Raw genomic sequence first — 273,515 nt, 5'->3', positions numbered from 1 at the left:
ATAAAAAACCTAAAACTAAACTTTTCACTAAGCAGCTCAGGAGAGCCACCTAGTGTGCGCCCTTCTCGTTCGGGCACAAAAATCTAACTGAGGCTTGGAGGAGGGTCATAGGGGGAGGAGCCAGTGCACACCAGGTAGTTCTAAAGCTTTACTTTTGTGCCCAGTCTCCTGCGGAGCCGCTATTCCCCATGGTCCTTACGGAGTCCCCAGCATCCACTTAGGACGTTAGAGAAAAAGGGGTTATTAATATTTAATCCAAATAATTTTCACAGGGTTTGCCCAGTGTGGTGTAGAGGTACGCTTTCCTGTAGCGCATATTGTTATATAACTCCAGAAAAAAAATGGAGAACCAAAATTTGGAGGATAAAATAGGGAAAGATCAAGAACAACTTCCTCCTAGTGCTGAAGCTGCTGCACTAGTCATGACATAGACAATGAAATGCCATCAACGTCGTCTGCCAAGGCCGATGCCCAATGTGATAGTAGAGGGCATGTAAAATCCAAAAAGCCAAAGTTCAGTAAAAAGACCCAAAAAAATTAATTAAAATGGTCTGAGGAGAAATGTAAACTTGCCAATATGCCATTTACGACACGGTCTGGCAAGGAATGGCTAAGGCCCTGGCTTATGTTCATGACTAGTGGTTCAGCTTCACATGACGATGGAAGCCCTCATCCTCCCGCTAGAAAAATTATAAGAGTGAAGGTGGAAAAAGCACAGAAAAGAACTGTGCGTTCTAAGATGGTATCACAAATCCCCAAGGAGAGTCCAAGTGTGTCGGCGGTTGTGATGCCTGACCTTCCCAACACTGAATGGTAGAGGTGGCTCCTTCCACCACTTGCATGCCCACTGCAAGTGCTGGAAGGAGCACCAACAGTCCAGTTCCTGATATTCAAATTGAAGATGTCACTGTTGAAGTACACCAGGATGAAGATATGGGTGTTGCTGGCGCTGAGGAGGAAATTGACAATGAGGATTCTGATGGTGATGTGGTTTGTTTAAATGAGGCACTGGGGAAGACACCTGTTGTCCATGGGATGAAGAAGCCCATTGTGATGCCTGGGCAAAATACCAAAAAGCCACCTCTTTGGTGTGGAATTATTTCTCCACAAATCAGGTGTCAAGCCGTGTGTTGCCTCTGTCAATCTGTAATAAGTGTCTGTAAGGATGTTAACCACCTAGGAACATCCTCCCTTATACGTCACCTGCAGTGTATTCATCAGAAGTCAGTGTCAAGTTGTGAAACTTTGGGTAAGAGCATATGCAGTCTACTGACACCTAAATCCCTTCTTCCTCTTGTATTCAAGCTCCTGCAAGCCTTACAACCAACTCCCTCAACGTCAACTTCCTCCTCAGTCAAGAACGTCAGTAGTCCTGCAGGCCATGTCACTGGCAAGAATGAGGAGTCCTCTCCTAACCAGGATTCCTCCGGAGGATCCTTGAGTGGTACGCCTACTGCTGCTGTCACTGCTGTTGTTGCTGCTGGGAGTCGATCGTCATCCCAGAGGGGAAGTCGGAAGACCACTTGTACTACTTCCAGTAAGCAGTTGATTGTCCAACAGTCCTTTGTGAGGAAGATGAAATATGACAGCAGTCATCCTTTTGCAAAGCGGATAACTGAGGCCTTGACAACTATGTTGGTGTTAGACGAGCGTCCGGGATCCGCCAATAGTTCAGTGGGACTTAGAGAATTGATGGAGGTACTTTGTCCATGGTATCAAATACCATCTAGGTTCGACTTCAATAGGCAGGCTATACCGAGAATGTACAGAGACATCAGAAAAAGTGTCCTCAGTGTCCTACAAAATGCAGTTGGACCCACTGTCCACTTAACCACGGACATATGGACAAGTGGAACAGGGCAGACTAAGGACTATATGACACTGACAGCCCACTGGGTAGAAGTATGACCTCCTGCAGCAGTGACGTGCGGTGAGGTCACTGGTTGGGGAGGCACTGGCAGCTAACAAGCCCTCCCCCCCGAAAAAAAAAAAAAGTGTGGTCCCCCAACACATCAGTAAAACCAGCACTAGGCAGAACCAGCCAGGGGGAGTAATGCCATAGCAGGGGAGACACTCAGTGTGGTGTCCCCCTGCCATAACATTAATCTGCCCCCCCCAGCCAGTCAGCCCAGGGTTGGAATTCCTCGGAAAGTGGGAACCCCAAAAAATAAAAATGGGGTCCCCCCTCCCGAGCAATAACCAGCACTGGGCTGATAGCCCAGTGCTATGCCCCGCACCCCTGGTGGCGGTGGGTGCGGGGTTCATTGTGTGTTAATATTGTTCTTTACAGGTGGCCTACAGGTCCCAGCAAGCCTGCCCCAGCATGCTGGCACTTGGAGAACCACAAGTGCCAGCATGCCCGACATAAAGGGCCTGCTGGCACCTGTAGTCCACCTGCAAAGAATAGTAATATTGTTCTTTACAGGTAGCCTACAAGTCCCAGCAAGCCTGCCCCAGCATGCTGGCACTTGGAGAACCACAAGTGCCAGCATGCCCGGACATAAAGGGCCCGCTGGCACCTGTAGTCCACCTGTAAAGAAAATATAAAAATAAAACACCACACAAAAATAAGCTTTATTAAACTGGGTCTTCACCTGGGGGCGGCGGCCTTTAAGCTCTTTTGCGTGGCCGCCGCCTTCCCAGGGCTTCCGGCGTCTTCACCTGGGGGGCGACACCCCCCCCAGGGCTTCCAGCGTCTTCACCTGGTGGGCGGCGGCTGCTAAGCTCTTTTGCATAGCCGCCGCCCAGCCAGGACTTCCGGCGTCCTCTTTCTTCAGGAGCTCTTCACTGCTCCTCCTCCGCCGTCGGACTGAGCTGATTCTCCTCCGCCTCGCGCTGACTTATATAAGTCAGCCGGAGGGGGCGGGGTGATGACGCGGCGAGCCGTGATTGGCTCGCGGCGGCCATCTTGAATTTAAAAAATGACGCAGAGGCGCCATTTTTGAAACTGGAACCGCTCCGCTGCCAAACTCTGCAGATAAAGGTACATTTCCACCGCCGCCGCAACCCGCCACCCGCACCGCCGCCGCCCGCACCACCGCCGCATCCCGCCGCCCGCACCGTCGCCGCATCCAGCCGCCCGCACCTCCTCCGCCAGCGTCGCCGACACAGTGATTGACAGCGGATCCAGTGACGGATCCGCTGACCAATCACTGTGGCCTCACTGACAGGGACGTGCTTTCATAGGTTGAAAGCACGTCCCTGTAGGAAAGCGGCACCTCTAATGGTGCCGCTTTCCCATATATTTTCAATGGGCTTTTACAGCCCATGGCTAGTCCCCGCCCGTGCCCGCCCCTCGCTCCCCATACTTTCCCCAGTGACAACGGGAGGCACCACGATCGGTGCCTCCCAAACACATACAGAGGGGAGCAATGTAAAGAATAATATTAAGAAGATACATATGACACAGAATATGTGTCATATGCATCTTCTTTGTATTAACTTAATCATTAATGACAGGGGAGGCACTGCCTCCCCTGCCTCCCCTGACTGCACGTCCCTGTCCTGCAGCAAGAACAGCAGCAGCACCAGTAGCAGCATCTCACAAACGCCAACTCGTTCCTAGGCAGGCTACGCTATGTATCACCGCTTTCCGTAAGAGGCACACTGCTGACAACCTCTTACGGAAACTGAGGGACATCATTGCACAATGGCTTACCCCAATTAGACTCTCCTGGGGATTTGTGATATTGGACAATCCCACCAATATTGTGCGTGCATTACATCTGGGCAAATTCCAGCACGTCCCATGTTTTGCACATACAATTAATTTGGTGGTGCAGAAATTTTTGAAAATGACAGGGGCATGCAGTAAGATGCTGCTGGTGGCCCGAAAAATTGCAGGCCGCTTTCAGCATTCAGCCACCGCATGCCGAAGACTGGAGCGCCATCAAACACACCTGAACCTGCCCTGCCATCACCTTAAGCAAGAGGTGGTAACGAGGTGGAATTCAACACTCTATATGCTTCAGAGGATGGAGGTGCAGCAAAAGGCCATTCAAGCTTATACATCCACCTATGATATAGGCAAAGGAGGGGTAATGCACCTGACTCAAGCGCAGTGGAGAATGATTTCCATCTTGTGCAAGGTTCTCCAACCCTTCGAACTTGCCACACATGAAATCAGTTCAGACACTGCCAGCTTGAGTCAGGTCATTCCCCTCATCAGGCTTTTGCAGAAGCAGCTAGAGAAATTGAAGGAGGAGCTAAGATGGAGCGATTCCGCTAAGTGTGTGGGACTTGTGGATGGAGCCCTTCATTCGCTTTGCCAGGATTCAAGGGCGGTCAATCTGTTGAATTCAGAGCACTACATTTTGGCCACCGTGCTCGATCCTAGGTTTAAAGCCTATGTTATATCTCTCTTTCCTGCAGCGGTTCAAAGACCTGCTGGTGAGAAAATTGTCAACTTAAGCGGAACGTGACCCGTCAACAGCTCCTCCTTCACTTTCTCTCGTAACTGGGGCTGCGAGGAAAAGGATAAGATAAGACTACCTAGTCCACCTGCTGGCGGTGATGCAGGGCAGTCAGGAGCGATTGCTGACATCTGGTTCAGACTGAAGGACCTGACAACGATTACTGACATGTCTACTGTCACTGCATATGGTTCTGTCACCATTGAAAAAATGGTGGCCGTTTATATGAGTGACAGCATCCAAGTAGGCATGTCAAACAATCCGTATGTATACTGGCAGGAAAAAGAGGCAATTTGGATGCCCTTGCACAAACTGGCTTTATTTTACCTAAGTTGCCTCCCCTCCAGTGTGTACTCCGAAAGAGTGTTTAGTGCAGCGATCGGCGTAGGAGGTTACTTCCACAAAATGTGGAGAAGATGATGTTCATCAAAATGAATTATAAATTTCTCCGGGAAGACCTTGACCAGCAACTGCCTCCAGAAAGTACACAGGGACCTGTGATGGTGGATTCCAGTGGGGACGAATTAATACTCTGTGAGGAAGAGGATGTACACACTGAAAGGGGTGAGGAATGGGAGGATGAGGTCGACATCTTGCCTCTGTACAGCCAGTTTGTGCAAGGAGAGATTGATTACTTCTTTTTTGGTGGGGGCTAGAGATGTGCACTTGAAATTTTTCGGGTTTTGTGTTTTGGTTTTGGGTTCGGTTCCGCGGCCGTGTTTTGGGTTCGACCGCGTTTTGGCAAAACCTCACCGAATTTTTTTTGTCGGATTCGGGTGTGTTTTGGATTCGGGTGTTTTTTTCAAAAAACACTAAAAAACAGCTTAAATCGTAGAATTTGGGGGTCATTTTGATCCCAAAGTATTATTAACCTCAAAAACCATAATTTCCACTCATTTTCAGTCTATTCTGAATACCTCACACCTCACAATATTATTTTTAGTCCTAAAATTTGCACCGAGGTCGCTGGATGACTAAGCTAAGCGACCCTAGTGGCCGACACAAACACCTGGCCCATCTAGGAGTGGCACTGCAGTGTCACGCAGGATGGCCCTTCCAAAAAACACTCCCCAAACAGCACATGACGCAAAGAAGAAAAAAAGAGGCGCAATGAGGTAGCTGTGTGAGTAAGATAAGCGACCCTAGTGGCCGACACAAACACCTGGCCCATCTAGGAGTGGCACTGCAGTGTCACGCAGGATGGCCCTTCCAAAAAACACTTCCCAAACAGCACATGACGCAAAGAAGAAAAAAAGAGGCGCAATGAGGTAGCTGTGTGAGTAAGATAAGCGACCCTAGTGGCCGACACAAACACCTGGCCCATCTAGGAGTGGCACTGCAGTGGCACGCAGGATGGCCCTTCCAAAAAACACTCCCCAAACAGCACATGACGCAAAGAAAAAAAGAGGCGCAATGAGGTAGCTGTGTGAGTAAGATAAGCGACCCTAGTGGCCGACACAAACACCTGGCCCATCTAGGAGTGGCACTGCAGTGTCACGCTGGATGGCCCTTCCAAAAAACACTCCCCAAACAGCACATGACGCAAAGAAGAAAGAAAGAGGCGCAATGAGGTAGCTGTGTGAGTAAGATAAGCGACCCTAGTGGCCGACACAAACACCTGGCCCATCTAGGAGTGTCACTGCAGTGTCACGCAGGATGGCCCTTCCAAAAAACACTCCCCAAACAGCACATGACGCAAAGAAGAAAAAAAGAGGCGCAATGAGGTAGCTGTGTGAGTAAGATAAGCGACCCTAGTGGCCGACACAAACACCTGGCCCATCTAGGAGTGGCACTGCAGTGGCACGCAGGATGGCCCTTCCAAAAAACACTCCCCAAACAGCACATGACGCAAAGGAAAAAAAGAGGCGCAATGAGGTAGCTGTGTGAGTAAGATAAGTGAACCTGTGGCCGACACAAACACCTGGCCCATCTAGGAGTGGCACTGCAGTGGCACGCAGGATGGCCCTTCCAAAAAACACTCCCCAAACAGCACATGACGCAAAGAAGAAAAAAAGAGGCGCAATGAGGTAGCTGTGTGAGTAAGATAAGCGACCCTAGTGGCCGACACAAACACCTGGCCCATCTAGGAGTGGCACTGCAGTGGCACGCAGGATGGCCCTTCCAAAAAACACTCCCCAAACAGCACATGACGCAAATAAAAATGAAAGAAAAAAGAGGTGCAAGATGGAATTGTCCTTGGGCCCTCCCACCCACCCTTATGTTGTATAAACAGGACATGCACACTTTAACCAACCCATCATTTCAGTGACAGGGTCTGCCACACGACTGTGACTGAAATGACGGGTTGGTTTGGACCCCCACCGAAAAAGAAGCAATTAATCTCTCCTTGCACAAACTGGCTCTACAGAGGCAAGATGTCCACCTCATCATCATCCTCCGATATATCACCGTGTACATCCCGCTCCTCACAGATTATCAATTCGTCCCCACTGGAATCCACCATCTCAGCTCCCTGTGTACTACTTTGTGGAGGCAATTGCTGCTGGTCAATGTCTCCACGGAGGAATTGATTATAATTCATTTTAATGAACATCATCTTCTCCACATTTTCTGGAAGTAACCTCGTACGCCGATTGCTGACAAGGTGAGCGGCGGCACTAAACACTCTTTCGGAGTACACACTTGTGGGAGGGCAACTTAGGTAGAATAAAGCCAGTTTGTGCAAGGGCCTCCAAATTGCCTCTTTTTCCTGCCAGTATAAGTACGGACTGTCTGACGTGCCTACTTGGATGCGGTCACTCATATAATCCTCCACCATTCTTTCAATGGGGAGAGAATCATATGCAGTGACAGTAGACGACATGTCCGTAATCGTTGTCAGGTCCTTCAGTCCGGACCAGATGTCAGCATCAGCAGTCGCTTCAGACTGCCCTGCATCACCGCCAGCGGGTGGGCTCGGAATTCTGAGCCTTTTCCTCGCACCCCCAGTTGCGGGAGAATGTGAAGGAGGAGATGTTGACAGGTGGCGTTCCGCTTGACTTGACAATTTTGTCACCAGCAGGTCTTTGAACCCCAGCAGACTTGTGTCTGCCGGAAAGAGAGATCCAAGGTAGGTTTTAAATCTAGGATCGAGCACGGTGGCCAAAATGTAGTGCTCTGATTTCAACAGATTGACCACCCGTGAATCCTTGTTAAGCGAATTAAGGGCTCCATCCACAAGTCCCACATGCCTAGCGGAATCGCTCCCTTTTAGCTCCTCCTTCAATGCCTCCAGCTTCTTCTGCAAAAGCCTGATGAGGGGAATGACCTGACTCAGGCTGGCAGTGTCTGAACTGACTTCACGTGTGGCAAGTTCAAAAGGTTGCAGAACCTTGCACAACGTTGAAATCATTCTCCACTGCGCTTGAGACAGGTACATTCCACCTCCTATATCGTGCTCAATTGTATAGGCTTGAATGGCCTTTTGCTGCTCCTCCAACCTCTGAAGCATATATAGGGTTGAATTCCACCTCGTTACCACTTCTTGCTTCAGATGATGGCAGGGCAGGTTCAGGCGTTTTTGGTGGTGCTCCAGTCTTCTGTACGTGGTGCCTGTCCTCCGAAAGTGTCCCGCAATTCTTCTGGCCACCGACAGCATCTCTTGCACGCCCCTGTCGTTTTTAAAAAAATTCTGCACCACCAAATTCAAGGTATGTGCAAAACATGGGACGTGCTGGAATTTGCCCATATTTAATGCACACACAATATTGCTGGCGTTGTCCGATGCCACAAATCCACAGGAGAGTCCAATTGGGGTAAGCCATTCCGCGATGATCTTCCTCAGTTGCCGTAAGAGGTTTTCAGCTGTGTGCGTATTCTGGAAACCGGTGATACAAAGCGTAGCCTGCCTAGGAAAGAGTTGGCGTTTGCGAGATGCTGCTACTGGTGCCGCCGCTGCTGTTCTTGCGGCGGGCGTCCATACATCTACCCAGTGGGCTGTCACAGTCATATAGTCCTGACCCTGCCCTGCTCCACTTGTCCACATGTCCGTGGTTAAGTGGACATTGGGTACAACTGCATTTTTTAGGACACTGGTGAGTCTTTTTCTGACGTCCGTGTACATTCTCGGTATCGCCTGCCTAGAGAAGTGGAACCTAGATGGTATTTGGTAACGGGGGCACACTACCTCAACAAATTGTCTAGTTCCCTGTGAACTAACGGCGGATACCGGACGCACGTCTAACACCAACATAGTTGTCAAGGCCTCAGTTATCCGCTTTGCAACAGGATGACTGCTGTCATATTTCATCTTCCTCGCAAAGGACTGTTGGACAGTCAATTGTTGGTGGAAGTAGTAATGACTGCTGTCATATTTCATCTTCCTCGCAAAGGACTGTTGGACAGTCAATTGCTTGGTGGAAGTAGTAAAAGTGGGCTTACGACTTCCCCTCTGGGATGACCATCGACTCCCAGCAGCAACAACAGCAGCGCCAGCAGCAGTAGGCGTTACACGCAAGGATGCATCGGAGGAATCCCAGGCAGGAGAGGACTCGTCAGAATTGCCAGTGACATGGCCTGCAGGACTATTGGCATTCCTGGGGAAGGAGGAAATTGACACTGAGGGAGTTGGTGGGGTGGTTTGCGTGAGCTTGGTTACAAGAGGAAGGGATTTACTGGTCAGTGGACTGCTTCCGCTGTCGCCCAAAGTTTTTGAACTTGTCACTGACTTATTATGAATGCGCTGCAGGTGACGTATAAGGGAGGATGTTCCGAGGTGGTTAACGTCCTTACCCCTACTTATTACAGCTTGACAAAGGCAACACACGGCTTGACAAATGTTGTCCGCATTTCTGTTGAAATACTTCCACACCGAAGAGCTGATTTTTTTGGTATTTTCACCAGGCATGTCAACGGCCCTATTCCTCCCACGGACAACAGGTGTCTCCCCGGGTGCCTGACTTAAACAAACCACCTCACCATCAGAATCCTCCTTGTCAATTTCCTCCCCAGCGCCAGCAACACCCATATCCTCCTCATCCTGGTGTACTTCAACACTGACATCTTCAATCTGACTATCAGGAACTGGACTGCGGGTGCTCCTTCCAGCACTTGCAGGGGGCGTGCAAATGGTGGAAGGCGCATGCTCTTCACGTCCAGTGTTGGGAAGGTCAGGCATCGCAACCGACACAATTGGACTCTCCTTGTGGATTTGGGATTTGGAAGAACGCACAGTTCTTTGCGGTGCTTTTGCCAGCTTGAGTCTTTTCATTTTTCTAGCGAGAGGCTGAGTGCTTCCATCCTCATGTGAAGCTGAACCACTAGCCATGAACATAGGCCAGGGCCTCAGCCGTTCCTTGCCACTCCGTGTGGAAAATGGCATATTGGCAAGTTTACGCTTCTCCTCCGACAATTTTATTTTAGATTTTGGAGTCCTTTTTTTACTGATATTTGGTGTTTTGGATTTTACATGCTCTGTACTATGACATTGGGCATCGGCCTTGGCAGACGACGTTGCTGGCATTTCATCGTCTCGGCCATGACTAGTGGCAGCAGCTTCAGCACGAGGTGGAAGTGGATCTTGATCTTTCCCTGATTTTGGAACCTCAACATTTTTGTTCTCCATATTTTAATAGGCACAACTAAAAGGCACCTCAGGTAAACAATGGAGATGGATGGATACTAGTATACTTATGGATGGACCAGCGACTGCCGACACAGAGGTAGCTACAGCCGTGGACTACCGTACTGTGTCTGCTGCTAATATAGACTGGATGATAATGAGATTAAATTAATATATATATATTATATCACTAGTACTGCAGCCGGACAGGTATATATATTTATTATGTAATGACTGATGACGGACCTGCTGGACACTGTCAGCTCAGCAGCACCGCAGACTGCTACAGTAAGCTACTATAGTAGTATGTATCAAGAAGAAAGAAAAAAAAAAAAAACACGGGTAGGTGGTATACAATTATGGATGGACCAGCGACTGCCGACACAGAGGTAGCTACAGCCGTGGACTACCGTACTGTGTCTGCTGCTAATATAGACTGGATGATAATGAGATGAAATTAATATATATATATATATAATATCACTAGTACTGCAGCCGGACAGGTATATATATTTATTATGTAATGACTGATGACGGACCTGCTGGACACTGTCAGCTCAGCAGCACCGCAGACTGCTACAGTAAGCTACTATAGTAGTATGTATCAAGAAGAAAGAAAAGAAAAAAAAACACGGGTAGGTGGTATACAATTATGGATGGACCAGCGACTGCCGACACAGAGGTAGCTACAGCCGTGGACTACCGTACTGTGTCTGCTGCTAATATAGACTGGATGATAATGAGATGAAATTAATATATATATATATATAATATCACTAGTACTGCAGCCGGACAGGTATATATATTTATTATGTAATGACTGATGACGGACCTGCTGGACACTGTCAGCTCAGCAGCACCGCAGACTGCTACAGTAAGCTACTATAGTAGTATGTATCAAGAAGAAAGAAAAAAAAAAAAAACACGGGTAGGTGGTATACAATTATGGATGGACCAGCGACTGCCGACACAGAGGTAGCTACAGCCGTGGACTACCGTACTGTGTCTGCTGCTAATATAGACTGGATGATAATGAGATGAAATTAATATATATATATATATATATAATATCACCAGTACTGCAGCCGGACAGGTATATATATTTATTATGTAATGACTGATGACGGACCTGCTGGACACTGTCAGCTCAGCAGCACCGCAGACTGCTACAGTAAGCTACTATAGTAGTATGTATCAAGAAGAAAGAAAAAAAAAAAAACACGGGTAGGTGGTATACAATTATGGATGGACCAGCGACTGCCGACACAGAGGTAGCTACAGCCGTGGACTACCGTACTGTGTCTGCTGCTAATATAGACTGGATGATAATGAGATGAAATTAATATATATATATATATATATAATATCACTAGTACTGCAGCCGGACAGGTATATATATTTATTATGTAATGACTGATGACGGACCTGCTGGACACTGTCAGCTCAGCAGCACCGCAGACTGCTACAGTAAGCTACTATAGTAGTATGTATCAAGAAGAAAGAAAGAAAAAAAAACACGGGTAGGTGGTATACAATTATGGATGGACCAGCGACTGCCGACACAGAGGTAGCTACAGCCGTGGACTACCGTACTGTGTCTGCTGCTAATATAGACTGGATGATAATGAGATGAAATTAATATATATATATATATATATATAATATCACTAGTACTGCAGCCGGACAGGTATATATATTTATTATGTAATGACTGATGACGGACCTGCTGGACACTGTCAGCTCAGCAGCACCGCAGACTGCTACAGTAAGCTACTATAGTAGTATGTATAAAGAAGAAGAAAGAAAAGAAAAAAAACGGGTAGGTGGTATACAATATTATATATATATTATATACAATTATATATATATATATATATATATATATATATTAAACTGGTGGTGATTATTAAACTGGTGGTCAGGTCACTGGTCACACTATCAGCAACTTGCAAGTAGTACTCCTAAGCAGACAATCACAATATATATTATACTGGTGGTCAGTGTGGTCACAATGGCAGTGTGGCACTCTGGCAGCAAAAGTGTGCACTGTACGTTATATGTACTCCTGAGTCCTGCTCTCAGACTCTAACTGCTCCCCACTGTCAGTGTCTCCCCCACAAGTCAGATATACATTATACAGTCACACTATCTATCTATCACTTCAGCAAGTAGTAGTACTCCTCCTAATGCTCCCCAAAATTACTACTGTGTCTCTCTCTACTCTAGTCTCACTCTCTTCTTCTCTTCTCTATAAACGGAGATGACGCCAGCCACGTCCTCTCCCTATGAATCTCAATGCACGTGTGAAAATGGCGGCGACGCGCGGCTCCTTATATAGAATCCGAGTCTCGCGATAGAATCCGAGCCTCGCGAGAATCCGACAGCGGGATGATGACGTTCGGGCGCGCTCGGGTTAACCGAGCAAGGCGGGAAGATCCGAGTCGCTCGGACCCGTGTAAAAAAACATTAAGTTCGGGCGGGTTCGGTTTCCGAGGAACCGAACCCGCTCATCTCTAGTGGGGGCCCAAACAAACCAGCCATTTCAGCCACAGTTGCGTGGCAGACCCTGTCTCTGAAATTATTGGTTTGTTAAAGTGTGCATGTCCTGTTTATACAACATAAGGGTGGGTGGGAGGGCCCAAGGACAATTCCATCTTGCACCTCTTTTTCTTCTTTGCATCATGTGCTGTTTGGGGCCTAGTTTTTTTTAAGTGCCATCCTGTCTGCCACTGCAGTGCCACTCCTATATGGGCTAGGTGTTTGTGCCGCACACTTGTGTCGCTTAGCTTAGTCATACAGCTACCTCATTGCACCTCTTTTTCTTTCCTTGCATCATGTGCTGTTTGCAGCCAAGATTTTTTAAGTGCCATCCTGTCTGCCACTTCATGTGCTGTTTGCAGCCAAGATTTTTTAAGTGCCATCCTGTCTGCCACTTCAGTGCCACTCCTAGATGGGCCAAGTGTTTGTGCTTAGCTTATTCATACAGCCACCTCGGTGCAACCTATTGGCCTAAAAATAATATTGTGATGTGTTCAGAATAGACTGGAAATGAGTGGAAATGAATGTTATTGAGGTTAATAATACTGTACAATCAAAATTACCCCCAAATTCTGTGATTTTAGCTGTTTTTATGTTTTTTCAAAAACCATCCAGATCCAAAACCAAAACATGCCTGTGTCCCGCCACCATCTATGTGATAGACGGGGAGCCGGCATTTGGTGTTACATGTGGTAGTAGTGAAAGTACTGCTGTCTGGCGGCGCCTGTGTCCCGCCGCCTATGTGAGGGACGGGGAGCCAGCATTTTGTGTTACATGTGGTAGTAGTGAAAGTACTGCTGTCTAGCGGTGCCTGCATCCCACCACCGCCTAGGTGAGGGATGGGGAGCTGGCATTAGGTGTTACATGTGGTTGTAGTGAAAGTACCACTGTCAGTCGGTGCCTGCATCCCGCCACCGCCTATCATCATGTGGTGTTACACAGGGCCGAGTGGTAATTCTGCCTGTGAGACCCGCTGCCTCTGCTATGGAGAGGGAGCACTACTGTATGTGCCAGCTCCAGTCTATGAGCAGCCGCTGCCACTGTGGATCCTGCCGGCGCCTGAGCAATGGCGAGGGACTGGGAGTGCTCGTATGTGAGTGTCTATATGTGGATAATCCCCACAGGTGAGAAAACACACACACACACACACACACACACACACACACACACACACACACACACTCTCCCTCTCTCTCTCTCTCTCTCTCTCTCTGCCTGCCTGCCTAATGTGTAGAAAAAAGGGGGCTCTGTTGCTGTAATATGTAACAAAGGGGGACTCTGCTGCCTAATGTGTAAAAATGGGGGACTCTGCCTGCCAAATGTGTAAAAAGGGGGACTCTTCTACCATAATTTGTAAAAGGGAGACTCTACCTGCCTAATGTGTGAAAGGGGACTCTACCTGATGAACTGTGTAAAAGGGGGACTCTGCCTGCTGTAATGTATAAAATGGGACTCTACCTGCCGTACTGTGTAAAAGGGGGACTCTACGTGCCGTACTGTGTAAAGGATAGACTCTGCCTGCCGTACTGTGTAAAAGGGGGACTCTGCCTAATGTGTAATAGGGAACTCTACCTGTCATACTGTGTAAAAGGGATCTATGTGGCCATGCCTCTTCCCCATGAAGCCAAGCCCCTATATTTTTGCAGTGCGCCTACGGCACGCATTGGCCCTTTTGTGTGTTTTTTGTGGTGGGGAGCGCCAATGCTGTTTCTTGCACGTAGCGCTAAAATGCCTAGTTACGGCACTGTGTGCAGTTAGTACCTGATCACCCGCTGTGCGAAAACAGCAGCAATCAGATCTGAATGACCCGCTATGTTACTATGAGCTAATTTCCAGCGCTATTCAGCAGTCTTCTAATTGAATCGTGCCCATTGACTCTTTTTATTGGCGTTTGTGGATGGGTCTAGTTATTGTAAGGCTTGTTGTTAAGTATTTGTTGCAAGTTTTTCAAATAAAAAATCCACAGATTTTCATACTAAGGGGGTCATTCCGAGTTGATCGCTAGATAAAAATGTTCGCAGCGCAGCAATTAAGTGAAAAAGCGGCACTTCTGCGCATGCGTATGCGGTGCAATGCGCATGTGCAACTTTCTTTCACAACAGCTGATGTAGTTTTACACAAGGTTTAGCGAAGCTTTTCAATCGCAATGGCCGCCGCAGAGTGATTGACATGAAGTGGGCGTTTCTGGGTGTCAACTGACCGTTTTCAGGGAGTGTTCAGAAAAACGCAGGCATGCCAGTAAAAATGCAGGCATGGCTGGACGAATGCAGGGTGTGTTCGTGACGTCAAAACAGGAACTTAACAGTCTGAAGTGATTGCAAGCGCTGAGTAGGTCTGGAGCTACTCTGAAACTGCACAATTTTTTTTTGTAGCTGCTCTGCGATCCTTTCGTTCGCACTTCTGCTAAGCTAAAATACACTCCCAGAGGGCGGCGGCTTAGCGTTTGCACGACTGCTAAAAACTGCTAGCGAGCGATCAATTCGAAATGACCCCCTAAGTCTGCTGTGTGTGTGTGGATCTGAGAGCGCAATCATCGCAACGGTGACAGAATCTGGTAAGTGGCTTACCATGATCATTGCCCCTGCATATACCTGAAGTACGGTATTACATAAACTGCACTTTGCTGGGGGTAGACTATAGCTTGTTATATGCTAATTACGTATACTTCATTGGCTGGTGACAAGCGCTCTAAAATCAAATATTCGCCCCCCTTTCAGAAATTCTGCATTTACTCGTGCCCAGAGCCGGCCCTAACCAATATGATGCCCTAAGCAAGATTTTGGCTGGTGCCCCCTAGCACCGCCGCCTGTGACCCTGCACCCCTTTCCCAGCACCATTACCCCCCACCCATAGCAGTCCTTTTTTTTTATTTCCTATCCCCTGTAATTTAAATAAGAACAGTGTGCACATTCGGCGCACAGCCCAAAAAGGTATGTGTTTTTGCTGGCAAGGGGCATGGCCATACAATAGTACCCCCAATTCAACTTATGCCTCACAGTAGTGCAACTTTATTCACAATTTATAATGCGATAGTGTCCCTTATTCACATTACATCACACAGTAGTACCACTTTACCTTATATACGTTACTCCTCACAGTAGTGCCCCTCATTCACATAACATCATACTGAATTGCTCCTTATTTACATTACACCACACCATATTGCTCTTTATTATCATTACACCACACCATATTGCACCTTATTCACATTACACCATACCATATTGCTCTTTATTCACATTTGACCACACAGTAGTGCCCTTTCTATACGTTACGCCACACAGTAGAGCAACTTATACACATAATGCCACACATTGGTAATGCATTTATACACATAATACCACACAGTAATACCCCTTACACATATGACACACATTATTAATGTCCTTATAAACATAATGCGCCTTACACATTATGCCAACCCTTATTAATGCCCTTATACACATAATGTCCCTTACACATATGCCACACATTGTTAATGCCCTTATACACATAATGACACACATAATGTCCCTTACACACATGCCGCACATTATTGGTGCCCTTATACACATAATGGCACACATAGTGCCCCTTACACATATGTTACACATTATTAATGACACATATAGTTCCTGGCGTGAGTCAACTGGCAGCTCTGCTAACATCGGGTGCCTATTTTTTATGAAAATGCATCTTATTTGCATTGCATGTGGCTAGGATGCACAAGCAGCTTCTGCTGATTAAAATGATATGCGGCTAGCCTAGATACTGTGTGCGACTGTGGCTGTATATGCATACGAAATGCTACACACAGAATATAGGCATGCCGCATATGATTTTAATCAGCAGAAGCTGCTTGTGCCCCTAGGCATACCAGATGCCCTAGGCAATTGCCTAGTTTGCCTATGCCTATGGCCGGCTCTGCTCGTGCCTGACTAGTTACTTCACTACCCACTCCAGCTGCTGTGAAACTACACACCCCAGCATGCCCTGCCACAGTTTTGATGTTAGGGAATTCTAAAACTGTGACAGGACATACAGGGATGTGTAGTTCCACAGCAGCTGGAGTGAAACTGATTGACTATCCCTAACCCACTTGTAACTTCACTACCCAGTTTATTTTGATATCTATAATTTATTATTAGTCAAATCCAGGTGCATCAATAAAATTAATACATTTTTTTTACCTCAAACTGTAATAGTTTATAAATAGGCTAAACAATACTTATGTTTATTAAATTTTAATCACCTTTGATATAGAAGCTTTTTGTGGTTTTATGCTGAGACCATTATTTGATTTTTTACTTTTCGCTGAAAATACACTTTTCAAATTTTAATTCTCTTTGATGGCATCAGGTGAATAGCATATCTCTCAAGTGTCCCGATTTTCGCGAGACAGTCCCTTTTTTTGGGACTGTCCCGCTGTCCCACCCGTGGGCCACAGTGTCCCGCAGTGGGGGGCAGTTGGGATGCTCCTGTCATGCGTCTATTCACTGGAGACAGAGGGCAAAGGGGGTCATTCCGAGTTGATTGCACGCTGCAACTTTTGCAGCCCGTACGATCAACTAGACACCGCCTATTGGGGAGTGTATTTTTGCATAGCAAGGCTGCGATCGCTTGTGCAGCCCTGCTATGCTAAAAAAGTTTTGTGTAGAACAAGACCAGGGTAAGAGTTACTAATACCCCTTTCACACCGCACAAATAACCCGGTATCGACCCGGCAATATGCGGGTCGGCGTGCGGTGTGAAAGGGGCATAGCCGAAATCGCCTGACCCAGCAATTCAACCCAGGTAAGCAGTGTCATACCCAGGTTGAATACCGGGTCAGTGGCTGCTTAAACGGGCTCCCGGGTCGATGCGACCCAGGACCAGTTTACTAGATAGGGAGAGGCGGCACGGAGATGAGCTCATCTCCAAGCGCCACTTCCACCTCCACCCCCGCCGGCTCCCCCCCCCCCCCCGCTGCTATGGTAACACGCCCGGCATAGTGCCGGGTCGGGGAAGCCTGCCGCAGCTGCCAATGCCGGCTCCCGCCCGGGAAGGACCCGGGTGGGATCCGGAATTGGTGATGCCCCTTTCACACCGTAAACCCGGGTCCGACACAGTATTTTGAACCTGGGTCCGACCCGGGTAGGACACGGATCAGACCCTTTCACACTACACTTTCATCCCGGGTTATTGCAGGGTTGGCTCCATTTAACTCAACCCGGGTCAGCAATTAAAACACCATGGATGTTATTTTAAATGGACTTTTTTTGGCTCAGAAAGATGAGGTGTCAGAAGGGGACAAAAGGAGAGGGTGGGGACAGCTCACAGCATTGCAGGAATCATGGCTGACCGAGCTATGTTTTTATACACAATTGCATCTTTAACTGTTCCAGTAACTTACCTCCCAACTGTCCCGATTTTCGCGGGATATTCACTTTTTTAGGGGACTGTCCTGCTGTCCCACCCACGAGCTGCATTGTCCCACAGTGGGGCTGGGGGGGTAGTTGGGAGGCTCCTGACACTGCTGCACTGCTTAGCAAAGCAGCGGTGAGAAGACGCTGTGCGCATGCACAGGTGACAGAGGGAGAAGAGGGGCATGCCAGCAGCTCAGAGAGTGCTGGGCATGCCCCCTCAGTGACAGTACAAGGGGGCGTGACTCGCGATTAAGGCTCAGCCACGAGGCCACGTCCCTTTCATATAGGTCACTCACCCTTTTTGGGCGCATTTAGCGCTCGCCAAGGTCCCTCTTTGTACTTTTAATAAGTTGGGAGGTATGCAGTAAGCTGCCAAGCAATCTCTGCCTCACCCCTAATTCCTAATAGCTCTTATTCTTAATGCTCTATGCTCTCTCCTGTGTAGCAGGGCTCAGGCTGCTGACATCATTGAGGCACACAAAGAACAGCCAATCAGCACGTTTACATGAATGCAGGGTTGAATAACCCAGGTTGGACACTTTATACCCCTTTCACACCGCACAAATAACCCGGTATCGACAAAGGTCGGCGTGCGATGTGAAAGGGGCATAGCCGAAATCCCGGGTCGCCTGACCCGGCAATTCAACCCGGGTATAAAGCAGTGTTATAAACGGGCTCCCGGGTCGATTACTAGATAGGGAGAGGCGGCGCGGAGATGAGCTCATCTCCCAGCGCCGCCTCCACCTCCGCCCCCGCAGGCGGCTCTGCCCCCCCGCTGCTATGGCAACCCACCCGGCATATTGACGGGTCGGGAAAGCCTGCAGCAGCTGCCAATGCCGGATCCCACCCAGAAGGACCCGTTTCCAATTCCCGGGTGGGATCCAGCATTGGCAGTGTGAAAGAGGTATTAGAGTGCACATTGACCAGGGTCCAACCTGTGTTTAACACTGCTTTTATACCGGGTTGAAATGCAGGGTTACTCGACCCGGGATATTCAAAAGTGCTGCTTTTAGACTGCACCTCGACCCGGGTCGAGCAATATCCCGGGATATATTTGCGGTGTGAAAGGGGTATTACCCTGTGCGATCAATCCAGCGTTGCAGGTCCCGGAACTGACATCAGACATTTGCCCTCCAAACGCCTCGACACACCTGCGCAGGCCCGGCGCATACCGCTCAGCAAAGGGATGCAGTGCAGGTAGGCACCAGGGGGGAGAGGCGCTCTCCCTGCTGCTCTGCATCCCTGTGCTGAGTTCACCTGCCCTGCTGATGGCTGCTGCGCCTGCCAAACTCTATGACAGGCAGCGGCTCCGGCATCATGAAGCCTCTTCTCCTCCTCCCCTGTCACAGACTCACAGTGTGCTGGGCGGGGTGTGTGGCCTGGCTGGCAAAGAAGGCGGCTGTGTGCTCGGTGTTGCTGGACTTGGAAACAGTCTTCCGTAGTGCCTCACAATTGCTTTTCTCCCCCTTCTACGCCCCCTCTACCTCCACAGTGTGCTGGGCCGATCTAAAAGGGGCGGAGCCTAACGGAATAAGGGGCGGAGCTACACGGGACCAGGCTGCAGCCTGCATCACAGGAGGACAAGATTCCAGACTTTTTTTTATGTAAGTGGCTGGAAAGAGTGTGAGTGTGTGTGTGTGTGTGTGTATTTGTGTGTGTGACTGTATGTATGTACAGTGTGGGTCATTCCGACCCGATCGCATGCTGCACTTCTTCAAAGCCGTGCGATCGGGTCGGAACTGCGCATGCGCGGCGGTTGCATTGCACAGGCTGTCACCGGGCAGTGATGCCTCGACCGAAGAAAGCGGTCGCAGCGGTCACCGCAAGAAGATTGACAGGAGGAAGGCGTTCTGGGCCGTCAACTGACCGGTTTCTGGGAGTGGTTCGGCGAACGCAGGCGTGTCCAGGCATTTGGAGGGTGGATGTCTGACGTCAATTCCGGGACCTGCATCACTGGATCGATCGCACAGGGTAAGTAACTATTACCCTGGTCTAGTTCTACACAAAACTTTTTTTGCATAGTAGGGCTGCACAAGCGATCGCAGCCTTGCTATGCAAAAAAGCCCTCCCCCATAGGCGGCGTCGAGTTGATCACACGGGCAGCAAAAAGTTGCTACGTGCGATCAACTCGGAATGACCCCCATTATGTACATGTGTGTGTGTGTGTATGTATGTGTATGTGGTCTATGTGTGACTGTGCAGTATAATGTGTGTAAGCGTTACTGCTTCAGGGGGCGTTGCGTCTTGTATAAGCGTCACTGGTACAGGGGGCGTTACGTGTGCAAGTGTTACTGGTACAGGGGGCGTTACGCGTGTAAGCATCACTGGTACAGGTGGCGTTACGTGTGTAAGTGTCAATGCTACAGGGTGCGTTACGCGTGTAAGCGTTACTGCTGCAGGGGGCGTTACGTGTGTAAGCGTCAATGCTACAGGGTGCGTTACGCGTGTAAGCGTCACTGCTACAGGGTACGTTACGTGTGTAAGCGTCAATGCTACAGGGTGCATTACGTGTGTAAGCGTCACTGCTGCAGGGGGCATTACGCGTGTAAGTGTCACTGCGTCTTGTATAAGTGTCACTGGTACAGGGGGTGTTACGTGTGTAAGCGTCACTGCGTCTTGTATAAGTGTCACTGGTACAGGGGGTGTTACGTGTGTAAGCGTCACTGTGCCTTTTATAAGTGTCACTGGCACAGGGGGCGTTACGTGTGTAAGCGTCACTACTGCAGGGGGCGTCGTTACATGTGGAAGTCCCACTACTACAGGGAACATTATGTGTATAAGCATTATGTGCGCTGTCCCTTTGTAAAGTACGGGAGGGCGCAAATTTATAGTTTGCAGGGGGGTGCCGAACACCCTAGCACCGCCCCTGCGCCTGCATTTGGATCTCCATGCCCAGAAAATGGTGAGTTGATGCCCGGTTCCGCCTTCCTCCTGTCAATCTTCTTGCGGTCGCCGCTGTGACCGCTTTCTTCGTTAGCCGCGTCGCTGCCCGACGACGGCCGTAGCGCATGCGCAGTTCTAACCCGATTGCACGGCTGCGAAGAAGCACAGCGTGCGATCGGGTCGGAATGACCCCGATAGAACGCTGGGCATGCCCCCTCACTGACAATAGTGATAGCCAACACCCCTTTTTGACACGCACGCGCAGAAGTCACTCTCCGTCTATTTCAAATGTTGGGAGGTATGGAATAGTGATAAATGGTGTATGACAAATGTGAATAATAATACATTTTTCCCTAAATGTTTAGCTTTATACTACAGCCTCTACAATTACACTTTTAGACTGTGGATATCTTCTAGGAACATCAAGCAGTGTGGTTAGTTACCCTCACAGCTCTTGGTCAACTTCCTGCATATGGCTTATATGAATAACAAAACACAACAGAAGCAAGGGGAAGGAATTTCTTGTCAGTTATTACACACAAAACTACAACAGAACTGCTAGTAATTCTGTTCTGGTACTGTGCGGTCATCCTAATTATTACGATGGCTTTTACATTACTTCAGACACAATATAGTACTGATAATCTGAGAAATTATATTTTATCAGCAAGTATAATTGTAACTATTGAGAATCGCAAAAGCATAACAGGTTATAGAGATAATAGCTATCACATGCATACTGATATGTATATATCATATAAAGAAGAATGTAAGATGTTTACAGTTTTACAACCTACAGTACAGGTAGAAGAAATATAGACGGAACATGACTGCTTTTTATCTGGAAAAAGCAAACAAACATTAAAGTGTCACAAACTCAAATGCAAGGTCAATAGACTACAGACAACAATAACATCTACATTTCTCTATAAAATAACACATGCCAAAATAGTGATAGATTAATCATACTTGCCTACTCTCCCGTAATGACCGGGAGGCTCACGAAAATCGAATGGAACTCCCGGTGACCAGAAAAGTGTGCAAGTCTCCCACATAATGTTTACACCCCTGCACCCTCAACACTGTCCTGCTCTCACCCCCGAGCCGCCCGTTGCTGGAGTGAAAATGGCTGCCCCTGCTTTATAATGCTAGTAATGTGGGCATTGTACAGCTGAGATCACGGTTGGTTCTATATCGGAGGGGCTGAAGGGACCTTGTGACGTATTGAGAGGAGGAGCTACGTCACCAGGGGGAGGAGCTACGGGCGAACAGGGTACCCGAAAAGTACCCTCGCGGGCTCGCTTCGCTCGCCACGCTTCGGGCACGGTGGCTCGCTCCGCTCCGCTTCGCTCACCACCTAATTACTAAAGGTAATAGTTGGTGGCGTGGATAGTAGAGGAACTATCCCGCTGGCCTAGCTCCTCCCCCTTGCGTCGTAACTCCTCCCCCTTACGGAAAAGGTCCCTTAGCCCACTTGATTCTAGCATCTACCCTGAGATCACGTCTCAACGCTCCCCGGACCGCCCCCTTTTTGGAGCAACTTTCCTAATTAACCCGACCTGACTGCTTCCTCCCGGAGCAGCCAGGTTGAATGTAGGGAAGTTTGAGATTAATTAAAGCTAAATTATCACAGCAGAAGTTTCTAGCTCAGATGGAATCAGGATTGTGAATTTGTTTCCAAACTAATCAATAACATTGATCTGTTTAAAATAATTATCAGATTTGGAATGTTTATGTTATTTGTTTATCATTTTGTTGCTTTCTTTTTAGTGCTAACCTATGGTTCAGAGACAAGGGGGTAAATTTATCAAAGCTTGGAGAGAGATCAAATACCAACCAATCAGCTTCTGACATTTTACAGACTGTGTTTGAAAATGACAGTTAGGAGCTGATTGGTTGGTACTTTATCTCTATTCACGCTACTTTTCTTCTGTTTTAAAATTTGTGCCCTTTTCACAATCCCTATTGCCAAAAAGGTTTGATTTAATCGGGCTTCGAAGCAGGGCCGTTTCTACCAGCGGCCAAGTCGTTTGCCCGCCGCTATTACTTGCTCTCTCTCTTCCCAACCATAGTACTCCGCTCACTGGACGGAGCTTCACAAAATGATGCGATTGCAACGTGACATTGTGAACTCATGAAGGGAGTGCACAGAGGAGTCTCAGACTAAGAAACACATTAGGAGCTGGATTCTCAGTCCGCTATGACATTTATAAAACAGATCAGTTGTAGTTGTACTACAATGTTCTGGAATGTGTTGTTTTGCCTGCATTACTTTGTCATGAAACCTGGGGATGAATTCCACTGTGTATTGATAAATGTTGTTTCATTTACCAGCAAGATGCAACAAAAGTTTGGCTATATAAAAATATTTTTTTAAATATGGGGGTAAACTATGGTGCAGGGGCATTATAGTTTGGGGCATAATATGGTGCAGGGGACATTCCTGTGTGGGGTATAATATGGTGCAGGGGGCATTACTGTGTGGGGTATAATTTTTACTGTTTGCACTGGGAGCCAAATTGTCTACAAACATCCCTGCTTCAAAGTACCTGATATATAAGTGAAAATGTTGGGTATGGGTCGTTGGGTCGACAGTCATTAGGTCGACCACTATTGGTCGACATGCATTAGGTTTACAGGTTCATTAGGTTGACATGGTCATAAGGTCGACATGTACTAGGTCAACAGGTCAAAAGGTTGACATGAGTTTTTTTTTTTTACTTTTTTTGGTGTTGTTCTCTTCGTAAAGTGACGGGGAACCCCAATTAGTGCACTGTGTCCCCTCGCAAGGCTCGCTTTGCTCGCCAGATTACTATTCCCAATCATAGTCCATGTGGAACGTAAAGAATGAAAAAGTCCAAAAATTTTAAAAAATGTGAAAAACTCATGTCGACCTTTTGAAGTTAGTGTCTACACAATGAATGTTAACACAGTCAATGTTGACATTAGAACCATGTCGTCATTCTTATGTCATCATTATGAATGTCAACATTATGAATCCTATCCCATTGATAATCAGTGACCTTTTGTGCAGATATTGATGGTATCACAGAAGTGATGACAATGACAGACCACTATATTACTTTAGTGTTTTTGTTTGTAGCAGGCTATTAATTAAAATATCTTATATGCCTCAGAAAAATAAAATTTCTTTATGCCACATATCGCAGCAATAATGAACACTTTTTTGGGTTTACTGTATATTCCACTAAAAGGTCAGCGGGACATGGGCTCCAATAGTTACCCATTCCCATGACAAATAAGAAGTGAAGTTATAGTTTACTTTATCACTGTACTTGCGAGTATTGACCCATTTCCAAATACTGCACAACTATCCGATGTTGCATGTGCTGTAAGGAAGACTTGTGATGGTCACCTCAGTTACTCAAGCCCTCCAAAGAGGGATCTCAAAATCCCACTCCAGCTGGGCTTCCCACATAAAATTAGCATGCAGGGACAGAGGGCCTGATTCAGACCTGATTGCTGCTGTGTGTTTTCGCTCAGCGGGCGATCAGGTCAGTGGCGGAACTAGCGAGCGGTGGGCCCAGGTGCGACAAAATGCTTTGCCCCCCCCATCCCATCCAAGTCCACCCCCTCACCCCTGGAGAGGATCTAGTGAGGGGGACCTGCTCAGGGCCAGGGAAATGGATACCTAGCAACTGTGCCGTAACTAGACATTTTAGCGCTGTGTGCAAGAAATGGCATTGGAGCCCCCCTATATGTAAAACAGGGGCAGTGCACACCGTAGGCGCACGCAAAAAATATAGGCGCGTGGCCACAAAATAATATCAATTCATGTAACGGTGCACGGTAGTCTCTATAATTCAAATTACGCCTCACAGTAGCACCAGTTAGAGTCCCTTTTACACATTACGGCGGACAGCGTCCCCTTTTTTACACATTACGGCAGACAGCGTCCCCTTTTTTTACACATTACGGCAGACAGCATCCCCTTTTTTACACATTACGGCAGACAGCATCCCCCTTAGTTACGCATTACGGCAGACAGCGTCCCCCTTTTTACACATTACGGCAGACAACGTTCCCTTTTTACACATTACGGCAGGCAGCGTCCCCTTTTTACATATTACGGCAGACAGCGTCCCCTTTTTTACACATTATGGCAGACAGCGTCCCCTTTTTTACACATTATGGCAGACAGGGTCCCCCTTTTTTACACATTACGGCAGACAGCGTCCCCATTTTTACACATTACGGCAGACAGCGTCCCCTTTTTACTTATGACGGCAGACAGCTTCCCCTTTGTACATATTATGGCAGATAGTGTCCCCTTTTTAACATATTACGGAAGACAGCATCCCCTTTTTACACATTGTTGTAGACAGCGTCCCCTTTTTACACATTACGGCAGACAGCGTCCCCTTTTTACACATTACAGCATACAGCGTCCCCTTTTTACATATTACGGCAGACAGCATCCCCCTTTTTACACATTGCTGTAGACAGCGTCCCCTTTTTACACATTACGGCAGACAGCATCCCCTTCTTACACATTACAGCAGACAGCGTCCCCCTTTTTACACATTACGGCAGACAGTGTCCCCTTTTTACACATTGCTGTAGACAGCAATCCCTTTTTACACATTACGGCAGACAGCGTCCCCCTTTTTACACATTACGGCAGACAGCGTCCCCCTTTTTACACATTAAGGCAGACAGCATCCCCTTTTTACACATTACAGCAGACAGCGTCCCCTTTTTTACACATTGCCCCATATTACTATATATATATATATTACCACATATTACTACAGCTCTGTCCCTTATGCCACCCGGGTAACATCCTGATATACCACCTCTAGCAATTAATTATTTTATCCCCCCTTCCCGTGCACCTTGTATTATGATGCCTGGTGGTGCTGCCATGAGGGTGTGCCCATCACACAGTGACTTCTCCACATGGAAAGGGCCAGGGGACGGGAGCCGGGCGCGGAAAATACAGTGAGTGACACACTGCCCCAGCCCGGCCCCGACCCAGCGCCTTACAAGTTCAGATACTCAGCGGCGGTGGCGGGCTGTCAGCGGGCTGCCTGCAGCTGCCGCAGATCATGATCACCGCGCTAACACACTCGGCCGCCGGCGCTGCACCTTCCAAGTTCAGACTTTCAGTGGCAGCGGGCCGTCAGTGCTCACTGCGGCTGGCTGCCGCAGATCATGATCATCGCGGCCACTGCGAGCGCAGGGCGGAAGTACTGTACGGGTCCCGGCGCCGGCTTCTCAAATGTGCGGGGGCATGTTTAGGGAGCGCAATCACCCTTTCCATACCTGTCTGGATCTGGCGCAGCGCTCCTCTCCTCGGCCGGCGGTGGACAGCGGCAGTTTGACTCATTACATGCCGCGCTGGCTTTGGGCCCCTGGACAGTGGCGGGTCCCAGTGCAAGGAACTGCTTGCACTGGCGGTAGTTCCGCCACTGGATCAGGTCATAACTGCGCATGCATGTACACCGCAATGTGCACACATATCTGCCAATACCAACAGGCATTGCCGGTCAGCGACAGGATGGTGCAAAAATTGTATTTACTTGGCATTCGCAAGGTGATTGACAGGAAGAGGCCATTTGTGGGTGGTAACTGACAGTTTACTGGGAGTGTCCAGAAAAACGCATGTATTCCCAAGCGTTTACAGGGAGGGTGTCTGATGTCAGCTTCAGCCCTGATCAGCCTGTTGTGATCGCACTGTAAGAGTAAGTCCTGGGATGTGCAGAGACTACACACACTGGATTTTTGCAGCTTGGCATGCACATCGGATCGCACTCCTGCATGGCGAATTTACACTCCCCCTGGGGCAGCTACTATCTGAACGCAGGACAGCAAAGTTAGCAGCCCAGGGATCCGGTCTGAATCTCCCCCAGAGCTTGTGAGAAAGCTATGTCCCTGCTAATTCCTTCCCTGCACTATTCAGGGTTGGAGTGTGACTACATATGCGAAGGATACCCCTCCACTGCACTCCTGCCCTCGCTGTGTCTGTCACAGTTCCCTGCTCCTGCCTGACTCCCTGCCCCTCTCCCTTGTTATAATAGAAAATAAAAAAAATTAAGCTTACCTGCACTATGATTGGTGATGGACTCCTTCTCTGTGACCTGGTCAGCTGATCTGTGTGGTCAGCAGCAGTGCCGTGAAAGTAGACACTTTCATTGCACCTCAGCTGACTGCATAGATCACTTATCCTGGGTTCAGGTAAGTTTTATTTTATTTATTTTTATTATAAGGTTTTTTTTAAATGATTCTGAAGCAGTATATTTTCTCTGTGATCAGTCTGTGGTCTATTTGACACAGAGGGGTATATTTACTAAGGTCCCGATTTTGACCGAGATGCCGTTTTTTCTTCAAAGTGTCATCTCTGTAATTTACTAAGCAAAAATCACGGCAGTGATGAGGGCATTCGTAATATTTTGGAAGTCCTTGGAAAAAATCACGAATCAATACACCATCGGTCAAATACGCCTGCAATTTGGTAGAAATCGGGAATTTACTAGAGATGAGCGGGTTCGGTTTCTCTGAAACCGAACCCGCACGAACTTCATGTTTTTTTCACGGGTCCGAGCAGACTCGGATCCTCCCGCCTTGCTCGGTTAACCCGAGCGCGCCCGAACGTCATCATGACGCTGTCGGATTCTCGCGAGACTCGGATTCTATATAAGGAGCCGCGCGTCGCCGCCATTTTCACACGTGCATTGAGATTGATAGGGAGAGGACGTGGCTGGCGTCCTCTCCATTAGAAATTAGATTAGAAGAGAGAGAGAGATTGTGCAGAGTCAGACAGAGTTTACCACAGTGACCAGTGCAGTTGTTGTTAGTTAACTTTTATTTATTTTAATATAATATATCCGTTCTCTGCTATATCCGTTCTCTGCCTGAAAAAAAACGATACACAGCAGCAGCCAGTCACACAGTGTGACTCAGTCTGTGTGCACTCAGCTCAGCCCAGTGTGCTGCACATCAATGTATAAAAGGCAAAGCTTATAATAATTGTGGGGGAGACTGGGGAGCACTGCAGGTTGTTATAGCAGGAGCCCCCAGGAGTACATAATATTATATTAATTTAAAATTAAACAGTGCACACTTTTGCTGCAGGAGTGCCACTGCCAGTGTGACTAGTGGTGACCAGTGCCTGACCACCAGTATAGTAGTATATTGTTGTATGTATTGTATACTATCTCTTTATCAACCAGTCTATATTAGCAGCAGACACAGTACAGTGCGGTAGTTCACGGCTGTGGCTACCTCTGTGTCGGCAGTCGGAACTCGGCAGGCAGTCCGTCCATCCATAATTGTATTACAATATATACCACCTAACCGTGGTATTTTTTTTTCTTTCTTTATACCGTCGTCATAGTGTCATACTAGTTGTTACGAGTATACTACTATCTCTTTATCAACCAGTGTACAGTGCGGTAGTTCACGGCTGTGGCTACCTCTGTGTCGGCAGTCGGCAGGCAGTCCGTCCATCCATAATTGTATTATTATTATAATATATACCACCTAACCGTGGTTTTTTTTTCATTCTTTATACCGTCATAGTGTCATACTAGTTGTTACGAGTATACTACTATCTCTTTATCAACCAGTGTACAGTGCGGTAGTTCACGGCTGTGGCTACCTCTGTGTCGGCAGTCGGCAGGCAGTCCGTCCATCCATAATTGTATTATTATTATAATATATACCACCTAACCGTGGTTTTTTTTCCATTCTTTATACCGTCGTCATAGTGTCATACTAGTTGTTACGAGTATACTACTATCTCTTTATCAACCAGTGTACAGTGCGGTAGTTCACGGCTGTGGCTACCTCTGTGTCGGCAGTCGGCAGGCAGTCCGTCCATCCATAATTGTATTATTATTATAATATATACCACCTAACCGTGGTTTTTTTATACCACCTAACCGTGGCAGTCCGTCCATAATTGTATACTAGTATCCAATCCATCCATCTCCATTGTTTACCTGAGGTGCCTTTTAGTTCTGCCTATAAAATATGGAGAACAAAAAAGTTGAGGTTCCAAAATTAGGGAAAGATCAAGATCCACTTCCACCTCGTGCTGAAGCTGCTGCCACTAGTCATGGCCGAGACGATGAAATGCCAGCAACGTCGTCTGCCAAGGCCGATGCCCAATGTCATAGTACAGAGCATGTCAAATCCAAAACACCAAATATCAGAAAAAAAAGGACTCCAAAACCTAAAATAAAATTGTCGGAGGAGAAGCGTAAACTTGCCAATATGCCATTTACCACACGGAGTGGCAAGAAACGGCTGAGGCCCTGGCCTATGTTCATGGCTAGTGGTTCAGCTTCACATGAGGATGGAAGCACTCAGCCTCTCGCTAGAAAACTGAAAAGACTCAAGCTGGCAAAAGCACCGCAAAGAACTGTGCGTTCTTTGAAATCCCAAATCCACAAGGAGAGTCCAATTGTGTCGTTTGCGATGCCTGACCTTCCCAACACTGGACGTGAAGAGCATGCGCCTTCCACTATTTGCATGCCCCCTGCAAGTGCTGGAAGGAGCACCCGCAGTCCAGTTCCTGATAGTCAGATTGAAGATGTCAGTGTTGAAGTACACCAGGATGAGGAGGATATGGGTGTTGCTGGCGCTGGGGAGGAAATTGACCAGGAGGATTCTGATGGTGAGGTGGTTTGTTTAAGTCAGGCACCCGGGGAGACACCTGTTGTCCGTGGGAGGAATATGGCCGTTGACATGCCAGGTGAAAATACCAAAAAAATCAGCTCTTCGGTGTGGAGGTATTTCACCAGAAATGCGGACAACAGGTGTCAAGCCGTGTGTTCCCTTTGTCAAGCTGTAATAAGTAGGGGTAAGGACGTTAACCACCTCGGAACATCCTCCCTTATACGTCACCTGCAGCGCATTCATAATAAGTCAGTGACAAGTTCAAAAACTTTGGGTGACAGCGGAAGCAGTCCACTGACCAGTAAATCCCTTCCTCTTGTAACCAAGCTCACGCAAACCACCCCACCAACTCCCTCAGTGTCAATTTCCTCCTTCCCCAGGAATGCCAATAGTCCTGCAGGCCATGTCACTGGCAAGTCTGACGAGTCCTCTCCTGCCTGGGATTCCTCCGATGCATCCTTGCGTGTAACGCCTACTGCTGCTGGCGCTGCTGTTGTTGCCGCTGGGAGTCGATGGTCATCCCAGAGGGGAAGTCGTAAGCCCACTTGTACTACTTCCAGTAAGCAATTGACTGTTCAACAGTCCTTTGCGAGGAAGATGAAATATCACAGCAGTCATCCTACTGCAAAGCGGATAACTGAGTCCTTGACAACTATGTTGGTGTTAGACGTGCGTCCGGTATCCGCCGTTAGTTCACAGGGAACTAGACAATTTATTGAGGCAGTGTGCCCCCGTTACCAAATACCATCTAGGTTCCACTTCTCTAGGCAGGCGATACCGAGAATGTACACGGACGTCAGAAAAAGACTCACCAGTGTCCTAAAAAATGCAGTTGTACCCAATGTCCACTTAACCACGGACATGTGGACAAGTGGAGCAGGGCAGGGTCAGGACTATATGACTGTGACAGCCCACTGGGTAGATGTATGGACTCCCGCCGCAAGAACAGCAGCGGCGGCACCAGTAGCAGCATCTCGCAAACGCCAACTCTTTCCTAGGCAGGCTACGCTTTGTATCACCGCTTTCCAGAATACGCACACAGCTGAAAACCTCTTACGGCAACTGAGGAAGATCATCGCGGAATGGCTTACCCCAATTGGACTCTCCTGTGGATTTGTGGCATCGGACAACGCCAGCAATATTGTGTGTGCATTAAATATGGGCAAATTCCAGCACGTCCCATGTTTTGCACATACCTTGAATTTGGTGGTGCAGAATTTTTTAAAAAACGACAGGGGCGTGCAAGAGATGCTGTCGGTGGCCAGAAAAATTGCGGGACACTTTCGGCGTACAGGCACCACGTACAGAAGACTGGAGCACCACCAAAAACTACTGAACCTGCCCTGCCATCATCTGAAGCAAGAAGTGGTAACGAGGTGGAATTTAACCCTCTATATGCTTCAGAGGTTGGAGGAGCAGCAAAAGGCCATTCAAGCCTATACAATTGAGCACGATATAGGAGATGGAATGCACCTGTCTCAAGTGCAGTGGAGAATGATTTCAACGTTGTGCAAGGTTCTGATGCCCTTTGAACTTGCCACACGTGAAGTCAGTTCAGACACTGCCAGCCTGAGTCAGGTCATTCCCCTCATCAGGCTTTTGCAGAAGAAGCTGGAGGCATTGAAGAAGGAGCTAACACGGAGCGATTCCGCTAGGCATGTGGGACTTGTGGATGCAGCCCTTAATTCGCTTAACAAGGATTCACGGGTGGTCAATCTGTTGAAATCAGAGCACTACATTTTGGCCACCGTGCTCGATCCTAGATTTAAAGCCTACCTTGGATCTCTCTTTCCGGCAGACACAGGTCTGCTGGGGTTGAAAGACCTGCTGGTGACAAAATTGTCAAGTCAAGCGGAACGCGACCTGTCAACATCTCCTCCTTCACATTCTCCCGCAACTGGGGGTGCGAGGAAAAGGCTCAGAATTCCGAGCCCACCCGCTGGCGGTGATGCAGGGCAGTCTGGAGCGACTGCTGATGCTGACATCTGGTCCGGACTGAAGGACCTGAGAACGATTACGGACATGTCGTCTACTGTCACTGCATATGATTCTCTCAACATTGATAGAATGGTGGAGGATTATATGAGTGACCGCATCCAAGTAGGCACGTCACACAGTCCGTACTTATACTGGCAGGAAAAAGAGGCAATTTGGAGGCCCTTGCACAAACTGGCTTTATTCTACCTAAGTTGCCCTCCCACAAGTGTGTACTCCGAAAGAGTGTTTAGTGCCGCCGCTCACCTTGTCAGCAATCGGCGTACGAGGTTACATCCAGAAAATGTGGAGAAGATGATGTTCATTAAAATGAATTATAATCAATTCCTCCGCGGAGACATTGACCAGCAGCAATTGCCTCCACAAAGTACACAGGGAGCTGAGATGGTGGATTCCAGTGGGGACGAATTGATAATCTGTGAGGAGGGGGATGTACACGGTGATATATCGGAGGGTGAAGATGAGGTGGACATCTTGCCTCTGTAGAGCCAGTTTGTGCAAGGAGAGATTAATTGCTTCTTTTTTGGGGGGGGTCCAAACCAACCCGTCATATCAGTCACAGTCGTGTGGCAGACCCTGTCACTGAAATGATGGGTTGGTTAAAGTGTGCATGTCCTGTTTATACAACATAAGGGTGGGTGGGAGGGCCCAAGGATAATTCCATCTTGCACCTCTTTTTTCTTTTCTTTTTCTTTGCATCATGTGCTGATTGGGGAGGGTTTTTTGGAAGGGACATCCTGCGTGACACTGCAGTGCCACTCCTAGATGGGCCCGGTGTTTGTGTCGGCCACTAGGGTCGCTAATCTTACTCACACAGCTACCTCATTGCGCCTCTTTTTTTCTTTGCGTCATGTGCTGTTTGGGGAGGGTTTTTTGGAAGGGACATCCTGCGTGACACTGCAGTGCCACTCCTAGATGTGCCCGGTGTTTGTGTCGGCCACTAGGGTCGCTAATCTTACTCACACAGTCAGCTACCTCATTGCGCCTCTTTTTTTCTTTGCGTCATGTGCTGTTTGGGGAGGGTTTTTTGGAAGGGCCATCCTGCGTGACACTGCAGTGCCACTCCTAGATGGGCCCGGTGTTTGTGTCGGCCACTAGGGTCGCTAATCTTACTCACACAGCTACCTCATTGCGCCTCTTTTTTTCTTTGCGTCATGTGCTGTTTGGGGAGGGTTTTTTGGAAGGGACATCCTGCGTGACACTGCAGTGCCACTCCTAGATGGGCCCGGTGTTTGTGTCGGCCACTAGGGTCGCTTATCTTTCTCACACAGCTACCTCATTGCGCCTCTTTTTTTCTTTGCGTCATGTGCTGTTTGGGGAGGGTTTTTTGGAAGGGACATCCTGCGTGACACTGCAGTGCCACTCCTAGATGGGCCCGGTGTTTGTGTCGGCCACTAGGGTCGCTTATCTTTCTCACACAGTCAGCTACCTCATTGCGCCTCTTTTTTTCTTTGCGTCATGTGCTGTTTGGGGAGGGTTTTTTGGAAGGGACATCCTGCGTGACACTGCAGTGCCACTCCTAGATGGGCCCGGTGTTTGTGTCGACCACTAGGGTCGCTTATCTTTCTCACACAGTCAGCTACCTCATTGCGCCTCTTTTTTTCTTTGCGTCATGTGCTGTTTGGGGAGGGTTTTTTGGAAGGGACATCCTGCGTGACACTGCAGTGCCACTCCTAGATGGGCCCGGTGTTTGTGTCGGCCACTAGGGTCGCTTATCTTTCTCACACAGTCAGCTACCTCATTGCGCCTCTTTTTTTCTTTGCGTCATGTGCTGTTTGGGGAGGGTTTTTTGGAAGGGACATCCTGCGTGACACTGCAGTGCCACTCCTAGATGGGCCCGGTGTTTGTGTCGGCCACTAGGGTCGCTAATCTTACTCACACAGCTACCTCATTGCGCCTCTTTTTTTCTTTGCGTCATGTGCTGTTTGGGGAGGGTTTTTTGGAAGGGACATCCTGCGTGACACTGCAGTGCCACTCCTAGATGGGCCCGGTGTTTGTGTCGGCCACTAGGGTCGCTTATCTTACTCACACAGCGACCTCGGTGCAAATTTTAGGACTAAAAATAATATTGTGAGGTGTGATGTGTTCAGAATAGGCTGAAAATGAGTGTAAATTATGTTTTTTGAGGTTAATAATACTTTGGGATCAAAATTACCCCCAAATTCTATGATTTAAGCTGTTTTTTAGGGTTTTTTGAAAAAAACACCCGAATCCAAAACACACCCGAATCCGACAAAAAAAATTCGGTGAGGTTTTGCCAAAACGCGGTCGAACCCAAAACACGGCCGCGGAACCGAACCCAAAACCAAAACACAAAACCCGAAAAATTTCCGGCGCTCATCTCTAGAATTTACTAAAAAGTGCAAAACACAAACACTGCCGACAATAGCCAAACACTGCCGTGATAAAATACAAATCGTGAAAAAGTGCTAAAAAAACCAGACCTGCTTTTTTATCCCGTGTTTGTATAGGCATGCACGGATTATAGGTGTGCGCAGGGGGGGTGCCTGGTGCGCACAGGCACCCCCTAATGTCTGGCACCCGGATCTCACATGCCTGAGGCATCGATCGCCGAGCAGGCTGATTACTGTCCCCTCTGCGCTGCACCCTGTCAGGACTGCATTATTGACCGGACGCCTGGGTTAATCAAGGGTACCACTACCACAGGGGCTTTCAAACTCCCGGCTCCACCTCAATGTACAAAAACAGTGTGATGTGACGTGATGACATCATGCTTGCATGCCCACCCGTCACACCCGCCACATACACACCTCTTTCATTCTATGCTATGCCAACACCAGCCACTGATGAGGAGCAGCATGCAGCCAGCGTTCCTCTTAGGAAGACAAATTCAATACTGGCGGATGGCTGGCAGCAGCATTGACACGTCACTTGTTTTTCCAGCAGCGGCAGCAGCAGTACTAGTCTGCGACTGTCAGTGTCAGTTAGTGACTGACTTGTAAGTAAGCTGCTGCCGTTTGCAGGGGAAAGACAGGGGGAGCCAGACCAGGCAGAGGAGGAGCAGTGTAATTGCAGTGAGTGCCATCAGGGGTGTTTGTTTGGTGCACACCACAACATCTGACAATGTATCTGCTTTATTAGGATTGGTACAAAGGTGGATATTTTATATGCATTGACCATCAATAGATGGTGCTAGACACACCCCTCCGACGGTGCACCCCCTAATAAAATGTGCTGCGCACGCCAGTGGCACGGATCCATGAGATCCGTGCATGTTTTTCAGTGGGAAGGGGGGGGAAATGTTATAAATTTTCAAAACAAAAAAATGCGTGGGGTCCCCCCTCCTAAACCAAACCAGCCTCGGGCTCTTTGAGCCGGCCCTGGTTGCAAAAATATGGGGGGAAAATTGACAGGGGTTCCCCCATATTTAAGCAACCAGCACCGGGCTCTGCGCCTGGTCCTGGTTCCAAAAATACGGGGGACAAAAAGCGTAGGGGTCCCCCGTATTTTTGAAACCAGCACCGGGCTCCACTAGCTGGACAGATAATGCCACAGCCGGGGGTCACTTTTATACAGTGCCTTGCGGCCGTGGCATCAAATATCCAACTAGTCACCCCTGGCCGGGGTACCCTGGGGGAGTGGGGACCCCTTCAATCAAGGGGTCCCACCCCAGCCACCCAAGGGCCAGGGGTGAAGCCCGAGGCTGTCCCCCCCATCCAATGGGCTGCGGATGGGGGGCTGATAGCCTTTGTGAAAAGTGTTTGATATTGTTTTTAGTAGCAGTACTACAAGGCCCAGCAAGCCTCCCCCGCAAGCTGGTACTTGGAGAACCACAAGTACCAGCATGCGGCGGAAAAACGGGCCCGCTGGTACCTCTAGTACTACTACTAAAAAAATACCCCAATAAAGACATCACACACACACACCTTGAAAGTATAACTTTAATACATCCATCCACACCTCCATATACACATACTTACCTTATGTTCCCACGCAGGTCGGTCCTCTTCTCCAGTAGAATCCATGGTGTACCTGTAGAAAAAATTATACTCACATAATCCATGGTTGTGGCACCCTCCTGATCGGCTGTGTGCTCCTGTACTGTATGACAGGCGGCACACGGCAGTGTTACAATGTAGCGCCTATGCGCTCCATTGTAACCAATGGTGGGAACTTTCAGGTCAGCGGTGAGGTCACTTTCGGTCAACCACTGACCTGAAAGTTCCCACCATTGGTTACAATGGAGCGCATAGGCGCTACATTGTAACACTGCCGTGTGCCGCCTGTCAGACAGTACAGGAGCACACAGCCGATCAGGAGGGTGCCACAACGTGGCGCTCCCTGATTGGCTGAAGAAACCCACTTAGACATCAGTCAGAGTGGGTTTCTGGCATTCGGGGAAAGGGGGCCCATGTGAAAACATGGGTCCCCTTTCAGTTCGTGGTCGGGTATCCGTTTTTTTATTTTTTCAAGTACGTGGATTACAAAAGGATTACAAGCAGAGGAGCCTTCAACCATGGATTATGTGAGTATAATTTTTTCTACAGGTACACCATGGATTCTACTGGAGAAGAGGACCGACCTGCGTGGGAACATAAGGTAAGTATGTGTATATGGAGGTGTGGATGGATGTATTAAAGTTATACTTTCAAGGTGTGTGTGTGTTGTCTTTATTGGGGTATTTTTTTAGTAGTAGTACTACAGGTACCAGCGGACCCATTTTTCCGCTGCATGCTGGTACTTGTGGTTCTCCAAGTACCAGCTTGCGGGGGAGGCTTGCTGGGACTTGTAGTACTGCTACTAAAAACAATATCAATCACTTTGAACAAAGGCTATCAGCCCCCCATCCGCAGCCCATTGGATGGGGGGGACAGCCTCGGGCTTCACCCCTGGCCCTTGGGTGGCTGGGGGGGGACCCCTTGATTGAAGGGGTCCCCACTCCCCCAGGGTACCCTGGCCAGGGGTGACTAGTTGGATATTTGATGCCACGGCCGCAAGGCACTGTATAAAAGTGACCCCTGGCTGTGGCATTATCTGTCCAGCTAGTGGAGCCCGGTGCTGGTTTAAAAAATACGGGGGACCCCTACTCTTTTTGTTCCCCGTATTTTTGGAACCAGGACTAGGCGCAGAGCCCGATGCTGGTTGCTTAAATATGGGGGAACCCCTGTCCATTTTTTCCCCATATTTCTGCAACCAGGATCGGCTCAAAGAGCCCGAGGCTGGTTTGCCTTAGGAGGGGGGACCCCACGCAATTTTTTTTAAACATTTAAACTTTTTTTTTTTTACAAGCTGCACAATGAAGCCCAGCACGGATCTCTCAGATCCGGCCGAGATTCATTGTATTAAAGTCGGCAGTGTTTTACAAGTCACTCACGTAAAACACTGCCAAAAAAAACGAATGACATCGACATCGGAAAACCCGAAAATGCAGAATACGGCAGCTTAGTAAATTAGTCGTAATCAATTCAAAAAGTTGCATATTTACACTTTCGATGTCATTCGTGATTGAACTTTGACCTCAAACGGGAAAATACGAATCTTAGTAAATTTACCCCAGAGACTGATCACAGAAGCCAGCTACAGTATATGCTCTACACTTGCTGTCAACATACAGGAAGGGTAGAGCAGGAGTAGAGGACACGGAAGGAAGCCTGCATCTGCAGATGGCGTTATTATCGCAAGGCTCCCTCTGGTACTTTTTATAATTTACTTTTAATAAATCTGAAACAGATTGTATTTCTCATTACAAGTATGGGAAATATGTTTTACTAGCTAAATTAATGCAAGTTTAACATTGTTTTTTTTTAATGAAAACTACTCCAGAAGTCCTTTGATATTGTATATTTGAGTGATAATGAAATAATATGAAAAGTGTGAAAACATCCATTTTCACTTTATTATAGTAAAGAAAAAGTTGCCCCTAAGTACTGTATACATCTCACTTCACAATAAATAAAATGTCTATCGTAGACTGTTCTTCATCCATACGCATACACCAACATCCATAAAGAAATAACTGACACTGACACAAGAATAATGTTTGCCAATAAAATTGTCAGCTTTTATTAAATAAATGGTATGGTGGCAAGGAAGGATGGCCTATTAAATAAAGTCCCTATTTATTCTAATCTTTTAAAACCTTTTAACTGTGGCTGACCAAAACACAAGAGGAGGCAAGGGCCCAACTTCAGCATGGCCTCCCTCGCATAACAAGGGGTCTTTAAGGGCCCAATTTCAGCCCAGCCCCATCACATCACAAGGGGAGGCTTTAAGGGGCCCAATTTCAGCCCAGCCCCCCACACATCACAATGGGAGGCTATTAAGGGCCCAATTTAAGCCCAGCCCCCCTCACATCACAAGGGGCCATAATGGGCCATTTGCCACCCCTTGTGTTACTTGCTCTTTATCGGGAATACCGTGACCAACTCTCCACTCAAGGTATTCCCCAACTCAAAACCAAAAGGTGCTCAGGTGTGTACCAACTCCACCAGAGACCGAAGCCCACCTGGTCCAATGGAACTCCGGCCCCATAATGTATCAAACTCCACCACCTTCACATCTCCTGAGCACCTATAAAACTCGTTAAATTACAGCCACAATTTCAGGCCGTCCCAACCCGCCAGTTTCAACGAAACCCCCGCCACCATACCTCAACCTCAAAACTCCTCTTACTACTCCTAAACTCCTCCTACCTATCTATAAAATTCCTGACTACATACAGCGAACAACAGATCCTCCATAAAAAATTTCATACCCATCAAATTTAGATGGACACCATCGGCCATGTAAAGATGAGGGGCAGAAACTAAAATTGAGGGATGTGGGACCACAAACCCCCAATTTTCACTAACAACCCTGCCCACCACAGAATTGATCCGGCGCTGGACCAACTCTATGGCAGCCGGTCTGTCCGCATCTCTCCAAGTCCAAACCAAACGTGGGATAATGTCCGACCACCCCACACTCAAAAAACACAACCTGTTCTGCAAGCTAACTAAGTCCCTGACTATAATTGTGCGAAGATCCAGACCCGTCCTTCTCGTCAAATCATTTCCGCAGCATGGAACACCACCCTCAGCGGGTATCCCGACCTCTCCGACTGTTGCCAAAATAGGGGCATGACTTGCTCCCAGAGAAGTCCCCTCACACCGATCCATCTGATAAGATTAGCTTCAGGGGACTGAAGGCATTCCACACCAGACCTCTCACCATAGTAAACATATGAGTGCCCAATAATCCATATCGGACACTCGTCCAAGCGCAAATCTGAAAGTACAAAAACCATATTCACAGAACCTTAACATACAAAAAAACCCTAACACAAAAATTTTTAAACAACATTACCCAAAAACATCCCATTATAAACTTACTAAAATAGGTTTTTTTTTAACTAGTTTAATTTGGCTTCTAAGGTGAGAATTTTTTTGAAGCGGGGATGAAAAGGGGGGATGGGTATGAGGGATCAGACTTGACGAGAGGCGAAAAACACACCTGCCAAGCGGGTATGAACCCCAAGGCTTAAGGCACTTGACAAGATAAAAAAATTCCTCAAAACCCCCAAATATGGCGAGTAGCTGAAACCTCAAGTCTGATTTTTAATCCACCAGGTCAAAACCTGATATATTTCTGAAATACATAAGACTTCCACCTCCCCAGAGCTCTAATTTGCCCGCTCGAACTGCCTTCGGCGGCTGCTGTTGTCGCTGCACCTATACGAAATGAATGGGTACCGTATCTCGATACTGACAAACCCATCGTGCAAATACAACGTTCCGGCACCCATCTAAATTGAGTAACTGGCATACCATCCATATGCTGAAACCATGGACCTGGCATATCAGCCCTTGTTCTCAAATAAACCTAACCAAGGACACTGCACAAATCTCCTTGTCGTCCACACATCTCAAAACAACCCAACAACCTTTACCTAATTGGTCCATTTTGGAACGTTGTACTTTGCACCATAAGCCTCCATCTTCCAGTGACACATGTCTACGAAGCATAGGTGACTTTGCTGTTTTTGAAGCTGGCACCAGTTCACTGACTCTAAAGGCCCCGAAAAAGGCCATGGCAAAACACAGTTTAAATAAGAGTGCTTCGTAATCAGATACACAGACCTCATGCAACATGACCGCCATGCGCCGCAATATTGAAATGGTTATTGGCCTTCGTGCATCTTGTACAGGGGGCATCACTCAAGCCCACCCTTTAAGAATCCTTGCTAGAAGGAAAGATTTAGTAAAATCATGCCGACCTTCAAGTCTCAAGAAATAAGAAACCCTCTTGACCTGCCTGCGCTAAAACATTCCCAAACATACAGTAATTCAATAACATTGCATAATCAGTCTTACCTTGGTCCTGATGTAAACGGACATATCTCTCCCACTTTCCCATAGCGTTTCTGTACCCTCGAAGGGTAGAAGGTGCCAAGGATCGTAGAGCTAAGCCCTCCAATCCGGGCGTATCACCTGCCAGGCATAAGATGGGCAAGGGTCACCAGAAACATTCGCATCCGGAGCTAGCACCCTAAACCTGTGCCACTCAAAACGTGAAAGCGCATCTGCCACACCATTTTTAATGCCTGGAACATGCCTAGCGCGAAAACTTATATTCGATTGAAGGCAACACAAAACCATCTGACCCAACAATCGCCGCACAGGAAGGCCAGCAGCTTTCTGACTGTTAAACTCATGAATCACACCCAAATTGTCACACCAAAAAACTACTAACAGATTGGCCAAGACCTCATGCCATAACTTCAGAGCTACCATGATGGGGAATGATTCTAATAATAACATATTACTAGTGAGTCCCTCATCAAACTAGGTTTTTGGCCATGGGGAGACACACCACCTACCCTCAAGGTATGCTCCAAAAACCCGTAGAATCTGCTGCATCAGTGAATAATTGCAACTCTACATTGGATCTGGGTATAGCCTGCCAAATGCGAACACCATTGAAAGTCGTCAAAAAATTCATCCCAAATGTGCAGATCCCCATGAAATTCTTTAGATAATCTCCTAAAAATGACAAAGTTTTTTGTTTTTTTTATTAACACCCGCTGTGGCTCTCTCCAACTTCCTGATGAAGGCCTTACCCATAGGTATAACTCGGCAAGCAAAATTGAGAGACCCCAATAGTGATTGAGCTTGTCTCAACATCAACTTGCCATTTGCCAATGCCACGATTATATCTACTTTTTATTTATCTATTTTTTCCCTGGGTAAACGACAAAAACCCTAAATAGTATCAATTTTGATTCCCAAAAAAGTAAACACCGATATAGGACCTGCCGTCTTCTCCTCAGCTACAGGGATCTCTATTTGGATAATAATCCAACCAATACAATAATTTGTACAATTTAACTGGAGTAGGGGCCCTACTTAGCGCCAGCAGCTGCCGGGACGGGACTCGTTGCTGCTGTGTGTGCAAACCCTCTCTACCACCGGCAGTCTCTTGGCAGTTTTTGATGGGGTGGGATCCCTCACAGTGAATACAAACATGCCGAAAACGACACCTGAACCCCAGGGTACATTGACCATTATTAAAGGCATAGCATCTGCCTGATCTATTCTTACCCGCTAACCATCTGTTACTGATATTGCCTAGTTTCTCGGCCAAACCCTCTGAACCACTTTTTAGAGTTTGAGTAACATCTACAAAAATCTCTACATCTTTTTTAACAAAATCGATGATTTCCTTGCCATTCTGTTTTCTGCGAAACTCCTCATCATAGGACCTCCATGCTGTTCCGCGCCCAGCTCTGGCCAATTCGTGAAGCAAATACATTATATTCATGTGCTCCTGAGGTCTGGACTCCAAATAACAAGCCGCAAAAATAAGCATGCCCTTCTGCCAATTAGAGTAAGACTTATAAGCCTCCTTACCTATACCCAGGGGCGGACTGGGAACAAAAAGCGGCCCTGGAAAAATTTGTACTAGTGGCCTCACATGGGCAGCACCAGAGCTGTAAGGTCTAGCCATGGGCCATGGCAGCAGCACCCTCCCCCAACACTTTCCAGATAGTGGGCATGTCCAGCATCAAGGGGGAAGTTAAAAAGAAATACAATTAAATATTATGAGCACATTATATGATACACCTTCAGAATTTAGGAAACTATATCATTCTGTAGAAAGATATATTTTCTTGCTTATTACACCAACCGTATCCCAATTACTATTCACTCAATCTTATATGTCAGCCAAGCAGGCAGACAGAGCATACACTAAAAATATATACAGAGAATTGGCGCTCCACAATACACACACACCTGATAAGACTCAGACGGCCGCTCACCGGTTGTGAGCGGGCAGCCCCAACAATGAATCAAAAATATGATAATGGAAAGAAATGGGAGCGCTGAATGAGTCTAATGAATGATTTTATTGACAGGATGGATAAAACAGTGTTTCATTAAACACATTAATAAAGATAAAAATGAAAATGTACAAACATAAAATTACCTAGTAATAAATTGATACAGTGTATTAAAAAAATTGTGGAAAATCACATGATTTCATGATAATGAATATGACTGCAATAAAGCCCTGAAAAGACATTGGCCCTCATTCCGAGTTGATCGGTCGCAAGGCGAATTTAGCAGAGTTACACACGCTAAGCCGCCGCCTACTGGGAGTGTATCTTAGCATCTTAAAATTGCGACCGATGTATTCGCAATATTGCGATCACAAACTACTTAGCAGTTTTAGAGTAGCTCCACACTTACTCTGCCTGTGCGATCAGTTCAGTGCTTGTCGTTCCTGGTTTGACGTCACAAACACACCCAGCGTTCGCCCAACCACTCCCCCGTTTCTCCGGCCACTCCTGCGTTTTTTCCGGAAACGGTAGCGTTTTCAGCCACACGCCCATAAAACGGCCTGTTTCCGCCCAGTAACACCCATTTCCTGTCAATCACATTACGATCGCCGGAGCGATGAAAAAGCCGTGAGTAAAAATACTATCTTCATAGCAAAGATACTTGGCGCAGTCGCAGTGCGAATATTGCGCATGCGCACTAAGCGGAATTTCACTGCGATGCGATGAAAAATACCGAGCGAACGACTCGGAATGAGGGCCATAGATGGAAAAAGTCTTTGTAAACCTTATTGAAAAAGTGCAATGATGCTTCGTGATTTCTCAGCTGTGCGTCCACGTACTGAAATATAATGTAAGTGGGAGACTATTAAGAGGTACCTCTAATATGAATCACTGTTGCAAAATGTAGTCTCACCTCTCCTTATGCACATACAAGCCGCATTATAGTGTTAGGGACGGCTCAATTGGGCCGGGCAAGCAGTGTCCCAATGTTGGAAGTGCGGACACCGGCACTATGCTGATATCTTAGTTTTGGATGGTAATGATAGGGAAAACCCAATTTCTCCTGTGGTGTGTCATCCGATGAAGGAAAACTTCTTCGTTGTGAGTGCTGTACTGAGCCGGGTGTGCAGCGGCTCGATGCAGTCGAAGTACAGAGTGTCACGCCGCTGGTAGAATGTCCATGTATTGCGGCTAAGCTCTAATCGGTCCACACAACTCAAGGGAAAGTGGAATTAATAAGATGATTGATTAATTAATTAATTATATGTTTTAGAAAATTATATCTGAATGTATAATCTATTAAATCAATAAGAATGTTTATATTGTGATAGCCCTCATATATTTATATTTTATTTAGCATCAATTGTTCTTTTTCTTTTTTATATGTATCTTGGTGGCACACTATATTGGTTTAACTTATTTCAGCAGAGACCTGTGTTTGGCATCAATTAATTAGCACAGCAGATTACGATTTTTTAATCAACATGGTATATATACCCTGGCAAGTCTTCATTTGCTTATTCATTCCCTTCTGATGAAACGGCCAGTGCTACAGGCCGAGAAACGCGTTAAGGCACCCCAGTAAAGGATTCAGTTTGACTGCGATATTTCCCTGACACCCTTGAGTTGTATGGACCGATTAGAGCTTAGCCGCAATACATGGACATTCTACCAGCGGCGTGACACTCTGTACTTCGACTGCATCGAGCCGCTGCACACCCGGCTCAGTACAGCGCTCACAACGAAGAAGTTTTCCTTCATCGGATGACACACCACAGGAGAAATTGGGTTTTCCCTATCATTACCATCTAAAACTAAGATATCAGCATAGTGCCGGTGTCCGCACTTCCAACATTGGGACACTGCTTGCCCGGCCCAATTGAGCCGTCCCTAACACTATAATGCGGCTTGTATGTGCATAAGGAGAGGTGAGACTACATTTTGCAACAGTGATTCATATTAGAGGCACCTCTTAATAGTCTCCCACTTACATTATATTTCAGTCCGTGGACGCACGGCTGAAAAATCACGAAGCATCATTGCACTTTTTCAATAAGGTTTACAAAGACTTTTTCCATCTGTCTTTTCAGGTGCTTTATTGCAGTCATATTCATTATCATGTATTCATGTGATTTTCCACAATTTTTTTAATACACTGTATCAATTTATTACTAGGTAATTTTATGTTTGGACATTTTCATTTTTATCTTTATTAATGTGTTTAATGAAACACTGTTTTATCCATCCTGTCAATAAATTCATTCATTAGACTCATTCAGCGCTCCCATTTCTTTCCAAGAGCATACACTAGATCATCTGCAATCACAGGCTAAGTTTCAAAGTCATTTTCATATATCGAAATTATTTTGCATCTTATTCATTATGTCTATAAAAAGGACCACATGTCCTCAAACAAAACAGGCCCCACGGGTACGTCGGCCCACCGGGAATCTTCCCTGTAAGCCCTATGGCCAATCCGCCTCTGCCTATACCCGATTTCTTTCTAGCCGCCACTAATGCTTTTCTCGCTTTACTAGTTAAAGCAAACATATTCACAAATTTGCCCTGTCGAATACGCTTCCTAATTCTGGGCCGTACGCCTCTCAAAACAGCAGTATTTGCACATTGCAAAGAATCTTCGGGACCCTCCTCCGAGGACATGCTAGAGCTGCTGTGTGTGCGCCTTCTTTTATGTCTTTTCTTGCAACCACTGCAGCTGCTGTCAGCTGAAGATGAGGACTCAGAGGAAGAAGTGGATAAACCCCTGTAACTTCTGCGCCTATGCTTACGTTTTTGCGAAGCTTTTTTCTTGCATGATTTCTCCTTAACTGCACCCATATTGCCTGAGCTGACCACTGCATCCTTTTTATGCGCTACAGGGTGCACATCCGACTCACCGTAAAGACCTCCCTCATCCAGTGCGGACTCCACCACAGCCGCCGACTCCCCAGAATCCTCCGGCTACCAAGGACTCTGCTGGAGAAATGCAAGGAGAAACATCCACCAGACACTCATTAGGATTCATATTGCCTCTTTTCCTTCCACCCGTTCTGGCCCGTGAAACAGCGGTCGCTAAATCACTTACGCCATCCCTGTTCAAAATGGAGGAATTCTGCTCACCCAAAAAATTCCCTTCAGTATGATTAGCAGTCAGCACCGGGACCAGTTCTGATATGACTGAAGTGCATATAGACGCTACCTCAGACGAGTTCCAACCAGCGCCATTACTCCCAAAATGCACAGCATCAGCGTATGACCTCCCTGTCACTGTGCCCCTCATACTATGTACCTCAGGCACCCCTTTTTCACCCCTAATATTCACACTGGCGAGCCTTCCTTGCTGCCTTTCAGCATTTCTCATGCCCGAGCTACCCGCGCGCTGTCCCGCTACGTCCGTGTCTGCCCCGGTATCCCTTGATCTAACCGGACCCCTGTTAATTCCTCCATTAGGTGCTCCCACTCCTTGCACCAACCTTTTTTCCCTTGTTTCTCTTTCATTTTGCTCACCTCTAGAAAGAACAGTGCTACGACAACCACCTCTGGCAGCCACGGTCCCCCGCGGGCCCACGGGGCGACCACAACGTACCTCCGGCACATGCACTCCTGAGGTAACTCCCTGAGATGTTACCGCTCTCCTCAACACCCTGCTCCGTGACTCCACCATAGCAACAACGCTTCGAGACATTGCACTATCGGTAATTAGTTCCGTAGAATCAATTCCCACAGCACGAGTTGAAACAACAGCTCATGACACAGACAAGCTGCTGACCCGGCCTCTGCGTGACGTAGCTTTGCCCGCCAAAAGCCTCTCAGGCGGTCGAGCCTGACCCCCGGCGGCGCCATTACCCACATTACTCCTAGCTTGACCTAGTCCTTGTACTGACAAATGCTGTCCCCTACCTGACACTAACACAGGAGCGTCCCTGTCACCGCTTTCAATCAAACGGATAGGGGGACGCACAGCACGACTGGGCCTCGGCATGTTAGAAAGTAGAAAAGATAGATAAAGAAAGAGTCAGTGAACAAAAAGGGGTGAAAAGATTAAAGATTAGTAAAGATTGAAAATAAATAAGAAGAAAAATACCACAAAATCACAAATAATACACAGTTAAGTACAACACAAACACAGAGCACTTCACTGTTCAATTTTCTCTGAGGAAAAGAGGGAGAACCTAGTCAGTCTTCTCCTTATAAGAGCTAAGCCACTCCCATCACCAGATTCCTCAGTCAACTCTCATAGGCCCACTGTTACCATGGACACCTCCACCTGTCACAGCTGCTTCATTCAGCCTGCTATTCAGATTTTTTTTTTTTTTTTTGAGAAAAAGTTTTATTGAGTTTTAACTTTCAACAAGATATTCGTAAGGTATGAAGTACAGGTATCACATAATGGCACATAACGCAGTCAATAGTTACAAGACAGTAACAAAATATCAACTTAGGTATGACAGCTGGTGTGTGGTAGGTCAAACAAATATGTATGCCTATGTATGGAGCACCACCAGAAGGTGGCGTTGCGCATCAGTTGTGTACCGTAGCCAAGGGTGAAGGAATATCTCTAAGTGAAACAATATAGCTTATAAAAGAAGAACAAGAAGTAAACATAGCGATAGAAGAGAGGGCGGAAGAAAAAGGGGGGGGGGAGTTAGGGAGTGGGGGGGGTGGTCGGCCGGTCCCAGCCGCCTGTGCAATGTGTCAGGTGGTTGAATCGGGTATCATGATGACTTATATTATCTTATATGGTAGTCAACGGGGGTTCAGCACCATAAAATGTTGTCCAGGGTGACCACGTGGCGGTAAAGTTGTCTGGGGTGTCACGGAGAACCGCAGTAATACGTTCTAGTCTATAGGTTTGCCATATAGCATTTATGGTAGCAGGGATTGTAGGGGGTGACATGGATTTCCAGTTGGCCGCAATTTGGCATTTGGCCGTATTTAGAATGTGTTTAGTTAGTTTCTGTTGGTGGCGAGGGGTGTGAGGGATTGGGCGAGAGAGCAGGGAATAGAGAGGTGACCTCGGGACCGTCAGACCAAGGACGTTAAAGATAAGTCTATGGACCCTAGTCCAGTATCCCCTAATCTGCGGGCAGTTCCACCAAATGTGCAGCAGGGTTCCACGTTGGCCACATTGACGCTAACATCTATCTGAGCAGGAAGGGTAGATTGAATGGAGACGCGATGGCACCAGGTACCAACGATAGTATAATTTATAGGCGTTTTCCTTAATTCGGACTGAAATGGAGCTCGTGGAGAGCTATTCAGAATTTTATGTCACTACAGCCATATAAAATGTCCTCCGTTCTCTGTATAATTAAACAATGTAAAAAAAATAATGAAAATTACTAAGGATTTACATATATTGATTTTAGATTAACGTAATTTCTCACTTCTGTTACTAATAATGGGGGTAATTCCAAGTTGATCGCAGCAGGATTTTTGATAGCAATTGGGCAAAACCATGTGCACTGCAGGGGAGGCAGATACAACATGTGCAGAAAGAGTTAGATTTGGGTGGGTTATTTTATTTCTGTACAGGGTAAATACTGGCTGCTTTATTTTTACACTGCAAATTAGATTGCAGATTGAACACACCCCACCCAAATCTAACTCTCTCTGCAAATGTTATATCTGCCTCCCCTGCAGTGCACATGGTTTTGCCCAATTGCTATCAAAAATCCTGCTGCGATCAACTTGGAATTACCCCCAATGTTTTATTCTCTTTATTATATTGGTACCATTATAGAGAGTATAGTCACTGACTAAGCCTAATCATTGACAGTAGCAGAAATTACATATTACAAAATGCACACTAGCCTAATGCCTATACTCAGAGAAATAAAAGACAATAGATAAGCACATTAACAAAGCAATGCAAGTAAGAAGTCCTGTATTGGTCAATTCATTAAAATAGACAAATAAAATAATAACAATAGTAAATATATATATATATATATATATATAGCAATAGTTAAATTGGCACCTAAGGGTTAATGTAACACCCCATATTAAATTGAACCATACAATTGTATAACAAAATAACAGGATATGATGATATTTTAAAAACAATCAGTAAGTTACAACACACAAATTTATTAAAATTCATAAAAACCGTCAGTGTCCGTAATGGTATAAAGGTTCATTGATCATTTAATCCCCTACTAACATCCAGTGGGAGACCAAATGAGAGCAAGTGTATAGATATTTCTTTCATGAGCTCCTCTTTCCAAGACTGTAGACTGGAGGTCACATCACCAAAAGATTCACTCCCAACGCGTTTCATCTCAAGTAGGGACTGCATCAGGGGTATATCTACAATGTTATAACATATTTTTCAGAACCTATGCTCACACATTTGCTCAGTTTTTAACAAGATATAACAATAAAAACAGTAATTGGAACAAAACTGGTACACACAGGCCAATGGAACAAACAGAAAATTATGAAAAATAAAAAGGAAGAAAGACAGCACAATGTGCACAAAATGATGTAAAGGCACATACCTCACCTAGGGATCTATTTACTAAGCCTTGGATGGAGATAAAGTCGCTGGAGATAAAGTACCAGCCAATCAGCTCCTAACTGTCATTTTTCAAACACAGCCTGTGGCATGGCAGTTAGGAGCCTATTGGCTGGTACTTTATCTCCAGCGACTTTATCTCCATCCAAGGCTTAGTAAATAGACCCCTTAGGTAGTTATGATCAAAAGACAAGTAGATATGATTGCTTTGGGATACTTACATCGGTCAAAAATAAGTCACACAATATAAAACTTGTAGCCGACAATGCCTATTAAAGAAACATGCACATATTTTTCAAAGAAATAACAATGATATTAACCAGATCCCATGCCAAACCATTTTATATATGAGAGCACATACCTAGCTAATTTAGAAAGCCAGCGTGTGATACTTAGGGATCAGATTCAATAGATGATTCCTATAATTCTCAACCTAGGGGATTCATCATTGGATGTAGTTAATATCAGTTTACTAACATAAAATGTATACAGTAGAAGAGGAAAGTGGCTAAAATGCCTACCAGTAATAGATACAAGAACAGATAAGGTTCAAACAAGGACCAATGTTAAGTGCTTAGTGTCATTAACATAGGTCAACGATAGTAGCTTCCACACAGGCTCAATGACTTAACAAGAAGCCCCATCTGCAATATGGGTTAAGTAATATAGCGACTAAATAGCCACAAAAACAAAGTGAGCGACGCACGGGGCACGCATCACTATCGCTGTAGGGCATACACACGGAGAGATCTGTGCTTAACTTCTAAGCAATCTAGTCAGATTGCTTAGAAATTAAGCACGGATCTCTCCATGTGTACCCCCCTTTAGCTTGATTTTTATCATGATTTTATCACTTTAATAAGCATGAGTTTTATATACATACAGTACAGCAGCATATCTGATCAGAAATATATACACACCGAAAGGAAAATTTTATTACTTTTGACAGGGATTTTCATATCTATGTGCTGTTTGCTGGCATGGGCAGCTAGGTCTAATGCCTGCCAGTCATTGTAATTTGGGAATACTGCACCTTGCAGCTAAAAAGTCCAGGACATATCGTCTTACTATAACCCCCTGCAGGATTCCACAGAACCAGCGGCATGAGAGTGTAATCTTTGCTTTTATTGCATAGAATAGTGTCAATAATTAATAGGTGGAAGTCATGTGAAAGCCAAAGGAGCATTGTCAATTATTATAACTCTGGCATGTGAATGTGTAATATGAGAAATGTACAACTTCTGGAAAGAAAGAAAGAAAGAAAGAAAGAAAGAAAGAAAGAAAGAAAGAAAGAAAGAAAGAAAGAAAGAAAGAAAGAAAGAAAGAAAGAAAGAAAGAAAGAAAGAAAGAAAGAAAGAAAGAAAGAAAGAAAGAAAGAAAGAAAGAAAGAAAGAAAGAAAGAAAGAAAAGAAGGAAAAGAAAGAAAGAAAGAAAGAAAGAAAGAAAGAAAGAAAGAAAGAAAGAAAGAAAGAAAGAAAGAAAAAGAAAGAGAAATAGGACACTGCAGATATACTGTAATCAGCCTGGCACAGTAGTCAGCAACAGGAGATGCACTAGACAAGGGAACAGACAGGTAGAGCTAGCTCTACCAGCCAGGTAATCAATGCTAACAGATAGGGAGGCACAGAAGGGAGGGAGAGGGGTGTGTACAGGGAAGAGGTGCGTGTATGGCTGACAGGTTAGCCATGCATGCTGTAGGTGGGGAGGCGCAGGAGGGAGGGGGACAGGTGTGTGTATGGGTAAAGGTGTGGTTTGGCTGACAGGTGAAGCCATCCCAAATCGCAGCCAGAAACACTCTAGGAAAAAAAAAAAAGGTTTCCCCACCTTTATATGACACAACTCATGTCTGACAGAGATCATCTGGTCTTGCTTCACATACCCAGCAGCAGCAGGAAAGGGACAGCAACAACATGTACAGATAACTTCTCTGAGGAGCTGCTGCCAAGCCACCGATCTTTCAAACACCTGCTGAGACCCTCTGCCCCCAGCCAGGTCAGTGAGATATATATCATGGATGAAGGCATAGACAACCCAGCCTTCACCTCTCTTGCTGAAGTGGGGTTGAAGCCAGTTGATAATGGGAAAGTAGCGGTGAAAGAGGAGCCAGCACAAGACCACCATGCCAAAGAGGAGTTCAGAGAGGGACCCTGTGGATGGGGAAGTTTTACACCAAGGTTCCTGCAATGCTGTAACAATCCCAAAGGGTATTTAGTGATGTACAGCCTGCTGGCGATTATGCAAGGTGAGTTCTCAGAGCATTCCTTCCCTGATTCCTGAAAGCGTCTTACATCTGCAGCTTTCATGCAAACTTTCATTATCACATACTGTAAATTAGATTGTATACTACATAGAACAATACTGCATACAGCTACAATTACTTCCATCTTTACTAAAAGTAAACAAAGGAATAATAAAGCAATTAAATACATTTCATTCATATTAATAATATTTGACCACAAACTTCCAAGTTTTTCATACAGTCGGGTATAGCAAGGCATTTCCTATTTATTTATTTATTTATTTATTTATTTATACTGTATGTGTGTACATGTAATTTTTTAATACATTGACATTCAAAGCTTTTGATATATAATAGGACATTTGATATGAAAAATGGTCTTTTATTACTTTGCAAATATAATATTAAATTTTGACATTTAATTTTTGACATTTGTGTGATCCCTCAAAATCACCTCAGATGAATATATGTTGAATAGCTCAATGTTTATTTAAAGGGTTATCTACTGTATTAAGTTTTTATTTTGGGACATTTGGGTGGCATTGCGATGGAGAACTGTCTATGTTCAGTATCCTGTCATGTTATCTGGATTGAAGATCCCAGACATGCAGAGTTAAAAAATATGCAGTATATGGGGTAAATGTAGTAGGGTGTGAGAAGCCGAAGGTGGGAGAGTTTGTGCCCATATTTTTAAAGCGCCAATCATTTACAAGGCAAAACTTACCTGTAAATGATCCCCCACACACACACCTCCCCCAACATCCGCATATTGCGAAGCAAATAGTTTTCTTCTTTGTGCATTGTGCATGTGTGGTCTGGCAAGGGAATGCATGCACGCGCACAAAACAGTTTAGCCAATTTTAGATCTGCATGGACTAAAGAGCCCCATACACTACAACGATAATGCCAGATTTCATCTGATTTCAACCTTTCGGGTTGATAAATCGGATGGAAAGTGGCAAATCGGATGTGTTTCACCTTCAATCCGATGCGCGGTCCCGTAAGCATCGTATCAGAGCCTCTGGGTTGTTAGTGCTGCACTTGTGATATGTCGGTTCCTGCAGACATGGCTGGGATTGCATAAGATATATTGTATGCAAAAGGACCGCATACGATGTATCCTATGCGATCCTGCAGCCCGGGAGGCTGCCAGGCGGTTCAAGGGAAATCTTATGCGACATGAGGTTCCGACATGTCCCTGTAGTGTATGGGGCCCTTTAACGGCTTGAGCATGCACAAAATATACTGTATCACAAATTCTAGATGGCGTATACATAAGCCTGTAAAGCTGCGCATTCACGGTAACGACTTTCAGGGGAACCCAATTACCTGCGATTAATCCGTGGGTGCAAGTAACTGTGGCTGTATGATGCACTGACAGTTCCGCCAACTCACAGATTTTTGATTGCACCCCCATAAGGCTGCGAGCATAAATGTGAGTCTGGCACTAGAAGGAGCCGCCAGGGGTGCAAGTTTGAATGCCGTTGTTGCGTGTAATTGGTACCCCTCCCTTTGTATAATGCAAAGATGAGGTCGGACATCACAAGCACTTTAGGTAAGCATACCATTATTTAGAGATGCCATTATGTTTTTAATAAAAAAGATGCAATCTTTATAAATGACAAACCTGCATAGCCCCCATTGCAATGTATGGTGGCTGCAGACAGCGGTGGCCCTAGGCATAGGCAAACTAGGCAAATGCCTAGGGCATTTGGTATGCCTAGGTGCACAAGTAGCTTCTGCTGATTAAAATGATATGCGTCATACCTATATTCAGTGTGTAGCATTTCATATGCAGATAAAGCCACAGTCGCACACAGAATATGGGCATGCTGCATATCCTTTTAATCAGCAGAAGCTGCTTGCGCATTTTCATTAAAAAAAGTGCCTGACATTAACAGAGCTGCCAGCTGACTCACAGCAGGCATCTCCTGCTGCATGGCGCATTGAGGTAAGATGTATGAGGACACATCTGTATCCAAGCAGAGGCAGAGGTCACAGTGTTAGCGGCAGTGTGAGTGCTGTGTGTGGGGGTTGGTTGTGCAATAGTGTTCGGCATATGTATAAGGGGCATTATGTGTGTCATGTGTATAAATGCATTGATAATGTGCAGCAAATGTGTAAGGGGCACTATGTGTGTCATTATGTGTAAAATGGCACCAATAATGTGTGGCATATGTGTAAGGGACATTATGTGTGTCATTACGTGTATAAGGGCATTAATAATGTGTGGCATTATGTGTATAAGGTGCTCTACTGTGTGGCGTAACGTATAGAATGGGAACTACTGTGTGGTCTAATGTGACTAAAGAGCAATATGGTGTGGTGTAATGTGAATAAGGAGCAAATCAGTGGGATGTAAAGTATATATAAGGGGCACTACTGTGAGGAGTAACGTATATAAGGTAAAGTGGTACTACTATGTGATATAACGTGAATAAGGGACACTATCGCATGATAAAATGTGAATAAAGTTGCAGCACTAGTTGCAGAACTATGTGGCATAATTTGAATTGTGGGTACTATTGTGTGGTCATGCCCCTTGCCAGTAAGAACATGCCCCTTTTGAGCTGTGCACAGAATGTGCGCACTGTTCCTATTTAAAATGTAAGGGGTATGAACACCAAAATAAGGACTGCTATGGGTAAGGGGTGCTGGTGCTGGGAAAGGGGTGTAGGGTCAGAGGCAAAACTAGCAGCGGTGCTAGGGGGCACCAGCCAAAATCTTGCCTAGAGCATCATATTGGTTAGGGCCGGCTCTGGCTGCAGGTACATGAGGAGTGCAACAAATATGCGGGGAAATCCGTGATTTCTCCACACTATTCTGTATAGTATACAGTATATGGAGATAATACATGTATTGCTTTCTCCAGCTTAAAGGTTTTATTCCTTCTATAAATAGACCCGAGTTGGCTACATGACTGTGGGCAGCTACTGTACATCTTTTAACCACAGCATGTTAACTACATGTTAAAGTGCAAAGAAATTTGCGCTGTGTAAGTAAATGTTAATAATAAATAAATAACTTCTGCGTAAGTAGAGTCACCCTATCATTATAAAGGATTAATTAGCATATATGAAGATTGTTAATGATATGTAAAATTCTAATAAATGTACATTAAAATTAAGAGAAGTTGTACTGTGCATTTCATTTTTGTGGAGACAACACTTAGCTTCTCATACTGTAGTTACAATGGTTGTCAAGTGTCGATATTTTGTATGGAAAGGCTATGTTTCCAAATTCTTATGCCTTAATGTTTTGACGCTGTAAAGCAGTTAAACAGTAAAGGGCCCTACAGACATGCCGATCCGCCGCCGAGCTGCCCGGCGGCGGATACGGCCGACGAGCGACCCGGCGGCGGCGGGGGGGGGGGGCAGTGACGGGGGGAGTGAAGTTTCTTCACTCCCCCCGTCACGCGGCTCCATTGAAGTGCAGGCAAATATGGACGAGATCTTCCATATTGGCCTGCATGCACAGCCGACGGGGGACCAGCGATGAACGAGCGCGGGGCCGCGCATCGTTCATCACTGGAGCCTCCACACTGAAAGATATGAACGAGTTCTCGTTCATTTATGAACGAGATCGTTCATATCTTTCTAACAAATCGGCCAGTGTGTAGGGCCTATTACACTTCACTTGCTTGACTGAGTATCAACTGTAATCAAGCAAGTGACAGTATTTTGATTTTAATATGTTTTGCTGAGCTGTAAGCCTGACTCAAAGATTGACAGTTTTGTACAGTAGCTGTGTCTATGAATGCCGTTGCTGTGCAAAAATATGCTAATGCCTGCAGGAGGTGTCTGAAGGAAAAAGACGCCTACTGTCAGCATCTCTGAAGACACAGCACTAAATCTACACCGCAATCTTAGCCTAAGCTTACTCAGAATGGCGACATCCTGCCTGCTTGTGGAAGATCCAGACACTGGTCTTACCACTACTCTGAAAATGGGGCTAACATGTCCCCATTTTCTGGAAGCACAGGCAATGCCACTCCCGCCCTGCCCCCAAACGATATATAGGACTACGCTCCTGTGCATCCGCAGTCCCACAAACATCAGAGATCTACTTAAACTATCAGGCTTACGTAAATCTCTGAATCAGGCCCTATGTACCTTATTTACATGATCAAAAGCATTGGCGTATCTATAATTGGTGCATGGTGCACACAGCACCCTGGGTCCAGGGGGGTCTCACACTACACACCCTGCACACATTTTATTATACTTACCCCTCCAGAGTGCCGCTGCGGTCAACGCTGCATAGAACTCGCTGGGAAAATGGTGCGGCTGCCATTTTCCCAGTGATTTGCGCATGTGTAGTAGAGCTGTCCCCAGGAATAAGGCGCGGATACAATTCTCCCAGAGACCTGTACATGAACAAAGCCAGAGTTTACGCTGCCAGAAAGTATGGGGCCCGCACGGAGCCTGCACATGGGCCACCTCCTCTCTTAATCCTGCTCTGATTAAAAGCAATGCTTCCCTGTAATAACTCCCAAATTATGTGATATATTTTATTTTTCTCAGATTTTATTTGTTTGGTATAATAAATTCAGAATTTTTATTTCACAATTTATTATCTCTAAACTAGAGTTTTGTGGTCTTTTTTTCTTAAGTGCAGCAAATTCATGATGCTGTTTGGAATCTTAGGTAGCTGCTATTCAACTATTGGTGGCTGTGATCCACCTGTTGGTAGCTGTGATCCACCTGTTGGTAGCTGTGATCCACCTGTTGGTAGAAGTGATCCACCTGTTGGTAGAAGTGATCCACCTGTTGGTAGAAGGGATCCACCTGTTGGTAGCTGTGATCCACCTGTTGGTAGCTGTGATCCACCTGTTGGTATGTGTGATCCACCTGTTGGTATGTGTGATCCACCTGTTGGTATGTGTGATCCACCTGTTTGTGGCTGTGATCCACCTGTTTGTGGCTGTGATCCACCTGTTGGTAGATGTGATCCACCTGTTTGTGGCTGTGATCCACCTGTTGTGACAAAATGATAACAATGTGAGCAAACCGCACATTTTCCTATAAGTTTCCCTAAGTTCTGATTCCACGTTATTAGGTTTTGACCAGGATTCTTCCTCCTTAGTACATTTTTTATACTACAGTACATCCGTTGTAGATCTTAGGGCTATGGGCCTGATTAAGAAATGGACGATTTTGCACAGCAGCTGTATCTTTGGACACAGCTGCTGTGTGAAAATATAATGTCTGCAGGAAAAAGACGCCCACTGCTGGCATCTCAGATCTGTGTGCTGCGTTTGAAGATGAGTACGCCTAATCTTACTAAAAATGGCCACCTCCTGCTCGCTTGTGAGGTCAGTAAATCTGCACACAATGGTTTACATACATGTCTGAAATATGCCCCACGAGTGGTAACTGCATGAAGGAATGAAGTCGATGCAGAGGAGGGTGTAATTGGATGGTAACGGGACAGTTAATAGAGTGGGTGCGTTGGCAGAGTTATAGGTTATGTAGAGTTCTTCAAACATATCTCTTGCCTCAAGAATAGAGCTGTAGTTCAGGAGCACACACTTGATACAGATGCTTTGAAAGCAAATGCCTGGAGGGGGTGTTCCAGCTGCAGACAGCTAAGCACACGGTTAAACATTCTCAATTTTGTTCTGTGCATACAATGCTGTGCAGTAATGTCTGACTTGCATTCCACATTTCCACTAAATTCTTTTAGAAAATGAAATAAGAACACAAAGGATTCTGGGACTGACATTAATGTAACAAATTCACACATCCAATGTTTGCACCCTAAGCAGTTGCACCAATGACTGCAAAATTATTAATATTTTTGAATTAAAGTATCTTGAGTAAAGAGGAAGGGAAGGGAAGGGGTTCCCCCATCTGTTTATTCATTTTACATGGGTTAATGTGACAGTATATAAATAACAGAAGTGTATTTTACATATGAGGGTTGCAATACACCACAAAATATTGTTGTGCATTTACTAAAATGTATACACATTACACAGCACACACGATTCTGGCTCCCCCATATTCACTGTTAATGCTGCTTTACTGACAATCACAGAGTTGTTGGCCACAGACAAGTAAGTGATATTACAATGAACGGTCACATCACAATTGTCACTCACATCAAAACTCAGAATGCAGAGATGTGGTTGTGTGAAAATTAGTGATGTGCACCGGAAATTTTTCGGGTTTTGTGTAGAGATGTGCACCGGAAATTTTTCGGGTTTTGTGTTTTGGTTTTGGGTTCGGTTCCGTGGCCGTGTTTTGGGTTCGAACGCGTTTTGGCAAAACCTCACCGAATTTTTTTTGTCGGATTCGGGTGTGTTTTGGATTCGGGTGTTTTTTTTTCAAAAAACCCTAAAAAACAGCTTAAATCATAGAATTTGGGGGTCATTTTGATCCCAAAGTATTATTAACCTCAATAACCATAATTTCCATTCATTTTCAGTCTATTCTGAACACCTCACAATATTATTTTTAGTCCTAAAATTTGCACCGAGGTCGCTGGATGACTAAGCTCAGCGACCCAAGTGGCCGACACAAACACCTGGCCCATCTAGGAGTGGCACTGCAGTGTCACGCAGGATGGCCCTTCCAAAAACACTCCCCAAACAGCACATGACGCAAAGAAAAATGAAAGAAAAAAGAGGTGCAAGATGGAATTGTCCTTGGGCCCTCCCACCCACCCTTATGTTGTATAAACAGGACATGCACACTTTAACCAACCCGTCATTTCAGTGACAGGGTCTGCCACACGACTGTGACTGAAATGACGGGTTGGTTTGGACCCCCACCAAAAAAGAAGCAATTAATCTCTCCTTGCACAAACTGGCTCTACAGAGGCAAGATGTCCACCTCATCATCATCCTCCGATTCATCACCGTGTACATCCCCCTCCTCACAGATTATCAATTCGTCCCCACTGGAATCCACCATCACAGCTCCCTGTGTACTTTGTGGAGGCAATTGCTGCTGGTGAATGTCTCCATGGAGGAATTGATTATAATTCATTTTAATGAACATCATCTTCTCCACATTTTCTGGAAGTAACCTCATACGCCGATTGCTGACAAGGTGAGCGGCGGCACTAAACACTTTTTCGGAGTACACACTTGTGGGAGGGCAACTTAGGTAGAATAAAGCCAGTTTGTGCAAGGGCCTCCAAATTGCCTCTTTTTCCTGCCAGTATATGTACAGACTGTCTGACGTGCCTACTTGGATGCGGTCACTCATATAATCCTCCACCATTCTTTCAATGGAGAGAGAATCATATGCAGTGCCAGTAGACGACATGTCCGTAATCGTTGGCAGGTCCTTCAGTCCGGACCAGATGTCAGCATCAGCAGTCGCTCCAGACTGCCCTGCATCACCGCCAGCGGGTGGGCTCGGAATTCGTAGCCTTTTCCTCGCACCCCCAGTTGCGGGAGAATGTGAAGGAGGAGATGTTGACAGGTCGCGTTCCGCTTGACTTGACAATTTTCTCACCAGCAGTTCTTTGAACCCCTGCAGACTTGTGTCTGCCGGAAAGAGAGATCCAAGGTAGGTTTTAAATCTAGGATCGAGCACGGTGGCCAAAATTTAGTGCTCTGATTTCAACTGATTGACCACCCGTGAATCCTTGTTAAGCGAATTAAGGGCTCCATCCACAAGTCCCACATGCCTAGCGGAATCGCTCAGTGTTAGCTCCTCCTTCAATGTCTCCAGCTTCTTCTGCAAAAGCCTGATGAGGGGAATGACCTGACTCAGGCTGGCAGTGTCTGAACTGACTTCACGTGTGGCAAGTTCAAAAGGTTGCAGAACCTTGCACAACGTTGAAATCATTCTCCACTGCACTTGAGACAGGTGCATTCCACCTCCTATATCGTGGTCAGTTGTATAGGCTTGAATGGCCTTTTGCTGCTCCTCCAACCTCTGAAGCATATAGAGGGTTGAATTCCACCTCGTTACCACTTCTTGCTTCAGATGATGGCAGGGCAGGTTCAGGCGTTTTGGTGTTGCTCCAGTCTTCTGTACGTGGTGCCTGTACGCCGAAAGTGTCCCGCAATTCTTCTGGCCACCGACAGCATCTCTTGCACGCCCCTGTCGTTTTTTAAATAATTCTGCACCACCAAATTCAAGGTATGTGCAAAACATGGGACGTGCTGGAATTTGCCCAGATTTAATGCACACACAATATTGCTGGCGTTGTCCGATGCCACAAATCCACAGGAGAGTCCAATTGGGGTAAGCCATTCTGCGATGATCTTCCTCAGTTGCCGTAAGAGGTTTTCAGCTGTGTGCGTATTCTGGAAAGCGGTGATACAAAGCATAGCCTGCCTAGGAAAGTGTTGGCGTTTGCGAGATGCTGCTACTGGTGCCGCCGCTGCTGTTCTTGCGGCGGGAGTCAATACATCTACCCAGTGGGCTGTCACAGTCATATAGTCCTGAGTCTGCCCTGCTCCACTTGTCCACATGTCCGTGGTTAAGTGGACATTGGGTACAACTGCATTTTTTAGGACACTGGTGAGTCTTTTTCTGAGGTCTGTGTACATTTTCGGTATCGCCTGCCTAGAGAAATGGAACCTAGATGGTATTTGGTACCGGGGACACAGTACCTCAAACAAGTCTATAGTTGGCTCTGCAGTAATGATGGATACCGGAACCACGTTTCTCACCGCCCAGGATGCCAAGGCCTCAGTTATCCGCTTTGCAGCAGGATGACTGCTGTGATATTTCATCTTCCTCGCAAAGGACTGTTGGACAGTCAATTGCTTGGTGGAAGTAGTAAAAGTCGTCTTACGACTTCCCCTCTGGGATGACCATCGACTCCCAGCAGCAACAACAGCAGCGCCAGCAGCAGTAGGCGTTACACGCAAGGATGCATCGGAGGAATCCCAGGCAGGAGAGGACTCATCAGAATTGCCAGTGACATGGCCTGCAGGACTATTGGCATTCCTGGGGAAGGAGGAAATTGACACTGAGGGAGTTGGTGGGGTGGTTTGCGTGAGCTTGGTTACAAGAGGAAGGGATTTACTGGTCAGTGGACTGCTTCCGCTGTCGCCCAAAGTTTTTGAACTTGTCACTGACTTATGATGAATGCGCTGCAGGTGACGTATAAGGGAGGATGTTCCGAGGTGGTTAACGTCCTTACCCCTACTTATTACAGCTTGACAAAGGCAACACATGGCTTGACACCTGTTGTCCGCATTTCTGTTGAAATACTTCCACACCGAAGAGCTGATTTTTTTTGTATTTTCACCAGGCATGTCAATGGCCATATTCCTCCCACGGACAACAGGTGTCTCCCCGGGTGCCTGACTTAAACAAACCACCTCACCATCAGAATCCTCCTTGTCAATTTACTCCCCAGCGCCAGCAACACCCATATCCTCCTCATCCTGGTGTACTTCAACACTGACATCTTCAATCTGACTATCAGGAACTGGACTGCGGGTGCTCCTTCCAGCACTTGCAGGGGGCGTGCAAATGGTGGAAGGCGCATGCTCTTCACGTCCAGTGTTGGGAAGGTCAGGCATCGCAACCGACACAATTGGACTCTCCTTGTGGATTTGTGATTTCGAAGAACGCACAGTTCTTTGCTGTGCTTTTGCCAGCTTAAGTCTTTTCATTTTTCTAGCGAGAGGCTGAGTGCTTCCATCCTCATGTGAAGCTGAACCACTAGCCATGAACATAGGCCAGGGCCTCAGCCGTTCCTTGCCACTCCGTGTGGTAAATGGCATATTGGCAAGTTTACGCTTCTCCTCCGACGATTTTATTTTAGATTTTTGAGTCCTTTTTTTACTGATATTTTGTGTTTTGGATTTTACATGCTCTGTACTATGACATTGGGCATCGGCCTTGGCAGACGACGTTGATGGAATTTCATCGTCTCGGCCATGACTAGTGGCAGCAGCTTCAGCACGAGGTGGAAGTGGATCTTGATCTTTCCCTATTTTTGGAACCTCAACATTTTTGTTCTCCATTTTTAATAGGCACAACTAAAAGGCACCTCAGGTAAACAATGGAGATGGATGGATACTAGTATACTTATGGATGACGAGTGACTGACGACACAGAGGTAGCTACAGCCGTGGACTACCGTACTGCATCTGCTAGTATAGAGATGATAATGATATAAAAAATATATATATATCACTACTGCAGGTATATATAATATAATGACGGACCTGCTGGACACTGTCAGCAGACTCCTAAACTACTAGTATGAAGAAGATAGAAAAAAAAACCCCACCACAGGTAGGTATACAATTATGGACGAGCACTGATGACACAGAGGTAGCTACAGCCGTGGACTACCGTACTGCGTCTGCTAATATAGAGATGATAAAGATGATAGAGATGAACAAAAAAAATATAACACTACTGCAGGTAAATATTTATATAATATAATGAATGACGGACCTGCTGGACACTGTCAAAAGAATGCGTTTATAGAATAAATAAAAAAAACACCACAGGAGTGTTTGACTTTTTCAGGCAGACAATATACTGGTGGTCACTGGTCAGTCACACTGGCAGCAAAAGTGTGCACTGTACTCCTGCTATAACTGCACCCCAGTCTCCCCCACAATTCAGCTGTGTGAGCAGTGAGCACTCAGCACAGTCAGATATACATAGATGATATTATCATGCAGCACACTGAGGCTGAGCACAGATATGGTATGTGACTGTGTATCGTTTTTTTTCAGGCAGAGAACGGATTATATTAAATAATAAATAAAACTGGTGGTGGTTGAAGAAGATAGAAAAAAAAACCCCACCACAGGTAGGTATACAATTATGGACGAGCACTGACGACACAGAGGTAGCTACAGCCGTGGACTACCGTACTGCGTCTGCTAGTATAGAGATGATAATGAAATAAAATATATATATATATCACTACTGCAGGTATATATAATATAATGACGGACCTGCTGGACACTGTCAGCAGACTCCTAAACTACTAGTATGAAGAAGATAGAAAAATAAACCCCACCACAGGTAGGTATACAATTATGGACGAGCACTGACGACACAGAGGTAGCTACAGCCGTGGACTACCGTACTGCGTCTGCTAGTATAGAGATGATAATGATATAAAAAAAATATATATATATCACTACTGCAGGTATATATAATATAATGACGGACCTGCTGGACACTGTCAGCAGACTCCTAAACTACTAGTATGAAGAAGATAGAAAAAAAAACCCCACCACAGGTAGGTATACAATTATGGACGAGCACTGACGACACAGAGGTAGCTACAGCCGTGGACTACCATACTGCGTCTGCTAGTATAGAGATGATAATGATATAAAAAATATATATATATCACTACTGCAGGTATATATAATATAATGACGGACCTGCTGGACACTGTCAGCAGACTCCTAAACTACTAGTATGAAGAAGATAGAAAAAAAAACCCCACCACAGGTAGGTATACAATTATGGACGAGCACTGACGACACAGAGGTAGCTACAGCCGTGGACTACCGTACTGCGTCTGCTAGTATAGAGATAATGATATAAAAAATATATATATATCACTACTGCAGGTATATATAATATAATGACGGACCTGCTGGACACTGTCAGCAGACTCCTAAACTACTAGTATGAAGAAGATAGAAAAAAAACCCCACCACAGGTAGGTATACAATTATGGACGAGCACTGACGACACAGAGGTAGCCACAGCCGTGGACTACCGTACTGCGTCTGCTAATATAGAGATGATAAAGATGATAGAGATGAACAAAAAAAATATAACACTACTGCAGGTAAATATTTATATAATATAATGAATGACGGACCTGCTGGACACTGTCAGCAGAATGCGTTTATAGAATAAAAAAAAAAACACCACAGGAGTGTTTAACTTTTTCAGGCAGACAATATACTGGTGGTCACTGGTCAGTCACACTGGCAGCAAAAGTGTGCACTGTACTCCTGCTATAACTGCACCCCAGTCTCCCCCACAATTCAGCTGTGTGAGCAGTGAGCACTCAGCACAGTCAGATATACATAGATGATATTATCATGCAGCACACTGAGGCTGAGCACAGATATGGTATGTGACTGTGTATCGTTTTTTTTCAGGCAGAGAACGGATTATATTAAATAATAAATAAAACTGGTGGTGGTTGAAGAAGATAGAAAAAAAAACCCCACCACAGGTAGGTATACAATTATGGACGAGCACTGACGACACAGAGGTAGCTACAGCCGTGGACTACCGTACTGCGTCTGCTAGTATAGAGATGATAATGATATAAAAAATATATATATATCACTACTGCAGGTATATATAATATAATGACGGACCTGCTGGACACTGTCAGCAGACTCCTAAACTACTAGTATGAAGAAGATAGAAAAATAAACCCCACCACAGGTAGGTATACAATTATGGACGAGCACTGACGACACAGAGGTAGCCACAGCCGTGGACTACCGTACTGCGTCTGCTAATATAGAGATGATAAAGATGATAGAGATGAACAAAAAAAATATAACACTACTGCAGGTAAATATTTATATAATATAATGAATGACGGACCTGCTGGACACTGTCAGCAGAATGCGTTTATAGAATAAAAAAAAAAACACCACAGGAGTGTTTAACTTTTTCAGGCAGACAATATACTGGTGGTCACTGGTCAGTCACACTGGCAGCAAAAGTGTGCACTGTACTCCTGCTATAACTGCACCCCAGTCTCCCCCACAATTCAGCTGTGTGAGCAGTGAGCACTCAGCACAGTCAGATATACATAGATGATATTATCATGCAGCACACTGAGGCTGAGCACAGATATGGTATGTGACTGTGTATCATTTTTTTCCAGGCAGAGAACGGATTATATTAAATAATAAATAAAACTGGTGGTGGTCACTAGTAACTATCAGCAAAACTCTGCACTCTGAGTACTCCTAATGCTCCCCAAAATTACTAAGTTAGTAGTAAATCAACTCAAGTGTCTCTATCTATTCTAACGGAGAGGACGCCAGCCACGTCCTCTCCCTATCAATCTCAATGCACGTGTGAAAATGGCGGCGACGCGCGGCTCCTTATATAGAATCCGAGTCTCGCGATAGAATACGTGCCTTGCGAGAATCCGACAGCGGGATGATGACGTTCGGGCGCGCTCGGGTTAACCGAGCAATGCGGGAAGATCCGAGTCTGCCTCGGACCCGTGTAAAAAGGCTGAAGTTCGGGGGGGTTCGGATTCCGAGGAACCGAACCCGCTCATCTCTAGTTTTGTGTTTTGGTTTTGGATTCGGTTCCACGGCCGTGTTTTGGATTCGGACGCGTTTTGGCAAAACCTCCCTTAAAATTTTTTGTCGGATTCGGGTGTGTTTTGGATTTGGGTGTTTTTTTACAAAAAACCCTCAAAAACAGCTTAAATCATAGAATGTGGGGGTCATTTTGATCCCATAGTATTATTAACCTCAATAACCATAATTTCCACTCATTTCCAGTCTATTCTGAACACCTCACAGCTCACAATATTATTTTTAGTCCTAAAATTTGCACTGAGGTCGCTGGATGGTTAAGCTAAGCGACCCAAGTGGCCGACACAAACACCTGGCCCATCTAGGAGTGGCACTGCAGTGGCAGACAGGATGGCAGATTTAAAAAATAGTCCCCAAACAGCACATGATGCAAAGAAAAAAAGAGGTGCAATGAGGTAGCTGTGTGACTAAGCTAAGCGACCCAAGTGGCCGACACAAACACCTGGCCCATCTAGGAGTGGCACTGCAGTGTCAGACAGGATGGCAGATTTAAAAAATAGTCCCCAAACAGCACATGATGCAAAGAAAAAAAGAGGTGCAATGAGGTAGCTGTGTGACTAAGCTAAGCGACCCAAGTGGCCGACACAAACACCTGGCCCATCTAGGAGTGGCACTGCAGTGTCAGACAGGATGGCAGATTTAAAAAATAGTCCCCAAACAGCACATGATGCAAAGAAAAAAAGAGGTGCAATGAGGTAGCTGTGTGGCTAAGCTAAGCGACCCAAGTGGCCGACACAAACACCTGGCCCATCTAGGATTGGCACTGCAGTGTCAGACAGGATGGCAGATTTAAAAAATAGTCCCCAAACAGCACATGATGCAAAGAAAAAAAAAAAGGTGCAATGAGGTAGCTGTGTGACTAAGCTAAGCGACCCAGGTGGCCGACACAAACACCTGGCCCATCTAGGAGTGGCACTGCAGTTTTCTAGCGAGAGGATGAGTGCTTCCATCCTCATGGGAATCTGAACCACTAGCCATGAACATAGGCCAGGTCCTCAGCCATTCCTTGCCACTCCGTGTCGTAAATGGCATATTGGCAAGTTTACGCTTCTCATCAGACGCTTTTAATTTTGATTTTTGGGTCATTTTACTGAACTTTTGTAGTATACTTGACGACACAGAGGTAGAGCAATGGACTACTGTACCGTACTGCTATATATATATATATATATATATATATACTGGTGGACACAGCAACATTCTGCACTGTCCCCTCCTACTATATACTGCGCACAACTAAAATGCAGCACAGGTATGGATGCATATTATATGTGATGACACAGAGGTAGAGCAGTGGACTACTGTACCGTACTGCTATATATACATATATATATATATATATACTGGTGGTCACAGCAACATTCTGCACTGTCCTCCTACTATATACTACAATGCAGCACAGATATGGAGCGTTTTTCAGGCAGAGAACGTAGATATTTTCAGCACACTGAGCACAGATATTTGCAGCACACTCAGCAGATATTTGCAGCACACTGAACACAGAAACTGAGAGAACGCAGCCACGTCCTCTCGCTATCATCTCCAAAGCACGAGTGAAAATGGCGGCGACGCGCGGCTCCTTATATAGTATACGAATCTCGCGAGAATCCGACAACGTTATGATGACGTTCGGGCGTGCTCGGGTTAACCGAGCAAGACGGGAAGATTCGATTCTACCTCGGAACCGTGTAAAATGGGTGAAGTTCGGGGGGGTTCGGATCCCGAGGAACCGAACCCGCTCATCACTAGTGAAAATCTACTTATTACAAAAGCAATTCACTGAGGGTTACCTTAATGATACCCTACAGTAGCAATGTCCTTAGGCACTGGCTACTTTGCTAAAAATTCAGAGTGTCTGAACATGTCATACATGTATGAACTCGGTGATCACTTATGACAGTCAGTAATGCATTTCTAAGTTACAGGAAATGCAATCGCAGATGCTGATCTATTGCAGTGTTTAATAAACAACAAGACCTACAGAGACCTGAGCACTACTGGCTGTGATGTGTTTAATTGGCAGCTCATCCTGGTTGTGGTACTGAGAATTTTTGGTAGGACTTGTACCACTAACTAGTAACTACACATATACATGTATGTGTTATTTATAGCTATAGTACAGGGGTCAGGGAACTTTTTTACCTTTTACCCCAAAAATATATTTAGATACGCCGACGTTACCCTCTTGTGCATATATACTGGTTATCACTGTTTATATGGCATTTCTGAGATACTGTGTATATACAGTATATATGTGTATATCATACTTGCCTACCTGACCCTCTCCATGAGGGAGAAAATGCTCTGTTCCTGGACTTTCCTGGTAATGTATGATTGCCATCACCTGTGGTGAGCTAGTTAATTGATAAGAAAGGCGTTTCACCACAGGTGATTGCAATCATATATTACCAGGAAAGTCCAGGAACAGAGCATTTTCTCCTTCATGGAGAGGGTCAGGTAGGCGAGTATGGTGTATATCATACCTCCCAACATGGCCCTCTCCAGGAGGGACACAATGCTCTGCTTCTGGACTTTCCTCTTAATGTGTGATTGCCGGCACCTGTTTTGAACAGGTGGATGGATCAGAAAGGTGTTACAGCACAGGTGCTGGCAATAATACATTAAGAGGGAAGTCCAGGAACAGAGCATTGTGTCCCTCCTGGAGAGAGTCATGTTGGGAGGTATGGTATATATATATATATATATATATATATATATACACACACACATATATACATATATAATTTTTTTTATTCTGTTTTATTATTTTTGCCAATTAATTTTTGGCAATGAATGGGTTAATTAACACTTTCTCCCCCAAAACACCAGAATGAATGTAAGAAAGATGGATGAGGGGGAAGGGGACACAACTTTTAGGAGACAGATGGTCACATCCTCACCTCAGTAATGTCAGTGGGAATTTCCCACTGTTATGTGGGCCACTGTCTGATCCTGCGGAACTCCGTCAGCGGTCAGCCACAGAACACTTCAAGTTGTGTGTGTGGGTTGGCGGGCCGCGGGCGGGAGGACAGGACAGCGCAGGATGGGCAGGCATGAGGGAGCGCGGTGTGGTGTCAGCACGTCATACTACGGCCAGGAACACAGCACAGGGAGGCCAGGAGCACAGCGCAGGGTGGGCTGGAGGGAGTGTGGTGTGACATCAGCACGTCACATCGCGAGCCGGCCGGTGCTGGGCGGGACTGTGTCTCATCAGCGCGACTGTCCATTACCCCCAGGAATTTCATTTTTACCCCATTTGGGGTAATTTACCCCTGTTCCCTGACCACTGCTATAGTATAATTTATACTAATCTTATTCTTTACTGTCATTTACTGTACTACTTCTGTTCCATACAGATGTAGCCATGCTCATCATTGCTGCAATGCGGCATGCTGCAACACGGCTTGCCTCATGGCTGAAGGAATAAATGAAGCAATCGGTGGTTGTTGTGAATAGTCACAGCCTGGCATGCTATTTAGCATGCTGTGATGCATGGCTACATCTGTAGGACAAGATGTATCATACATTGCATATTGCATGCTATATATCCCACCGCTTATCCCACCACTTATAGCATGCATAACAGTGTTTGTTAATGACGTTTGCATGAATAAATGCATTAAAAATTGTAGCCCTTCTGATAAGAGCTGTGCTTTGCGTTGTGAGGACTTCCAGAACCCTCCCATGGGAACTTTGCATTACAAAGCTAATGGGCACCTTCCGGCAACGCCATCTATGATGGTATTGCCTATTTAGAAAAAGCTTCATAAAGTTTCACTTTCCAGAGCCTGGCGCATTCCAACACTTTGCAGCCCCCATAGCAATCTATGGGGTCTGCATTACCGACTGTCCGCACCTTTATGCATATAAAGATCGCTGGGAACCTCCAAAAATTGCAGGTTTCTGAGGTTTGAGCGCATTTTTAGGTTTGATGCAGCCTGCCCATAATATTATTATTATTCAGCCTCTAATGTTTTATTTAAAAGGCTAACTGAGCGAAATTTGAAAATGCAGGCTAAAGCATTTCAGGTCATTCTGCATATAGAGATTTTTGTGTCCACGTACAGCATTGCTGCATTGTGCGAACTGCAGGCGAACTGCAGCATAGCGGATTGCATGTGTTCACAAACTCCTGCTATGCATACGCTTCAATGGGGCCAGCAGCGGGTGTGGGTGCATGCGGCAATCACGGCACCACTATAGAACATTCCTATAGTAAAGCTGTTAAAGGAAACATCTGTTAGTTAGGCTGCAAATTGTTTTCTGAGTATCCTGTGGTGGTATACCGCTCGTCGGAATCCTGGCTGTCACAATACAGATGCCAGGATCACGACAGGGGCACCATACCACCGCCGGTATACCAGCGAGGTATGTGATTCCCCTGCTATGTGTGTCCACGACACCCACAGAGGGAGAACAGAACCTGTGGCGAGTGTAGCCTGCCACCGAGCCCGCAAGGGGCATCACTGCATTCGCCCCCCTGCCGGCATTCTACCTCTCGGGATGCCGATGTCGGTATACTGACATTCAGCATCCAGTGCCGCGGTAAATCATACCGAGCCCCCTGAGGCTATACATTTTATTTCAAAATTACCTAAACTTTTAACATGTACTTTAGGTGACATTTATGAGCACTGTTCTGTAGGTGACTAGAAAAGAACTATAGTGCTTGATAATTATGACTCCTAAAATTATCAAATCAGGCGCTCTGATATAAGGCACAAAATAAAGCTGTTGGTCACCCAATTTATATAATAGAATTGATAAACTGATATCTATATACTTATATACTTATAGCTGCTCCCACATGAGTATTCTGAGATACTCAAATAGACTAGAAAAGAAGCTGTTGCCCTAGTAACCAAGAGCATTTTACTTTTTCAAGTAAAGTTTAGGGCAATACCTGGCCTATGGCGCAGCAGAACTTTGCCTGCAACTTATTCACTGCTTTCCTATAAAGCAGAGGATATGGCTGAATGAGAGTGTCAGAATTCTGCGTCATCTGAGATCACGTAGCAAATCAAAATGGAGGAGTGGGAAGGAGTGCACTAATAAGCTCTGGACTGAAAGTAAGTATTTTCATTCGAGGCACGCCTGGGGACACGTACAGATGTATCCTCACGCATGTGTAGCAGTCAGTCTCGCCAAATAAATCCTCTTGGCGTGCAAGGTCCCGTGAGACTCTGCTAGCATCGGGCACAGGGCCGGACTGGCACATAGGGGTACAGGGGAAACCCCTGGTGGACCCCACTGACCGAAGACCCACCCCTCCTCTGTGCACTTGAATTATGCATAGGTTACATTATACTGAATAGAACTACTGTATGCAGTGTTCACAATGATGCATTGCTGTTATTAATATTAATCTGCTACATTATCATACATGCACTAGCAGTAGTTACTATATATATTTATAAAGGGGCCCATATTATGCACTCTTTAATAGTTATCCAAGACTCTGTGGGGGGTGGCAGCACCACTAAGCATGAGCCCCTAGCACTGCATTACCCCAGTGGGCTCTTCATGCCCCAATCCAACACTGGTCAGGTGTCTTTTTTATGTCTTAGTCGCATCACAATGAGAATATAATTGGGCTGATAAATTTGATAAAAGTCTATACCTGTGTGTGACTGAGTCTTTGAATCTGTATACGAAGTGCTACGATGTAGCAGGTGCAGCTTATTTTCTGTTGTGCTATATATACAGACTCAGTACACACATTATACAAATGTCGCATATTCAGTTAATCAGCACAGTCTCCTGGTGCGTCCTAGTCGCATTGCATTGCAACTGAGATGCATTTTGGGAAATAAATACTCCTGATGCTAGCAGAGTCGCACAAGACTTGTCAGCTCACTCCGCCAGGTATCTCACGCTGAGCGGCGTATTGAGGCTAGGGCCGGGCAAAATGTCCGACGTTTGCGGCATTTTGCATAGTTGGCTATTACCATCCGCAAACTGGATTTTTCGACGGTTTCGGCTATAAAGTAGAGCACCCGATAAAAGGTTGGATCCATATGTTTTGCCCATGTTAAGTATAGAACTTGGCCAGTGTAATGAAGTCCGATATTGCAAGTCAGACACTAAAAAGCTCTAAAACTGTCAAAAAATTTAGAGGTGTTTTTTTGCCTCAGTTGGTTATGAAAATGTTGGAAATCAATTATAAGTACACTTTTCATTCTAAGCACATTTTCAATAAACACTTTTCAATACCTTTTGATACAATAAAAAACTAAAAAAAACTTTTATCTCTAAAAAATAGTCTGTGTAGTGAACATGTCATTTTTGCACATTTTGCACAGGAAAATGAGTCTGCTACACAAAGGGATGTATTTGGATGCACACGCAGCTTATGCTGATTTAAATGATATGCGGCATGGCTATATTCTGTGTGTAATTGCGACTCTATCAGCATACCTAATTATCTTACAGTGTTTGGCTAGTATACACTGTAGCATAACATATAATTTTAAACAGCAGAAGCTGCTTATGCGTCGTATTCACATTGTTTTGCTTCAAAAATGAAACAACGTGAATAGGACGCACAAACAAAATGTGTTGTCCATAGATGTTCACACTAACACTGCAGAAAATTGAAATTCTGGGGTTTCTTCTCTATCAAAATATGGAGTACTGTGGGTCTGTCTTATCAGCTCCTGGACTGTGGCCGCTGACACTAGGGAGAAGACATTATAACTTTGGCATGGGAAACCTCATGGCTCTGCTGGTTAGTTGGTGGGGGTGTAATTGCCCTTTAAAATTAGAGCCTTATTAGGAGTTGTATGTAAACCCGATGGCTTAGGTTCATGTTCAATGGAGGGTCGCCTGTCTATGTGCAGAATGGGTCCTGCCTGAGCCATAGCCTATTGACAGACTGCAAGCGTTTGTGGGTGGAGGGTGGGAGGAGCTAGGTAGCAATCCTAAAAATGGGCGCATGTTGCCATAGTTTTCTAGGGGTGGTATGGCTAGGGTCTTCATCCTTCCAGCACAGATTTCCTTGCCCTAGCAGCGTGAACAGCCTAGTCATCATGCATAACCTGAGGGCTACTTGCAATGTTCATGCAAGTGAGCTGCATCTTCGGACACATCAGCAGATCACAGAAGCTGGCAGGAGGCGTCTGTTTACACAAGATGCTTCATACTGCTTTTACATATTTCCGTACAGTGGACGCAGCTGCTATACGAACTGCGTCCATCTCTGAATCAGGCCATTAGTTGCTTATTTATGTGACATAAACATGTCTGCAATTGTTCCACCATGTTTCAACATCAATTAAGCTAGGTGCGGAGAGGACCAGCACTTTCCTAGGTATCACGTCAAAAACTAGTGATTCACAAATATAGCCGGGAACTAATAAATGTGATCCAGTCATTCCAGTTAAGCCATGAAATAAAATAACCTTTCCTGTCGACAGAACAAATTATAATTAGCAGTTGACAAAAATGTTGCAATAGATGCAGTGGTGGGATTCAGCCGGTTCGCACCGGTTCTTCAGAACCGATACCTAATGTTAGGTATGGTTCTGAGAACCGTTTGCTAATGAGCGCCGGCAGCATAGGCGCCGATTCCGTTACCCCAGTAGAGCTTGCCGCCGCTGCCTCCGCAGCCCCCGCAGTAGATTGAGACGCGCTGGGGGCTGCAGAAGCACTTCTGTACCATAGCAATGAAAAAAAAACAACCAAAAATGGCCGCCGCCAAGGAGGAGACAGACGCTATTTGACCTCTAGCGTCTGTCTCCTCGGCGGCGGGCATTTTAAGAGGGTGTTTTTTTTACACTATTATGGTACAGAAGCGCTTCCACAGACCCCAGCGTGTCTCAATCTACTGCGGAGGCTGCGGGGGCTAGCAGTAACCACCGATGCCCGCACCCACCCTCCCTACTTTACTGATGCAGCAGCCAGGAGATACCTGGCAATACACAGGAAAGCCCTGGCAACGCACAGGAGACCCCCTAGCAACACGTATGAAACCCCTGGCAACGCACAGGAGACCCCTAGCAACGCGCATGAAAACCCTGGCAACGCACAGGAGACCCCCTAGCAACACATATGAAACCCCTGGCAACGCACAGGAGACCCCCTAGCAACACGTATGAAACTCCTGGCAACGCACAGGAGACCCCTAGCAACGTGCATGAAACCCCTGGCAATGCACAGAAGACCCCTAGCAATGCGCATGAAACCCCTGGCAACGCACAGGAGACCCCTAGCAATGTAAGTGGCATTATTGTGTGTGGGCATAAAATGGTGTCAGGGCCATAACTGTGTGTATCATAATATGTAATTGGCGTTACAGTGTGTGGCATAACGCATAATGGGTGTTATTTGAGTATTAAATGCATGAATTATTAAACATCCTTTCGGTATACTTAAAATGGTCATAAGGACATAGAACCTGTTATTCATTTATTTGAATCCCACCACTGAATAGATGCATAAAATTATTATGAATTTCATCATTCTAAAGCTAAATTATATGCAGTCATAAAAAGCAAATTATTCCTACTTTAAAAGTGGTCAAAAGAGGCCAAGTCAGGGTATGACTTATCTCTGCCTACAACATTATAATGTGCTACAAAACCGGTTATGTTAATTAAAATGCTTTGTACTTGCTACTAAATTTTAATGATTGGGCACATAATGCCGAAACATGTCAGCAGCATGAAAACCAAACAACTCTAAAAGTGTTCCCAACACAAGGCAATAAACGGCAAAGAGGAGATCATTTCCTACAATGGAATGTAACTAAAATTCAACAGATTATAGCAGAGAAAATTGATGGTACAGTCCCATTGGTGCCACGTTTTTTTTTTTTTATCTTACTGACTTATTTAAAAATTGTAAAAGAAAAAGTAGTGAATAAACATAAGAATAGCATGTGCATTCATACCAAAGCCAGGGAACTATACACTATTTTGCAATGCAGTCAGGGTCGGACTGGCCCACAGGGGTACAGGAACCACCGGTAGGCCCCACTGCCTGAGGGCCCACTCCTTCCTATAGGGGTCAGGTTCCAGACTGTACACTTGTATTATACATGGTAGATACTGTATGTTGCAGTTAGCTACACAAGACTATTGTGCCTTTCAAGCCTCTGTGGAGGCTGGCCACACCCCCTTGTAGGCTGGTCACACCCCCAAGTATGGGCCCCTATTACTGCATCCCCCTGGTGGGCCCTTTATACCCCAGTCCGACACTGAATGCAGTAGTATTATCATAATGATATTGGGGGTCATTCTGACCCGTTCGCACGCAGCAGTTTATCGGTGCAAACGGGTCCGGAATGCGCATGCACGGCCGCCGCAATGCGCGTGCGTGATGTTGCCCGGCGACAGGGGTCGCTGGGTTACGTCGCGTCCTACGATGGAAGCGGTTGCAGAGCTGACCGCAAAGAAGATTGACAAGAAGAAGGCATACCTGGGCAGATCCAGACCGTTGGAGACCGTTTTTGGGGAATGGTAAGGAAAACGCAGGCGTGTCCAACACAATGGAGGGCGGATGTCTGACGTCAAAGCCGGCTCCAGCATCGCAGAGATCGTCGCACAGGGTAAGTAAGTATAGGGCTGGTCTTCTTCTGCTTGAAATTTTTTTAGCTTTGCAGGGCTGCACAAGCGATCGCAGCCCTGCTAAGCTAAAATACACTCCCCCCATAGGCGTGTACTAGTTGATCGCAGCATAAAGCAAAAAGTTGCTGGCTGTGATCAACTCGGAATGACCACCCTTATTCTTGCTTTGCGTATTTGCTGTGTTAAGCCACATATCAAATGCAGATACATTTTTCACTAGCAATCTTTAAGGCCAGTGAGTAGAAGCAATTATGGAAAACATAAAACTTAATTTTTATTTAATACAAACACAAATTTTGTTTTTCAATGGACCAAACAAACTGGTGTAAAATCTTTAAAAGTGTAAAATAAGTGAAACAATATAAAACCATATCAAACACCAAGAAAACTGGTGCTGCACTAGAGTGACAGTGTGGGAGATTTAACAAAACACATAAAGATCAGTGATTGGACAGAGCTGCACAGACTTAATGTACAGTCGGTATACGGTCATTAGGTCGACAACACTTAGGTCGACAGTCATTAGGTCGACCACTATTTGTCAACATGCATTAGCTTGACATGGTCTATAGGTTGACATGGTCACTAGGTAGATATGTACTAGGTCGACATGGAAAAAGTTCGACATGCGTTTAAAAAAATTTTTTGGAACTTTTTCATACTTTACGATCCACGTGGACTACGATTGGGAATAATGACCTTGCCCGAAGCATGGAGAGTGAAGCATGCCATGTGAGGAGACACGGTGCACTAATTGGGGTTTGCCGTCACTTAACAAAGAAAACGACACCAAAAAAAGTAAAAAAATGCATGTCGACCTTTTTCCATATCGACCTTGTTCATGTCGACCTAATGACTGTGTCGAGCTATTTCAGGTGTCGACCTAGTCAATGGTGACCAATAGTGGTCGACCTAATGACTGTCGACCTAAGTGTGGTGGACCAAATGATCCATACAGTCATGGAAATGGTTAGTAAATGTAAAATCTAGAATATGAAAATAGAGCAATGTAAAACAAGAATTTTACTGTATTTCATTCAGGAAACATAAATAATGGGAGCCTAATAATATAAAAGTGGAAGAAATATAATACATTAAGAGCATAATTCAGACTGAAGCCCTTTGGGGAGTGCGTCCGCGTGAAGCCCAGTGAGATGCGAACGCATCTCAGTGCTGCGATCGCCTTTGCCTGATTGACAGGCAGTGTCGGTCGCGGGGTGGGAGGGGGCATGCCAGCCGTTAGTGAGGTGCGGTCCGGACAACTCATGCGTGTCCGGACCGTTGCAGGGGCGGGTCGCGGCGGCTGCATGACGTTACACGAAGCCGCTGCGACCTGGAATACAGCGGGTAGCTGCCTGCCAGCACAGCTAGGCTGCGTTAGGTAGGAAGCTACTTGGCGGGTGTGAAAGCATCGCCGCCGTGAGATGCTTTCGCACTCGTGCGGGGTGGGGGTACGGCCTGACATGCGAAGCGGACTAGTCCTGTGCTGGGTGTCCCCCCGCATGTCAGAGAAACTGATCGTAGATGTGTTACATTTACCCCCCAAGTGTCCACGTAATTAATGGAAGTTTTAGTCTGGATAAGGATAAAAATAAGCAATTTTTCGTTAAAATTTTTTTTAATCATAAATAGGCAAATGTTTGCAGTCGGTACTACACAATCCCTAAGAAAAAAGCAATGTGCTTGAAAGGTGATATTAGTAGCATAAATGAAAAATAAATATTTACAAAACTGGTTCTGAAAATGTAAAATGTCCCCCCTCACTACGAATGGACCTTACTCTACTGTCTGGATGCTGTGCTCTGTTGTGTTGAATGCAATGCTCTCTCACCAATGACAGGAAATTGCCATACAGTGATGCCACAGTCACAGATAAGATAAAGGCTGATGACAATTTACAGACACATTACAAAACTTGAAGGTTTGAGACCCCTTCAGCCTATATTACACTGTTTGATCTTAATTAGGGAACCTAGCATTATCAGACTGCACATTTAAAATAAGGCATATTGAAGGTAAGGCCTAAAAGCTTATGTCAGTTGTGGGTGAGTTTGAGGCGTAGGTCCCCCTGAATTGTATTGACTGGGTTGCTCCAGGGCATCACAATTAATACTTACTTTAGCACTCTCTAGCACTTTTATTGTTTGTTTTTTATATATGTAACAATTTTCACATATCGATTTTTCACCCCTGTAACAATAACACATGTAGTATCTATTCTTATCTATTCAACTTTCTCACACACTTCACTTTCCTCACTAGTGTGATGACTTTGGGTGGCTCTGGCTGGGCTGTTTTTGGGGGGTGTCCTACGCCCTAGACTTGAACCCTTAGAATGTTAGGGACTTACCAAAATATGAAGTTACTGTAAAGTGGTGGGTAAGCCTGTAATTTTGGGCAAGATTATACAAAAAGCCTCATATTGTAAAATGTATTGCAAAATGTATTATAGTTCTGCACTGGCTCTCTTTGTGTGTGGCACTACAGGTCTCAGCAAGGTAGCACCTCTCATTACTAGCAGTTAGGGTGTGCCGTCTAGGGCCCCTTCCCTATATACATTACAAAACTGACAAACTTCTTCCTCAAAATATGTGTCAATTGAAATATATTTTTTAGCCTCTATAGGGGGCTTTTCAGTTAGCTGGGAGTTCCATCCCCTGTGCTTGCGGATTAACATTACCTGCACTCCGTGGGAAATTTTTATGAATCCCTAAAAAAGTGGCAAATGAGATAGCAGGACAGTGTAGACGGCTGTTAGTGACCATAAGCAATGTGTTGGAGGCAGTTAAAATGGTCAAATGGTTGATTTTTGCAGCTTTTAAAAATGATGGTAAAATGATGGCCAGCCAGTGTATTGCAGCAAATAAATGTGTCTAGAGGACTTTGGTGTACATACAAGTGTGTCTATAGTGATATTTAAGTGTGTTTATACAAGTTTGTAAAAAAATTGGAAAAAGACATACAGTATGCAACCTCCAACTATCCTATCAATACAATAATGTCTCACATTATTTAACCCCTTATTGTGCTTTTTAGAGAAATTCATCTGAAAAACATTACGTCTTTATTACCATATTTCCCTACCTAAATGCCTCTAAATACACTATTATTCATTGGGTGTAGGGAAGCCAATCCCAAGCTTTTTTTTCAATCCAAGGATTGAAAAATGATCAATCCCGGGTTCCTGGGATAGCCGGGATTGTATTGAAGATTTTAAAATTAAAATCTTCAGTACCACCACCCCCCTTACCGGACCCGCCTGGCCCACAGAACTACTCACCATCCTGGGAGTGTGGGTTGGTTCTCTTGCTTCAGGCGGTGGGTGGCGAGGTGTGGTATGGGCAGCGCAGGCGGCTGGCGGCAGACTGCGCAGCATGGCCTCTGACTTCACGTCACGATGTGAAGTGCGCACAGCATGGGTCAGGGGGAGCCAGGAGAATGGAGCTGGGCAGTGTCTGAGCCTCCTGAGGACACTCAACACTGCCTGGCATTAAAAAACAAGGGGGCTTTCTAATCCCGAAATCACCGGGATTGGAACTCCACTGCCGGGATTGAATCCCGGCCAAATTTTGGCCTAAATCCCAGGATCCCTCCGATCTCGGGATTGGCCACTCTAATTGGAAGTGGTGTCCCTGGGGTACTGCACTATGCCCCAATATTTTTGCCGTAATATAAAGATTTTTCCCTAATTATGAGGCTGGAGCTGCAAAATAAAATCCATGCTAACTCCCATTGAGTGTTACCTTAATTGGGACTCCTTATAAAATAGCAAAAAGTTGCGTCTGTGGGTTTTTAACCCACTTTAAGCAATTTTCAGCTAACTTATGGCTACTTGAATCGGCCCCACAGAGTGAATCTTGGTTGTTATTTCTTGCAGCTGACAAATATGGCACCTAGTAATTCTTATTACGAAACACTACAATTCAGCTGTCAGCTCTACCCTATAGATTATAAATGATGACCGTAGAAAAAAATCACAGTTGCATAGCTGGTGGCAGAGTAAATAGAAGGGATCAATAATAACTATAGATAGTCAACATTTTCAAAAACGGTTTCACAGGTTTGACAAAATCCACATTTAACCTCAACATTATGCACATTCTAATTGGGGAATTCCCAATCTTACCACAACCACCTCACATAACAGAATAAACCTTTACTCATCTCTAATGATTACTCTTTAATGGACTAATGGCGTTATTGTATAAACATCTAGATGACTAAAGGAGGTACACACCTAGAGATGTGTGCTGAGCGATCTATCACAGACTGCTCAGCACACATCTCTCTCCCCGCTCAGCACTGAGCGGAGGGGAGGTGCACGGGGTCCCGCTCACTGCACACAGCGATGAAGTGAGCGACCTGACTAGATTGTGCCTGCATGCAGGCACAATCTAGAACCGGTGATAGCGACACGCGGGGCCAAGCATCGCTATCGCTATGAACATACACGCGGAGAGATCCATGCTTAATTTCTAAGCAATCTAGTCAGATTGCTTAGAAATTAAGCACGGATCTCTCCGTGTGTATCCACCTTTAAGGAGCACACACATGGTGCAGTGTTTTCTTACAATTTTGAGTATATAGTCAAAATCGAAAGAAAAGTTAGCACAGATCGCACCATGGCCCTCATTCCGAGTTGTTCGCTCGGTAAATTTCTTCGCATCGCAGCGTTTTTCTGCTTAGTACGCATGCGCAATGTTCGCACTGCGACTGCGCCAAGTAAATTTGCTATGAAGTTAGTATTTTTACTCACGGCTTTTTCTTCGCTCCGGCGATCGTAGTGTGATTGACAGGAAATGGGTGTTACTGGGCGGAAACACAGCGTTTTATGGGCGTGTGGATGAAAACGCTGCCGTTTCCGGAAAAAATGCAGGAGTGGCTGGAGAAACGGAGGAGTGTCTGGGCGAACGCTGGGTGTGTTTGTGACGTCAAACCAGGAACGACAAGCACAGAACTGATCGCAGATGCCGAGTAAGTATGAAGCTACTCTGAAACTGCTAAGACGTGTGCTAATCGCAAAATTGCGAATACTTCGTTCGCAATTTTAAGAAGCTAAGATACACTCCCAGTAGGCGGAGGCTTAGCGTGAGCAACTCTGCTAAATTCGCCTTGCGAGCGATCAACTCGGAATGAGGGCCCATGTGTACACAGCTTGCGATACCGATGCGTGCTCCTGCGGGGTCGGTATCGCAAGAAAAAATTGACTGTGCAGGCAAGACAATTTTGACTATATTGTGTACAATCTACTGCATAGTATAGTCAAAATTGGCACTTAATCAAAATCGCAAGTACAGATAGTCAATATCGATGGTTCTGGGCTCTGGGTAGTTCAAGGGAAATTGTAAAGTCAAAATCGGCACTTAGTCAATATCCCACTGTGTATATGCACCTTTAGAAAAATTATTCACTGAACCAGTTTTTGCTCATATGCAAGTTTGTGGCATTTTACACAAAGACACTCACAGGAGAAGGTCGATTGGAAAGAAGAAGTCATAAAAAGAAGAAATGCATCAGGTGATTGAAATGTTATCCTTAAAGAAAAAGGATTCTACAGAAGACCACCAGGAACTTATATCCACTGGAAGGGTGTAGTGGACTTCAATAACATCTGTTCCTTGAGGAGGCTACCCACTAGTATTTATAAGAACTATTGTATTAGAGTGCAAGAACAATTATACAATTGTCAGATGAACTTGTGATATGTATCAATATAAGTGTGTATATATATATATATATATATATATATATATATACACAGTATATATATATATATAATATGCCCCTACCTAGATTCCCACATGACCTTCCTCCATATATAGAGGTTATTAACCAAGACTTAGAAACATCTAACCTTGCCTAAATAATAATGTGATTGATGGGAATGTGGGGTCTGTCTGTAAATGTGATTGAATGGCGCAAAATGTATCTCATTAAAGCCTGTCAATGTAATATGACCTAGGACCCCAGGAGTGCAGGGGAAGCGTAATCCTAAAAGCCTGTGACCAAACCCCTCTATTAGTAATGTACTCCACAACATGGCATAATTTCACCCCCTCTGGTGGCCATGTTCCACAGTACCCAGGCCTTCTCAATGTCTCGGTGGCCCTGAATATGAACTGCACTAGCTGTGAATTAATTGGTGCTAAATGCTGGGTTTTCTCATGATGTAAAAAGTACAGCGTGCATAGTGTAGCACTGTGACTTTGGAAATGGGTGTAGTATGTTATGCTGGTGGTCGGGCTCCCGGCGGCCAGCATACCGGCGCTGGAATCCCGACCGCCGGCATATCGACAGCTGGGCGACCGCAAATGAGCCCCTTGCAGGCTCACTGTGCTCACCACGCAGCAGGCACGGTGGCGCGATATGCACGCCACGCTATCTATTCTCCCTCCAGGGGGGTCGTGGACCCCCAAGAGGGAGAAAAGCTGTCGGTATGCTGGCGGTCGGGATTCCGGCGCTGGTATGCTGGTCGTCGGGAGCCCGGCCGCCGGCAAACTGAAGACCACCCTTTGGAAATATCTGATTAATTGCTGAGAAGCAGTGTCTCAAAAAATTGCTAATTACTGGTACTATAATTGTAAACCATGCACAGTTAATAGTGTTCATGCAAATTCAGTTGAATGAGTTATCTGGGCGTGCCTTTGTATTTCGTATTATATTGTCTTATATGATTTCATGGACAGTCAGATATGGTAGCATAAACACCTTTCATTTTCAGGCTTTTCTTGCTCTGCAACGTTCTAAGAGGAAGTATTTAATATAATTATTCTTATTTGTACACATTGTAAAATAATATTTTTTCATATGCTTTAGTTAATTACACTGAATCATCTCTGATTATGTTAAGCTTGTTTTGTTATGTTAAACTATTAAGCTTCTGACTGCCTTGTAGCTGTATCTTCATATTCACTTGGTGCAGACGTTGTTGCTAGACTGGTTTAGCGGGTGCTAGAAATAGTTTAGCAAGTTGCTTATGCTATGAGTGTACGAACCAGCAGATGCCTTCCTGAATAACCAGCAGATGTCTTCCTGAATACATAAGTTGAATTTGGGGCTATGATTGTGCTTCTAGAACCTTTATACATACTGTATACTGAACTTTGCTACAGTATGTATATATTATTACTAAAATACTGCAGTGACAGCTCAGGGATCGTATGTATATATTATCACAAAAATACTGCTGTGAGAGCTCAGGGATCGTCAAATGTTGCTTTGTGCACATTTTTCAGGGGAAGCCATGGATTAGCTAGCCAATTAGCAGTATATGTGGGGCAAAGGGTTGCAACTAAATGTCTTAACATCTGATGTCAGACTGCTCATGCAAGCATTTGTCAGAAACCCAACTTAAATCAAGACATACAATAGAAGAGTAAAATGGCTGGATACAAAAGTCAGCTTTGTTTTTTGCAGATTCAAATAAGGCATGATGGCAAAGAAAGCATGGTGAGGCCTCAGTGAGGTCATCTGCAAATACAAACCAAACAGGCCTAGATGGACAACTCAAGGCCTAGATGGAGGCCAACTGCCAGCCCATCACCAACACGGTAGGTATCAATCTAGGTATCCAAACTCCCCTCCCAATGATATATAGTAATAAGGCAAACCTGGACTGGTATTTCTGCTGATCCCAATAGTGTAGAACCAGACTAACCTATGTATTAGTGGGAAGAGCACCTCAAAAACTACCTCCAGAAGACTCCTGCTGCTATTCTTTTCTGCATTCACTATAATTTTTACAACTAAAAACAGGGGACGGAATTTCTTAAGATAAACGAAGCAGAAAACCTTCTCACAACAGATAAATATAAATCCAGAACCCTACCCCCAATTGACACCCACTAAGAAATCTGCCCATAAACCTAGAAACACCCTTTAACTATCACCTACCGGAAAGTTAATCCTGCAGCACCTTTGGGGTTGAAACCACTCCATACATATAAAATGCCTTGTGTAAGTCATGTGATAGGTAAAGTCATGCAGATTAGGCATTCCTTGCTGAGTGTGGGTTAGGCATATTTCGGGAGGAGCCCGAAGAGGAGATGCAGGTGAGCGGTGTTGGGGGTCTGGTTAATCGTGTCATGCGGCATCCTCTCATGGGAAAATTGTCGCAATTGGCATAGGGGCAAGGCCAAAAGTATGCATTTTCATAAATGCGCATCACTAGGCCCCATGCCCTTCTCAGGGATCCCAGGGTTCCCTATATTTATCTCCCCACTCTGTTAAAGTGGGCGGGATGTCGGAGGAGTGCCCACTTTTCTGGGGCTACGGGGAACTGCCCTAAAAATCGTGTGTCTCCCGCAGGATCCGGGAGAGTAGTCATATATGGGATTAGGTAACCCATTTTAAACTTAAACAGAAAAACTTTACTGTTACAGAAGGAATTTTTAAGTATGCTGGCAGTAGGTGGTGAACAAACAATTGGGGGGGGGGGGGTCTTCACTGATTTAACAGTAGGTGTACATCTCTTTCATCCCAACGAAATGGAGATGCCATAATCCCAGCATCATCCTTTATTTGTACCTTCCAATTCAACTTTAAAAGAAAGCACATTTTTTTATGCAGTTTGACTGATGTACGAAAATGACACGTAATGAAGACCATACCAAACCTCCTCCACTCTCATTATTCATTTAAGATATAAATAATGCTTTATCATAAGAGAAAGAGTGAACATTTTCAAATAATATAGTAAATAATGAAGTTTAATATCCATGATTCCCATATAAGACCCAGTCTGCCAATGTTAGTGAATACGAATTTTACCAGAGTATTTCTAAAGATGTTATAATGAAAGAAAATATTAATAGCATCAATACATTTATTTTTAATAGAAAATAATACTCATTTTGTGAAAAACACCAATAAATTAGTTATGAATAAATAAGATTAAAAAAGGGAACATAAATCACTGTGGCTATAACAGTTCTATTAACTTGATATCAATATTAAGAGGCAAAAAACATAATGAGCAGCACTATACGTGTTCAAATAGTCACATTACTCACCTATATTGTCATATATTACTTTAGAACATGTGCTGGCTTGATAATAATAAGATTTTACTTACCGATAAATCTATTTCTCGGAGTCCGTAGTGGATGCTGGGGTTCCTGAAAGGACCATGGGGAATAGCGGCTCCGCAGGAGACAGGGCACAAAAAGTAAAGCTTTTTCAGATCAGGTGGTGTGCACTGGCTCCTCCCCCTATGACCCTCCTCCAGACTCCAGTTAGGTACTGTGCCCGGACGAGCGTACACAATAAGGGAGGATTTTGAATCCCGGGTAAGACTCATACCAGCCACACCAATCACACCGTACAACCTGTGATCTAAACCCAGTTAACAGTATGATAACAGCGGAGCCTCTGAAAGATGGCTTCCTTCAACAATAACCCGAATTAGTTAACAATAACTATGTACAATATATGCAGATAATCCGCACTTGGGATGGGCGCCCAGCATCCACTACGGACTCCGAGAAATAGATTTATCGGTAAGTAAAATCTTATTTTCTCTATCGTCCTAGTGGATGCTGGGGTTCCTGAAAGGACCATGGGGATTATACCAAAGCTCCCAAACGGGCGGGAGAGTGCGGATGACTCTGCAGCACCGAATGAGAGAACTCCAGGTCCTCCTTAGCCAGAGTATCAAATTTGTAAAATTTTACAAACGTGTTCTCCCCTGACCACGTAGCTGCTCGGCAAAGTTGTAATGCCGAGACCCCTCGGGCAGCCGCCCAAGATGAGCCCACCTTCCTTGTGGAGTGGGCCTTTACAGATTTAGGCTGTGGCAGGCCTGCCACAGAATGTGCAAGTTGGATTGTGCTACAGATCCAACGAGCAATCGTCTGCTTAGACGCAGGAGCACCCATCTTGTTGGGTGCATACAATATAAACAACGAGTCAGATTTTCTGACTCCAGCTGTCCTTGCAATATATATTTTTAATGCTCTGACAACGTCCAGTAACTTGGAGTCCTCCAAGTCACTTGTAGCCGCAGGCACTACAATAGGCTGGTTCAGATGAAATGCTGACACCACCTTAGGGAGAAAATGCGGACGAGTCCGCAGTTCTGCCCTGTCCGAATGGAAAATCAGATATGGGCTTTTGTAAGATAAAGCTGCCAATTCTGATACTCTCCTGGCAGAAGCCAGGGCTAGAAGCATGGTCACTTTCCAAGTGAGATATTTCAAATCCACCTTATTTAGTGGTTCAAACCAATGAGATTTTAGAAAGTCCAAAACCACATTGAGATCCCACGGTGCCACTGGAGGCACCACAGGAGGCTGTATATGCAGCACTCCCTTAACAAAGGTCTGGACTTCAGGGACTGAAGCCAATTCTTTTTGAAAGAAAATCGACAGGGCCGAAATTTGAACCTTAATAGATCCCAATTTGAGACCCATAGACAATCCTGATTGCAGGAAATGTAGGAATCGACCCAGTTGAAATTCCTCCGTCGGAGCACTCCGATCTTCGCACCACGCAACATATTTTCGCCAAATTCGGTGATAATGTTGCACGGTTACTTCCTTCCTTGCTTTAATCAAAGTAGGAATGACTTCTTCCGGCATGCCTTTTTCCTTTAGGATCCGGCGTTCAACCGCCATGCCGTCAAACGCAGCCGCGGTAAGTCTTGAAACAGACAGGGACCCTGCTGAAGCAAGTCACTCCTTAGAGGTAGAGGCCACGGATCTTCCGTGATCATCTCTTGAAGTTCCGGGTACCAAGTCCTTCTTGGCCAATCCGGAACCACTAGTATCGTTCTTACGCCTCTTTGCCGTATAATTCTCAATACTTTTGGTATGAGAGGCAGAGGAGGAAACACATACACCGACTGGTACACCCAAGGCGTTACCAGCGCGTCCACAGCTATTGCCTGCGGATCTCTTGACCTGGCGCAATACCTGTCCAGTTTTTTGTTGAGGCGAGACGCCATCATGTCCACCATTGGTCTTTCCCAACGGGTTACCAGCATGTGGAAGACTTCTGGATGAAGTCCCCACTCTCCCGGGTGAAGATCGTGTCTGCTGAGGAAGTCTGCTTCCCAGTTGTCCACTCCCGGGATGAACACTGCTGACAGTGCTATCACATGATTCTCTGCCCAGCGAAGAATCCTTGCAGCTTCTGCCATTGCACTCCTGCTTCTTGTGCCGCCCTGTCTGTTCACATGGGCGACTGCCGTGATGTTGTCCGACTGGATCAACACCGGTTTTCCCTGAAGCAGAGGTTCTGCCTGGCTTAGAGCATTGTATATTGCTCTTAGTTCCAGAATGTTTATGTGAAGAGACGTTTCCAGGCTCGTCCATACTCCCTGGAAGTTTCTTCCTTGTGTGACTGCTCCCCAGCCTCTCAGGCTGGCGTCCGTGGTCACCAGGATCCAATCCTGTATGCCGAATCTGCGGCCCTCCAATAGATGAGGACTCTGCAACCACCACAGAAGAGACACCCTTGTCCTTGGAGATAGGGTTATCCGTAGGTGCATCTGAAGATGCGACCCTGACCATTTGTCCAACAGATCCCTTTGGAAAATTCTTGCGTGGAATCTGCCGAATGGAATTGCTTCGTAAGAAGCCACCATTTTTCCCAGGACTCTTGTGCATTGATGTACAGACACCTTTCCTGGTTTTAGGAGGTTCCTGACAAGCTCGGATAACTCCTTGGCTTTTTCCTCCGGGAGAAAAACCTTTTTCTGAGCCGTGTCCAGAATCATCCCTAGGAACAGCAGACGAGTTGTCGGCATTAACTGGGATTTTGGAATATTCAGAATCCACCCGTGCTGTTTTAGCACTTCTTGAGACAGTGCTAATCCCATCTCTAGCTGTTCTCTGGACCTCGCCCTTATTAGGAGATCGTCCAAGTATGGGATAATTAATATGCCTTTTCTTCGAAGAAGAATCATCATCTCGGCCATTACCTTTGTAAAGATCCGAGGTGCCGTGGACAATCCGAACGGCAGCGTCTGAAACTGATAGTGACAGTTTTGTACAACGAACCTGAGGTACCCCTGGTGTGAGGGGTAAATTGGAACGTGGAGATACGCATCCTTGATGTCCAAGGATACCATAAAGTCCCCCTCTTCCAGGTTCGCTATCACTGCTCTGAGTGACTCCATCTTGAACTTGAACTTCTTTATGTACAGGTTCAAGGACTTCAGATTTAGAATAGGCCTTACCGAGCCATCCGGCTTCGGTACCACAAAAAGAGTGGAATAATACCCCTTCCCTTGTTGTAGAAGAGGTACCTTGACTATCACCTGCTGAGAGTACAGCTTGTGAATGGCTTCCAAAACCGTCTCCCTTTCGGAGGGGGACGTTGGTAAAGCAGACTTCAGGAAACGGCGAGGTGGATCTGTCTCTAATTCCAACCTGTACCCTTGAGATATTATCTGCAGGATCCAGGGATCTACCTGCGAGTGAGCCCACTGCGCGCTGTAATTTTTGAGACGACCGCCCACCGTCCCCGAGTCCGCTTGAGAAGCCCCAGCGTCATGCTGAGGCTTTTGTAGAAGCCGGGGAGGGCTTCTGTTCCTGGGAAGGAGCTGCGTGTTGCTGTCTCTTCCCTCGACCTCTGCCTCGTGGCAGATATGAATAGCCCTTTGCTCTCTTATTTTTAAAGGAACGAAAGGGCTGCGGTTGAAAAGTCGGTGCCTTTTTCTGTTGGGGAGTGACTTGAGGTAGAAAGGTGGATTTCCCGGCTGTAGCCGTGGCCACCAAATCTGATAGACCGACTCCAAATAACTCCTCCCCTTTATACGGCAAAACTTCCATATGCCGTTTTGAATCCGCATCGCCTGTCCACTGTCGCGTCCATAAAGCTCTTCTGGCCGAAATGGACATAGCACTTACCCGTGATGCCAGTGTGCAGATATCCCTCTGTGCATCACGCATATAAAGAAATGCATCCTTTATTTGTTCTAACGACAGTAAAATATTGTCCCTGTCCAGGGTATCAATATTTTCAATCAGGGACTCTGACCAAACTACCCCAGCACTGCCCATCCAGGCAGTCGCTACAGCTGGTCGTAGTATAACACCTGCATGTGTGTATATACTTTTTTGGATATTTTCCATCCTCCTATCTGATGGATCTTTAAGTGCGGCCGTCTCAGGAGAGGGTAACGCCACTTGTTTAGATAAGCGTGTTAGCGCCTTGTCCACCCTAGGAGGTGTTTCCCAGCGCTCCCTAACCTCTGGCGGGAAAGGGTATAATGCCAATAATTTCTTTGAAATTATCAGCTTTTTATCAGGGGCAACCCACGCTTCATTACACACGTCATTTAATTCTTCTGATTCAGGAAAAACTATAGGTAGTTTTTTCATACCCCACATAATACCCTGTTTAGTGGTACCTGTAGTATCAGCTAAATGTAACGCCTCCTTCATTGCCAAAATCATATAACGTGTGGCCCTACTGGAAAATACGGTTGAATCGTCACCGTCACCACTGGAGTCAGTGCCTGCGTCTGGGTCGACCGACTGAGGCAAAGGGCGTTTCACAGCCCCTGACGGTGTTTGAGTCGCCTGGACAGGCACTAATTGATTGTCCGGCCGCCTCATGTCGTCAAACGACTGCTTTAGCGTGTTGACACTATCCCGTAGTTCCATAAATAAAGGCATCCATTCTGGTGTCGACTCCCTAGGGGGTGACATCCTCATATTTGGCAATTGCTCCGCCTCCACACCAATATCGTCCTCATACATGTCGACACACACGTACCGACACACAGCAGACACACAGGGAATGCTCCTAACGAAGACAGGACCCACTAGCCCTTTGGGGAGACAGAGGGAGAGTTTGCCAGCACACACCAAAAGCGCTATATATATATCAGGGATAGCCTTATAATAAGTGCTCCCTTATAGCTGCTTTGTTATATCAAAATATCGCCATAAATTTGCCCCCCCCTCTCTGTTTTACCCTGTTTCTGTAGTGCAGTGCAGGGGAGAGACTTGGGAGCCGTCCTGACCAGCGGAGCTGTGAGAGGAAATGGCGCCGTGTGCTGAGGAGATAGGCCCCGCCCCTTTTCTGGCGGGCTCGTCTCCCGCTATTTAGAAAAATCAGGCAGGGGTTAAATATCTCCATATAGCCTCTAGGGGCTATATGTGAGGTATTTTTAGCCTTTATAGGTATTCATTTGCCTCCCAGGGCGCCCCCCTCCCAGCGCCCTGCACCCTCAGTGACTGCCGTGTGAAGTGTGCTGAGAGGAAAATGGCGCACAGCTGCAGTGCTGTGCGCTACCTTTAGAAGACTGCAGGAGTCTTCAGCCGCCGATTCTGGACCTCTTCTGACTTCAGCATCTGCAAGGGGGCCGGCGGCGCGGCTCCGGTGACCATCCAGGCTGTACCTGTGATCGTCCCTCTGGAGCTTGATGTCCAGTAGCCAAGAAGCCAATCCATCCTGCACGCAGGTGAGTTGACTCCTTCTCCCCTCAGTCCCTCGCTGCAGTGATCCTGTTGCCAGCAGGAATCACTGTAAAATAAAAAACCTAGCTAAACTTTTTCTAAGCAGCTCTTTAGGAGAGCCACCTAGATTGCACCCTTCTCGGCCGGGCACAAAAATCTAACTGGAGTCTGGAGGAGGGTCATAGGGGGAGGAGCCAGTGCACACCACCTGATCTGAAAAAGCTTTACTTTTTGTGCCCTGTCTCCTGCGGAGCCGCTATTCCCCATGGTCCTTTCAGGAACCCCAGCATCCACTAGGACGATAGAGAAATATACATAAATGTATTATTAAAAATTAACCTACTTAAACGTGTATATAAATATATTACAATTACCATAATACTATTAACGATGCATTAACTGTTCTTGTTATCTAGCATATCTATATATAGTGAATCAGTAAAATCACAGTTGATTTAGAGCACAGGTTCTCAAACTCGGTCCTCAGGACCTCACACAGTGCATGTTTTGCAGGTAACCCAGCATGTGCACAGGTATATTAATTACTCACTGACACATTTTAAAAGGCCCACAGGTGGAGCTAATTATTTCACTTGCGATTCTGAGAGGGGACCTGGAAAATATGCACTGTGTGGGGTCCTGAGGACTGAGTTTGAGAACTTGTGATTTAGAGTATTGGAATTAGTGATAATTCTCACTTTGAAGTGATGTACATCCTAAAGTAGCACAGAATGAAACCTTTGTGGTGCACTGCAGGTTGATTAATATTTGGTGTTGTAGCCATAGATGTCAGAGTTACAACAAAAAATGTTGATATGAGAAATGTGCGCTGAAAGCTGCCTCAATTAATGTCTCTCAGTCAAAAGGAGGGTTTCACCTGACCCAATTGAAGTTGTATATTAGTGCCCTACCTGGTGTTTCACAGTCATACTACTTGTTCTATAGAGGTCAGAGTTATCTCAATTAGGAGATGACATTTCGAATTTTAGTGAAGTTTCTGGTGTTGTACAATTCTATTGATGAGCTCACTTAATTTTTATTAATAGGCTTTATAGGGATATAACACATCCCAACTGAATCAGTAATCAGATGAGTTGACACAAGAATAGTTACAACAAGCCTCAGTCAAACTCTAGATCAGCAATAGTAATACAAAACAGCTGGGATGGGTGTTGCAAGTTTTAGAGGTCAAATTGTAAAAAAGTTAAAATAAATACAATTTTAATATGAATCTTCTAAGGTAAATAAATAAAAATCCCCACTGTTGTCTATTCTAAGGTCTTTCTTGTGTAAACTGTGGTTTCTTTGGAAAACCTGCCTACGTGGAAACTATGTACTTGTCCAGCATTGTCTTGTACTGTAATACCCAGATGCAGTGTGAATGGTGCCAACCCGGGTATATCCCATGTCGACGCCACAGTGTAAATGGGGTAAATTCCGGGTCTGACCTGTCATGTAACCATGTTCCAAACCACAGGTCAGACCCTGAATTTTGGTGGAAAATGGGTATTAATCACTGTTTTTTTGTTGGTGATTTGTTTATGTACCTTGTTAGACTCTGCATATCCCTTGTGGAGCCGTATAACTTTAGGTAATAATAATCACCATCATCTATTTGCCTCAGGTACCTAAAGCATAATCCACGATAACACACGGGATCAGGAGCTTATCAACGGATCCCATGTGTTATCGCACAATCGCAGGTCCATTTTTCACCAATCGAAATGGCCTCTAATTGGATACCATGATAATGACCATCACCCACAAATTGACATATCAAGACGTTTTGATCCGCTGGAAACGGATTGCATCTAATTGTATACCGCAGCACCATGTACTTTTATGTAACTTGTGGATAAGCCATATTTACACACACAGAGAGTGTACTGTACGGTGATTCTATTATATCTCAAGATGTGTCCAACTGAAAATAAAACTCATGCATCCATGCAGCTATGTCAGAGGACACAAAGTGAATACTTACGCCCAAACACAGCATAGAGGGAAAAAAATGGTTATTGCACCATCTTGCCCTGGATTCATGTGAAATTGGGTAAAAAAAATACTACTTTACCTGTATGATATAAAGATGTTGGTGAAAAACACAGAATGGAGACTTACAGCTAAAAACATCATATATAGCAAAAAGCTGTACTTATAATTGTACAAATTCCCTGCTGATATTATCCTCTAGAAGAAAATCAGTTAAAATGCTTTAAAACATCACCCAGACCAGACAGTGTTTACTATTATTATCACCTGGTGCTGATAGGAATTTCTGTGGGGAAAGCAATCCCACTGCAGCTGTGAGGAGAGGGCATCAGAGATGCATGTAAAGTAAATGGGGTGAGAGAAAATACGCTATCCTTACTGTACTCAGTTTACACTTACTAGCAGTTATGGCTACAGTTCACGGGATGGAGCACAGACCACACATAACATGGGGGCAAGGGGGGTGTGGGGGCAGTTCAACATACCTGCGGGGGTAGTTCAACATACCCATACCCTCCAACATGACCCACCCCACTAGGTACAAAATGCTCTGTTACTGGACTTCCCTCTTAATTTATTATTGCCATCACCTGTGAAGAAACAGCTTTCTTATCATTTAACTAGTTCAACACATGTGATGGAAATCATAAATTAAGAGGGAAGTCCAGAAACAGAGCATTTTGTACCTAGTGGGGCGGGTCATGTTGGAGGGTATGCATACCTGTAGTGTATGTAATATATGTGCTGGCTTAAAATTGTACGTTTTAGAAAAAATTGGGTGGTTTGCAGAATTGTGGGTCTGCAGCAGGTTTAATCACTTGTAAAGTAAAATCACCAGTACTTTTGTGAAACTTGAGAAGAAATGGCAGTAAATAAACTTTGGCGCTGACTCCTGAGGAAGGTTTCTTAAAAATATATATCCAAACTTCATTAAAAGCGATGCACAATTTATTAGAACAACATGAATGTCACACAAGGCATAAAGTGACACAGTGCACCCGCCTTATGTAAACTTTTGTATAAAGTGCAAAAAGAAGTGAATAGATAAATGAATAAATAGATACTTTGGCAGGTATCACAATGAAATATAAACACGACTGCTTGGTTGTCGTGTTGAAGACAAACTTTTAAAGTGCATTAGTGGGAAGGATAAGTCCGAGGTCATTAAGGCAGACAGCATCCCCTTTTTACACATTAATGCAGACAGCGTCCCCATTTTACACATAACGGCAGACAGCGTGCCCTTTTTACACATTACGGCAGACAGCATCCCTTTTTACACATTACTGCAGACAGCGTCCCCTTTTTACACATTACTGCAGACAGTGTCCCCTTTTTATACATTACGACAGCCATTCCCCCTTTTTTACACATTACGGCAGACAGCGTGCCCTTTTTACACATAACGGCAGACAGCGTCCCCTTTTTACACATAACGGCAGACAGCGTCCCCTTTTTACACATAACAGCAGACAGCGTCCCCCTTTTTACACATTACGGCAGACAGCGTCCCCCTTTTTACACATTACGGCAGACAGCGTCCCCCTTTTTACACATTACGGCAGACAGCGTCCCCCTTTTTACACATTACGGCAGACAGCGTCCCCCTTTTTACACATTACGGCAGACAGCGTCCCCCTTTTTACACATTACGGCAGACAACGTCCCCCTTTTTACACATTAAGGCAGACAAGAAAGAAAGAAAGAAAGAAAGAAAGAAAGAAAGAAAGAATTATACTTACTCTCTCCGCTGGCAGTCAGGCTCCTCGGTGCAGCTTCTGGCATTGATCCCAGGCAGGAGAGAAGGAGGAGGGATGTGGAGGAGGGAGCAGCAGCAGCGCTGTATAATTGGCAGAGGCGCTGCTGCTGCTGTCCCTGTCCTTCAGCATAGGCTGTTCTCCACTGCTGTGAATGTTGGGATGCGCACTCCCTCCTCCACCTGCCTCCTCCTCCTTCCCCCCCTCCCCCCCCCCCCCCGTGGCCGCTGCGCTCCTCTCCTTGCCGGGCGGCTGTGTGCTGCGGGCAGCGGTTGCCCCCAGCACATGGCAGCATGTAATGAGTCAGTTTGACTCATTACATGCTTTGGGCCCCTGGACAGTGGCGGGCCCCAGTGCAAGGCACTGCTTGCATTGGCGGTAGTTCCGCCACTGTGCTGGCTGCCTGTCCCTGGGGATCCACAGCACCACTGTGTATCACAGCTACCACCACTGCACTTGGGACACAACATTCGGCTTGTACTTCCTGTATAGGCCCACCACCAGACTTCCATTGGCTAATATCAGAGGAGTCTGGGGGTAGGCTTGTACAAGAAGGAGAAGCTGAGTGCTGCTTCCCCAGGGCCAAGCAACCAGCAGTGCACATACATATTTTACACACAACTTTACAGATATGTTTATGGGCCAGATATACTAAGCCTTGAAAAGTGATAAAGTGAAGAGCGATAAACTACAACCAAACAGCTCCAACCTGTAACATAGCAGTTAGGAGCTGATTGGCTGGTACGTAATCACTCTCCACTTTTCAAGGTTTAATACATCTGGCCCTACTCTACTGTATATGTGTTAATCCGCGCGCCACACACACACACACACACACACACACACACACACACACACACACACACCATCCGCCACTGTTTAATAATCCTCATTCTGGAGGATTAAGATGTGTATATTTATGCCCCACATATGTTTTCATTCATCTCTAATTGAAATCCTTGATGTGGACCTGTAATCAATACATTAGTGTACACTAGTAGCCCTTTTGTGGGTTAAACTAGTTTATATGAAAATATAACCTATTCATGTTGCCCTGCAGTATATTCAGACCATATGAATATGAAACCTGAATGGGTGTCCAATCACTGTGACCTAAGGTGAACTGGAGCGCTTCCCAACATAACCCAGAGGAAATAGAATTGAAAACAAGAGAGTACTGTATCTACAGTTCTGAGAATGTTACTTTGTAGATCAAACCTTTATTGTGACACTTCTGCTATGTAAAATTAGTACCTATTGCTCTATAAATAGGAGCCAAGGGCTGTTTAAGGTAGTGTCAGTATTTAAACTATAAGCAGTAACATACCCTTTTACCTACTGATGTTTCTATAATGGTTACAATGTGTGCAGTACACACAGGCTCCTGGGTCCAGGGTGGCCACACATTGCACCTATGTTTTATTGCTAACCTTTCTGGAGTCCCGCATTGGGTGCTGCAGCCGTGGCAAAAATCACAGCCAAAATGGCCGCTGTGCATGTGCAGTAGTGAAATGACTCACCGTGTGCCATATTTCTGGAAGCCTGCGCATGTGCAGTAACTCTGGCACAATGCCACAGTCTACTGCACCGTGGAGAGGAGGCGGCCCACCCGGATTCTACACACAAGTCCCCTCCTCTGTTAAAATGCCCCTGCTCTTACCATAACATTAAATATGGGCTGCAATTGACAAATGAAGAGATGACTCAGCAAAACTTGATAATCAATTATCAATAATTTTATTAACTATTATAAATTAATGGCATCATAATACAACTCACTATGGTAGATAACAATGGTTAGAAGAATCATTTAAAAAAACAAATTATTTAAAAATAATTTAAGAACACAGTATTACAAGAATCAGGCACAAAAATAAAGCATAAAAGAAAAATGACATTTTCACTTAAAACTGCAACGCGTTTCCCGGCACCTGCCCACTTCCTCAGGCAGTGTTGAATGAATATTACGCAGTGTCTCAGTGATGTAACACCAGTCTTGTTCAGACAAGCGCTGCCCCCACTGTATGTACAGTATGTAACAGATCCACTTTAAAACATCTGAAAAATGTTTAAAGAAGAAATTTGAAATCACCAATATATCTTATTTCCATGAATTATTATAAAGCAGCACACCTTTTGAAAAATCAAGAAAAGTTACATTTAATAAGCTGGATTAACAAATTTGCAAATAAGGATTCTGTAATTCATCTTCTTACACAAGAGTTGCAGACCCCAAGAGGGAATGAAGGCTAAAACAACTTTTGCAAGTCAACAAATGAGATTAAATTGCACACGCCTGGAAGCTACTGTATAGTTTTTTAAACAGTATGTAACTATACTGCATACTTACCTACTTTGCTGCCCCCTCCTCCGGGAGGAGGCAGCGTTGTAGGTGCATGGGGGCGTGGCCGGCAACAGGATGGGCGGTCCGGGGGCATGGCCAACATGATAGTGGACTGTCCGGGGGCGTGGCATCAGGATCGCGTCATCGTGGCTCCGCCCCCGCTATGCAGTGCCGTGAAAAGAGGCGCTGTATAGTGGGGGGCGGAGCTACGATGACGCGATTCAGCGCGAATTGCGTCATCGGACCCCCTCTGACCGCCCACTTTTTCTCTGCTGCAGGCGGCCGAGGAGGGTCATGGAGGGGCAGCACGGAAAGCGGGAGGCTTGCCCACCTTTCCGGGGGGCCAGGAGGGCCACCCGATTTTCTGGAGCCTCCCGGCCATTCCGGGAGGGTAGGCTAGTATGCTACACTGTCACGTTGTAAATGAGCCCTCAGTTCCTTCATGGTACATTTGACCATGTAGATATAAACAGCCTTACAAAATCTATTAACTTTTTTGACCCTTGTGTATTTGCAGTACGGTTAGTTATCTGCCGGGTTGTATGACTTTTCACAATTTGCTTTGTTACACATTGTATTAATAAAGAATCCATTCAGTTAAACATACTTGCATTTCCTAACTTTATTTTGTCTTACATGCTTATTGTGCTGGATGTACAGCATGGTTACTGTATATGTTTTGTTTTTATGGAATCATATTACCATGGTTCATCTCTCAGTGGATGTAAGGCACTAGCACAGGGGAGAATGCTCTGTGCTAACAATACTGTAACACTCATTTTGCTTGGAACAGACTCAAAGGACAATGCTACTGTACATGAATGAGATACAGTAGTGAGGATGTAATGAAGTAGTGAAACTCACATTACAAGGTGCCAGTTTACATATGAAAAAACTTGCATGGATTCGCATAATGTAATAGCCTAGAACTCATAAATTACCTGAGTTGTGGGAGAAACTTGTACTTTCTAATGTGCGAGAAGGTGTGAGTTTGAACCGCACTATAAACTCAGTCCTTATTACAGTCCTTATTACCCTGTAACTTTTTAATGGTTATTTAATAATATTACAGCAAAATAGCTTCCTAGTGATGTCTAGCACCACCCTGTGGACAAGCATTGCAACCCTCAGTACCGTTATGCACCAATCTCTTGTATATTCTAGTTACCCTTGTAGATACTGATTATCCCTATAGTCTTTTTATACCTCTGTTTTCATGTGTGCTTATGTGTTTATGTACTTTGTTAGGCACTGCGGTACCCTTGTGGTGACATATAAAGATTAATAATTATAATATTAATATTATCCCACCCAACTTCACCCCAGTTCCACAGATCCATACAGTATATTGTTATGAGAAAAAAAACATACCTTATAATGTTCTGTCTTGGCCATTAAGGGTCCCATTTATTAATTATTGGGTTTTAAACCCTATTTTATAATTTCTTATCACCACTATTCGTGGTAATAAGAAATTATGTACTGTGTATAATGAAACACATTATGCAGGAACGATCAGAGGGCCTGATTCAGACCTGATTACTGCTTGCCGATTGCTGCACAGCGGGCGATCAGGCATCAACTGCTCATGTGTATGCACCGTATTGCGCACGCGCATCGTCAAAGAACAACAAGCATCGCCGGTCATGGACAGGGTGATGCAAAAATTCTAATCGCTCAGCCATTTGTATGCTGATTGACAGGAAGAGGCCATTTGTGGGTGGTAACTGACCATTTTTTGGAAGTGTCAGGGAAAACGCAGGCGTGCCCAAGCGTTTTCAGGGAGGATGTGTGACATCATCTCTGACCCCGATCAGCCTGTTCTCATCGCACTGTAGGCAGGGCCATCTTAACAGCATTGTGGGCCCCTGGGCACAGCAATACACTGGGGCCCCTACTCATCCTCCAGCGGTAGGGGTGGGGGATGCCATCAGCGGCAGCTTTGATGTCCCGCGGGTGGTAGGGGGTGTTCTATCTTCCGCTCAGCATGTAGGACCTGGAGCAGGAATTTCTGCTAATTACTGCTTTACTGAACAGATGGGGCGGGAGGGAGAACACTAAACTGTAGAAGGAGGCATTGGACTGAATGAAGGGGCCCTGGTACATGACTTCCAGGGTGGTATGGGGTGTTTAATATGCAGAGGAGGGGTGGATAGTGGAGTGGGCTTAATTTTCATAATTTTCTGGTGAGAGAGCAGCTTACTTGACTGCAGATATCTCAAGTTCCTTAGCTTTGAATGGAATAAAAAAAACTGGAGTCCCACCTGTTAGGAGGTACTGGGACTTGGGTATCACAGTTCAGGAACCAGTGCAATCCACCAACAAATATATAAAACTGCATATTAGGAGTGTGGAGGTGGAGCAGGGACCGGCTGCTGGAAGGCTGATATCTCTGGTTCTAGGCATAATAGAGACAAGCTGCCAGTGTCCATCGAAAGTGAAGAGTCACAGATTTTGAAATGTACCCTCAGAAAAACTCTAAGTCATACAGAGCCCAAGATATCTGGCTGGGAAGAGCAATTAACAGGCTTGGATGGGGACCACTGCTTTGAAGTCCGATATCTCTGGTTCCCCAGGGCCGATTTTCAAAATTCTGGTACCCCTGGAAAGAGGAGACTCTCAGCTATCAGCCTCGGACCCTTATACTCCTGGGGCCCTTGGGCAAGAGCCTATTGAGCCCATACGAAAAGACGGCCCTGACTGTAGGAGTAAGTCCTGGGCTGCGCACAGACTGCACACACTGGTAAAACCATTCCCTGGTGAGTGAGGTGTGAACGGATTTGCAGCTGTCCGCTGACTGAGGGATTTTTTGGCTGCTCGGCGTACACATGCGATCGCATACTTGCACTTGCGAATATACACTCCCCTTGGACAGTGACTATCTTATCGCAGGACTACAATTTTAGCAGCCTAGTGATCAGGTCTGAATCACCCCCAGCATACTGTCATTATTTGGGGCCCGACACACTACTAAGCATGTAGGGTCTGCTGAGCACGCATGCAAGAGTGAAATTTGTTGGAGAGGAATCCTTCTCCTGGTAAAGAAAAGTAAAGCTTTTGCATGATCCAAAAAGGGTGTGTTGCCTCACTGCAAGAGGCGTGGCCTCAATGTAAGGGGCATGGCATTGCAGCAAAAGGCTACCTTATACCCCAGTTTTGCAACCTGCATGCCCAGACATTGGCCACCACAGGAAAAAAACATCCTGATTCATGCCCTTGTCATTATTTGTCATTTTTCCTCCTTATAGTAATGCCCCTTACACATTATGCCACACACCATAATGCCCGTGACACATTATACCACACACTGTAATGCCCTTTACATCTTATGCCATACACCATAATGCCCATTACACAATATGCCACACACCGCAATGCCCCTGACACATGCTACACACCGTAATGCCTGTGACACATTATGCTCCACACTGCAATGCCTGTGATACATTATGCCTCACACCATAATGCCCGTGAGACACTATGCCACACACCAAAATGCCCATAACAAATTATACCACACACCACAATGCCCCTGACACATTATACAACACACCTCAATGCCCATGATACAGTATGCCACACTCCATAATGCCTGTGACACATTATGTCACACACCGCTATGCCCGTTATACAGTATGGTTTCATGCTCTGGGTGTCATGTTCATTGCCAGGGGTGTAATGCTCATTGCGAGGGGTGTAATGCTGTTGCCAGGGGTTTCATGATCTGGGTGCAATGCTTGTTGTAGGGGTATAACAATCTTGGGGGCAAGTGCAGCGCTAAAGGCCCCCATCCACTAGTGCGATATGGCCTGTTTTTATGCGACTGAGACAAATTGCTGAAACGGATTGCATGAAAAGTGTCACATTGCATGTCCTTTTCGTGCAATTGCGATGCGAGGCACGCTCGTGTGTGTCTCCCATCGCAATCGCAGATCACACGTGCTGCACGTTATATTTATCTCAATCACACTGAAATAGGTTTAATAACGTTAGATTGCATGAGATAAATCACATGTAAATAATACACTCAAGTAGCAAATAGCAATTGCAGGGCTCCTGGGACGCTGCCGGCCAGATTGCAGGGAAAATGTGTCCAACTCATTGCTGAGATATAACTCCCTAGTGGTAGGGGGCCTTAAGCGCTCCCGACACTTCCAGGGTAATGCTGCAACACTATGCTCCTGTTCAAATGCTAGAGGTCAAGTATAACTTCTAGCATCTGTCTCCTCCAAAGCGGCATCCAGTTTAGGAGGGACATACAGTATAGCAGATTTACATGCAGATGGTCAGTCCACATGGGAATCTGCTTAAACAGCTGCGGTGCCCTCCAAGCCTGGCACCATCAAGCCTCCACAGTGGTGCAGGGGCTGTAGTTATGTCATTGTATATGGGTTTATATGTTAGACTTTTAATATACAGTAGTTTATTTTGTAGCAGGAAAACTAGAACTTCCAGGATAACTTCTGTCACTGCAGTATTTTTTATAGTAAAAGTATTCCTGTCTGAACAGGATACATATGCTCATCTAAGTATTTGACTCCAAACGTGTTCCTTTCAAATTCTGTTTTTACTAAGAAAATGCATATTGGCCCTCATTCCGAGTTGTTCGTCGCAAGCTGCTTTTAGCAGCTTTGCACACGCTAAGCCGCCGCCTACTGGGAGTGAATCTTAGCTTATCAAAATTGCGAACGAAAGATTAGCAAAATTGCGAATAGACACTTCTTAGCAGTTTCTGAGTAGCTCCACACTTACTCGGCATCTGCGATCAGTACAGTGCTTGTCGTTCCTGGTTTGACGTCACAAACACACCCAGCGTTCGGCCAGACACTCCTCCGTTTCTCCAGCCACTCCCGCGTTTTTCCCAGAAACGGTAGCGTTTTTTCACACACACCCAGAAAACGGCCAGTTTCCGCCCAGAAACTCCCACTTCCTGTCAATCACATTACGATCACCAGAACGAAGAAAAAACCTTGTAATGCCGTGAGTAAAATTCCTAACTGCATAGCAAATTTACTTTGCACAGTCGCACTGCGGACATTGCGCCTGCGCATTAGCGACTAATCGCTCCGTTGCGACAAAAAAATAACGAGCGAACAACTCGGAATGACCCCCTTTAGCTTTATACTGGTTGTACATAATGTAGTTAAGAAATTAGTGTAAGTCCCAAATACTTGTGATACAGTATAATTTCTTTGTTGTAGAAATATAACTTTCTCTAAACCAAGAAAATTGATTTTAATACATGTTTTAAGTATCTTGTTACAAAATTGTAGGGGAAATTTATCAAATGTTGGAGAGAGATAAAGTGAAGAGTTACATTATTAGGTACCAAAAAAAAAAATCAACTTCTGACATTTCTTGCTCAGCCTGTAAAATGACAGAAGTTGATTAGCTAGCACTTTATCTCTCTCCACTTTATCTCTTTCCAAAATTTGATAAATCTTCCCTTAATTTCTGTAGAACTGCTGCTACTTGCGCTAATCCTAGTCTTTCTTTTCCAGGTACCGCTGTCAATGGCTTGGTAAATGTCGTAATTTCCACTATTGAGAAACGTTATGATTTGAATAGTTCCCTTACCGGGTTAATCTCCGCCAGCTACGACATTGCATTTTGTCTTTTGTCACTTTTCGTGTCTTTTTATGGACAAAGAGGACACAAACCAAGGTGGCTTGCCTTTTCAGCTATAATGATTGGATTGGGAGCAATAGTTTTTTCATTGCCTCATTTTACTAGTGGAAGATACGAGTTTGGGAACAAATATAATGGTAAGTTAATAAGCAATTTAGGTTTTCCCATGTTTATTTAACTTGTAGTCAATTGTGAAAAAAATTATAATGATATTCTGTTTATTATCACAAAAGGCAATGGCGGTCATTCCGAGTTGATCGCTAGCTGCCGTTGTTCGCAGTGCAGCAATCAGGCTAAAAAGAGGCATTTCTGCACATGCGTATGGGCCGCAATGCGCACGCTCGTTGTACGGGTACAAAGCCCGTTGTGGTTTTGCACAGGTTGTAGCTAAGTTTTCAGTCGCACTGACGGCCGCAAGAAGATTGACAGGAAGGGGGCGTTTCTGGGTGTCAACTGACCATTTTCAGGGAGTGTTTGTAAAAACGCAGGCGTGTCTGAAAAAACGCAGGTGTGGCTGGGCGTTCGCTGGGCGGGTGTATGACGTCAAATCTGGACACGAATAGGCTGAAGTGATCGCAAGCGCTGAGTAGGTTCAGAGCTACTCTGAAATTGCACAAACTTTTTTTGCAGAGCTCGGCTGCACATGCGTTCGCACTTCTGCTAAGCTAAAATACACTCCCCAGTGGGCGGCAGCTTAGCATTTGCACGGCTGCTAAAACTAGTTAGCGAGCGATCAACTCGGAATGACCCCCAATAAACAGTGAATAAGGGGCCTATTCATTAAGGTATATACATGTTTTAGTCACCAAAGCAGTTTCAGTGTGGCCACTGCCCATTCATCAAGCTCAGAGTACTGAAGTTTTTGGAGTTTGATTATGGGAACTAATGCCATCTTTAGACAGTGTTAGTTTGGTGAGCCCTGCTCCTCCTATTGGCAGAAGGTCAGGAGTGCAAAGACTCCATTCGGATCCCTCTGCCTCCTCTGGCCATCTCTTTGAACATGTGTGAATTAAGGGGGTCATTCACATCTGATCGCTGCTGTGTGTTTTCCTACAGCGGGCAATCAGGTACTAACTGGGCATGCGTATGCCCCACAATGCGCACGCGCTTGGGACAGCAACAAAGGGCATCACTGGTCAGCGACAGGATGGTGTGAAAAATCTGTTCACACAGACGTTCGCAAGGTGATTGACATGAGGGAGCTGTTTGTGGGTGGTAACTGACCATCTACTGGGAGTGTCCGGAATAAACGCAGACGTTCTCATGCGTTTTCAGAAAGGGTGGGTGATGTCAGCTCCGGCCCCGATCAGCCTGATGTGATTGCACTGTAGGAGTAAATCCTGGGCTGTGCAGAGAATGCACAAAGTGAATTTTAGCAGCTCGGTGTACATGCAAAGGCACACTTGCATGTCGAATATACACTCCCCCTGGAGGCGGCGACTATCTAAACGCAGGACAGCAATTTTAGCAGCCCAGCGATCAGATCTGAAAGATCCCCAAGTTAATGCATACGCAACTACAGTAATATCAGTATATTTCTCTAACGTCCTAGTGGATGCTGGGGACTCCGTCAGGACCATGGGGAATAGCGGGCTCCGCAGGAGACAGGGCACATCTAAAAAGCTCTTTAGGTCACATGGTGTGTACTGGCTCCTCCCCCTATGACCCTCCTCCAGGCTTCAGTTAGGTTTCTGTGCCCGGCCGAGTAGGGTGCAACCTGGATGGCTCTCTTATAGAGCTGTTTAGAAAAGTCTTTTTTAGGTTTAAACTAATCAGTGATACCTGCTGGCGACAGGATCACTGCAACGTGGGACTTAGGGGAGAGACTTGCAACTCACCTGCGTGCAGGAGGATTGAAGTCTTAGGCTACTGGACACTGAGCTCCAGAGGGAGTCGGAACACAGGTCAGCCTGGGGTTCGTCCCGGAGCCGCGCCGCCGATCCCCCTTACAGACGCTGAAGACGGAGGTCCGGTGACAGGCGGCAGAAGGCTTCTCAGTCTTCATAGAGGTAGCGCACAGCACTGCAGCTGTGCGCCATTGTTGTCTCACAGGCTCACTGACACGGTCACGGAGGGTGCAGGGCGCTGCTGGGGGCGCCCTGGGCAACAATATAAATACCTAATTTGGCAAAAGAAATACACCACATATAGCCATTAAGGCTATATGTATGTATTTTAACCCAGGCCAGTATTAAAAAACCGGGAGGAAAAGCCCGCCGAGAAAGGGGCGGAGCTTATTCTCCTCAGCACACAGGCGCCATTTTCCCTCACAGAAAGGCTGAGGGGAAGGCTCCCATGCTCTCCCCTGCACTGCACTACAGAAACAGGGTTATAACAGAGAGGGGGGGCAATGATTTGGCGATATAAATATATATTAAATGCTATAAGGGAGGAACACTTATATAAAGGTTGTCCCTGTATAATTATAGCATTTTGGTGTGTGCTGGCAAACTCTCCCTCTGTCTCCCCAAAGGGCTAGTGGGTCCTGTCCTCTATCAGAGCATTCCCTGTGTGTGTGCTATAGGTCGGTACGTGTGTGTCGACATGTATGAGGAAAATGTTGGTGAGGAGACGGAGCAAATTGCCTGTAATAGTGATGTCACTCTCTAGGGAGTCGACACATGAATGGATGGCTTACTTATGGAATTACGTGATAATGTCAACACGCTGCAAGCCGGTTGACGACATGAGACAGCCGGCGGACAAATTAGTATTGGTCCAGGCGTCTCAGACACCGTCAGGGGCTTGTAAAAACGCCCATTTACCTCAGTCGGTCGACAGACACTGACACGGACACTGACCCCAGTGTCGACGGTGAAGAAACAAACGTATTTTTCCTTTAGGGCCACAAGTTACATGTTAAGGGCAATGAAGGAGGTGTTACATATTTCTGATACCACAAGTACCACAAATAAGGGTATTTTGTTGGGTGGGAATAAACTACTTGTAGTTTTGCCTGAATCAGATAAATTAAATGAAGTGTGTGATGATACGTGGGGTTCCTCCGATAGAAAGTTATGGGCGGTATACCCTTTCCCGCCAGAAGTAAGGGCGAGTTGGAAAACACACCTTAGGGTGGATAAGGCGCTCACACGCTTGTAAAAACATGGCGTTACCGTCTCCAGATACGGCCGCCTCAAGGAGCCAGCTGATAGGATGCTGGAAAATATCATAACAGTATATACACACATACTGGTGTTATACTACGACCAGCAATCGCCTCAGCATGGATGTGCAGCGCTGAGGGGGCTTGGTCGGATTTCCTGACTGAAAATTTTGATACCCTTGACAGGGACAAGATTTTATTTACTATAGAGCATTTTAAGGATGCATTTCTATATATGCGTGATGCGCAGAGGCATATATTGTATTCTGGCATCAAGAGTAAATGTGATGTACATATCTGCCAGACGAAGACACGACAGTGGTCAGGTGAGGCAGATTACAGACGGCATATGGAAGTATTGCTGTATAAAGGGGCGGTCCATTGGACCTGGTGGCCATGGCAACAGCTGAAAAATCCACCTTTTGTTACCCCGAGTCACATATCGGCAAGAAAGGACACAGTCTTTTCAGTCTCAGTCCTTTCGTCCCCATACGGGCAGGCGGGCAAAGGCCAGTCATATCTGCCCAGGGGTAGAGGAAAGGGAAGAAGACTGCAGCAAGCAGCCCATTCCCAGGAACAGAAGCCCCTCACAGCTTCTGCCAAGTCCGCAGCATAACTCTGGGGCCGTACAAGCGGACTCAGGTGCGGTAGGGGGTCATCTCAAGAGTTTCAGCACGCAGTGGGCTCACTCGCAAGGGAACTCCGGGATCCTACATGTAGTATCCCAGGTGTACATTAGAAATTCGAGACGTCTCCCCCTCACACAATTCACAGGCTGTATTCCCAGCAGGTGATAATCAAAGTACCCCTTTTACAGAAGGGGGTAGTATTCCACACTATATTGTGGTACTGAAGCCAACCGGCTCGGTGAGATCTGAAATATTTGAACACTTACATACAAGCGTTCAAATCAAGATGGAGTCACTCGGAGCAGTGATAGCGAACCAGGAAGAAGGGGACGATATGGTGTCACTGGATATCAGGGACGCTTACCTACAGGTCCAAATTTGCCCTTCTCACAAAGGGTACTTCAGGTTCCTGGTACAGAACTGTCACTATCAGTTCAGACGCTGCCGTTTGGATTGTCCACGGCGCCCCGGGTCTTTACCAAGGTAATGGCCGGAATGATGAATTTTCTTAAAAGAAACATGGACGCTTTCCTGATAAGGGCAAGGTCCAGAGAACAGTTGGAGGTCGGAGTAGCACTATCTTAAGTAGTGCTACGACAGCACGAGTGGATTCTAAATATTCCAAAATCGCAGCTTTTTCCGACGACACGTCTACTGTTCCTAGGGATGATTCTGGACACAGTCCAGAAAAACGTGTTTCTCCCAGTGGAGAAAGCCAGGGAGTTATCCGAGATAATCGGGATCCTCCTAAAACCAGGAAAAGTGTCAGTGCATCATTGCACAAGAGTCCTGGTAAAAATGGTGGCTTATTACGAAGCAATTCCATTCGGCAGATTTCCCGCAAGAACTCTTCAATGGGATCTGCTGGACAAATGGTCCGGATCGCATCCTCAGATGCATCAGCGGATAACCCTATATCCAAGGACAAGGGTGTCTCTCCTGTGGTGATTACAGAGTGCTCATCTTCTAGAGGGCCGCAGATTCGGCATTCAGGATTGGATGCCGGTGACCACGGAGGCCAGCCTGAGAGGCTGGGGAACAGTCACACAAGGAAAAAATTTCCAGGGAAGTGTGATTAAGTCTGGAGAATTCTCTCCGCATAAATAAGCTTAGAGCAAATATATAATGCTCCAAACTTAGCAAGACCTCTGCTTCAAGGTCAGCCGGTATTGATCCAGTGGGATAACATCACGGCAGTCGCCCACGTAAATAGAAAGGGCGGCACAAGAAGCAGGAGGGCAGTGTCAAAACTGCAAGGATTTTTCGCTAGGCGGAAAATCATGTGATAGCACTGTCAGCAGTGTTCTTTCCGGGAGTGGACGACTGGGAAGCAGACTTCCTCAGCAGGCATTACCTCCACCCGGGAGAGTGGAAACTTCATAGGGAAGTTTTTCAGCATGATTGTGGACCGTTGGCAAAGACCAAAGGTGGACATGATGGCGTCCCGCCCGAACAAAAAACGGGACAGGTATTCCGCCGGGTCTTGAGACCTTCAGGCGATAGCTGTGGATGTTCTGGTAACACCGTGGGTGTACCAGTCAGTGTATGTGTTCCCTCCTCTGTTTCTCATAACCAAGGTATTGAGAATTATAAGACATAGAGGAGTATGAACTATACTAGTGGCTCCGGATTGGCCAAGAGGGACTTGGTACCCGGAACTTCAAGAGATGCTCACAGAGGACTAAGGGCCTGGGGAGCTAAGATGGGACTTGCTTCAGCAAGTACCATGTATATTCCAAGATTTACCGCGGCTGCGTGTGACGGCATGGCGGTTGAATGCCGGATCCTGAAGGGAAAAGACATTCCATAAGAGGTCATACCTACCTTGGTTAAAGCCAGGAAGGAGGTGACCGCACAACGTCATCACCACATGTGGTGAAAATATGTTGCGTGGGTAAGGCCAGGAAGGCTCCACGAAGGAAATTCAACTAGGTCGATTTCTGCACTTCCTGAAAACAGGAGTGTTTTGAGCCTCAAATTGGGGTTCATTAAGATTTAAATTTCGGCCCTGTAGATTTTCTTCCAGAAAAAAATTGACTTCAGTTCCTGAAGTCCAGATTATAAAGGGTGTATTGCATATACAGTTTTTTTGTGCCTCTAGGGGCACCGTGAGATCTCAACATAGTGTTGGGATTCCTTAAAATCATATTGGTTTGAACCGCTCAAATCTGTGGATTTGAAATATCTCACATGGAAAGTGACCATGCTGTTGACCAATATCTCACATGGAAAGTGACCATGTTGTTAGCCCTGGCCTCGGCCAGGCGATTGTCAGAATGGGCGGCTGTGTCTTACAAAAGCCCATATTATAATTTTCCATTTGAACAGGGCAGAACTGGGACTCGTCTCCAGTTTCTTCCTAAAGGGGTGTCAGCGTTTTCACCTGAAACAACCTATTGTGGTGCCTGAGGCTACTGGGGACTTGGAGGACTCCAAGTTACTAGACGTTGTCAGGGCCCTAAAAATAAATATATATATATATATATATATATATATATATATATATATATATATATATATATATATATATATATATATATATATATATATATATATATATATATAGTTAGGACGGCTTGCTGTTTATATTGTATGCACCCAACAAGCTGGGTGCGTCTGCTTCTAAGCAGTCTATTGCACGCTGGATTTGTAGTACAATTCAGCTTGCACATTCTGTGGCAGGCCTGTCACAGTCGAAATATGTAGATGCCATTCCACAAGGAAGGTGGCATTCATCCTGGGCGGCTGCCCGAGGAGTCTCGGCATTATAACTTTGTCGAGCAGTTACGTAGTCAAGGGAGAACACGTTTGTAAAATTTTACAAATTTGATACTCTGGCTAAAGAGGACCTGGAGTTCTCTCATTCGGTGCTGCAGAGTCATCCGCACTCTCCCGCCCGTTTGGGAGCTTTGGTATAATCCCCATGGTCCTGACGGAGTCCCCAGCATCCACTAGGACGTTAGAGAAAATAAGATTTTACTTACCGATAAATCTATTTCTCGTAGTCCGTAGTGGATGCTGGGCGCCCATCCCAAGTGCGGATTGTCTGCAATGTTTGTACATAGTTATTGTTACAAAAAAAATCGGGTTATTACTATTGTTGTGAGCCATCTTCTTAGAGGCTACTTCGTTTTGTTATCATACTGTTAACTGGGTTCAGATCACAAGTTGTACGGTGTGATTGGTGTGGCTGGTATGAGTCTTACCCGGGATTCAAGATCCTTCCTTATTGTGTACGCTCGTCCGGGCACAGTACCTAACTGAAGCCTGGAGGAGGGTCATAGGGGGAGGAGCCAGTACACACCATGTGACCTAAAGAGCTTTTTAGATGTGCCCTGTCTCCTGCGGAGCCCGCTATTCCCCATGGTCCTGACGGAGTCCCCAGCATCCACTACGGACTACGAGAAATAGATTTATCGGTAAGTAAAATCTTATTTTAAGCTGCTAGGTGTTTATTTTAGAGATTATGAGACAATTTTTTTTGGAGCAACTGATACTAAATTGCTCCGGTCATTGGTGTCTGCCACCGCCAATCGTAGCGAGTTAGAAAACTTACACTGCAAATTATTAACTGGCCCCAAAGTCACACATTTCAAATTCTTTGGAATATTGGATGTTTAGCAGTTTTTAATGCATTGTGTGAGCTATGAATAGAGAAAGAAAAATACCAATATGCTAAAAAGTCATAAATATTTATTCTAAATATATAGTGTATGAGAGAATTAACGATGCAACGTTTTGTTATATAGTGAATGCATTAATTTGGAGGTTGAATTTTACTATATTCTGTTCACTCTGGGAAACCCAGCTGAATACAGTAGCTGAGCGGTACACACTTGTTCAGCTGTAATTGGCCAAAGTGACTGTCATGAGCCACTGCTGTGGCTCATTCCTGTTTTCATTTTGTTTATGTATTTTATATTATATTTCTGTGTGCATGCCAGGTTTTCTCATGTACTTGTTTAGAGTACTGTTGCGGACCATCTTTAGTGAGTCTGTGTAACTGCAGCCTGTCTCCTGTATGTGTGGCCTGTGCATCCTCACCTGTCAGGTAATTAGGCTATTATGCGGTGAGTCTGTGTAATTGCAGCCTGTCTCCTGTATGTGTGGCTTGTGCTGTCTCACCTTTCAGTTATTTAGGCCATTACCTTGTGTCTGGCTTCCAGACATCCTGATTGGGGTGTGATTCCTTTATTGCCCAGCCTGCCTTTCACCTGACGCCAGTGGTAGATACATGTTCCTGTCTGTACCTGTGTCCAGGTCCTGTTCTATGGTGGAATCTTGAACCTGTTAGCTCGAGAGAGATCCTGTCTATCTGTGTTGTACCCGTGACCAGGAGACCCTGCTCGATTGATAACCTGACCAGGTCCAGCCAGCCTTGTATTCAGGTTTTTGCTAAGCAGTGTGTGGAATTCCACACAGACACTGTCTAGCTTATATCTCTGTATTATTACATCTTAGAGCAGCTCACACGTCAGGACCAGAAACTCTCCACCTGTATTCCCGAGTTCCGGGCACTCAGTTCATAACAGTGAGGTATTAAATGACTGGATAAAGGAATACACACCTCTTTGCAATGATTGGTTGACTTATATTATTTAAATGCAATGTAATTAGCATGAAACCACACCTCTGATGAAGTGCCCTAGATTAAACAATTAATAGAGTGGCTTGTCATATTTAACCTCCCGGGATAACTGGAGATGAATCTTGTTTGAAATTTTTCTGACCTACTGTAAATAAAGTTTCTAAAATCATGCTGGTGTGCTGGACCTCTGATATCTTATTTTATGCACCAAGGGGCCTAGTTAAAATTTATATTTGCAGAATATCCCCCCAAAACACCCATTTTCAGGGAAAAAAAACGCAAATATGAAGTATTATCCCAATGTATGAAGGATGGGCTGGAGCACATTTCTCCATTTCTAACAGCAACCGGAGCCCCCATCGCTTTCTATGGGGGTTGCTAATATGTCAGCTTTACCAAGCACCTAAATGCAAAGCCTGAGACCATGAACACCTATGAGGTGCACATTTTTTTGCAATGGAGAGGGACAGTTTGCTAAGACATTGCTTTGACTATTGGTGGCTCAGTGATATCATGATCGAGAACTGGTACCTCCTCTTAATGATGTCAGATCTCTAGATGCTGTGTCAGGCCACAGTCTATACCTGCAAAGGAGCTACAGCTTGAACTGTGTCTGGAGGTATGTGAATGTAAGACAGCCTTCAATACAAAGGCTAGTCATCTTTACCTCATCACTCAATCCTCATATCCCAATGTGATTCAGTTCTATACATCAAAGTCAATGCATATGATAGTGAAGCAGGATATAAAGTATGTTCTCCCAGAGCAACAAGGATGCCCTTCACACAAGTACCAACTTTTTGAAGAGGTTAATTTACTGTATACCAAAGTCTGTTCTGAAGTTATAAACTGGGAGATGCTGGCCTTTATCATGACATCATCCCCTTTAAATTCCCTCACTTTGTCTTCATTGACCTATACTAAGAACTAGAGATGTGCGGCTGGCACTTTTCGTGTATTGTGTATTGGTTTTGGTTCTAATTCCACTTTCGTGTTTTGGTTTTGGCTTGGTTTTGCCAAAACCACCCTTTCATGTTTGGGTTTTGGTTTTGGATCTGGATTATTGTTAAAAAAACATAAAAACAGCTAAAATCACAGAATTTGGGGGTAATTTTGCTCCTACGGTATTATTAACCTCAATAACATTAATTTCCACTCATTTCCAGTCTATTCTGAACACCTCACAATATTGTTTATAGGCCTAAAAGTTGCACTGAGGTGGCTGTATGACTAAGCTAAGCGACACAAGTGTGCAGCACAAACACCTGGCCCATCTAGGAGTGGCACTGCAGTTGCAGATAAGATGGCACTATTCAAAAACTAGCCCCCAAACAGCACATGATGCAAAGAAGAAAAAGAGGTGCAATTAGGTAGCTGGATGGCCAAGCTAAGCGACACAAGTGTGCGGCACAAACACCTGGCCCATCTAGGAGTGGCACTGCAGTGGCAGAAAGGATGGCAGATTTAAAAAATAGGCCCCAAACAGCACATGATGCAAAGAAGAAAAAGGAGGTGCAATGAGGTAGCTGCATGACTAAGCTAAGCGACACAAGTGTGCGGCACAAACACCTGGCACATCTAGGAGTGGCACTGCAGTGGCAGACAGGATGGCGTCAGGCGTGAAAACCCAAGCCTGACTCGGATCCGGACTCGGGAAGGGAGGTTCGGATCTCAGGGATCCGAACCCGCTCATCTCTACTAAGAACCTGCAGTATATGCAGTGGGGGCTATCACAAACCTGATTTACTTCTCATATGCTTGTCTTCTGACTTTCCTCTGCCACTTGTCCTGCAGATCAGGATATCCTGCTTTGCCAAGCTCATTGCCTGAGAAATCTGCTCAGGATACAAGCTGCAACACCTTCAGTTTGAGAGCCTAAGACTTTGATACTAACTGCTGAATCTCTGTCTAGGCTGATTATCAACCTGAGAGTTCATCTGTGTGTGTGTAATCTGCAGATTCCTGTTTGCAGCAGGGGTTTCAGACCAATTAGTAGCACTGGACCTGAGCTGCAGAGATCATGTGGGTGCACTTTGAGCCAACTGCTTCTCAAAGTGCACCCCGATTTCCCCTGTGTGTACCTCATGAGTTTTCACTCCATCTCCACCTACTGGGTGCAGCCATGACAGTCTGAGTCAGGTGATTACCCAAACACCAATGGGAGACCATTCTGCAGTCACATGACGCCCACAGCCAATCCCTGTTCAGGCAGGGGTATAAAGAGACTTACTTTTGAGACAGAAGAGGCCAGTGCAATGTTGTCTACAGGCTTACTGAGATTTCTCCAGTGAGCTCCTGCAAATTATCTTGTTCATAGACTCTCAGTACAAATCACCATCTTGCTGCACTGCTGGCTCCTGCATTCAGGTTCAATTACAGTGTCCTCTGCATTCTGGTTCCATTCTGGTGTCTCCTGCATTCCCGTCCATTACAGTGTCTCCTACATTACGGTTCCATTCTGGGGTCTCCTGCACTCTGGTGTCTCCTGCATTCTGGTTCATTCTGGTGCCTCCTCTATTCCTGTTCCATCCTGGGGGTATATTTACAAAGATTCGTGTTTTGGCCGTTTTGAAGGGTGTTTGAACTCGAATGGTATCGGGTGCATTTTACTGCAACTTTTTGAATCCTGATACGATCATTTACTAAGCTGCCGAGTTTTGCACAATCGTTTTTTCCGATGTCTATGTGATTCGTAATATCAGGCAGTGTTTTACGGGAGTGATGAGTAAAACACTGCCTGACAAAACACAAGGAATACCGGACGGATCTGTGAGATCCGTGCAGGGCTTCATTGTGTACCTTAAAAAGTTGCTTAAAGTATTTAAAAATCTGAAAAAAATTGCGTGGGGTCCCCCCTCCTAAGCACAACCAGCCTCGGGCTCTTTGAGCTGTGCTGGTTGAATAAATATGGGGTAAAAAATGACAGGGGTTCCCCCATATTTAATCAACCAGCACCGGGCTCTGCGCCTGGTCCTGGTTCCAAAAATACGGGGGACAAAAAGCGTAGGGGTCCCCCGTATTTTTGAAACCAGCACCGGGCTCCACTAGCCAGGTACATAATGCCACAGCTGGGGGACACTTTTGTACTGGTCCCTGCGGCCCTGGCATTACATACCCAACTAGTCATCCCTGGCCGGGGTACCCTGGAGGAGTGGGAACCCCTTAAATCAAGGGGTCCCCCCTCCAGCCACCCAAGGGCCAGGGGTGAAGCCCGAGGCTGTCCCCCCCCATCCAAGGGTGGCGGATGGGGGGCTGATAGCCTTTTGAAAAAATTTGAATATTGTTTTTAGTAGCAGTACTACAAGTCCCAGCAAGCCTCCCCCGCAAGCTGGTACTTGGAGAACCACAAGTACCAGCATGCGGTGGAAAACCGGGCCCGCTGGTACCTGTAGTACTACTACTAAAAAAATACCCCCCAAAAAACAGGACACACGCACCGTGAAAGTATAAGTTTATTACATACATGCACACCTCCATACATACATACTTACCTATGTTCCCACGAGGCTCGGTCCTCTTCTCCATGTAGAATCCTTGGGGTACCTGTGAAAAAAATTATACTCACAGAATCCAGTGTAGAATCAGACCTTTGTATAATCCACGTACTTGGCAAAATAATAAAACGGAAACCCGACCACGCACTGAAAGGGGTCCCATGTTTACACATGGGACCCCTTTCCCCGACTGCCAGGACCCCCCCTGACTCCTGTCAAAGAGGGTCCCTTCATCCAATCAGGGAGCGCCACGTCGTGGCACTCTCCTGATTGGCTGTGTGCTCCTGTAGTGTCTGTGAGACAGCACACGGCAGAGATACAATGTAGCGCCTATGCGCTCCATTGTAGCCAATGGTGGGAACTTTGCAGTCAGCGGTTGACCGAAAGTAACCTCACCGCTGACCGCAAAGTTCCCACCATTGGCTACAATGGAGCGCATAGGCGCTACATTGTATCTCTGCCGTGTGCTGCCTCACAGACACTACAGGAGCACACAGCCAATCAGGAGAGTGCCACGACGTGGCGCTCCCTGATTGGCTGAAGGGACCCTCTTTGACAGGAGTCAGGGGGGGTCCTGGCAGTCGGGGAAAGGGGTCCCATGTGTAAACATGGGACCCCTTTCAGTGTGTGGTCGGGTTTCCGTTTTATTATTTTGCCAAGTACGTGGATTATACAAAGGTCTGATTCTACACTGGATTCTGTGAGTATCATTTTTTTCACAGGTACCCCAAGGATTCTACATGGAGAAGAGGACAGAGCCTCGTGGGAACATAGGTAAGTATGTATGTATGGAGGTGTGCATGTATGTAATAAACTTATACTTTCACGGTGTGTGTGTCCTGTTTTTTGGGGGGTATTTTTTTAGTAGTAGTACTACAGGTACCAGCGGGCCCGGTTTTCCACCGCATGCCGGTACTTGTGGTTCTCCAAGTACCAGCTTGCGGGGGAGGCTTGCTGGGACTTGTAGTACTGCTACTAAAAACAATATTCACATTTTTTCAAAAGGCTATCAGCCCCCCATCCGCCGCCCTTGGATGGGGGGGGGGGGGGGGGGGGGGGGTGGACAGCCTCGGGCTTCACCCCTGGCCCTTGGGTGGCTGGAGGGTGGGACCCCTTGATTTAAGGGGTTCCCACTCCTCCAGGGTACCCCGGCCAGGGGTGACTAGTTGGGTATGTAATGCCAGGGCCGCAGGGACCAGTATAAAAGTGTGCCCCGGCTGTGGCATTATGTACCTGGCTAGTCCCCCGTATTTTTGGAACCAGGACCAGGCGCAGAGCCCGGTGCTGGTTGATTAAATATGGGGGAACCCCTGTAATTTTTATCCCCATATTTTTCTAACCAGGACCGGCTCAAAGAGCCCGAGGCTGGTTATGCTTAGGAGGGGGGACCCCACGCAATTTATTTCCAGTTTTTACACTAAACAGACCCTTTCCCATAGATAACCATGCACAGATCTCACTGATCCGTGCATGGTTATCCAAACTCGACTGGAAAAAGCAGGTCTATTTTTTTGCTGCTTTTTTTAACGAATCGAAAAAAACCAGACCCGCACTTAAGCACTCAGAAACTAACACCCAAATACGAATGAATAGTGAATGCCCGTATTGTATGAAATAACAGCCGTGTTTGACCGATGGTCTATTCATTCGTATTTCGGAACTTTGCAAATCAAACCATTACGAATAGTCCAAACACTGCCGAGATTGGTGCTTAGTGAATTCCCGGATTGGGACTTAGAAAAAAAAACACAAAACGGACAAACTCGAATTCTTAGTAAATATTGGCCCTGGTGTCCAGCTACTAGCTGACCAGTTACCAGCTGTTCCGGTCCAATCCCGGTGTCCAGCTACCAGCTATTCTGTTACCAGTTACAGTATTCCATTTCAATTCGAATGTCCAGCTGTCCAGTTACCAATTATTCCGGTTCAATCTCACTGTCCAGTTACAGGTCGAGTATCCCTTATCCAAAATTGTACCAGGTATCCAACTACTAGTAATTACAGTATGTATGTGCATCTGCATACATCTGCGTCTGCCAATTCCTTTTCTGTCAAAACCCTTAATCCAGTTCCACAGGCAAATATATCTGTGACACGGGCACATTGTTTTTATGTTCGGTGTTAATTTTCAGCGTTTTTTTTTTTTAAATCACTGCAATGGTCTGCTCTGTTGATCATACAGATGTATCTTTGCACGAGGTATTGAGCTCCCAACAGTTACAGTACTCCTGGAAAAAGCATATCTAGAGATGTTACCTACTCAGCATTACCAGGGAGCACCGAGTACCATGGCCCTCATTCATAGCGAATGCAGTATTGCGTCTGTACGCAGAGGTTGTATTCGGCGGGTCTGCGTGCATACACCAGCCACAGTGCGTGACCCTACACCTTGCGGCCGCATCCTTCCAGGTGGGCATTTGGTGGGTGGCATTTCGGGGGCATACCGCAATATTTTGGACGCGTTACATCACAGGCAGCAGCTCCGATAAAAAAACTGGTGGCGGACAGCCTGACAGCGCAGGCAGGTGTAAACCTTAATTTGATGCATCCGCAATCTTGAGGCTGTGTCACACATGCTGGACAGCCTTGCCCTGTGCTGAGTGGCCCCCAGCATGTAAGGAGATGGACGCAGATCTTGCTGTGTATGCAGTGATCTGTGTCCATCTTTGAATAACCCCCCATATGAACTTCAGGTGCACTTGCACATTTTCCCTGTTCTGCCTCTCTATGTGTATGGGCTGTAAATACAACTTGCATGGCATTCTGCATTCTATGGGGTAAATTTACTAAGATGGGAGTTCTATTTAAGATGGGATGTTGCCCATAGCAACCAATCAGATTCTACTTCTCATTTATCTAGCACCTTCTAGAAGATAAAACCTGGAATCTGATTGGTTGCTATGGGCAACATCCCATCTTAAATAGAACTCCCATTTTAGTAAATTTACCCCTATGGGTTCTAGTTAAGCTCTTTTGTGCTCGCCCCGCTGCTTGCATGCCGGCGGTCGGGATCCCGGCGCCGGTATGCTGGGCGCCGGTATACTGGGCGCCGGTTTGCTGGGCACCGGGATCCCAAGCGCTGGCAAAACGTAGTAGACCCGTTGGGGCGGACCTCCCTCCCATACAGGAATAATATCAGTCAAGAGTCAGGATGCGAGCAGAGAAAATCATGGCAGATATGCAGCACCCAGGTCACAAATTGTTTGAATTGCTTTCATCAGGCAGACGCTACAAGTCCATTCCTGCGAAGTCGAGCAGATCCATTAAAATCTTCTTCCCACTAGCTGTCCACCAGCTGAATATGCAAAAAGTCTAACATGTATAACATGTGTAATATGTCGAGTCTATCGTACAGTTGCAATGTGCAGTATGAACTCATCTGTGTAATGTATGTAATGTATGCTACGTTTTTTCCCCCTTCTTATGCTATGTATTACCCCTTCATGTTGCTGCTTGGCGATGCATTGTACCGCAAAAAATTCTTAGTGTACATGAGTACACCTGGTCAATAAACCTGATTCTAATTCTGATTCTGATTCTTTTTGAGCGAGGCTGAGATAGCGACACCTTTGCTTTCTGATAGTTCAATGTATACAAACTTTGTTTTATGCACAAAACTATTACAAATATTTTAAAATACTACCTTCAGGCTGTGTGTATAAGGTGTATTCTGTGTTTAGACTTGGGTCCCAACCCAAAGAAATTTCATTATGATATGCAAATATTCCAAAATACCAAAAACACTTACTTTTTGGATATGGGAGACTCAACCTGTATGTTCTGTTGCTGATATGTTACTAGGTGTCTCTTTCTTTGACAGAATATATTTATTTAACGTATTATTTAGATTAAATTTAGCAGACCACCTATGTGGCAAGTGAAGCGTATGGGGTGTATTCAATACCTGTTGGAAATTGCTGTCTTGTTGGAAAGACGGCAGTTTCTGACAGGTTTAGGTCGAAAGGGGTTCCGACCTATTCAATACCGGGCCATTGTCAGAAACCACGTGGATTGTCGGAATCCTCGTGTGTATTGTCGGGAATGCAGCCAACCTACAGGCTTTGGTTTCAGTTCCGACAATGTCTATCCGACTTTTTTTAAAGTCGGATTGACATTGTCTGAACCGGGGAGATGAGACGGGGGAGCCGGGATAGGTAGGAGGGGACGGGACCACGTCAGGAGACGAGCGGGGACGGATCGTGTACGGGTGAGGAGCGTCTGTCGGGATGGAGTGTGGACGGGTGAGGAGACGAGCGTGGACGGAGCGTGGACGGGTGATGAGCGGCTGTTGGGAGCACCCAAATCTGACAGTCGTATTTGGACACTCATTGAATACTGACCTATCGGATCCTTTCCGTGAGAAAGGATCTGACAGGTATTGAATACACCCCTATATAGTTGAATATCAATGGTTTATAGTACAAACCCAGAAAGTGTGTGATGAAAGTGTATGACCGATAGTCACTGCATGTCTAATGAACAATGTGTCTTCTTTTTTTAGATTTCTGTGCAGCTTCTGGAAACAGCAGTAATACAGAGCTCTGCACTGGCAAGAAAAAATCCTACCTATCAAACTACCTCTACGTCTTTATCTTGGGTCAGCTGCTAATGGGAGTTGGAGGAACTCCTTTGTATACACTAGGAACTGCATTTTTTGATGACAGCCTTCCAACACATAAATCCTCATTGTACATAGGTAATTAAACTTCATTGGTATCCAAAATGTGGATACTTTTTATTAGGCCCTTTTATAGCTTCTAAGGTACCCTTAAAGCTACTGTATTAACTCAATTTTTAATGTAGGAATTAATTCTACATGCTTCACGCTCTTTTCCATATCAAACTACATTTAGGGTTGGGGAGTATAAAATGTGTCCCTCTTGGCTAGGAGGAAACATTCTGAATACATCCATAAGCTGTTTATTATTATTGCTTTTTTGTCATTAGCATAAAAGTTTTCAACATTTTACTTCAGTTTGTCTTCACCTTTTTTCCTATTTTGATGTATATTCACAAGCACTGTAAGTGACAATCTTTCATACAGTAATATCATAAACAATAAGATGTAAAATCACTTGTGCAGACACACTTTCTGGTTTTGTCTTCAACATTCTGTTCTCTGAACAAAGGAAACAGCAGCATGGAATTGCGTGAAACAGTACTTTGGGTATGGGCCATTATTGTACTTCACATATAAAATGCAGACAGTGACAGACAAAGCAATGTAACACCAGCATAAAGGCACAAAATCTGGGTACCCACTGAGCGACATGTCGTCTGACCTGGCAGTGTGTATTCTCGATATGGGAATTTCCGATATGCGGGTCCTCAGGTTTGATATGCTGCACCTCAAACCTGATTATATCGCTAGCATCCTGTAGTATGCTAATGAAGAATGGAACATGATTGTTCCATCCTCCATTAACAATGCTCAATGTGTACACAGCATTAATAGTGACTTGGGCAACCATGCATGGCTGGAATAGTGCAGGTGGGATGCAGTACCATTCTACACTCAACTTCTGCCTGGTTGATGCAGGGCAAAACTCTATTCCAGAATTTGCCATCAATGCTCAATGAGGTACATATCTGGTAGCCAGAGGTGTAGCGTGTAGCCACGGCGCCTGGAGCACATCCGTGCTATGGCGCCCCCCCAAGTGTACATGTGGGGTTAAACTAAAGGGGTGTCTTTCCATGGCTGCCTCCCCCCCTGTATCTACCCAAAGCTGCCTCCCCACTGTGTCTCCTCATGGCTGCCTCTCCCCCTGTATCTCCCCAAAGCAGCCTCCCCACTGTCTCCCCATGGCTGCCTCCCACCTGTGTCTCCCCATGGCTGCCTCCCCATTGTGTCTCCTCATGGCTGCCTCTCCCCCTGTATCTCCCCAAAGCTGCCTCCCCACTGTGACTCCCCATGGCTGCCTCTCCCCCTGTATATTTCCCTGAAGCTGCCTCCCCACTGTGTCTCCTCATGGCTGCCTCTCCTCCTGTATCTCCCCAAAGCTGCCTCCCCACTGTGTCGCCTCATGGTTGCCTCTCCCCCTGTATCTCCCCAAAGCTGCCTCCCCACTGTGTCTCCCCAAAGCTGCCTCCCCACTGTGTCTCTCCATGGCTGCCTCCCACCTGTGTCTCCCCATGGCTGCCTCCCCACTGTGTCTCCTCATGGCTACCTCCCACCTGTGTCTCCCTAAAGCTGCCTCCCCACTGTGTCTCTCCATGGCTGCCTCCCACCTGTGTCTCCCCATGGCTGCCTCCCCTTTGTTTCTCCTCATGGCTGCCTCTCCCCCTGTATCTCCCCAGAGCTGCCTCCCCACTGTGTCTCCCCAAAGCTGCCTCTCCACTGTGTCTCCTCATGGCTGCCTCGTCCCCTGTATCTCCCCAGAGCTGCCTCCCCACTGTGTCTCCCCAAAGCTGCCTCCCCACTGTGTCTCCTCATGGCTGCCTCTCCCCCTGTATCTCCCTATGACTGCCTCCCCACTGTGTCTCCCCATGGCTGCCTCCCCACTATGTATCCTCATGGCTGCCTCTCCCCCTGTATATTTCCCCGAAGCTGCCTCACCACTGTGTCTCCCCATGGCTGCCTCCCACCTGTTTCTCCCCATGGCTGCCTCTCCCCTTGTGTGTTCCCATGGCTTCCTCCCCCCTGTGTCTTTCCATGGCTTCTGTCCCCCCTGTGTCTTGTCTCCGTATGTATAGCTGCTTGCACCCCCTCCCCGTGTCTCCCCATGGCTTCCTCCCCCGTGTCTCTCCAGCGAATACACTTACCTCTCCTGCCCTCGTCCTGAGCTCCTCGTCGCAGTGGCGGTGGGCGGCTCCTCCTGTTCTTCAGTCACAGCGCACGGACGTCATGACGTCGTGCGCTGTGCCCAAAAGAAAAAAAAACTTTATTGTGTTGGTGGCGGCGGGCCGACAGGAAGAGCTGAGAGCATCCATCCCTCCTCCTCCCGCAGCGCAGCAACAGAGTACTGATGCCGCTGGCAGCGCAGTGTTAGCTGCTGGCGGGACTGCAGCACCCTTGCTAGAGGCAGGCGCCTGGAGTATGAGCTCCACCGGCGCCGCCCTCGCTACGCCTCTGCTGGTAGCTACAAAAGTCCTGTGATATGAATAACATCAGTGTCATGATCATCACTCTGCCATGACTATGATTACGTGCTTTGATGAGTTTTACAGTTGTCCTACTGATATTTGTTAAAAAGGCTTTTTCGATCAACAAGTTGTAAATTGCCTTGAAATCATTTGCATAAGCTATCTTATTTGCATGCTAGCAATTACAATTAATTCATGTACTGTATGTCATTATCCAGGAGTATTAGCTTCTGGTCACTGTTGCCTTCTGGCAATAATGTACTTTTCTCTAACGTCCTAGTGGATGCTGGGGACTCCGTCAGGACCATGGGGAATAGCGGGCTCCGCAGGAGACAGGGCACATCTAAAAAAGCTTTTTAGGTCACATGGTGTGTACTGGCTCCTCCCCCTATGACCCTCCTCCAAGCCTCAGTTAGGTTTTTGTGCCCGTCCGAGAGGGTGCAATCTAGGTGGCTCTCTTAAAGAGCTGTTTAGAAAAGTTTTTTTTTAGGTTTCTAATCAGTGATTCCTGCTGGCGACAGGATCACTGCAACGAGGGACTTAGGGGAGAGACTTGCAACTCACCTGCGTGCAGGAGGATTGAAGTTTTAGGCTACTGGACACTGAGCTCCAGAGGGAGTCGGAACACAGGTCAGCCTGGGGTTCGTCCCGGAGCCGCGCCGCCGATCCCCCTTACAGACGCTGAAGAACGGCAGAACGGAGGTCCGGAAACAGGCGGCAGAAGACTCCTCAGTCTTCATGAAGGTAGCGCACAGCACTGCAGCTGTGCGCCATTGTTGCTACACGGCTCACTGATCTCGGTAACGGAGGGTGCAGGGCGCTGCTGGGGGCGCCCTGGGCAGCAATATAGATTACCTTAGAGGCAAATAAATACATCACATATAGCCATTAAGGCTATATGTATGTATTTAACCCAGGCCAGTTTTCCTAATAACCGGGAGAAAAGCCCGCCGTGAAAGGGGCGGAGCTTATTCTCCTCAGCACTCAGCGCCATTTTCCTGACCAGCTCCGCTGGTGAGGAAGGCTCCCACTCTCCCCTGCACTACAGAAACAGGGTTAAAGAGAAGGGGGGCATAAATTGGCGATATAATTATATATTAAGAGCCCATATATAGAAACAACACCTTCTAGGGTTGTTATATACATTATGGCGCTTTTGGTGTGTGCTGGCAAACTCTCCCTCTGTCTCCCCAAAGGGCTAGTGGGTCCTGTCCTCTATCAGAGCATTCCCTGTATGTGTGTGCTGTAGGTCGGTACGTGTGTGTCGACATGTATGAGGAAAATGTTGGTGAGGAGACGGAGAAAATTGCCTGTAATGGTGATGTCACTCTCTAGGGAGTCGACACCAGAATGGATGGCTTACTTATGGAATTACGTGATAATGTCAACACGCTGCAAGCCGGTTGACGACATGAGACAGCCGGCGGACAAATTAGTATCGGTCCAGGCGTCTCAGACACCGTCAGGGGCTTGTAAAAACGCCCATTTACCTCAGTCGGTCGACAGACACTGACACGGACACTGACCCCAGTGTCGACGGTGAAGAAACAAACGTAGTTTTCCTTTAGGGCCACAAGTTACATGTTAAGGGCAATGAAGGAGGTGTTACGTATTTCTGATACCACAAGTACCACAAATAAGGGTATTTTGTAGGGTGGGAATAAACTACTTGTAGTTTTGCCTGAATCAGATAAATTAAATGAAGTGTGTGATGATACGTGGGGTTCCTCCGACAGAAAGTTATGGGCGGTATACCCTTTTTCCCGCCAGTAGTAAGGGCGAGTTGGAAAACACACCTTAGGGTGGACAAGGCGCTCACACGCTTATAAAAAACATGGCGTTACCGTTTCCAGATACGGCCGCCCTCAAGGAGCCAGCTGATAGGAAGCTGGAAAATATCATAACAGTATATACACACATACTGGTGTTATACTACGACCAGCAATCGCCTCAGCCTGGATGTGCAGCGCTGAGGGGGCTTGGTCGGATTTCCTGACTGAAAATTTTGATACCCTTGACAGGGACAGGATTTTATTGTCTATAGAGCATTTTAAGGATGCATTTCTATATATGTGTGATGCGCAGAGGCATATTTGCATTCTGGCATCAAGAGTAAATGTGATGTACATATCTGCCAGACGAAGACACGACAGTGGTCAGGTGAGGCAGATTCCAGACGGCATATGGAAGTATTGCCGTATAAAGGGGCGGTCCATTGGACCTGGTGGCCATGGCAACAGCTGAAAAATCCACCTTTTGTTACCCCGAGTCACATATTGGCAGAAAAGGACACAGTCTTTTCAGTCTCAGTCCTTTCGTCCCCATACGGGCAGGCGGGCGAAGGCCAGTCATATCTGCCCAGGGGGAGAGGAAAGGGAAGAAGACTGCAGCAAGCAGCTCATTCCCAGGAACAGAAGCTCCTCACGGCTTCTGCCAAGTCCGCAGCATAACGCTGGGGCCGTACAAGCGGACTCAGGTGCGGTAGGGGGTCATCTCAAGAGTTTCAGCAACACTCGCAAGGGAACTCCGGGATCCTACATGTAATATCCCAGGTGTACATTGGAAATTCGAGACGTCTCCCCCTCACACAATTCACAGGCTGTATTCCCAGCAGGTGATAATCAAAGTACCCTTCTTACAACAAGGAAGGGGGTAGTATTCCACACTATATTGTGGTACTGAAGCCAACCGGCTCGGTGAGATCTGAAATATTTGAACACTTACATACAAGCGTTCAAATCAAGATGGAGTCACTCGGAGCAGTGATAGCGAACCAGGAAGAAGGGGACGATATGATGTCACTGGATATCAGGGACGTTTACCTACAGGTCCAAATTTGCCCTTCTCACCAAGGGTACTTCAGGTTCCTGGTACAGAACTGTCACTATCAGTTCAGACGCTGCCGTTTGGATTGTCCACGGCGCCCCGGGTCTTTACCAAGGTAATGGCCGGAATGATGATTTTTCTTAAAAGAAACATGGACGCTTTCCTGATAAGGGCAAGGTCCAGAGAACAGTTGGAGGTCGGAGTAGCACTATCTTAAGTAGTTCTACGACAGCACGAGTGGATTCTAAATATTCCAAAATCGCAGCTTTTTCCGACGACACGTCTACTGTTCCTAGGGAAGATTCTGGACACAGTCCAGAAAAACGTGTTTCTCCCAGTGGAGAAAACCAGGGAGTTATCCGAGCTAATCGGGATCCTCCTAAAACCAGGAAAAGTGTCAGTGCATCATTGCACAAGAGTCCTGGTAAAAATGGTGGCTTATTACGAAGCAATTCCATTCGGCAGATTTCCCGCAAGAACTCTTCAGTGGGATCTGCTGGACAAATGGTCCGGATCGCATCCTCAGATGCATCAGCGGATAACCCTATATCCAAGGAAAAGGGTGTCTCTCCTGTGGTGATTACAGAGTGCTCATCTTCTAGAGGGCCGCAGATTCGGCATTCAGGATTGGATGCCGGTGACCACGGAGGCCAGCCTGAGAGGCTGGGGAACAGTCACACAAGGAAAAAATTTCCAGGGAAGTGTGATTAAGTCTGGAGAATTCTCTCCGCATAAATAAGCTTAGAGCAAATTTATAATGCTCTAAACTTAGCTAGACCTCTGCTTCAAGGTCAGCCGGTATTGATCCAGTGGGATAACATCACGGCAGTCGCCCACGTAAACAGAAGGGCGGCACAAGAAGCAGGAGGGCAGTGAAAACTGCAAGGATTTTTCGCTAGGCGGAAAATCATGTGATAGCACTGTCAGCAGTGTTCTTTCCGGGAGTGGACGACTGGGAAGCAGACTTCCTCAGCAGGCATGACCTCCACCCGGGAGAGTGGAAACTTCATAGGGAAGTTTTTCAACATGATTGTGGACCGTTGGCAAAGACCAAAGGTGGACATGATGGCGTCCCGCCCGAACAAAAAACGGGACAGGTATTCCGCCAGGTCATGAGACCTTCAGGCGATAGCTGTGGATGTTCTGGTAACACCGTGGGTGTACCAGTCTGTGTATGTGTTCCCTCCTCTGTTTCTCATAACCAGGGTATTGAGAATTATAAGACAGAGAGGAGTATGAACTATACTAGTGGCTCCGGATTGGCCAAGAGGGACTTGGTACCCGGAACTTCAAGAAATGCTCACAGAGGACTAAGGGCCTGGGGAGCTAAGAAGGGACTTGATTCAGCAAGTACCATGTCTATTCCAAGACTTACCGCGGCTGCGTTTGACGGCATGGCGGTTGAATGCCGGATCCTGAGGGGAAAAGGCATTCCATAAGAGGTCATACCTACCCTGGTCAAAGCCAGGAAGGAGGTGACCGCACAACGTCATCACCACATGTGGTGAAAATATGTTGCGTGGGTGAGGCCAGGAAGGCTCCACGACGGAAATTCAACTAGGTCGATTTCTACACTTCCTGAAAACAGGAGTGTTTTGGACCTCAAATTGGGGTTCATTAACATTTAAATTTCGGCCCTGTAGATTTTCTTCCAGAAAGAATTGACTTCAGTTCCTGAAGTCCAGATTGTAAAGGATGTATTGCATATACAGCTTTTTTGTGCCCCTAGGGGCACCGTGAGATCTCAACATAGTGTTGGGATTTCTTAAAATCATATTGGTTTGAACCGCTCAAATCTGTGGATTTGAAATATCTCACATGGAAAGTGACCATGCTGTTGACAAATATCTCACATGGGAAGTGACCATGTTGTTAGCCCTGGCCTCGGCCAGGCGATTGTCAGAATGGGCGGCTTTGTCTTACAAAAGCCCATATTAAAATTTTCCATTTGAACAGGACAGAACTGGGACTCGTCTCCAGTTTCTTCAAAAAGGGGTGTCAGCGTTTTCACCTGAAACAACCTCTTGTGGTGCCTGCGGCTACTAGGGACTTGGAGGACTCCAAGTTACTAGACGTGGTCAGGGCCCTAAAAATATATATATATATATATATATAGTTAGGACGGCTGGAGTCAGAAAGTCTGACTTGCTGTTTATACTGTATACACCCAACAAGCTGGGTGCTCATGCTTCTAAGCAGTATATTGCACGCTGGATTTGTAGTACAATTCAGCTTGCACATTCTGTGGCAGGCCTGCCACAGACGAAATATGTAGATGCCCATTCCACAAGGAAGGTGGGCTCATCCTGGGCGGCTGCCCGAGGAGTCTCGGCATTACAACTTTGCCGAGCAGCTACGTGGTCAGGGGAGAACACGTTTGTAAAATTTTACAAATTTTGATACTCTGGCTAAGGAGGACCTGGAGTTCTCTCATTCGGTGCTGCAGAGTCATCCGCACTCTCCCGCCCGTTTGGGAGCTTTGGTATAATCCCCATGGTCCTGACGGAGTCCCCAGCATCCACTAGGACGTTAGAGAAAATAAGAATTTACTTACCGATAATTCTATTTCTCGTAGTCCGTAGTGGATGCTGGGCGCCCATCCCAAGTGCGGATTGTCTGCAATGCTTGTACATAGTTATTGTTACAAAAATCGGGTTATTACTATTGTTGTGAGCCATCTTTTCGGAGGCTACTTCGTTTTGTTATCATACTGTTAACTGGGTTCAGATCACAAGTTGTACGGTGTGATTGGTGTGGCTGGTATGAGTCTTACCCGGGATTCAAGATCCTTCCTTATTGTGTACGCTCGTCCGGGCACAGTACCTAACTGAGGCTTGGAGGAGGGTCATAGGGGGAGGAGCCAGTACACACCATGTGACCTAAAAAGCTTTTTTAGATGTGCCCTGTCTCCTGCGGAGCCCGCTATTCCCCATGGTCCTGACGGAGTCCCCAGCATCCACTACGGACTACGAGAAATAGAATTATCGGTAAGTAAATTCTTATTTTCCCTCTGGTAGCTCATGAAATATACTGTAGCAAGTTGAGCTGTACTTGCCCCTGAAGTTCTTTCCAAATATACATGACAATGAACAGTTACCATTTTTCAAAGTCAGTGAAGTCCCCACGTGAAGCCCTGCTGGTCGTTATTATAGAAAGCCAGTGCAGTTCAGTATGTTTACTTTATACACACCACCGGACACCACTGGGGTGCTATTGTCTTAAGGTACACATTAACCAGATCTGTGTGGAAGCAGTGATGGGGGGAAGGGAATGGGTACAGATTTCCATAACCATGCCCCCTCTGTGATACTGCGTTCTGGTATCCGTTCAGATGGTCGACCATGCTATGGTCGACAGTCATTAGGTCGACCACTATTGGTCGACATTGACATGGTCGACACGATCCACGTGGACTACGATTGGGAACGGTAATCTACACAAAAAAGTAAAAAAATAAAAAAATAAACATGTCGACCTTTTCACGTGTCGACCTTTCACGTGTCGACCATGTGTCCATGTCGAACATGTCAATGTCGACCAATAGTGGTAAACCTAATGACTGTCGACTATAACATGGTCGACCATTCATACCGGAACCCTGCGATCTTACCCCCAGAAGTGTGCATCATAGTAATGAGGTAGCATCGCCATTCCCCATTAGCAGCACCCACGACAACCAGCCCCCAGGCCCGCCCATTATCTTGGCAACGCTCTGTGAAAGTGCTTGATTTCAGTATATTTGTTTTCACTCAATTACCCTAGTGTGTCCAGTTTCTTCTCCACATATATATTAAAATCTTACCAAACCTTATTTTACACAAGAACAACTTGTAAAAGAATCACAAGGGTATAATGTTGCAAATCATGTACTGTAAGTACATTTCTAAAACCCTTTAAGCAAAGCTGAGTGTTGTATTTCATTATGAAATACAGGATATCAGAGTTCATTGTGCTTTCAAAATATGTGCGTCCACTTGCATAACAGACTGTGCTTCTCTTCTTACTTCAAGTCTTGCGTTTCCTTATAAATGTGTATGTTAAAGAATATTGAACAGCTGCATTCTTTCTGTGTTCCACCAGTGGAAAGATGTTTAACATTACAAAATAAGATTTTAATTCAAACTTGAACAAACATGCGCAGAGAGAGTTAGATTTGGGTGGGGTGTGTTCAAACTGAAATCTAAATTGCAGTATAAAAATAAAGCAGCCAGTATTTACCCTGCACAGATACAAAATAACTAGAGATGAGCGGATTCGGATTTACTCGGTTCTTTACGCCAGAATTATCGCCATTTCTTATTTTCTGGATTTTTCTTATTGGCTATCCAAAACACGTGACGTTCCATAGCCAATAAGGAGATTTGGGTAAATCCGAGTAAAACCGAACCCGCTCATCTCTAAAAATAACCCCACCCAAATCTAACTCTCTCTGCAAATGTTACATCTGCCACACCTGCAGTGCACATGGTTTTGCCCAACTGCGAACAAATTTGCTGCTGCGATCAACTCTGTATTACCCCTATGGACACTCAGCATTGCCTTAAACAAAGCAGTGAAAGCTGTCCTATTTATTTTAATAAGTATTAATTTCAGTGGGCTTTTCAGCACTTGCCCTACAGGCAGATTTCCCATTGGAATATACAGTGCATCTGGAAAGTATTCACAGCGCATCATTTTTTCCACAATTTGTTATGTTAAAGACTTATTCCAAAATGGAATACACACAATACCCCATAATGACAACATGAAAAAAGTTTTTTTGTGATTTTTTTTTTGTGATTTTTTTGTGTGATTTTTATTTAAATTCATTAAAAATAAAAAACTAAGAAATCACATGTAGATAAGTATTCACAGCCTTTGCCACGAAGCTCAAAATTGAGCTCAGGTGCATCCTGTTTCCACTGATCATCCTTGAGATGTTCCTACAGCTTAATTGGAGTCCACATATGGTAAATTCAGTTGATTGGACATCATTTTGAAAGACACACGCCTGTCTATATAAGGTCCCACACTTGACAGTGCATGTCTGAGCACAAACCAAGCATGAATTCAAAGGAATTGTCTGTAGACCTCCGAGACAGGATTGTCTCGAGGCACAAATCTGGGGAAGAGTACAGAAAAATATCTGCTGCTTTGAAGGTCCCAATGAGCACAGTGGCCTCCATCATTCGTAAATTTAAGTAGTTCGGAACCACCAGGACTTTTCCTAGAGCTGGCCGGCCATCTAATCTTAGTGATCAAGGAAGAAGAGCCTAGTCAAAGAGGTGATCAAGAACCCGATGTTCACTCTGTCAAAGCTACAGCATTCCTCTGTGGAGAACCTTCCAGAAGGACAACCATCTCTGCAGCAATCTACCAATCAGGCCTGTAGAGTAGAGTGGCCAGACGGAAGCCACTACTTAGTAAAAAGCACATGGCAGCCTGCCTGGACTTTGCCAAAATGCACCTGAAGGACTCTCAGACCATGAGAAACAAAATAATCTGGTCTTATGAGACAAAGATTTAACTTTTTGGTGTGAATGCCAGGCATCATGTTTGGAGGAAACCAGGCACTGCTCATCACCAGGCCAATACCATCCCTACAGTGAAGCATGGTGGTGGCAGCATCATGCTGTGGGGATGTTTTTCAGTGGCATGAACTGGGAGACTAGTCAGGATAAAGGAAGAGATGAATGCAGCAATATACAGAGACATCCTGGATGAAAACCTGCTCCAGAGCGCTCTTGACCTCAGACTGAGGCAACGGTTCATCTTTCACCAGGACAACAACCCTAAGCCAAGATATCAAAGGAGTGGCTTCAGGACAACTCTGTGAATGTCCTTGAGTGGCCCAGCCAGAGCCCAGACTTGAATCTGAGTGAACATCTCTGGAGAGATCTGAAAATGGCTGTGCACCAATGCTTCCCATCCAACCTGATGGAGCTTGAGAGGTGCTGCAAAGAGGAATGGGCAAAACTGCCCAAAGATAGGTGTGCCAAGCTTCAACAAAGTATTGAGCAAAGTCTGTGAATACTTATGTACATGTGATTTCTTAGTTTTTATTATTGTGTGTAGAATTTTGAGGGAAAAATGAATTTATTCCATTTTGGAATAAGGCTGTAACATAACAAAATGTGGAAAAAGGGAAGCGCTGTGGATACTTTCTGGATGCACTGTATAGGCTACAAAAATCAAGGACAGAGAAGCTATTAAGAATAAATTTTCATGCCCCCTTCCATTGTTCTAGTGTTAGTCAGTCTGGGCTGGTGTCTACTGAATCAGGGTGACAGCCGCAAGGATCGTCCTGCTAAAGTGTAAATTAGCAGTTCTTAAAAGAAGCCAGAATATAGGCAGTTAGGGTTATCAAGGGTGTTGTGTCTGTAGTCTCTGGACGAAGAACAATTCCCTTTCCTGCTGCTTCACCTCCTCCCTCCCCACAGCCCTTCCCTGCCTGCCTCCTGGGCCCTCCTGCCCCCTGCACTTAACCCCAACCCCTACAATGAGAGACCAATTACTGTGGGATGGCTTTCCCTCCTCTGGGACCAGTCTGACATCGTACTCACCTCCCACTTTATATGTTCCTACCCTTTCATCTCCCTCTGCATCCCTTCTCTCTCCCAACCTTGGAAACCAGCTGCCCCCCCTACCTTGGGGAACAAACACAGACTCTCCCACCCCTTCATTTCACACTGGGTTCAAGCCAAAATGTACCCTGTATGTGGGAATAGCCAAGTGACATTACCCTCCATGCACAGCCCCCGCCAGAGTGGGAGCTATATGTGGACCCTGTCTCTTCGTCTTCTACATGAAGGTAATTAAAATGTTACAGGTACATTTTAGGGACATATTTATCATACACATTTTGTGAGAAATCCCCTGAAAACAAATGTTTTGGCGGGGATCTCCTAAATATATTTCCTTGTGTGTCAGGCACCCTAGCGCTGTGCCATTGGCGCCTGCCAAACAGCGCATAAGTCGCGCATGTGCACTGTGGGCGCACACCACTGGCAACACCCGCTCATACGCCGCCTCCCACTATTGCCACTGATTGCTAGCTGCACTGCCTGGCTACTTCTCACATAGGTAGCTGGGCAGCAGCAGCCTCAGCCTGTCAGTCACTTTCCGGTACTGCCACTCCCACCTCCCCAATGTAGGCAGCCGCAGCACTAAGCAGTGGCCGGGTTCTCGGAGAGATGAGATGAGGTCATAACTGAAAATGAAAGACTGGCATAGGGTAGGGATTTGGGATGTTATTAATGGGCAGATAAGATTATTATAAACTGAGAGAGAGTGAGGCATAGAGCGGTGGTTTCGGGGGGAGCAATCTTCCCCCAGCCTGCATGGCCGCCAAACTCGGGCGTCATTACTAAGGCTACAAATATCTATGGAAAATATATGTTAACCACAAAATTTGTCACAAAATAATGTTAACAACTATAAAATTTCTCTGACGTCCTAGTGGATGCTGGGAACTCCGTAAGGACCATGGGGAATAGACGGCTCCGCAGGAGACTGGGCACATCTAAAGAAAGATTTAGGACTATCTGGTGTGCACTGGCTCCTCCCCCTATGACCCTCCTCCAAGCCTCAGTTAGATTTCTGTGCCCGGCTAAGCTGGATGCACACTAGGGGCTCTCCTGAGCTCCTAGAAAGAAAGTATACTTTAGGTTTTTTATTTTACAGTGAGACCTGCTGGCAACAGGCTCACTGCACCGAGGGACTAAGGGGAGAAGAAGCGAACCTACCTAAGTGGTGGTAGCTTGGGCTTCTTAGGCTACTGGACACCATTAGCTCCAGAGGGATCGCACACAGGACCCGACCTCGTCGTCCGTTCCCGGAGCCGCGCCGCCGTCCCCCTTACAGAGCCAGAAGCAAGAAGGTCCGGAAAATCGGCGGCTGAAGACTTCTGTCTTCTCCAAGGTAGCGCACAGCACTGCAGCTGTGCGCCATTGCTCCTCATGCACACCACACACTTCGGTCACTGATGGGTGCAGGGCGCTGGGGGGGGGGGCGCCCTGAGCAGCAATAAATAACACCTTGGCTGGCAAACTGACACCATATATAGCCCCAGAGGCTATATAGGTGTATATTAACCCCTGCCAGAAATATTAAAATAGCGGGAGAAAGCCCGCCGAAAAAGGGGCGGAGCCATCTCCCTCAGCAAACTGGCGCCATTTTCCCTCACAGCTTCGCTGGAAGGATCGCTCCCTGGCTCTCCCCTGCAGTCCTGCACTACAGAAAGGGTAAAAAAGAGAGGGGGGGCACAAATTTAGGCGCAGTATAATATATATATGCAGCTATATGGGGAAAACACTCTTTATAGGTGATATCCCTGTGGTATACAGCGCTCTGGTGTGTGCTGGCATACTCTCCCTCTGTCTCCCCAAAGGGCTTTGTGGGGTCCTGTCCTCTGTCAGAGCATTCCCTGTGTGTGTGCTGTGTGTCGGTACCGCTGTGTCGACATGTATGATGAGGAAAATGATGTGGAGGCAGAGAAAATGCCTGTAAATGTGTTGTCACCCCCTGAGGGGTCGACACCTGTGTGGATGGACTTATGGAAGGAATTACGTGACAGTGTCAGCTCCTTACATAAAAGGTTTGACGACATAGGACAGCCGGCTACTCAGCTTGTGACTGTTCCAGCGTCTCAAATGTCATCAGGGGCTTTAAAACGCTCACTACCTCAGATGACAGACACAGATGTCGACACTGATACCGACTCCAGTGTCGACGACGATGAGACTAGTGTACCCTCCAATGGGTCCACCCGTTACATGATTGAGGCAATTAAAAATGTATTACACATTTCTGATAGTACCACAGGTACCACAAAAAAGGGTATTATGTTCGGTGAGAAAAAACTACCAGTAGTTTTTCCTGCATCTGAGGAATTAAATGAGGTGTGTGAGGAAGCCTGGACTTCCCCCGATAAGAAATTGATAATTTCTAAACGGTTATTGGCAGCGTACCCTTTCCCGCCAGAGGATAGGTCACGTTGGGAAACATCCCCTAGGGTAGATAAAGCGCTTACACGTTTATCAAAACAGGTGGCACTACCGTCTCCGGATACGGCCGCCCTAAAGGATCCTGCTGATAGAAGGCAGGAAGCTACCCTAAAAGATATATATACACACACGGGCATTATATTACGACCAGCGATTGCATCAGCATGGATGTGCAGTGCTGCTGCTGCGTGGTCAGATTCCCTGTCGGATAATATTGATACCCTGGATAGGGACAATATTTTGCTGAGGGGTGGAACTGTTGGGGATGGTCTTTCAGACCTCGTTTCCACAGCTACGGCTGGGAAATCGACATTTTGCCACAGGCTACCCCACAGCAAAAGAAAGCACCGTATTATCAAGTACAGTCCTTTCGGCCCCATAAACACAAGAGGGCTCGAGGCGCATCCTTTCTGCCGAGAGGCAAAGGTAGAGGGAAAAAGCTGCAGCATACAGCCAGTTCCCAAGAGCAAAAGTCCTCCCCCGCGTCCGGTAAGTCCACAGCATGACGCTGGGGCTTCACAGGCGGACCCGGGTACGGTGGGGGCCCGTCTCAGAAATTTCAGCACACAGTGGGCTCTCTCACAGGTGGATCCCTGGATCCTTCAAGTAGTATCTCAGGGGTACAGGCTGGAATTCGAGACGTCCCCCCCCCCCCCCCCGCCGTTTTTCTAAAATCTGCCTTACCAGCAACTCCCTCTGTCAGGGAGGCAGTGTTGGTGGCTATCCAGAAACTGTATTCACAGCAAGTGATTGTCTAGGTACCCCTCCTTCAGCAAGGAAAGGGTTACTATTCCACAATGTTTGTGGTACCGAAACCGGACGGTTCAGTGAGGCCCATCTTAAATTTAAAATCCTTGAACACTTATATCAAAAGGTTCAAGTTCAAGATGGAATCGCTCAGGGCGGTTATTGCGAGCCTGGACGAGGGGGATTACATGGTCTCCCTGGACATCAAGGATGCGTACCTACATGTCCCCATTTACCCCCCTCACCAGGAGTACCTCAGATTTGTGGTACAGGACTGTCACTATCAGTCCAGACGCTGCCGTTTGGGTTATCCACGGCACCGAGGGTCTTTACCAGGGTAATGGCCGAAATGATGATACTCCTTCGCAAGAAGGGAGTTTTAATTATCCCGTACTTGGACGATCTCCTGATAAAGGCGAGGTCCAAGGAACAGTTGGTAGTGGGGGTAGCACTTTCTCGGGAAGTGCTACAACAGCACGGCTGGATTCTCAATATTCCAAAGTCACAGCTGGTCCCGACGACACGTCTTCTGTTCCTGGGAATGATTCTGGACACAGACCAGAAAAAAGTGTTCTTCCAGTGGAAAAAGCCGAGCAGTTGTCATCTCTAGTCAGAGACCTCCTAAAACCGGGACAGGTGTCGGTACATCAATGCACGCGAGTCCTGGGAAAAATGGTAGCTTCGTACGAAGCAATTCCATTCGGAAGGTTCCACGCAAGGACTTTCCAGTGGGACCTGTTGGACAAATGGTCCGGGTCCCATCTCCAGATGCAACAGCGGATAACCCTGTCGGCAAGGACCAGGGTGTCGCTGCTGTGGTGGCTGCAGAGGGCTCATCTACTAGAGGGCCGCAGATTCGAAATACAGGACTGGGTCCTGGTGACCACGGATGCCAGCCTTCGGGGCTGGGGGGCAGTCACACAGGGAAGAAATTTCCAAGGACTGTGGTCAAATCAGGAGATTTCGCTTCACATAAATATTCTGGAGCTAAGGGCCATTTACAATGCCCTAAGCCAAGCAAGGCCCCTGCTTCAGAACCAGCCGGTACTGATCCAATCAGAAAACATCACGGCGGTCGCCCATGTAAACAGACAGGGCGGCACAAGAAGCAGGAGGGCAATGGCAGAAGCCACAAGGATTTTCCGATGGGCGGAAAATCATGTGTTAGCACTGACAGCAGTGTTCATTCCGGGAGTGGACAACTGGGAAGCAGACTTCCTCAGCAGGCACGACCTCCACCCGGGAGAATGGGGACTTTATCCAGAAGTCTTCCAAATACTGGTAAACCGGTGGGAAAGACCACAGGTGGACATGATGGCGTCCCGCCTCAACAAAAAGCTAAAAAGATATTGCGCCAGGTCAAGGGACCCTCAGGCGATCGCTGTGGACGCTCTAGTAACACCGTGGGTGTACCAGTCGGTTTATGTGTTTCCTCCTCTGCCTCTCATTCCCAAGGTAATACGAAGGCGAGGAGTGAAAACTATACTCGTGGTTCCGGATTGGCCAAGAAGAGCTTGGTACCCGGAACTTCAAGAGATGCTTTCAGAGGACCCTTGGCCTCTGCCACTCAGACAGGACCTGCTGCAGCAGGGGCCCTGTCTGTTCCAAGACTTACCGCGGCTGCGTTTGACGGCATGGCGGTTGAACACCGGATCCTGAAGGAAAAGGGCATTCCGGAGGAAGTCATCCCTACCCTGATCAAAGCCAGGAAGGATGTCACCGCAAAACATTATCACCGCATTGGCGAAAATATGTTGCTTGGTGTGAGGCCAGGAAGGCCCCAACGGAGGAATTTCAACTGGGTCGATTCCTGCATTTCCTACAAGCAGGGGTGACGTTGGGCCTCAAATTGGGGTCCATTAAGGTCCTGATTTCGGCCCTTTCGATTTTCTTCCAGATAGAACTAGCTTCCCTGCCTGAAGTTCAGACTTTTGTCAAGGGAGTTCTGCATATTCAGCCTCCTTCTGTGCCCCCAGTGGCACCTTGGGATCTCAATGTGGTTTTGGAGTTCCTGAAATCACATTGGTTTGAACCACTTAAGACTGTGGATGTGAAATATCTCACGTGGAAAGTGGTCATGCTGTTGGCCCTGGTTTCGGCCAGGCGTGTGTCAGAATTGGCGGCTTTGTCCTATAAAAGCCCTTATCTGATTTTCCATATGGATAGGGCAGAATTGAGGACTCGTCCTCAGTTTCTCCAGAAGGTGGTATCAGCGTTTCACTTGAACCAGCTTATTGTGGTGCCTGCGGCTGCTGGGAACTTGGAGGATTCCAAGTTACTGGACGTAGTCAGGGCCCTGAAAATTTATGTTCCAGGACGGCGGGAGTCAGGAAAACTGACTCGCTGTTTATCCTGTATGCACCCAACAAACTGGGTGCTCCTGCTTCTAAGCAGACTATCGCGCGCTGGATTTGTAGCACTATTCAGCTGGCGCATTCTGCGGTGGGACTACTGCAGCCTAAATCTGTAAAAGCCCATTCCACAAGGAAGGTGGGCTCATCTTGGGCGGCTGCCCGAGGGGTCTCGGCTTTACAACTTTGCCGAGCTGCTACTTGGTCAGGGGCAAACACGTTTGCAAAATTCTACAAATTTGATACCCTGGCTGAGGAGGACCTGGAGTTCTCTCATTCGGTGTTGCAGAGTCGTCCGCACTCTCCCGCCCGTTTGGGAGCTTTGGTATAATCCCCATGGTCCTTACGGAGTTCCCAGCATCCACTAGGACGTCAGAGAAAATAAGAATTTACTCACCGGTAATTCTATTTCTCGTAGTCCGTAGTGGATGCTGGGCGCCCATCCCAAGTGCGGATTGTCTGCAATACTTGTAAATAGTTATTGTTACACAAATCGGGTTGTTGTTATTGCGAGCCATCTGTTCAGAGGCTCCTTTTGTTATCATACTGTTATACGAGTTATACGTGTGATTGGTGTGGCTGGTATGAGTCTTACCCGGGATTCAAAATCCTTCCTTATTGTGTCAGCTCTTCCGGGCACAGTGTCCTAACTGAGGCTTGGAGGAGGGTCATAGGGGGAGGAGCCAGTGCACACCAGATAGTCCTAAATCTTTCTTTAGATGTGCCCAGTCTCCTGCGGAGCCATCTATTCCCCATGGTCCTTACGGAGTTCCCAGCATCCACTACGGACTACGAGAAATAGAATTACCGGTGAGTAAATTCTTATTATTTTAATGAATCTCCTTTTTTCCAGGTATTGCATATGGAATGTCTGTAGTGGGCCCTGCAGTTGGATATTTGATAGGTGGACAGCTGTTGAATATTTACATTGATTTTGAAAAAGTATCAAGGCAAGTAAAGTATTTTGTAGTAAATATCATTTATAGGTATTGGATCCATTACCCAGAATGCTTGGGAATTTCCTAAACATATATAAAAATAAACTTTTAAGAATGATGCTCATAATATATTTTAGCAGAGCTCTACATAATATACTGTATATAAGAAGAAACCCTCAGTGATCATGTCTGAGTGTACATAACATTTTCACTGACCTAAAGCAATATTCAGCGTTTTTTCTTTACTGATTTTTGATGAAGAAGTCATGACTGATTATGACTGACTAGCGAGGTCGGTACAATACACAAACAATTAAATTATATACAGTTGTGATAACTGAAACGTTATTGGAAATCCTGAGACGTTATTGGAAATCCAGTATCATGTGCATCATTTAAACCAGAAGTGCCGCACCTGTGGATGGGTATGAGATTGCTTGTGAGGGCACCAGCTGTTGATATTTAGCAAAGGGAGTGCTGTACCCTTATATATGGAATCAGTAGGATTTAGCGACGATAGGGATATTGGGCGTCATTATACCGACAACGGCATCCCAGATCATCAGAATGTCTTGCTGCACTCGCCACAGGTTCTATTCCCACTCTATGGGTGTTGTATCACACGAGTGGGAAAAGCCCCTGTTAGCCGGGATTCCGGTTGTTGGCATTGTCAGCGGTTGCAATCCCGGCATCGGTATCCTGCCCTCCACAATCCCGACTGCCGGCAACATAACTGTGTGTATGTATATATACATATACATATATATATATATAGGTCCCCGGTCATCCCCTTATCCTGATGAGAATGCGTATACTAAAGTATTAAAGCACTGAAACGTTGCTGACCAATTTAATGCTGTGACGAGTTTATTTAAGGTATCAGGTGTACTGCACCATGTGGACATTGGTTGTATAGATAGATAGATAGATAGATAGATAGATAGATAGATAGATAGATAGATAGATAGATAGATAGATAGATAGATAGATAGATAGATAGGTAGATAGATACTTTTAATTCTTAATGGGTCGATCAAAAGAAAAACAAAACCCTCAGTAGGGAACCTGCTGACAGGTGAGTGTCTTGAATCATTCACCACAGTTGTTCATGTAATTGTTATATATTCCTTTAATTTTAATTAAGCAATTATTTTTCACAAATCAGAAATGTGGCAAATGAATAATATTGATTTCTCTGACAATAACATAATTGATAACATTGACATTTACTTTGTTAATATATTTCTTGAAGTGTGCCGCTTTCGACAGATGACCCACGATGGCTTGGCGCATGGTGGATTGGATTTTTAATTGTAGGGCTAGTGACATGGTTGCTGATCGTACCTTTCTCCTGCTTTCCAAAACACTTACCAGGTAAGTAAGTGACCTTGCAGAGAACATTTTCTTACAGATGCTAAAATCAGCTGCATATTGATTCTCAAAACAATTTGTTAGAGTTTATTGAAATTTAAATCAATGTGAAAATATCATGCTGATTTCAGGAAGGTTGAAAAGGTCAGACCACATTTTGGCATTTTTAATTTGCAACAACAAAGTTCAAACACAGTGGTGTTCAAAATTCAGCTTAAAAAAGTAATGTTAAAATAATTTTTGTGAACATCAAACCAACCTGATAGAGGAATGTAAGCTACAAAAGTGAGCTGCAAATTTTGAACTCTTAGGGCATGTTGCTGGTTGAATGCAAACATATATTTGTCCATCAGTTCGATGAACTTCAATTGCATGTTCAACAGGTTAGACATTTTTAGACATCTCTAATTTTGATATTAAACAGTGATGTGGTCAAGTTGCTGTCCAGACACGCAAGTATCAATACTGCTGAACTCTGTTATACACTGTATCTGATTGTAGTACTATAGATGGATTGTAGGGGTGTAGTATGGTATGCCGGCGGCCGGGCTCCCGGCGACCAGCATACCAGCGCTGGGATCCCGACCGCTGCATACCGACAGCGTGGCGAGCGCAAATGAGCCCCTTGCGGGCACGGTGGCACGCTACATGCGCCACGCTATTTAGTCTCCCTCCAGGGGGGTCGTGGACCCCCAAGAGGGAGAAAAAGTGTTGGTATGCCAGCTGTCGGGATTCCAGCACTGGTATACTGTGCGGCGGGATCCCGACAGCCGGCAAACTGAAGACCGCCCAATTGTAGTACTATAGGAGGATTGTAGAACAATAAGAGTTTTGTGGTAGTGAGTCTTGGATAGGCCTCTGTAATTAAAAGGGCTGTACATTGATTAAAGGTTAACAACAGGTTAGAGGGAGGTATATACTCCTTTCAGTATGAGTGGGAACAAGATTGATAATCTCACCCAGTGCATATCTTGTCAGCTGTATGCATACCTGTAGCAATAGTTCCAGGGTGAGTACCTCTGCATGAGATGTGAGAAAATGGTCTCTTTGGAAACCCAGGTAACTGATCTAAAGGAAACCATTGCTACACTGAGGGAGATTGCCAATCTTGAGCAAAGTCTGCAGCTCCCTATGGAGGCATTGGTGGGTCAGGGGGGATCGGACGAGGATGAACAGGTAGGTAGTTGGGTCACAGTTAGAAGGGGTAGAGGTGGGAGAAAGAGGCAGGCCAGCTCTGAGCTATTAATTCCCAGTAGATTAGCCAGACTGGATGAAGATACTGTGGATGGCAGTGCAGATTTGGTGGAGCTGGCTGAGACTTTTTACTCTAGCAACCAGAAGAAACGGTCCCTCCAGCACAGAGGAGAAAGTTGATAGCAAGGTACCTAGTCAGATTGTGGTGGTAGGAAATTCACTTATTAGAAAAGCAGATAGGGTAATCTGCTACTGTGACCACGATCGTCGTACAGTATGTTGTCTCCTGGGTGCTTGGGTACGTAACATTGCAAATTGGGTAGACAGATTGTTGGGAGGGGCTGGGAAAGACCTAGCAGTATTGGTGCACGTTTGCACCAATGACAAAGTAAGTGGTAGATGGGATGTCCTTAAAAACGATTACAGGGATCTAGGTTGCAAATTTAAGACACGGACATCTAAGGTAATAATCTCATAAATATTACCTGTGCCATGAGCTAACCCAGGGAGGCAGAGGGAGATTAGGGAGGTAAATGTATGGCTAAGAGATTGGTGTAGGAAGGAGGGATTTGTTTTCTTGGAAAATTGGGCAGACTTCTCGGTCTTCTTGGTCTTTTAATTTTCACATTAAAATACCAATATGATATTATAGGAGACATGGTGGGATGATTCACGTGACTGGACAGCAAATTTGGAGGGTTATACTCTCTTCAGAAGAGACAGGGCTAATAAAAGAGGACGAGGGGTATGTCTTTATGTTAAACCACTCTTAAAACCATAATTAAAGGAGGTTATGTATGAGGGAGCTGGAGATAACGTGAAGGCATTATGGGTTGAAATTTCAAGTGGGGGAAAAGGAACAAAAAAGCTATTAATAGGGACATGCTACAAACCACCTGACATTAGTGTGACTGAGGAGGTACAACTCTTGCAGCAAATCAAAAAAGCTGCAGGACTAGGGGAGGTCCTAATCATTGGGGATTTTAATTATCCTGATATAAATTGGAACAACTTATCATAGGGGTAACAGGTTCTTAAATATGCTAAAAGATCAATACTTATCTCAAATAATTGAGAAACCTACTAGAACCAGGACTGTTCTGGACCTAGTACTAACTAATAATGTGGAGATAATATCAAATACTAAAGTTGGGGAGACCTTGGGAAACAGCGATCATAATATGGTCACATTCGATATTAGGTTTCAATAGCATCACCATAAAGGTTTAACAAAGACTTTTAACTTTAGAAACGCTAATTTTGACATGCTGAAACAAGCACTAAAGGACATTGACTGGGATACTTTGTTTCATGGTAAGAACACTGCTGAAATGTGGGATGCTTTTACAAGTTTGTGTGATAAATACTGTATATTCATAAATTCATTACCATGGGCAGCAAACACAGGAGTTCTAAATACAAACCGATGTGGCTTAATAATAGGGTTAAGGAAGAAATGAATAAAAAGAGGCGTGCTTTCAAAGCATTCAAATCAGATGGGAAGGCAGGGTCCAGGCCCGGCGCCATCCGCTCAGCAAAGAGATGCAAAGCAGGGAGGCGCCAGGCTGGAGAGGCGCTCTCCCTGCTCTGCATCCCTTTGCTGAGCCGATGTCCCTGATGCTGCACCTGTCACACTCAATGACAGGCAGTGGCGCCGGCAGCATGATGCCTCCTCTCCCCCTCCTCTGTGACAGTGCAGTGTGAGTGACTATTTGGGACCTATAAAGGGGGTGGAGCTACATGGACTAGTGGGCGGAACTACACGGGACCAGGATGCAGCCTGATACAAAGATGGATGATCTGCTACAGCTCCAGCAGCCAGACTTCCTTAGGTAAGATGTAAACAGAGTTAGTGATGAAAGTGTGTGTGTATCAGTGTGTATGTGTATATGTGACAGTGTAGCCATAATGTGTATAAACATCACTACTACAGTGAGCATAATGCACATAAATGTCGCTACTACAGGGGTCATCGTGCATAGGCGTCACTGCTACAAGGGGTGTCATGTGTATAAGCGTCACTGGTACAGGAGGCTTCATGTGTATAAGCGTCACTGGTACAGGAGGCTTCATGTGTATAAGCATCACTGGTACAGGGGGCATCATGTGTATAAGCATCACTGCTACAGGGGGCGTCATGCATGAGCGTCTTTAGTACAGGGGCGTCATGTGTAATAGCATCACTGCTACAGGGGTTGTCATGTGTAATAGCGTCACTGCTTCAGGGGGCGTCATGTGCATAAGCATCACTACTACAGGGGGCATCATGTGTATAAGCATCACTGCTACAGGGGGAGTCATGCATAAATGTCACTGCTACAGGGGGCATCATATGTATAAGCGTCACTGCTACAGTGGGCATCATGTGTATAAACGTCACTGCTACAGGGGGCATTGTGCATAAGCCTCAATAAGGTCATTAAAAGGAAACAACATGAGTTTATGAAGGACAGATCCTGTCAAACCAATTTACTTGGCTTTTATGAAACAGTAAGCGCAAAACTAGATCAGGGTAAAGAGGTGGATGTAATCTTTTTAGATTTTGCCAAAGCATTCAACACTGTACCACACATGAGACTTATCTACAAGCTACAAGAATCAGGGCTAGGAAGCACAATATGCACTTGGGTCAAAAACTGGTTAGATAATAGGGAGCAGCGCGTTTGTGTTAATGGATCTTTTTCAACTTGGACTAAAGTGCTAAGTGGTGTGCCGCAAGGCTCAGTATTAGGACCGCTATTGTTCAATATTTTCATTAACGACCTAACAGAAGGTCTAGAGAGCATGGTGTCAATTTTTGCAGATGATACCAAATTGTGTAAAGTTATAAATGCGGAGGGGGATGCTGAGTCGCTTCAGAACGACTTAGTTAAATTAGAATCTTGGGCAGCGAAATGGAGAATGCACATCAATACAGACAAGTGTAAGGTAATGCACTGTGGTAACAAGAACAAAAATAACACCTACCTACTAAATGGAGTAAAATTAGGGGATTCTGTACTGGAAAAGGACTTAGGTGTCCTCATAGATAGCAAACTAAGCAGTAGTACCCAAAGTAGGACTGCAGCAAAGAAGACTAATAAGATATTAGCATGCATAAAACTGGGAATTGATGCTAGGGACGAGAGTATTATACTCACGTTATATAAATCACTTGTGAGGCCACACCTTGAATACTGTGTACAATTCTTGGCACCTTACTACAAAAAGGATATCGTGGAGCTAGAAAAGGTTCAAAGGCGGTCGACCAAACTAATTAAGGGTATGGAGACGCTGGAATACGAGGAAAGGCTTGCCAGACTAGGCATGTTTACACTGGAAAAGAGGAGATTAAGAGGGGACATGATCAACATTTACAAATATATAAGGGGACAATATACAGATCTTGCGCAGGACCTGTTTTTGGTTAGATCAACACAGAGAACTCGTGGACACTCGCTCAGGTTAGAGGAGAGGAGATTCCGCACAATACAGCGTAAAGGCTTTTTTACGGTAAGGACGATACGTGTTTGGAATTCCCTGCCTGAGGGAGTTGTAATGGCTGACTCAGTCAACACCTTTAAGAATGGGTTAGATAAATTCCTAATGGATAAGGATATCCAGGGTTACAGGGCATAGTCACGCAATATGGTTATTATAAAAAAGAGGGGTAAAACGTAACGGCAGTCATCAACTTCAGTCAAAATTTTATGCAAAATAATCGTGCATAGGAGACCACAAATAGGTTGAACTCGATGGACAATTGTCTTTTTTCAACCTTAGATACTATGTTACTATGTTACTATATTACTGCTACAGGGGACATCATGTATATAAGCGTCACTGCTACAGGGGGTGTCGTGTATAAGCATCAATGCTACAGGGAGCCTTGTGTATAAGCGTCACTGCTACAGGGGGCGTTATGTATATCAGCATCACTGCTACAGGGGGCGTCATGTATAAGCATCACTGCTACAGAGGGCGTCATGTATATAAGTTTCACTGCTACAGGTGGCGTCATGTGTATAAGCATCACTGCTAGAGGGGGCATCGTGCAGAAGCGTCACTGCTACAGGGGGCATTATGTGCATAAGCATCACTGCTACAGAGGGCATCATGGATATAAGTGGCATTGCTACAGGGGGCTTCATGCATAAGCATCACTGCTACAGTGGGCATCATATGCATAAGCGTAACTGCTACAGGGGGCATCATGTGTATAAGTATCAGTGCTACAGGGGGAATCATGTGTAAGCGTCACTGCTAAAGGGGTCATAATGTGTAAGCATCAATGCTACAGGGGGCATTATGTGCATAAGCATCACTGCTACAGGGGGCATCATGTGCATAAGCATCAATGCTACAGGGGGCGTCATGTGCATAAGTGTCACTGCTACAGGGGGCATTGTACATAGGCATCACTGTTACAGGGGGTGTCATGTGTATAAGCGTCACTGGTACAGGAGGCTTCATGTGTATAAGCGTTACTGGTACAGGGGGCGTCATGTTTATAAGCGTCACTGCTACAGGGGGCATTATGCATGAGTGTCACTGCTACAGGGGGCGTCATGTGTAATAGCGTTACTGCTACAGTGGGCATCATGTGTAATAGCATCACTGTTACAGGTGGCGTCATGTGTATAAGCATCACTGCTACAGAGGGCGTCATGCACAAGTGTCACTGCTACAGGGGGCATCATGTGCATAAGCATCACTGCTACAGTGGGGGTCATGTGTATAAATGTTACTGCTACACGGGGCATTGTGAAAAGCCTCACTGCTACAGGGGACATCATGTATATAAGCATCACTGCTACAGGGGGCATCACGTGTATATGCATCAATGCTACAGGGGGCCTCATGCATAAGCATCACTGCTACAGGGGGCATCATGTATATAAGCGTCACTGCTACAGGGGGCGTCATATGTATAAGTGTCACTGGTACAGGGGGCGTTATGTGTATAAGCATCACTGCTACAGAGTGTGTCATGTATATAAGTGTCACTGCTACAAGGGGCGTCATTCATAAGTGTCACTGCTACAGGGTGCGTTATGTGCATAAGCATCACTGGTACAGGGGGCATCATGTATATAAGTTGCTATGGGGGGCGTCATGCATAAGCATCACTGCTGCAGGTGGCATCATATGTATAAGCGTTACTGCTACAGGGGGCATCATGTGTAAGCATCACTGCTACAGGGGGCATTATGTGTAAGCATCAATGCTACAGGGGGTGTCATGTGCATAAGTGTCACTGCTACAGGAGGCATCATGTGCATAAGCATCACTGGTACAGGAGGCATCATGTGCATAAGTATCACTGCTACAGGGGCTGTCATGTGAATAAGCATCACTGCTACAAGGGGCATCATGTGCATAAGCGTCACTGCTACAGGGGGCATCCTGTATATAAGCATCACTGCTACAGAGGCCGTCATGTGTATAAGCGTCACTGCTACAGGTGATGTCATGTGCATAAGCGTCAATTCTACAGAGGCCGTCATGTGTAAAGCATCACTGCTACAGGGGGCGTCATGTGTATAAGCATCACTGCTACAGGGGGCGTTATGTGTATAAGTGTCACTGCTACAGGGGCCGTCATGTGTATAAGCAGCGCCGCTAGGGGCATTATATGTATAAGCGGTGCCCCTACTGGGAGCATTATGTGTAAGCGGAGCCACTACTTTGTGCATTATGCGTATAAGCGCTGCCACTACTAGGGGAATTATGTGTATAAACGGCGCCACTACTGGTGGCATTATGTAAACGTGGTGCCACTACTGGGGGCATTATGTGTATAAGCAGCACCACTATTGGGTGCATTATGTGTCTAAGCAGTGCTACTACTGGGAGCATTATGTATAAGCGTCAATACTACTTGGGTCGCAATATGGATAAGCAGCATTACTACGTGCGGTGTAGTGTGAATAAGATTGTGCTACTGCTGTCCCTTTGTAAAGTACAGTATGGGAGGGTGCAAATTTATAGTTTGCAGGGGGGCGCCGAACACCCTAGCACCTGCCCTGGCGAGGTCATTCCACTACTACAAGGAATGTAACAAGAAATGCAAAAAAGAAATCAGAGCAGATCAAATAGAATAATAAAAGCAAATAACTAAGGAGAGTAAAACAAACCCTAAGAAGTTTTTCAAGTATTTTAACGGTAAAGGGTTAAAAAAATACAATATAGGACCTTTAGTAAGAGAGTTAGGAGTATAGATTAATGATGACAAACAAAAAGCAAAAATATTCAACAAATTCTTTTCATCAGTGTTTACTAGAGAGGAGGTAGTGTATAACATAAGTAATAATAATGTACCATTGCTGAGTACTTGTTTGAGTGAGGAAGTAGTCCATGAGCGACTAAACAAAATTAAGATTAATAAATCTCCTGGTCCAGATGGAATTCATCCAAGGGTTCTTTGGAGCTTCACTCAGAACTAGCAAGGCTTTTTTATTTGATTTTCTCTGATTCAATTAATACAGGCATGATACCAAAGGACTGGCGTATAGCAGAAGTAATCACAATATTTAAAAAGGGAATCAAAATTCATCCTGGCAACTATAGACCGGGTAGTTTGACATCTATAGTGGGGAAAATATTGGAAGGAATATTAAGGGATCGCATAAAGGAGTACTTGGATACCTCCAATGTTATTAATAGGAATCAGCATGGTTTTGTGAGGGACAGGTCATGTCAAACTAACTTAATTAGCTTCTATGAGAAAGCGAGCAAAAATCTTGACCGGGGAAACGCAGTTGCTACCAACTCTTGCTACCCCTATACATCACTCTTCTGTTATTTTCACTAGGATCTATCATTGACCCTCTATTATTCTCTATGTACTCATCTGCTCTTGGTGAACTCATCTGGTCTCTATTGAGAACTCGATACAGATGAGACCTAAATCTAACTTTCCTGCACTGACCTCTAAATCTCTTTAATATCCTGTGTTTCCTATAATTTGCCTATAATCTTCACCCGAAATGTAACATGTCCAATTTTGGACTCTCTACCCTGTTGCCCATTCAGACTACTGCAATGTCATGCTTAGTTCTACCCCCAGCTTCTCCCCTGATATCCATTCACTCTTTCAGTCTTGTTGCCTCCTACTCCTCAACATTGACAAAATGAGCTCCTTCCTCACTCAGGAATTAATATAAACCATAGTCCACTTGCTCATTATTTACCACCTTGACTATAACCTCATCCACAATGGCTTTCCTCTCACCCAGCTTTCTCTCTACAATGCCCACTGAATGCTGCTGAAAGACAAATCTTCTCTCACACTGCTAATCATCTTATGTCCCGCTAAGTATATTCTGTCACTAGTTTTCCATCACTTCCAGAATTCAGATTAAGCTATTCACCTCACCTACAGGGTCCACACTAACACTTTCACACAATACATCTCTGGACTCATCTCCTTATACACCCCAGCTTGAACACTCCTCTCCCCTTCTGACTCTCAACTTTCTTTATGTCTTATATTATCCTGCCACTTCCATCCCCAAAACCACTTGCCACCTATGGAACGCCTTGCCCTACTGTAACAGACTCTCCCCTATCTACAATTGTTGAAACAACTTGCCTGTTCTAGTCCCATCTAGCCCTTTGTGTCCACTTTCTCTGCTTCCTTCATCAACCGCAACCATTTTTGCTCTATGTGCACTTACTGTCTGTCCTTAACCCAGCCCTCTATAAGCTACACAATGTCTCATTTTCTCACACTCATCTAATTCATAACTGTGATTGCTATCTCATGTCTAATCATACTGTAAATGTGTTATAATGCTTACTTGTATTCATGTATTTGTTTTATGTTTACTACATTTATGTACTGTATGTCAGATCTGTAGGATGGATGACACATCTGCAATATGATTGTCCAATGCTACAAAATCTGTTGCGCAATATAACAATGATGAATCCTTATTTATTTGGCAGTCATATCTGTATAGAGGTCATATCTAAAGCTGGGTACATGGGTTGTTAGAAGTATCCCTGTTGTATTTGCATGCAGCTCAATCAGGGGATGTCACTACTGGTGCCATGCTGCCGAATGCAGCATGCCCCTCCCCGCTGTGGCTGCTGGCATCGGCAAGTGTATGCACTTGCCGATGCCGGCACCCCTGCCAGGTTCGTCACTCTCGATCTCGCTGGGTACACATTATTATCTAATGTGTACCCAGCTTGACACCTAAAGGAAAACTTAACTTACAGAAAAATCACATATCTTTATAGAACATATTGCCACTTACCTTTACACCATTCTCTTTAATTTGTCTATTTAAGTTATTTATAGAAGAACCCCTATAGTTCATATAATATAAAATCTTTCTTCTTTTATAGGTACTGCAGCAATACAATGTCAAAGGGTTTCACAAGCCCATGACAATGGAAGTGAATCTATTGTTGAAGACAAAAATATTGGTAAAAGTTTCAAAGATTTTCCGTTGGCACTTTGGGTAAATACTTGTCCAATAAATGGTGTTTGTAATATAAAAATATTAAGTAGTTATGCTAACTTTGCTGAAAAACTGTTATCGTTCCTGATTTAAAAGGTGTCATAGTGCTCTGTGGTGATGGACAGTTGGGCAAATACAGTAGGACATAAATACAGTAATGTGAGATGTCAAGTGTATCACCAAGGCAGGGGACTTGGGTAACTAAGGAGATTGTTGTGTGATTCACAGGGATGGGGATTTAAGTGGAGGTGAGGACTCAGGAAGTAGGGAAGATGATAAGCTCTGTTTTGGACATGTCGAGCTTTAGATACTATACAGCTGGGACATCAAAAATAGCAGAGACAGTTGTTCACATGAGATAATAGAATAGCAAAAGTGGCCAGGACAGGGGTTTTGGATGCCTTCAGTATAGAGGAGGTATTGGGGGCTGAATGTGAGAATTACAGTAGTTCACCAAGAGAAGAAGTGAAAAATAACAGCACAGTACACATAGGCCCAAATGTATTAAGCCTTAACAAGAGATAAAGTGGAGATGGATAAAAAGTGATAAATGACCAGCCAACCAGCTCCTAACTGTCAAATTTCAAACACAGCCTGTGACATGACAGTTAGGAAGCTGATTTGCTGATCATACTGTAGATCACTCTTTATCAGTCTCCACTTTATGTTTTGTAAGGGCTTAATACAGTTGGGTCAAAGTTCAGACACATGAGGTGTAGCTGTGTACAGATACCAGTGTTGAAATTAAGTTAATGAGGTAGATATTTACCAAAACACAATGCAGGCAAAACATTAATGAAACAGTGGCAGAATTTGCTGTGAAATGCAGGTGCAAATGGAAAGTCAAAGTCAGTCTGAAGCAATAACACATGCAGAATATCAAGAACAAGGTAGAAGTCACTAGAAATATGGCATTAATACAGGCCAGGAATACAGGAATCAACCCAGACCAGTTAAAAACCAGAATGATGTCTATCCAGGCACATTAAACACAATGATCTGTTGGGAAGTGTCAGGCTCTGAGGTTATGCTACTGGTGCTCTAACAACGCAAGGGGAGTGGGGGGTAATGCTTCCGTGGATCAATTGCCACTCGGGTCTATTGATATTGATGTGGGTGTGGGAGGTCATGTTACAGTCAGGGCCCATAGATATGAGGAGTGCAGGACACCCCCTAGGCATATTTATTTTCAATAAAATATTTAAATACATTTTTTAAAATTGTTTTTAACTTTATTAAATGTAAAAAAAATTATTGATAACATTTTTGTAAATTTTTTTTTTTTTTAAAATCAGTGAAGTGGTTAACTCCTAAACTGCTGTAATGCATACCACAATAACTGCTACATAAACTATCATAATATCCTCGCAACTACTCATCTCACTTGTAAGAGTCCGATTTATTTCTAATAAATATTTAAAATGCCAGCGCTAATATATGTTGTTGATGCAAGGCGCATCTTATTACCATATACGATAAAAGTGCGCTGTATGTCGCAAACACTACATCCCTTAAGAGAAAACAAGTACACACACAAATTTGTCTGAGTTCCAAAGCTCATTGATGTATATATATATATATATATATATATATGTTATTAAAAGGGTATGCATACAATATAACACATGTACAATATATATATATATATATATATGGTTACAGAGTATAATTACATAAAAAGCAAGAATTCATACAATTACGGCCAGCATACAATTACCATCTCCCTCAATGCACTTTATGCACACTTCGCTCCATTTCCTCCATCTTTAGCTCTCCCTCAATGCCCACAGCAGCAGAGTATCAGCAAAACACCATCTCGATCAGCACCCAGCAAAAAAACAGGAAACCTGGTGTGTGGGATCAGCTATACACTGTGTATGTTGGGGGAGTATAGGTCTTCTGTTATTGGTCCAGGGGAGGGAACTTTCTCATTCATGATGAGTCATTGGTCAGTTCATATGCAAGCAACGTCCAGCCTTGATGATGACATCATAGGGGCTGGCCTCTGGTTTCCTGGCCACACATGCTGTCTTTTGGAATGTTCTTTTGTTAACTAGATTTGTGGCTTTATATTCCTACATTTGATCATAACTACTCATTGCAATGTGCTACAATCTAACCACCGGTATCAAATCAATCCACTCATGAATCTGATTACTTTGACACGAAGCACGACATGTCCATCTTGCTCCACTCCAACAATACACATACATGACGTTATACTCCATTATATAATTTAAAACCTTATAATGTCTAGTGCTTGATATGTTTAATTTATGTGCTGTATGAAATATGTGTTGAATATATCTTTGTGGCATGTCTGTGTGAGTGCGTATGTTACCATATATTGCTGTGCATGCTGTGCATATTCGCAAGCATAGCGACTCTTCTGTTTGGAGTTTGGATGTTCTCTCTATGTAATATTTTTGACTTTGACAGTCCACCCTTTGGGAGTAAACAATAACTGCCATAAATTATTAACAGAAGAAAAATATTTCAAACACATAATCGGTGACCTAGACACATGTATGTATTCATTTTGCAAATCAGACATTTGACTATATTTGGGGAAGACAGGGAGGAGGACGAGACATCCTCTATATGCACTCGGCGGTCACGGGACCACTGGTTGGGTGTGGGATGACATTCAACTTATAGAGTATGCTGGGACAGTGCTTTGGCCTATGATGTCTGATTTGATCGAACGTTTGTACACTGATGTTCGGATTCGATAGAGGTTCTGCTGGGTAGAGGGAGAAAACACAAACAAATCGTGAAAGAGACATATAAAATTTTCATGGTATATATTCCTATCACTCTCTGAACATTGTTTCCATTTCTGGAACGTATGCTAGGTCTATTTCATCATTGAACAAGGGTTATTATTTCAGGTTGTGTCCTTCCTAGATAACATAAACCTTCAGAGTTCGGGGAGAGCCATTCATAAACCTTTCTTCCACATATATTAATGAGCTCTTTATCTGCTATGTGTGAATAGCCATTGTCTGATTGTTCCTGATTACCTCCCAATTTCCTGATTTCCTGAAATTGGTGAGATTTAAACATACCAGGGATTTATCTATGGTACTGGTGGATCTTAAGACTAGGGGGTCTAGCTATATTATACTCCTTGTCCACCGGTCTCTCCCCCCCCCCCCCCCCCCCCCTCCGTGTAATTCAAGTACCTCAGCTAACTCTAAAGAATATGGCAGTAATCATGCATCATTTTGTCTTAGAGGTACCTGTGAGCACATCCAACATTCCATTTGGTTTAAGACCTTACCCACTAGTGAGTGGTAATCACTCACTGGATGTCTGTCAAATGCTACCTTATTGCTAGACTGACATCTCTGGATGCACCTATCTTCAATTATGGGGTCACAATAACTACAAAATACAGTATTCCTCAGACTATAGCCTATCACGTTACCTCTGAACTCCGTAACTACTAGACCTTTGATTTTTATCTGGCTTTAACAAAGTGATAGGCTGATCCTGAGATCCTATAAAGACATCACTCCTTTCTCCAGAACCAATTCCAGTCCCACACTCGACTCCTCATGAAAAACCTAACAAAAATAGAATGTCCTGAAAAAAAAAAAGTTTGTCAACGGGAAAAAAGAAAGCTAGAACAAAACAAATCTTGTCCATAGCAAATCAATTACAACAACTGGTCTTTCTGTAATCCTTTAGTACGCTCAGGTAGTGTTCAACAGTGTCGCCTCTCAGTCTTCACGGTGATACTTTCTGCGATCTCACTCCATTTACGAGTTCCTTCCGGACTACCGACTTTCCTGCAATGGGAATCGTGGACTCAAGTCTCTCTCTTGGCTACTTTCACTAGGATCGTGCGGTCAACAAAACTTGGTACGGTCCTTCCCACCTGTCTATTAGGCAACCTGAGCGTAAGAACAATCACACAGTCTCTTGGTTCACATTCAAGACAGTATTTGGCATACCAGGAATCAACAGTTTCAAGTTCTTTTGTCAAGTTCTCAAATGCTGGCTCTTCTCGATAAGGTACTGTACTGTCACCTCATTGGTGTATTTCTGATCATTGTGCGGATCAATCATGACACGAGGTTGTCTTCCAGAAAAAACATTTTTTTTTAAAAGAGGGTGATTTGTTAAGTGGGCATCTGGGAGTGGCTCCGATGCTACATAACACTAGTGGCAATATCTATGACCACAATAGTCCAGTTTCAAGCTATCACTTTGCTCCTACTCCTAAGGATACCATATCTACACACAAATTTCTGCACAATTTTCTTTGCAGTAAACACAGCAGTACTTGTGGAGGCAGGAAATGCCTCTAGCTAGCTTGAGAAAACATCAGTGCACACCAATACATAATTCCAATTCCTACAGGGTGTTAACTGTACGAAGTCAATTTGTATTACCTGAAAAGGTCCGTCTGCAGGAGGGATATGGGATGGCTCTGTTAATACTACCTTACCAAATGTTCTTCCTCATGCAAGTAAGACAGGTCATTGCTTTCCTGCTTGCCTGAGAAGAGAACCCTGGTACACGCTAGTAAGCTCTTACCAATTTGCACATACCTTCCTTACCCTAGGTGAGTCAGACCATGTGCCGCCTCAGCTAGGCCTGGGAGATACTTCCTGGGGGCCTCTGGATTACCTTGTACATCTCTCCAGAGTCCTGAGGACTCCTAACCATACCCCTTCGACTTCCAGACCTCCTTTTCCTGTAGGAAATGCAAATTTGCATCTTAATTTAATTGTTGTGTGTTGCAGTGTAGAGTACAATGAGCATCACTAAAAAAACAAACAAACAAAAAACATCTCTAGAGGAGAAACAGCAGAAGAAAATATCAGGTCTGCGTTCATCAATGGGCTGTCACTTCTGTCTGGTCTCGTAGTAAAGGTCTGATTCAGATATTCCATACCATCATGCATATCAGTGTCTATACAAAATTTCCATTCATGAGTATTCTCATCCTTCCTCCACCCTTTGTGCATGACAAGGCACACTGCAGTAATATACTGGTGCCATCGTGCTGATGAGACATACCAGGTTCGGGCAGAACTTTGAAGGACCAATACGGCATGTGGTGTATGAACTGTCAAATCATGTACCAGTACTACGTCCCAAGTTTTTGACCCTTTTCCTACACAACTGTAGTTTATCCCTTGATACCTGGTGTCCTGTTTGGAAGAGACGAAACAGAAACTGCTTCGTATCTGCCAGGGATGACTCAAATGAATCAGCGCACAACAACAAGTCATCAACATATTGTATCAGCACCGACCCACTCTCAGGCTGAAAGGACTGTAAACAGTCATGCAGGGCTTGGGAGAAAATTCTCAGGCTATCACTCGTAACCTTGGGAGAATCGGGTCCATGTATTGTACCCCCTGTGTGAACGCAAAGGTGAAGAGGAAAACTGTGAAGAAAAACAGAATAGAGGTTGGTGACAGATAAGTTTGTAGAGGTGGAGGGAATTGTATTAAAATGACAACTGGATTCGGCACTACGGGGAATTGATTAACTACTTGGTCTACCCCCCTTAAAGCTTGTGCATGCTGTGTCACTACTGGGACTACCTCAGCCATCAATCCAGTGTCCTGTCCATCCTAAGTTCATAGGGAACCCGGTATCTTGTAAGATAATTTCCTCTACCTGTGATGGACATGAATGTAGAACAGTGGAATGCAACATTAGTCTTTGATGGTATCTAATATACCTTGTACTTCCTGAGCGGGAGTACAATATATGTATTTCACATTTTACAAAGTCTCTGTCGATTAAGTTAGTCAGGGGCTGCTGCTGCTAGGAAAAAAAAGAAAGGGTTTAGCATCATAGTGGCCCAATCGTAACTTCAGCAGGTTTTATCAAAGGGTAATGTTGCACTTCTCTCGTTCCTCCCATTTGCCGAAGCAGTGTTTACCAGTGATCTTATCCAGATGGAGAATTTTTCTAGTACTGCAAAAGAAAAATAAAATAAACAAGCTTCTTGGTCATGCGAAGTATTAATTCAATCCTTCTCAACCCGTATTAAGTGTCTGTACATGGTCCAACAAACATTTCCGAGCTCATCTTGACTAGGGACATTACTAGAAATGAATACTTCTTATATGGTAATGAAAAGAAATACCCGGGGGTAACCCTATCTCTGTCCGCTTTCCTACTGACAAATACTAATGTGCGGACAGGTTATTCTCGATTTATGACGTTACTTTCTTGATTTTTATTTTATTTTTTGGGTTTTACTATATATGTACTCGAATGACTCCATATTTACCAGTTCCATTGGTCTCAGCCACTTCCCCTGCAGGCTACTGCTCCTCTTTTACCGGTTGGATACTCCTCTGAGTGCCTGAGAAATGGCTGAACCAGGCAGGTTGCGTTCTCCTCCTAAATAAAACTTTGACATTCATTAGTACACTAGGCGCTTCATTGCGCCCTACGGGCGCTCTTCACACCGTCGCAAGGGGCTACGCCCCCTTAACTCCTGTACGCCTTGCTGGGGTTTAATATTTGTATTATCTGGAGTATTACCTGCCTTACTAGGTTTGTTAGTGGTTAAATATTGCACGACGAACAGGCGTCCGATGGTGAAGGGGGTGTAGGCCCTTGCGACTGCGTGAACAGTGCCTGCAGGGCACGATGTATAGAATGTAGTGGGTGCGGGGGGGGGGGGGACTGCGGATAAGGCAGGGAGTATGTAGATGCTGCGGGTGGAGGGGGGGGTGGATGCAGGTGGGGGGGTGCGGGACCTATAACTATGTGATTGTATGTGTAACAATATATAGGACACGGATAAGGATGCATGTGGTATAGACGTACCGGCATGAAGAGGTATATGGTGTCATTAGACACAGGACACAGCTGCCCCTGTTTCTCATTGTACCAGCACTCCCCTCTGTGTCTACGTCGTACCATCCTTCAGGTGTAGGAACGCGGACATGTTGCGCACGCAAGGTCTCTACACGGCCACGGGTGCACCAGTCCCCTCTGCATGCGCTATGTGCGCGCCCCCCTCAGGTGCAGTAGGAGGAGGGGGCGCAGGTTGGAGCTGCTTCCAGGGCCAGTGGCCATTGGCAGCGCGGTCATGTGCTCGGTGCTGGGCTTGCGCCCTGCGCTTGCTATATGAGGGATAGGGAGGAGGCAGCAGAACGGAGCATCATCGATATACCGGTAACTACGGGGGGCACAGCAAGGGGTTATGGCTCCTGTACTCTTGGTGAGGGTTTGTCAGAGCAGTATCCAGGAGCCGGTGGTATGGACCCTGTATGTGACACAGGGGGGTAGGGAGGGCACACAGAGACGCGGGGCGGTAGGGAGGGCACACAGAGATGCAGGGCGGTAGGGAGGGGATACAGAGACGCAGGGCGGTAGGGAGGGGATACAGAGATGCAGGGCGGTAGGGAGGGGACACAGAGATGCAGGGCGGTAGGGAAGGGACACAGAGACGTGGGGCGGTAGTGGGGGGATACAGAGACGTGGGGCGGTAGGGAAGGGACACAGAGACGCAGGGCAGTAGGGAGGGGACACAGAGATGCGGGGTGGTAGGGAGGGGACACAGATGCAGGGCAGCAGAGAGGGCACACAGAGACGCGGGGCGGTAGGGAGGGGACACAGAGATGCGGGGCTGTAGGGAGGGGACACAGAGACGCAGGGCGGTAGGGAGGGAACACAGATATGCGGGCGGTAGGGAGGGGACACAGAGATGCGGGGCGGTAGGGAGGGGATACAGAGAAGCGGGGCGGTAGGGAGGGGATACAGAGACGCGGTGCGGTAGTGAGGAGACACAGGTAGGGAGGGGATACAGAGAGGCGGGGCGGTAGGGAGGGGACACAGGTAGGGAGGGGATACAGAGACGCGGGGCGGTAGGAAGGGGATACAGAGACGCGGGGCGGTAGTAAGGGGACGCAGGTAGGGAGGGGATACAGAGATGCTGGGCGGTAGGGAGGGGATACAGAGACGCAGGGCGGTAGGGAGGGGATAGAGAGATGCAGGGCGGTAGGGAGGGGACACAGATGCAGGGCGGTAGGGAAGGGACACAGAGACGTGGGGCGGTAGTGGGGGCATACAGAGACGTGGGGTGGTAGGGAGGGGACACAGAGACGCAGGGCAGTAGGGAGGGGACACAGAGATGCGGGGTGGTATGGAGGGGACACAGATGCAGGGCAGCAGGGAGGGCACACAGAGACATGGGGCGGTAGGGAGGGGACACAGATGCAGGGCAGTAGGGAGGGCACACAGAGACGCGGGCGGTAGGGAGGGGACACAGATGCGGGCGGTAGGGAGGGGACACAAAGACGCAGGGCGGTAGGGAGGGAACACAGATATGCGGGGCGGTAGGGAGGGGACACAGAGATGCGGGGTGGTAGGGAGGGGATACAGAGATGCGGGGCGGTAGGGAGGGGATACAGAGACGCGGGGCGGTAGGGAGGAGACACAGGTAGGGAGGGGATACAGAGATGCAGGGCGGTAGGGAGGGGACACAGGTAGGGAGGGGATACAGAGACGCGGGGCGGTAGGGAGGGGATACAGAAACGCGGGGCGGTAGTGAGGGGACACAGGTAGGGAGGGGATACAGAGACGCGGGGTGGAAGGGAGGGGACACAGGTAGGGAGGGGATACAGAGATGCGGGGCGGTAGTGAGGGGACACAGGTAGGGAGGGGATACAGAGACACAGGGCGGTAGGGAAGGGACACAGGTAGGGAGGGGATACAGAGACGCGGGGCGGTAGGGAGGGGATACAGAGACGCAGGGCGGTAGGGAGGGAACACAGGTAGGGAGGGGACGCAGAGACGCTGGGCGGTAGGGAGGGGATACAGGTAGGGAGGGGATACAGAGACGTGGGGCAGTAGGGAGGGGACACAGGTAGGGAGGGGATACAGAGACGCAGGGCGGTAGGGAGGGAACACAGGTAGGGAGGGGACGCAGAGACGCTGGGCGGTAGGGAGGGGATACAGGTAGGGAGGGGATACAGAGACGTGGGGCAGTAGGGAGGGGACACAGGTAGGGAGGGGATACAGAGACGTGGGGCGGTAGGGAGGGGACACAGGTAGGGAGGGGATACAGAGACGCGGGCGGTAGGGAGGGGATACAGAGATGCGGGGCGGTAGGGAGGAGATACAGAGACGCGGGGCGGTAGGGAGGAGACACAGGTAGGGAGGGGATTAAGAGACGCAGGGCGGTAGGGAGGGGACACAGGTAGGGAGGGGATACAGAGACGCAGGGCGGTAGGGAGGGGATACAGAGACGCGGGGCGGTAGTGAGGGGACACAGGTAGGGAGGGGATACAGAGACGCGGGGTGGAAGGGAGGGGACACAGGTAGGGAGGGGATACAGAGATGCGGGGCGGTAGTGAGGGGACACAGGTAGGGAGGGGATACAGAGACACAGGGCGGTAGGGAAGGGACACAGGTAGGGAGGGGATACAGAGACGCGGGCGGTAGGGAGGGGATACAGAGACGCAGGGCGGTAGGGAGGGAACACAGGTAGGGGGACGTAGAGACGCTGGGCGGTAGGGAGGGGATACAGGTAGGGAGGGGATAGAGACGTGGGGCAGTAGGGAGGGGACACAGGTAGGGAGGGGATACAGAGACGCGGGGCGGTAGGGAGGGGTCACAGGTAGGGAGGGGACGCAGAGACGCTGGGCGGTAGGGAGGGGACACAGGTAGGGAGGGGATACAGAGATGTGGGGCGGTAGGGAGGGGACACAGGTAGGGAGGGGATACAGAGACGTGGGCGGTAGGGAGGGGATAGAGAGATGCGGGCCGGCAGGGAGGGGATAGAGAGACGCGGGCGGTAGGGAGGGGATAGAGAGATGCGGGGCGGCAGGGAGGGGATAGAGAGACGCGGGCGGCAGGGAGGGGATAGAGAGACGCGGGCGGTAGGAAGGGGATAGAGAGACGCGGGGCGGTAGGGAGGGGATAGAGAGACGCGGGGTGGCAGGGAGGGGATAGACAGACACGGGGCGGTAGGGAGGGGATAGAGAGATGCGGGGCGTCAGGGAGGGGATAGAGAGACGTGGGCGGTAGGGAGGGGATAGAGAGACGCGGGCAGTAGGGAGGGGATAGAGAGACGCGGGGCGGTAGGGAGGGGATAGAGAGACGTGGGGTGGCAGGGAGGGTCCCCAGTGAGGAAGCTGATGAAGAGAGGGGGGAAAGTAGTGGAGGGGGTGGACACCAGAAGAGGAGACATTTGTAAACTGGTGACCACACATAGAATCAGTGGGTAGGATGGCCGGGGGGAATCACCGTTGAGGCTGTGGGCGGCTGCTGCAGGCTGGTAAACAGTACAGTGTCCAGAGGCATCACCGGGTGTCGGAGCACAGTCAGTATTACTGTTACACACATCTCACAGCACCCCCCCCCCCCCCGTGGCCGAAAAAGGGGCGTGGCCTCGTGGGTATGTTTTCTCTCCGGGGGTGTTTCCAGCTTGCCTGTAGATGCTGGCTGCCCCCGGAGACTGGAGTGTGTGTGCCGGCTCTTCTCTGTGACAGGAGCCGGGTGCTGCAGGAGATGACGTCACTGCAGCACCCGGCTCCTGTCACAGCAGGAGAGCTGACACCTTGGTGCGGGTCCCCCCCTTCTGACGCCACTGACACTATCCCTGGGTCCGGCGCCGGCAGGAAGGCTGGGGCAGAGGTTTGGTGTCCTGCCCTTCCCATGGCATCTGTGGCAGTTCCGGTGGGAAGGACAGGCGCAGCTGCATGACCAGGCTGAACCCAGTGACAGGCTAAGGCGGGACGGCGGGTGGTCCGGCGATGAGTGTAACTAAAAATGTCATGAGTGCAGGTGCTGCAGCCCCATATTGTGTGTACGATATCCCCGGGGACCCCCTGAACCCCTGTCGCCGTGCGTGGAGGAGGCGGCGGGTGTGTGTGCGCGGTGCAGGGAGGGCTATGAAAGTCTTCTCCTGCGCCACTCGTCCCTCATAAGTGTGTATGCTGGCAGCTGTTGTTCGGCTGGAGCAGCGGCCAGAGGGAGTCGGATTTGCTGATGGCGGAGATGGACAGGCAGCAGCACTCGGAGCAGACACTTGCTGCACGTGTGATGGGCGGGCTCAGTGACTCCGGCCAGCCCTATGACTCCACCCAGCGTTAGAGGGCCAGGCACATAGGGCTATTATATAGGAGATATATAGGTTACATTCATATTTTTCATATTTTTTATTATTTTTATTATTTTCTATAGTTTGTATGCTGGCTGTAACTGCTTCCACATCCACATATGGCGGTGTACTTGCTTTCTCTTTTTTTTCCTACTTATTTATTGTTGCTACAAGTTCAAACAGTTCTTGTTTTCGTTCTTATAAGACTTTGGTTAAACATATTTGTACCTGCAATACCTCAGGATCAAATCCAATCAACCCTAGGAAATGATGCCTTATAATAAGCAGTCATACATACACACTCATCATAAAAAGCCTCTGCGCATGGACCATACTTCCCACACATTACCAACCTTGCGGAACCTCTTGGACCTTCTTCAGCCTGAACCCTGGCTGCTGAACGCCTCTCGCTTGTGCACTTGGCTCCCATTGTGGGCTTTTTTGCACAAACACCAAATGAACAATACAAGCAGACGGTGAAAGTTCTTACCAAGTGCTTTCACTCACTCCAGCCCCTGCTGGCCTGTACTCCGACCCACTCCAACAGTGGAAAACCCGATGTACCCAACATTTGGCCTGCTATCAGACTCTTCAGCACCGTAATTTCTTTCAGTGGAGGTTCTGTTGGAATATTTTCCTGAGAGGGCCAGCGAAAAATTCCTTTTCAGTATCTTTCCACTGGAATTTTTGTAGGATGAGAAACATGCTATCGATCACCCTTTCCAGTGGACACCCACCAGGGAGATTTCCTGAGGAAAATCAGCGAAAAACCCCTTGTTTACACAATCACGTCTGCGTATGCTCTGCAAAGCGCATATGACACACCTGCGCAAAATAACGCAAATGGTATCACGTTGCACCGCGTATAACACACGGACGTGCGGTCCAATCGCATGGCCTATAGATACTTGTTATCTATATGCCCTACGATCACGGGAGTCGAATTTAAGCCGCACTCCTCAGCCGGAGTGTAACACTAAAACACTCCACAAATCACAATCTATCACGCTCCTCCAACACGTTGTAGTACGTTCCAACTTCATTAAATGCACTAGGTTGCGACCCTTCTTGCAGCTGAGCCCGTTATAGCTCAGGCATTTTATCCACGGGATCCCGGTTTTTCGGGGTTCAATACGTTCACTCCTACTTTCAGCTCACACAAATACACAATGTTTTTCTGTACAGAAAAATATCACTCCCTTTGATTGATAGCTTGTTCCAGAGGTAGTGCACTTTAAACAAAATATTATAGTAATCTGCTTTTAAAATCGGAGTTACTTGCTATTGTATAACTACAAATGTTTTCTATCCCGCCGTTAAATTTATTCCTATTGTGTGGTTATACTTGCGCTTGCTACTTCACGCAACATTGCGTGCTTACGCAACCATGCACTTTCCTTCGCCACGTTCGCTTCCGTACGTTTACCTCACGTACCGTACCACATGTACACCTTGCATTCGCAACTTAATATACCACACTTATCACGATCAGATATGAGCAAAAATGCTATTGCTCACTACACAATACACAGTTGTTCCTCACACCCGCCGGAAGTCACCCACAAAGGTGATCCTCTTTTGAGTGTTTAACTAAATGTTTTAGGCCGGAACTGCGTTTCGTGTTTTTATAATTACTCCCTTAACACACTATCTCAAATATATAGCAAATAAACGTATCCGATTTTATGCAGATCTATAATGACTATTGACTATAATTTAAATGCTATGATTCAGATTGGATAGCTATCTTGCAGAACATACACTTATATAAATATACACATAATTATAATAATATAATATATATACACCATTCACTGCACTTCTATGTAACTCATTCACCCCGCATATGTATCCGTAAACACATTCTGAATGAATACAGTTTCTCTCAGAGCCTCTATTTTGCATATCAAAGATATTTGCCTTGCTCTACTAGTGGTTAAACAAGTTAATTAACATTTCAATGGCTATCCTACCCTAGCAAATAGAGAGTTACCAAATCCTGGAAAGAAAGAAAAAAATACTTTTTTTTTAATATCTGTGTGTAATTCCCTTACATCAAGTATTCATTTATCTCACCATTAACTCTCACTAGGCCCAATTGGAACTATTTGTAATTGACTATGGCATGGGTTAAATAAATTCATTGGTAGCTTATAAATGGTGTTGGATTTGTACATATATGTTGTTTCTTTGTGATAAAGGAAACTGATTGCTTTAACCAGACTGAAAGTCAGCTATTAGCTAAGTTGGATAAAGTGACCTTCCTAAAATGGCCACTGCTCCTCCCGCTCATTCCCATCCATGTGGCTAGCCCAAAATGGAAGACACCATGTGGCTAGCTCCTTTGTAACAAAGAAATCACAAACTATACAAGCACCAAAAGTTACTTTAGGTCTGGGTTTAAAAGTATGCAAATTGGCCTCCATGCTAACACAGCTATATTATACCTATGCACCAACTTTTAAATGCTCTGTTAAATTTACTTAACAGATAAACAACCCAATTTGAATCAAACACAATATGACTTATTTGAACTTTGTTTTGCAACAATAAAAATACGCTGTAGCATTTTAAATATTGTGAGAAACACATTGTCCCCTGAATTTCTTATCATCGCCTTACAGATAACACAAATAACAAACGGATGTGATTCGGCATCATGTCGCAATGCGTCCATCGTTAGCTGGTAGACCACAGCCACGTCTGCACAGTGAAATCATTAAGAACGTGATATCGCGGACGCGCCCCCATCTGTAAGAGTCCGATTTATTTCTAATAAATATTTTAAATGCCAGCGCTAATATATGTTGTTGACGGAAGGCGCATCTTATTACCATATACAATAAAAGTGCGCTGTACGTCGCAAACACTACATCCCTTAAGAGAAAACAAATACATGCACACATTTGTCTGAGTTCCAATGCTCATTGATGTATACATTTGTTATTAAAAGGGTATGCATACAATATAACACATGTACAATATACATATGATTACAGAGTATAATTACATGAAACGCAATAATCCATACAATTACGGCCAGCATACAATTACCATCTCCCTCAATGCACTTTATGCACACTTCGCTCCATTTCCTCCATCTTTAGCTCTCCCTCAATGCCCACAGCAGCAGAGTATCAGCAAAACACCATCTCGATCAGCACCCAGCAAAAAAACAGGAAACCTGGTGTGTGGGATCAGCTATACACTGTGTATGTTGGGGGAGTATAGGTCTTCTGTTATTGGTCCAGGGGAGGGAACTTTCTCATTCATGATGAGTCATTGGTCAGTTCATATGCAAGCAACGTCTAGCCTTGATGATGACAAGCCTCTGGTTTATAGTTAGAAACAACAGTGATAAAACAAAACTGGGTAATAACAGACAGCCATAGAGGTAGGAAGGCAGTACTCACAAGCTTACAATCTATAAGGAAATAAGAACTGATACACAAGGATACTTTAGGTGTTATCTATTGCATAAAGGTCCAACAGATTGCAAAGGCTCTTGGTGGGATGTATGATATGGTCACACAGCAATGTTGGCCTGGGGTCAGGAGGATAGGAAAGTGAAGAAATAGAAAATATGTGAGGATATGTTTGGACTATACAGTGGGGATTTAATTGGATAGAAAAATTTATGAAGACTATGTAGGCGATGCCAGAATTTTAGAAAGTTGCCTGGAGAGGTGACTTTTCAGGGAACTCTTGAAGGTTTGGAGACTAGAGGTGAGTCTTATTGTGCATTGGAGGGCATTCCACAGAGTGGGAGCAACCCAAAGAAAGTCATGCAGTTGTGAATGGGAGCATTTTATGAGTGTGGATGAGAGCCGTTGATCTTATGAAAAGCGAAGAGGTGAGGATGAAAGATATTTTGAGATAAGCTAAGAGATGCACATTGGTGTAGTTTAGTTAATGGACTTGTGTGTGAATGAAGGTAGTTTATATTGAATATGGGAGAATACAGGTAATCAATGGAGGGACTGACAGAGTGGATCTGCAGACGAGGAAGACGTAAATAATACTAGTTTTTTATATTAACAAAACTTTATTTTCTAGCTTTTGGTGAAAAACCCTGTTCTGATGGCTCTAACATTTGCCAGCTGTGCCGATGGATTTATCACTACTGGTTTTGCAACATTTCTTCCCAAATTTATTGAAAACCAATTTTCACTAACATCAAGCTTTTCAGCAATTCTAGGAGGTAAGTGTCCCTTATATATGCCTTAAGCAAACTTACTAAATAACTTGAATGTTCAAAAAGAGATCCTCATAATAAATAGCCAACAAGTCTGAAAGGAGTGGAAAGATGAAAAAAAAATTACATGTACAGTACAATACGAAAACCCAGAGCCGGCCCTAACCAATATGATGCCCTAGGGAAGATTTTGGCTGGTGCCCCCTCGCACCGCCACTAGTTCTGCCTCTGACCCTGCAACCCTTTCCCAGCACCATCACCCCTCACGCATAGCAGTCCTCATTTTGTTGCTCCTACCCCGTATATTTTAAATAGGAACAGTGCTATATTTAGCATGCAGCCCCAAAAAGGGGGTTCTTGCTAGGAAGGGGCATGGCTACACAATAGTACCCCCAGTTCAAATTATGCCACACAGTAATGCAACTTTATTCACATTATATCATGCGATAGTGTGCCTTATTCACAGTAGTACCACTTTACCATATACACGCTACTCCTCACAGTAGTGCCCCTTATTCACATTACATCACACTAAATTGCTCCTTATTCACATTACACCATACAGTAGTGCACTTTCTATATGTAACATATACACAGTAGAGCACCTTATACACATAATGCCACACACTAGTAATGCCTATATACCCATAATACCACACAGTAATACCTCTTACACATATAACATGCATTATTAATGTCCTTATAAACATAATGCACCTTACATATTATACCAACCTTTATTAATGCACTTATACACATAATATCCCTTACACATATTCCGCACATAATTAATGCCCTTATAAACAAAATGACACAGATAATGCCCCTTAAACATATGCCCCACATTATTAATGCCCTTTTACACATAATGACACACATAACGCCCCTTAGACATATGTCACACATTATTAATGCATTTATACATGACACACATAATGCCCCTTAAACATATGCCGAACACTATTGTACATCCAACCCAACTGCACACAGCACTCACACTGCCGCTAACACTGTGAACTCTGCCTCTGTTTGGATATAGATCTTGCCTTAATACACAATGCAGCAGGAAATGCCTGCCGTGAGTCAGTTGGTAGCTCTGCTAACGTCGGGCGACTTTTTTGTCATCTTATTTGCATTGCTATGTGACTAGGACACACAAGCAGCTTTTGTTGATAAAAAATTATATATGGCATGCCTATATTCTGTGTGCGGCTGTTGAGGTATCTACATATGAAATGCTATGTTACAGTGATTTCCAGGAATACACTGTACCGTAGCATTTCGTATAAAGATACAGCTGCAGTCGCACACAGAATATAGGCATGCTGCATATCATTTTAATCAGCAGAAGCTACTTGTGCCCGTAGACATTCCAACTGTCCTAGGCATTTTGCCTGGTCTGCCTAAACCTCTGTAAAAACTTTATCCTTTAAGCCACAACTCCATAATGCTAGCATTAGTGTTGCCTCAAGTGCTTCTTATATTACAATATCTCCTGCAAATGTAATGGTTGGGATAATGTCTTAGAACACATGAAACTGCAATATTTATTATGAATGCAAAGTTTAAGTCTTAGCGGTATTTTCAATTAGTGTCGGATCTGACACTTCACTATTCAATTTGTGGGCATTTCCCATTTTTGACAATCATGCAACTTTTTTTAAAGTTGAATTGGCATTGTCGAAAACGGGCCAAAAGCCTGTTGGAAACACCAGCACATTCAACAAAAACAATGGATCTGCGGCTAATCCGCCGATTCACGTGTTTTTGACAAGTCGGAATTTCCGAAAAGTCGGAAAAACATCACTGGACTTGAATAGGTCGAAAACAGATTCTAAAGGATAAAACAATTATCACTCAGCGCAGAAACAATTTATTATTGATCAATTTAAATTATCACACATAGAATAAACACATGTACATTTGTTTAAGAAAAAATTGATAACATATAAAAAGATATTGAATGAAAACTCTGATTAAAAAGTTCTCCCACTCCAGCGGTAAAAAGACTGTTTTCCTTTAATAGGACACTTTCTTTATATCCAAGTGTATCTCAGTTATTTAATTAATTTTGATATCAAAAAATCAATTCAGAACAAAGTCCCAAAAAAGATTTATCCACCTGTGAGTGGAAAAAAACAGCTGATAATTATCCGTTTGTAGTGCTGTTATTGGCAGGAGAAACACATTCACTTCTAAACCTCTTTCTATGCTAATTAGCTGACCAACATTCTGCTTCTGTAACTAATATCGTAATTCATAAGGTGCAGCTGGTGTTTTAGGTCTTTAAGGTAGTGAGATAATTGTCAATGCATAGGTACTGATTTGTACCGTAACAATCCAACTCCCGCTACTAGCTTTGTGTCCACAGTGTAATAATACACTAAGTAGCGTGTTGTACCCACTCCCGCTGTTAGCTTTAGAGCCACAGTACACAGTGTCCACAATACTCACTGCCAGAATGTGACTCGGTCAGCATCTATGGATGACCCAATATACTGATGTCCAGTTTAGCCACAGCCGGAACATGATGCTTGCGTTATTGCGGGATACACGGAGAGGTCTCGTTTGTGTTCATCAACCTCCTGTATAGATCAACATGTTGTGGAATGAAGTGTCCTGGATAAAGGATGAGTCCGCTGGGAAATAATTATTTGTGGAGTCCAGTAGAAATTAGTCCCGCTCCTTACGCGTTTTTCCGCAACTGTAAGCCTGCGGTTTTGTCAGAGGATAAAGGCAGGGCTATCCTGAAGGGTCTTTATACTGCAGTGGACCAATCACAGGTTAAATTAACAAAACAATCACACCTGAGTATTAACCTTTAAGGCCCAAATGTGCAGCTGACAAGAATACATTTTAGCAAAACAAAGAGCGATCGGGCACTGGTCAAGGTAAGATTAAGGTTTATATGTAAATAGACCAAATGTGGCCGATTGTAATTTATGGAAAGAAAATTTCTTTCTTTCAATTAAGGTCCTAGTTGGTGGTGCGCCCAGAGCTAGAAAGTTCAAGTACTAACAAGGGGAGAGAAAGAAAGCTCTTGTGTGGGCGCACTCTTATACTAAGGAGGAAAGTTCCTCGGATATGTATCGAAAATTGTTTAAAACATCTGTTTATTCTTCAAAGTTAAAATGCAGTTACCCTTATATATGATCCAAATGTGAATAAAGAAAATTATGAAATTTTTTAAAAATGTTCTGGTCTGTTTTTCACAAGGAGTGATTAGAAAGGTTGTAGACACCTGATTGTCTAACAACCGTTTCTCCTGACCAGTACAGAGATTCTGTATTAATGGGACCAAGGAGAGGTCAAGGTTGTGATTGGTGTGTCTTCAAAGACCACTTTAATTAGGTCAATACCATACACATTGCTGGTTGCCAGTTAGTCCAAGTAAACACATATAGGATGTATAATAATGATATTATCAAAGCCTGACGCTGAACTGATATATATAGGAAATAGAGGGAGAGGAGAAGGGAAAAGGGGAAATAAGGTTAGTGGTGATACTGCTGTTGGTGTCACCTTTCAAATAAAGGGAATAGTTCCTACTCTACAACACCAGGTATTCGCAGGAAGTCTCCTCTCCAGGTACTAACCCAGCCCAACGCTGTTTGGCTTCCAAGATCGGGTGAGATTGGGCATTGGCAGCATGGTATGATAGTAGAGGAACTGTACACCAATGAGAGTGCACCTATATAAGAATGGTAGAAAATGTAGATAATAAGGAAAGAGAATCTGATATGTGGATCTGCTTTCCACGTTCGGCACAGCGCAACAAACCACCACATATGTGGTGTTGTGTGCCCTGAATCATGGATGAGAGTCCACAGAAAGATAGTAAGCCGAAAGAAGATTATAGAAAAGATGATACTATTATTTATGCTAAATAGGTCAAATGGGAGTGAGAATCTCCAGATTGTCTCAAGCGTCAAGCAAATTCTACACCATATAAGAGTTGAACATACGTTATCCTATATGGAGACACCAAGTATGTTTATGGCCAAAAACCATTCATTCATTAGGCACAAATTTAACTAAACTTATGGATAAACATAAATACACTTAGTACACTGCTGATTATAGTCTAGAAGTGAGCTATGGGTAGGTCTAAAGACAAAGGGCTGCGAGTAGCAATGGTATCCCTTGGTAAGGTGAGCTGTACTTTGCCTGTATTAACCTAGACCACAGGTTCTCAAACTCGGTCCTCAGGACCCAACACGGTTCATGTTTTGCAGGTCACCTATAGATTTTCAAAATGTGGCAGTTGGTGATGTACAGTGCAGCTGCTGGGTGACATGGAAAACGTGAACCGTGTGGGGTCCTGAGGACCGAGTTTGAGAACCACTGACCTAGACAATGTATCAATTAATATTTGCGAATCAAACAGATCACTTCAAATTATAGACTATGTTCAGCACACCAAATTATACTATACCTTAAAATAACACAATGGTCTAGGTAAGTATACACATATGAATAAGTGTGTACCAAGTGTGGGTATATATATGTGAGTAATGAAAATGCTCTCTAGGTAGGTATTCACCCAGTGAGAGTCAGAAATGAATGGTCAGGGTATCATATCCTGGAAACAACTGGTACCAGCAAATCCTCCATGGAGGTCCCTTCGTGGAAGACGCGTTTCGCCCGTCCGGGCTTGCTCACTTCCGGGTTATTTTAAGGTATAGTATAATTTGGTGTGCTGAACATAGTCTATAATTTAAAGTGATCTGTTTGATTCGCAAATATTAATTGATACATTATCTAGGTTAATACAGGCAAAGTACAGCTCAACATACCTATGGGACAGTATCTGAGGATGAAACGAAATTGCACAGATGAAAATATATTTTGGGATCAATCTGATGTTCTCACAAGTGCTTTTCTGGATCAGGGATACCCTAAGGAACTTTTGGAAGACTTCCTTGAGAGAGTGGCGGTGAAAGAGAGGAGTTCCCCCCTATCCACAGCCACACACTCAGGGGTGTCTAATGAAAGGTTTAGTAATGATTAAATTATGCCTTTTGTTACTAAATATAATACGTGTGCAACAGATGTTAAGAAAATTCTACATAAGAATTTTGGAATATTGAAATTAGATAAAGTCCTTAACCCCTGTTTGGGGGATACAGCAAAGGTTGTTTTTCAAAAAGTAAGGAATTTAAAGAACCATTTATCCCCCAGTTTTTTTCAAGCAAGTACACACACAGCAGTGAATAAAACCTGGCTGAATAATAGTGTGGGTTGTTTTAGGTGTGGGAAAACAAACTGCATAACTTGCAGATTCATAATACACAGAAGGACTAACTTTAGATCTACCTCATTGGGGCTTGAATTTAATATTGAGACTTTTATAAATTGTCAACAGTCATATGTAGTCTATTTGATAAGCTGCGAATGTGGGAAACAATATGTAGGGAGGATGATTAAAGCCTTAGCATCAGGTTTCTTGAGCATAGGAGAAATGTTATAAAGAAAAATATGTATCATAGTGTGTCAAGACATGTGGCTCAATGTCACGATGGCAATGTTGATGTTTTAAGAATACAGGGGAATTAGTCTGTTGCCCCAACACTAAGAGGGGGTGACAGGTTCAATAAACTCTGTACTAGAGAGGCATTCTGGATTTTTAGTTTAGGCACTTTGGTGCCAGATGGGTTGAATGAAAACATGGAAATTAACAATATTAGCTGATACCAATGATATGAGTATTTCTCTTCTCCTTTCTTTTTTCTTTTTGCCCTCCATAATTCTAACCACTTTAGATGTAAGATCTTCATGGATTGCACTATATTTATATTTACAGTGAATCGAAAGTACTAATAATTTTAGGCTGTGTTATTTAAAATAGTGTAAAGATATTATCCACTAGTGTGTATGAAAATGGGGAATATGATGTAGATTCTATCTATGACATGAAAACTATCAATAGGAGTTGTTCTCCTATATTTCTTTTTTTTCCCATGCATTTGAGATACATTTAGTCTGTCACTAAAGTCTTTTAGTGGCTTGTGTTGTTTTTAAAAATGTATATAAGCAAAATGAAATGTGGGTTGGATGGGGACTAGAACCCTGAGTTTAGTGATATGAGGTATTAGACCGCTAGACTATAGCGGTAATCATGTGACCGATGTGGGTTCTAGTTAATATTTAAAGTTTGTGGTTATTTCAAGTTGTCTGCTATCATTCTCTTTGCTTTAACAAAGTAAATAGAAATTTGTAACATTGTTCATTTGTATTTTGCTTTTTATTATAATGTAACTAATTGTGGCCATCAAGCCTGTTTTATTAATTTTTTGTAACATGTTGGTCTACAATGTATTCTTGTCAGCTGCACATTTGGGCCTTAAAGGTTAATACTCAGGTGTGATTGTTTTGGTAATTTAACCTGTGATTGGTCCACTGCAGTATAAAGACCCTTCAGGATAGCCCTCCTTTTATCCTCTGATGAAACTGCAGGCTTACAGTTGCGGAGAAACGCATAAGGAGCGGGGCTAATTTCTACTGGACTCCACAAATAATTATTTCCCAGCGGACTCATCCTTTATCCAGGACACTTCTTTCCACAACATGTTGATCTATACAGGAGGTTGATGAACACAAACGAGACCTCTCAGTGTATCCCACAATAACGCAAGCATCATCTCCCGGCTGTGGCTAAACTGGACATCAGTATATTGGGTCGTCCATAGATGCTGACCGAGTCACATTCCGGCAGTGAGTATTGTGGACACTGTGACTGTGGCCCTAAAGCTAACAGCGGGAGCGGGTACAACACGCTACTTAGTGTATTATTACACTGTGGACACAAAGCTATTAGCGGGAGTTGGATCGTTACGGTACAAATCAGTACCTGTGCATTGACAATTATCTCACTACCTCAAAGACCTAAAACACCGGCTGCACCTGATGATTACGATATCAGTTACAGGAGCAGAATGTTGGTCAGCTAATTAGCATAGAAAGAGGTTTAGAAGTGAATGTGTTCCTCTTGCCAATAACAGCACTACAAATGGATAATTATCAGCTGTTTTTTTCCACTCACAGGTGGATAAATCTATTTGGGGACTTTGTTCTGAATTAATTTTTTATATCAAAATTAATTCAATAACTGAGATACACTTGGATATAAAGAAAGTGTCCTATTAAAGGAAAACAGTCTTTTTACCGCTGGAGTGGGAGAACTTTTTAATCAGAGTTTTTATTCAATATCTTTTTATATATTATCAATTTTTTCTTAAACAAATGTTCATGTGTTTATTCTATGAGTGTAATTTAAATTGATCTATAATAAATTGTTTATGCGCTCTCTGATAATTGTTTTATCCTTTAGTATTGTTCAGCAGTGGGCAGCTCAGTACTGTCCAGTTAAGAGCTGCATTTTCCATTATAACGACAGACTAACTTTTAAGGCTGGGTGGCTAGAAAGCGGCAAAACTTTTTTTTTTTTTCTTGGTCGAATCCAGATTCGACCTAAAAAAGTCGGAAAGTGCAGTTTTTCCGACTTGTTGGAAATTCTGACACTAATTGAATAGACCCCTTGGGGTAAATTTACTAAGTGCCAGCTTTTGCAAGCTACTATTTCTTTGCATGTTTAAGACAAAATTAAAACAGCAATTATATCAAAAGCAAACCATGTCATTAAGAGTTAAGGTATACTTGGCCAGCCAAACGAATCATGCATCCTATTCTAGACAAACTAATATTTTTGTTTGAATTTATACATGTTATGTTGGAAAATGTCAGCAAAAAAAGAAAACAACATAACATTACGTAACAAGGTGTAACACCAACTTCCTAAAATGAGCACTCTAGAATTTCATGTAGTAGTTAAAGCATTTGAATGAGGCAAATAAGTGGTTCGCGATCACATCTAATTGGCCTATAATGCATCAGGATTCTCTCACACATTTACAATAACAGGCTTAATTCCTATTAAAGTTACAAAAGTGCCTTCCTAGTTATTTTCATTATCTCATTACTACATTTTCATAGTTGCAATAGTCTGTTTATGGAAGCCCTACTTGTTAGGAAAAATTATTGTGGAAGAAGATAGCATGTCTGTGGGACCCTTGCCAATCCATGCAGTGTTTCCTCTCACTGGGCAACCATCAGAAACATGGGGCATAGGGCAGATGATAAGATCAGGACCTGCACTGTTCCCTATGTACAGACAACTTCTTGTTATCACTCTCATCCTCCAACGGTTCCCACCTTATACCCACGCTGCCAATGTCTAGATTTATACTCTATCTCAAATTACTTTGGGATGTAATGAACAGCTGTTTGCAACCCTATGAATCTTCAACAAATATCCAGATTTAGGGCTCAATCCAATTACTATAGCTGTGAGTTGGGTCCTGCAAGCACTCAGAATTGCATTTGCAATCCAATTCCAAACTATTAATTAATCCATTCTCCCTGCAAATTTGATTATTATTTTTTTTATGCAGCCCCCTGAGCAGATGATAAGGTAAAAAAAAAATGGTAGCGAAAAGCTTTATTTTAGGTAAAATGTTGATACAAAGTGCATAATTTCTAGTACACCCCTACCAATGAATAATAATGCACTTGGATGGGTTTAAATATACTGTTATAGGCAATAAAGACATATTCTTTTTTAGGTGACTATTTCTAAAAAGCTTAAAAAGGGGTTTAAAGATGTGGGAGAGATATGTAGATGTGTTGTATTGATGGGAAATGGGTTTTTGTGCCTACAGGTGGCAGCTAAAACTTGTATAAAAAAACACTGGAAAATAACTTTACAGACATTTTTCTGCACCCCAAAATACTGACTTTAATTTGCTGAAATATAAAACTCTTTCCATCATTGTTCCACCATTAAAAATCAACCATTTGACATTTTTTAAGAACCTCCAGTACTCATGGGCAATAACTGCCGTCTGCGTGGTCTGTATGGTCCTGCTATATCGGTTGCCACTTTTTCGGGGGTGATTTTCCCACCTTTTTATGCCCTTTCCCCAAGTCGCATTTTGTAGAAACGTCACATGAGTTTGCAGCGAGTAATTCAGATTAGCATTTCTAATTGGATCATGCATTTCTCAGGAGTATGCTTGCATGATGTATGTGCGTTTGATGATGCAAGTTCACTCTTGCAAACTTGTACCTACAGTAATTGGAATGACCTTATATTAATACATTTTAAAATTAGATTTCACTTCAATACAATAATGTTTGATAGTATCTTCATAAAAAATAAATCTAGAGAGTCTAGACTTCTGATTATGATATTTAGAATGGAGTTAGCTCCTTGTTCTGTGAGGGGCCTGAGGTTAGGTCCGTTTTCTCTCTGGGTCTGCAGCTCTCTCTGCCAGTGGTGGATTTCCCACTAGGTAGTAATGGAATCGACCATCAATGATTAAAAATCAATAGTCTATGGCTAATGTAGAATAGTTTCTCCATCGATGGGGGAGAACCAGATGGTTTCCCACCATCGATGATAGACAACCACCGAATATTTTTTTTTCTGTTTTCTCAAAGTGCTGGGACACTGAGCTTAGCTCTGCCCCCTGACACTCCTGCAAAGCTCCGCCCCCAGATTGTCGTTGGCCCACAACCTAATGCAGTGTAAGGCATGGGTGACCATCGGTGGGTGAAACCATTGATGGTTCCTTTGCAGATGATTTTGCACCATCAATGTTACCCATCAATGTTATCATCGACAGTCAACATTGATGGGTAATCCACCGATGGCCATCCCTACCACTAGACACATGAGACACATGCCTAGGGGTGGCATCGCTGGGGGCAGCAGCAGGGATGTGCGGTGAGCTAAATGGCTCAGGAGGCACTGGCTAGCCCCAGAGCCAGATTTACATGTAATATATGAGCCAAAGGTTACATCTGGGCATTATACACAGGTACAGTAGTATAAACTCCTGGAAATTTGGTGAGTTTTGATCAGAAATGTTCTGAAAAGAAAGACAGGTGAGGCACTGCCTCACCTGCCATAGACTTTTGACTCCAGAGTTTTAGCTATAAAAATTATTAGAATAATGCAAAGAAGATATTTAATACAAATTATTTGTATTTTTCATATACTTTATACAGTCAAAACTCTGGCCCAAATGTTAGTATGACAGGAAAGGCTCTGCCTCACCTGTCTCACCCCACCGCACGTCACTGGGCAGCACAGCATCCTCCCCTCACCTCAGATTTGTGGCAAGGAGGTTGTGGAACATTGCATGGGGGTTGAAGGTCACACGCAGGGGGGTTGTCGAGAAGTAGAGGGTACCTGCTGCCAGTTTTCCGCAATGGAGGCTTCCTGAATGGGTGGAGAGCCTGCATCTCTGATTGATTCCCCTGGCTCCATCCCCATGTATCAGGACACTAGCAGGAGCAGCTCTTGAATCTGGCTTAGGAGGAGGCTGACAGAGATCTGACGATGAAAAGGGTGGGGGGTGGCCAACAATGTGGTGCCTAGGGGCGGCCTAACCATTAAATCTGCCGTTGCTCACTGCCTGATCCAGCATAGAGAAGGAGCAGCTTTGACCCAAAGGCCAGATGCAATACAGGGCAGCAAGGAAAGCAAATAGCATGATGTGGGATTCGGAGGCTGGTGTGGTCTCATGTAAAGGAGGGAGTAGATGGAATACACTTGAGCTCATCCTGGTTCCTTTACTCAAGCAGTCTCACTGAGGTGGTGAAAGACCCTGAAGTGGTTCAGTAACCAATGCAGGATGGGCGCAGGGATGCTTTTTCAGGAGAGAAGAGCTGGTACCTATGAAGTGTGTACTCCCATTAACAGCCCCTCACCTCCAGGCACTGTAGTGGCTACATGCCCTAAAGCACTGATAGTTCTGCTACTGAGTGTACATAACTGTAACTGTCAAACAAAACACTATCCAGAGTTTATGCAATGATATGAGAAGATACAGTAAAGTATTTGATTCCATTTTTAAAAGGTGATTTAGGCATGCTTCCTTGCTGCAGTACCTTACAAATTAGTAAAACTATATTTATAACTCTATTTTCTTCCTTGTACTTCCCAGGTGGTGTACTAATTCCAGCTGCAGCCATTGGACAAATTATAGGTGGCGTAATTGTCTCAAAATTCAAGATTAAATGTAAAAATATTATCCGGTACTCAATAATACTGTCATTTATATCAGTGGCACTGACATCAGTTTTTATATTTGCAAAGTGTGGGAATGAACCATTTGCAGGTGTCTCCGTAAGTTATAATGGGTGAGTAGGCAAATTACTTCTTACATATACACTGTTAACGCAACCATTTAATTGAGTAAAGTGTATTCTTCATTCATTTGTTTATGGTAAACTATTTGCCATGTGTTTTGTTTCTGGTTTATTTAATTAGCTCTGGCAAACAAATAGAAAGAATTTGTACTAAACTAATGTGGTTCTTTAAAAAAATAAATTATGCATTAAATTTGGTACTAAACACATAAAAATCTGTGGTCACCATTCATAGATCAGCCTGTAAAAAGAGAGATACTGATGGATGGTAATGTTCTAGGTACATTAGCAAGTAAATTCCCACGCAAGTAATGAAGAGAGGGTGCTATAAAGTTGTCTGTGTGCAGATTACCACAGGTCTCTGCAGAATTGGGACTTTACTAGCTGCAATTCATACTGAACAATGGCTGCAGCAGCACTTCCTGTAATAACAAAATCTTCCTTTGTAACAAAACACTTCCTGTATGACAAGTGGATCCACATACTGCATACAACTACAGGTACTGTGGTCATAAATCACAACTGTCCATCGGAAGTATCATGGATTTGAATTCCATGGTTGAGCATTTTGCATAGAAGACTCAGATCTTCTTGTGCCATTACAAACACAATGGAGTGGTGTAAAGTAGGGATGTGCGATGAGGAAAATGGCTCAGGAGCACTGGCTAGTACCAGAGCCATATTTACACACAAGGGGCGGGATGTAATGTAGTCCGAGTTCGCCTATTGAGCAAGATTCTGGATAACCTTGGACGTTTTTTAAATGGGCAATCATTTACAAGGCATAACCATGATTGCCCCTTTAAAGAAAAGAAAAAGAAAGTACAGTACCCCCTGTTTGGGGCACAAACTTACTAGTGCAGTGGTTCCCAACCTTTTTGAATAACGGCGCCCTAGAGTATCAGAATTTTTTTCATGGCACCCCTAGGCCATGACACCCCTGGATGGAGAATAAATAGCGTGGCGAGCAGAGCGCGACACTGTGCCCGCTACATGGCGAGCACAGCGAGCCTGCAAGGGGCTCTTTTGCCCGCTGGGATGAAGGGCACCGGTATATTGATACCAACCCGTGGATAAGATAGGCAGGGGAGGCACTGCCTTACCTGCTATAGACTTTTTACTCCAAAAATGATTAGAATAATCCAAAGAAGATATTTGTAATATATTCTTTGCATTTTTCATATACTTTATATAGTCAAAACTCTATTCTGCCTTACGTGCCTTACCCTACCGCACTTCACTAGTGTAAAGTATACATCACACTTTACCACTTTAATCTTTAATCTGAGTTTGATTGATGTCAGAACTGTTCCTGCCTAAAGGCTTACTACCAACTACTGTACTAACTGTTTGCTGGTGGAGGAAAAATGGTCTGGGGCTATTCATCATGATTTGTCCTGGACCTCAAATTTCCAGTGAAGGGAGCCGTTAATGCTACAGTATACATTAACATTCTAGAGAATTCTATGATTCCAGCTTCGTGGCAACAGTTTGGGGTGGAACTTTCCTGTCTTAACATGGCAATTTTTTTAGTCACGCTGCATATGCTGCTTTGGTCTTGCGATGATGGTCACAGGGAGGATTTATGTATCAGAGATTCACTGCACGTGCCGCTATGGTCTTGTGATGGTGGTCACAGTGAGGATTTAGGCATCAGATTTACACTGCATGCTATGGTCTTGCAATGGCGATCACAGGGAGGATTTATTCAAAAGTGAGTGACATTCAGCGTTTGTGGGAGGTATCAGAGGAGTGGCGACTCAAATACAGGCGTGTTGAGACTATGTCAGGGGGTGTCACAGCTTGTGACTGCGATCCCACACGCAGCAATCATGACTCCGATATCATACTTCTGACACCCATAGTGTATAGAACTATAGGGTTATTCAGGAGGTGGATTATCAGCTGATATGTGTCCGATGCCTGTGCTTCATACACAAGCGCTGGTATATCAGATGGCTCCTTTGGGCATCTCAATACAAATCCTGGCAACTGTGACATTTGCATAATTCCACACAGCTGCTGCATACTGAATCGCATTTGTGTACTTCTCTTAATTAGGCCCAGATTACAGGACAACACATGGGCTTATTAATGTGGTTGGAGAAGAGAGCCACACTGTAACAGCTAATAGATGTTAACCAGATTTCTAGACATACGTTGTATCAGTAACAACAATCCACACATATATGATTAGTACATTATCGACATTGTACTGATATTTAGGCTACACAAGTGGTGTTATTGGTTTTATTCCCTGATATTATAAGCTATATTGCAGCATGTGTGGCCAACATAAAACTAGACACCAAAGTAATTGCAATCAGTTATTAAGTATTTTGCTGGCGTTTGTGATTACAGATATATTACAGTGCTGTACATGTTTATTGGGTAAAGCATATATATAGGCTAATTAAATAATTTGTTATTATATTAGTATGTATAATATATACTATAAGGGGTTTTATTATCAAATTCATATGGTGCAAACTAGTGGTGTGAAAACTGGGGGTCAGGACATCAATGGGGTTACAGAATAATTGCACATTGACAGTTAAGGTGCAAGGTCAAAAGCACATTGTCGCAATCAGTTTGGTGCAAATGGGTGTACTGCGTTATACCAACGCTTGGGGTCCTGGAGCCCAGCATATCGGTGCCGGGATCCCGACTGCTGGAATACCGGCAGCGGGGCGAGCACAAAAGAGCCCCTTGTGGGCCCGCTGCGCTTGCCACACTATTTATTCTCCCTCCAGGGGTGTCGTGGACACCCTAAGAGGGAGAATAGTTTTGGTATTCCGGCTGTCGTGATCCCGGCTCCACTGTGCTGAGGGCAGGGATACCGACATCCAGCATATCGAATGCCTCCAGCTGCAAACAGTGAAGCTCTATGAATTATAATTCAACTAACTAATCTATTACCTGTGTGTTATCATTAGAACGGAAATAAATGGTGATCTGGTGGCCCCATGTAATAGCAACTGCTCCTGTGCCCGCTCATTTTATGATCCAGTTTGTGGTGCTGATGGAGTCCAGTATTTTTCGGCATGTTATGCAGGATGTCATTCCGAATCCTTCTCCAGCAATAATGAAAAGGTAATGTTGCTGCCCGTATAAGTAATAAGATAATTGTGCAAGTCTGGTGGAGTGACATGGATCCAGGGCCGGCTCCAGGCACGTTCCAATAGAGCGGACGCGCAGGGCACCACACTTAATGGGCTATCTCTTGCCGCCATATTGGAGCCTGGAGCCAAGTCCTACAGCAGCAGGGTCCATCCCGCGGCCTGCCTCCTAGCGTCCTAGCAGTGGCTGTGTGACAATGAGGGGGAGTGCTGTGAGCGGGGCAAAGCTAAACTATGTGCGTGCTGTGCAGCACCGGCATCTGACATCAGACGCCAAACGCCGACGCTGCACAGCTCGCACATAGTTTAGTCTTGGCCTGCCCACAGCACTCCCCCTCTTCGTCACACAGCCACTGCTAGAAGGTGGGGCGCTGGACGGACGCTGCATTTGTCCCTTCCCCCGCATACTGTCATTAGAGCAGACCAGTTCTTCCTCTGCTGTCTACTGTGAGGGTGCGGTGCATCTAGAAGCAATTGGATCCTCCTGAGCACCCACTCGAAGTAAGCCCTGCCTTAAGGGTAGTTAATAATGTGTATCTGGCACTGTGGGGCACATAATGTGTATCTGACACTGTGGGGGCATATAATGTGTATCTGGCACTGTGGGGCATATAATGTAAACCTGGCACTGTGGGGTCATATCATGTGTATCTGGCACTGCACTACTGGGGGCATATGTCTATCTGGCACTGCACTACTGGGGGGCATATAATGTGTATCTGGCACTGTGGGGGCATATAATGTGTATCTGGTACTGCACTGCTGAGGGCATATGTGTATCTGGCACTGTTGGGGCATATAATGTGTATTTGGCACTACTGGGGGTGTATGTGTATTTGGCACTACTGGGGGCGTATGTGTATCTGGTACTGCACTACTGTGGTCATTATATGTCTGACACTATACTGGATACAAGTGTAAGGAACACTACTGTCGACGTTATGTGTAAGACTGCTAATTGTGTGTATGTAGGGGGGGGTGTGAAAATATATTTATTTATAGTTTTATTATATAAAGTTGCAAGGCCTTGCCCACTTTTCCAGGAGCGCTCGCATGGTGTGTGTGTGGGGGAGGGGGGGGCAGGGGGCACTTCAAAATTTTGTCACTCAGTGCACTAGTAGGCCTGGAGCTGGCTCTGCATGTAACAGTAGTGTACATAAAGAATATTATGGTGAGGAACGGCTGTATGTGTCAGCATGAAGGCTACTGTATTATGCTGGCAAGCTGCTGTATGTGGTGGGAATGGCTTTTCTAGAAGCAGTATCTACATGTTGATATTCTGCATCTACAATTCTCATTTGTGGTGCACCATGTATACACTGTATTTCATCAGTATCAGTTTGTATAGGTCATAAGGCATGCAGCGGGCATGGCATTAGGCATGGGTATGCTTGACACAGGCTTTATGTGGGGATCATGGAATGGCTGGGAGGTATATTAGGCTATCCAAAGGTTGCTTGTGGTGGGCATGAGGTATATCAGACTAGTTACTAGTTGTGTGTGGTGAGCATGAGGTCTGTTAAGCATTCACTAGTTTTGTGTGGAGGGCACAAGGTCTTTCAGGCTAGCCACTGGTTGTGCATGAGGCATATAATGTGACCAGTCTGTACAGTATATGATGGGAATATTGCTTTTATTTTGGGCACAATGGGGCAGATGTATTAACCTAGAGAAGGCATAAGGAAGTGATAAACCAGTGATATGTGCAAGGTGATAAAGGCACCAGCCAATCAGATCCTAACTGTTAATTTACATATTGGAGCTGCACCTTGCACATATCACTGGTTTATCACTTCCTTATGCCTTCTCCAGGTTAATACATCTGCTCCAATATGTGGAAAGTACAGTATCAGCAATCTGCCACCCAAAACACTCTGCTTTTAGTATCAGGCATAGGTCTATGTAGATAACAATGAGTATAAGCTCTTTAGAATGTAAGCTCTCACGAGTAGGGTCCTCTTCCCTCATGTGTTTATCCTTTTCTTACTTTAACAATCCTCAACTGCCCAATTCCTGCAGTTTTTTGGCCACCTTGGAACTTATCTCTATGTCGTTTACTGGTGTAGTTTTGCTTAGTTACCCTGTACTTGTCCTATATTGTCTTCAACTGTAAGTCACTGTGTTCCTGTTTTGATTATGTGCATATGTACTCTGTTATTGGGCGCTGCGGAACCCTTGTGGTGCCATATAAATAAAGGATAAAAACAGTAATAAATAACAAAATGCCTGTATGTGCCCAACAACTGACAGCACTGTTCTGTATTATTATTTATTACCAGTTATATAGCGCACACATATTCCACAGCGAATTGTTTTTGATAGTTGAGTGTCAGATATTTTCTAACACGATGTAGTACATTTACTGCTTTGTCTTGTAGATTTATTCTAATTGTTCCTGTGTTGGAAACTCAGCTGGGAAAGCAGCAGAACGTTCATTACTTTTAAACGAGACAGATGCTACTCATGGAAAATGTAAATCCAGCTGTAAGAACCTGATACTGTTTATGGGGTTTTTCTTCTTAGTGGTTGTTACCACCTTTATGACTGCAACACCTATAACCATGGCCATAATAAGGTGAGTAATAATATTGGCTATAGGGGGTTATTCTGAGTTGATCGCAGCAGGAACTTTGTTAGCAGTTGGGCAAAACCATGGGGGTAATTCCAAGTTGATCAAAGCAGGACATTTTTTAGCAGTTGGGCAAAACCATGTGCACTGCAGGGGGGGCAGATATAACATTTGCAGAGAGAGTTAGATTTGGGTGGGGTGCATTCAAACTGAAATCTAAATTGCAGTGTAAAAATAAAGCAGCCAGTATTTACCCTGCACAGAAACAAAATAATCCACCCAACTCTAACTCTCTCTGCAAATGTTATATCTGTCCCCCCTGCAGTGCACATGGTTTTGCCCAATTGCTAACAAACTTGCTGCTGCGATCAACTCAGAATTACCCCCCGTGTACACTGCGGGGTGACAGATATAATATGTGCAGAGAGAGTTAGATTTGGGTGGGGTGTGTTCAATCTGAAATCTAACTTGCAGTGTAAAAATAAAGCAGCCAGTATTTACCCTGCACAGAAACAAAATAACCCACCCAAATATAACTCTCTCAGAATGTTATATCTGCCCCCCCCCCCCCCTGCAGTGCACATAGTTTTGCCCAATTGCTAACAAACTTGCTGCTGCGATCAACTCAGAATTACCCCATTAGTACAAATTAAAGTCTATATTGTCCTTATTGTTATGATTAGAAAAAAAATACGTACTGGAGCAAACGGAGGATTTCGAGAGGGGAGTTTGCAAATGCAATCCACATTCTCCCACTCTGCAAAACATTGGAGCAAGCGCCGGAGTCTAGGGAAGCAGCAGAAGAACCTAGTAGTGACCCTGTACAAGATATACTGTATTGAATACAGTATTTATATTTAACACTATAGATGGTCTATATTATTGGCTGTATCAAAATATATTTAACTAATCTAAATATAATAAGTGGGCAGTAAAAGGTTAAACATCCCATAATGAATAAATACACAAACATAATAGAACTACAGTAGTAGGAGACAAAACTGCACTTTCTAAGCACACATTCTTCCACCTCATGGTAAGGCTCCTGTCTCTTCTTCCTGGCAGCTACTCTCTGGTATAGTGCACTGATTGAGGACTCAGCTTCACACACACAGTATACTTGCATACCTCCCAACTGTCCCGTTATTTGGGGTCTGCCCCGCTCTCCCTCCCGCTGGCCGCAGTGTCCCGCGGTGGGGGAGGGAGGCTCCATATCACTCGCTGCTCTGCTCAGTTCAGATCAGATCAGAGTAGCGATGAATAAACACTGCACGCATGCACACAGCGTCGGTTCCAGTGAGGCAGAGGGACTGGGGGCATGGCCAGCAGCTCACAGAGCCAGTGGCGGAACTAGCGAGTGGTGGGCCCAGGTGCGACAAAATGCTTTGGGCCCCCCATCCCATCCAAGTCCACCCCCTCACCATTGGAGAGGATCTGGTGAGGGGGACCTGCTCAGGGCCAGAGAAATGGATACCTAGCAACAGTGCCGTAACTAGACATTTTAGCACTGTGTGCAAGAAACGGCATCGGAGCCCCACCCCTGCATGCAAAACAGGGGCAGTGCGCGCCATTGGCGCGCGCAAAAATACATAGTGGCGTGACTTCTGGGGAAGGGGTGTGGCCACAAAATAATACCAATTCATAAAACGGTTCACAGTAGTCTCCATTATTCAAATTACGCCGCACAGTAGCACCACTACACCAGGTATAGACTCTTTTACACCTTACGGCGGACAGATTCCTCTTTTTAGTAGTGATGAGTGGGTTCGGTTCCTCGGAAAACCGAACCCCCCCGAACTTCACCCATTTTACACGGGTCCGAGGCATACTCGGATTCTCCCGTATGGCTCGGTTAACCCGAGCGCGCCCGAACGTCATCATCCCACTGTCGGATTCTCGCGAGATTCGGGTTCTATATAAGCAGCCGCGCGTCGCCGCCATTTTCACTCGTGCATTGGAAATGTTAGGGAGAGGATGTGGCTGGCGTCCTCTCCGTGTATTGTTGATGCAAATATTTGTGCTTGCTTATTGCTTAATTGTGGGGACTGGGGAGCAGCTGTATATTAATAATATAGGAGGAGTACAGTGCAGAGTTTTGCTGACAGTGACCACCAGTATACGTTGTCTGCCTGAAAAACACTCCTTATCTGTGCTCAGTGTGCTGCATATATCTGTGCTCACACTGCTTAATTGTGGGGACTGGGGAGCAGCTGTATTATATAGGAGGAGTACAGTGCAGAGTTTTGCTGACAGTGACCACCAGTATACGTTGTCTGCCTGAAAAACACTCCATATCTGTGCTCAGTGTGCTTCATATATCTGTGCTCACACTGCTTTATTGTGGGGACTGGGGACCACCAGTATATTATATAGGAGGCGTACAGTGCAGAGTTTTGCTGACAGTGACCACCAGTATACGTTGTCTGCCTGAAAAACACTCCATATCTGTGCTCAGTGTGCTGCATATATCTGTGCTCACACTGCTTAATTGTGGGGACTGGGGAGCAGCTGTATTATATAGGAGGAGTACAGTGCAGAGTTTTGCTGACAGTGACCACCAGTATACGTTGTCTGCCTGAAAAACACTCCATATCTGTGCTCAGTGTGCTGCATATAACTGTGCTCACACTGCTTTATTGTGGGGACTGGGGACCACCAGTATATTATATAGGAGGAGTACAGTGCAGAGTTTTGCTGCCCAGTGACCACCAGTATACGTTGTCTGCCTGAAAAACACTCCATATCTGTGCTGCATTGTAGTATATAGTAGGAGTACAGTGCATAATTTTGCTGACCACCAGTATATAATATATAGGAGTACGGTACAGAAGGCCACTGCTGTACCTACCTCTGTGTCGTCAAGTATACTATCCATCCATACCTGTGGTGCATTTAAGTTTTGCACAGTTTGCTGACCACCAGTATATAATATATAGCATTACGGTACAGTAGGCCACTGCTGTACCTACCTGTACCTACCTCTGTGTCGTCAAGTATACTATCCATCCATACCTGTGGTGCATTTAAGTTTTGCACAGTTTGCTGACCACCAGTATATAATATATAGCATTACGGTACAGTAGGCCACTGCTGTACCTACCTCTGTGTCGTCAAGTATACTATCCATCCATACCTGTGGTGCATTTAAGTTTTGCACAGTTTGCTGACCACCAGTATATAATATATAGCATTACGGTACAGTAGGCCACTGCTGTACCTACCTCTGTGTCGTCAAGTATACTATCCATCCATACCTGTGGTGCATTTAAGTTTTGCACAGTTTGCTGACCACCAGTATATAATATATAGCATTACGGTACAGTAGGCCACTGCTGTACCTACCTCTGTGTCGTCACGTATACTATCCATCCATACCTGTGGTGCATTTAAGTTTAGCACAGTTTGCTGACCACCAGTATATAATATATAGCATTACGGTACAGTAGGCCACTGCTGTACCTACCTCTGTGTCGTCAAGTATACTATCCATCCATACCTGTGGTGCATTTAAGTTTTGCACAGTTTGCTGACCACCAGTATATAATATATAGCATTACGGTACAGTAGGCCACTGCTGTACCTACCTCTGTGTCGTCAAGTATACTATCCATTCATACCTGTGGTACATTTAGGTTTTGCACAGTTTGCTGACCACCAGTATATAATATATAGCATTACGGTACAGTAGGCCACTGCTGTACCTACCTCTTTGTCGTCAAGTATACTATCCATCCATACGTGTGGTGCATTTAAGTTTTGCACAGTTTGCTGACCACCAGTATATAATATATAGCATTACGGTACAGTAGGCCACTGCTCTACCTACCTCTGTGTCGTCATTCGTCAAGTATACTATCCATCCATACCCGTGGTGCATTTCAGTTGTGCGCAGTATATATAGTAGTAGGCCACTGCTATTGATACTGGCATATAATTCCACACATTAAAAAATGGAGAACAAAAATGTGGAGGTTAAAATAGGGAAAGATCAAGATCCACTTCCACCTCGTGCTGAAGCTGCTGCCACTAGTCATGGCCGAGACGATGAAATGCCATCAACGTCGTCTGCCAAGGCCGATGCCCAATGTCATAGTAGAGAGCATGTAAAATCCAAAAAAACAAAAGTTCAGTAAAATGACCCAAAAATCAAAATTGAAAGCGTCTGATGAGAAGCGTAAACTTGCCAATATGCCATTTACGACACGGAGTGGCAAGGAACGGCTGAGGCCCTGGCCTATGTTCATGGCTAGTGTTTCAGATTCACATGAGGATGGAAGCACTCATCCTCTCGCTAGAAAAATGAAAAGACTTAAGCTGGCAAAAGCACAGCAAAGAACTGTGCATTCTTCTAAATCACAAATCCCCAAGGAGAGTCCAATTGTGTCGGTTGCGATGCCTGACCTTCCCAACACTGGACGGGAAGAGCTTGCGCCTTCCACCATTTGCACGCCCCCTGCAAGTGCTGGAAGGAGCACCCGCAGTCCAGTTCCTGATAGTCAAATTGAAGATGTCACTGTTGAAGTACACCAGGATGAGGATATGGGTGTTGCTGGCGCTGGGGAGGAAATTGACAAGGAGGATTCTGATGGTGAGGTGGTTTGTTTAAGTCAGGCACCCGGGAAGACACCTGTTGTCCGTGGGACGAATATGGCCATTGACATGCCTGGTCAAAATACAAAAAAAATCAGCTCTTCGGTGTGGAATTATTTCAACACAAATGCGGACAACAGGTGTCAAGCCATGTGTTGCCTTTGTCAAGCTGTAATAAGTAGGGGTAAGGACGTTAACCACCTAGGAACATCCTCCCTTATAGGTCACCTGGTCCGCATTCATCAGAAGTCAGTGACAAGTTCAAAAACTTTGGATGACAGCGGAAGCAGTCCACTGACCACTAAATCCCTTCCTCTTGTAGCCAAGCTCCTGCAAACCACACCACCAACTCCCTCAGTGTCAATTTCCACCTTACACAGGAAAGCCAATAGTCCTGCAGGCCATGTCACTGGCAAGCCTGACGAGTCCCCTCCTGCCTGGGATTCCTCCGATGCATCCTTGAGTGTAACGCCTACTGCTGCTGGCGCTGCTGTTGTTGCTGCTGGGAGTCGATCGTCATCCCAGAGGGGAAGTCGGAAGACCACTTGTACTACTTCCAGTAAGCAATTGACTGTCCAACAGTTCTTTGCGAGGAAGATGAAATATCACAGCAGTCATCCTGCTGCAAAGCGGATAACTCAGGCCTTGGCAGCCTGGGCGGTGAGAAACGTGGTTCCGGTATCCAGAGGCAACTAGAGACTTGATTGAGGTACTGTGTCCCCGGTACCAAATAGCATCTAGGTTCCATTTCTCTAGGCAGGCGATACCGAAAATGTACACAGACGTCAGAAAAAGAGTCACCAGTGTCCTAAAAAAATGCAGTTGTACCCAATGTCCACTTAACCACGAACATGTGGACAAGTGGAGCAGGGCAGACTCAGGACTATATGACTGTGACAGTCCACTGGGTAGATGTATTGCCTCCCGCAGCAAGAACAGCAGCGGCGGCACCAGTAGCAGCATCTCGCAAACGCCAACTCGTTCCTTGGCAGGCTACGCTTTGTATCACCGCTTTCCATAAGAGGCACACAGCTGACAACCTCTTACGGAAACTGAGGAACATCATTGCAGAATGGCTTACCCCAATTGGACTCTCCTGGGGATTTGTGACATCGGACAACGCCAACAATATTGTGCGTGCATTACTTCTGGGCAAATTCCAGCACGTCCCATGTTTTGCACACATATTGAATTTGGTGGTGCAGAATTATATAAAAAACGACAGGGGCGTGCAAGAGATGCTGTCGGTGGCCCGAAGAATTGCGGACCACTTTCGGCATTCAGCCACTGCGTGCCGAAAACTGGAGCACCAGCAAACAGTCCTGAACCTGCCCTGCCATCATCTGAAGCAAGAGGTGGTAACGAGGTGGAATTCAACCGGGATCCGGTCTGAAGATCGACAGTGTCTAGGTCGACAATGTTTAGGTCGACCACTATAGGTCGACAGTCACTAGGTCGACATGGATGGAAGGTCGACAGGGTTTCTAGGTGGACATGTGCTAGGTCGACAGGTCTAAAGGTTGACATGTCGATTTGATGAACCACACCCATTCAACCCTCTATATGCTTCAGAGGATGGAGGAGCAGCAAAAGGCCATTCAAGCCTATACATCTGCCCATGATATAGGCAAAGGAGGGGGAATGCACCTGACTCAAGCGCAGTGGAGAATGATTTCAACGTTGTGCAAGGTTCTGCAACCCTTTGAACTTGCCACACGTGAAGTCAGTTCAGACACTGCCAGCCTGAGTCAGGTCATTCCCCTCATCAGGCTTTTGCAGAAGAAGCTGGAGACATTGAAGGAGGAGCTAAAACAGAGCGATTCCGCTAGGCATGTGGGACTTGTGGATGGAGCCCTTAATTCGCTTAACCAGGATTCACGGGTGGTCAATCTGTTGAAATCAGAGCACTACATTTTGGCCACCGTGCTCGATCCTAGATTTAAAACCTACGTTGTATCTCTCTTTCCGGCAGACACAAGTCTGCAGAGGTTCAAAGACCTGCTGGTGAGAAAATTGTCAAGTTAAGCGGAACGTGACCCGTCAACAGCTCCTCCTTCACATTCTCCCGCAACTGGGGGTGCGAGGAAAAGGCTAAGAATTCCGAGCCCACCCGCTGGCGGTGATGCAGGGCAGTCTGGAGCGAGTGCTGACATCTGGTCCGGACTGAAGGACCTGCCAACGATTACTGACATGTCGTCTACTGTCACTGCATATGATTCTCTCACCATTGAAAGAATAGTGGAGGATTATATGAGTGACCGCATCCAAGTAGGCACGTCAGACAATCCGTACGTATACTGGCAGGAAAAAGAGGCAATTTGGAGGCCCTTGCAGAAACTGGCTTTATTTTACCTAAGTTGCCCACCCTCCAGTGTGTACTCCGAAAGAGTGTTTAGTGCAGTCGCTCACCTTGTCAGCAATCGGCGTACGAGGTTACTTCCAGAAAATGTGGAGAAGATGATGTTCATCAAAATGAATTATAATCAATTCCTCCGTGGAGACAATCACCAGCAATTGCCTCCAGAAAGTACACGGGGACCTGAGATGGTGGATTCCAGTGGGGACGAATTAATAATCTGTGAGGAGGGGGATGTACACAGTGAAAGGGGTGAGGAATCGGAGGATGATGATGAGGTGGACATCTTGCCTCTGTACAGCCAGTTTGTGCAAGGAGAGATTGATTGCTTCTTTTTTGGTGGGGGCCCAAACCAACCATTCATTTCAGTCACAGTCGTGTGGCAGACCCTGTCGCTGAAATGATGGGTTCGTTAAAGTGTGCATGTCCTGTTTATACAACATAAGGGTGGGTGGGAGGGCCCAAGGACAATTCCATCTTGCACCTCTTTTTTCTTTCATTTTTCTTTGCATCATGTGCTGTTTGGGGACAATTTTTTTGAAGTGCCATCCTGCCTGACACTGCAGTGCCACTCCTAGATGGGCCAGGTGTTTGTGTCGGCCACTTGGGTCGCTTAGCTTAGCCATCCAGCGACCTCGGTGCAAATTTTAGGACTAAAAATAATATTGTGAGGTGTTAGGTGTTCAGAATAGACTAAAAATGAGTGTAAATTATGGTTATTGAGGTTAATAATACTATGGGATCAAAATGACCACCGAATTCTATGATTTAAGCTGTTTTTGAGGGTTTTTTGTAAAAAAACACCCGAATCCAAAACACACCCGAATCCGACAAAAAAATTTCAGGGAGGTTTTGCCAAAACACGTCCGAATCCAAAACACTGCCGCGGAACCGAATCCAAAACCAAAACCCGAAAAATTTCCGGTGCACATCACTACTTTTTACACATTACAACAGACAGCGTCCCCTTTTTACACATTACGGCAGACAGCGTCCCCCTTTTTACACATAACGGCAGACAGCGTGCCCTTTTTACACATAGCGACAGACAGCGTGCACTTTTTACACATAACGTCAGACTGCGTGCCATTTTTACACATAACGGCAGACAGCGTGCCCTTGTTACACATAGCGGCAGACAGCGTACACTTTTTACAAATAACGGCAGACAGCGTGCCCTTGTTAAACATAGTGGCAGACAGCGTACCCTTTTTACACATAACGGCAGACAGCGTGCCCTTGTTACACATAGCGGCAGACAGCGTACACTTTTTACACATAACGGCAGACAGCGTGCCCTTGTTAAACATAGCGGCAGACAGCGTACACTTTTTACACATAACGGCAGACAGCGTGCCCTTGTTACACATAGCGGCAGACAGCGTACACTTTTTGCACATAACGGCAGACAGCGTGCCCTTTTTACACATAACGGCAGACAGCGTCCCCTTTTTACACATTACGGCAGACAGCGTGCCCTTGTTACACATTACGGCAGACAGCGTGCCCTTGTTACACATTACGGCAGAAGCATCCCCCTTTTTACACATTGCGGCAGGCAGATTCCCCCTTTTTACACATTGCGGCAAGCAGATTCCCCCTTTTTACACATTGCGGCAGACAGCATCCCCCTTTTTACACATTGCGGAAGGCAGATTCCCCCTTTTTACACATTGCGGCAAGCAGATTCCCCCTTTTTACACATTGCGGCAGGCAGATTCCCCCTTTTTACACATTGCGGCAAGCAGATTACCCCTTTTTACACATTGCGGCAAGCAGATTCCCCCTTTTTACACATTGCGGCAGGCAGATTCCCCCTTTTAACACATTGCGGCAAGCAGATTACCCCTTTTTACACATTGTGGCAGACAGTCCCCCTTTTTGTAGAAAGATAAGAAAGAAAAGAAAAGAAAGAAAGAAAGAAAGAAAGAAAGAAAGAAAGAAAGAATGAATTATACTTACCCTCTCCGCTGTCTCAGGCTCCTCGGTGCAGCTTCTGGTCACTCACGATTCCCGGGCAGGAGAGAAGGAGGAGGAGGGAGGTGGAGGAGGGAGCCGCAGCAGTGCTGTGTTATTGGTGGAGGCGCTGCTGCTGCTGGCCCTCTGCTTCACTATAGGCTGTTCTCGGAAGACAGCCTATAGTGAAGCAGAGGGCAAGCAGCAGCAGCGCCTCAACCAGTAGTAAAGCGCTGCTGCGGCTCCCTCCTCCACCTCCCTCCTACTCCTTCTCCCCCGTACCGCTGCTCTTCTCCTCACCTCTCCGGGCGGCTGTGTGCTGCGGGCAGCGGTTGCCCGCAGCATACAGCGGCATGTAATGAGTCAGTTTGACTCATTACATGCTTTGTCCCCAGTAGTTGTACCACATTGCTTTTTGCTTTGCCCCCTGTAGCCGTGCCCCCAGTAGTTGTGTCCTCTGTTGCTGTGCCCCCTGTTCATTTGCCCCCAGTAGTTGTGCCATCTGTTGCTTTGCCCCCAGTAGTAGTGCCCTCTGTTCCAGTGCCGCCTATTGCTTTGCCCCCAGTAATTGTCTCCCCTGTCACTGTGCCCTCTGCTGCTGTGCCCCCTGTAGTTGTGCCCTCTGCTACTGTGTCCCCTGTAATTGTGCCCTCTGCTGCTGTGCCCCCTGTCACTGTCAAACACACACACAAAAAAAAAAACCAACAACAATACTTACCACTACCCCGCTCCTGCTTCCCGACCGCTGCTGCTGCCACTCTGTCTGGCCGCCGGCTCCTCTCTATGGGAGAGACATCATAGCAGCGCCGCACAGACACTAGAGGTCTGCAGCAGACCTCTAGTGTCTGTGTGGCGCTGCTATGATGTTCTCCAGTACTTGGAGAACCACAAGTACCAGCATGCAGGGGAAAAACGGGTTCGCTGGTACCTGTAGTACTAATACAAAAAAATACCCAACAAAAAACAGGACACACACACCGTGACAGTAAAACTTTATTACATACATGCACACCTACATACATACATACTTACCTATGTTCACACGAGGCTCGGTCCACTTCTCCATGTAGACTCCACGGGGTACCTGAGAAAAAAATTATACTCACATAATCCAGGGTAGCTTCTGTCCTCTTTGTAATCCACGTACTTGGCAAAAAAACAAACCGAAAAAGCCGAACCACGCACTGAAAGGGGTCCCATGTTTACACATGGGACCCCTTTACCCGACTGCTGGGACCCCCCCTGACTCCTGTCAAAGAGGGTCCCTTCAGCCAATCAGGGAGCGCCACGTCGTGGCACTCTCCTGATTGGCTGTGCGCTCCTGTAGTGTGATTGAGGCTGCGCACTGAAGATACAATGTAGCGCATAGGCGCTCCATTGTATCCAATGGTGGGAACTTTGCGGTCAGCGGTTGACCGTGAGTAACCTCACCGCTGACCGCAAAGTTCCCACCATTGGATACAATGTAGTGCCTATGCGCTACATTGTATCTCTGCCGTGCGCAGCCTGACTGACAGCTCAGGAGCGCACAGGCAATCAGGAGAGTGCCACGACGTGGCGCTCCCTGCTTGGCTGAAGGGACCCTCTGTGACAGGAGTCACGGGGGGTCTCGGCAGTCGGGGAAAGAGGTCCCATGTGTAAACATGGGACCCCTTTCAGTGCGTGTTTCGGGTTTTTCGGTTTGTTTTTTTGCCAAGTACGTGGATTACGAGCTCAGAAGAGGACCGATCTACACTGGATTTTTGTGAGTATAATTTTATTTTCAGGTACCCCATGGATTCTACTTGGAGAAGTGGACCGACCCTCGTGTGAACATAGGTAAGTATGTGTGAATGTAGGTGTGCATGTATGTAATAAAGTTTTACTTTCAAGGTGTGTGAGTTCTGTTTTTATTTGGGTATTTTTTTTGTAGTAGTACTACAGGTACCAGCGGGCCCGTTTTTCCACCGCATGCTGGTACTTGTGGTTCTCCAAGTACCAGCATGCGGGGGAGGCTTGCTGGGAGTTGTAGTACTGCTTCAAAAAACAATATTCTTATTTTTACACATGGCTATCAGCCCCCCATCCGCAGCCCTTGGATGGGGGGGGGACAGCCTCGGGCTTCACCCCTGGCCCTTGGGTGGCTGGAGGGGGGGACCCCATGATTTAAGGGGTCCCCACTCCTCCAGGGTACCCCGGCCAGGGGTGACTAGTTAGTGATTTAATGCCAGGGCCGCAGGGACCTATATAAAAAAGTGTCCCCCGGCTGTGGCATTATCTCTCTGACTAGTGGAGCCCGGTGCTGGTGTTAAAAATACGGGGGACCCCTACGCTTTTTGTCCCCCGTATTTTTGGCACCAGTACCAGGCGCAGAGCCCGGTGCTGGTTGTTAAAATATGGGGGAACCCCTGTCAATTTCCCCCCCATATTTTTGCAACCAGGACCGGCTCAAAGAGCCCGAGGCTGGTTGTGCTTAGGAGGGGGGAGCCCATGCAATTTTTTTCTTGATTTTTAACACTTTAATTTTTTTTAAAGGTGCACAATGAAGCCCTGCACGGATCTCACAGATCCGGCCGGGATTCCTTGTGTTTTTTCAGGCAGTGTTTTACTCATCACTCCCGTAAAACACTGCCTGACATTACGAATCACATCTACATCGGAAAAGACGAATGTTGCAAACTCGGCAGCTTAGTAAATGACGGTATCAGGATTCAAAAAGTTGCGGTAAAATGCACCCGATACCATTCGAGTTCAAACACCCTTAAAACGGCTAAAACACGAATATTAGTAAATATACCCCTAGGAGTTCCATGACAGTGTTATTGGATGATCCTGATTCCTGATCAACCAACTGCAGCAAATACCACGAACTGGATGAACAGCATTGGAGAGGCAGCTATTGCATCTGCAATGGGAGCAGGGTTGGACTGGCCCACAGGGGTACAGGGGGAACCTCCGGTGGGCCCCACTGCTTGAGAGCCCACCCCCTCATCTTGGAATCAGGTACCACACTGTGCACTGCTGTTATAAATCTGGTACATTATCATGCATGTACTAGCATTATTTACTATATATTTATAAAGGGTTCCAGAGCATGGGTAGGTAACTGGCCACACACCCTTGTGGTAACTGGCCTCTATGGTATCTGCCCACAAACCTATAGAGATTGTCCGCACCCCTACCACTGCATTCCCCCAGTGGGCCCTTCATGCCCCGGTCCTATACTGAGTTGTAACTTTCCCAAATGTAAAAAAACCTGGCAAAAATTACTACATTTTATCTTGTCTCTATAGACATTGTTATCAAACAGTAGCTGCTGAATTTAATGGGATCATTTTGCTCCATTTTTTATGTATGGGTGCATGTTATAATAATTGGTTTGTTGTTCTAAAGGTGACTCCACTACTCAGACTTGTCTGAACTGCAGATCGCATCAGATTTCTCTTGAACTCTCCCGGGAGCATCCCGGGAATCGGATCGGACCCTGGCTTTAATTTCCACTACATTCACTTCAGATATATCTGATGCGATCTATCATGTGCCAACAGATCGCATCAGATAGATATATCTGATGCACACGTGCTACATGTGATTGATCTGATGTGATATTTAAATATTGTAGGCTGGGCTACCAGGGGGGTATATAAAGCAGACGGGATTCAGTACACCAGGATGCCACCTGACGGCATATTGATGCCAACCCTGGTGGGTAGTGTGATTATATACTGTAAACAATAACCATTGGTGGGCAGTGTGATTATACAGTAAGCATTGGTAGGCAGTAGGAAAATACACTGTAAACAATAACAATAGCCATTGGTGGGCAGTGTGCCCTTCACATACCAAAAATCAAAGGAAACCAGTCCAACTTTTCTGTGCTGCGGTTTGATGCTGCCATCTGATGCTGCTGCCGAGTCCTCATGGTGGGTGGGAGTGGCCAGGGAGATGCCAGTCAAATGACACTTCAGATGAATCTGATCAGATACATCTGAACAGTAAAAAAAAAACACTCCGATGTGCACCTGATTTATTCAGATTCAGATAAATAGTTGAGGCAGCCACAAAGATCTGTAGTTCAGACAGATCTGACACGGGACTGTGCATTGGATCGGAAGAGCCATCCGATATGACACTTTTCTACCGATTTTTCGGTCAGATGCGTCAAAATCTGAAGAAAGTGCCCAAATCGGACTAGTGGATAGGGGACTTTAATTTGAATCTTCAGATTTGCATTGCATTTACAGTGCATTGGGATTATTCACAGATGGCCACAGATCTTGCTTCCCGCAGCAGGAACTGCATCCATCTACTCACATGCTGGGGGCCGCGTGTGTGGCGCCACCCCGGGGTGTGTGGCGCCACCCCGATATACGTCACTATTTTATTATGCATCGATTTAAGGCCGACCCCTGCCAGTGTAGCCTGGCTGTGCTTGCAGGTGGTCCGGTGCCATTGTTTTTTATTCGAGCAGCTGCGTGTGACATCACGCAGTAGCCCTGAAAATGGTCCGGACACGCCTGCATAAACGCTGTCCCCCGAACGCCCACCGCTGACAATCACTATGCGGGATGCGATCGCATGGTAACGGTCACGTACCTGCACTATTGAAATTGCCTTTGCGCAGACCAGATGGACGTGGCCACTGCATACAGACGCGTGGCTGCGTCCATCTCTAAATTGCACCCATTGTTCCAAACATGTGACCACCAACTGTTCTTCAACTGCAGTATTTTCATGAGTTTAGCAACATCAGTTATTGCAAGTTCAACACTACAAAACCCTGATATCTGCATTTCAGCCCAGATAAAACAGATGGGGTAAAAATGTAGACTCTTTTTCTTCATATTTTTCTAAATATCTACATCACTGGTTCTCAATCATTTTCCCCCGGGTACTCCCTGCCATTTGAGTTATTTGTACCCTAACATTTGCAAAGCAATACATTGTAATGAATACTGTATACATGCTATTAGATAAAACGTTTAGGTGCCACCACGACTGGACTGCCTATTTGGAGCTTCTGGCAAATGCCAGAAGGGCTGGTGGGCCAATGGCTGGTCCTGTCACACAGAGAGCTGGGAAGGTCGCGCGCAGTGCAGCCTCAAGCTATCTGGTCTGACTGCTCCCCCGCCTCCTCTCCCATCTCCATAAAATGGAGTCCACTCCCCCCTGACTCGCGGCATGCCCCTGTGTGCGTGTCGCGAGACACCGCCCCCGCCCATCTCCATGGACCTGCGGCATGCCCCCATCCTTAGTGTCCGTGCGCCGACGTGTATGCACATGCCAGGGCCAATTTCGGCCCCCAGTACGTCCCTGGGTGCCACTATATATAAAATATATAAATGTGCTATTTTTTTTATAATGACACTAGAATAGAATGTCTAATTGTAAATAAAACTATAGTCTAAATATGCTTTCTTTTAAGGGATATACTTTTTAAATGTTGTTATCAGGGGAGCTACAGATCCTTAGGACTCTGCTTTCCCTAGTTGCCTCTACAGAAAAACTTTAAATTACACATGAAAATCCCTTGGGAGTATTAGTACCCCAGGTCAAGAAGCACAAGTCTGCAATGCGGGATGTAGTTATGTGATCCATACCCAACGCTACAATGCAGGTGTGGTATGGTATGCCGGCGGCCGGGCTCCCGGCGACCAGCATAACGGTGCCGGAAACCCGACCGGCGGCATACCGACAGCGTGGTGAGCGCAAATGAGCCCCTTGTGGGCTCGCTGCAGGCACAGTGGCGCGCTACGCACGCCACGCTATTTATTCTCCCTCCAGGGGGGTCGTGGCCCCCCACGAGGGAGAAAAACTATCGGTATGCTGGCTGTCGGGATTCGGGCGCCGGTATACTGTGCGCCGGGATCCCGACAGTCGGCAACCTGAAGACCACCCCTACAATACATATGTATCCCTTTGCTCTGTTCTTCTCATTTGAATGACAGACATGTTGTAGTGTCATGGTTAAACATCAAATGGATAACTATCAGAATAATGGATTTGTCATGCAATACCTCTTATTAAGCATGGACAGAACAGTGCACCATTTTACCATAGACATTTTATTTCTAATTAGTCTTAACATTTAAACACAGTGACCTAGGGCCTAATTCAAACCTGATCGCTAGCAGGCGATTTTTGCACTGCTGCGATCAGATAGTCGCCGGCTACAGGGGGAGTGTATTTTCACTGTGCAAGTGCGCAAACGCATGTGTAGCAGACTGTACAAACAGATTTTGTGCAGTCTCTACATAGCCCAGGACTTACTCAGCCGCTGCAATCACATCAGCCTATTCAGGACAGGAATTGACGTCAGACACCCTCCCTGCAAACGCTTGGACAGGCCTACGTTTTTCCAAACACTCACAGAAAACGGTCAGTTGCCACCCACAAACGCCTTCTCCCTATCAATCTCCTTGCAATCGCCCGTGTGAATGGATCCGTCGCATGAACCCATCGCTGAGCGGCGATCCGCTTTGTACATGTGCGACGTGCCTGCGCATTGCGGAGCATACGCATGCGCAGTTTAGACCTGATCGCCCGTTGTACGAAAACGCAGCCTGGCGATCAGGTCTGAATTAGCCCCCTAGTTAACAGGGTGATTGTTAGTACAACTTCTAGCCACAGAAGCCTGGCACCCAAGCCTTGCTGCATACGCCATCCTCACAGAACAAAATATAGTGGCACAGCCTGCACAGTTATATTTGCTCTTAGATAAATCATTTTCTCTGATGTTAAATGACTAATTAATTTACCTATTACAGATAAATCACTTATTTCTCTCATTCCTTAAGTTTATACATCTTTGGAAGTGATTGCTCTTAGACTTTGCTGCCCTATGGCACAAAGCCTACCGCTAAACCCAGCTTTGGTCATCTCACAAATAAATATTAATTCATAGCATGTACATTTTAAAAACTACTGTAATCCTGGCAATAGCAGAGAATGACATCAGAATGTCAGCTCTTTTTAACCTAAAAGAAAACATACTGTACCATAAAAAGTGTTTATCAAACATGTCATACATGATATAAAAGAACACATAACACAAAGAATCCATATGCATAATAAAGAATACATTCTCAACATAAAGCCTCCATACTCAAGGGTAACATTTCATTTTGAGAAAATGCTCTTCATTATAAGTTGTACAATCTTTTGAGAACTAACAGACACTTTATTCTTACAGGTGTGTACCCGACAAACAGCGGTCATTTGCTCTAGGTGTGCAATGGACACTTATCCGATTATTAGGTAAATACAATTAATGTATAATTGTATAATATTTACCCAAGCAGCTAATTGTAATTATTGTAACCCTATGGCAATGAACTATAAATATATGATATTCAGTACCCTGAAATAATTATCACTATATATGTAGATAAAGCAGTCTCATATATACTGCTTTCTTGAAAAGAGCTGATAATGACTCTGTCGAGGGTTGTTGAAAAAAGCTATTTCAATTTATGGTTGAAAACCTTTTCTTATTTAGCTATACATTTAAATGAGCCTACAGTTGCATTTATTCTGATGGTCTTATTGCATGCTTGCCTACCTGACCCTCTCCATGAGGGAGAAAATGCTCTGTTCCGGGACTTTTCTGGTAATGTATGATTGCCATCACCTGTGGTGAGCTAGTTAATTGATAAGAACGGTGTTTCACCACAGGTGATGGCAATCATACATTACCAGGAAAGTCCAGGAACAGAGAATTTTCTCCCTCATGGAGAGGGTCAGGTAGGCAAGTATGGCTTATTGTTCAAAGTTAGGCTGATGTTGTGTTAGGATCAAATGCTGGCACAATTTCAGCACCAGTAAAAAGCGTTTTGTGCTATAGTGAGGAATGTAACCTACTGTACTGTATACAACCTGGTGTGTGGTTGTTGTGGTAAAACCTCAGGGGTGATGCTAGACTTTCACCAGGGAAAAGTCTCGACTTGGGGTAACCCTCCTTAGCATGTTTGATGTTAAAAAGCATGGAGTGTGGTGCACACGATATATAATGTAATTAAATACCAGTTTGTGAGGAAAGTACAGATGGCTATTATTAGGCATCATCATTATCAGCTTCCAATAATGGATAAATAAATGAATAAATTAAAAGATAAATACTAAAGCAGTCCTTTGCAACTGGAATTTCTGTGCAGATTACACACACAGCTGTACACACACACACACACACACACACACACACACAAACAACAACAATACAGAGTGACATGTAATACAAAGAACGTCACTGTGATCGCCATAAAATACAGAGGGTTGCATATAATATAGAGAACATCACAGTGACCGCTATACTGTGAACATCCATGCCCATCAAATAATATAGAGAGCATCAGTGACCGTAATATAATACAGAGAGCATCAATGACCATAATATAATGCAGACAGCATCAGTGACTGTGATATAATACATAGCGGATCAGTGACTACCGTATATTACAACTTTACTTTTTGCATTGCTATTATTATTAAAATAAATTTAATATTATATATACTTAGAAAAGGAATTGTACGATAATTACATAATTACACATACTGTATAAAGTAAATGATTTTGCATAAATGTTTCTTTTTTTCTGAATAGTTGGACAAAATTAGCAATAACGAGCATTGAAAATGACCTGCTGTTAAAGTGATATTTGTATAACAAAATAATGCATTGTCAGTACTTCAATCCTGCCTTTATTCTAAATGTAAGTTTTTGTCTATAGGTTCTGTTCCAGGACCGATAGTATTTGGAGTTGTCATAGACAGCAGTTGTATTTTATGGAATGTAAATGAATGTGGCAGTAAGGGAGCATGCTGGACTTACGATAATTCAAGTATATCTTACAAACTGATCGGTATAAGTAAGTAATAACTGTGTTATTAAGTAACATAATTGTGTTATATAGTAAAGCAAAGTAGTATATAATAACACACAAACATATTATATAGATAAAAAATATGTTAAATGAATTCCAGCTGTGTAGTTATCAGTATATTCATAGGGTTCTTCAGTGGTCATCTTAATTTAAAATACAGGTTTTTGGAATTCATATATAGTTAAACAAATGTGTAAATATTTACAGAAGCAGCTGATTAGTTTTTTCTGTCTGGTAAATTAAATCTCTGATGAGGGCTATGATGTTAGTGCAGACTTGCACTGTTGGGGAACTTAGTAAATCGCATTCTGCATATAAGATTATTTAAAGATACAGTACTGAATGGAAGGAACTATTTAGAGTAACATATTTAGAGTACAATTCAGTGTTACACATGCTGGGGCTAATTACTGCAAGCAGGAATGGAGGTGATGTTATATGCGCTGGGCATATGTAGCAAAACTTCACTGGTACGTCACATGTAATTGAACCGCCTCCGTTGTGTTTTTAGATGGGGAAATGTAGATAATTCTTTGTAAATGTTGTACAGTACACAGTGAATCAAATTGTATTTTGGGTTTATTGTCCTGGTTAGACTATCTGCCTCTAAAATCCTATTATACTACTGTATAGCATTTAGCACAATGCTAACCGTGACATTTCAGCTTTCGCCAAGTTATGCCCCATAGAGCAGTGTCTGGACTTGTCTACTTCTCATGCGCATCCATTTTCACTTCAATTTGAAATTGAACAAGTCATTTATTTGCACTTATTTGCAGAGCAGTGCAAATAAGACACATTTTCAAGAAAAAATGCCTAAAAGACGCCCGGTGTTAGTAAACATGCGCACATCTAGGCGTGACTAGAAGGGCTCTCTAACGTGACGGATGTAGGAGGACACGTATTTAAGAAAAAACAGATTCTTTTGCAAAACATCATATGAATATTACTATAAGTCATATCAGTGTACATACGTTGACAATTCTAAAAACATTTTGTTTTAAATTGCAAAACTGAAAAATTACTTTTTTTCCCCTCTCATTCAGGTGCAGCAAGCAAAGTCATCACACTCATTTTCCTATTTGTTGCATATTTTATTTATAAACCTCCACTGAGTAAATCTGACTCTTCACAAGACAACACCAAGATCATATCCTCAGAAGCACTTTAACTGAATATTTCACACAAAGAAAAACAGACTATTATGGACATATTGATGTATATAAATGATTTTGTTAATAAAGCAAATCATATAAAGATATGCCAAGGTTCTTTATAGAAACCAAAATGGGGCCAAAGGAATCAATGACATTTATAAATGTGTGTGTGTGTGTGTGTGTGTGTGTGTGTGTGTGTGTGTGTGTGTGTGTGTGTGTGTGTGTGTGTGTGTGTGTGTGTGTGTGCGTGTGTGTTGGGGCACATTTATGGGACACAACATGAGGTGACAAAACTAAATATTTTGCGTTTCTTTAATATTTTTATTTGTAGATTTATCTAAAGGTTATATTAACCCTTTTTTTAATTATTATTTTTATTGACAAGTTTTGGTTACACATATTGTATTCCAATTTCCTCATTGACATAGCATTACCATTTATTCACATACATACAACCATATATTCTTTTTACATATATTGGTGTAACGCCCTTATTAGGTAAAAGTAATGTGTTATATCCCCAATCATATTGATGCTACATTAACGTTAACTTCTGTACTATACCAAGTTGTATGTTGAAAGGACTGTCTTAGGGCCTCTTTAATTAATGGTGATAGTGTGTGTATATAGAGAAGCCAAATATCAAAAACATTTCAAGCCATTTTCTCTTTTTGAAGTGTAGTATTAGTCCAATCCATACTGTAGAAAAGAAATACAAAAACTGAGGGTATAATAAAGATATAGGTACTGGGTTGGGAGACACTATTCAGATAAAATTGTTTTTTTAGTTGCCGCTGCTTATTTGTTAAGCAGGATATTGTTTCCTTTAGATAAATTCCCACGAGTTAACCTAGAATGAATGCCCAAAAATCCCAAGGTTTACTAACCATGTGTTGTATATTTAAATCAGCTATGATGTATGTCTGCAGTGTTTGCCACAAAGGTTGCACCTTCAAGCAGGACCACAGGCTGTGAACTAAATCCGCGCCTGTCAATCCTCATTTATAACAGTTTGAATTAGGAGCATTTCCTATAAGTAATTTCAATTTAGATGTGACATACGATCTATGGAGATACTTTTGACGCATTTCCATATAAGAGGTCGAATTTAGCTGCTTATCTGTTTTTACCTTAGCCTCTAAGATAGATTTTAAGTCAATATCAGTAAATTCTGTTTTCCATCCTAACAGTGCCATATTACCTGATTCTATAATCAGCCTTGGTCATGAATGAGTATATATAGTGGATATATTCATTTCTATAGAAATGGGGCTTTAGGGTCCCTTCGCATAATTTTATCCAGCTCCCCATCCTTATCTACCTCAGTTAAAGAAAACAGAACTTGGGCCCTCATTCCTAGTTGTTCGCTCGGAAAATTTCATCGCATCGCAGCGATTTTCCACTTAGTGCGCATGCGCAATGTCCGCACTGCGACTGCGCCAAGTAAATTTGCTAAGAAGTTTGGAATTTTACTCACGGCTTTTTCATCGCTCAGGCGATCGGAGTGAGATTGACAGGAAGTGGGTGTTTCTGGGCGGAAACAGGCCGTTTTATGGGCGTGTGGGAAAAAACGCTACCGTTTCTGGGAAAAACGCGGGAGTGGCTGGAGAAACGGAGGAGTGTCTGGGCGAACGCTGGGTGTGTTTGTTACGTCAAACCAGGAACGACAAGCACTGAACTGATCGCACTGGCAGAGTAAGTCTCGAGCTACTCAGAAACTGCACAGAGATGTCTTATCGCAATGTTGCGAATCTTTCGTTCGCAATTTTAAGAAGCTAAGATTCACTCCCAGTAGGCGGCGGCTTAGCGTGTGCAATGCTGCTAAAATCGGCTTGCGAGCGAACAACTCGGAATGAGGGCCTTTGTTCACAATACTACATGCTTGTATAAAGGGAAATAAAGGTATATTCAGCAATGGGAATTTCTCTTTTATCTGGGAGTGTGTAGCTACCGTCATAGTTCCCTGTCTCAAAAACTAATAAACATATTTCAATCCTCCTAAATGCCATTTATAAAATATAGATGAAGGGCTATTAGGTATGAAGTTTGGGTTTCCCCATAATGGTAAAAATAATGAGATATGTCTTGACATTTTTTAATTATTACGTATCGCTCTCCAAGCCATGCAAGTTGACATTATTAAATCATTATCTTTGATTGTAATGGTAATGCTTTTAGCGGTGTATGAAGAAGAGCTACCAATTCCCACTGTGGGGCAAAAGATTGTTCCATCTGCCTATTAGCATAGTTATTCATTCCTCTTATCCAATCTAAGGCTTTCCTATAATTATTTGCTAACGTATGTCTGAAAACAAGGCACATTTAGTCCCCCTAAAGTCCTCATCTGTTGTGGTTTGAATAAAGAAACTCTTTGACGTTTACCCGCCCAGATAAATCTAGATAATGCAGTATTCAATTGCTTAAATGCACTTTTAGGTGGTCATTCCGAGTTGTTCGCTCATTATTTTTTTCTCGCAACGGAGCGATTAGTCGCTAATGCGTATGCGCAATGTCCGCAGTGCGACTGCGCCAAGTAAATTTGCTATGCAGGTAGGTATTTTACTCACGGCATTATGAGGTTTTTTCTTCGTTCTGGTGATTGTAGTGTGATTGACAGGAAGTGGGTGTTTCTGGGCGGAAACTGGCCGTTTTATGGGTGTGTGCGAAAAAACGCTACCGTTTCTGGGAAAAATGCGGGAGTGGCCGGAGAAACGGAGGAGTGTCTGGCCGAACGCTGGGTGTGTTTGTGACGTCAAACCAGGAACGACAAGCCCTGAACTGATCGCAGATGCCGAGTAAGTGTGGAGCTACTCAGAAACTGCTAAGAAGTGTCTATTCGCAATTTTGCTAATCTTTTGTTCGCAATTTTGATAAGCTAAGATTCACTCCCAGTAGGCGGCGGCTTAGCATGTGCAAAGCTGCTAAAAGCAGCTTGCGAGCGAACAACTCGGAATGAGGGCCTTAGGCGGGATTATAGGTAACATTTGTAGCACATATAAAAAATGTGGAAAGCATATAATTTTGTACAAATGACAATGACCAGTGTATGTCAGAGGAAGAAGTGCCCGTTTAGTAAAATCTTAATATGTTTTCGTGAACAGTAATGGGTAGTTAGAATTGCACAATTTTGAGGGGTGATTGGGAATTTTTATTCCTGGATAAATTATATATTCCCCACTTGCCCAATGAAATGTCCCCAATCCTAATTTGGCCGATGTAAAAAACGCCAATGCTTCAGTTTTGGCCTGGTTGATTTTAAAAATTGATACTATTTAAAATTAGTTTAATATTAAAATCAAATATGGAAATGCTATACGAGGATTGCTAAAATAAAGTAAAATATCGTCTGCGAATGCTGAAAATTTTAATTAAATTTGATCCTTCCAAAAATGTCTAAATAAAGGCCATAGACAAGGTAAAATATATAGTATTGTATGCATTACTTGTCAAAAGGGCTAAAGGTTGACTACACAATTCCTAGAAAACGTGTAGAAATTTAGGCCCAAATCCTTGAATTTGAAGAGTTTTCATCAAATAAGCCCATGAGACCCTATCAAATGCGTTGTCGGCATCACAACTCAGAACTATATTCTCCTTCTCCAGTAAGTTATGCATTTTAATTATGGCCGCCAATAACGTTCGGACATTATGCACAGAATGTTACGCATAAATCCCTTTTGTGCTGGATGTAATAGTTTAGGCAGAACCTGCTGGAGACAAGATTCAAGAATTTTCGTAAAAACTTTAAAGTCTTCATTTAAAAGTGATATTGGTCTATACGAGGACACTAACATAAGATCCTTGTTTGGTTTGGTTTAGTTAGTACAATTGCTCGTGCTGTACTAAAGTTGCTAGGGGCAGGATTACCCATAAGTGTAAAGTTGTACAATTTAGAGAGGTATGGTTGAAATTGGGGATAAAGTATCGTATAATATGTTGCTGGTAATCCATCCAGTCCCGGAGTTTTCCCAGTAGGTAGTGATTTCGTTACTATCCCTATTTCAATATCAGTGATGGGGGAAGTTAACATATTTCTAGCTTCTCCAGTAAGAAAAGGTATTCCTGCTTGCTTCAAAAATTCAAGGCCCTGTTGAGAATAATCTGGAAGAGTTTTTCAAAAACTTTAAGAAACTCCTCATTAATTTTCCTTGATCTATTACTGTTGTGTTCTGATCGGTATGAATTAAGGAAATATTTTTAACTGTTAAAGATGCACTTACTAAATTTGTCAATAATTTCCAAGGTCGATTTTCCCATCTAAAATAACTATTAGATTGAAAAGATAATTGAAATTTATCCTGTTCAGTACATATCATATCATATCATAAACTGTTTTAGCTTCTTTATATTTTAGCCTATTTACTTCAGATCATTTAATAAACCAGAATAAGCTAACATTACCTCTGTCGTTGCATGCTCAATTTGAACTCATTCTTTTTAGAAGATACATACAGTAAGACATTATGGATTCTACTATCTGATATATAATTACAAAAAGACTGCATTAAATAACCTTTGAAATCATATGAAGAAGCCAAATAATCAGGGAAATGCCAAATAAACGAATGAGAGCATGGATTTGACAGTGTGATCTTTAAACTAATAGGATCATGGTCTGAAAGGAGAACTTCTGATATTTTACAATCCACAACTCTGTTTAATAATGAACTTGGTAATAGCCAATAGTCTAAACGCAAAAATATCTTATGTGGATGAGAAAAAAAGAATGTTCTCTAGAAACAGGGTGCATAAATCTCCAGGGATCTAGAAATTGTAATGCTTCAATCAATAATGATAAAGATAATGGTGCATTTCTACCTAGCCTCCTCTGTCTAGGTCCACCTGATACTGTACATCTAGTAAGGGATCAAGAACTATATTTAAATCCCCACCTAACATTAAAGATCCTTCTATCCAGCCCTGTAACTTAGCTTATAGATCTGAAAAAAAATACAGACTTTGGGGGTCTATTTTCTAAGCCTTGGGTGGAGATAAAGTCAACGGAGATAAATTACAAGCCAATCAGCTCCTATCTGTCATTTTTAAAACCCAGCTTGTGAAATGTTAGATGATGATTGGCTGGTACTTTATCTCTGTTGACTTTATCTCCAACCAAGGCTTAGTTAATAGGTCCATTGATCCTGTAGGGGCATATATGCAGGATAGTGTAAATATTTCATGTTCAATATCATCTTTTATAAACAAAAATCTGCCTTCAGTATCTATCCAAGTGTCTCTGATCTCATACTGTAAATTCTTTCCAAATAGAATTATCACCCCTCTAGTTTTTGTTGTGTATGAAGCATATTTAGAATCTTCAACGCAATTATCCCATATTGTGTTGGCTTCATGTAATTTCCAATGTGATTCTTTTTGCTCTGCTGTTGTATTGCTAAAAAAATTTTTGTTTCTATTTATTAGTTAGCATTATGTATTCGCTGTAATATATGGGAGTATATAATGGATGAATAGAAATAACAACAATATTGAAAGAAATAAAAATATAAATTAGAAATCAATATCACATATAGGAACACTTTGGATTTGAACTCGGGACCTTGTGGTTATCAACACAAGGCATTAGACCACTAAGCTAGAGTGGTCTATATATGAGATATGGATTTTTTGTAGACTTGTTGTTTTTTGCTTGTAATTAGTGAATGAGTGTCATCACCTCTGTCTTTCGATAATTAGACAATATAAAGTATTTTATTGTTTAGGAAGCATTTTATGGTTTATAAGTATATAGCTATATAATAAATCTACCTTATGTATTTATATTGTAAAGATTAAGGTATTATACGGGTTGTTATGCGACTGAAATTTATTTAGCACATGTGCGATTAAATCAATGATTATTCAGGTGTGCCAATGCAGGTAGTTCTCAACATGATTGGTCCCCTGATATTTAAATATCATGCAGGACAGCCCCGTGTCATGCTCTGACGAAACCGCATACTGACAATTGCGGAGAAACGCGTAAGGACTGGGGCTTATTCCATACTGATGTCCTTCCTACTACCAGCGGTTTCCGGTTGAACAATATCCTTTGGTGCTACTGTCCGTGTGTGGATGCTGACCGTCTCTAGAGATCCTCCAGTGCACCCCGCAACTAAGGAAGGTGCCTCTCTCGACTGTGGCTGTGATTGACAACAGGGGGCCGTCCACGGATACTAAACGGATCCACTCCTGGCTGTGAGTAAAGTGGACAATCTTGCAAATGTGGCCCTATCTAGCGCAGTGAGAGTGGACGAAAAAAGTCAGTTGAAATAGATACTAAAGCATAAGTATCCAAAGCACCTGGCCGCTCAGCGGCATTAATTAACAGGAGTGGAAAGCCGGCTCCCATCTGACACATAAGGAGATCTCTATGAGCATGTGAATAATACTTACAGCTGGATTTAAACAGCAGGCATCATCAATTGTTCCTAAAAAGGACTGCATATTGTTCGGGACTTTTTACTGAGAATAAGGTCACAATAAGCACTTTTATTCTGGACATAATATAAGCGTCCGGTTAAATTCATTCCGCTGTAGTAGGGGGAATTTTTTATTTAATTAATTATTCATTTTTATGTGTACATGTGTTTATTTTATTGTGTTATATATGTAATAAATTTGATATATATATATAGCTACAAGCGCTCTCCGATAATATATTATCATCTTTTGTGCTGTTTTTTGTGTGGACAGGTCAGTACTGTCCAGTTGAGAGCTGCTCTTTTCAGCACATACGACCCAAATTGTATGAGTTAGGTGTTAGTGACGCGCTGGAATTATTTGTTTCTTTTCTTACTACATCTGGTCTAAATTTTTTCAGATCTTTTAAGACTTTTTTTCTTTTAATCTGAGTATTTAACCCTTCTACGTTCCACAAGACTAACTTAAGAAATATTTTTGTTATAGTGGTGGAGGTTAATTCATTAAGTGTCCCCTTCATAAACCAATTTTATTAAATTGAAAACAACAAATTCATAATCGTATTTCCTTCCTCCCATCCCGACTTACAAAGGAAGGAATGTGGACAAATAATATTTCACAATTCCTTTATAATTGAGCCTTATAACATGGAATCTCTACAAAATTTAACAACCTGTCACCTTTTTGTGTGATTTTCAGCATCCAGATTGATGGTCTAAGTGACCATCGCAATATAGTCAGAATATACCAGTGCAGAAGAAATAAAATTAAACCACGAAAAACAAGAAAGAAAAAAGAGAATACATTAGCTCCACCTTGCCCCGACATCTGAGACAACTCATAGTTATCCCCATATAACCAGCTCCAATTTATAAACATTCTAATGTCAACATCAATTGACATTATAAGCATGGATATGGGAGTAATTATTTCTTATCAATTCTTGCAAGTTTTCAGTCCGCAACCTTCCTAGGATCATGAGAGGAAGATGCACGCAATGATTCCAGAAAGTTCTGAGCAGCCTCTATATTTTCCAGATAAAATGTTTTCCCTTCATATATAATTCTCAATTTTGCAGGGTACAGAAGAGAAAAATGGATATCCCTAGAATAAAGTTCCTTGCATATTGGGGAAAACGCCTGACGACGTGTTGAAACTTGAAAAGTCTTGAAAAAGAAGTAATGTCGACCCTTCATAACAAAGATTTCCAAATTTTCTACAGGCCTCCAATATCCTCACTTTATCAAGCTAATCCAGCTATTTGAATATTACTGGTCTGGGTCGTTGTTGAGCTGATTGCCTCTCTGGGCCAATTCGGTGTGCACATTCTACCATGTATAAAGAGGGTGAAGGTGGTGCCACCAGTGTTTCAGGCAACCATTTATAGACTAGGGGTAGAAGATCTTTAGTGTAAACAGATTCTGAGAGACCAATAAGGCGTAAGTTATTCCTCCTATTATGGTTTTCCAGATATTCGATTTTATCTTGAAATTCTGTTAATGCAGAATCTTTAGTCTGCCATTGTAATTTTGCCGCATTTAAATCATCCTCTAATGTGGATATTGTCTCTACTGGCTCTATAAGGTATTTTGCATGTTTTGATATTTGTGTCACTGCAGAATTAACAGCCTCAGTTAATGGGGCCATTTTGGCATCCAATAAAGGTGATATGATGTCAGAAATATCTCTGGCTCTCTGGACTGACAATGGCCTATATTTCTCAGCTTCAGCCAGTATATCTGCATTGCCTGAGATTTTAGGAGAAGGAGCTGCAGAAGACTTCTCAAAATATCCAGATTTATCTTTATAAGCTGTTTTATTTTTCGCCTGTGATGCTTTGTTGCCTTTTTGGGGCTTTTGCCACATATTTCTCCATGGCTCAAAAGGCGAATTCTGATATATTATAGTATAGAGCAGGCCTGGCCAACCTGTGGCTCTCCAGCTGTTATGAAACTACACATCTAAGCATGCCCTGCCACCGTTTTGACATTCCCTAATAGCAAAAATGTTGCAGGGCATGCTGGGATTCATAGTTTCACAATAGCTGGAGAGCTACAGGTTAGCCAGGCCTGGTATAGAGGATTTAGAGCTCCTAAAGAAAACTAGCAATGGTAAAATAATAAATGTTGCATTGTTCTAAATGTACATATATTTGAGTTCTGCTGTATACATAGTCTTACAGCAATCTCTCACTTGACTTTACTTCAACATGCCTCCATATCATGGGAGTCTCCAACACTATGCACCCACAACTGAAATACACCAATATTGTCCCGCTCAGTTTAATCTTTAGCTCTTTACTATAGTCTCAAACTGTTGTTGTTTATTGTTGCTGTTCTGAACCACGATGCCAGGGTTCTACAAGGTGTATAGAGGCAGCAGGTCTCAAGGTGTAGAGATCAAAACAGCGTGGGCCAAAATCGCGATTGCTGTTTTTGGTGGTGTCAGAATTTCAAATGATGGCAACAGTTCTCAGCAGTATGCCGTGAGATGTAGGGAGGCAGTGAGCAGCAGGAAGGTAGCAGCAGGTCTTACGGTGCAGAGGTCGAGACAGCATGAGCTAAGATTCTGTGCTCTGTCACTACGGAGCTGACTTTGTCGGTATAGAGAGGTGGTGCCCGGGAGATGTTCCCTTGTCGGTGCTCTTGCCAGCACTTGTCCTGAGTGTCGTGGGCAGCTGTAGGGGGTACAGCATCCTGCGGCAGGACTACTTTCCCTGTTCTCTGGGTGGCAGCTCTGTTCCCCACACAGCAGCCCAGGAGCTCAGCTGAATGCGACCTCACTCCAAGGCACACCCCCGGATGTCCTAATGTATATAAACCTTCTTACATACTTGCCTGCTTTTAAAAACATTCCAGGGAGATTATAAAAGCAGTAGTAAGCAGTAGTAACACTGAAAAATGTGCATCCTGCTGTGTCTGAAAAGTGTGCTACAGAATTAACTTTTTTCCAACAGTAAATGAGCCCAAAAAGATATATATGAGCCAAAAAAAACTGCATCTGAGGCGGGATCCGAGTCTGGCTCAGTACTTCCCGCCTTACTCGGATCCCAAAGCGCAGGCAAATGTCATCTTGCCGCTGTTGGATTCTCGTGGGTTTTGGATTCTATAAAGGTCTGCAGTGATCAGAGTCATCTTCACTCTGGCTGTGGAGAGTGTACTGGACAGACGTGTTCATCTCAGTACTGTGTTTTCTGGTGTGAGGCGGGTACATTGTCTGTTGTATCAGTCCACGGGTGCTCTGCTGTATCAGTCCAGGCAAGGTGCTCTGCTCTGTCAGCTGCATCTGAAAGGGGTGCTCTGTCTGCTGTATCTGAAAAAGGGATACTGTGCTGCTGTATCTTAAAGGGGTGCTCTGTTGTATTCATCTAGGTGGGGTGCTCTGTCTGCTGTATTTGAAAGGGGTGCTCTGTCTGCTGTATCAGTTCAGGCAGGGGTGTTCTGTCTGCTGTATCTGAGAAAAGGAATGCTCTATCTGCTGCATCTTAAAGGGGTGCTCTGACGTATCAGTCCAGGCAGGGGTGTTCTGTATGCTGTATCTGAAAAAAGGGTGCTCTGTCTGCTATATCTGAAAAAGGGGTGCCCTGTCTGCTGTATCTTACAGGTGTGCTCGGCTGTATCAGTCCAGGCGGGATGCTCTGTATGCTGTATTTGAAAGGGGTGCTCTGCTGTACCAGTCCAGGCAGGAGTACTTTCTCTGCTGTGTCTGCAATGGGTACTCTGTCTGATGTATCTGAAAAATGGTGCTGTGTCTGCTGTATCTGAAAATGGTGATCTGTCCATCCATCCAGGGGCTCCGCCCCAATGTAAAATTAAAATAATAAAAGATAAAAACGAAAAGCCTAAAATTATAATTATAAATAGAAAAAAAAATGTTTGTGCTGTGCCCCAGTGTACTATACATTTTTTCTTTTATTTTCATAAGTACTGTGACACTGCTGGTCAAACTGCAGTATATTATTTCCTACTCATACAAGTATTGTACAACACTGTTGGTGAAGGTCAACCGCAGTGTTTAAATACCATTTCTGACTCATACACGTATTGTGCGATGCTGTTCGTGAAGCTAAACTGCAGTGTGTAATAATATATATATCTGACTCATTTGTGCAACACTGTAACTGCAGTGTGTTATATAATATATATATATATATTTCTGACTCATTTGTGTGACACTGTAACCGCAGTGTGTGATATAAAAAATAATACATATTTAGAATTCTTTTTTTTTTTTGCAACACTTTAACCGCAGTGTGTGATATAAAAATAATATATATATTTTGACTTAAATATTTTGTGCTGTGTCATCCCAGTATACATCCAGGGACTGCAGCTTTTCTGTCCATCTAGGGGTGTTCTGTCAGTGCCCCCAAAATAAAAGACATATTTTGTGCATTATCCTTCCAGTATACATCCAGTCGTGCTCCATCCATTTCAGGTTGCTGTGTCCATATCTCATATTCTCATGTTATAATTTATTGTCCTATTTTCATAATTCTACTTATCACAACATTGTGATTCATTCAAATTAATATTATTAATAATAATTATTATAAATTAACTAAAATGAAATTAAATTTGTATAACTAATCTCTCCATACTTGAATAGCAAACTGTCTGCATGTCGAATATACCTTTGAGGAACAGAAGAACCTAATCCTAATTTAATCATAATTTGAAAATTATTTTTAATGGATGATTAGTGAACCTTCTCAATGTCGAATATATCTTTGAGGAACAGAAGAACTTAATCCTAATACAGATGGAGCCTCCCTCATCTTTGTCATTTCTCCACCTAAACAGAGGTTTAGTCACACCTAGGCGATATCTTAGGTTGCTGAGTTTATGCACGGACAGATGCGTTGAGGCACGAACTCAGCATGCAATACACATCTTCACCACTGGGTGGCTAATGCTCCACTAATCCAGTTCTTTAGAGTGAATAGTGGTGGATTGATCTACAAGCTCTGGCAAATTGTCAGACACAGACAGACAAACAGACACATAGACCAATGGTCAGACAGAGAGAGTAAAAAATAAAGTTTATATGGATGCAAACGAACATGTTAAAACACTTGTCTATTGCCACGTTACTGTATGTGAGCGTCCAAATCCCAATAGTGTATACAGATGCAACTAATGTGTTAAAGCAATACTGTAGTGCATCAAGTATGTACAGTATGTGTTTTGTACTATATGAGCGTCCAAGTCCCGTAACGGCATAAACAAAAACCAATGAGAAGGGATCACTGCTTACAGTACATTTACACATGAGCTTGTTTATCATGAGGCATCGTGTCCGAGTGGTGAAGTGTACCACTTCCCATGCTAAGAGTCCCGGTTTTTATTCCCAAAGTGCGAATGTATGTTTATTATTTCCTGAATTTTTTTGAAACTAATGTAATATACTGTACCGTCACATTAAATAGAAGTGTGCACACAGGTTTTACATAAATCAAGACATACAGATGTGTCCACTTACATCTTTGCTTTTTTACAAATTTGGCACAACATGCAAAACACGGCTAAGCTGTTTTTCACAAATAGCGAGTGGATGAATTTTAAAATTTTTGTTTGCTATAATAGAATATGTATAAAGTAATATATTAAAGAAGCAAATTAAGAAAAATCACAAGGCATGGCTTAATCTCTGAGTCTATGGCATGCAAAACTGTGCCATACATGGCGGGATATAGCAAAGATGTATGTGGACACATCTGTAGTTGCATAAACGTCTCATTTCACTATCTAAAATACACAGCAGCTACGGGGATAAGCGAGCTCTATGCACCGTATGGTATACATACAGTACAGTAGCAGGCAGACTCAATCACAGAGCGGGTCACAAAATGGATGCCGCTTGTGACCCAGTGCCTCATGGAAGCCCGGTTTTGCAAGAATCAGGGCCATGCTGAAGGAGTGTCTTGATACACTAGTTAAAATATACACAGCGTCAATGGGGTCCCGTAGAATGAGCATTTAATAAAAATAATACAGACACAAATGATCATGTTAGATCTACAGCTATAGAACGTGTTACAAACTTCTGTATGGTCCATTGGGTTATACCATATACTGTATTGTATAGTATAAGCGTCCAAGTATCGTATCCCTGCCATAATCATGAACCAATGGCAAGGGATCATTGCTTACATTTACTCATGACTTAAACTCATTGTTTTGTGTCTGTATACACTATTTTTATTAATTGCTCATTCTACAGGACCTCATTGCCCCAGTGTATTTTAGCTAGGGTATTGAGATGCTCCTTCAGCATTGTCCTGTAACTTGCAAAACCTATGCCGTCGCTGGCTCCATAGCTGAGGGCTTCCAAGAGGCAGGGTGTCACGGGTGGCAGCCATTTTGTCAACTTGCTATGCAATTGAGTCTGGTGTACTGTAATGTGCATAAAGCTCGCTTGCTTATCCTTATCACCCCTGTGTATTTTAGCTAGGGTATTGAGATGCTCCTTAAGCATTGTCCTGTAACTTGTAAAACCTATGCCGTTGCTCGCTCTATAGCTGAGGGCTTCCACAAGGTGGGGGGACTCGGACGGCAGCCATTTTGTCAGTTTGCTATGAGGTCGAGTTTGGTGTATCATATGGTGCATAGAGCTCGCTTATCCCTATCGTCTCTGTGTATTTTAGCTAAGGGATTAAGATGGTCCTTCAGCATTGCCCTGTAACTTGCAATACCTATGCCATCGCTGGCTCCATACCTGAGGACTTCCACGAGGCAAGGGGTCACGGGTTGCAGCCATTTTGTCAACTTGCTATGCGATCGAGTCTGGTGTGTTGTAATGTGCATAGAGCTTGCTTGCTTATCCCTATCACCCCTGTGTATTTTACAGATGGGGCCATGTTAATCTATGCTTCTCTGCTGCATCTAGGTGCACCAAGGTTTATTAGCATAAACCTTTCATCTATTGTTCTCAGCTGCAATATAATACAGAGAGAACAATACAGCAGGGGATTATGTCCGACTGCCCTGGCTCAGTTAATCCTATTAAAGGCAAAGAGGAGGAGGGCTCCATCTGTAGCTAGGTTATTGAGACGCTCCTTCAGCATTGCCTGATTTTTGCAAAATATATGGCGCTGCTCACTCTATATCTGAAGGCTTCCAACAGGCACAGAGTCATGGGCGGCAGCCATTTTGTGAACTTGCTACTGTATGTGATCGAATCTGATGTATCGTAATGTGCATAGAGCTCGATTGCTTATGCCTATCACCCCTGTGTATTTTAGCTAGGGTATTGAGATGCTCCTTCAGCATTTCCCTGACTCTTGCAAAATATGCTGTTGCTCGCTCCATAACTGAGGGCTTCCAAGAGGCGCAGGGCCATGGGTGGTAGCCATGTTAATCGAGTCTGGCCTGCTACAATATTGTATGTGTGCCATATGGTGCATAGAGCTCGCTTATCTTCATAGCCACTGTGTATCTTAAATACGCTCCTGCGGCTTTGCCCTGGTTTATGTAAAACTTGTGTGCACACTTCTATTGAATGTGAAGGTGTAAATTAATACAGTGTCAGGAAAAATAAGAATTTACTTACCGATAATTCTATTTCTCGTAGTCCGTAGTGGATGCTGGGAACTCCGTAAGGACCATGGGGAATAGCGGCTCCGCAGGAGACTGGGCACAATTAAAGAGAGCTTTAGGACTACCTGGTGTGCACTGGCTCCTCCCCCTACGACCCTCCTCCAAGCCTCAGTTAGGATACTGTGCCCGGACGAGCGTACACAATAAGGAAGGATTTTGAATCCCGGGTAAGACTCATACCAGCCACACCAATCACACCGTACAACTTGTGATATGAAACCCAGTTAACAGCATGATAATAGAGGAGCCTCTGAATAGATGGCTCACAACAATAACCCGTTTTAGTTAACAATAACTATGTACAAGTATTGCAGACAATCCGCACTTGGGATGGGCGCCCAGCATCCACTACGGACTACGAGAAATAGAATTATCGGTAAGTAAATTCTTATTTTCTCTGACGTCCTAGTGGATGCTGGGAACTCCGTAAGGACCATGGGGATTATACCAAAGCTCCCAAACGGGCGGGAGAGTGCGGATGACTCTGCAGCACCGAATGAGAGAACTCCAGGTCCTCCTCAGCCAGGGTATCAATTTTGTAGAATTTTGCAAACGTGTTTGCCCCTGACCAAGTAACAGCTCGGCAAAGTTGTAAAGCCGAGACCCCTCGGGCAGCCGCCCAAGATGAGCCCACCTTCCTCGTGGGATGGGCTTTAACAGATTTAAGCTGCGGTAATCCCACCGCAGAATGCGCCAGCTGAATAGTGCTACACATCCAGCACGCAATAGACTGCTTAGAAGCAGGAGCACTCAGCTTGTTGGGTGCATACAGGATAAACAGCGAGTCAGACTTTCTGACTCCAGCCGTCCCGGAAATGTAAATTTTCAGGGCCCTGACTACGTCCAGCAACTTGGAATCCTCCAAGTCCCTAGTAGCCGCAGGCACCACAATAGGTTGGTTCAAGTGAAAAACTGAGACCACCTTCGGGAGAAACTGAGGACGAGTCCTCAATTCTGCCCTATCCATATGGAAAATCAGATAAGGGCTTTTACAAGACAAAGCCGCCAATTCTGAAACTCACCTGGCCGAAGCCAGGACCAACAGCATGACCACTTTCCACGTGAGATATTTTTAAATCCACAGTCTTAAGTGGTTCGAACCAATGTGATTTCAGGAATTCCAAAACCACATTGAGATCCCAAGGTGCCACTGGGCACAAAAGGAGGCTGAATATGCAGAACTCCTTTGACAAAAAGTCTGAACTACAGGCAGTGAAGCCCGTTCTTTCTGGAAGAAAATCGACAGAGCCGAAATCTGGACCTTGATGGACCCCAATTTGAGGCCCAACGTCACTCCTGCTTGCAGGAATTGTAGGAATCGACCCAGCTGACATTCCTTCGTCGGGGCCTTCTTGGCCTCACACCACGCAACATATTTTCGCCCAATGCGGTGATAACGTTTTGCGGTGACATCCTTCCTGGCTTTGAGCAGGGTAGGGATGACTTCCTCCGGAATGCCCATTAGGATCCGGTGTTCAACCGCCATGCCGTCCAACGCAGCCGCGGTAAGTCTTGGAACAGACAGGATCCCTGCTGCAGCAGGTATTGTCCGAGCGGCAGAGGCCAAGGGTCCTCTGCAAGCATCTCTTAAAGTTCCGGGTACCCAGCTCTTCGTGGCCAATCCGGAACCACGAGTATAGTTTCCACTCCTCGCTTTCATATGATTCTCAGTACCTTGGGAATGAGAGGCAGAGGAGGAAACACAGAAACCGACTGGTACACCCACGGTGTCACTAGAGCGTCCCCAGCGATCGCCTGAGGGTCCCTTGACCTGGCGCAATATCTTTTCAACTTTTGTTGAGGCGGGACGCCATCATGTCCACCCGTGGTCATACCCAACGGTTTTTCAGCATTTGGAAAACTTCTGGATGAAGTCCCCATTCTCCCGGGTGTAGGTCGCCCATCGGAGAATCCTTGTGGCTTCTGCCATCGCCATCCTGCTTCTTGTGCCGCCCTGTTTGTTTACATGGGCGACCGCCGTGATGTTGTCTGATTGGATCAGTACCGGCTGGTTCTGAAGCAGGGGCCTTGCTTGACTTAGGGCATTGTAAAAAGCCCTTAGCTCCCGGATATTAATGTGAGGCGAAATTTCCTTGGAAATTTCTTCACTGTGTGACTGCACCCCAGCCCCGAAGGCTGGCATCCGTGGTCACCAGGACCCCGTCCTGTATTCCGAATCTGCGGCCCTCTAGTAGATGAGCCCTCTGCAGCCACCACAGCAGCGACACCCTGTTTCTTGCTGACAGGGTTATCCGCTGTTGTATCTGTAGATGGGACCCGGACCATTTGTCCCACAGGCCCCACTGGAACGTCCTTGCGTGGAACCTTCCGAATGGAATTATGCTTCGTACGAAGCTACCATTTTTCCCAGGACTCGTGTGCATTGATGTGCCGACACTTGTCCTGGTTTCAGGATGTCTCTGACTAGAGATGACAACTCATCGGCTTTTTCCACTGGAAGAAACACTCTTTTCTGGTCTGTGTCCAGAATTATTCCCAGGAACAGAAGACGTGTCGTCGGGACCAGCTCTGACTTTGGAAAATTGAGAATCCAGCCGTGCTGTTGTAGCACTTCCCGAGAGAGTGCTACCCCTATTACCAACTGTTCTTTGGACCTCGCCTTTATCAGGAGATCGTCCAAATACAGGATAATAAAAACTTCCTTCTTGCGAAGGAGTATCATTTCGATCATTACCTTGGTAAAGACCTTCGGAGCCGTGGGCAACTCCAATGGCAGCATCTGGAACTGATAGTGACAGTCCTGTACCACACATCTGAGGTACTCCTGGTGAGGAGGGTAAATGGGGACATGCAGGTACGCATCCTTGATGTCCAGGGAGACCCTGTAATCCCCCTCGTCCAGGCTCGTAATAACCGCCCTGAGCGATTCCATCTTGAACATGAATCTTCTGATATAAAAAATTCAAGCATTTTAATTTTAAGATGGGTCTCACCGAACCGTTCTGTTTCGGTACCACGACCATTGTGGTATAGTAACCCCTTCCTTGCTGAAGGAGGGGCACCTTGACAATCACTTGTTGTGATTATAGTGTTGAATAGTCACCAACACCGCCTCCCTGGCAGAGGGAGGTGCCGGTAAGGCAGATTTTATGAAACGGCGGGGGGGCGAACATCTCGAACTCCAGCCTGTACCCCTGAGAAACTACCTGAAGGACCCAGGGATCCATGTGAGAGAGCCCACTGGGCGCTGAAATTTCTGAGACGGGCCCCCACCGTACCCGGGTCCGCCTAAGCAGCCCCAGCGTCATGCTGTGGGCTTACCGGACGCAGGGGAGGACTTCTGCTCTTGGGAACTAGCTGTTGCTTTTTCCTCTACCTTTGCCTCTCGGCAGAAAGGATGAGCCTCTAGCCCTCTTGCTTTTCTGGGGCCGAAAGGACTGCACTTGATGATACGGTGCTTTCTATTGTTGTGGGGTAACCTGTGGCAAAAAAGTCGATTTCCCAGCAGTAGCTGTGGAAACGAGGTCTGACAGACCATCCCCAAACAGTTTTACCCCCTTATAGGGCAAACTTCCATGTGCCGATTCGAGTCGGCATCGCCTGACCATTGCCGAGTCCATAACCCCCGTCTGGCGGCAATGGACCTAGCGCTTATTTTTTAAGCCAGTCGGCAATTATCCCTCTGTGCATCACACATGTATAAGACCACGTCTTTTATATGCTCTATTGTCAGGAAAATATTGTCCCTATCCTTAGTTATTTTCCGACAGGGAATCTGACCATGCAGCGGGAGCACTGCACATCCATGCCGAAGCAACGGCTGGTCGCAATATAATGCCCTAGTGTGTGACTATATCTTATAGGGTAACCTCCTGCTTTCTATCAGCAGGTTCCTTCAGGACGGCCGTATCCGGAGACGGTAGTGCCACCTTTTCTGATAAGCGTGTAAACGTTGTATCTACCCTATGGGGTGTTTCACCGCGTGACCTATCCTCTGGCGGGAAAGGGTACGCTGCCAATAACCGTTTTGAAATTATCAATTTCTTATCGGGAGAAGACCACGCTTCCTCACACACCTCATTTAATTTCTCAGATGCAGGAAAAACTACTAATAGTTTTCTCTCACCAAACACAATACCCTTTTTATGTGGTATCTGGGGTATAATCATAAATGTGTAATACATTTTTCATTGCCTCAACCATGTAACGGGTGGACCTATTTGGAGGGTACACTAGTCTCATCGTCGTCGACATGAGTCGGCATCCGTGTCGACATCTGTGTCTGCTATCTGAGGTAGCGGGCGTTTTTAGAGCCCCCCATGACATTTGAGACGTTGGAACAGGCACAAGCTGAGTAGCCGGCTGTTCTGTGTCGTCGACCTTTATGTAAGGAGTTGACACTTTCACGTAATCCTTCCATAAATTCAACCACACCGGTGTCGACCCCGCAGGGGGTGACAACATATTTACAGGCATTCGCTCCGCCTCCACCTCATTATCCTCCACATACATGTCGACACAGCCGTACCGACACACAGCCCACACACAGGGAATGCTCTGATAGAGGACAGGACCCCACAAAGCCCTTTGGGGAAACAGAGGGAGAGTATGCCAGCACACACCAGGGCGCTATATATCACAGGGATAGCACTTATAAAAAAGTGTTTTCCCTTATAGCTGCATATATATTGTATACTGCGCCTAAAATGTGCCCCCCCTCTCTTTTTAACCCTTTCTGTAGTGTATTAACTGCAGGGGAGAGCCAGGGAGCTTCCCTCCAACGGAGCTGTGAGGGAAAAATGGCGCCAGTGTGCTGAAGGAGATAGCTCCGCCCCTTTTTCGCGGACTTTTCTCCCGCATTTTTATGGATTCTGGCAGGGGTTAATGTACATCCATATAGCCCTGGGGGTTATATGTGATGTATTTTTGCCAGCCAAGGTGTTTATATTGCTGCTCAGGGCGCCCCCCCCCAGCGCCCTGCACCCTCAGTGACCGGAGTGTGTGGTGTGCATGAGGAGCAATGGCGCACAGCTGCAGTGCTGTGCGCTACCTTGGTGAAGACTGATGTCTTCTGCCGCCGATTTTCCGGACCTCTTCTTGTTTCTGGCTCTGTAAGGGGGCCGGCGGCGCGGCTCTGGGACCGGACTCCAAGGCTGGGCTTGTGTTCGATCCCTCTGGAGCTAATGGTGTCCAGTAGCCTAAGAAGCCCAAGCTGGCTGCAAGCAGGCAGGTTCGCTTCTTCCCCCCTTAGTCCCTCGATGCAGTGAGCCTGTTGCCAGCAGGTCTCACTGAAAATAAAAAACCTAAAACTAACTTTTTTCTAAGAAGCTCAGGAGAGCCTCCTAGATTACACCCTGCTTGGTCGGGCACAAAGATCTAACTGAGGCTTGGAGGAGGGTCATAGGGGGAGGAGCCAGTGCACACCAGGTAGTCCTAAAGCTTTCTTTAATTGTGCCCAGTCTCCTGCGGAGCCGCTATTCCCCATGGTCCTTACGGAGTTCCCAGCATCCACTAGGACGTCAGAGAAAAATTAACATGAATTCACACTTTGGGAATCGAACCCAGGACTCTAAGCATGGGAAGCGGCACACTTCACCACTCGGACACGTCGCCACATGACAGATGCATAAGCCCATTGGTTTCAATTATGCCAAAATGGCTATGGGATTTGGACGTTCACATGTCCCTAACATCAATAGACCACACTGTACCTGTAACACGTTCATTTGCGTCTGTATGCACTACTGTTTTTATTTGTTGATTTGTCTGTGGGACTTGCACGCTCACATTTCCTAACGTCAATGGACTATACTGTGGCTTTATCATGTTTGTTTGCATCTGTATATACTGTAGTATTTGTCTCTGTACTGCATATACTGTAATATACTGTATGACATACTGTAGCATATTGTACCTTAATGACACGCACCAGTAAAGTAGTTCTTGCGCTGTAGTTCTGTATTGTATTTTAATGGAGTCCACACACATGTGCAATGGTGAATTTAAAAAACAACATCTAGTGGATGATCGCAGGTATTATACTGAAAGGTAACGCCAAACACTCTGTGTGCCTCCCTACGACTAGGCTTGCCTCCTTGCGCCCAGGCACGCTGCATATGCCTGATCGCAACCATTGCCTCAACCAGCAAAGATAACGGAGGCTCCTCCTGTATATTTTAGGGATTTGCGCCGGCCCTGTTGTCGGGTTTTATGTTTTGGTTGCGGATTTGTATCTCCTTCATGTTTTAGATCTGGATTGGTTTTGCCAAACCCGTCCTTGCGTGTTTTAGTTTTGGTTTTAGATCTGTATTTTTTTAATCATAGAAACAGCTAATATCACAGAATTTGAGCCTGCTTTTGTTCCTACAGTATTATCAACCTCAATAACATTTATTTCCAGTCAATTTTGACCACATCACAACATTGTTTTCATCCAGCGTCGGATCTTGCAGGTTTTGAATTCCATATTAGGGAGCCGCATCTGGGACTCTGGATGAAGCGGTACCTTCTCCAGGTCAAACGTTACTTTCAGGAACTGATCCTACATGAAGGCTGAAAATTATCTGTACAGATGATTACAATATCTAAAAATATATATTGTACAATATATATTTTTCTTTGTTTGTACTGTGGTCAAAATTGCCTGGAAATGAATGTTATTGAGGTTAATAATACTCTGGGAACAAAACAAAAAAAGGACAAATCATGTGATTTTAGCTGTCTTTGTAAAGTAAAAAAAAAATGAAACCAAAATCAGCAAAAATGGTCTGACACAGATCTTTTTCAATAACTAGATCAGGGGTCCAAGGGAGGTAGAGTATATACAGTATATAGTGGATGGAAGGATTGCTTAATAATTTAATTTAATTTGTTTGATTTAAGAAATGTAAATTAATCATTGGAGGCATTGGTGATGGTCTTTAATGCATAGACAACAATTTTTATTGGTTATGTTATTGCACTAATCTGGCTTTTACTAATCCGACTTTTACTTTTTCTTTGATTTTACATGCCCTTAATTAAGCCATCTATGCCTCACCTCTCAATTGTTTGTCCTCCATATCCATCAAGTACAGTATCAACAAACACGAACCAAGTGGGATACAGCACACACTACAATTAGTACAAAAAATGTGTGACACCTACAGTGTCACACAATACATGTATGAGTCAGAGATAATAATCGAATGCTACGGTTTCATTTCACCAATAGTGTCGCACAATACGTGTATGAGTAGGAAATGAAATATATTACTGTGGTAACACCGTCACCAACAGCGTCACATAATACATGTATGCGTCAGAGATAATAATCGAACACTGCGTTTGACCTTCACCAACAGCATTGTACAAAACATGTATGAGTAGGAAATAAAATATATTATTGTGGTACCACCTTCACCCACAGCATCACACAATACGCGTATGCATCAGAAATAATAATCGAACACTACGGTTGAGCTTCACCAACAGCGTTGCACAATACGTGTATGAGTAGGAAATAAAATATATTATTGTGGTACCACCTTTACCCACAGCATCACACAATATGTGTATATGTCAGAAATGATAATCAAACACTGCAGTTGAACTTCATCAAAAGCGTCGCACAATGGCCCTCATTCCGAGTCGTTCGCTCTGTAAATTTCATCGCATCGCAGTGATTTTCCGCTTAGTGTGCATGCGTAATGTCCGCACTGCGACTGCGCCAAGTAATTTTGCAATGAAGATAGTATTTTTACTCACGGCTTTTTCTTCGCTCCGGCGATCGTAATGTGATTGACAGGAAATGGGTGTTACTGGGCGGAAACAGGCCGTTTTATGGGCGTGTGGGGAAAAACGCTACCGTTTCCGGAAAAAACGCGGGAGTGGCTGGAGAAACGGAGGAGTGTCTGGGCGAACGCTGGGAGTGTTTGTGACGTCAACCCAGGAACGACAAGCACTGAACTGATCGCAGATGCCGAGTAAGTCTGAAGCTACTCTGAAACTGCTAAGAAGTTTGTAATCGCAATATTGCGAATACATCGTTCGCAATTTTAAGAAGCTAAGATTCACTCCCAGTAGGCGGCGGCTTAGCGTGTGCAATACTGCTAAAATCGCCTTGCGAGCGAACAACTCGGAATGACCTCCAATATGTGTATGAGTAGGAAATAATAACATACTGTGGTCTGACCAGCAGTGTCACAGTACTTATGAAAATAGAATAAAAATTGTATAGTACACTGGGGCACAGCTCAAACAAAAAATACATATTTTTTATAATTAAAATTTTTTAGGTTGTTTGTAGCTTTTATTATTTTAATTTTACACTGGGGCAGAGCCCCTGGATGGACGGACAGATCACCCCTTTCAGATACAGCAGACAGAACACTCCCTTCAGCTACACCTGTTCCAAACAGAAATAACACAGTAGCAGTCTAGTACACTCTCCAGAGCCGAAGTGTAGATGGCGCTGATCACCAAGGACCTTTATAGAATCCAAAACCTGCGAGAATCCGACAGCGAGAAAATGACGTTCGGCCTCGCTTCGGATCCGAGTAAGGCAGGAGGTCCAAGATCCGGACTTGTATTGCAAAGTTTGGGTGAGTATGTTTCTGGGAGAACCAGACCTGCTCATCTCTAATACACACATATATGTAACCCTACCCTCAATACCTTGAACGAGAGCTGTCTATGTATTCTATTAAGGGATGGTTACCTAATAGCTGTGCCTCCACTCAAGCTATGTGTAGTATTTAACTACCGTTAAGGCTTGCTTGAGTAAGCCTGATCTCTATCCTTAGGGGATGATTCCCTTATATCATAGATATATTATCTAATATACCTGTCTCTTTCTTCCAGGATCTTCAGATCAACTTCCAGACGGACCACACACACATGGAAAGTATAACACTTTAATGACCAGTACCAAATGGATTAAGTATACATTAACATTTCATCAATTACACATTCCCCTTTAAGTCATTAATCCATGCTAACCCCCTGTCAATTAGGCCTATACACAGTACCTGCATGCAATACAACAAATCCTTTTTCTTTTCAAGACACCCTTAGGTGTTAGAGTGACCCGGGTACTCTTAATATGATAGTGCACTATAAGGGCCCATAAACTTCCTAAAAATAACAGCAGTTAATACAGAATATCTGACACTATGTTTTAGTATCAACTATCAGTTCTCCCTTCAGTTAAAGAGAAAGATGTTTGGCTCAGTCTACTTATGGTAGCGATTACTTTCTCCTATAAGGTTACTTATAGTTCCTCCTTGGCAGATAACAGATAGTATCTATTTAGCTCATAGATAGTAACATCAACAGTTGATTACCAAGGAATCTGTATCCTTTCCTCAGTAAAAATGTTACCGTAGTTGTCCAGTATTAAACTAAACTACTAAGAAGCTGGTATGATAAACCTTTGTTATGCTGCGTCCTTGTGTCCATTTGAAGTAGCTGATGCTTTCTATATTTCAGAGCATATATAGCTTTTCGATTCCTGTATGCCTCAAATTATTGTTGTCTCTTAGGATGAGTCTATATTAAATATATCTGCAAGAGATGGTTTCTCTTATAGTCACAGCGAGCTCAAATCCTTTAACTTTAAAACTAATAGTCTCTTACGTGTCAGTCCTTCTTACGGGTTCACGAATATACATATAACACAGTTGTATTAAAGTGCCACAAGCTAGTCCTTGAATCGGGATGATATTCTAATCCTTTGTGGCTAAGAGGCTTTAACATCCATCCAATGTCACTGTAGTATGGCTACCTTTAATGTCCTTGACTCTAATTCTGCTAATTCAGGGGCATAAATACACACATTAGGTGGCAGCTTTAGGGTGTTACTTTCTATTTAGCGCTGCGGAACAATGTCTCTGGCTCTCCTTTGACTGATGTGATGCTGATATATGGGGGAGCTTTAAAACTATTTATGAAGCGTTAAACAGTTCAAGTTTCACTCCACTCCTCCTGTTACATATATATACCCAGTGCTTTCTACCTTCTCCTTAGCACTATGATTAAGCCATACATGGAACTGTCATTATAGGTCACTCTGACTACTGTGACCCATTACTATCCTCCTGCTTAATAGCCATTATTGCGGCCTAGCCCTGCAGTCCTTAGTCCCAATATGAAATTGACTATGTACCATAGTCACCTATGGCTTGCTGTGCTTAGTGTAGGGGTAATATAAATGGCTGGATTATACACTCACACTTCTACCATCTAGTGATGCTGCTGCAGGATGCTCCCCCGACTCCTCCCTTACACTTACAGCCACACAGAATGGAGCCTCTGCTGCTGGTCCTGGCTTCTTTGTTGTGGCTGTCAGAGTCTGGGCCGGTAATAGGTAGGAAGGAACCCTCTCTGTCTCCCTGTCACAGATGTGCCCTTCCAATACTGCTGGGTGAGTTGACTAGCCCTGATGCCGGGTTCTATGAACAGTGCTGAGTCTCAATGCTGCTGTCACCACCTTTACAGTAAGGAAGCCCTGTTCTGGCTACACACACTAAGCCCCCTCCGGCCGCCGCAATGTATACCGCTCAGCTCTAATGTGGGCGACGGCCGGAGCAGCAAAAAACTATGTCCTCTCACCAAGGGATATGCAGTCTCTCCCTCAGCTACACTCACAGCACCTCTCCACCCCTCTCTAGTAGTCACATGACCCACTCTGAGGTGATGCTCCGCCCACTGGCAATCACCCCACTAGGTGATTGACAGTTAGGAGCACAAGGACATTAACCCTTTAGATACACTGTGAAACCATAAAATAAGCCTTAATTGTATTCACCACTACATTTACATCAATGTACATACAATTACATATCTGTGAACTGTATTATTTACCTCACAACATGCATACAGTATTACAACATCCATTAACTTTTATATATGAATAATATATATGCTTATACTCCATATTAGTCACCATATTATAACTACCTCAGTATAAGTGTTGTTTAAACCCTAAATCAGGGTTACATATATTATATATATATATATATATATATATATATATATATATATACATACATACATATATATATATATATATATATATATATATATACATTAAAGATGAGCGGGTTCGGTTCGTCAAGATCCGAACCCCCCCCGAACTTCACCTATTTTACATGGTTCCGAAGCAGCCTCGGATCTTCCCGCCTTGCTCGGTTAACCCGAACGTGGCCGAACGTCATCATCCCGCTGTCGGATTCTCGCGAGATTCATATTGTATATAAAGAGCCGCGCGTCGCCGCCATTTTCACTCGTGCATTGGAGATTGAACGGAGAGGACGTGGCTACGTTCTCTGCCTGAATAGCTTCATATCTGTGCTCAGTATGCTGCAAATATCTGTGCTCAATGTGCTGCCAATATCTGTGCTCAGTGTGCTGCAAATATTTACATTCTCTGCCTGAAAAGCTCCATAACTGTGCTCAGTGTGCTGCAAATATCTGTGCTCAGTGTGCTGCATTTTGGTGATCAACAGAATATAGTTGTACAGTACAGTAGGCCATTGCTGTATCTTGCAGCTCTGTGTCACTGCAAGTATCCATTCCATATCTATGCTGCATTTTTGTGAGCAGTATATATAGTAGTACAGTGGAGCATTTTGGTGACCAACAGTATATAGTTGTACAGTACAGTAGGCCATTGCTGTATCTTGCAGCTCCGTGTCACTCAAGTATCCATTTCATATCTGTGCTGCATTTTTGTGAACAGTATATATAGTAGTACAGTGCAGCATTTTGGTGACCAACAGTATATAGTTGTACAGTACAGTAGGCCACTGCTGTATCTTGCAGCTCTGTGTCACTGCAAGTATCCATTCCATATCTGTGCTGCATTTTGTGAGCAGTATATATAGTAGTACAGTGCAGCATTTTTGTGACCAACAGTATATAGTTGTACAGTACAGTAGGCCATTGCTGTATCTTGCAGCTCTGTGTCACTGCAAGTATCCATTCCATATCTATGCTGCATTTTTGTGAGCAGTATATATTGTAGTACAGTGGAGCATTTTGGTGACCAACAGTATATAGTTGTACAGTACAGTAGGCCATTGCTGTATCTTGCAGCTCCGTGTCACTCAAGTATCCATTCCATATCTGTGCTGCATTTTTGTGAACAGTATATATAGTAGTACAGTGCAGTATTTTGGTGACCAACAGTATATAGTTGTACAGTAGGCCACTGCTGTATCTTGCAGCTCTGTGTCACTGCAAGTATCCATTCCATATCTGTGCTGCATTTTTGTGAGCAGTATATATAGTAGTACAGTGCAGCATTTTTGTGACCAACAGTATATAGTTGTACAGTACAGTAGGCCATTGCTGTATCTTGCAGCTCTGGGTCACTGCAAGTATCCATTCCATATCTGTGCTGCATTTTTGTGATCAGTATATATAGTAGTACAGTGCAGCATTTTGGTGACCAACAGTATATAGTTGTACAGTACAGTAGGCCATTGCTATTGATATAATAATATTACTGGCATATAATTCCACACATTAAAAAATGGAGTACAAAAATGTGGAGGGTGAAAAAGGGAAAGATCAAGATCCACTTCCACTTATTGCTGAAGCTGCTGCCACTGGTCATGGCAGAGACGATTCAATGCCATCAACGTCGTCTGCCAAGGCCGACATCCCAATGTCATAGTAGAGAGCAAGTAAAATCCAAAAAACTAAAGTTCAGTAAAATGACCCAAAAATCTAAATTAAAAGCATCTGAGGAGAAGCATAAACTTGCCAATATGCCATTTATGACATGGAGTGGCAAGGAACGGCTGAGGTCCTGGCCTATGTTCATGGATAGTGGTTCAGCTTCACATGAGGATGGAAGCACTCATCCTCCCGCTAGAAAACTGAAAACAATAAAGATGGCAAAAGCACAGCAAAGAACTGTGCGTTCTTCTAAATCCCAAATCCCCCAAGGAGAGTCCAATTGTGTCGGTTGCGATGCCTGACCTTCCCAACACTGGACGGGAAGAGGTGGGTCCTTCCACCATTTGCACGCCCCCTGGAAGTGCTGGAAGGAGCATCCACAGTTCAGTTCCTGTTAGTCAAATTGAAGATGTCACTGTTGAAGTACACCAGGATGAGGATATGGGTGTTGCTGGCGCTGAGGAGGAAATTGACAAGGAGGATTCTGATGGTGAGGTGGTTTGTTTAAGTCAGGCACCCGGGGAGACACCTGTTGTCCATGGGATGAATATGGCCATTGACATGCCTGGTCAAATGACAAAAAAAATCACCTCTTCGGTGTGGAATTATTTTAACAGAAATGCGGACAACAGGTGTCAAGCCATGTGTTGCCTTTGTCAAGCTGTAATAAGTAGGGGTAAGGACGTTAACCACCTAGGAACATCCTCCCTTATACGTCTCCTGGAGCGCATTCATCAGAAGTCATTGACAAGTTCAAAAACTTTGGGTGACAGCGGAAGCAGTCCACTGACAACTAAATCCCTTCCTCTTGTATCCAAGCTCCTGCAAACCACACCACCAACTCCCTCAGTATCAATTTCCTCCTTAGACAGGAATGCCAATAGTCCTGCAGGCCATGTCACTGGCAAGTCTGACGAGTCCTCTCCTGACTGGGATTCCTCCAATGGATCCTTGAGTGTAATGCCTACTGCTGCTGTCGCAGCTGTTGTTGCTGCTGGGAGTCGATCATCATCCCAGAGGGGAAGTCGGAAGACCACTTGTACTACTTCCAGTAAGCAATTGACTGTCCAACAGTCCTTTGTGAGGAGGATGAAATATCACAGCAGTCAACCTGTTGCAAAGCGGATAACTCAGGCCTAGGCAGCTGTGTTGGTGTTAGACGTGCGTCCGTTATCCGGCGTTCGTTCACAGGGACTTAGACAATTTCTTGAGGTAGTGTGTCCCCGGTACCAAATACCATCTAGGTTCCACTTCTCTAGGCAGGCGATACCGAGAATGTACACAGATGTCAGAAAAAGACTCACCAGTGTCCTAAAAAATGCAGTTGTACCCAATGTCCACTTAACCACGGACATGTGGACAAGTGGAGCAGGGCAGACTCAGGACTATATGACTGTGACAGTCCACTGGGTAGATGTATTGCCTCCCGCAGCAAGAACAGCAGCGGCGGCACCAGTAGCAGCATCTTGCAAATGCCAACTCGTCCCTAGGCAGGCTACGCTTTGTATCACCGCTTTCCATAAGAGGCACACAGCTGACAACCTCTTACGGAAACTGAAGAACATCATCGCAGAATGGCTTACCCCAATTGGACTCTCCTGGGGATTTATGACATCGGACAACTCCACCAATATTGTGCGTGCATTACACATGAGCAAATTCCAGCACTTCCCATGTATTGCACATACATTTAATTTGGTGGTGCAGAATTTTTAAAAAAACGACAGGGGCGTGCAAGAGATGCTATCGGTGGCCCGAAGAATTGAGGGCCACTTTCGGCATTCAGCCACCGCGTGCCGAAGACTGGAGCACCAGCAAACACTCCTGAACCTGCCCCGCCATCATCTGAAGCAAGAGGTGGTAACGAGGTGGAATTCAACCCTCTATATGCTTCAGAGGATGGAGGAGCAGCAAAAGGCCATTCAAGCCTATACATCTGCCTACGATATAGGCAAAGGAGGGGGAATGCACCTGACTCAAGCGCAGTGGAGAATGATTTCAACGTTGTGCAAGGTTCTGCAACCCTTTGAACTTGCCACACGTGAAGTCAGTTCAGACACTGCCAGCCTGAGTCAGGTCATTCCCCTCATCAGGCTTTTGCAGAAGCAGCTGGAGAGATTGAAGGAGGAGCTAAAACGGAGCAATTCCGCTAGGCATGTGGGACTTGTGGATGGAGCCCTTCATTCGCTTAACCAGGATTCATGGGTGGTCAATCTGTTGAAATCAGAGCACTACATTTTGGCCACCGTGCTCGATCCTAGGTTTAAAGCCTACGTGGTATCTCTCTTTCCGGCAGACACAAGTCTGCAGAGGTTCAAAGTCCTGCTGGTGAGACACTTGTCAACTCAAGCGGAACGTGACCCATCAACAGCTCCTCCTTCACATTCTCCCGCAACTGGGGCAGCGAGGAAAAGGCTAAGAATTAGGAGCCCACCCGCTGGCGGTGATGCAGGGCAGTCTAGAGTGAGTGCTGACATCTGGTCCGGACTGAAGGACCTGCCAACGATTACTGACATGTCGTCTGCTGTCACTGCATATGATTCTGTCACCATTGAAAGAATGGTGGAGGATTATATGAGTGACAGCAACCAAGTAGGCATGTCAGACAGTCCGTACATATTACTGGCAGGCAAAAGAGGCAATTTGGAGGCCCTTGCACAAACTGGCTTTACTTTACCTAAGTTGCCCCCCCCCCTCCCTCCAGTGTGTACTCCGAAAGAGTGTTTAGTGCAGCCGGTCACCTTATCAGCGATCGGCGTACAAGGTTACTTCCACAAAATGTGGAGAAGATGATGTTTATCAAAATGAAATCAATTCCTTTGTGGAGACATTCACCATCAATTGCCTCCAGAAAGTACACAGGGACCTGTGATGGTGGATTCCAGTGGGGACGAATTACTACTCTGTGAGGAGGGGGATGTACACAGTGAAAGGGGTGAGGAATCGGAGGATGATGATGAGGTGGACATCTTGCCTCTGTAGAGCCAGTTTCAGCAAGGAGAGATTGATTGCTTCTTTTTTTGGTGGGGGCCCAAACCAACCAGTCATTTCAGCCACAGTCGTGTGGCAGACCTTGTGGCTGATATGATGGGTTTGTTAAAGTGTGCATGTCCTGTTTATACAACATAAGGGTGGGAGGGCCCAAGGACAATTCCATCTTGCACCTCTTTTTTTTTATTTATCTTTGCATCATGTGATGTTTGGGGACAATTTTTTTAAGTGCCATCCTGTCTGACACTGCAGTGCCACTCCTAGATGGATCAGGTGTTTGTGCCGGCCACTTGGGTCGCTTAGCTTAGTCATCCAGCGTCCTCGGTGCAAATTTTAGGACTAAAAACAATATTGTGAGGTGTGAGGTGTTCAGAACAGACTGGAAATGAGTGGAAATTATGTTTATTGAGGTTAATAATACTATAGGATCAAAATTACCCCCAAATTCTATGATTTAAGCTGTTTTTGAGGATTTTTTGAAAAAAACACCCGAATCCAAAACACACCTGAATCCGACAAAAAATTTTCAGAGAGGTTTTGCCAAAACGCGTCCGAATCCAAAACACGGCCGCGGAACCGAATCCAAAACCAAAACACAAAACCCGAAAAATTTCCGGTGCACATCTCTAATATATATATATACTGTATGTATATATACATATACATATACACATATAAATGGCATGGTATGATGACAGAAAGCTCAGTAACTTAAGTGGACACAACAGATAACATGATTGTGCATTACTGTCTTCCCAGCGTAAATTATTATTATTATTTTTAACAGTTTCCTATATAGCGCAGCATATGCCATTGCGCTTTATATTTGGAGCAGTGATAGAACAAAACTGTGTAATAACAGACAGACATAGAGGTAGGTAAGCACCACTTGAAAGCCTACAATCTATAGAAATGCTCACTTCCAACTATCATATGACCATCTGTAAACAAACCCATCAATAAACAATAGGAGAGACTGCCGCCTCACTGCTGCCTTCAAAAATGTAATTACACTATTTTCCAGCTAAATGTTTGTTAATTGAAATGTATTCAAATTAAACAGCCTATTCTGAACTAATTTTTCCTCCTATTCTGTATGTTTCACAATAGGAGTGATTTTATACTGTATGTGTGCAGTTTGCTCTTATGTGCTGTACACACTCCTGCTGCCACATGCGTAACAATGCACACTAAAGTGTGCATATACAGCATCAGAGCACACATCACAACGACGAGTCTGATATCTATTTTATGTATGTATGTATGTATGTATATATATATATATACTTTTTTTTTTTATTGAAGCACAGAGCAATCAGTAACAGAGAACATGACAAATAGTAGATACAACATATGTAACATTCTGAAGTGAGCACTTTGATACAATATGACTATGTTGTTACATTCCATTCAAAAAGAACCTTAGCTGACACAAAGAAAACAGTTCTGGACACAATAATGAAAACCACTTGGTAAATCTGCATATTACAGCAGAGAATATCTGCACTGAATGCCTCAGCTTCACCACTGCTTTTTCAAATTTTCCCAAACCAAAAGAAATAGGAAGCAACTGCTGGTCAGCAGTCTATTTCCCGGAAAACCTTAGACTAAACATTATGGTATATTTTAATGAACAGAAATTAATTTAAGACAATATTAGTCACTTAGCTCAACTAGCAATTTTGATAACGCAATCAGGAGGTAAGCATTTCGGCAGCATTCTGTTGCAATATACCAAATAGCTTGAGAGCATATACCGTATAAATAATATAAAAAGGTGAATAATAAACTAGTAAACAAAGTATTTACGTAGCATTTATGCCGCGAAATGAACGGTACTCAGACACAATGGTAATGTATGAGAAACAAAGTCAGGTTCACATAAGTTAAACAATGATTACTGAGGTGACCATTATAAAGCAGTCATCAAAAGCATCATGAAAAAATAAATAAAATCAGTGTTTAAACAAAGAAATAATACAAATTTTAAGAAACGTTACAGCAACAGGAGTACAAAAAATAAATTGAATTAACAAAAAAAAAAAAGGGGGAAGAGACGTATATGCATGACACATCAGGCAAGTGTTGATATCCATAAGGCTTCGTAAACAAGAAAGTAAGTAAGAACAGACTACAGGGAGTTATTTGAGCACAGATAGCTGAAAATATTTTAGAATCAAGCTGTGTGAATTCGTACTAAGAAGCAACTTCCTGCCCAAATATATAAGTATAAATACACATGTACCTACAAAAATGTAATAGGCAACATAAAGGCGGGACTAAATGCAAACAGTTGGAAAGTATAGGGTCATTAAAATAAAATAAAAAATAAGGGAGACAAATAATCAAGAAACATGTGAATTACAAGCAGAATATTAATTATCAATTGCTATGTCAGATTAGTACATATTGGTGAAAGATCCAATATAAGGAATACCATAGGGCAGGGACAGTTAACAGTCATTCAAGTAACAGCACCACGGCGGCCTTGATACTGAGATGGTATAAACTCAGTGGGGGGTAATCCTAATTGCCAAAAGAGCATTTGTCGCATATGAGTACGTTTTATTCCATTAAGTAAGCACAGCTGCTCATCTGGAATATTATGCGTAAAAGTGTCAGTATAACTGAGGGCAAGTCCGCTGTCCATGTGCATTAATGAGACCCCAGGCTCACAAAGTAAATCCTGGGTGGCAAAGAGGAGAGTAGCAGGGTGCCCCTCTAAAGTAAGAGAAGCAACATGTTGAGAAGCTGCCAAGTCAAAATTGATGCCAACATCCTCAGGAAGAGGCATGGGCATCAAATCAACAGATTTAGCGTTAGGACTAACTGGAACTGGCTCATTACTTTGAGTCACTCTGGATATTGGTTAGAGTACCAGGGAAAGGGGCGTGGGAATGCAAAGGGTCCGGGTCAGTGTCAAATAGAGCCAATAAGCTATTACATTTTTCATCTAGATAGGGTGTTAGAATTTTCAATAATTCCATTGCCAAATGAGTAGCATAACCTGTAACATTGAGACCCGAAGGCAGAACCTCTCCAGCTGGCAAACCAGGAAGGAGGGGGGGTGAAGAGGAGCACTCCTCCAATTGGGAAGTTCCATAAGCAGACATGATACCAGAAAGTGTATCTTGCTTAAAGAAGAAAAACCTGGGAAATCTTAATTGTAAAGCAAGGTTATAAAACTCAGGGGTTGCCTAACACTATTACATGAACACAGATATAAAGTTGAAATAATCCTGGAAAAAAAGGTATCGAGTGTATGAAATAATTACACTGTAAAAGGAGGTGTTATACTCAAGTGTACCATCAGGTGGCAGTATTACAACATACAAACTGAAGTATGACTAATAAAACTATGTAAAATTCACATAGCCCAGTAAATTATAGTGCAAAATTATACCTGTTGAAGTCAGCTTGGTACTTAAATGTGGGGGTTACACAGCAGAAGCAACAACGATGTGCCCCATATATATGTGAAAAAAACCCCTAATAATATCCATTAACTAGTACAAAAAACGTTAAAAGAAAAACCCTCCATCAGGCTATTGTATCAGTTAATATGGACACTTTTCCTGCCTCAGAGATGTTCGGAAGCACAAACTGGAGTTTATGTGAAATGAGAACCAGCAGAGTCAGTGTCCAAGGACTTTGAAGTGACTAGATGGGAGTAAACTTCAGTGATTACGAATAGGAGACTTCTGTGACAACTGTACAGTTCCAGTCAGGAGTAGCAGTCACTAGTCTGGATGCACTAGCACAGTTATCCAAAGTAACAGAGGATCTCAGCTGCCCTGGAGCTGCAGGCAATCGGGAACAGCCTTCTGAATACAAGATGCACGGCAAACACTGCAGGGATGGTGTTCCAGATCACTGCCAATCCGCAGAGCAAGGCAATCTGGAGCTTCACAGGAACAATAAGCATCAGATGCAGATGCTCAATAATGGGTCTCCCACGTTGAGAGCAGCGTTTCCTGACACAGCAGCCGCGGTATGTATACCAGGTGTAGAGGGAGAGAGATCATTCACTGAGAGTACCTCAGGTTATCAGCTGCAGGAGAGCCGGAGTTCAGTGAGGAGGCGAGCCAGACGCCAGCAGTGGAGGAAGGCTGTTTGATAAGTAAGGTCCAGCTCCGGGAGACACACAGGGGTGCAGCACACAATCACTGGGGCCACTGAGCGCACACCAGCCCACAGATAGAAGAAGAGCAGTCACAGCGGGAGAGGTCATCCGTCAATCCCAGCATTCGCGCCCAAAGATGGTCGAGGGCGGTCATACACGCCGTACACTTTGTAGGCTTGACTCCGGGGTATAAAAGGTGACTCCAGACCTAAGGGTAGGATCAAAGACTTTGCTAGCGTCTAGTGTAGCTGTAACGCACAGCTAGACGGAAAACTTAAAGTATAGAACCAGATTTTAAAACAATTAAATCGAGCAAGGTCTGGAGCTCATGTAAAAAGCGGCCTCGCTTGGTGCCCCGCCCACCGGAAGTCATATATATATATATACTTAAGGTTGCTGCCACTTGTTTTTAAGAGGAGTGTCAATTTATTTAATTAATTTTAAATTAATTACTTTAAATTTTTCTATTGTCAAATAATATTCTTCTACTACGTGCTTTGGTAGTGCAATTCCTAGTGTCACCTGGGCGCCTCCACATCTATTGTTGTTTTATATATATATATGTTAGAGATGAGCGGGTTTTCCCGCCTGACTCGGAAACGAGAACGAGGCAAAACATCATCATCCTGAAGTCGGATCCTCGCGGGTTTTGGATTCCTTATAAGGAGCCATGCATCGCCGCCATGTTCACTCCAGAACAGGAGAGTGTAGCGAGAGGACGTGTCTCCGTCCTCAGTGTCTGTGCGGGAGGGAAAGTGGGGATGCGATTCCAGTGCTGTCTTGTGCTGCTCAGTCCAGTGTAGTGTCTTATGCTGCATCTGCCCAGTCACAGTGTTGGTGTCCAGTGTAGCTGTATAAGTCCAGTGCAGTGGTGCTGTGCTGTCCTGCATCAGTCCAGTGTAGTGTCTTGTGCGGCATCAGTCCAGTCACAGTGGTGGTGTCCTCTGCTACCACATGTCTAGTGCTGTTGTATAAGTCCAGTCCAGTGGTGCTGTGTTGTGCTGCATCAGTCCAGTGGTGGTGTCTTGTGCCGCATCAGTCCAGTCACAGTGGTGGTGTCCTCTGCTGCCATATGTCCAGTGCTGCTGTATAAGTCCAGTCCATTGCAGTGGTGCTGTTTTGTGCTGCATCAGTTCAGTGGTGGTGTCCCTGTGCTGCCGTATAAGTCCAGTGGTACTGCCGTATAAGTCCACTGGTACTGCCGTATAAGTCAAATGATACTGCGGTATATGTCCAGTGATACTGCCAAATAAATCCAGTGGTACTGGCGTACAGTGATACTGCCGTATATGTCCAGTGGTACTGCCATATAATTCCAGTGATACTGCCGTATATGTCCAGTGGTACTGCCATATAAATCCAGTGGCACTGGCTTATATGTCCAGTGGTACTTCCATATAAATCCAGTGGTATTGGCATATAAATCCAGTCCAGAGATACTATCGTATATGTCCAGTGGTATTGCCATATAATTCCAGTGATACTGCCGTATAAGTCCAGTGATACTGCCGTATAAATCCAGTGATACTGCCGTATATGTGTCAGTGGTACTGCCGTTTAAATCCAGTCCAGTGTTACTGCCGTATATGTCCAATGGTACTGCCATATAATTCCAGTGGTACTGCCGTATAAATCCAGTGATACTGCTGTATATGTCCAGTGGTACTGCCGTTTAAATCCAATCCAGTGTTACTGCCGTATATGCCCAATGGTACTGCCATATAATTCCAGTGGTACTGCCGTATAAATCCAGTCCAGCGATATTGCCGTATATGTCCAGTGGTAATGCCATATAATTCCAGTGATACTGCCGTGTACGTCCAGTGGTACTGCCGTATATAATTCCAGTGGTACTGGCGTATAAATCCAGTCCAGTGATACTGCTATATAAGTGCCTTATAAATCCAGTGATACTGCCGTATATGTTCAGTGGTACTGCCGTGTAAATCCAGTGGTTCTGGCGTATATATCCAGTCCAGTGATAGTGCCGTATATGTCCAGTGGTACTGCCGTAAAAATCTAGTGATAGTGCTGTATATGTTCAGTGGTACTGCCATATAATTCCAGTGATATTGCCATATAAATCCAGTCCAGTGATACTACCGAATATGTCCAGTGGTACTGCCATATAATTCCAGTGATTCTGCAGTATATGTCCAGTGCTACTGGCGTATAAATTCAGTCCAGTGATACTGCTGTATAAGTCCAGTGATACTGCCATGTAAATCCAGTGATACTGCCGTATATGTCTAGTGGTACTGCCGTACAAATCCAGTTCAGTGATACTGCTGTATAAATCGAGTGATACTGCTGTATACTGTATGTCCAGTGGTACTGCCATATAAATCCTGTCCAGTGATACTGCTGTATAAATCCAGTGATACTGCCGTATACGTCCAGTGGTACTGCCGTATAAATCCAGTGGTACTGCCGTATAAATCCAGGGGTTATTAATACTTAATCCAAATTTTTTTTAAAGGCTTTGTCCTGTGTGGTGTAGAGGTACACTCTCATTTGCCACATTTTGTTATATAACTCCAGAAAAATAATGTAGAGCAAAAATTTGGAGGATAAAATAGGGAAAGATCAAGAACCACTTTCTCCTACTGCTGCCGCTGCTGTTGTTGCTGTTGGGAGTCGATCACCATCCCAGAGGAGAAGGCGGAAGACCACTTGTACAACTTCAACTAAGCAATTGACTGCCCAACAGTCCTTTGCAAGGAAGATGAAATATGACAGCAGTCATCCTGTTGCAAAGCAGATAACTGAGGCCATGACAGCTATGTTGGTGTTAGACGTGCGTTTGGTATCCACCACTAGTGCAGTGGAACTGCAGTGCCATCCCAAGATGGGCCAGGTGTTTGTGCCACACACTTGTTTTGCTTAGCTTAGCCATACAGCTACCTCATTGCACCTCTTTTACTTATATGCATGATGTGCTGTTTGGGGACTATTTTTTTTAAGTGCCATCCTGTCTACCACTGCAGTGCCACTCCTAGATGGGCCAGGTGTTTGTGCTGCACGCTTATGTCGCTTAGCTTAGTCATACAGCTACCTCATTGCACTTCTTTTACTTCTTTGCATGATGTGCTGTTTGGGGACTAGTTTTTTTTAAGTGCCATCCTGTCTGCCACTGCAGTGCCACTCCAAGATGGGCCAGATGTTTGTGCTGCACACTTGTGTTGCTTAAATTAGCCATCCAGCGACCTTGGTGCACCTCCTTTTTTCTTTGCATCATGTGCTGTTTGGGGACTAGTTTTTTTTAAGTGCCATCCTGTCTGCCACTGCAGTGCCACTCCTAGATGGGCCAGGTGCTTGTGACGCACACTTGTGTCGCTTAACTTAGTCATACAGCCACCTCGGTGCAACCTTTTGGCCTAAAAACAATATTGTGAGGTGTAAGGTGCTCAGAATAGACTGGAAATGAGTGGAAATTAATGTTATTGTGGTTAATAATATCGTAGGATCAAAATTACCCCCAAATTGTGTGATTTTAGCTATTTTTATGTTATTTTCAAAAATCATCCAGATCCAAAATAAATACCAAAACACAAAAGGGTGGTTTTTGCAAAACTAATTCAGATTCAAAACACGAGCATGGAACCAGAACCAAAACCAAAACACAAAAAGTTTGTTTCTCGAGGAACCGAACCCACCCGAACTTTACGATCTGAGGCGGGATCCGAGTCTAGCTTGGGACTTCCTGCCTTACTGGGATCCCAAGCCAGGCCGAACGTTATCTTCCCGCTGTCGGATTCTCGCGGGTTTTGGATTCTATATAAGTCCTGTGCATCTGTGCCATCTTCACTCCGGCTGTGGAGAGTGTACTGAATAGGATGTGTCCGTCTCCAGTACTGTGTTGTCTGGCGTGGCGCGGGGCGGGTGCTCTGTCTGCTGAATCTGAAAGGGGTGCTCTGTCTGTCTGTTGTATCTGAAAGGGGTGCACTCTCTGTCTGCTGCATCTGAAAAAGGGGTACTCTCTCTGTTATATCTGAAAAGGGGTGCTCTCTCTATCTGCTGTATCTGAAAAAGGGGTGCTCTCTGTCTGCGGTATCTGAAAAAGGTGTGCTCTCTCTCTGTCTTCTGTGTCTGAAAGGGGTGCTCTCTCTGTCAGCTGTATCTGAAAATGGGGTGCTCTGTCTGCTGTATTTAAAAGGGGTACTCTGTCTGTCTGCTGTATCTGAAAAATGGGTGTGCTCTCTGTCTGCTGTATCTGAAATGGGTGCTTTCTCTGCTGTATCTGAAAAAGGGGTGCTCTCTCTCTGTCTGCGGTATCTGAAAAAGGTGTGCTCTCTCTCTGTCTTCTGTATCTGAAAGGGGTGCTCTCTCTGTCAGCTGTATCTGAAAATGGGGTGCTCTGTCTGCTGTATTTAAAAGGAGTACTCTGTCTGTCTGCTGTATCTGAAAAATGGGTGTGCTCTCTGTCTGCTGTATCTGAATTGGGTGCTTTCACTGCTGTATCTGAAAAAGGGGTGCTCTCTCTGTCTGCTGTATCCGAAAAAAGGGTTGCTTTCTCTCTGTCTACTGTATCTGAAATGGGTGCTTTCTCTCTGCTGTATCTGAAAGGGGTGCTCTCTCTGTCTGCTGTATCTGAAAAAGGGGTGCTCTCTCGGTCTGCTGTATCCGAAAAAAAGGGTTGATTTCTCTCTGTCTGCTGTATCTGAAAGGGGTGTTCTCTCTGCTGTATCTGAAAGGGGTGCTCTCTCTGTCTGCTATATCTGAAAAAGGGATGCTCTCTCTGTCTGCTCTTTATGAAAAAGGGGTGCTCTGTCTGTCTGCTGTATCTGAAAAAGGGGAGTTCTCTCTGCCTGCTGTATCTGAAAGGGGTGATCTGTCCATCCATCCAGGGGCTCTGCCCCAGTGTAAAATTAAAATAATAAAAACTAAAAACAAAAAAAAACTAAAATTATATTAAAAAATATATATTTTTGTTTGTGCTGTACCTCAGTGTACTATACAGTTTTATTTTATTTTCATAAGTACTGTGATACTGCTGGTCAGACCGCAGTATATAATTTCCTACTCATACACTTTGCTTCTGTGCGTCCACATATTTTATGATTTAAAGCCAAAAGCATTGTTTTTGCCTATTACATTGACCATAAATCATTTTAATTGGTCATGGACCACCAACCCAGGGAACCCCTGCAAGTGTCCTGAGGCACCCCAGGGTGCCACGGCACACAGTTTGAGAACCACTGACCTAGGGACAAAAAAAGGCCCACATTAAGTGATTTTAGCTTTATCTGGTTCAGCACACATCTCAGCTTTTAATATATTTCTCATCATCATCACATTTTGTTTTCTGCGAAGGAACATTTTTAAATTTCTATATATCTGATAAGGCAAAAATATTAGGATTGGCATAAAGATACAAACATATGCGTTTTAAAAATCAAAGCTAAGCATACCTAAAAAACTAAAAGATTACAATCAATCTTAGTCAAAGAAACAATGAATATCAATATCTGACAGTACGTATCCTAAAATCTGATTGCTTGCTTTGGCAACTTGTCCTTTGTAGAAAGTTTGAGAATTCTCCCAATTGATGTTTTATTACGAACAACTTGTGTTGAACTTAGCATCGGCTATTTAATGTGCCACGTATTAACAACTTATGCATACAACACATGAGTTCGGTGTGAATCACTGCCACACTGGATGCCGAATGTCAGTATACCGACATCGGCATCCCGACTGGGGCTTGGTGGTGAGCTTAGCTTGCCACAGGTTCTATTCTCCCTCTATGGGTGTCGTGAACACCCATAGAGGGGAAACCACCTACCTAGCCGGTATATTGGCGGCAGAATGGTGCCCCCATCTCGGTATCTGTATTGTGACCGCCAGGATGCCAACGATCGGTATGCTAACCGCATAGCCAATACATTTCATATTAAAAAGAAGATGTAATATTTATTAATATACAGTACTTTTGTAATAATCATTGATCAATATCTATATTGCACTACGGCCTAGAAATCTGTAGTCACATGAGTCTGCACAACATACGAGGAAAGGCTTGCAAGGCTAGGCATGTTTACATTGGAAAAGAGGAGACTAAGAGGGGACATGATCAACATCTACAAATATATAAGGGGTCAATACACAGAACTTGGGAGGGACCTGTTTTCTATAAGATCTGCACAGAGAACACGTGGTCACTCGCTTAGATTAGAGGAGAGGAGTTTCCGCACACAGAGGCGAAAAGGTTTTTTTTTACAGTAAGGACAATACAGGTTGAGTATCCCTTATCCAAAATGCTTGGGACCGGAAGTATTTTGGATATCGGATTTTTCCGTATTTTGGAATAATTGCATTCCAAAATGAGATACCAAGGCGATTGGACCAAAGTCTAAGCACAGAATGCATTTATGTTTCATATACACCTTATACACACAGACTGAAGGTAATTTTAGCCAATGTTATAATGGGCGGGATGTACTAATGTACATCGCCGCCCATCGCCGCCCTGCGCCACGATGCTGATCGCATATGTACTAACATATGCGATCAGCATTGCGGAGGACAGCTCTTCCGATAAGAGCTGTCCTCCGCGATGCGCAGTGGCAGCCTGACTTCCGGGATTCGGCCCCAGGAGTCAGTCTGCGCATGCGCGGGGTGACGGGGGCGGTCGCAGGGCATGCTGGGATCCGATCGGATCCCTCACACAGCGCCGCGGAGAGAAGCCCATAGGCTTCTATGGACTATCGCTTGCTAAAGCTGGCGTACCCCGCCGCGGCGCTGTCCTGCCGGCCTTGGGTTAGTACATCAGGAAAATGGGGTAAACAGGCAGTTTACTGCATTTTCCGCTTAGTACATCCCGCCCAATATACTTTATGCATTAAACAAAGTTTGTGTACATTCACACAATTCATTTATGTTTCATATACACCTTATACACAAGGCCTGAAGGTCATTTAATACAATATTTTTAATAACTTTGTGTATTAAACAAAGTTTGTGTACACTGAGCCATCAGAAAACAAAGGTTTCACTATCTCAGTCTCACTCAAAAAAGTCCGTATTTCTGAATATTCCGTATTTCGGAATATTTGGATATGGGATACTCAACCTGTACTTGTTTGGAATTCCCTGCCTGAGAGAGTGTTAACTGCGGACTCAGTCAACACCTTTAAGAATGGGTTAGATAAATTCCTATTGGATAAAGATATTCAGGGTTATGGTGCGTAGGCACGCATTATAGTTAACTTAACTAGTCCTAACATAAAAATAACTAGTCCTATAATAAGACTGCATAGGAGACCACAAATACTGTAGGTTGAACTCAATGGACAATTGTTTTTTTTTTCAACCTTAATTACTATGTTACTGTGTAACATCATGTGGCAAACCATTTTGTCAAAGTCAGAAATTTGTTTTTTGATTTTTACATTTCTATAAACAAGCATTCACTTATAGAGGGAAAGTCAATGACAATATGTGTTTAGTTCAGGCAAATAGCCAGTAGATGGCAGTGTTATCTTTTAAGTAGTTATATGTATCCTAGACACTGTAAGATTGTGTTATTGTCATATAGAAAAAGACTGATAACATATTGGTCATTTATCAACACCAAAATGGTCCCCACCTATTGCAAAAGTGACTTAGGTCCACTTTGAGCATTGCTTTGCTCCATTGTACCTAGATTTTTCACTAGGGTAAAAAGGTTTGCAGAGTATATGCTATGTTTGGGGATTCACAGCAGTTTGCACAGGTACAGGGGATAATTTGGCCAAAGTTAGGGCATTTACTGTACAGTGAAGAATACAATAGGCTTACCAATGTGAGGCAACATTTCAGTGGTGTGAGTTTCATACATCTAATTGGACCCACTTCTCTATTACTGTATGCCTTTCCAGAGAAGACCATTGCCATAATCAGAATCAGAATTGGTTTATTGCCAAGTATATCAGTACATAATTAGAGATGAGCGAGTTCAGTTCTCTGAGAACCGAACCCCCCCCCCACCCCCCCCATCCCGAACATCACGTCCCGTGCCCGGATCCGAGTCCGGCTCGGGACTTCCCACAGACTAGGAAACCAGAACGAGGCAAAACGTCATCATCCAGCTGTCGGAATCTCGTGGGTTTTGGAATCCATATAAAGTGCTGCGCGTCGCCACCATTTTCACTCCAGTCCTGGAGAGTGTAGCTAGAAGACATGTCTCTCTCCTCAGTGTCTGTCTGTGCGGGAAAGTGGTTTGGCGAGTTGATCTGCTCTTATGTGTCATTCCAGTGCTGTCTTGTGCTGCATCAGTCCAGTGGTGGTGTCTTGTGCTGCATCAGTCCAGTCACAGTGGTGTGTCCTGTGCTGCCTGCCATAAGTCCAGTGCTGCGGTATAAGTCCAGTGAATTGGTGCTGTGTTGTGCTGCATTAGTCCACTGGTGGCGTCCTGTGCTGCCATAAGTCCAGTGGTGGTGTCCTGTGCTGCCATAAGTCCAGTGCTGCTGCTGTATAAGTCCAGTGCAGTAGTGGTATCCTGTACTGCCATAAGTCCAGTGGTAGTGTCCTGTGCTGCCATAAGTCCAGTGCTGCTGCTGTATTAGTCCAGTGCTGCTGCCGTATAATTCAAGTCCAGTGGTACTGCTGTATAAGTCTAGTGGTACTGCCGTATAAGTCCAGTGGTAATGCCGTATAAGTCCAGTCCAGTGGTACGGCCATATAAGTCCAGTGGTACTGTCATAAAAGTCCAGTGGTACTGTCGTAAAAGTCCAGTGATACTGCCGAATAAGTCCAGTGGACTGCCGTATAAGTCCGGTGATATTGCTGTATAAAGTCCAGTGGTACTGCCGAATAAGTCCAGTGATACTGCTGTATAAGTCCAGTGGTACTGTTGTATAAGTCCAGTGATACTGCCGAATAAGTCCAGTGGTACTGCCGTATAAGTCCGGTGATATTGCTGTATAAAGTCCAGTGGTACTGCCGAATAAGTCCAGTGATACTGCTGTATAAGTCCAGCGGTACTGCCATATAAGTTCAGTGGTACTGCCGTATAAGTCCAGTGGTACTGATGTATAAGTCCAGTGATACTGCCGTATAAGTCCATTGGTACTGCTGTATGTCCAGTGATACTGCCGTATAAGTCCAGTGGTGCTGCCGTATAAGTCCAGTGATACTGCTGTATATGTCCAGTGATACTGTTGTATAAGTCCAGTGAAACTGCCGTATAAATCCAGTGGTACTGCCATATAAGTCCAGTGATACTGCCTATAAGTCCAGTGGTACTGATGTATAAGTCCAGTGATACTGCCGTATATGTCCACTGGTACTGCTGTATGTCCAGTGATACTGCCGTATAAGTCCAGTGGTGCTGCCGTATAAGTCCAGTGATACTGCTGTATATGTCCAGTGATACTGTTGTATAAATCCAGTGAAACTGCCGTATAAATCCAGTGGTACTGCCATATAAATCCAGTGATACTGCCGTATATATGTCCAGTGGTACTGCTGTCTTAGTCCAATGATACTGCCCTATAAGTCCTGTGGTACTGCCGTATAAGTCCAGTGATACTGCCCTATATGTCCAGTGGTACTGCCGTATAAGTTCAGAGATGCTGTCCTGTGCTGTATATTATTTACTCCAAATATACGGGTTATTAATATTTAATCCAAATAATTTTTACAGTGTTTGCCCTGTGTGGTGTAGAGGTACGCTCCTGTGCTGCATATTGCTATATAACTCCAGAAAATAATGAAGAACAAAAATTTGGAAGATAAAATAGGGAAAGATCAAGATCCACTTCCTCCTACTGCTGCTGCTGCTGCTGTTGTTGCTGTTGGGAGTCGATCGTCATCACAGAGGGGAAGTCAGAAGACCACTTGTACTACTTCAACTAAGCAATTGACTGTCCAACTGTCCTTTGCAAGGAAGGTGAAATATGACAGCAGTCATCCTGTTGCAAAGCAAATAACTGAGGACTTGACAGCTATGTTGGTGTTAGACGTGCATCCGGTATCCGCCTTTAGTGCAGTGGGATTTAGACAATTGATGGAGGTAGTGTGTCCCCGGTACCAAATCCCATCTAGATTCCACTTCAATAGGAAAGCAATTCCCGGACTGTACAGGGACATTAAGAAAAGTGTCCTCAGTATCCTGAAAAATGCGGCTGTAGCCAGTGTCCACTTAACCATGGACATGTGGACAAGTGGAACAGGGCAAACTAAAGACTACATGACTGTGACAGCCCACTGGGTAGATGTATTACCTCCCACAGCAACAACAGCAGCAGCACCAGTTACAGCATTTCACAAACGCCAACTCATTCCTAGGCAGGCTACGCTGTGTATCACTGGTTTGTGTAAGAGGCACACCGCTGACAACCACTTACGTAAACTGAGGGACATCATCGCACAATGGCTTTCCCCACTTAGACTCTCCTGGGGATTTGTGATATTGGACAACGCCACAAATATTGTGCCTGCATTACATCTGGGCAAATTCCAGCACATCTCATGTTTTGCACATACAATTAATTTGGTGGTGCAGAATTTTTTTTAAAATTACATGGGCGTGCAGGAGATGCGGTCAGTGGCCCGAAAAATTGCGGGACACTCTCGACATTCAGCCACTGCGTGCCACTCCTAGATGGGCCAGGTGTTTGTGACGCATGCTTGTGTCGCTTAGCTTAGTCATACAGCTACCACATTGCACTTCATTTTTTTCTTTGCATGATGTGCTGTTTGGGGCCCATTTTTTAAATCTGCCATCCTGTCTGCCACTGCAGTGCCACTCCTAGATGGACCAGGTGTTTGTGCCACACACTTGTGTCACTTAGCTTAGCCATCCAGCTACCTCATTGCACCTCTTTTACTTCTTTTCACTATGTGCTCTTTGAGGCCTAGTTTTTAAAAGTGACATCCTGGCTGCCACTGCAGTGCCACTCTTAGATGGAATAGGTGTTTGTGCCGCCCACTTAGGTCACTTAGCTTAGTCATCCAGCGACCTTGGTGCACCTCTTTTTCTTCTTTGCATGATGTGTTCTTTGGGGCCTAGTTTTTAAAAGTGCCATCCTGTCTGACATTTCAGTGCCTCTCCTAGATAGGCCAGGTGTTTGTGCCACCCACTTGGGTCACTTAGCTTAGTCATCCAGCGACCTTGGTGCAACCTTTTTGCCTAAAAACAATATTGTGAGATGTGAGGTATTCAGAATAGACTTAAAATGAGTGGAAATTAATGTTATTGAGGTTAATAATACCGTAGGTTCAAAATTACCCCCAAATTGTGTGATTTTAGCTGTTTTTATGAGGGTTTTTTTTCCAAAAATCATCCATATCCAAAACAAAAACAAAAACCCAAAAGGGTGGTTTTGGCAAAATGAATCCAGATCCAAAACACGAGCAAGGATCCAGATCCAAAATCAAAACACAAAACACGAAAAGTGCCCGCCGCACATTTCTATATCTAATACACAAGGAATTTGTATTGCCAAGTATATCTGTAGTCAGTACATGATGCTTTCTGAGCAAGGTAGTACACTGATAATGAAAATAATTTGGATAAACTCTAACAATTAACATGGCGTGTAAGTGAAGTTCATAGCACACGTTTTGCCAAATATGTGGGCTCATCCACTAAAGTCTAGGTGAGCTTCATGAGATGGGTCCCTAACATCTCCAATACTATCACATTATATAAATGCATCCAGATCTTACATTTAAATAGAGGCTACTTTATTATGTAGTCAGCAATGCAGGAATCTGAGCTAATTAAAACACCTAAGGGAAGATGGGAGGGGTGACAATACCAGAATGAAGGAGCTTCACCTTCAAGTGTACAATATATACACAAATATAGAGGAAAAAAAGGTATTGGGGTGGGGTGGGGTGCGGTTGGGCTGGACTGCACACCCTATTGTTAAACATAGGAGGAAGTGCTACCAAGCTGATGCATCTAATACCATACAGGAAGGTGTGCAGTCCGGTACCCCCCTTTTTCCAATGTAATTATACAGTAAGTTTAACATGCAATTTTTCCACTTGTATGAGATATAGGGGTATATGCAATTGTGGTCGAATGGCCGCAAATGTTGAAAAACGGGGCATTTTGGACACAAAAAAAAAATTCGACAATGCAATACAATACTTTGCAACAAAAAAAACAGCCGTTTCAGCTTCGACTTTTTGAAAATCAACAGTTGTCAAATTCGACATGTCTGCAATGGTAAAAATGCGGCTTTTCGACAAAAGTATATTCAATTGAAGAATGTTGATTCGACAACAGTGCTTTTCGACAGTCATTTCGTCAATTTCAGTCCGCCTCATTTTAATGGCGGAATCTAATAAAAAAATATAAAAACATGTTTTTTTGTGTGTTTTTTTTTGTTGCTAATAGCATATCTATTTATATTAGAAGGTATTATCTATTTGGTTTGTCTATTAGGAGCCACAAGTATTATTTATATATTTTTTTAAAGAATATTATTATTTTTTTACTGACTAAAATAATATGAAGAGATCAGAGCATGTTTTTCAGTGGGAAGGGGTGGGAATGGGTTAAAAATCTTGAAAAAAAATGCGTGGGGTCCCCCTCCTAAGCATAACCAGCCTCGGGCTCTTTGAGCTGGTCCTGGTTGTAAAATACGGGGAAAAAATTGACAGGGGATCCCCCGTATTTTTACAACCAGCACCGGGCTCTGCGTCCGGTCCTGGTGCAAAAAATACGGGGGACAAAAAGCGTAGGGGTCCCCCGTATTTTTAACACCAACACCGGCTCCACTAGCTGGAAAGATAATGCCACAGCCGGGGGACACTTTTATACTGGTCCCTGCGGCCGTGGCATTAAATCCCCAACTAGTCACTGGCCGGGGTACCCTGTAGGAGTGGGAACCCCTTATATCAAGGGGTCCTCCCCCTCCAGCCACCCAAGGGCCAGGGTTGAAGCCCGAGGCTGTCCCCCCCATCCAAGGGCTGCGGATGGGGGGCTGATAGCCTTGTCTCAAATAAAAGAATATTGTTTTTTGTAGCAGAACTACAAGTCCCAGCAAGCCTCCCCCGCAAGCTGGTACTTGGAGAACCACAAGTACCAGCATGCGGGGGAAAATGGGCCCGCTGGTACCTGTAGTTCTACTGCAAAAAATACCCAAATAAAAACAGTACACAGACACCGTGAAAGTAAAACTGTATTACATACATGCATACCGACACACACATACTTACCTATGTTGACACGAGGCTCGGTCCACTTCTCCAAGTAGAATCCATGGGGTACCTGAAAATAAAATTATACTCACAAAAATCCTGTGTAGCTTCTGTCCTCTTCTCTTTATAACCCACGTACTTGGCAAAAAAACAAACCGCATTACTCGGACCACGCACTGAAAGGGGTCCCATGTTTACACATGGGACCCTTTTCTCCGAATGCCGGGACAGAGGGTCCCTTCAGCCAATCAGGGAGCGCCACGTCGTGGCACTCTCCTGATTGGCTGTGCACGTCAGACGGCACATCGCACAGCCGCTCCATTATCTTCAATGGTGGGAACTTTGCGGTCAGCGGTGAGGGTACTCGCGGTCAGCGGCTGACCACGAGTGACCTCACCGCTGACCGCGGTTTTTTCAATTTTTCCCCCGTATTTTTACAACCAGGACCGGCTCATAGAGCCCGAGGGTTTTTTAAACACTTTTGTGCCGTCCAAAAAGTTGAATCCAGGGCGCACACTATCCGTCAATTGGTCCGTTTTTTGACAGCGGGACTGTCGAATCCGTTTTTTATTGAATATGTCGAATTCAGGTCCCGGCGGGAGGGTATGTGACTGTCGAATTGTGTCGAATTTAAAAACGGGCCGGAATTCGACCGCAATTGCATATACCCCATAGTCCTCATGTCCCTTTGTGATTAACATGAGGCATCAAGGAAGATATACTGAGTAGTATTTCAAAAGAAAAACTTGATCGTTTATTTAACGGAATACAGTAGTAACAAATAGATGTAAGTTGGATTGTGTCTATAACATTTTCCCACTTATCTGGGTAATGGAATTGCACTTGGATTGTTTTGTAGGTGGTTCCCAAGAACAAATAGTAGACAAGTATCATAACGTGCACTTGGTGGACATCAAGGAAATCTGCAGGGTTAATGGGAGGGCAATGCTCTCATATTTTGTAGTTATAACTCTAGCAATTTCTTCAGTTTAGACTCGAGCAACTTTCGTTTGAAATACTAGTCGTTCATGTTGAAGAGCATAAAGCTGATGCACTCCAACTCTCAGTATTGTATGTGTCATTGATTTGTCTATAGTACTATGTTTAAAATTTGGGGTCATTTGCTTTGGATATGTTTTCTACCACTCCTGCTGTTAGCAGTGGTGATATATCACCAAATTCAGGCCCCAACTCACATCTCCCATACATGTCATTTTGATACCATAATTTACAGTAAAAATCCGCAAACCTTAAAATTTCTCCTGTTTCCCATAATACAGAAAGCTACTATCTCATCCCGGTCAGTATGCAGACCTTGCATATTTTTCATAACTATTCAGTGCAATATTGGCCTCAGTACATATTTGGGTGCAGAATTTTGTATGTTCCTCCAGAACAATTTGCCATAAATATTCCATGTCATAAATCACCCCTTTATTTTGGCCCTGGAATTTACTATTACTGTATCCTGGCCCTTCCACAGAAGTGATAAAATGTAACATCAAACATCAGGACTAAAACAGGATCAACATGGCTAAATAGGATCACAAGAGTGAGGTGAAGTCAGGACTAGGTTCTGCATGTGCCACATTTGAAGCTTTTTTTACACCAGAAAAATAGTGTCTAGAAACAAGTTTTCTGCCAAAGTGTATCTGGAAAGGGCTAAATACATCCATTACAAATAAAGGCTGAGAACTGATCTGTGCAAGATAAGAGCCAGAGCAAAAATCAAAACATTTTGTGGTGCGAAAATTACCACAAACCCTTAAAAATCCGCCATCTCCACCTCTTTGTCTTATTTCCTTAATCTCAATCTGTGAAATTAAATCTTCTCCTGACAACGACTGTAGGTGCATTATATTTCTTCCAGAATTTTCTGTACATAAATTGTACAGTTCTATATAGTTTGAGGTAGACGTGAACGGATTTAATGTGCAAACGTGTCATACAGTAGCTCAATAAATCACACTAATAAAAGCCTAGAACAGGTCACAGCTGCCTTCTGAGACCCCACACCCGGGAGAGAAAAATCCAGTGGACAATAATTCTTGTTTCTTTTTATGGCCTAAGTATTTTGCAGGACCTTTGACTATCAGATTTTCTTACAAAGTCAAATAAATATACCTATTGCATTCTGTTTTAACTCTTCTTGGAACTGTGGATAGGAAGCCAGCAATGGCATGAGCTACAGTATTGCTGGCTGAGAACTTCTATGGTAACATCAAGAGAATAGAAACACGAGGGCGTTTTCTGAATTAAACGAGAGAAAAATTAGATTTAGCTCTCCCATGAAATTTTCAATAAAGTCATCTGACATTTATCACAATGTAATTATACAAATCAGCAGCATATCCCAAAGCCTTGAGGCATGTTTAAATCATATATAAAAAAAGGCACAGCCCAAGTTATTGTACTGAGAAGCAGAAAACTGACAAATGCATGTAACGTGTCATGACTTACTGTTCACCAGTTTTAGCTTTCTCCAAGGGGTACATTTTTCAAGCAGCAATTTGGTTTCATTGCCTGCAGGAAAATCACTATGAATGCACCATTTTCAAACATGGCACAAAGCAAGTCGCCAACTCCTTTTTCCCTGTTAAGAATTTAAATTAATATATACATTAACCTAAGAAACCCACTAGAAATCCTACCAAACAAAAGAAGTAGATCCATCACGCTAGATTGCTTAAATTGCACACCATTCACATAATAGAACATAGGAAACCTATTCACAAAGTATCATCTTGCAACTGTAGGTGTGGCAATATGGCAAAGGTTGAAAATCTGCTGGATGGTACAATTAATTTCACTCCGTAATAAAAATACCAACCATACTTATGGCATTCCTTTCAATGGGAGTCATTCCGAGTTGTTCGCTCTGTATTTTTTTCTCGCAACGGAGCGATTAGTCGCTAATGCGCATGCGCAATGCCCGCAGTGCGACTGCGCCAAGTAAATTTGCTATGCAGTTAGGTATTTTACTCACGGCATTACGAGGTTCTTTCTTCGTTCTGGTGATCGTAATGTGATTGACTGGAAGTGGGTGTTTCTGGGGGGAAACAGGCCGTTTTATGGGTGTGTGCGAAAAAACGCTACCGTTTCTGGGAAAAACGCGGGAGTGGCTGGAGAAACGGAGGAGTGTCTGGGCGAACGCTGGGTGTGTTTGTGACGTCAAACCAGGAACGACAAGCACTGAACTGATCGCAGATGTCGAGTAAGTGTGGAGCTACTCAGAAACTGCTAAGAAGTGTCTATTCGCTATTTTGCTAATCTTTCGTTCGCAATTTTGATAAGCTAAGATTCACTCCCAGTAGGCGGCGGCTTAGCGTGTGCAAAGCTGCTAAAAGCAGCTTGCGAGCGAACAACTCGGAATGAGGGCCAATGTTCAAGCATGTTTGCCATTTACAGCAGGCAGTAAATTAGCACACAGATTAGTTTCTCATGCGGTTCTCTCTATGCTGGCACAATGAACACGTAGAGTTGGTTTCTTCATTTGCTCTTTGCCAACACAATTTCCTGTAAAGGATATTATGATATCTTAAACTAGTGTTTGAGATTTTCCTGTTTAGCAAGGTTAACAACCTGGACTGAGCAGTCCAGAAACCCCCCCAAAAAAACAAAATTTCCAAAAAAAGTGATTAAATTATGTTTAAAATATAGTCATACAGTAGGTGAATGCAACGTAGTTCGAATCACGTTGATTCTTTTTTGTTTTGGAGTATTTATACTTTATATATAGCAATTTATTTAGACAAAATACAAATGTCTACAGAAAACTGGTAGTGTTATTTCTATAATATATGAGTGATTTCTTGAAAGAAAAAATACACATTAAATCAATAAAATCTTTTCTGTTAAGGGGTTACATGATTGGATAATAATGTGTCAAATCAAACGTGGTGTGAGAAATACATACTGTGCAGAGCAACAGCACCACTGGCCAGTTTTAGATGTATTGTGGTCTTCTAGGGATGGGGTGTTCCCTATAATATGTGACGGATGCCATTATCACATTAATTGCACACCATAGAATATATTGCTTTTGTTGGTTAACTTAATAGACTTGTATGAAACAGTCAGTGCGAACCTAGATCAGGGTAAAGAGGTGGATGTAATCTATTTAGACTTTGCTAAAGCTTTTGATACAGTACCTCATACGAGATTTATCTACAAATGAAGAGAACTTGGGCTAGGGAGAACATTATGCACTTTGGTTAGAAATTGGTTGGATAAAAGGGAGCAGCGAGTGGTGGTAAATAGAACATTTTCTAAATGGACTGAAGTACTAAGTGGTGTGCCATAAGGGTCTGTACTTGGATCGCTATTGTTCAACATTTAAATAAATGATGTAGAAGTAGGTCTAGAGAGCATGATGTCAATTTTTGCAGATGATACCAAACTGTGTAAGGTTATAAATTCGGAGAGGGATGCTGAGTCTCTTCAGAACAACTTATTTAAACTGGAAATATGGGCAGCAAAATGGAGAATGAGTTGCAATATAGACAAATGTAAGGTAATGCACTTTGGTAGCAAGAACAAAAATACTACATACATACTAAATGAGGAATAACTAGGGAACTCTGTACTGGAAAAAGATTTAGGTGTTCACATAGATAACAAACTAAGCAGTAGCATCCAAAGTAGGAATGCAGCAAATAAGGCAAACAAGGTATAGGTTGAGTATCCATATCCAAATATTCCGAAATACAGAATATTCCGAAATACGGAATTTTTTGAGTGAGAGGGAGATAGTGAAACCTTTGTTTTCTGATGGCTCAATGTACACAAATTTTGTTTAATACACAAAGTTATTCAAAATATGTGTGTTAAATGACCTTCAGGCTGTGTGTATAAGGTGTATATGAAATATAAATGAATTGTGTGAATGTACACACACTTTGTTTAATGCACAAAGTTAGTAAAAATATTGGCTAAAATGGCCTTCAGGCTGTGTGTATACGGTGTATATGAAACATAGATGCATTCTGTGCTTAGACTTAGGTCCCATCACCATGATATCTCATTATGGTATGCAATTATTCCAAAATACGGAAAAATCCGATATCCAAAATACTTCTGGTCCCAAGCATTTTGGATAAGGGATACTCAACCTGTATTAGCATGTGTAAAGTGGGAAACTGATGCAAGGAATGAGATTGTTATGCTCCCATTTTATATATATCACTAGTAAGGCCACATCTCGAATACTGTGCACAATTATGCGCAACATACTACAAAAAGGATATCCTGGAACTTGAATAGGTTCAGAGGCGGGCAACCAAATTGATTAAGGGGATGGAGGTGCTAGAATATGAGCAAAGGCTTGCTAGGTTAGGCATGTTTACACAGGAAAACAGGAGATTAAGAGGGAACATGATTACATTTACAAATATATAAGGGGACAATTCACAGAGCTAACAGGGGATTTAGTTTTAGTAAATTCAACATGAAGGACACGTGGACACCCGCTTAAGTTAGAGGAGAGGAGATTTCCCACACAGACAGAAAGGTTTCTTCACAGTAAGGACAATACGTGTTTGGAATTCACTGCCTGAGAAAGTAGTAATGGCGCACTCGGTCATTACTTTTAAGAATGGGCTAGATACATTTATAATGGATAAGATATATAGGCTTATGGTGGGTAAATCATGCACTAAAGTAATTTAAAAAAAAGAGGACTAGACATAATGGCTAAACATTCACCACAGTTAAAATTTGTCTTAAAAATATTACAGTGTAGGAGATCACTAACTGGTTGAACTAGATGGGCAAATTGTCTTTTTTCAACCTCAGAAACTATGTTACTGTGTTACTATGTTTTAAAGGAAGCCACTGAGATTTTAAACCAACTGGAGTCTCTTGCTTTACCCCCTGTCTGCAATGTCCAGAAAAGGCTGCGTTCTAGCATGGCATCAGCAGCCCGGAGATGCACAGATTGCTGCCAAATCACCTAATATACCCATTGCAGTGGCACTGAGAAAAAAAAAGAGGCAGCCTGAAAACATATTACCTGTATAGGAATACAAGCAAGAGGAGGTAAATAAATGGGCTATAATATATACCAGCTCGATTACCTATTCTGAAAGTATTGAGGACTATGCTGAGCTTGATTCTTTTATGCCTTTTTGCATGTGCCTAATTGGAGGACTAAATAACAAGCTGTACCTACCAAAATACTGACAGCTTGACTTACTCTTCTGTGCTCATTGGAGAGTATTGTAGAGCTAACATCTGACCACATCTAATATCTACAGTGACTATACTAACATAGGGGCAGATGTATTAAGCCTGGAGAAGGGATAAAGAAGTGAGAAAGCAGTGATAAGTGGAAGGTGATAACGCACCAGCCAATCAGCTTCTAACTGTCATTTTTCAAATCTGTAATGTTTGGTGTGTTATCACCTTGCGCTTATCATTGGTTTATGACTTCTTTATCCCTTCTCCAGGTTAATAAATCTGCTCCCAATTTTGCCGACTTGTATAATTATTCATCCTTATTTTTTGGGTTCTAATAATTTCATCTCTCAATCTTTTCTATTTTTTCATACCCCATACTTGCCTACCTGACCTTCTCCATGAGGGAGAAAATGCTCTGTTCCTGGACTTTCCTGGTAATGTATGATTGCCATCACCTGTGGTGAGCTAGTTAATTGATAAGAAAGACCATACTGCATGAGGAGCCCATCATTAAGGGACATTTGAAGCAAATTACCCTCTAACGGTCAAAATCACAGTACTCCTCCACTGGACTCCCACCCAAGCTGGGTAACTATTGCATTGGACTTTATCATTTGCTACAGGGGTGCTAATAGGAACGGACTATTCCAGCATAAATCCTTTGCTGCAGACGCACATGGATGGTAACAATTTATCAATTCACTGCATGAATTTGCAATTTTTAATTTAATGTGACATGAATGTTTTTTGCAAAGTGTTATTAATTGTGTAATAAATTGTTTTATTAGAGATATTTATTTGCTTTCTCATATTGTACTATACAAATTTACTATTCAGCGCGGTCTTCTTTTTTCTGTTGGTTCTAAATTGTGGGAGTGACTTCCCCTGTGTTTAAGACAGCTGCTTAGCAAAGCACCTCACGTTACAGCACCCGAATATACCTAGATATACTACTCTCTCACCATGTACATAGTCACAGCCTTATTAGTCTGTCCTCAGACACCAATCCCTTTTCTCAGTCTGTCCTTGTCTATCTTCTCCTACACTAGTATTGCTCCTTTTTGTTGGTACTGCAGTTGCCAGGAATAACATCCACTGGCCTGGAGCATTCTGTGTTGTTTGTATGTCTGTTCTGCTTTCCCTCTCTATATTCTATTGTTATGCACTTCCTTTGTTGCCAGTAGCAACTACTGTGGGTTCAGAGCATTCCTTGCTATTTATGTACCAGATGATTTATGTTTCTTGCCTGTCTCTTTAATTAAATTACCCAGCCTTAGTCTTTTATTGCCTTCTATTCAGACTACTTCCCTGTTGCTATTACCATTTGTGCACCACTCTTTCTGTGTCTCTCAATACCCAGATGTCTCATTAGCATCTTTGACCTATTACCATACCTTGTTATTAATTCAGTATTCTCTTGTCTTGTTCTTGTCTTTTGGTATTCTTGGTCATGTCCTTGTTGTCTTTCCTACTGGCATTGATTCAGGTCACTCGACGGTTGAGCTCATACTACCGCCAGTTGCGTTAGTCCTGGTAGGCATCCCAGTACTGGTAGGCTCATTAAGCCTTATGTGAAAAGTGGCTCTTAAAGGCAAGAAGACCTGCTGAGTGTTGTTCTATGAGTCTCAACCTTGAGTGTACAGGGGTCACTGCAAGAAGACAGACCATGTGTCAAGATTTCATTCATCACCTCCATGTACTCAGTTCCACACTACACTTAGTCCAGGTATATACCCCATATCATAACAGGTATCCTACCAGCCTGAATCCTGGCAGTAAGCGCAGCCAGTTTCCTCAGGGCTTTCTGCGCTCACCACACTTAGGGCCCAGTGGTGAGCTTCGCTTGCCACAGGTGGTGGTGTGGACCTACTACCCGAGTGGGAATATCGGGCTGCGGTCTGTATACTGGCCACTAGCATTTTACTGGCTGTTGGGATTCCGGCATAAGTATCCTGAACGCCAGGATGCCGACAGCCGGAATATTAACTGCATCCCGTATATAGTTATTTCTGTCTGTCTCCTTCTTATAGACTTTGGTTTGTAGTTTATCCTCTTTAACATAAACAATTATATCCAAATAATTCACTTCTATCAGGCTTGTATTTAAAAATCAAAGATATTTGGATATCACTCACATTTAATGCAGAGCAAAAATTCCTTAAGTCTTAAACATTGCTCCTCCAAATAAAAAAGATTTAAGCAATAAATCTGAACCACATGATAAGCTCCACCCCCAGTTCAAATTGCAATTCCATGATGATGTCTTTTTTTTTAAATGTGTGTATGCACTCTTTTTAATATATGCATATATATTGAATAATTATATATTCTAAATGTTTAAAATATATATATATATATATATATATATATATAAAAAAGAAGAGAATATTGCGCCACTTGTGTACAACAATAGTGAACAATTTAATAATCGAAGGTATGAATATACCTGAAATTAAATGACACTCCCTAGAGGCTCATGCAGGGTGTCAGCTGTCTCCCAAAAACAGGGATGGTGGTTCCCTGTAGCAAATTTAATAACACACAGGGGGGGGGGGGGGGGATATAGCGACCAGTGGTGTCTAAGAGAGATGCAGTAAAAATAGTTGGATAAAAATATATAGTATTTGTGCTAAAAGAATAATCAGAAAGGGTAGATCTATAAAAAATGTATTAAGTACAATTTTAAAACATAAAAATTGAATTAAGATAAAATTTGAGCAGAAAAAACTTTTTAAAAATTGGGATAAAAACAATATACACAATACAATATAATACCAGTTAAAAAATAAAAAGTTTTTTGCTTAACTTGGTATGAGGTCACTGCCAGGTTTCCCAACGCAGACGAAATGCATTGGGCAACCTGGCAGTGACCTCATACCAAGTTAAGCAAAAATCTTTTTATTTTTTAACTGGTATTATATTGTATTGTGTATATTGTTTTTATCCCAATTTTTAAAAAGTTTTTTCTGCTGAAATTTTATCTTAATTCAATTTTTATGTTTTAAAATTGTACTTAATAAATTTTTATAGATCTACCCTTTCTGATTATTCTTTTAGCACAAATACTATATATTTTTATACAACTATTTTTACTGCATCTCTCTTAGACACCACTGGTCGCTATATCCCCCCCCCCCCCTGTGTGATATATATATATATATATATATATATATATATATACTGGTGGTGTGTGGACCGGCACTCCAACCTCCAAGAGATAGCTGCTCCGGTGCCTCCAGGATATTGTTTAGTATAGTAAATAAAAGTTACTGCGGCACTCAGAGTCTCAGCAAAACAAACGTGTATTATGAATCACGCCATACCATATGGCGTGATTCATAATACACGTTTGTTTTGCTAAGACTCTGAGTGCTGCAGTAACTTTTATTTACTATATATATATATATATATATATATATATATATATTAGAGATGAGCTGGTTCGGTTCTCAGAGAACCAAACCCTACCGGACTTTACCTTTCGAGTTCGGTTCCGAACCAGGCTCGTCATCATCCCGCTGTTGGATTCTCACGGGATTTGGATTCCATATAAGGAGCCACGCGTCGCAGCCATTTTCACTCCAGTCTCGGAGAGAGTAATTTGAAAGGACGTGTCCTCAGTGTTCAGTGTCTGTGTGGGGTGGGAAAGTGGGGTGGTGAGTCTTGTGCTGTGTTGTGCTGCTCAGTCCAGTCCAGTGTAGTCATTGTATTGTGCTGCATCAGTCCAGCCAGTCACAGTGTGGGTGTTCTCTGCTGCCATATATCCAGTGTAGCTGTATAAAGTGGTGCTGTGTTGTGCTGTCCAGTCCAGTGTAGTCAGTGTATTGTGCTGCATCAGTCCAGCCAGTCACAGTGTTGGTGTCCTCTGCTGCCATACATCCAGTGTAGCTGTATAAAGTGGTGCTGTGTTGTGCTGTCCAGTCTAGTGTAGTCAGAATTGATGTGCAGCGGACATTTTTCGGGTTTTGTGTTTTGGTTTTGGATTCGGTTCCGCGGCCGTGTTTTGGATTCGGACGCGTTTTGGCAAAACCTCCCTGAAATTTTTTTGTCGGATTCGGGTGTGTTTTGGATTCGGGTGTTTTTTTTTCAAAAACCCCTCAAAAACAGCTTAAATCATAGAATTTGGGGGTCATTTTGATCCCATAGTATTATTAACCTCAATAACCATAATTTACACTCATTTCCAGTCTATTATGAACACCTCATACCTCACAATATTATTTTTAGTCCTAAAATTTGCACCGAGGTCGCTGGATGACTAAGCTAAGTGACCCAAGTGGCCGGCACAAATACCTGGCCCATCTAGGAGTGGTACTGTAGTGTCAGACAGGATGGCACTTAAAAAAATTGGCCCCAAACTGCACATGATGCAAAGATAAATTAAAGAAAAAAGAGGTGCAAGATGAAGTTGTCCTTGGGCCTTCCCACCCACCCTTATGTTGTATAAACAGGACATGCACACTTTAACAAACCCATCATTTCAGCAACAGGGTTTGCCACACGACTGTGACTGAAATGACTGGTTGGTTTGGGCCCCCACCAAAAAAGAAGCAATCAATCTCTCCTTGCACAAACTGGCTCTACAGAGGTAAGATCTCAACCTCCTCCTCATCTTCCGATTCCTCACCCCTTTCACTGTGTACATCCCCTTCCTCACAGAGTATTAATTCGTCCCCACTGGAATCCACCATCTCAGGTCCCTGTGTACTTTCTGGAGGCAATTGCTGGTGAATGTCTCCACGTAGGAATTGATTATAATTCATTTTGATGAACATCATCTTCTCCACATTTTCTGGAAGTAACCTCGTACGCCGATTGCTGACAAGGTGAGCGGCTGCACTAAACACTCTTTCGGAGTACACATTGGAGGGGGGGGCAACTTAGGTAAAATAAAGCCAGTTTGTGCAAGGGCCTCCAAATTGCCTCTTTTTCCTGCCAGTATACGTACGGACTGTCTGACGTGCCTACTTGGATGCGGTCACATATAATCCTCCACCATTCTTTCAATGGTGACAGAATCATATGCAGTGACAGTAGACGACATGTCAGTAATCATTGGCAGGTCCTTCAGTCCGGACCAGATGTCAGCACTCGCTCCAGACTGCCCTGCATCACCGCCAGCGGGTGGGCTCGGAATTCTTAGCCTTTTCCTCGCAGCCCCAGTTGCGGGAGAATGTGAAGGAGGAGCTGTTGATGGGTCACGTTCCGCTTGACTTGACAAGTGTCTCACCAGCAGGTCTTTGCACCTCTGCAGACTTGTGTCTGCCGGAAAGAGAGATACAACGTAGGTTTTAAATCTAGGATCGAGCACGGTGGCCAAAATGTAGTGCTCTGATTTCAACAGATTGACCACCCGTGAATCCTGGTTAAGCGAATGAAGGGCTCCATCCACAAGTCCAACATGCCTAGCGGAATCGCTCTGTTTTAGCTCCTCCTTCAATCTCTCTAGCTGCTTCTGCAAAAGCCTGATGAGGGGAATGACCTGACTCAGGCTGGCAGTGTCTGAACTGACTTCACGTGTGGCAAGTTCAAAGGGTTGCAGAACCTTGCACAACGTTGAAATCATTCTCCACTGCGCTTGAGTCAGGTGCATTCCCCCTACTTTGCCTATATCGTAGGTAGCTGTATAGGCTTGAATGGCCTTTTGCTGCTTCTCCATCCTCTGAAGCATATAGAGGGTTGAATTCCACCTCGTTACCACCTCTTGTTTCAGATGATGGCAGGGCAGGTTCAGGAGTGTTTGCTGGTGCTCCAGTCTTCGGCACGCATTGGGTGAATGCCGAAAGTGGCCCACAATTCTTTGGGCCACCGACAGCATCTCTTGCACGCCCCTGTCATTTTTAAAAAAATTCTGCACCACCAAATTCAATGTATGTGCAAAACATGGGACGTGCTGGAATTTGCCCACATGTAATGCACACACAATATTGGTGGCGTTGTCCAATGTCACAAATCCCCAGGAGAGTCCAATTGGGGTAAGCCATTCTGCGATGATGTTCCTCAGTTTCTGTAAGAGGTTGTCAGCTGTGTGCCTCTTATGAAAAGTGGTGATACAAAGCGTAGCCTGCCTAGGAACGAGTTGGCGTTTGCGAGATGCTGCTACTGGTGCCGCCGCTGCTGTTCTTGCTGCGGGAGGCAATACATCTACCCAATGGGCTGTCACAGTCATATAGTCCTGAGTCTGCCCTGCTCCACTTGTCCACATGTCCGTGGTTAAGTGGACATTGGGTACAACTGCATTTTTTAGGACACTGGTGAGTCTTTTTCTGACGTCTGTGTACATTCTCGGTATCGCCTGCCTAGAGAAATGGAACCTAGATGGTATTTGGTACTGGGGACACAGTACCTCAAACAATTCTCTAATTCCCTGTGAATGAATGGTGGATACTGGACACACGTTTAACACCACTGCAGCTGCCAAGACCCAAGTTATCCGCTTTGCAGCAGGATGACTGCTGTGATATTTCATCTTCCTCGCAAAGGACTGTTGGACAGTCAATTGCTTACTGGAAGTAGTACAAGTGGTCTTCCGACTTCCCCTCTGGGGTGACGATCGACTCCCAGAAGCAACAACAGCAGCGCCAGCAGCAGTAGGCTTTGCACTCAAGGATGCATCGGAGGAATCCCAGTCAGGAGAGGACTCGTCAGACTTGCCAGTGACATGGCCTGCAGGACTATTGTTTTTCATGTGTAATGTGGAAATTGACACTGAGGGAGTTGGTGGTGTGGTTTGCAGGAGCTTGGTTACAAGAGGAAGGGATTTAGTTGTCAGTGGACTGCTTCTGCTGTCACCCAAAGTTTTTGAACTTGTCAATGACTTCTGATGAATGCGCTCCAGGTGACGTATAAGGGAGGTTAATGTCCTTACCCCTACTTATTACAGCTTTTATAAAGGCAGCACACGGCTTGACACCTTTTGTCCGCATTTATGTTAAAATAATTCCACACCGAAGAGGTGATTTTTTTTGTAATTTGACCAGGCATGTCAATGGCCATATTCGTCCCACAGACAACAGGTGTCTCCCCGGGTGCCTGACTTAAACAAACCGCCTCACCATCAGAATCCTCCTTGTCAATTTCCTCCTCAACGCCAGCAAAACCCATATCCTCATCCTGGTGTACTTCAACAGTGACATCTTCAATTTGACTATCAGGAACTGGACTGCGGGTGCTCCTTCCAGCAATTGCAGGGGGCGTGCAAATGGTGGAAGGCGCCACCTCTTCCCGTCCAGTATTGGGAAGGTCAGGCATGGCAACCGACACAATTGGACTCTCCTTGCGGATTTGTGATTTTAAAGAACGTACAGTGCTTTGCTGTGCTTTTGCCAGCTTAAGTCTTTTCATTTTCTAGCGGGAGGATGAGTGCTTCCATCCTCATGTGAAGCTGAACCACTAGCCATGAACATAGGACAGGGCCTCAGCCGTACCTTGCCACTCCATGTCGTAAATGGCATATTGGCAAGTTTACGCTTCTCATCAGATGCTTTTAATTTTGATTTTTGGGTCATTGTACTGAACTTTTGTTTTTTGGATTTTACATGCTCTCTACTATGACATTGGGCATCGGCCTTGGCAGCCGACGTTGATGGCATTTCATCGTCTCGGCCATGACTAGTGGCAGCAGCTTCAGCACGAGGTGGAAGTGGATCTTGATCTTTCCCTATTTTACCCACCACATTTTTGTTATCCATCTTTTAATGTGTGGAATTATATGCCAGTAATATATCAATAGCAATGGCCTACTGTACCATACTGCTATATATATAATGGTGGTCAGCAAAATTCTGCACTGTCCTCCTACTATGTACTGCTCACAACTACAATGCAGCACAGATATGGATAGTATACTTAATGACACAGAGGTAGAGCAATGGACTACTGTACCGTACTGCTATATATATACTGGTGGTCAGCAAAATTCTGCACTGTCCTCCTACTATATACTGGGCACAACTCCAATGCAGCACAGATATGGATAGTATACTTGATGGCACAGAGGTAGAGCAATGGAATACTGTACCGTACTGCTATATAAATACTGGTGGTCAGCAAAATTCTGCACTGTCCTCCTACTATATACTGCGCACAACTACAATGCAGCACAGATATGGATAGTATACTTTGACGACACAGAGGTAGAGCAATGGACTACTGTACCGTACTGCTATATATATACTGGTGGTCAGCAAAATTCTGCACTGTCCTCCTACTATATACTGCGCACAACTACAATGCAGCACAGATATGGATAGTATACTTGACGACACAGAGGTAGAGCAATGGACTACTGTACCGTACTGCTATGTATATACTGGTGGTCAGCAAAATTCTGCACTGTCCTCCTACTATATACTGCGCACAACTACAATGCAGCACAGATATGGATAGTATACTTGACGACACAGAGGTAGAGCAATGGACTACTGTACCATACTGCTATATATATACTGGTGGTCAGCAAAATTCTGCACTGTCCTCCTACTATATACTGCACACAACTACAATGTAGCACAGATATGGATAGTACACTTGACGACACAGAGGTAGAGCAATGGACTACTGTACCGTACTGCTATATATATACTAGTGGTCAGCAAAATTCTGCACTGTCCTCCTACTATATACTGCGCACAACTACAATGCAGCACAGATATGGATAGTATACTTGACGACAGAGGTAGAGCAATGGACTACTGTACTGTACTGCTATATATATACTGGTGGTCAGCAAAATTCTACACTGTCCTCCTACTATATACTGCGCACAACTACAATGCAGCACAGATATGGATAGTATACTTGATGACACAGAGGTAGAGCAATGGACTACTGTACCGTACTGCTATATATATACTGGTGGTCAGCAAAATTCTGCACTGTCCTCCTACTATATACTGCGCACAACTACAATGCAGCACAAATATGGATAGTACACTTGATGACACAGAGGTAGAGCAATGGACTACTGTACCGTACTGCTATATATATACTGGTGGTCAGCAAAATTCTGCACTGTCCTCCTACTATATACTGCGCACAAATACAATGCAGCACAGATATGGAAAGTATACTTGATGACACAGAGGTAGAGCAATGGACTACTGTACCATACTGCTATCAATATATATATATATATATATATATATATATACTGGTGGTCAGCAAAATTCTGCACTGTCCTCCTACTATATACTGCACACAACTACAATGCAGAACAGATATGGATAGTATACTTGAAGACACAGAGGTAGAGCAATGGACTACTGTACCGTACTGCTATATATATACTGGTGGTCAGCAAAATTCTGCACTGTCCTCCTACTATATACTGCGCACAACTACAATGCAGCACAGATATGGATAGTATACTTGACGACACAGAGGTAGAGCAATGGACTACTGTACCGTACTGCTATGTATATACTGGTGGTCAGCAAAATTCTGCACTGTCCTCCTACTATATACTGCGCACAACTACAATGCAGCACAGATATGGATAGTATACTTGACGACACAGAGGTAGAGCAATGGACTACTGTACCGTACTGCTATATATATACTGGTGGTCAGCAAAATTCTGCACTGTCCTCCTACTATATACTGCACACAACTACAATGCAGCACAGATATGGATAGTATACTTGACGACACAGAGGTAGAGCAATGGACTACTGTACCGTACTGCTATATATATACTGGTGGTCAGCAAAATTCTGCACTGTCCTCCTACTATATACTGCGCACAACTACAATGCAGCACAGATATGGATAGTATACTTGACGACAGAGGTAGAGCAATGGACTACTGTACTGTACTGCTATATATATACTGGTGGTCAGCAAAATTCTGCACTGTCCTCCTACTATATACTGCGCACAACTTCAATGCAGCACAGATATGGAAAGTATACTTGACGACACAGAGGTAGAGCAATGGACTACTGTACCGTACTGCTATATATATACTGGTGGTCAGCAAAATTCTGCACTGTCCTCCTACTATATACTGCGCACAACTACAATGCAGCACAGATATGGAGCGTTTTCAGGCAGAGAACGTAGATATTTGCAGCACACTGAGCACAGATATTTGCAGAACATTGAGCACAGATATTTGCAGCACACTGAACACAGAAACAGAGAACGCAGCCATGTCATCTCGTTATTATCTCCAATGCACGAGTGAAAATGGCGGCAACGCGCGGCTCTTTATATGCAATACGAATCTCGCGAGAATACGACAGCGGGATGATGACGTTCGGGTGCGTTCGTGTTAACCGAGCAAGGCGGGAAGATCCGAGGCTGCCCCGGAACCGTGTAAAATAGGTGAAGTTCGGGGGGGTTCGGATCTCGAGGAACCGAACCCGCTCATCTCTAGTAGTCAGTGTATTGTGCTGCATCAGTCCAGCCAGTCACAGTGTTGGTGTCCTCTGCTGCCATATATCCAGTGTAGCTGTATAAAGTGGTGCTGTGTTGTGCTGTCCAGTCCAGTGTAGTCAGTTTATTGTGCTGCATCATTTCAGCCAGTCAGTGTTGGTGTCCTCTGTTGCCATATATCCAGTTTAGCTGTATAAAGTGGTGTTGTATTGTGCTGTATCAGACCAGTGGTAGTGTCCTGTCCATCAGTCATTCCAGTGACGATATACGTTGCTGCTATATGTCCACTGCTACAGTATTATAATAATAACAACAACCACAAGACCCTTACAGTGTTGCAGTGTTGTGCTGCATCAGACCAGTGGTAGGGTCCTGTCCATCAGTCATTCCAGTGATGATATACGCTGCTGCTATGTGTCCACTGCTGCCGTATAATAATAATAATAACAACAACAAGTCCCTTACAGTGTTGTTGTGTTGTGCTGCATCAGACCAGTGGTAGTGTCCTGTCCATCAGTCATTCCAGTGATGAGGCAATCACAGTGGTATATGCTGCTGCTATATGTCCACTGCTGCCGTATAATAATAATAATAATAATAATAATAATAACAACAACCACAAGTCCCTTACAGTGTTGTTGCGTTGTGCTGCATCAGACCAGTGGTAATGTCCTGTCCATCAGCCATTCCAGTGACGAGGCAGTCACAGTGGTATACGCTGCTGCTATATGTACACTGCTGCCGTATAATAATAACAACAACAACAAGTCCCTTACAATGTTGCTGTGTTGTGCTGCATCAGACCAGTGGTAGTGTCTTGTCCATCAGTCATTTCAGTGATGATATACGTTGCTGCTATATGTCCACTGCTACAGTATTATAATAATAATAATAATAATAATAATAATAATAAAAACAACAACAATTCCCTTACAGTGTTGTTGTGTTGTGCTGCATCAGACCAGTGGTAGTGTTCTGTCCATCAGTCATTCCAGTGAGGAGGCAGTCACAGTGCTATACGCTGCTGCTATATGTACACTGCTGCCATATAATAATAATAACAACAAGTCCCTTACAATGTTGTTGTGTTGTGCTGTGACCAGTGGCAGTGTCCTGTGGTAGTGTCCTGTCCATCAGTCATACCAGTGACGAGGCAGTCACAGTGGTATACGCTACTGCCATATGTACACTGCTGACGTATAATAATTATAACAACAACAAGTCCCTTACAGTGTTGCTGTGTTGTGCTGCATCACACCAGTGGTAGTGTCCTGACCATCAGTCATTCCAGTCATTCCTGTGCCGCATATTGTATTATATAACTCCCAAAAAATAATGGAGAACAAAAATTTTGAGGATAAAATAGGGAATTGTGCTTAAGCTGCTGCCACTATCCATGACATAGACGATGAAATGCCATCAACGTCGTCTGCCAAGGTCGAGGCCCAATGTGATAGTAGAGGGCATGTAAAATCCAAAAAGCCAAAGTTCAGTAAAAAGAAACAAAAAAAGAAATTTAAATCGTCTGAGGAGAAACGTAAACTTGCCAATATGCCATTTACGGCACGCAGTGGCAAGGAATGGCTGAGGCCCTGGTCTATGTTCATGTCTAGTAGTTCAGCTTCACATGACGATGGAAGCCCTCATACTCCCGCTAGAAAAATTAAAAGAGTTAATCTGGAAAGAGCACAGAAAAGAACTGTGCGTTCTGAGATGGTATCACAAATCCCCAAGGAGAGTCCAAGTGTGTCGGCGGTTGCGATGCCTGACCTTCCCAACACTGAACGGGAAGAGGTGGCTACTTCCACCATTTGCACACCCCCTGCAAGTGCTAGAAGGAGCACCCACAGTCCAGTTCCTAATATTGAAATTGAAGATGTCACTGTTGATGTACACCAGGATTAGGATATGGGTGTTGCTGGCATTGAGGTGGAAGTTGACAATGAGGATTCTGATGGTGATGTGGTTTGTTTAAGTCAGGCACCGGGGAAGTCTTTGGGACGAAGAAGCCCATTGTGATGCCTGGGCAAACTACCAAAAAAGACACCTCTTCGGTGTGGAATTATTTCTCCACAAATCTGGACAACAGATGTCAAGCCATGTGTTGCCTCTGTCAATCTGTAATAAGTAGGGGTAAGGATGTTAACCACCTAGGAGCATCCTCCCTTATAAGTCACCTGCTGCGCATTCATCAGAAGTCAGTGTCAAGTTGTGAACTTTGGGTAAGAGCATAAGCAGTCCACTGACAGCTTAATCCCTTCTTCCTCCTGTACCCAAGCTCCTGCAAACACACCACCAACTCCTGCAATGTCAACTTCCTCCTTAGTCAGGAACATCAGTAGTCCTGCAGGCCATGTCACTGGCAAGACTGAGGAGTCCGCTCCTAACCGGGATTCCTCCGTAGGATCCTTGAGTGGTATGCCTGCTGTTGCTACCGCTGCTGTTGTTGCTGCTGGGAGTCGATCGTCATCCCAGAGGGGAAGTCGGAAGACCACTTGTACTTCTTCCAGTAAGCAATTGACTGTCCAACAGTCCTTTGTGAGGAAGATGAAATATGACAGCAGTCATCCTTTTGCAAAGCGGATAACTGAGGCCTTGACAGCTATGTTGGTGTTAGACATGCATCCGGTATCCGCCATTAGTTCAGTGGGACTAAGAGATTTGTTTGAGGTACTGTGTCCCTGGTATCAAATCCCATCTAGGTTCCACTTTACTAGGCAAGCGATCCCGAGAATGTACACAGACATCCAAAAAAGAGTCACCAGTGTCCTACAAAATGCGGTTGTATCCAGTGTCCACTTAGCAACGAACTTGTGGACAAGTGGAAAAGGGAGGATTAAGAACTATATGACTGTAACAGCCAACTTGGAAGATGTATGGCCTCCAGCAGCAACAACAGCAGCGGCACCAGTAGCAGCATCTCGCAAACGCCAACTCGTCCTTTGGCAGGCTATGCTATGTATCACCACTTTCTGTAAGAGGCACACAGCTGACAACCTCTTACTGAAACTGAGGAACAGCATTGCAGAATGGCTTACCCCAATTAGACTTTACAGGGAATTTGTGATATCGGACAACGCCACCAATATTGTGCATGCATTACATCTGGGCAAATTCCAGCACGTCCCATGTTTAGCACATACAATTAATTTGGTGGTGCAGAATTTTTAAAAAAATGACAGGGGCATGCAGGAGATGCTGTCGGTGGCCCGAAAAATTCCAGGCCACTTTCGGCATTCAGCCACCGCGTGCTGAAGACTGGAGCGCCAGCAAACACTCCTGAACCTGCCCTGCCATTAACTGAAGCAAGAGGTGGTAACGAGGTGGAATTCAACACTCTATATGCTTCAGAGGATGGAGGAGCAGCAAAAGGCCATTCAAGCCTATACAGCCACCTACGATATAGGCAAAGGAGGGGTAATGTACCTGACTCAAGCGCAGTGGAGAATGATTTCCGTCTTGTGCAAGGTTCTCCAACCCTTCGAACTTGTCACACGTGAAGTCAGTTCAGACACTGCCAACTTGAGTCAGGTCATTCCCCTCATCAGGCTTTTGCAGAAGCAGCTGGATAAATTGAAGGAGGAGCTAAAACAGAGCAATTCCACCAAGTATGTGGGACTTGTGGATGGAGCCCTTCATTCGCTTTGCCAGTATTCAAGGGTGGTCAATCTGTTGAATTCAGAGCACTACATTTTGGCCACAGTGCTCGATCCTAGGTTTAAAGCCTACGTTGTATCTCTCTTTCCAGCAGACACAAGTCTGCAGAGGTGCAAAGACCTGCTGGTGAGTAAATTGTCAACTCAAGCGGAACGTGACCCATCAACAGCTCCTCCTTCACATTCTCCCGCAACTGGGGCTGCGAGGAAAAGGCTAAGAATTCCGAGCCCACCCGCTGGCGGTGATGCAGGGCAGTCTGGAGCGAGTGCTGACATCTGGTCCGGACTGAAGGACCTGCCAACGATTACTGACATGTCGTCTACTGTCACTGCATATGATTCTGTCACCATTGAAAGAATTTCAACGTTGTGCAAGGATCTGCAACCCTTTGAACTTGCCACACGTGAAGTCAGTTCAGACACTGCCAGCCTGAGTCAGGTCATTCCCCTCATCAGGCTTTTGCTGAAGCAGCTGGAAAGATTGAAGGAGGAGCTAAAACGGAGCGATTACGCTAGGCATGTTGGACTTGTGGATGGAGCCCTTAATTCGCTTAACCAGGATTCACGGGTGGTCAATCTGTTGAAATCAGAGCACTACATTTGGATCCTAGGTTTAATGCCTACATTGTATCTCTCTTTCTGGCAGACACAAGTCTGCAGATGTTCAAAGACCTGCTGGTGAGACACTTGTCAACTCAAGCAGAACGTGACCCGTCAACAGCTCGTTCTTCAATTTCTCCCGCCACTGGGACTGAAAGGAAAATGATAAGATTTTCTAGCCCATCCGCTGGCGGTTATGCAGGGCAGTCAGAAGTGAAAGCTGACATCTGGTCCGGCCTGAAGGACCTGCCAACGATAACTGATATGTCTACTGTCACTGCATATGATTCTGTCACCATTGAAAGAATGGTGGAGGATTATATGAGTGGCAGCATCCAAGTAGGCATGTCAGACAGTCCGTATGGATACTGGCAGGAAAAAGAGCCAATTTGGATGCCCTTGCACAAACTGGCTTTATTTTACCTAAGCTGCCCCCCCCCCCCCCACTTCCCCTCCAATGTGTACTCCGAAAGAGTGTTTAGTGCAGCCGGTAACCTTGTCAGCGATCGTTACTTCCACTAAATGTGGAGAAGATGATGTTCAGCAAAATGATTTATAAATTTCTCCGGGAAGACCTTTACCAGAAATTGCCTCCAGAAAGTACACGAGGACCTGTGATGGTGGATTCCAGTGGGGTCGAATTAATACTCTGTGAGGATGATGTACACAGTGAAAGGGGTGAGGAATCGGAGGATGAGGACGAGTCGGACATCTTGCCCCTGTAGAGCCAGTTTGTGCAAGGAGAGGTTGATTGCTTCTTTTTTTTTGGGGGGGGGGGGGGGGCAAACAAACCAGTCATTTCAGCCACAGTCGTCTGACAGACCCTGTCGCTGAAATGATTAGTTTGTTAGAGTGTGCATGTCCTGTTTATACAACATAAGGGTGGGTGGGAGGGCCAAAGGACAATTCCATCTTGCACCTCTTTTTCTTCTTTGCATCATGTGCTGTTTGGGGACTAGTTTTTTTTGTGCCATCCTGTCTGCCACTGCAGTGCCACTCCTAGATGGGCCAGGTGTTTGTGCTGCACACTTGTGTCGTTTAGCTTGGCCATCCAGCTACCTAATTGCACCTCTTTTTTTTCTTTGCATCATGTGCTGTTTGGGGACTAGTTTTTGAATAGTGCCATCTTGTCTGCAACTGCAGTGCCACTCCTTGATGGGCCAGGTTTTTGTGATGCACACTTGTGTCGCTTAGCTTAGTCATACAGCCACCTTGGTGCAACTTCTAGGCCTAAAAACAATATTGTGAGGTGGTCAGAATAGACTGGAAATGAGTGGAAATGTTATTGAGGTTAATAATACCGTAGGAGCAAAATTACCACCAAATTCTGTGATTTTAGCTGTTTTATGTTGTTTTTTTTAAATCATCCAGATCCAAAACCAAAACCAAAACACGAAATGGTGGTTTTGGCAAAACCCAGCAAAAACTAAAACACGAAAGTGGAATTAGAGCCAAAACCAAAACACAAAACATGAAAAGTGCCCGCCGCACATCTCTATTATAGATATAGATATATATTTATATATATATATATATATATACAGCATATATAAAAGTATCAATATATGCATTTCTGCATTAGATTGTGAACATTGTTTATATTATTTTTGTTCATATTGTAATAATGATAGAGAGGTTTTGTTTTGGCATAATATATTTAAATTTTTATAACAAGTATGTATTGAAGCTATTTTTTTATCATGTTTTTTCCCATTTAAATCAGCCTTGAGATGCACAATGGAACACAAGCATCTCTTGATGTAATGTACCTTTACCCATAATTCTTATCAGCATATGGAATGCATAGCAGTTCTTGCATTTTTTTAAGGTTACGCCCTATTGAAAAGTTAAGGACATCTACATTTCTTTTGTAATATCATCCAGCGCATTTCGTTTTTCTAATGGGAGAAGGGTCACAGACCCAGGATTTTGCATTCGACATACCAAAATCCTGGGTTGATGTGCGTTCACGTTCATAAAACCGAGATTTTGATGCATGTCTGAAAGGGGTCTACCATGGGTGTTAAGGTTATACACTATGTCAGTTTTTTGTGATGTTTTAGTTTAAGAAGGTTTGCATAAGTAAAATATATAACAGTGCTGAACAAGGGAAGTAATAATATATTTAACATTTGAAGTGGTTTAGTGGTAAAAAAAAAGTGTTACTTCTTTTCACTTGTTATCTGCAGTTGTTTGTTTTCCTTGAGCGTTGAAATGTATATGTTTTTCACTCTTCGTAGTTTTGCTCATGGTTATACTGTTCTTACTTCATATGATTCTGTAACTGTGGTAAATAGAGGATGCATTTTGAACCTTTTTTGAGCCTCTTTTTTTTAGGTATTCAGTATTACATATTTTCTATAAATTAAGGATTACTAAAGTGTTATTTTGTGTTTCGTTTTTTTCACTATTGACTAAAGTCTAGAAGTTTCTGCGATATTGTGATTTTCGAGCACCTTCAATTATTGTATGAGCTTTTGTAACAATTACAGTAATGTGCATAGTCTAGCTAAAGCAAGTATTGTTATTTAATATTAATTTACAAGTGGCCACAGCTGGTAACTGATTGTCTAACACTAGCCTTTATATGAAAAGCAAACTAGGTTACGGGGGAGTGGAGAAAAGTTCCAGTAGAGAAACTAGTATTCTAATATGACTTAGAAATAAGACCCTGAGTATGTTGGGGAATGGAAAGAGGCAGCTAATAAATATGCATTACACATGAGGTCTGAAACTGAACCATGCTGCAGATGAAAATGCCCTCTGAATTGCTGACCAAATATAGACAACTTTCAAGTAGATTTGAACAACGCTGAAAAACCTATTCCAGCTGGCAAACAAAGTACTTTTCACAGAGATTTGTTAAGTTATCAAACAAATATGTTTGGGGGAACATCTGGAGTTGGAAGCATGTGTGCCCTAAATGTACATATAAATGCATGCTGAAAAATGTCCACTTCCAAAATAGGGCCTAATTCTCTGTGCACGAGCAGATGTGAATTTACTAATTTTTCTGTATGTTCGTCCTGTTCTGAGTTGGTCAGAATTTGGCCGGATTTGTCTCTCAGTGAAAATGGAGGGAGGGAACTGAGCAGCAACAATGCAATGGAATAGCTTGTGAGAGAGTTACAGGACTGTCTTGGGCATGTACTGTATCTAAAACTTGTGCACATGGGAAAGTGAAACCTGATTCTGACAGATTCTCTTGCACCTAGGGTAGTAAATCCGACTTCTGCATCTGTCTGCAACTACATCCGCTTTACATGTGACTAAGGGGGTCATTCTGACCCGTTTGCACGCTGCAGTTCATCGCTGCAGTGCGAGCGGGTCGGAACTGCGCATGCGCGGTGCCCGCACTGGGCACGCACGCTATTGCCGCAACGACCAGATGAAAGAAGAAAGTTATCACTAGCGCACTCACAAGAAGATTGACAGCGGGGGGGCGTTCTGGGACGGATACTCACCGTTTTCCGGGCGTGGAGATCCGAAAGCAGGCATGTCCAGGTGTTTGGAGGGCGGTTGTCTTACGTCAATTCCGGGACCTTCATCGCTGAATCCATCGCACAGGGTAAGTAACTGCAGGGCTAGTCTTGTTCTGCACAAAACTTTTTTAGCAGAGCAGGGCTGCACAAGCGATCGCATCCCTGCTATGCTAAAATACACTCCCCCATAGGCGGTATCTAATTGATTGTACCAGCAGCAAAAAGTTGCTACGTGCGATCAACTCGGAATGACCCCCAAAACTCCTAAAGCTGCATTACATTGCATTTACTCTCTATTACGATACACTTAAAGTGTATTACAATGCATTCACCTACTTGAGATACCAGCCACCCTCATCAGCCTGCTGGCTGGCCTTTAATGAATAATTGAAAATAAATAAATGAAATTGTGTCTCCCCCAATCCCAAGATCCAAAGGGATTGTGTTATTTTTTATTTATTTTCTATCTCTTTTCTTATGGGCCCTACTTGGCGATGTTTCCGATTTGGACGATGTTCGTTTTCAACGACTAATCAAATTGTCTTGCTATGCTATATGAGGGAAAACCAATGATGAACGACCATGGGGAAGCGCATTGTTCAATGTTGTTGCATACACACTGAGCGATATGAACGATTTACCGTTCATTACTGAACGAGATCGTTCATATCGCTCATACACATCGGCAAGTGTGTAGGGCGCATTAGTCTATAAAGGGTAAATGATTACAAAAAAATAAGAATTTTAGACAGCATGTAATGTACTTGCTCTGTGCAGAGATGCAATGATAATGACAGTCCTGAAATAACCAATCCAAAGTAGTCTTACTCAGACTGATTAGTACATGAGAAGCCACTCTGCTTAATTGTAGTTATTTGCATATAGACTCCAGGGAGGTCTCGATGAATGAACATTTTATGAATAAACCTAGAAAATGTGTAATTGAAATCATACTTGCCCTTCTCTCATCCATCGCGGACCAATATAACTAGAGGAGAGAAATGGGTGAATTTGATTGTAATCACTTTCTTTTCCTAATGCTTCTGTGTCAGAGAAAAAAATAGGAGACCTCCAGCAGTCAGACAGCTGCTATTCATTCCTTCATCCTTGCCTCACCCCACCACCAGTGCCATATGGGCCCTCTGAAACCGAACCATCTGGAATCTAAAAATATATATTTAAAAAACTGTACTTGTTTTTCTTTTTAATACAATGGGCCTATTTCTAAATGATGCCTGGCACTTCAGCCCAATTATGCTAAATTGCAATGTTATGTACAGGGCCATATACCGCTTTTCCGGGCCCCAGTAATGCAGGGGGCATGTCCTAATGATGGATGTGTGGTCATGCCCCCTTTAAAAAAAAGTTTTTTAAAAACTAATATTTATTTGCCGCATAGAGTCGCAATCCTGCATAGGGGGGCTCCGTACATCCCTAAGCCAGAAACACATCCAGCAGGGGCACCATCAGTGAGATCACTACTGCCCCACCCCCAACCTCCTGCAGACAGGGGAAACTACACTCAGCAGCAGCAGCTTCCCTGCACCCACCGCAACCCAGCACACAGCAGCATGTTAAGAGAGGCTGCAGTGCTGCAGGCTGAAAAAGGAATGGGGGGTGGGCCCGGGCCCCTCCAACAAGCCAAGTCCCGACCCAGGTAATTAGTATCTGCTCCCATCCCCCTCTCGGCGCCACTGGCTATGTACAGTATTATTACATCAAGATCTTACAGATAAATTTCAATTACAGTCACAGAAGCTAATTAATGGAGCTTTTCTTTCATATCTCTTGAGTGTATATTACTTCATGAATTTCACTGAGCCTGAAAATATCTTGATGAGACCTTGCATCCATTTGTTCTCAGCCCGCTGTCCTTTGTTAAAGACTTTGCACAAGTTTAAAAAAACAATTCCTCAGGGGTACACAGGGGTGATTTGAACAGCAGGCTTTTACAATAGTACCTGAAATGTATTTAAAAACTAAGAACTATGACTCCCAATGGAATCGAATGGAATGAACAAAGATCATTAATTTTGTTGAATTTTAGAAAATGTACATAATTGATGATATCATGAATATTGTATTACGGAATGTATAATACTTTGCATACTATTGACGGTTTAATGATATTTACTTTATTAGCATTTTGACTTTGCACACTGACCATTTCCCTTGCTGGTCTCAAGATCATGCTTATATTATTTTAAGAGAAAGTGTTTATTGATTAGACTTTAATAATTGCTAAAAGTATTCAGTAGGTTTTTTTTTAAAGATTTTTTTTTTAATGGTTTCTGAGAATCCACCCAGCAAATGCATCATTACTGGTATTGTTACTCTCATTACCTTTAATTGAGAAGCAAATAAGCGGAATGCGCCACTGTGCAGACTCCATGTTGTTTCCTATGGAGAGGCTTCATTCCCTAACAAAGATGGCCGTTTAACTGGGCTTGCGTGAGCCATTTTAGGACTGTGTCAGAGAACCACAGTGGAAGACAGTAGTCTCCACTTAGCTCCAGTGACACCTGCGACTACCTGCTGTTTTAGACATTGTTCCAGCATCCTGCAACATTACCCGGTACCAACTGTATGACACCCTGCTCCGCTCTGTCTACCAGTGGGAAGCAGGGATGGATTTAGGGGTGAGGGAACCTATGCACAACGACAATAGCCGCCCATCCCACCTCCGCCTGCCTAATTTTATTATTTTTATTGATTGGTTATAAGCCCTCATTTGATGACAGCCAATTTAATTAGAGATGTGCACCAACCCAAATCTTGGGTTTTGGGTTCTTGTTTTGGATCTGTACATCCTTCGTGTTTTTGGTCTGTATTTGTTTTGCCAAAACCCTTCTTGGATCTGTATTTTTTTTTTTAAATCATAAAAACAGCTAAAAACACAGAATTTGGGCCTGTTTTTGTTCCTCCGGTATTATTAACCTCAATAACATTAATTTCCACTAATTTCCAGTCAATTTTGACCATCTCACAGCTCATAATATTGTTTTCATCCAGTTTAGGCCAAACGGTTGCACCGAGGTAGCTGGATAACTAAGCTAAGCAACAGCAGTGGGCAGCAAACACGTGGCAGTTAACAATATATTTTTAAATGCTGTAACCATCTGTTAAAATTATTTAAAAAGTAGGGTCAAGTTCTTCTGTTAATGAAAGATATCTTCAACCTGGAGAAGGTTCGCTATTCGAGCGTGGAGAGTTTGTCAGAATATATCATGCAGTGTTTGACTTGTTTGTAACATTGCACAGAGATGTTTTGGGCGTATATCAGAGCAGGCTCACTGAAGCCAATTTTTGTTTAATCGTATGTGAACCAAGTTCAACCAACCATCTAAAACATGATCTGAGTGACATCTACAGAGCACCTGTCACTAACACACAGTGTGTGCAGCCATTTTGTGCCACATCCTCATGAATATTGATAATGATAACCATAGGGAGCAGACCATAAATGGCTGCTCCCAGAGTGAATGAGTGACAGCTATGCTATATATTTTTTGAACATCTAATAGAAAGGTGGTGGCCTTGTTTTTGGAGGTGCTAAAAGTACACACTATAAAAAGATGTTTATTTTGTGCTCTGGGTGGTTGTTGGGAATAATGGGACCAAGATTTGCTGTTCTACAGCAACGAAAGGCAGCCTGTGGTTCTCCAGCTGAACTATAACTCCCAGGACCCATGCTGTTTGCCGGCCGTGCTGGAAGTTGTTTGTCAACAACGGGTGGAGCACCTCAGGTTGCCTCAGCCAGCATTACGCACAGTATGTACCTTGTTATAAATGTGCATGCTTTTGACCAATATACACAACTTATTTTTGTGTTAATTAACTAGTTCAGGGGCCCAATTAAAAATGTAAATTAATCATTGGGGTCATTGGTGATGGTCTTTATTGCGTATACAACAATTTGTATTGGTTATTGCACTAATCTGAATTTTTCTAATCTGAATTTAACTTTTTCATTTATTTTACATGCCCTGATTTAAGACGTCTATGCCCTTGGGCATCGACTTTAGTAGATGACGTTGATGGACTTGTATCATCATGACTGCTGGCAGCAGCGGCACACTAGTATGTGCTTCCTGCTCTCCTCTCAATTGTTCGTCTTCCATATCTACCGACAAACACGAATGAAGTAACACAATTTGTACAAAAAAATTAACACCTTTAGTGTGACATGATACAAGTATTAGTCAGAGATAGTAATCGAACCTGTAGTTTAAATTCACCAACAGTGTCACACAATACGTGTATGAGTATAAAATAGAATATATTACTGTGGAACCACCTTCACCCACAGCATCACACAATACATGTATGAGTACAAAATAAAATATACTACACTGCGGTTGACCTTCACCAGCCGTGTTGCACAATACATGTATGAGTAGGAAATAAAATATATTACTGTGGTATCACCTTCAACCACAGCATCACACAATATGTGTATGAGTATGAAATAAAATATACTACACTGCGGTTGGCCTTCACACACAGTGTCACACAATACATGTATGAGTAGGAAATAAAATATATTACTGTGGTACCACCTTCACCAACTGTGTCACACAATACGTGTATGAGTCAGAAATAGTAATCGAACACTGCGATTGACCTTCACCTACAGTGTAACACAATATGTGTATGAGTAGGAAATAAATTATATTACTGTGGTGCTACCTTCACCCACAGTGTCACACAATACGTGTGTGTGTCAGAAATAGTAATTGATCACTACAGTTGACCTTCACCAACAGAGTACGAAATAATAATAATATACTGCAGTCTGACCACAGTGTCACAGCACTTATGAAAATAAAATAAAAATTATATAGTACACTGGGGTATAGCGCAAACAAAAAAAATATTTTTTTAAATTTATATTTGTAAGATTTTTGTTTTTAGCTTTATTATTTGAATTTTACACTGGGAAGGAGACCCTGGATGGACTGACAGATCACCCCTTTTCAGATACAGCAGACAGAGCACCCCTGGACTGATACAGCAGACAGAGCACTCCTAGACTGATATAGCAGACATGGCACACCTAGACTGATACAGCAGACAGGGCACCCCTGGACTGATACAGCAGAAAGGGCACCCCTGGACTGATACAGCAGACAGGGTACACCTGAACTGATACAGCAGACAGGGCATCCCTGGACTGATATAGCAGACATGGCACCCTTGTACTGATACAGCAGACGGAGCACCCCTGGACTGATACAGCAGACAGAGTACCCCTGGAATGATACAGCAGACCGAGCACCGGCTGCATGCCAGACAGCACAGTACTGAGACGGACATGTCCTTCCAGTACACTCTCCACAGCTGGAGTGAAGATGGCGTGGATCACCGAGTACCTTTATAGAATCCAAAACCTGCAAGAATCCGACAGTGGGATACTGACATTTTGCCTCGTCTTGGGATCTGAGTCTGGCGGGAAACCCCGAGCCGGACTCTGATCCAGACTCACATCGTGAAGTTCGGGTGGGTCTGGTTCTGGAGCTAGATCATATAAAGGGGGTCATTCAGACCTGAACGCATGCTAGGTTTTTTCGCTGCACTGCGATCAGGTCAGAACTGCGCATGCGTATGCACCGCAATGCGCACATGAGTCGCACGGGTTCAAAGCAGATCATTGCTGTGCGATGGATTTTATGAAGAATCCATTCACACAGCCGATCGCAAGGAGATTGACAGGAAGAAGGCGTTTGTGGGTGGTTGTAGTAAAGTACTTTACGTGGAAGACCGTCACACTGTTGGCCTCAGCAAGACGTGTGTCAGAGCTAGGGGCGTTGTCTCACCAGAGTCCCTAATTCATTTTCCACGAGGACATCATAGGGCTAGTCCACCTCGCATGTCAGGCCCCCCACCCCCCCATCCCCGCACAGGTACAAACTAGAGATGTACACCGGAAATTTTTCTGGTTTTGTGCTTTGGTTTTGGATTCGGTTCCACGGCCGTGTTTTGGATTCGGACACGTTTTGGCAAAACCTCCCTGAAATTTTTTTATCGGATTCAGGTGTGTTTTGGATTCGGGTGTTTTTT

General features: G+C 44.5%; 1 protein-coding gene and 1 pseudogene across 1 annotated transcript; one reads left to right on the top strand and one right to left on the bottom strand.

Annotated features, from left to right (window-relative positions):
- The first annotated feature begins 50,005 nt into the window (after window positions 1-50,005).
- SLCO4C1 (solute carrier organic anion transporter family member 4C1) lies at window positions 50,006-196,325 on the top strand. Its single transcript, XM_063964072.1, has 13 exons — window positions 50,006-50,453; window positions 99,280-99,543; window positions 115,725-115,919; window positions 134,068-134,164; window positions 135,405-135,526; window positions 145,052-145,167; window positions 160,313-160,457; window positions 171,461-171,656; window positions 174,602-174,758; window positions 177,163-177,359; window positions 193,427-193,491; window positions 194,961-195,098; window positions 196,160-196,325. Exons 1-13 carry the CDS (start codon window positions 50,042-50,044, stop codon window positions 196,282-196,284), a joined length of 2,229 nt encoding a protein of 742 aa, XP_063820142.1. The 5' UTR covers window positions 50,006-50,041; the 3' UTR covers window positions 196,285-196,325.
- On the bottom strand, window positions 163,999-164,117 carry LOC134938249 (5S ribosomal RNA; annotated as a pseudogene).
- Window positions 196,326-273,515: the final 77,190 nt, after the last annotated feature.

This window comes from Pseudophryne corroboree, chromosome 1 (assembly GCF_028390025.1).
Source record: "Pseudophryne corroboree isolate aPseCor3 chromosome 1, aPseCor3.hap2, whole genome shotgun sequence".
Classification (NCBI taxonomy): Eukaryota; Metazoa; Chordata; class Amphibia; order Anura; family Myobatrachidae; genus Pseudophryne; species Pseudophryne corroboree.
Note: the sequence above shows the minus strand (reverse complement) of the source record. Positions and strands in the feature narration are given on the sequence as shown.

What these genes read in the sequence shown, in the direction of transcription:
- SLCO4C1 (XM_063964072.1), top strand. Translation starts at nt 50,042, where the DNA reads ATGACACAACTCATGTCTGACAGAGATCATCTGGTCTTGCTTCACATA. An exon ending in GTCTCCGTAAGTTATAATGG is followed by an intron (nt 171,657 to 174,601) that starts GTGAGTAGGCAA and finishes TGTTATCATTAG; the next exon opens with AACGGAAATAAATGGTGATC. An exon ending in TCTCCAGCAATAATGAAAAG is followed by an intron (nt 174,759 to 177,162) that starts GTAATGTTGCTG and finishes TTTGTCTTGTAG; the next exon opens with ATTTATTCTAATTGTTCCTG.